Raw genomic sequence first — 279,046 nt, 5'->3', positions numbered from 1 at the left:
TGTCTCTGCTTTTTGATATGCTGTCTAGGTTGGTCATAGCTTTTTGTCCAAGGAGCAAGTGTCTTCTAATTTCGTGGCTGCAATCAACATCTGCAGTGATTTTGGAGTCCAAGAAATAAAGTCTTTCACTGTTTCCATTATTTCCTCATGAATTTGCTGTGAAGTGATGGGATCAGATGCCATGATCTTAGTTTTTTGAATGTTGAGTTTTAAGGCGGCTTTTTCACTCTCCTCTTTCACCTTCATCAAGAGGCTCTTTAGTTCCTCTTCACTTTCTGCCGTAAGGGTGGTGTCATCTGCATATTGATATTGCTTATTGATATTTCTCCTGGAAATCTTGGTTTAGAACATAATTTTTGATGGTCAAAGTTTTGTGGGTGATCTTTGAGAAGTATGGATTGGTTTTGCAATAAGAAAATAAGTTTAAAAAATATGGAACAAGACAAGGACGCCCACTCGCACCACTTTTACTCAGTGTAGTATTGGAAGACCTAGCTAGAGAAATTAGACAAGAAAAAGAAATAAACTAGAAAGGAAGAAGTAAAACTGTCACTGTTTGCAGATGACTACGATACGATATATCGGAAACCCCGAAACTCCATCAAATAACTCATTGAACTAATAAATGAATTCAGAAAAGTTACAGGATACAAAGTCAATACAAAAAAACCTCCTGCATTTTATAACTAATAAATATCAGAAAGAGAAATGAAGAAAGCAATCTTGTTTACAGTTGCATCAGAAAGAATAAATTTAGTCAAAGAGGTGAGAGACATTTATATTGAAAGCTACAAGACATTAATGAAAGAAATTGAAGACACAAAAAAGTGAAAAGACGTTCTCTGCTCATGGATTAGAATAATTAATATTGTTAAAGCATCCATACTACCTAAAGCAATCTACAGATTCAGTGTCATTCCCTATCAAAATCTTAAAGGCATTTTTCAAAGAAAAAGAACAAATATTCCTAAAATGTATATGGAGCCCCTCAAAATACCCCAAATAGCTGGAGTGATCCTAAGGGGGAAAAAGTTGGAAGTGAAATAAGTTAGACAGAAAAGACAGATACTATATGATTTCACTTATATGTGGAATTAAAAAGCAAAAGCAAGGAAGAAGCTCGTAGATACAGAAACCGGACTGAAGGCTGCCAGAGATAGCCTGGAATGAAGGCCTGGGAGAAATGAGTGAAGGGCATCACAGGTGAAAAGGAAGGAAAAATATGTTAATTACAAAATAAAATTAAAAGACAGCTCGAAGCCACTGGTAAAAAGAAGCTTTCTCTTTGATGAAGTCACGCAGCCTCTCCGCGGAGACTCCCAGCTCCTTTCACGGGAGCAACCATTGCTGAAGACAGTATTCAAAGGTCAGTTGCATCTGAGTGTATAGATCTGCACTGTCTGCAGAATAGAGATGAGAGTTTCTACCAGAATTAAAAATACTACATAAGACTTGAAAAAGCTAGCCAGTGATCTAAATTCAAGTCATGTATTTATGTATGCATATGTATCTTCAATATAAGCTCATGTTTTCACATATAATTCATATGTATTCAATTCATATACATTGGTATACTATGATGTATGTTTGGGATAGCTCAAAATCCTTCAAGCTAGGCTTCAGCAGTACGTGAACTGAGAACCTCCAGATGTAAAAGCTGGATTTAGAAAAGGCAGAGGAACCAGAGATCAAATTTCCAACATCCATTGGATCATAGAGAAAGCAAGGGCATTCCACAAAACCATCTACTTCTGCTTCACTGATGATGCTAAAGCCTTTGACTATGTGGATCACATAGACTATGTGGAAAATTCTTCAAGAGATGGGAACACCAGGCCACCTTACCTGCCTCCTGAGACACCTGTATGCAGGTCGAGAAGCAGCAGTTAGAATCGGACACAGAACAGACTGGTTCCAAAAGGAGCATGTCAAGGCTGTACCTTGTCACCCTGCATATTTAACTTACATGCAGAGTACATCATGCGAAACGCTGGGCTGGTTGAATTACAAACTGGAATCAAGATTGCCAGGAAAAATATCAACAACCTCAGATATGTAGATGATACCACTCTAATGGCACAAAGTGATGAGGAACTAAAGAGCCTCTTGATGAGAGTGAAAGAGGAAAGTGAAGAGTTGGCTTAAAACTCAACATTCAAAAAACAAAGATCCAGTCCCATCACTTCATAGCAAACAGAAGGGGAAAAAGTGGAAACAGTATTTCCAGATTTTCTTTTCCTGGACTCTAAAATCACTACACACAGTGACTGCAGCCGTGAAATGAAAAGATGCTTGCTCCTTGGAAGAAAAGAAATGACAAACCTAGATAGCGTATGAAAAAGCATAGACATCACTTTGCCGACAAAGGTGTATTTAGTGAAAGCTGTGGTTTTTCCAGTGGTCATGCATGGATGTGAGAGTTGGGCCATAAAGATGGCTGAATGCCAAAGAATTGATACTTTCAAACTGTAGTGCTGAAGAAGACTCTTGAGAGTCCCTTGGACAGCAAGGAGATCCACCCAGTGCATCCTAAATGAAATCAACCCTGAATATTCACTGGAAGGACTGATGCTGAAGCTGAAGCTCCAATACTTTGGCCACCTGATGTGAAGAGCTGACTCATTGGAAAAGACCTTGATGCTGGGAAAGACTGAAGGCAGGAGGAGAAGGGGATGACAGAGGATGAGATGGTTGGATGGCATCACTGACTCAATGCACATGAATGTGAGTAAATTCCAAGAGACGGTGAAGGACAGGGAAGCCTGGCATGCCATACCATCCATGGGGTCACAAAGAGTTGGACTTAGTGACTAAATACCAGCATATGTTTGGGAAGATTTATAATCGATCGAGACAAACTTCCTTTCCTCAAAGAGAAAGTTGTAACACTTAGAAAATTATAATAACAAAAGCAGCACCAGTAACAAGAGGGAGAAGCTGTTCTAAGTTCTGCCCATACATTCATCCATTCTACTCTAAAAATCAAATATTGTAAAAAAAAGAAAACAAAATTTTTAAATAAGCTTAAAAAATATGGGATCAGGAGAACTAGAGGTTTTTTCCAGTTTCATTTTGAACTCTGTTTCTGCCTCCAGGTTTTGCAATAGTTTCAAGATCTTGATTGCTCACATGCATGTTTTCAATCACCACTTCCCACTTCCTAGAATTCATTATGCCCAAGAGAAAGGAAAACCTATGTCTGCACCCAACCTTGCACCCAAATGTTAAGGGCTGTGTTGGTCACAGGAGTCAAAAGATGAAGAAAAGCCGCACGTCCATCAGCGGGCAGCTGCAGAATGCAGGGTTTCTCTCTGACGTGACGCAACTCCCTTAGAACGGACCCTAGAGTGGCGATGGCTGCAGAGCGTGCCATCTGTGGCCACGCTGAAGTGAAAGTGACGTCGCGCAGTCGTGTCCGACTCTTTGCGACCCCGTGGACTGCAGCCCACCAGGCTCCTCCGTCCATGGGATTCTCCAAGCAAGAGTACTGGAGTGGGTTGCCATCTCCTTCTCCAGGAGATCTTCCCGACCCAGGGAGTGAGCCCAGGCCTCCCGCATTGCAGGCAGACGCTTTACGGTCTGAGCCCCCAGGGAAGTCCATTTTAGGACACTCTAAAACTATCGACTCTATCTTTCAAACGGGCGAACTCTATGGCATGTTATATCTCAATAAAGCTGTTTTTAAAGAGAATAAAAATAGCAAATTTCAAATTGCAAATTTCTGGAAACAGAACAAGGGGACTTGAAGATTCATAAAGTCCACCTTGCTGTGCTCCAGAGCGACCGGCCGCAGATGGGCTTCTGCTCCTGATGGGGGTCCCCAGTGCGCCTGGCTTGTGCCCACAGCGGTCCTCAACCTGCCAGGCCCCCAGACCTCTGTCTGTTCCCCAGGTCTCACTGCCGGACGGTTTTGGGGCTTGGTGCAGAGCGTCTGACTGGCAGCATTTAGAAAAGCTGACTCTCGGTCTGGGCATCGAAAAGGGTCAGGTGCCCTGGGCTGCCCAACCCCCAGCCCGCTCAGAGGCTGCCCACACGGCCCCTAGCCTCCATCGTCACCCTGTCCCCCTGCTGACTCTTCAGAGCAGCTGAGCAGCCTAACGGTGCCGCCTCAGACTTGGCCGCCACCGAGGGCCAGACAGCAGTGTCCTGACAACGAGGGAATCAGCTAGGAAGCTGTCAGCCTCAGAGAAGGCGCCCCGGGGTGGACGCTGCCCTGCTGGCCTGGGGACCATCGCCAGGCTGGTCTGGCTGCTACTGTCCAGTCCGAGAGTCCCTGTCGCCTCCCCCGGCACATCTCCCCAGCGTCCTCGAACCCCCATCCTGTCAGTGTCTGCTCCCTGGGAGGCACACGCTCATGCACACACACCTCCCACGAGTGCACGCGCCTCACACGAGTGCATGTGCTCCGCCCAACACAGGAAATGGCGGAGTCAGGGTAGAGCTACAAAGCATTTCATGACGAGGACAGTTGGGCAGGCCCACAGCCAGCACCCCCGACCCCGCGCCGTCCCCACTGTGGAATCTGCCCTGGGGAGGCTGGAGGCCTCTCCCGACAAGGGCAGACCTGCGCGTCGGGTGGTTTGGAAACACTAAATCCTGGCATCTGTGGTGTGTCCAGAAGTCAGGCACAGGAATTCGTCACATACGCCCCACACATTGACGCGTGAGAAACGTGCATGGAACGATGTGTGCAAAATCAGTTCATCTGCTTTGTGCGTGTGTGTATCTGTATGTGTGCATCGGTGTATTTGTGTGCACACCTGTGTGTATGCATGTATCTCTGTGTGTGCATGTGTGTATATATATTTGTATGTGTATTATATGCATACATGTGTGTATGCATGTGTCTCTGTGTGTATATACTGTGTATGTTTCGATGCGTGTATCCATGTATGTATGTATCTACATGCACATGCGTCTCTGTGTGCATGTATGTATCTCTGAATACTGTGTGCGTACATGTGTGTATATGTCTCTCTGTGTATGTATCTACGTGTGTATATATCGATGCGCTTATCTATGTATGCATGTACCTGTGTGCACATGTTTCTCTGTGTGTACATGTATGAGCGTATGAGTGTGCATGTGTCTGTGTGTGCATTTGTGTGTATCTACACACATGTAGATACACACAAGTGCAAAAGAAATGTACCCAAGACGCAAATATGATTATCTCTTTTGGGTGTGATGACAGGTAATTTTAATTTTGTTCTTTAAGTTTTTTCACATTTTCTTAATAACGTATAATGAACAGCCATAATTTTTGTAATCTGAACTGAACAGACCGAGAAAGAAACACAAAAGGCCGGCCAGCAGGGCAGGTCTGTGCTGGAGGCTGCTTCTAGCCTGCAGGCGTGGCTTCAGGGAAGAGGCTGCTGAGGGGGGGCCCTCCCCTCCCCCTCCTCCCTCCTCACTCCCACGCCACCCCCCACCCCAACCAGCAACCCCCTCCCCACCCCCATAACCTCCATCCCACCCCCACCCTCACACACACCCACACACACAACCCCTCCCCCACCCACAATCCCCCTCCCCCTCCCCACCTCCCACTCCCCCCACACACCCCAACCCTCACACACCTACAGCACCCCCCACCCCACCCCATCCCCACCACCAAATCCCTCCCCCACCTCCCACCCCGACTCCAAATCCCCTCCCTCACCTCTACTCCACCCCCTCCCCAACCAGCAAACCCCGCCCCCAGCCCCCCCACACCCACACACCCACACACTCCCCACCCCTCCCCAACCAGCAACCCCCTCCCCCCACCATAACCTCCACCCCACCCCCACCCTCACACACACCCCACACACACCCCCTCCCCCACCCCGCGACACGCCAGCTAAACCTGGGGCTCTGGGGGTGGGCCCCCATCTCCACTGCCCTGTGAGCAAGCGCCGGGAGCCTCCTGGCTGGGGCTGAGCATCCAGTGAATGCCAGGTGGGCTGGCAACCCTTAGGAAGCCCCTGGGGATGGTGAAATGACAGAACTGAGCTGGTCACCCAGAGACTGATGGAAACAAAGGTCCTGGCGTCTGGACTCCCAGGCCGGGCCCAGCAGGGGGCTGCGTCCAGGCCACTGGGCCCACGGGGTCTTCCTTCATCTGTCCTGTAGGCTGAGGTTTGGTGGTCCCTGGGTTTGTGGCTGCGACAGTGGCTTCGAAAAGGTCCAGCAGCCCCTCCTGCTGAGAAGACCCTCGGTGGGGACTGGGTCCAGCCCCTCCCCAGGCTGCCCTGTCTTGGGAGAGGGGCCAGGGCAGGCAGGCCTGGGGGAGGGCAGGGTGGACAAGGCCAGGCTGGACCCTGACAAGGCACACAGGGCGCCCGTGACCACCTGGGCGGAGGCTCCCACCTCGGGTAGCAAAGTTCAAAGTGACATCTGAATTCCTGATTAACAATACATCATTCCAGTATAAACCTGTCTCCTTTATCTGAACTTCACTCTGAACCGAGCATCTGTATTTCATCTGGCATTCCTCTCCCACGGCCCCTCCCTGCCCTCGGCCCCTCCCAACACTGAGCCTCGCAGTATCTCTCGATGCTGAGCTGCAGCCCCAGGAACCAGACCCATGGAGGTGGAAGGGGGCGTCTGCAGGGGACCCAGGGAGGTGGGGGGCGTCTGTGGGCCCTGCCGGGAAGGCCCGGCCCAACGTCACAGCTGGGCCCCTGCTGGCCAGGATTCCCCAGGGCACAGAACCAGCAGAGTGTGTGGTTGCGGACTGGGGTGCGTGGAGGAGAGCTCTGTTTTAAGGAGCCCCACACACTGCGAGGCCCGCAGGGCTGGAGTCTGCAGGGCTGGCCGGCAGCGGGCAGACCCCAGGAAGGGCTCTGTCTTCCCAAGGGGAAGGGTGGCCTTTTCCTCTTGCATCCTGCAACGGATTGGATGGGGCCTACCGCAGGTTGGAGGGTGCGAAATACAGAAGAGCTAAGTGCTGGCCTCTGCCCCCAGTTCCTGCTGCGGACCTACTTAATCCCTTGTAATTTCCTGGGTGGCAAGAGTGTCATTTGTCCTAACGAGGTGAGTCTGGGTGGGCTCCTGGGTGGGAGCTGGTCACCAGAATGACCAAGCTGTGGTTAGGAGCTAGAACTTTCCTCTGGACTCCACGCCCACCCTCCAGCCCGCCTCCAGGATGGGGACTGACAATGCTCAGTCACTCCAATGTGATGAAGCCTCAGTAGAAATCTCTAAGGTACGGGCTTTAGAGTCCAGGTGGGTGGACACGTCCACATGCCAAGAGGGGACACACCCCGCTCCACGGGGACAGAAGCTCCTGCATGTGGGACTCCCCCAGACCTCCCCCCAAACACCGCTGCCTCTGGCCGTCCATCGTGCCCTTCATGCTGTGATACACTCGTGGGCCGAAGCAAGCACTCCCCCGGGTTCTGCCCGCCAGTCCCAGTCAGTCGCTCAGTCCTGTCCAACTCTTTGCGACCCCATGGCCTCTCTGTCCATCACCAACTGCCGGAGCTTGCTCAAACTCATGTCCATCAAGTCAGTGATGCCATCCAACCATCTCACCCTCTGTCGTCCCTTTCTCCTCCTGCCTTCAATCTTTCCCAGCATCAGGGTCTTTTCCAATGAGTCAGTTCGTTGCATCAGGTGGCCAAAGTACTGGAACTTCAGCATCAGTCCTTCCAATGAACTCCCAGGACTGATCTTCTTTCTGATGAACTGGTTGTAGCCCCTTGCAGTCCAAGGGACTCTCAAGAGTCTTCTCCAACACCACAGTTCAAAAGCATGAATTCTTCAGTGCTCAGCTTTCTTTATAGTCCAACTCTCTAGCAAATGGTTAAATCTGGGGAGAGGGTCAAGGGAACCCTTGGTTTGTAGCCGCAATGGGCAGACGCTGTGGGTAACCTGGGGACCCGGTACTTGGGGCTGAAGTGGGGGACAGTCTCTGGGGACTGAGCCTTCACGCACAGGGTCTGCACAAACCAGCCAGTGTCAGAATCCAATCGAACCGCAGGATGCCCGGCGGGTGTCTGATGCAGGACGTGTTCTGTGTGAGAGGAGACGCGGGGGCTGTGGTTTTCCGTGGAGGGCAGTCTCCTCCCTGGGTGCCACATCTGACAGCCGCATCTGCGCTGGCGTTTGACCGACCGCCCGGGCTCCAGCGGGGCCACGCGCTGAGCCCTGACCGGCCCTGACCGGCCCTGACCGGCCCTGGCTGGCCGCTGGGGGCCTGCGCTTGAGCCGGGACGGACCAGGGTCCCCTCCCAGCTTGCTCACAGCACCCACAGCCGGGGCCCGACCATCCGCCCGCCCCACCCCGTGCCGTCTCCCAGCCTCGGGCCAAGTCCTACAGGACCTCCGCTACCTGGCTTTGTGGCTCTGCTGTGTCCCAGGGGCTAAATGGATTTGAACACAGGCCAGGCACTGTGCCCCACCACACCCCCACCCCCATGCCGGCAGAGAACTGGTTGTGCTGTGGCTTCTGGAGCCCAAGAGGACTCGTGCTAAATTAGACTCGAGAACAATTACGTAAGGAGCCGCACCGCCCTCTCGCCCAGACGGAGCTGGCGGTGAGCGGGAGGCAAGCCTGCCATCGCCTCCGGGGCCCAGAGTCCTCCGTGAGGCCAGGATGGGAGGGCCACTCCCCCTGGGCCCCGGGCAGGGGCGAGGGGCTGCAGAGAGGGGGCAGCCGCAGGGGTCCCCCAGTCGGTCTGCTGCCGGTGGCCTCCTGCTTGTCCTCGCCCAATCCCGGCTCAAAGGGGAAAACGTGCTGGTTTAAAATGCCGACTGGAAAGCTGGTGTGTTTAATTCTTGCAGGCAGACAGATTCCAATTAACAAAGAGGAAAATCCATATATCGGGTTCCTCAGGGACTGGGCCACACCGTGGCCGCTGAGCAGTGGGGGTGGGGTGCAGGGGTGGGGCCCTGGACAGAGGCAGGGCCCTAAAGAGAGAGGCTGCCTGACCTCCCCCCCACCAGCCGGGACCCCTCTGCCCTGCTCGGCTCTCTCCACCCCACAGCCCTTCTCTCTGGGGGTGGACTCAGGGCGTGGCCACACCTCTGCTGTCTGGGGGGGGGGGGGCTCCCTAGGGCCACCGTCTCTATGCACCCAGCACAGGGGACCCCTCAGAACACCCCAGCCCTGGCCTCGGGGCTGCTCCCTATCCTTGGGGGTCGAGGTCCTCTGGGGGGCTCCGCCGGCTGGGGCTGGGCCTGGCAGGGCCTCCCTACTCTGCCCCATCCACATGCCCAGGGGATGGGGGCTCTTGCTAGGCTGCTTCCTGAAGCAGGGAGTGGGAGCAGAGGCCGCGGGTACTTGCTTTAGTGGCCACGGGAGCTGGGGCCCAGCACCCCCTCACCACCGCCCACCCGGGCAGACCTCAGGATGGGGGTGACGGGGCGCCTGGGGCCGCCCGCGTTCACTCCTGGGCTGGGTGACCCCTGTCAGCCGCCCCACGCTGCTCACCCCCAGGGAGGCCCCCCAGTTCTGCCCCAGCCCACACTCACAGCTGCCAGGGCAGCCCCGCCAGCAGACCCCCCAGACCCTGCCCCCCACCCCCAGGCCCAGGCCACGCTCCTCCAGGGCCCGGATGCCCTCGCCTCGGCCTGACTCACCTCCACCCGCGCCCTCCACACGCACGTTCTTGTGCAGGACCACGTCTGGGCGGGATTGAGAGGAACCCACCCCCCCCCCCGACCCCACACTCCGGCTAAGCCAATCTGCCCCTCCTTAGAGCCAGCCTCACCGAGCTACCTCCCACCACTGCTTCAGCGGCAGCCTGAAGACTGCCTCCTCCAGGAAGTCCCTGCGATTCCCATAGAGGGCTGATTCCAGCCTCCCAAGGCGCTTCCCCCGCAGTCACGCCCTCAGAGAAGCACATCTGGGGCTGACAGCCGAGGAGCCAGCAGCCACCCCAGATGCCCTGAGCTCTCCTGGGGCCTGGGTCCTCCAGGGGCTGGAGGGGTGATTGGACAAACGAACAAATGAATGAGATGCGGGCTCTGAGCTGCTCTGGGTGCCCTGCCCTCTCCTGGGGCCTGGGGCCCCAGGGGCTGGAGGGGTGATCGGAAGAAGGAATGAATGAATGAATGAGGTGCAGGCTCTGAGGCCTCAGGGCCTCCAGGTTTCCGGGCAACGTTCTCTGTGCCCTGCCTGGAGCCCCAGGGAGGGGTGGGTTCCCTGTGAGGAGACAACTGCTCCTCTAGGGGCCCCCAGCAGCAGGCAGACTGGGAGTCACTGACCTCTCTGCATAGTCTCAGGGCCAAAAGGACCCCCAGGGACGGCTGTGCCCAGCTCTGTCCATGGTGGCCCCAGGAGCTGGGCTCTCCAGGCCCTGAGTGTGTGGCCTCACCAGCCACGGGCCAGTGGAGGCTGGGCAGGGACAGGGCAGGGAGTGGCTGGTGGGAAGCTGTGGGCAGGGGGCTTCCAGGACCACCGGGGTCCGCAGGCGCCATCCACCTCCTTCTGACAAGCAGCCCGGGCCTCGCCCGCCCCCCAAGCTTCTCTCCTCCAGCCGCCCCACCGCAGAGGGCCACTCTCTCTGGCCAGGCGGGACGGCCCTGCTGCCCTTTCCAACTTGCAAGGGTGGGGGGCCCGAGGCCTCTGCCGGCAGGCGGGGAGGGGGGTGGGCCTGGTGCTGGTGCCTGAGGCTGCTGCCTGAACCCCAGGCCCAAAGAGACGCAGCCACGACCCACACCCACATTCAGACACCCCGAGACACCCCCACAGAGCCGGGATGCCCGGATGTCGCACAGGGACCCACCATCACACAGGCTCACGCAGACACCCCACACAGACCTGCACACACACAACACAACATCCAGGCTCACACTCTGCAGGGACACACCTGCCCTGAGGAGGGGATCAGGGCCGGCCCCGGTCGCCGTGGGGGGCCCGGGAGCCCACGCCCCCTCCCGCCTGGGGTCCCCTGCCCGCCCCAGGCACGGCCCCGCCCCGCCCCCACAGGCCAGCAGCCCTGCAACTGGCTGGCTGCGGTTTCCTAGGAAACGCTGTCACTGTTGCCGTGTGCACGGTCTCCAGGGCCTCCAGTGTGTGCCAGACAAGCCCCCGGAGCCCGCCTGGGACTCGGGCGCAGGCGGGCACAGGCTGCTGGCCGTTGAGAAGCCCATGAGCGGAAGGGGCCTGGCGGGCGGGTCAGGCCCCGAGACTGCCGTGGGGAGGCCGGCCCAGCCCGCCAGGGACCCAGGAGCCCAAGGCCCGGCCCACTCACCCCCTCCCGCCCTGTCCAGGCCGCCCAGCCCACGTCCCCACAGCAGAAGGCCTTCCCGAGGAGCCTGCTCTCCTGGAGACAGAACTGCTAGGAGCAAGCGGCTGACAGTCCGGTGGCCCAGCTGAAGGGGTGGGACAGGGACCACGGCGCCGGGCAGTCCCGGCTCGTAGCGGGTCTGACCTCCTCGAGCAGGGCCCGCTCTAGGGATGGAGGGTGGGGACTGGAGCCGGTTTCCAGGGCAGCGCTGGGACCAGATGAGGGACCATCTCCAAGACCCGCGTTGGCAGCGGGCCCGCCTCGGCCCCCATGCACCCTGGGGGTCCACATGCTGACGGAGGCCAGGCAGGGCAGGGTCGGGGGAAGGAGAGGCCCCAGTCCAGCCCGATGTGCAGAGGGCACCCTCCACACGTCTCTGAGGACACCAGGCTGTGGGTGAGACGCTGAGTGTGTAGCCCATCCTCCGGGAGGAGGGCGCCCAGTGCAGCCGAGGCCACCCTGCCATCGTACAGATACGCAGAGGCCCAGTGGGACCCACTCGGACCCTGGAAAGGACCCCTCACTCAGAGGACCCATTCCCTGGGGGCCTGGCTGGCTAGGACACCTGCTGACTGGCAAGTGGGACCACCTTAGCCAGGCCCGCCTTGAGGCAGGAGTGGGGGCAGGCGGGTGCTCAGAAGAGCCCCCCAAGGAAAGCCTGGTGGGCCCCGGCCTCCCCCAGGGGCGCCTCCATCACAGCCTGCCCACCAGCCCAGAGCCAGATGCCATGTGGATAGTGGCTGCCACCCCTAAGGGAGGGTGAGAGGCTGGGTGGCTGGCCCCTGGGGCACAGGTCACCCCACCACACAAGTGGTAGCCCGACTGCGGGTGCCTGGGCAGGCCGGCCCAGCCCCCCACTCCCACAGCAGTGGAGGGACTTGGGGAGCCCCCCACCTTGGCCCCCAGCCAGTCCCAGGGCAGCGGGCGGAGGCCCTGAGCACCCGGGGATGCTGCCCACAGGGCCACCTGCTCGAAAGGCTGCCGTCTGGAAGCTCGTCTGTCCTGCCCAGTGGGCTCCTCCCAGAAGCCCTGAAGGTGCCGCCGCCTGACCCCTGCACCCGCACGTCCATCCCCACAGCCCATGTGCCCAGGCCCGGCCACGCCTGCCCTGAGCTGGCACGGCCCCGTTTATCCGGGTGCCTGGCGCTCCAGGAGTCGCAGTGACAGGGAGCTAGGGGGCAGGGCCCCTGGGGGCGGCTCGGGGGTCGCCCTGCGGCTTCCCCCCAGCTCCGGCAGCAGCTCTCCAATCCTGCAGCTGGGTGCCTGAGGTGTGGCGGGGCGCTACTCAAGCTCTCTCCTGCCAAGACTGATCGACTTCTCCTAATTAACCCATTTTCTGTCAACGCGAGATAATTGAATTTGCCGGGAGCCAGCTATGCAAACAGAGAAACGCGAGACCCACTTGGCTACTTGTTGAGATGGTGATTCCAAAAGCAACATAGATTTGGTTTTGAAAGCACATTTTCTATTCCCATTGGCCCGTGTTCTTGGGGTTCACCAGCTTCTGCTGTTTTTCCAGGGGCAGGGATCCTCAGTCCAGGGGCCTGTGAGCATGGACATCTTCGGTCTTGCTGGCCTCTGACCGGAGCTCAGAGGCCCTTCTCCAGGAGTGTCCGTCCTCGGTGCCCCGGGCTCTGTCTCCACCAGGAACCCGAGGCTCCACCCTCACCCCCTCATGAACCTCTGCGCCGTCGGCTCCCGCTTCCTCACCCAGGTCAGCAGGGCGCCCGGGCATCCCTTTAACATTTTGATAATTATTTCAAAATCACTGGTTTCCTTTGTAATCCTATGTGTCTTTCAGGTCAGTTCAGTTCAGTCACTCAGTCGTGTCTGACTCTTTGAGACCCCATGGACTGCAGGCCTCCCTGTCCATCACCACCTCGGAGCTTGCTCAAACTCATGTCCACCAAGTCGGCGATGCCATCCAACCATCCCATCCTCTGTCGTCCCCTTCTCCTCCTGCCTTCAGTCTTTCCCAGCATCAGGGTCTTTTCCCATGAGTCAGTTCTTCGCTTCAGGTGGCCAAAGTATTGGAGCTTCAGCTTCAGCATCAGTCCTTCCATTGAATATTCAGGACTGATTTCCTTTAGGATGGACTGGTTGGATCTCCTTGCAGTCCAAGGGACTCTCAAGAGTCTTCTCTAACACCACAGTTCAAAAGCATCAATCCTTCAGCTCTCAGCTTTCTTTATAGTCCAACTCTCACGTCCATACATGACTACTGGAAAAACCATAGCTTTGACTAGATGGGACCTTTGTTGGCAAAGTAATGTCTCTGATTTTTAATATGCTATCTAGGTTGGTCATGGCATCCGGTCTCATCACTTCATGGCAAATAGATGGGGAAACAACGGAAGCAGTGAGAGACTATTTTCTTGGGCTCCAAAATCACTGGAGATGGTGACTGCAGCCATGAAATTAAAAGACACTTGCTCCTTGGAAGAAAAGCTATGACCAGCCTAGACAGCATCTGTCTTTACTCACTGAAAACATTAGTGAGCAGCGCAGCACACGGGATTTTTCCGGCGGTGGAATGAATAATTCTGTGTGTAACGTGAGCTCATCACCTGCGTTTCTCAGAGCCCACAGACTCAAAGATCGAGGCTTCACCTGAACTATGGACTTGATTAATAATAATGTATCCAAGTTGGCTCACCAGTCGTAACAAATGTACCCCCCTGGATTCAGGTATGAGCAACAAGGGTGCACGGTGGGGGGATGGGCCTGCTCCTACCCTCTGCCCAATTTTCCTAGAAACTTAAAACTGTTCTAAAACACAAAGTATATTATTATTATTTTTTTTTTTTTATTGCACTGTGTAGCTTTTGGAGTCTTAATTCCCCAATCAGGGATTGAACCCTCACCCTCAGCAGTGAAAGCCTTGAATCCTAACCACTGGACCTCTAGGGAATTCCCTAAAGTCTATCAATTTTTAAAAGTTTATTAAATATGAAAAGTTATCCCCAGGTTACCACAGGGGCCCCCTTAGAGCCTCAGAACCTGGGGAAAGCGTTCCTGGTTCAGGCTCCGGCCTCCCCTCACAGCTGGCCTCCCGGGGACCACTGCCGAACTGAGCTCCGTGGTCAGGGATGGCCTCAGACGGTGGGCACCTTGGCGGTGGCCTGCAAGAAGGAATGATGACGTCGAAAGTGCGATTCTGTGTCGACACGGCTGATGCACATGCACGCACGCCTGCGTTCACGGTCCGCTCTCACCAGGCCTCACCCAGTGCTTCCATTCCCAGCTTTGCAGACAGATCTGAATTCTTATGCAGCTCTTTCTGCTCTGAAGGCACTTGTGGCTTAATCTCAGCCAGAACATTTAAAGGAATTAAACCCAAAAGGTCATTTCTGAAGAGAGAGTATTTGAATGTCTGCATCAGTGTATCATGTCTGCCTATGTTCTAGAAGCTTCTCTGGTGGGTGGAACAGCATCCACCCCCAGGAAACACTAACCCAACCACGGACACCTAGAGGAAGAGAGATACCTTCTTGTGAAAGATCGTCCCTGTAGCCTCTTTAGATACAGAGTTCCAGCAGGAATTTTTTCTGTTTTAAAATTTCAAAGCCAAATTTAGTTATTGTTAAACTGGAGCTAAACGACTTAGTCTGCTTGAGAGCTAATGTGTTTGAACCCAGAACTTAACACATGAAATACCTCAGGGGAAAACGCATAGTATGTGACCCAGAAAGCAAGGGTTCCTCCAGGGCTGAGCGCAGAGTGATGGCTGTTTGCAGGAAAGGTCTCCAGTGAGCAGAGCGTCGCTGCGTGGAATAACCGCACGGCACCTTCACAACCCTTTTCTACCACGAGGAAGGGTCCTGCGCAGAAACTAAGCTGCCATAGGAGACCCCGGGCCAGGGGCACACCCGTGTCCCAGCAAACACACGCGAGGTCCCTGAGAGTTTTATGCAACCCCTCCAAGTGCCAGTGAGGCATGGACAGGCCATCCAGGCAGGGGGCTCACCAGGAAGGCAGGTGCAATGAAAACCCGGTCAGAGAAAAGCGATGCTGGCGGGGTGGACCACCCTCGCGCCTGCAGGGTCATCCCTGCTCGGGCAGGACCCTTCGGCACCAGGCCAGCAGGATGGGGCTGGCTGTGGAGGGACCCTCACTGCCTGGCCTCTCTCCTCCCGGGCATCGGTGGGATGATCCATGATGGCCAGAAGGCCCCACCCGCTGGCTGGACCGTCCTGAGGACTGGCGCATCCACCTGGGACAGACGACAGGGAAGGCGTGTCTGAGCAGCATGCCCTCTGTCAGGAGACCAGTCAGGGTGATGCGCCTCCCTCCTGGAGCCCCCTGCCGACCACCTTCTCTGCAGCCACTGGGCGTGGGCAGGGCGCAGACCCCTAGGGGGCAAGCAGGGGGGGCCACCACTGGACCACAGGCCAGAAGCCCCGCGTCTCACCCTAGAGCTGGGATCAGGGTCCCAGCAAGTCACCTGAGCCTGAGAACCCCAGCACAGAGGGACCCCGCGTGCTCAGGAGAGACGGGAACGCATGCCATCCTGATGGCACGGCGTGTCCACAGCAGTGACAGGGCAGCAGGGGACGGGACGGGGGACTGTGGCTTGTCCGAGCCGTGGAGCACCCCGCGCGGGCAGGGCTGGAAGCTCCACCCTCCGTGGGGGGGTGGGGGAGCGGGAGCCAGGGCCACAGCGTGCGACCCGCCCGTGTGAGCGTCCATGCCGGATGACTCCCTGTGGACGGCGCTCGGGTTACAGCTCTGGGAGGCTGGGCTGCGGTCGGCATGACAGCTGAGGCAGGGTGACAGAAGGCTCTAGAACTGACTGTGGCACAGTCCTATGAAGATTCTAGAACCACTGAACTCACTCTGTGATGGGAGCTCTGACGGGACAAGAGCTGTGTCCACAAATGTGGTTTCTGGAGATGCCGCTCCCTGGGGGTCGAGATGGACCGGACGGCTTCCTGACCCCTGCCCCACGCTGCCATGCGCCCTCACCCTGAAAACCCTAGGGGACCCCCAGACAGCTCCCCCATTCTCTTCATTGCTAAGGGCCACGAGGAGCTCCGTGCTTAAAGCTGCGTCCAGACCAGGGAACCGGGGCGGGGTGACTGTCACTGCAGGGGCACCCACCCCAGCCCTGCCCACACGGGGCTCCATCTGGCCCGGAGGCGCCGGTCAGGGCCTGTCCCCTCCTGCTCCCACCAGAACCCTTGGGGGCAGGAAGGGGAGGGCCAACAGAGTCCGTGGAGACTCGCAAGCCTTTCTCCCCAAAGCAGGCAGGCCCCCAGCCTTCTCTCACAGGTGACAGGGCGCTCCACCTGCCCAGGCCCAGGGGAGTGCGAGCCCCCTCCCCAGCAGGCCAGCCACCCTGCTGCCCAGCAGGGAGGGCAGGCTCTCCCTGACCCCAGCCCACCCCCCACCCTCCACCCTGACTCACCACTCTCATCTGAGACCCCACCCCTCTCTCCAGAGGACTTCCTGCCCCCAGCCCTCCTGGGTTCTGCCCTCCCCACTTCCCCTCCCCCCACACTGCCCCTCCCCCACACTGACCTCCCTTGCCCCTCCCCCACTCTGCCCCTCTCCACCCTCCCCTCCCCCCACACTGACCTCCCCTGACCCTCCCCTGCCTCCCCCCCACCCCCTCCCCCACACTGCCCTCCCCATCCCCTCCCCACCTTCCCCGCCCCTCCCCCAACACTTCCTCTGCCCCGCTGCCCCTCCCCAACACTGACCTCCCTTGCCCCTCCCCCACACTGACCCTCCCCACCCTCCCCTCCCCCACACTGACCCTCCCCTGCTTCTCCCCCACCCCCTCCCCCACACAGCCCTCCCCATCCCCTCCCCACCTTCCCCACCCCTCCCCCAACACTTCCCCTCCCCCACTGCCCCTCCTCCAACACTACCTCCCCGCCCCTCCCCACTGCCCTCCCCCGCCCCGCCAGTGCTGGGCAGGTCAGGCCCAGGTCTGATCACAGTGCTCCCTGTCCCTCAAGACCCCCAGCACCCACTTTTCCTCCTGACCCCTTCCTAGCTGTTCCCGGAGGCCCAGCTGACACCCACCCCATCTGCCTCCCCATGTCCACACCAAGTCGATGTGCTGAAGTATAATCCCCACCTCGCCCATGTTGGAGATGAGCCTTCGGGATGACTCGGTTTAGAGGCTCATGAGGGCGAGACCCCCACCATGTGTGACTGTCCTCCCTGGGGGAGACCAGGCTGTCAGCCATAGAGAAGGCGTGTAAGAGCCAGCATGGACCCACCAAAAACGCCGGGTCAGCCGGCGCCCTGACCTGGGACTGCCAGCCTCCATACTGTCAGGAGTGTTAGTAAGCGCCCACGGGACTTTGTAAGGCTGCCTGAGCCGACCGGCTCTCCACTCCCGCACCCCCCAAACCTGCCCCCCCGGGAGGGGGAGGGCCCGGTCCTCTTGCTCAGGCCTCAGCCTCGCTTTACTGAAGAACTCGTCTGAACAGTGAAGCTTGAGCCCCACCCCTCTTGGGGCTCCTGGGCCCCAGGGCCCACACCCTCAGCCGCACCAGGAAGGAAGGAGTCTCTGGGCTCTGCCTCCCTGTGCCTGGCCAGTCGAAAAAGCACGGGGTCAAGGGCACTGGCCGCTGCCCAAGGCCTCTGATCTCCGAGGTGAAAGGCAGTCCTGGCATCAGGCAGATCTAAAAATACACCAGCCTGCAGGACGCCTCCGGGGGCGGGGCAGGAAGCGAGGCCCTGGGGACCGTGCGGCTGGCTGGACACGGGGCCTGGGCGGGCCACCACGAAAGGTCTGCTGCAACGCCTCCAACCCGAGGCTGGGCGAGGGGCTGCCAAAGCCCACCCCAGCCCAGCCCCTGCCTTCCCCTGGGGACTGAGGGGCTCCAGCCTGGGGGCGTCCTCGGGTTCTGGGGGTGCTGCATAGGAACGAACAAGGTCCCCTGGCAGACAATGGCCACTCAGACCAGGGAAGGGGCCCCGCGGGCCATCAGAGCAGCAGTGTGCCCTGGTTTCTGCCTCCCCCTTGTGTCCCCCACCTTCACTCCTCATTTCAGCCTGTGATGGCCAGGGCAGAGCCCAGCTCCCTTCCCCGCGGGAGGTCGTGGGTGCTGGGGGCCCTGGGGGACAGGGTCCAGCAGAGGCTGCCTTTAGTCCCCGCCACACACCACTGACCACTCCTGCTCAGCATTTTGGAGCACGGAGATGCCCGCTGGACACACCCCAGGCCCGAGGCAAGAAGCGGGCAGCGGGGGAGCCCTGGGGCAGGGGAGGTGAAGAGGGGGGTCGGGCAGAGCCTCCAGCGTGGCAGGAGGCCAGGAAGGCAGGGCCAGCATCTGCTAATGCCCAGGAGAGTCACGCAGGGAGACACACACAGCAGGCCCACGGGGGCGGGAGGCTGCAGGAGATTCTTATCTTCTTCTCTGTTTTTCTTTATTTTACTAACTCTCTGCCACCAACAGAGGCTTTTTGTAATCAGAAGAAGAAAAGCCTTGCAGAACAGGGAGAGCTCCTGGTGCGGCAGGGGGACCACACCACGGCAGAAGGGCCTTTAAGCCCGCCGACAGGGCTCGGGGACCCCTGGGATGCCCCAGCCCCTGCCACCCCTGCAGCCCCAGCCGTGAGGTGGGGCCAATCGTGGTGACTTGCAGGCCCACAGTGAGGGCTCTGCCCCTCACTCCCCCCCCCAAGAGCAGCCTGGCAGGGGCAGGAGGGGGCCTGTGTGGTGTGCTTTATGGGCAGTTCAGGGGAGGGGGCGCAGGGACTGAGGGGGCACAGACGTTGGTCATCCCAGGGGCCAAGAGCCCCATCCCATCACCCCAGATGCCCGGGCTGGCCCCCACCGGGAAGCCCAGGCCTCCTTAGGGTCCCGGCCTATGTCCAGCATCACAGCGCCCTGCATGGCCAGGTCACAGACCCCCAGGGGTTCCGAGGGCTGGAGAAGACGCCGGCCTCCCTGGCGGGCAGCGGGGCAAGGGGAGGCTGCTCCCCTAGAGGACCTTCAAGGACTTGAAGACTCCCCAGGCGCCTTCAGCATCCCCCTGGCCTAGCAAAGCGGTCCCAGGGCCTCGGTGCCCCCACCTGAAGGATGGGATAGCCGTGGTCCTCCCACTCCTAGGTTGCCATGGAAACAGGGAGAGTGGCACCATGACGGGAGGACCAGAGGGGATCTGCCAGGCTTCACGACCTCTGGCCAGCCTGAGCAGGGGCCCGTGGAGGCCCGCTCAGCAACTTCTCCATCCGAGGCCTCCTTTCTATCCCAGGGAAGCCCCCCAGCCCCCAGACCCACCTCCATGGCCTCCACTACATCCCCTCTTTCTAGAAGGACACCGGGCGTGCAGAACTAAGCTGTCAGCCCAAGGCGCTGGGGGCCAGGCCACCACGGGCTGGGTCCTGTCTCTCTACTTTTCTTCTGCTTGAGGTGGGTCCAGCCCAGAAATGCCCACACTTAGGGAGACCCCAGACCCCAGGCCCAGGAGCCCCCGTGGGCCCTGCCCCTGGTGTTACGGCCCCAGTGCGGGCTCCTCAGCTGCTCTGGCTTCTGAAGGCTGTGGGTTGGGAGCTGGGGACTCAGGCCGCTGTGACCGGGCGGGTGGGCGAGATAGGCTATCTGGCCAGAAGACATCGAGTGGGCGGGCAGTGAGGAGGCAGACGCCCACACCCCGGGGCCAGCCTAGAGGGGGTGTGAGCCCCACCCTCTGGAGGAACCGGGCTGGGGGGGCTGGGCGACAGAGCCGAGCTCACCCCCTGCACACCTGTCACCTCCCCCTTCCCGTCCTCCCCGGCCACCTGCTCCACAGCAAGTGCTGACCTGCACCTTCCTCCCAGGGGAGCGGGGTGGCTGTGGCCGTGACCGGAGGGCGAGCTGGCGGCTGGGGGCCTGGAGGGGCCATGGAGCCAGAGGCCGAAAGGGTCGGGGGGCTCCCTCCCTAGGGGGGACGGCCCAGCACCAGGAAGTTACACACCGGGCCTGGCCGGCTCCTGGGGCCACACTCACCGCCCCCCAGTCCCCTTGAAGGCCAGACGTCAGCGCCCTGCCCACAGGGGAGGCCTGGCCGGCTGGTCCTCTGAGCAGACCAGCTCCTGCGAGGGGTCTGTGGGAAGATGGACATGGAGCCAGAAGGGCCCCCGGGGGCTCCCTCGGGCCCTGCCCAGCCCTTCCTGCCCCAGGGAGCCTTCCTCACCCACTCCAGCGAGGGAGCCCCCCCCCCCGGGACGGCTCTCCCAGGGACCCCCTCCCCTGGGAGGCCCACTCACTTCCTGCAGCCACTGTGCCCAGCCTTTCAAGGGGGATGGAGCTTAGGCTCCGACCTCACTGGGGGCACCCCAGATACTGTGGAGGGGGCTGTTGGTGAGGGTCCTGACTCTCGGTTCCTGGAAGAATGACTGGCACACAGGTGGGCGTGGTGGGGAGCCATGAAATCAAACCCACGAGAAAACAGGATTAATTTGCTGCTTAAAGAAACAGTTGCAAAGGTTTAAAACAAAAAACCAAGCTGCCTTCCCTTTCAATTAGAACTGCTGTTGGTCCCTGCGTGCCCAGGGACGGGGCACCCCAGCGGGGGTGGGGTCAAAGCTGTGGGCAGGAACAGTCAGGACCGGCTCCCCTTCAGCTCCAGGCCCAGCTGCCCTCCTGGGGCGTCAGTGCAGCAGCCCCGCCCCGGGTGCCCTGGGCTTCAGGGCAGGGGTGGCGGGAGGGGGCCCTCGCGGCCACCGGAATGGAGAGGCCCCGGCCCAGGGCAGGCAAGCCCTGAGCAGGACCAGGGACGTCAGGTCATCAGGAGTAGGATGGCCGAGGGACCGGCGGCCCGCCGGCCTGAGGGTCATCTCAGGGCCGGGCTGCAGTCCGCCGGAGCCCAGCCAGACTCCAGAGGGCGCTGCCTGGGCCGGTCCAGGGACGAGTCCAGGACGGGGGGCTGCCTGGGTCCTCTTCCCGACCGAGGGGCTCCGGACCCCTGGTGCTGGCGGCCATCCTGGCTCTTGACCTTGGGGGCTGGTCCCGCCGCTCTGGCCTGCAGGGACGTGCAGGGAGACCCAGCCCGGTGCTCAGGAGTGCACGTGCCCAGGCCAGGCTGCACGTGGCTGTCCATCTCGGGGACCGGGGTCCCAGGCACTCTGTTTGAGACGTGTGTCTCTCCAAGGAGCCTGGCTTACAAAAAGAGCACCTGGGTTGTCCCTGCATCAGTCAGCACTTCCTCCTCCAGTCCAGGTCTCTCACCCAAGGTGGGCACCCAAGGGGGCCCTCCGGGACCAAGGCCTCCGAGCTGGGCTTGAAGTGGGCGACTGCTCTGGGCAGCCATGAGTGCAGAGGGTCTGGGCGGCCCTCCGGCGGCCCTGCCCCAAATCATGGCCTGGGCTCTGCTGGACCCCAGGGCAGGGGCCGGAAGGGGGCTCCCCGGAGAGGGGCGCAGGCGAGGAGCGCACCAGCCCCCCTTCCTCCAAAGCGGCCCCTCTGCCCCCCGGGATCCACGCAAGGCTCCCCTCCCACCATGGCTCCTGGGGGGCAGGGTCTCGGGGTAGAAAGGCCTTGACCGGAACAGCTCCCCTGGGGGTTTGACCTGTAAGACTTTGAGAGAAGGGCTCTGCTGCTCCATACCCAAGGGTCAGGCGCAGAGCCCCAGGCCCCCAGGGAAGGGAGGCCCACACCCCTCTCCTGTCCTGGAGAGGCCCCCCCCCCCAGCCTGGCCCAGAGCAGTCCCGCTGTGCAGGGGCGGGGCTCATAACGCAATTAGGGTTAGGGTTAGGGTTAGGGTTAGCGCTGGCAATGCCAGGAGCAGACAAGAGGCCCGCCGTCCACTCTGGGATGTCACTCAGCTCAGCAGAGGCAAACCAGGAAACCAGGGGGCCGAGCTTTCACAGGGAAAAGCCAGAGCAAAGCTCTCTACCTCCTGAGTTGTCGCTTTCCCCCCCCAAAACATCATGCGGCCAGAAAGCCCTGGGGAGGCCAGGAGAGGCTGGGCCCAGAGCCCCCCAAGAGGAGGGGCAGGGGCCCGGCCCCCAGGGAAGAAGGGACGCGACCTCAGAGCCGCTAGCATCTAAGGGGTCAGTGCCCCCAGGGCCGCACACAGCTCGGGCCTGCTTGAGCCAGAGGACTTCCACACGCGTCTCTTTATTCTCCTGCATTTAAACCAAGAGCAGAGCTGACTTTATCTTTCTTCTTTTTGGTCTCTAAAGCGACAAAAAGGGGTACCGAACGGACTCTTACAAATGACAGACGAGGTGTTTATTCTTTTCACGTTGCAGTCTGACTGCAGAGCGGCAGCCTAGGACAGGCGGGGACTTCGTGCCCGGCGGGATGGAGCCCGGGTCGGGGCTCTCGGGAGGCGGGGGCAGCCTGGGCCGGCAGGGAGGTGCCGGCGGTCCTGCCCACCAGGCGCTCTGCCCTCGGGAGCCGCCCTCCCTGCTGGGCTCCGGCCTTTGAGGAACCAGAAAAGCTCACGTTTGTGTGGTGGGAATAAATACATTCGGCCGAGAGGAGCTGCTGTGCGCGGGGTGGGGTCAGTCCTCACGGGCAGACGCGCCCGCTCCCTGCAGAGGTCTGGAACCTGGCCGACCCGAGGGCGGGGTCTCCGCATTCGGCCAAACAGAAGGCTCGCGGCGTCTTCGGGTGGGGCGGGGTGCGAAGGACGCCCGCGAGTCGGGAGCTGCCAGAGGACAGCCCTACTTCCCTCAGCGTTGGTGACCTGGGGGAAAGCGGAGAGGGACAGAGTGACTCCTGTCAGCATCCAGGGCAAGGGAGAGGCCAGCACCAGGCCAGAGTGCCCTCCCCGAGCGCTTCTGGGCCTGTCCCTCAGCCTCCGTGGCTCGCAGGGACCCCCACCCCCAGCTCCCACCAGTCCAGGGGTCCTGCCTCCCATGGTGCCCCGACTCCTCTCCTGGGGCAGGGCCCCCAACCCCTGTGCCCACCCTGCCTGCCCAGGGAAAGCCTGGGATTCTCCGTTGCTCAGGGACCCAGACCATAGGCTGGTCTGGCAGCCCCAGCCTTGGGCCAGGCCCAGGGAGGCTGAAGTGAGGCCAGCCACTCTGGAACCTTCCAGCCACTCGGGGCTGGAGCTCTCGGGGAGCTGATGGCTGGGCACACGGCCCAGAAGCCCCAGTGTGGGTGTGACTGGCGCCCCTGGAGACACACGCCCCTCGCCGGGAGCCCCAGCCATCAGAGGCGCCCTCTTGGCTCAGGAGACCCCCCAGGGGCTGGGGGAACAGACCCTGGATGGGGAAATCCTTTCTCAAGCAGGTGGGGAGCCCAGGCTTCCACCCTGCCTCCTGATGTGCCCCCGCCTCCCATCTGAGGACCAGGCGGTTGTCGAGCAGGTGAACCTGGCCACAGGGACAGCGGACACCTTGGGCCAGCGTCTCAGGGTCAAACCCCCCACCAAGGAAGGCAGGGGGCTTGCAGGGAGGGGGCCTCCCCGAGTGCAGCAGACCGTGGAGAGTGTCCACCAGCGCCCCCGCCCTCCAGCCATCCCGGGAGGCTCCGGGATGGGGCGCAGCCTGGGAGGAGGGGGAGGGCGAGGCCAGGTACCCAGCAGCCCGGCGTCCTGCAGGAACAGGAGGGCCACACACCCTGCGGCTCCCCGCCCACGTCTCACTCCTGCACGGGGACAAGAGGCAGGCTGGGCCGGGGCCGCCCCCTGAGGGCCCTGAGACTGCCACACTGCGGGAAAGCCCAGCCTGTCCCGGGGAGGGGCCCCAGGGGGTGTGTGTGGGGCGTGGGGGGCCAGCCACCCCAGCCCAGGCCTCGGGCGAGGAGCCCCTCGGACACGCAGCTGACACGCCGGTCCTGGGCCACACAGAATCATGAGACGTGACCAAGCGGTGGTGTCTGACACCACTGCGTTTTGGAGAGGTTTGTTCACAGGGTGGTCATAAAGGGTAACAAACGCTCGGCGACTCCGGGGTGCTGAGGTCTCCACTTCTCAGAGCGCTGGGGCCCAGTGATGCCACACTAACCACCCACAGTGAGGGAAACGCAACTCTGCAGAGAATCGAGCTGAAGAGAAACTAAATGTGCCAAAATCACCTGTGTGGATAGGCTGCAATTTTTACTATCGGCGCCGAATCTTGATTTAACCAGAAACTATGCTTGTGCACATGTGTGGCAGGGGGACAGGGGATTATAAGGTTGCAAAATCTTCATTTTCCACAGGAAAACTGTCCATAAAGTTTAAGTTGGGAAATCATGAGACAAGAAGTAGGATAAGTGTAGAAACGTGGAGAGAAATCCTTTCATTATACACTTCATGTGACTAGTGGGCTTTCAAACCGTGAATGTGTGTCACATTGCTTGGTGGTTCAGTCGCTAAGTCGTGTCTGACTCTCACGACCCCATGGACTATAGCTGGCCAGGCTCCTCTGTCCACGGGATTTTCCAGGCAAGAATACTGGAGTGGGTTTGCCATTCCCTTCTCCAGCAGACCTTCCCGATCCAGGGATCGAACCTGGGTCTCCTGCACTGCAGGCAAATTCTTTCCCAACTGAGCACCTGGGAAGCCCACGTAACATTGCTACAGATGAAAATGCAGTGAGGCTTCGCTGGTGGCTCGGGGGTAAGGAATCTGCCCACCAGTGCAGGAGACGAGTTCAAACCCGAGTCCAGGAAGGTCCCAGACGCCGTAGAGAAGCCAAGCCTGTGCCCCACGCCTCCTGAGCCTGTGCTCTGGAGCCGCGGGGCTGCAACCACTGAGCCCGCGGGCCCGAGAGCCAGTGCTCCACAAGAGAAGCCCCGGCAACAAGAGGCCCGCCCAGCACACCCGGAGAAAAACCTGGGCAGCAATAGAGACCCAGCGCGGCCAACGGTAAATACATGTTAAAAAAAAATTCAGCAAAAAGAGATGCACTCAGGAACATATCACCCTACTATGGATGAGGAACCAAAGCCCTCCTCCATCCTTGTTTAAAAAGTAAAACCCCGGGGACAGACCTGCACAGAGAAACGTAAATGATCCCGCGGTGGCCCGCGTCCCCGAGGGGCAGGGACGACTCGGGAGAGTGCCTCCTGCCGCCGTCGCTGCTCTCAGCTCAGGCCTGTGAGCAGTGACCCCACTGCCCACGTTGCAGCAAAATGCACGGACGCTTGCCCGACCGCGGCCGGTCATCCGGCTGTCCTCTCTCCTCCCGCCAGGGCTCCAGGGCAGCCCCCCTCGAATGCGGAGGCCCCGGGGGGTCGGGTCCTGCCTCCCTGTCTGACCCTCCCTGCCTGAGGCAGCCAGCCGGCGGCTCTCGGAAGGCCTCAGGTCGCTTCTCTCACCCCCGACCCCCGCCGGCTGACACCACCCCTCTTCAATAATGGGGTGTTCCCTCTGGGCGGGGTGGTCCCTGTCCCTTCACCATGACAGCTTGGGCAGCCCCCAGCCCCGCTGTCCCGCACCCCATTTAGACACTGCATGAGGGGCACACGGTCACGGCAGGCATCCAGGGAAAAGCTCACCTTCCTGCTCCCCAGGAGGAAGCCCCCGGGGGGTGACTGTGGCCTGACTCACGCATGACGCCTAGGAGCGTGGCCCAGGGCAGCTCGGCAGGCGCACGGCCTTCCACGTCCACGCACAGGGCGTCTGCCACAGCTCCGCCCATCCACGTGGCTCACGGCCACAGCCCCTACCCTGCGGGGACCAGCAAGGCCTCGGCCAGGCCCCCGAGTGCCTGCCTGGCCAGACCCCGGCTTGGTCCCGTGGTCCCTTCAGCCACAAGCAGGCTGCACAGGTCCCGTGAGACTCCGGCCAGGTAACTGGGGAAGGGGCGGTTCCCAGGACCCCGGCTCCCTGGGGCGCAGCCTGGAAGGCTGTGTTTATTTCCCTGTGGAGACACGCGGAGGGTTGACAGGTCGTGGCCCACTTCCCCATCCAGAGACCCAGGCAGCCCCTTCCTCCAGCCAGCGCCTCCCTGCCTGTCCAGATCTGTCATAGGGACGAGGTGTGCATGCCTCCAGCTCAGGGTTCTCAACCCTGATACACAGTGGGGCCAAAGTCAACCGGCCCAGAGCCTGTCTCCAGGCCCCGCCCTCCCCACGGGACGCACCTCCCGTGGCCCCGGGTGCCGAGCGGGTGGACACGCCTCCCGAAGGCTGGGGCTGCCTGCTGCACACGGAAGCGCCTCCGTGGGGCCCGGTCTCCCCGCCTGCAGGACAGGGTGCCACAGCCCAGCGTGCAGAGCGCCGTGAACCCAGCACCGGGGTGGGCCGCGCAGAGCGCCCAGGCCTCCGTGGGCGGCCCTGCATGCCGGGCAGCGTGTGGGTCTGAGTCTGTAGGAGCTGATTTCCTCTAAGGGGCGACCCCAACAGGACCACAAAGAACAGGACTGGGGTGTGAAGAAGCTGTGACACACGAGGATCCCGGGATGGGGAACCCCGAGGTCTGGGGCCCATCGGGGTCACGGCCATGCCTGGGGCGCTCAGGATTCCTTCCTCGATGAGGCTGTGGCGGCCAGTGGGCACAGCTGCCTTACCCCTTGGAGCCAAGAGCCAGCGGGCGGTGCCCCTGTGTGTCTGCTTCCATCACCAGCACAGGACAAGCAAGCACAGCGGAAGGCGGCCTGCAGGACGGGGTTGGCTCGGAGGAGCCCAGGTGACGCTCAGACTGACCAGGGACCCTCCGAAACGTGCACCAAATTAGAGACACCAACCAGAATGTGCAGAATCTCCAGAGGTGGAAAGAAAGATGGAATCAGTGACCCTAACGGTGTCTGAGGTCATGACAACACCAGAGGGGGCCCTGTCCCCGTGACTTGGAAACAGGACTCTAACGTGTCCCCTGAAGGGCAGACCCCAGGGACAAAAGGCCTGAGGCTCCCCCAGATTGCCACGGCCGAGCTGGTGGCCTCCCTGTCCCCAGTGATTCCATGTATGATGCAGTCTGCACATTAACACTAGACAAACGTCAACTTCCACATGTAAAATGACTGTGCTTCTGTCACTAAGAACCAAGGATTCCAGCACCAGGGGGCAGAGATACAGATACACTGGTAAACAAGTAAAAAAATCTGAATGAGAAGAGTCAGTGTGAAGTCATTTCTTTTCTCCTGAAAGAAAGTAGCTCCAGGTCCATGAGCTTCAAAGGGCGATTAACGACCTGGGAACAACACGACCCACGGTCAGTATCCCTCACCCAGGCAGGATGGGTGGACTCTATGCCTCAGAGAGGACCCAGGGCCCCTCGGGACATGGGGGACCCCGGGCCTAGGCCAGAAACGCCACGGAGACGGAATCCCGTATCCTGGCAGAGAGCCAGGGGGGCGGCCAGGGACGGCTGTGCTTCTCAGGTGGACTCGGGCTGAGCAGCCCACAGCCAACGATGCATCAAGGGTCATCAGCCTGGATGAAAGTGGTCAGCCCTGTTTACCACGGACGCCTGATCAGCCGGAAGGCCTGGGCCCTCATCTGAAGACCGTGTCTGCAGGTGACCACTGGTGCTGCTCGTGGCTAGGGGGCAGATCGGGCCAGTAGACAGAAGGGCCTCCCAGCAGGCAAAGACCCCGCCACGCGCGAAGGGCCACCCGGGTCCTGGGCACAGCGGTGCAGAGCTCAGGGCTGGTGTCAGCCCTGCCCGTGCGCCCAGGGACCTCGAACCCTGGGGGAACAGGGACAGGCACTTGGAGCTGTCCGTGGGGACCCTGGCCAGCTGAGGCTAAGGCGCCCGCAGGAGGGGCGCTGTTGTTCCTGAAGGCACAGGCCCCGGGGGGCCACGGCCCGGAGGCCCTCCCGCGGCCGGCAGGGACCCCGGGACCTCAGAGGAGCGTCTGCACTCCCAGGCCCGTCTTCTGTGCTGCCCGGCGCCCACCTGGGGAGGCTGTGAGGAGGGGCAGGGCCCGGGCCTCGAATCACAGGCCCGAGTTTCCTCTGGAACAAAATAATTACCACCTTCGCAGACAACCTGAGCTCGCTGAAAGCCAGGCGGAAGTCAGCTGAGAAGTGGAGGCACGTTTTTATTCAGAGTTGGGAGACAGCAACGCCTCTCCGGGAGTTGGTGATGGACAGGGAGGCCTGGAGTGCTGCAGTCCACTGGGTCGCAGAGAGTCGGACACGATTGAGCGACTGGGCTGAACTGCAAGCCTGCCTGGGACGCCAGGCCCGTGGATACAGCTCTGGAAGGGAGAAGCCCAGGAGGAAGTCGGAGCCTGGGGACAGGATCTGGCCGCCTCTGCCTGCGTGACCTGGCACGTGTCACGGCTCCGGCAGGGCGAGGTGGTGGCCGCCAGGAGCCAGGCTGCAGGGTTTCCGGGCTGGCTTCCTGGCCGCTGTCTTCAGTTCCCAGGAGAGTCACCTCGTGAGGCTGAAAGTGCTGCGGGGGCCCCAGCCGTGTGCGCAGCCTCCCTGCACGGCAGGTCGCCGTCCTCACCCCGGACCCCCAGCCCAGCCTGACGGGGATGCGAGCTGCGCCCGCACCTACGGGGGCTGCCGAGTGGACAGAGGATGCGGTGGGCGACAGGGCGCCCCCTTGGAGCTGTGGGAAAGGCATGACGGGTGTGACGAGAGGAGGGCTCTGAGAGCACAGATGAGGCTGGAGGGCGCCTACTGGGGCCTCGTGGGGAGAGGCAGACGCGGCCTCCCCGATGACGAGGCTGGTGGTGCGGCCACGGGCCCGGGGCACCCGAGCCCCCGGCAGCTGGGGGAGGCTGGAAGACCCTCCCCGGAGCCCCAGGGAGAGAACCTGAGTCTCGTGCTCAGCCTCTAGAGGTTCCTGCGTTTCCCGCTGGCCTGAGACAGGTCATCTGGGACAGCGGCCTCGGGAAGCCACAGGGTGCCCTCCTCTCAGTAAATCAGGAGCCGCCCAGGGAGGCCTGAGAGACCCTGAAAGCTCCGGCCTGTGGGAAGCAGCTGCCTCGGGCCTGCCGGCTGGCGGAGACCCTGTGAGTTTCCCGCTGGGCTGAGAGGGAGGCGCATGGCTCCGCGGGCCCACGCTGGCGGTCTCTCCCTGCCCCCGGGGATAGGCCCGGCTCCCTCCTGCCTCCGATGCTCATCTTCACCTGTGAGTTCCCTGTTTTAATCCCGGCTGCATGTCACCTCCTCCAGGAAGCCTTCCCAGTGCCCCGGTTCCAATCAGCTTCCTCACCAGACACTCCGGGGGGGGGCCCTTGGCCCCTTTTAGCACATTCCTGTGTGTGCTCACTCGTGAATCTGGGGACGTGAGTCACAGCCCTCCCCCGCCTGCCAGGCGAGGGCCGCGGTGACTGCACACTTCTGTCCGCGTCCAGCAGAGCATCTGGTCCCGGGTGGGTCAGTGGGTGTGCGGGGGGGAGGGAAGCGGTGACCACCGGGTCTGCGGGAAAGAGGCCAGGGGCTCACGCCACGCCTGTCAGGTGGGGGGCCTGCCCTGCCCTCGGGGCACCCCCATCAGTCACACCTGGGGGGCTCTCACCCGACCAGTGGGCACTAGGAGCTGCCCGGCCCATCTGGTCAGGAGCACAGCCCTGCCCCACGGGGGGGATGCGGAGGAGCCCGAGTACAGAGCCAGACAGCTGCTGCACACAGGTCTGCTCACCCACCTCCACCTGGGGGCACGCGCCGCTGTCACCCCGAGGCAGTCGGGAAGCTGGGGCTCAGACGGGGCGGGGAGGGGCCAGGGGCTGCGTCCACTCCTGCTGGGTGCCCATTCCCCGCCATGGCACGCAGGGCTGGGGGCAGGACCTGCCGGCCTCCCTAGTGCCCTGGTTGCCGGCCCCAGAGCAGCTGGGCAGCTCTCAGGATGCTCACGTGGGCGGAGCCTCCAGCAGCCCTGCGAGGGGGCAGGGGGTCTAGGGGTTGAGGCCTGAGCACGTGTCCCCCCCTCTGCAGGGCTCCCCTGAGTCCAAACCCCACGTCCCAGGTTGGCCTCCATCAGCCCCCAGGGACGGCAGGGCCCTGGGCGGGCTGGGGAGCAGCATGGGGCCACAGGACTGCCTTTCCCAGCAGGCCCCCCGGCTGAGCTCCCAGCCCCGGGCCCACCCCCCAGCACCCTGCTCCTGGACACCCCGGCCCTACCCTCAGCACCGCCGCGGGGCACCCCACCCGCATCTCACACAGGTTCTGCAGGGACCCCCTGGGCCTGCCCCAGCGCCCTCAGCTCGCCCGGGAAGCCCACCTTCCCCAGCGAAGGCGGCTCCCTGTTTCACCTTCAGAGAGCAGGCCAGACAGGCTGCCCTCCTGACACTTGACACTTGAAAGCAAATGTGCCCACCGGAAGACCACCGACCCCACCCGAGCGCGAGACCCCGGCTGGTTGACGCCAACAGACCAACCACCTGGCTGGCACAAACCTCAGTGCAGTCTTTAATCCTCAAGAAACAAAACCCAAAAGCCCATCAAGCAAAACCACTTTGCTTTGGCGCCGAAAGGATTCAGCAACCCCCCCACCAAGCTCCAAGAGCCCCAGAACCCAGGCCCCCGCAGCAAGCAAACCTGTCTGGTGAGATTCCTCCTCTGCCTCCAGATAAACAGAGCGAGCCGTGAACCTACGGGGCTGCCTTCTCTCTCTCAGGGTGTGTGGGTGAGCCGCCCACCGCCCCAGGCCAGCGGGGCGCGGCCACAACAGAGAGATGCCGGGGAGACAGGAGACAGGGTATCTGGGCCTTCTCGGGGCCCCTCCCCGTGGGGTGCCCTGACTGGAGACCCTAGCTGGCTTGACCACACCCACACCCCACACTGAGGCCAGAACCCACGGGGGACGTGCCGGGTTCCTGGGAGGAGTCTGTGCCCGGAGTCCTGGGAGCACTCAGGAGCACAAGGAAGAGGGGAGGGGGACCCCAGCCCAGATGCGCCCCTCGTCCCTGCTTCTTCAGTCCTGGGACCCCGCAGCAGCCGGCCCAGCAGGGAGGCAGCACCAGCATTCCACAAACCCCTCCCCGGCCACCAGCCGGCCGACCTGCCCAGCCCCGAAGGCTGGTGTTGCCCGGGAAGTTGGCACAGACAGGTGGATGAGCAGGAGAGCCAGGCCGGACGAGGTCACCCGAAGGTCCGGAGTGAGGGCAGAGGCCCTCGATGGACAGACGATGGACAGACCCCCAGCTGCGTCAGGGGCACCGGCCCGAGGCCCTGGGGCCAGGAAGGGGCCACGGGCTGCCCCCCACTGGGGACCCCGACATGTCCACTGTGGTCCACCCAGGTGGCCTGGAGCCTCGGGCGGCCACAGCCTGCCTGGAGCCAGCAGAGGAAGGGGCCGGCCCTTGGACAGGCTGACCAGGGCCAGGGCTGGGCAGCATCAGACGCTGGCACCCCGACCTCCCTGAGTCTCAGGCCCCAGGAGCGCTCACAGCACGTGGCTCCGCCCCTCGCTGTTTCCCGACAGCCCACGAGGGGACCAGACAGGCCACACAGTGGCCTACCCGGCCTGGTGACACGCACCTGCACCCGTGGGGACACCACGGAGCCTCCAGGTGGGGCCATGGCCGGGGGTCCCACAGAGTCCTCCCGGGGGTGGAGACAGAGGTCATGGCACTGGCTGGGTCAGATCCCAGACACCCTCCAGGAGCCTGGAGCCGCAAGCCCCAGGCACCACACGCTGGCTGATGAAGGGGAGCCCCCCTGGCACCAGGAGAAGGGCGCTGGGCCACAGGCACCACCTCTGGGGGAAGGCAGCTGAGCAACCTTCCTCCTTCCTGCGAAGTCGGACCCTTGGATGCACCTGCCAGCCTGCAGCGGGGGAAGGGCAGGAGGGAGACCACCCCGGCCATCTGGGAAGGAATGAGAGACACAGCAAGCCCCTCCTGCGCCCACCCCAGCCATCCGTCAGCCACAGCTGCTGCCCCAGACCACTCCCCTTTCTCCAAAAGGCAAATGGAAGAGCAAGCAGATCTTTCACGGCCTTTGAAAAACGGCCACAAAACATAAACTAGGTCTGTCCTCTGCCCAGGTGGCTGACGACTCGCCCGCTCTTAAAGCACCTCTCCTGTGATCCAAGACATTGGGGGGACGTCGCCAACGAGCAGGACGATCTTCCAGACCACCCGTTTTGGAGCGGCAAGCCAGCTGGCCAATGGCATCCCTCACCCCCTGGCTCCCGGAGGCCCAGGCTGGAGGCACAGCCCAGCCACCAATGCAGGCTCAGGGCGGCAGGAGAGAGGCAGCCCTCCACGCGCACACTCACCTGGCTGGGAACACGGGTTACGTTTCGAACTGGGTTAAGAGCTCCCTTATTTCTGGGGCCATGTGCTGGGCGGCATTGGCAGCCTCTGTGATAGCTTTCCGATACATCCCCTTCTTCTTACGGTTAAATCTCAGTTTGAAAAACTCAGAGAAAGGGGACAGTTTTGAGATAGACAAAAATGATGTAGTTGGAGAACCAAACCACGAGACTTTCGCTTCTTGCCAGGAGGGCTCCCCGTCCTCCTTCTGGCTAAGACTAATGTCCAGGACACGTGCCGGCCACCAAGGGAAGCCGTGAACCTTACCCCACACGATGTCCCCTACGGCCACGGTCCTCCCGTCCTCGGTAACGCACTTGGAGACGCTCTGCGTGTGCAGCCTGACCGTCAGGGGCGGGACCGTGGGCCTCGCACCCTTGGAGGAAGAGGACACAGACATGCCATCGCCGGGGGAGAGGTCGCAGGCGTCCGGCGATGTCACGTCCGAGCCGGACGACTTGGACTCATCCAGGCTGTCGCTGCTCCACGCCAGCTCGCCGGCACAGCCGCTTCTACCGGGGCAGGTGGCGAGGAAAGCCAGCCCGGCGTCATCGTCGGGCCCGTGCGCCCCTCGGGGACACCCCTTGCAGTCATCGTCTTCGCCAGAGCTGGCGGAGGACGAGTCTGCCAGCCCGCCGCGATGGGCGGCACCGTCGGCTGGGGGCCCTCGGCCCTTGAGTTCCTGCACCAGCTCGGCCCTGTAGACCGGCTCCTGCTCGCCAGCCCCCAGGCGGCGTGGCTTCAGGCGGATCTTGGGGGGCGGCGGGGCGGCCCCGGGGGGCAGGGGCCGGGTCAGCTTCAGCTTGGGGATGGAGGCGGGGGCGCCTGCGGCCGGCCGGTCCCTGGGAGGCTCGGGGTCCGGACCTCCGGGCGAGGCCGGGGGCGGACAGAAGGGCTCCAGGGAGCCGTGCACGCGCGGGGGGATCTCCACCACCTCCCCGGTGCCCTGGGGCGTGCTGTAGGAGATCTTGATGGCCGGGCTCCGTGGCACCCCGGCCCGTGCCTCCTCCCGCCGCTCGCGCCGGCTCCGCTTGGCGGCGGAGGCCGCGTCGCCGCCTCCGTCGGGGTCCTCGGGCTTGCGGGGCTCCCTGCGCGGCCGGGACGTGGCGGGGGGCCCGGGGCTGGCCTCTGGGGGGCTCTGGGTGCTCTTGCACTTCTCGCAGAGCACTTGTCGCGGCCGCAGGCGGATGGGGCTCAGGGCCAGGCGGCCGGGGTCGCGGTTGCGGGACAGGCGCCGGCGGGTCCTCTTGAGGCCCCGGGGGGGCGGCTGCGGCACCCACTGCCGATAAGTGTTCCTCAGCCAGAGCGGGGGCGGGAAGGGGGCGCCTTCGAAGTAGGGCGGGAACGGGGGCAGGCTTCCGGCCGGCAGCGGCGGCACCAGGGGCGGGGGCGGATCGGGGCTGCTGGTCTCGGGGGGCCGGTCCCCGTGGGCAGGCGCCGGTGGGCCCGTCCCCAGGGGCATGGCCTCCGCGTCTCCCTCCGCGGGGGGCGGGCCGTGGCAGCCGTTGACAGGGGCGTCCTGGGCCTGGGTCAGCGGAGCCAACGGGGGCAGGCCGAAGAGGCCGGACCTGGTCGTGGGGAGACAGAAAGGGGCGGTCAGCACAGGGAGGACCCCGCCGCACCCAGCCCCCACACGGGGGGGCGGGGGGGCAGCAGGATCTCCCGGCTTTAACAGAGGCACACCCCCCAGCACACGCAGGGCAGCCCAGGTGCAGGCCTCCTGCTCTGAAATCAGGCACTGAGCGTCCACGCCTCCATTCCTGGAACGAGGGGAACTCACAGCTGCAGGCCTGGAGGTCCGGGAAGCCAGCGAAGGGAGCCTCCATTCCTGGACAGGCCTGGCCCAGCCTTCTGGGAACTGGCCATCATGTGGTCAGTGGGCCCTGCCCACAGGCCTTATCTGCTCACCCCCTCATCCCTGAGGGCAACACTCCCAGAAGGAAGACCCCGACTGTGCCCCCAGGGGGACCTTCAGCTCCAGGATAGCCCACAGGACCGGGGTCCCCGGTGCAGAGTGTGTCTGGGGGTGGGGGCCACTCATGGCCAGGCCCAGCAAGCCCCGGGCCTGAGGGTAAGCCTGCTCCCCGCTGAATGCTGCTTGCAGGCGAGGGTACCCACCCCACCAAGGCCCCCCGTGCCCACCATGACCTGGAAGGACCAGCCCTCCGTCCTGCAGGTCCAGAGAAGGCGGGAGGCCCCCCTCCCGCAGGGACCCACAGCTGAGGCCAAGCACATGGCCAGCACACCAGGGCTCCCCAGAACGGCCCGCGCTTGCTTCAAATGGCTTCAGGGCATCACCCTTCCAGAGCGCTGGCCAGCCGGCCTGCATGCTGGGGACGTCTGAAGTCACATCTCATGAGTGAGCCACTCCTGAAGCAGCAGGAAAACACCGCTCCAAACAACAAGAGCCAAGCCCAAACAGGCTACACCTCCCCCGACAGTGACACACAGCTTCAAACACACACGATCAGTCTGTAAGACTGCTTAAGCTAAGAGCTCGCGATCAGTCTGTAAGACTGCTTAAGCTAAGAGCTGTTAGTTTTCATTTTCCAGCACAGAACAGACTTTTAGACAAGAGTTTAGAATACTGCACCTCCGTCTCTCCCTCCCTTGTGTAATTCAATCACAGCAGAAAAGATAAGTGAGCTTTGCTGCTTCACTGTTTCCAAGTGACTTCTGCTTCTACTGTTCCCCAGAAGACCCAAGGCTGCTAAGATCGACCGACTGGCCACGGCAGCTCTGTCTGCAACCAGGTGGCCCCAGGCACCTGTGGCCGGAAGGCTCCTCCCTGCCCCTCCAGGGGGTGGGTGCCCAGGGACACAAGGAGGCTGGGAGCTGGGTGCAGGCTACTCGAGAAGCGTGGACCACAGAGGCGGGCAAGAGGGCCGCATGCAACAGGGCTGAGCGCAGCGGCCAAGGGCCCACGGCCGCCCTGACAGTCCGTCACGGGAGGGCACGTCCCTCCCGTGCCATGAACGCCGTCCAAGTTGAATTCAAGGTCACCAGTAAATGCCCAGTGCTGTGCGCTGCGCTAAGCTGCTTCCGTCACGTTCAACTCTTTGCAACCCTGTGGACGGTAACCCAGCAGGCTTCTCTGTCCATGGCAGTCTCCAGGCTAGACTACCAGAGCGGGCTGCCATTCCCGATGCCAGGGGATCTTCTCCACTCAGGGACTGAACCTCAGTCTCTTACGTCTCCTGCATTGGCAGGTGGGTTCTTTACTGCTTGCGCCACCCAGGAATCACATCAAACTTTATCAAGCCTGAAAGTGAAGTCGCTCAGGCATGTCTGACTCTTTGTGACCCTAAGGGCTGTAGCCTGCCAGGCTTTTCCGTCCATGGGATTCTCCAGGCAAGAACACTGGAGTGGGTTGCCATTTCTTTCTCCAGGGGATCTTCCCGACCTGGGGATTGAACTCAGGTCTCCTGCAGTCCGGACAGACTCTTTACCATCTGAGCCACCACGGAGTCCCAGTTTAAAGCCATTAAGGGAACCCTATGTAAGGCCATCTCCCCTGAATCTAGTCTTCATGGGCGGAGCTGCTGAGGGGGCTGGAAGGTTCACACTTCAATGCCCAGAGGATCCAACGAACCAGGGCCATGGCCTCCTGTCCTCTGCTTGTCCGTAAGGATGCAGTTCATTCAGCCGGCTCACGAGTGGCCTGTGAGCTGCGAGTGTGACTGAGGCAGGAGGGGGTGAGGGGTGCAGAGAGAGAAAGGTGGGGAGATGGGGGCAGCAGGGCCAGCCTGGGGCCAGCAGTGGGGACCTGGCCCCTCTGAGGTGGATTCTGCTCAGGGTGGTGGGCAGCCGTGGTGATCTGGCAGTCAACCCCGTCCCCTCTTCCCCCCAGCCCCAGCAGATCAAACCAGGAGGCCATGGAGGCCGTGAGCCCCGCCCTGGGGTGCAGGTCCCCCCATGCTCACGGCCTGAAGGTGGTGCCTCCCTCCAGACGGCAGGCGGCCTGGGACCGTGGCCGTGGCCGGCACGGCAGGCCCCGTGACTGGGGCACTTCCTTCCCGGAGCGGCTGCCCGGCCCCGGCCACACCCACGCCTGCCGGTGGGTAAACAGGGCCAGCGGGACCCTGGCTGCCCAGCCATGGGCCGCGGGCAGGGCCCTGTCTACAGCCCCATTAGGCGCCCTGGTCACCATCCCAGCTCTCAGCTGGGACAGGCTGGGGGGCGGACAAGGTCTGTGCTTGCCCCCCAGCTCGGCTGCCCCGGGGCACAGAGACGGCTCCAGCACAGGCCGCTCTCTCAGGGAAGGACCTCAGCAGCCTGCCCCCACGGGGCGCCTCCTGGACCCCGGGCACAAGCTGCGGCACCACTGAGGTTTGAGCGTGACCGTGGGGCTGGGTCCCCGGCGAGGCCGGGCTCCACCCACGTGGGCCTGCGCTCAGGGACAGAGGTGCAGCTGGCCTGGCAGAGCCCCGCGGCGACACTGCAGGGCCTGGTGGCAGAAGGTGGGGGTCCCTGGGGCCAGAGACACGGTCTGCCAGACCCCACTGTCCGCCCTCTGCTGTGCTGAGATCTGAGCCCACTGGGACTTCCAGGTGCAGCCCCCAATGTGGAGAGAAGGGGCCGGGATCAGGGCCTGGGAGCTGGGGAGACTCATGGGTGGAGCCCCGCTTTGACCAGGAAGCCCAAGGGGGCCTGGAGCAAACTGCAGCCCTGTGTCCTCGGGGAGCTGTGGGAGGGACAGACGACTGCACTCCGAGGAGGGGCGGGGGAGACAGAGCCAGGGCGAGAAAGGGGGAAGTTCGCACAGGCGGCTTCGGCCGTGAGGCTTATCGGGGGTCAGACCCCAAAGCAGAATAGCTCTGCCCCCGAGGGGACAGGACACAGAGCGCACAGGGTCTCCCACTGCTCTGTCCAGGTGAGGGCACGGCCGCCCGCAGGGACACGGGGGCCTGGCCTCCCATCCTCGGTGCCACAGCAGGGGCCAGGCCTGCACTCACCCTCATCCTGGGGTTCGTGTGGGGCACCCCCAGAGCCACCCTGGTGGGCCCACGGCCAGGAGGAGCTGGCCAAGCAGCCTGCCGGAGCGTGAGACCCCCCCGCACGCCCACCACGGCCTCCCCCCCGCAGGCCTGGGGCCCAGCAGCAGCCTCTGAGCCCAGCCCGGCTCCCCGGACCTTCCTGCCTCGTCCTCCCCGGGGGAGAGACCACCCTGGTGCCCTGCGAAGAGATGAGAAGACCAGGCTCCTGGAACAGAGCACCCCTGGGGACCACCCCCGGGCCAGGCGTCCAGGGAAGCCTTCTGCAGTGGACGCCCGTGCGGGCAGAGCCCGCAGCCCCATGCCTCCAGGCGGGGCCCACCCTGCGGCTGGCTGAGTGTTACAGCGCTGGTTCAGAAAACACATGGCAGCTTCTCTCTCCCACAGTCCTGCCAGACAGACGGCCGGCCACAAGGCTGGAGCCCGGGGCAGGGGAGGGGCGGGCATTGCGGGAGAGGCGGGCGGACGGGCGCCAGGCTGCCCTGAGGGCCACCTCTGCTCAGGGAGCGGGGAGACAGGAAGTGCAGCCTGGACTACAGAGGGGCCCTCCCCAGGGCCACACAGGGGGCCCTGCCCCCCCAGAGTCACACAGGGGACCCTGCTCCCTCCCCCAGGGCCACACAGGGGGCCCTGCCCCCCTAGAGTCACACAGGGGACCCTGCTCCCTCCCCCAGGGCCACACAGGGGGCCCTGCCCCCCTAGAGTCACACAGGGGACCCTGCTCCCTCCCCAGGGCCACACAGGGGACCCTGCCCCCCCAGAGCCACACAGGGGACCCTGCCCCCTCCCCCAGAGCCACACAGGGGACCCTGCCCCCTCCCCAGGGCCACACAGGGGGCCCTGCCCCCCTAGAGTCACACAGGGGACCCTGCTCCCTCCCCCAGGGTCACACAGGGGACCCTGCCCCCCTCCAGGGCCACACAGGGGACCCTGCCCCCTCCCCAGGGCCACACATGGGATCCTGATTCCCCCAGAGCCACACAGGGGGCCCTGCTGCCCTCCCCAGGGCCACACAAGGGACCCTGTGCCCCCAGAGCCACACAGGGGACCCTGCCCCCTCCCCAGGGCCACACAGGGGACCCTGCCCCCCCAGAGCCACACAGGGGACCCTGCCCCCTCCCCCAGAGCCACACAGGGGACCCTGCCCCCTCCCCCAGAACCACACAGGGGACCCTGTCCCCCCAGAGCCACACAGGGGACCCTGCCCCTCCCGGAGGACAGCAACATAGGATATCTGCCCCAGCTGCTCCCAGGGTCTTGCATCCAGGGTTTTAGAACCATCAGCATCATCCCAGTGCAACTCAGCTGTGTCCCGCTCACCTCTCCTAGGCCCCCAGAAGCCCGAGGCCAGGCCCACCCAGCCCCCCTCCCACCTTGGAGCAGCTCTAGAGATCAGCCATGCCAGCCTGGTCCCCTGGTGAAGCATCTGCCCACTGGCTGCAGGTCATGCCACCCTGTGATGCACTGGGCTCCCCCACCCTCCAGCTCCCCGAGGGCGGGGGAAGAGCCAGTGGGGCCTGGGCGGGTGGCCCCAGGATGGAGCAGGGGCGCTCCCAGGCCCAGGGACCAGCCGGGCGGGGATTCTTGGCTGGTCTCCAGAGGCTGAGTCTCCAGAAGCCTTGGGCGCCACCCCCCTGAGTGACTGAGTGAGTGATAGTCGCTCAGTTGTGTCCAGCTCTTTGCGACCCCGTGGACTGGAGCCCACCAGGCTCCTCTGTCCATGGAATTCTCCAGGCAGGAGTACTGGAGTGGGCTGCCATTTCCTTCTCCACCCCACCCCTCTGGGCAGGTCACAAAGGCCTGCACCCAACCTTCCCAGCAGAGGGGCCCAGGAGTCTGCATGGTGATGGTCGGGGGATTCACACTGGGAAGTTCAAGAAACCCCAGCTCAGAGGTCAAGGCCAGGCCTGACAGGCAGCTAGCCCTCACGCCTCGTCTGGGGACCCCCCTCTCTTCACCACTCAGAGCCTTTGCTGTCTTTGGCCGCCCCACCTGAGGTCCCTGAGCAGAGGCACACCCCCAAGTCGCCTATGAAACAGTGCCCACATCCGCCTGGACCCTGGCCTGGAGACAGGAGCCACGGTGGCGTGGCAGGCGAGGCCGTCTGCATCACCGGTGTCGGGACAGCCGCTGCCCAGCAGAGACGCGGGGGAGTGAGAGCGAGACTCAGGTCGTCTCCTCGCGCACACTGACTGGGTGTGGACGCAAGAGTCCCTGAGGACCTGGCTTCAGCCCACACGGCAGCTGGGCAGCAGGTTCCAGGCTGGATGGGGGGGGCATTGGGCACCGAGCGCCTCCCACCTGCCGGGACCTCGGCCTGGCCTCCGAGGACACACGCATGTTCAGCTCAGGGCCCGCAGCGAGGGGCACCGTCTCCCGAGTGCCGTCAAGTTAATGCTGGTAGCTGGGCCCCCTGTGAGAACTGCCCGTCCCGGAGGACGCCCCAGCTCTGCCCACATGTTCCAGCAAGGCTAACGCACGGCGGTGACTGGCCCATGTCCCACGGGGGCACCGCGGGCGCAGTGGCCTGCTGCCCTGGCCCAACCCCGCACCAGCCCGCTGCTCGGGGACCCGCAGGCCCGGGAGGGGGGCGGTGCCTGCAATCCGAGCCCCCAGCTGCTCTCTCTGCCCGTCAGTGCCCACGCCTGCCCGGGAAGGGGCCCGACCGGCTGGCCCTGCCCCCATAGTGTGGGGGGCAGGGGGAGGGCTCCAGGGAAGGCAGGTGGGTGCTGGGGACCCCGAGGCCTGAGGCCAGGCCCCCTCTGCCAGGGACACCCAGCCCAGGCCTCTGGACCCTTCCTGACAAGCTGGCTGTAAACTCAAGTACTGCAACTCATAATATCATGGGAGAAAACCAGGGTCAGGATGAAACTGAAGGTGACCGCAGAGGAGAGGCGGGGTGGGCAGGCGCAGGCTTCAAACAACTGGGGGCTGGGAGAGGCCAGGCTAAGCCTCAGACTCTCTGCAGGGACTGGGGGGGCCCACTCAAGCCAGAAAGGGGCGCTGCCCAGCTGAGCTGTGCCCACCGAGGCCCAGCCCCTGGCTCCGTGGGTGGCTTGGTTACAGCCTCATGTGGCCGTGGCAGGGCGGACGCCCACACGCCCTACAGCTGCCAGTTCCCGTGCTGGGATCCCAGCAGAGCCTGCTTCCTCCACGAGGGGGTGGGGAGCGGGTGGAGGGGCAGTGCAGATCTCCAAAGCCGGGCATCCACAGGCCGCAGGGCCCGGAGCCCTGGCTGGAGGCAGAGAGCAAGGGCAGCGAGCCTGCAGCATCCACAGACACCCCCAGCCACGAGTCTACCCTGCAGCCTCCTTTGTCCTGAGTCGGGGAGCCCAGAAAATGGGGTTGGGGGGGCCGCTCCTGCAAGTGTCCGCTGCCGAGAGGAAAGGCCAGGCAGGGCTGTGCAGGAAGGCTGGAGCGCGGCCCTGCCTGACGGGGAAGTGCCGGCCACCGGCAGCAGGGGACCTCGGCCACCCCAGGGCGCGGGCCTGCAGCCTGCGGGGTCACCGGGTCCCACCAAGCCCTCTCTGCAGTAGCTGGCTCCGAGCAGGGCGGTAAGTCACCGGGGAGGCCATATGTTAAACCACATGACTTGCGCATAAATGGCTCTGGCACATCTAATGAGGAGGTAATGCCAGCAGGGTGACTGCTGAAAGGTGACAGTCCTCCTGCCACATCCACGCCGCGGGCACAAGCCCGGCCTGCACCGGGGGGCGAAGCTGGGCCTCTGCAGAGGGGAGGCGGTTTAGGATAAGGCCCAGCCAGAGCCTCGAGACATTAGTGCCTGATTAATGCCTAATCATTTATCTGCGCGACAGCTCGCGACCATGTGACGCTGTATCCAGGAGACTTTCCCGCTGCAGAGCTCCCTGCCGCCGGCGCACAGGTGCCTCTCGGCAGGGACTTGCCCCAGGCCTGCCCGGGGACCCCTCCACCAGGGACGCCCGGCTCCCTCGGGGCGCCCCCTCGCAGTTCTGCAACTCCTCTCTTTGCATCCCTGCTCCGCCTGGGGGCTCCTCACCCCAAACAGTGTTCTCACATCCCGCTGCCGGACACGACTGCTTGCCCTCTGTCCTCGCCTCAGCCCCGACTGCGCCCGGGAGCCGGAAGAGGGCATTTCAGGGCCCGCGGAACCCCCTCTTGTGAGTAGCCCCCAGGCAAGTGCGGCAGCGCACGGGAGCCCCCCCGCCCCCCCCCCCCACCCCGCAACGGATGACAATTCTGAACAGAGCCGAATTCAACAGTGCGTCTGAACAAAGAAAAGTGCGTTAATTATGGCAGACGTGCGGAGTTACGAGCCCGGCATCGCGGCGGCGGGTGCGGGGGCTCGGGATCCACGCGCCGCGCCCGGGCTCCAGCCGGCCGCCCCCGCCGCCCCCCGCCCGGCCGCGCGATCCCCCGCCCGAAAAGTCGCGACGACTTTGAGAACCACTTTTGCCCCCCGAGCGGCGGCCGCGCTCGCGCACCCCGAAACTGGGGCTGGGGAAACCGAAAGCGGGCGCGGGCGCCACGCCGCCCCGCCCCGGAGCGGGTCCCGGCCTTGGGCCAGAGCGCGGGGGAGGGGGGAAGTGTCCCGAGGGGAATCCGGGGGCGTCCCGGGCTCGCGCCCCCGCCCCCGCTCACTTTTTTGTGCAGTCCAGCAAGATCCCGGCGAAGCTGCGCTCGCCGCAGCTCGCGGTGACCAGCAGCGCGCCGTTGACGACCTGCTCCACCCGCACGGGCAGCCGGCAGCCGGCCCGCGGCTCCATGCTCCGCGTCCCGGCCCGGCCCCCGCCCCGCGCCGGGTCAGCCCCGCGCGTGACGCCGCCCGCCGGCCGCCTGACGTCACAAAGCTCCGCTCGGGGCGGCCTCCGCGAGCGGGCCGGGGGCGCGGGGAGGGGCGCGCGGGGCACCGGCGCCCTCAGACGCGCGCCGGGCCGTGCGGCCTCCACACCCGGCGCGGAGACGCACTGCGGAGCCCCACCGAGGGGGCAGGATGGGCCGGGATGGGGCAGGGCCGCGCTCCACCCCCGGCGACGCCGGCCGCGAGCGCCCGCCGGGAGGATCTGAGAGCCGGCGCCGGGAGAACGCCCGGGCCCGGCCCCAGGGACCCCTCCCCGCCGGCCGGGATCGACCAGGGGCGCCTGCCCCTCTCTGCCCCACGGTGTCTCCTCCCTCTCCTCTCCCCGGCCCTCGCTTCTCGAGTCCCCGGGTTCCCCGCCTTCGGGTCTGGCGCTCGGGTAGCCACCCGGGCACTGCGGGGAGGAAGTCCTGGCGGCGCGAGCAGGAAGCCCGGTGGGCCGGCGCGAGGAGGCGCGGGGCACCGAGGGGACACGGCGGCCGCCGCAGCCGCCAGGGGAGCACTTGACGACCCCGTGTGCTCGGCGCCTCTCCGGGTGACGAGAGAGCGCGCGCTCGGCCCCGGGTGGCCTGCCGCGGGCTGAGTGGGGGTGATTTGCCCTCAAGTCTAAGTCGCATGGCGGCGGGGAGCGGGTTCTGTGCGACCCTCGGTGCGGCCAGGGCGCCACTCGGCCTGGTCACAACGGAAAGGACAGCCTTCCCGAGCGAGAGCGGGGCTCGCTGGCACGCCAGCCCGGCCGCGGGTAGGGGGAGGCGCGGAGCGGACGCGGGACCCCCGCCCGGCCCGGATCCGGCGAGCCTTCAGCCTGGTGCCGGTTCTTGACTTTGCCGAGCACTTAGCGTCCCGCACGCGCCTCGGGCCCCCGGGCCGCCCCCAGGACCCGGTCTGTTGCAGTGACCTTGCCCCTAGCGCGGCCCTGCCCCGTCCCCTAAGCCGGGATCGCGGCGCTCGACTAGACACCCGAGACGGGCGGGCGGCCGGTTGTCCTGACGACCCGGACGCCGCCTCTGGCCGGCCCCGCCCCTCCGAGGCGGCCAGGGCCAGCCAGGCTCGGACCTGCGCCTGGGCCGCCACCCCCGGCGCCGCCGCGGACAGTGGGGCCGCCGCGGCGCCGCTCGGCTTCGCCCTCGGGCGGCCTCGCTGCGCGGGGGAGCCGGCTGGGAGGAGCTCGACCTCGCAGCGCCAGTCCGCCCTGCGTTGTACGGGCTGGGGATTGAGACCTGGGAGCTAGAGTCCGGCCCCAAGCACCCTCAGGGAGATCTGAGGCTTGGGTTCCCGGAGATGCCCGCCTGCCGCTTCCTCGCCCAGGAGGCCTCGGGCAGTGCTCCCTGTTGCCCCCTCTGCAGGTCGGTTGCCCCCTTCTCGTGACTGCTCTCCACACCCCTGGCTTCTGGAGCCTGCTCTCTCCAGAGCTGGGAATGGCTGCTTTGGAGCAGAAAGGCCAGGCAACAGGGACCCCTGCTGGCCCTGGGAAGGGGGCCTGACCAGAGGCTGCCCGCCGGCTCAGTACAGGCGCCGGAGTGCTGGAGACGCCTTCTGGGCGTTGCCCTTCCTGGGCACCAGGAACGGGGCAGCTCGGGTGTGAGTCAGCTCCGAGCTGGCGGGGGCACCCCCATGGGAGCGTGCCAGGGTGTGCACGGAGGAGTGTGTGCAGACGGCGGTGTCCAGAGATAGAGCCGCCAGCAGGCCTCCCCCTGATGCAGAAGGGGCCCCAGAGTCTGTTGCAGGGCTACAGCGCTGGGTGTGGGGGTGCACGGGGGGGGGGGGGGAACCTCTGAAAGGGGCCTGGGGTTGGGGCGAGGAAGGGGGCTTCTGGGATAAGTCCTAGGTGTCAGCAGGAGCAGCCATTTGGGTGGAGAGGCAGGTACACCCGAGGATGAGCTGGGCTTTGGGGGCAGCGATGGGGCAGTGGTGTGTGTTGGGGGCAGGGGGCACCGGCGGAGGGCTGGGAGCCCAAGGACCACGCCAGAGCTCCCAGTTTCGAGGGGGCAGTGTCATGGAGCTGAGAGGGGACAGGACTTAGGAGAAGGGTGACCCGCCCCGCTTCCTCTCGGCTTGGGACCCAACCTGTCCGCGTGCCAGGTATTTTTAAGTGAGCATGGAAGCCATTTTTAAAAACCCTGTCTCCACAAGGTAGGATAGTGAAAGGAGAGTCAGCTGACTGGCAAATCGATTTGCATTTTAAAAGGTGGCTGCTCAGGACCTCGCGGGCAGGCCCGCCCCGCCTACCAGCTCCCTGCGGGCTCCCCGCCTGCTTCCTGGTTCCTGGAAGTCCCAGGGAGTTTCCTGACACCCTGGCTAAAATGCAGCAACCTTCAGAGTGGGCTGATCAACCCCGGGGTCCCCAGGCCACCACCACCTCCTCCTCACCCGCGTCCCCTCCTCCAGGCCCGCTCCCGGACTGCCCGGTGCTGAAGGCCCCTTGGGGCTGGGAGGAGCTTCCGAGTGGCTCTGCCCGAGGGAAGCCAAGCCAGGCCGGGAGCCTCTCCCTAGGTCTCCGGACTTTGGCCTAAAGCTGTCACTCCTTGGTTGTGGGCACACAGCCACTGCCAGGCCTGCCCGGCACCCGGCCCTTGGCCTGGTCTGCCCGGGGTGCCAGGAGAATGACCCAGGCTGGCTGGCCTGGCCAGATGGGCAGGGAGGTGGCCTGCAGGGGGGCAGGAGATGGTCCAGCACCCACTAGGGTGGAGTCCGGTGACCACGGGCTGGCAGGAGGCCCGCGGTGTCAGCCTCCCCCGAGGTCCTGCGCTGGTCCTTGGAGGAGCCCAGGACGCACCAGGTGGCAGCCTGGCCCCTCACTCCCTGACTGCCTGCCAGTGACCCCATCTCCCGGGTGACCCTGCAGCCTTGGCCCACAGGAGAGCCCCTGTGCGCTGTGGGACATAATTGCGTCTTTGCCATCCTCTCTCTCCCATGAGCTGGAAGACTCCCCGAGCCTCCCTGTGCCCGGAAGGAGTGGCCTGTTGTGGGTTTGCTGGGTCAGGTGGCTGGTGCCCCGCCCTGCCCCCCACCAGCCCACCTCATGCCCGGGCCTCCTGCCACTTCCTTACTGAAGCTCCCCTGGCCGCCCAGCCCAGTCCTCCCAAGGCCAAGTGCTTCTGACGTGGAGCCAGGGTGCCTGGTCGCAGGAGGACCTCAGGCCGGAGCCATGGGTCAGCAGTCATGATTTCCCCAGAGCCAGTGCCCAGAGCACCAGGGTGTGAGAGGCGGGAGGGACCCAGATGCTCCTGGCGCCAGTCAGTCCTGGCAGTTAGGGCTGGGAGGAGGAGACTACGGCCTGGGTGAGGGTGCTGACTTCACCGAGTGCCACTGACCCCCACCCTCCTCGGCCCAGGGCTGGAGCAGAGCCTTGTGGCCATCATCATCATCATCTCCTCCCCTGTAGGTCACAAAACCCATTGGAAACTTGTTCTGTTCTGTTCCGACCTGGAAGCCCTGGATCTGTAAGACTGATTTCTTTCCATCTGACCAGCCTGGAGGGTCAGGTCTAGAGCCTCCAGCCCACTCTATGGACGATGAGGGCGATCATCGTCTCAAAGGCCTGGCTGCAAACAAACCTGCCAGGACTCCACTGGAGGTTCTACATAGTTGGTTAGGAGCGTGGACTTGGGCCCGATGGCTGGGATCCTGCTGTGCAACCTTGGGGAGTCTGCCTAAACCCCTGTGCCTCGGTGTCTTCATCTGGAATGTGGGAGCCCTACAAGATGGGCTTGCTGTGGAGGTTAAATGAGTTTTTATTATACATGATGTACTTAGCACAGCACCAGCTCCTAGTAATGAGTCTATAAGAGTTATCTGCTATCATCCTCCTCACCATCACCACTGTTACAACCACCATCACCACCACCACCGTCATCACCGTCACCGTCGTCACCACCACCTCCATCACCATCATTACCATCACCATCACCACCACCATCGTCATAATCATCACCTCCATCACCACCATCACCACCATCATCATCACCGTCACCATCGTCACCATCACCTCCACCACCACCATCACCATCATTACCATCACCATCACCACCACCATCGTCATCACCGTCACCGTCGTCACCATCACCTCCATCACCATCATTACCATCACCATCACCACCACCATCGTCATAATCATCACCTCCATCACCACCACCATCACCACCATCGTCATAATCATCACCTCCATCACCACCATCACCACCATCATCATCACCGTCACCATCGTCACCATCACCTCCACCACCACCATCACCATCATTACCATCACCATCACCACCACCATCGTCATCACCGTCACCATCGTCACCATCACCTCCACCACCACCATCACCGTCATTACCATCACCATCACCACCACCATCGTCATAATCATCACCTCCATCACCACCACCATCACCACCATCGTCATAATCATCACCTCCATCACCACCATCACCACCATCGTCATCACCGTCACCGTCGTCACCATCACCTCCATCACCACCATCACCATCATTACCATCACCATCACCACCACCATCGTCATCACCGTCACCATCGTCACCATCACCTCCATCACCACCATCGTCATAATCATCACCTCCATCACCACCATCACCACCATCGTCATCACTGTCACCGTCGTCACCATCACCTCCATCACCACCATCACCATCATTACCATCACCATCACCACCACCATCGTCATCACCGTCACCATCATTACCATCACCTCCATCACCACCATCGTCATCACCACCACCACCATCACCATCATTACCATCACCATCACCACCACCATCGTCATCACCGTCACCATCGTCACCATCACCTCCACCACCACCATCACCATCATTACCATCACCATCATGACCATCATCACCTCCATCACCATCACCTCCACCATCACCACCATCACCATCACCACCACCACCATTGTCATAATCATCACCTCCATCACCACCACCATCACCACCATTGTCATCACCGTCACCATCGCCATTACCATCACCACCACAATCACATCACCTCCACCGCCACCACTATCATGACCATCACCGTCACCATCATCACCATCACCGCCATCACCACCATCGTCATCACCACCACCACCATCACCATCATTACCATCACCATCACCACCACCATCACCACCATTGTCATCACCGTCACCGTCATTACCATCACCACCATCACCATCATGACCGTCACCACCATCATCACCACCACCACCACCATCTCCACCATCACCAACACCAGCAGCACGTTCTCCCTGTAGCTGGGCTGTCTCCTCTGCATCATCCGACCCCACCACTGGTACTGAGCCTGGTCCGGTGGAGATGCTGAAGGGCCCTGGAGGGGGTCTGGTCCCACCTAGAGGCCTTTCCCGTAACCCACCTGCCCTGTGACCTTGCCCCTCTGCACCCGTGCCCAGGTGCCCACAGAGGCCTGAGAACCCCGTGCCCCCGGCCCCCTGGGGGCACAGAGGGGCGGTGGGGCACAGGACATGGGGCCCAGGGCGGGGGTGGCCAGAGCTTGGACAGGCCCAGAGTGGCTTCCTCCTGCTGGGTGCTCAGCCCTCCCAGGGAAGGAAGGGCGGCCGATGGTTTTGTGCCGGGTGGGGTGGGCGGTTCTTCCCTGACCCCTGCTCTGCTCGGGCCTCAGGCTGCCTGGAGACCATCAGCAGCCATTCCTAGGCGGCGGGAACACCGCCCTGGGCTATGCAGGCAGGAGAAGCGACATGCAGCCCCCAAGCCCAAGGACTGCTCATCCCTCCAGAGCAGCGGGCTCCCTGCCCTGCGAGGATGGGGGACGGGCTGCACCGCTGGGGCCTGAGGACACTCCACCTCCGCCCTTAGGCCAGAGGAGGGCCCCCAACAGGCACGGCGTCCCCGAGCCAGGATGTGTGTCCACCTTGGGCCCACACCCACCTCAGGACGCCGGTGAGCACCCAGGACTTCACTTGCACCCACAGGGCCCGCAGTGCAGGTCCTGGCCACACCTGCACACCACGGCCTTCCGAGCAGGGCCGTGGGATGACACCCCTGGGCCGGCCGGTGGACAGTGCAAGGGGAGCGGAGGGCGCGTCCGCGGACTTGACCAGGCTCCTGGGGAGAGGAAAGGCCCTGTACTCAGGACTCTCAGCTCCCGGACTGTGTACCAGCAGCGATGCGGGGGTCTTGTTGCGGTGGGAGGCGCCCTGCTCTTGTGGCCCCGCGCTGGCCAGCGGCTGCGCTCTGGGCGAGGCAGGACCCGGCTGACTGTGGCCCTGGAGCCCAGCCCGCGTCTGACTCGTGGCGCCACCTGCGGGGGACCTCGCAGCAGGCCTGGGCCAGGCCCCCCAGCAGCCCTGACGGCTCCCCTGGCCAGGCCGCGGCGGACACACCCAGCCTCTGCACCCCGGGTTCCGCCTTCCCCGCGACATGCTCCTCCCCACACCTGTCCGGGGCCGGCCAGCAGGAGACAGGAGCGGTCAGGCCTGCCCTGCTGCCAGGGGTGCAGTGGGGGTAAGGAATGAGCAGACACCACCCGGGGCGGGCGGGGCAAGGGCGCGAAGGACGGAGGGCGTCCCCCGCCCAGACACCCCAATGCCACGGCGGGTGGCGCCCCGCCCACATGCTCTGAATCCGAATCCTGGGAGCAGGCCGCCCCCAGCAGCCCGGCCCCTTCCGGGCAGTGAGAGCTGCTGTCCGAGGCATCTTGGGGAACCAGGCCTGCTCTGGTAGAGGCAGGATGAACACGCGACGGGCCATGAGGCGCCTGGGGAGGGGCCTCCCCTGCTCCCAGCCTCCGGCCAGGCCAGCCTGCCTGCCTCCCTGAGTCAGATGCCTACCGGTCCCTGCCTTGAGGGCAGCGGTGAGGGGACACCTGGCCAGGGTCTGGGGGCCATGCCTCGGGGGTGGGTCTGGTCTAACCCTGCCCCCCTCCTGAGAAGGGGAGCGCGGGGCTCCGCACAGCGGAGGCCAGGTGGCCCGAGATGGAGTCCACGCAGGGCACGTGGGCACGCATGCCTTGCTGGTTTGCGGCCCGAGCCTCAGGGAGGCCTGGGGGCCTCTGCTCTGCACTTGTGAGCCCCGAGAAACCTGAAGAGGGCGAGGCATCCACCACAGAGGCCGCGTGGGAGGACCACGAACCGCGGAGTGCGCCGGGGAGACAGGGCGTGATGAGAGAACCGGCCCAAGGAGGCCCGGTGACCCAGGAGCGGCCACACACGCCGTTCAGCAGACAGCAAGCTGCCTGCCCCCGCCACCATCCGTGGCCTCTGTAATCTGCACTGGGGTCTCCCGGCCGCGGCAGGACCAGATCCTTTAGTGCCAAATGAAAGTCAAACTCCCCACATCTCGAGCTTTGTAAAAAAAATCATTCTGCTGTAAGAATGACTTAGAAACAGCGTAAAAGTCAAAGACTGTCAGACGGTGGGTTGTTTTTTTTTAAATAATAGAAAAACTCAGCATTAGCAAGTTCAACATAATCATATAGGATTGTTTAACTGTGGAACTAGAAAAATGATACAGATGAACTTATTTGCAAAGCAGAGATAGACACAGACATAGAGAACAAACATGCCGACACCCAGGGAAGGGGGCTGGCGGGATGAACTGAGAAATTGGGATTGACATACATACGGTACTCAGTGTGAAATACATATGATGCTGAAGCTCCAATACTTTGGTTAGAACCAGACATAGAACAACAGACTAGTTCCAAGTAGGAAAAGGAGTATGTGAAGGTTGCATATGGTCACCCTGCTTATTTAACTTATATGCAGAGTATATCATGTGAAACGCTGGGCTGGATGAAGCACAAGCTGGAATCAAGATTGCCTGGAGAAATATCAGAACCTCAGATATGCAGATGACACTACCCTTATGGCAGAAGGTGAAGAAGAGCCTCTTGATGAAAGTGAAAGAGGAGAGTGAAAAAGTTGGCTTAAAGCTCAACATTCAGAAAACTAAGATCATGGCATCTAGTCCCATCACTTCATGGGAAATAGATGGGGAAACAGTGGAAACAGTGAGAGACTATTTTTTTGGGGTTCCAAAATCACTGCAGATGTTGACTGCAGCCATGAAATTAAAAAATGTTTGTTCCTTGGAAGAAAAGCTTGACCAACCTAGACAGTTTATTAAAAAGCAGAGACATTACTTTGCCAACAAAGGTCCATCTAGTCAAAGCTATGGTTTTTCCAGTAGTCATGTATGGATGTGAGAGTTGGACTATAAAGAAAGCTGAGCACCGAAAAATTGATGCTTTTGAACTGTGGTGTTGGAGAAGACTCTTGAGAGTCCCTTGGACTGCAAGGAGATCAAACCAGTCCATCCTAAAGGAGATTAGCCCTGGGTGTTCATTGGAAGGACTGATGCTGAAGCTGAAACTCCAGTACTTTGGCCACCTGATGCGAAGAGCTGACTCATTTGAAAAGAACCTGATGCTGGCAAAGATTGAGGGCAGGAGGAGAAGGGGACAACAGATGGTTGGATGGCATCACCGACTCAGTGGACATGAGTTTGAGCAATTCCAGGAGACAGTGAAGGACAGGGAAGCCTGGCGTGGTGCAGTTCATGGGGTTGCAGAACCAAACATGACTTAGCAAGTGAACAATAACAGTGAGGACCCACAGTACAGCACAGGGAAGTCTACCCAGTGACCTAACTGGGTGTCCTAACTGGGAAGGAAATCCAGAAAAGTGTGGATGTGTGAGCACATAGAGCTGATTCACTTTGCCATACATCAGAGATCAACCCAACATTGTAAAACAACTACACTCCAATAAAGGTAATTTAAAAAGTAAGCTGTGATGCCGACACCCCCAAAAAAGTTCAGCGTGATGGCCGATACCCTTGACTGTATCCCTTCCGCCTTTGTGTCTGTCTGTTCTGCTGGTTGGTGATTCCCTCTGCCCTTTTTGCCGCTCATCTGAAGTTCCGTTCGCTCTGCATCCTGTTAACGATCCCTAACCTTCTCTCTTCATTTTGGAAAATTAGACGTGTCTTTTCTTCTGTGTGTCCCCTGACCCCAGTTTCCCTTCCCTCCCTGCTTCCCCCCCCCCCCAGATAAATTTTTAAAATTAAAAAAAAAAAAAGTGGTTTTCGGGACCTCCTTAGTCCAGTGGTTGAGAATTCGTCTCCCAATGGAGGAGGTCAGGTTCACTCCCTGGTCAGGGAGATGAGACCTCACGTGCTTCCCGGTCCAAAAAAAACCAGAACATAAATCAGAAGCAACAATGTAACCAACATTCAATAAAGTCTAAAAAAATGGTCCACATCAAAAAATATTTTTTTTAAAAATTGGTTTAAAAACTTGTTTTATTGATGCTCTGTTTTCTAGATCATGAGGTCTTGCTTTCTTTTTTTATGACCTGCACTTTTTATAATTTTTATTTACTTACTCAGTTATTTGGGGCTATGCTGGCTTTTCGTTGCTGTGTATGTTCTCTGTAGCTGTGGTGAATGGGGGCTTCGCGTTGCCGTGGCTCCTCATCACGGAGCCAGCCTGGGGCATGCGGGCTCAGCAGTTTAGGGGCCCGGGCTCGAGAGCCCAGGCCCCATAGTCACGGCTCGTGGGCTTAGTTGCTCCGATGCAGATAGAATCTTCCCGGACCATGGATCGCACCGTCTCTCCTGCATTGGCAGGCAGATTCTTTACCACTGAGTTACTAGGGAAGCCCCAAAATAATTTTAAATTAAAAAAAATTAACATCAGAGAACAGCAAAGGAAGAATAAAGGAACAAAAGCATGAGACTCATAAACAAACAGTAACATGTTGCAGTTCAGTCGCTCAGTCGCGTCCGAGTCTTTGTGACCCCATGGACTGCAGCACGCCAGGCCTCCCTGTCCATCACCAGCTCCAGCGATTACTCAAGCTCATGTCCATTGAGTCGGTGATGCCATCCAGCCATCTCATCCTCTGTCGTCCCCTTCTCCTCCCGCCGTCAATCTTTCCCAGCATCAGGGTCTTTTCAAATGAGTCAGTTCGTCACATCAGGTGGCCAATACATTAGAGCTTCAGCTTCAGCATCAGTTCTTCCAATGAATATCAACATGGGAGACTTAAAATCACCCATTTGACCATAAGGGGTCACTGTAATCAGAGGACAGATACTGTCAGGCTGGAGAAAGGAAGAAAGACCCGACATACGATGCTCACCTGAGACGTTCTCTACATATACAAACACAGGAAGCCCGGAGTGGAAGGATACAGACACTGGCGCTGTGGTGGTACCTATACTAGCGACAGGCGCAGGGGCCTGAAGGCAGCAAGCGTGAAACCAGAAACTGAGACATATTTCATACTGATGAAAGGTTTAATTCAACAGGAAGACACAACAATCCTAAATGTGCAGGCATCTAACAGCGTAGTTCCAGACTACACACAGCAGCAGCTGACACAGCTAAAGGGAGATATAGACAAGTCCACCGCCGTGGCTGCAAGTGGGGCCCAGCAGACAGGACAAGACGAACAGACCCTGAAGATGCAGGGGACAACTTGTCACACGGACACACCACATCCAACAGCCGCCAAGCAGATTCCTGTCGAGTCACACGGAACGTTTCCCAGCAGAAGTCATGTGGCAGCTGTAGTCACAGTCACGTCACAGGACTGGGGTCACAGCAAGCTAGACCCTCCAGCCCAGCCTCCAGACCCCACGGGCCCTCCCCCGGCCTGAGTGAACCAGAAACACCAGCCCAGCTGCTGCCAACCCTGACCCTCAGAACCTGGGAGAGATAATAGATATTTATTATCATTCATAACATTAATATAATAATGGGTTACATTTGTTGTTGTTCATTCGCTAAGTCGTGTTTGACTCTTTGGGACCCTGCAGTATACCAGGCTTCCCTGTCCTTCACTGTCTCCCAGAGTTTGCTCAAACTCAAGTCCATCGAGTCGGTGATGCCATCCAACCATCTCATCCTCTGTTGTCCCCTTCTCCTCCCGCCTTCAATCTTCCCCAGCATCAGGGTCTTTTCCAATGAGTTGGCTCTTTACATCAGGTGACCAAAGTATTGGATCTTCAGCATCAGTCCTTCCAATGAATTTCATTCAGGGTTGATTTCCTTTAGGATTGACTGGTTTGATCTCCCTGCAGTCCAAGGGACCTCAAGAGTTTTCTCAGATGTTACATACTATATAATAACACACACAATAATTATTTATTATTATTTACCTGCTTTCCCAGCTGCTTTGCTTTGCAGTAACTTGTTACACAGCAGCAAGTAACTGACACATCTTAGCCTCTTGAGCTGGGAGCCCAGGGTATGGATGTTACACGTTTCTTCCTTTCTGACACATGCACGGAAAGGGGGCAAGTTCCCTCCCAGCACTAACCAAACCCAAAGAAGCAGAGGAAAGGAGAACAGATACCAGTGACGCAGAAAACACAACAGCGCCTCGACAAAGCCCACAGTGACTGTCCAAAAGGCTAACGGAAGCGATGAATCCGAGCAAGATTAGGGAGGCGGAGTCACACCAACAGTGAGAGGGGACGCGCCACAGGTCCTCAGCCACTGAGAGAGCGCTGGATGAGAAGATTACAAGGAATTTTATGCTAATAACCAGACAGTTTGGATGCAATGAAAAAAGTCACTGAGAAACGTATCTACCAAAATTGACACAAGAAGAAGTCGAGACTCTGAGTTATCCTATATCTGTCAATTAGAATCAAAGGTGTTTTCTAGATCAAGCCCTCATCTCAGGTCATCACATGTCCAGCGCAAGAGGCTAAGTTGAGTGACTTTGAGTGACGGCCCCCCGCGGGTCTGGGACTGGTCTGGGGGGGCAGGGGGCCGGGGCCGCCCTTGGGGGGAGGGCAACATAGCCAGGCAGGAGGAGGGCACCGCTCACGACCCCGACCCGCTGCAGTCAGTCAGTCACGGAACCTCCAGGAACCTCACGGAACCTGCTGTGAGCAGCTGGGAGGGGCTGAAGGGAGGCAGGCGGGGCAAAGGGGAAGTTGAGGGGCTGAAAGCGGGTGGGGACCCCCAGGGGAGGTGGGAGGGGCCCCCTGGGGAGGGAGGCGTGCCTGAGGGCAGGCGCAGGCGCCTACGACCAAGCGCTCCGCCCGCGATCGCCCGTGATGGAGCCGGAGCCGCGTGCCTGTCACCACGTTCTCCTTTAATGCAGCTCAGACCGCCTCGGGCTCAGAACGTGCGGATGGAGGGATGGAGACGCAGACCCTCAGGCTCTGCGCCAGGGGGCGCCCTGGGAGGGCGCGAGCCACGGCCGTCTTCCAGGTGAGAAGACCCTCTCTCAGTAGTGTCTGTAAACGTCTTCAGATTCTTAATACTTTGGGTTAAAAAATATATTCTGGGACGCAGCCGGCCCGAGCGACAGGCTCCCGGGCAGAGCAGCGCACTGGTGGTTTCTGTTCAAGGTCGACCTCAGTTTCAGCTTCAGGACTTCATCATGCAGCGTCCGGGCCTGGGGACAGAGAGGAGTCAGGTCAGCCCGGACGCAGAGGCACGGTGGGGGCAGAGCCTGTGCCCTGGGCCTGGAGCTGCCCCCGAAGGGGAGGGCCCCCCACGCCCCGCAAGCCTCAGTCCCCTGTGCTGGGGGTCTCCCTTCCACCCCCCACCCCCACCCTGCAAGCCTCAGCCCCCTCTGCTGGGGGTCTCCCTTCCACCCCCCGCCCCCACCCTGCAAACCTCAGCCCCCTCTGCTGGGGTTCTTCCCCCCCACATCCCTCGCCCCACGAGCCTCAGTCCCCTGTGCTGGGGGTCTCCCTTCCCCCACCCACCACCCCACAAGCCTCAGCCCCCTCTGCTGGGGGTCTCCCTTCCTCCCCATTCCCCACCTCACAGATCTGGACCAGGAAACGGTGAGATGGAGAGTGAGGGGGTCAGGGGGCCAGTGTTGGAGCAGCCCCCTCCTGTCAGAGGGCTGGCGTGCATCGTTCAGGGGTCTCCCTTCTGTCCCACCTCCCACATTCCCTTACCCCCCCCCCCGAGACCCCTCCCCCAGGACAGCACCAGGGAGACCCCCAGGCTCGTCCATTCAGGATCTGCTGCTTCCGCTTCCTTCCTGCCCTCCGACCCTGTGACCCAGGGAAACCCCAAGGTCAGAGCCCGTGTGGTTCCCTCCGGGTTTCAATGGACACTCACCATCTCCACGTCTCGGGTGGCCCTCCCGACGTCCTCGAGGGGCGCCAGCCCCCGGAACCAGCTCCTCCGCGCGTGCAGCTGCTGGGCCTGCGGCTTCAACGTCTCCGCCAGAATCTGCCCTCGGAGGCCACTGCGGGGACTGGGTGCGGGGAGACAGAGCCGCTCGCCCACCCACCCCGGAGCGCCTCCTGTCCCCCCCAGCTGGGAGGGACAGCTCCCCCCGCCTCGGGTGCCCGCCCACAGGGGACGGGCCGCCTCCCGTGTCCCCTCCTGCTGGACCTGCTCTGCTTTAAACCCTCAGGTTCACGTGAGACGTTACACACCGCGGACCTGCACGCAGCGCCTCCTGAAGGAGGGGGTGTCTGTTTCCAGCGGGAACACACAGTTTTAATAATTCCTCAGCGAGGAACAGAGCACGGCCTCAGGGGTGACGTTGGAGGGTCTGCTTAGCGAGGCCTGGGGCCGTGTCCCCCTCAGGACGTCGGGAGCGCAGTGGGGAGGGTGGCAGGCCCTGGGGCACCCCCCTGGCCGGGCCCCTGAGACCCCCCACCCCAGCACAGTGGCCACCTGAGTCCTCAGGACAGACCCCCTGGTGAGGGGCCTGACTGCCCTCATCTCAGACCCCAGCTCCTGGGAAGTCCTACCCACGGGGTGGGGTGTCTGTGCATAGATGTGGCCGGCTGTGGGCTTGTTAAGAGGCCACGGGGGCAACGTGGGATCCCAGATGTGCAAGCACCCCCCACCAACTCCTCAGCTGCAGGTGAGACCCCCACGTGGCTGCCTTAACCTCACCGACGGACCCATGACACTTTCCCAATTTCCAGGATGAGGGACGAACGAGCCCTCTGCCACCCACAGGTCACAACACAACCACCTTCCTCCAGTGCCCTCGGACCAGAGCTGTGGAGGGGGCAGGGCTGGGCTGGGAGAGGTGAGCGCCCCTGGCCAGGCCGGAGGGGCCCAGGGACCCCCGGGGTCAGGGCCGGCGGAGGGGGCGTGTCTAGGGGGACAGAATCATGCCCGGTTACCAACCTCATTTCCTGACATGCTTGCAGCGGTTTTTCTTTGCTTTGTTTCACTTTTCCAGGCAAATTCTTCGGTATTTTCCCGTTCTCTCTCAGGTCCGTGGCAAAGGCCATCTTTGCCGCCCCCTGGAAGACGCAGCAAGATCCTTTCAGGAAAACAGCTGCTGACACCAAGGCAGCTGCCGGGCACAGCACGCTCGCGCCCCTCACGCTGGGGTCCCAACCCTCGGCCGGCGCGGGCCCGAGTGGGGGCGAGGCCACAGCGCAGGACATGGGCGAGTAGACGGCTGCTCGGCGGCCCAGCCGAGCGTGGGCACAACACACCTGACTCTGTTCGATCCGTAAGTCAGGCTGACATGCGGGCTCATGCCTGACTAATAAAGTGGGGAAGCAGAAGACGCCTTGCAGTCAGAAAGCCTGAATTACAGATTCATCGGCTTGGATCAATGACACGACGAACCGGCACAAAACAGGCTTTCAAAACGTGCCAGAAGCAGCAGAGCCAGCTTTTCCGACAGAGACAGACCTCTGTCTGTGGCTTCATGTGAACTCACGGCCCCCCACAAGTGTGCAGGTACGGCGGGGCTCAGGGGTGTCCCCTAACTAGCCCCCTGCCTCCCGAACCATGGCCGGTGAGCTTCGACTGCCCTCAGGGACCCCACAAGCTCCGATGGTGACCGTCCAGTGTCTCTAGCAGGACGCCCTCTCCGTTCTCCCCGGAAGCAGCCGCGACAGGTTCTTCTGGGCGGAGGGGCCCTGAGCGGGGGCCAGGGAGGCAGGATAAAGGCTGCGTGGTTCTGTAAGGATCCGCAGACTGCTTAGGCCTTCCCTGGCTGGACAGTGGACAGGCATCCACCGGCCAGTGCAGGGAACACGGGTTTGATCCCTGGTCTGGGGGGTTCCACATGCCACGGGGCAGCTAAGCCCGTGTGCCGCAGCTACTGAGGCCCACGTGCTGGAAGGCCGGAGAGCCACGGCTCCTGAAGCCTGACACCCAGAGCCCGGGCTCTGCGACAAGAGAAGCTGCTCTGCTGGGGTGCCCCTGCGCCTACCCCCCCAGCCATCCTGCGGCGGTTTCCTCCTGGCGGGGACCTGGAAGATTTCTGCCGTCAGGGCTACAAGCTGGGGGCCCTGCAGCCCTGTAACCGGGACGCAGGTGGCAACATGCCAGAGCCGTCAACCGGCGCTGCCTGCAGCTGCCCCCGCCCCCCCGGACCCCTGAGGACCAAGCCAACCCCCAACCCAGGGAGCTTAGACTTGTGCATCTGAAGTATGTGAGTGCGTCTGTGTGTGTGAAGTGTGTGAGTCTGTGTGTGCATCAGGGCGCACCGCTGATGCAGGGACTGTGTGTGTCTGTGTGTGAAGCGTGCAAGTGTGTGTGTGTGTGAAGTGTGTGAGTCAGTGCACAGCTGCTGCAGGGACTGTGTGTGTGTAAAGAAGTGTGCGAGTGCGTCTGTGAGAAGTGTGCGAGTGCATCTGTGTGAAGTGTGCGAGAGTGCGTCTGTGTCTGAAGTGTGCTAGTACGTCTGTGTGAAGTGTGCGAGTGCGTCTGCGTCTGTGAAGTGTGCTAGTGCGTCTGTCTGTGAAGTGTGCAAGTGCGTCTGTGTCTGTGAAGTGTGCAAGTGCATCTGTGAAGTGTGTGAGTGAGTCTGTGTGTGTGTCGGGGCGCACAGCTGCTGCAGGGATTGGGTGAGTCTCAGATGGGAGAAGGCTGCGGGGGGCGCCGGGGCAGCGCGGGGGGGGGGTCACGCAGGGCTAATCTGCCAGGTCACCTCTAAGTGGGTCACCAGGTCCGCCACCTGCGTCACCAGCTCCAGCCCAGCAGCACTGGCCTGACCTCAGAAGGAGCCTCAGGCCGGGGGAGGCTGGGGGCGGAGGGAGCAGGAGCCGGCCAGCTTCTCCCCTCCCCCCGACTCCCACCCTCGCTGGGACAGCTGCTGCGCAGACCAGCGGAATCGGAACCTCCTGCCTGGGAGGTGGGGTGCTGCACACACAGGACCACGGGTCAGGCCCGCCTGCCGCGGACCCTGGGCAAGCGCTGGGTCCAGTGGGGTTTCTTAGACGCAGACGCCTGCTTTTACCTTTAAGACACGAAGGGTGTGATTCCGGCCGCACCCCAGCACCGTGTTGCCAGAGCACAGCGCGTGGACTCCAAGGTCACTGACAAAGCCGCTGGGTTCAGAGCATGATGAAAAACGAGGACACCACGCTTTCTAAAGAGTGGGTGATGAGTCACGAGGCTCGGGCCCCTGCCTGGGCCAGAGGAAGCTTCCTGACCCGTGCGGGCGGTGGACAGGATGCCGGCGACCCCCACCCTAGGAGGCCAGGCCCTAGGAGGCCTGGCACCCCCGTGTCCCCTCATGTCCCCAGCCCGGCCCCTCCGCCAAGCTTGCCAGAATGAGGGATGCAATGGATGGAGCCCCCTGCCTACGTTCGCCCCTGCAGATGACGCTGAGGGCCACTAACAGGCTTTCCACCTACAGGCCTGCCACACGATTGCTTTTCCTTCTCTGAGACAGGCCCCCAGAAGTCTCCCAACAATTTAGTGTCTTTAAATCTCCTGGACATGCTCCTGGAAGCGGATGGCCTGCAGCCGGCCCTCTGCAGCCCCATCTCTCTAGGTTGCCCTGAGCACGCTGGCCGCCATTCACAGCTGGAGCCCCGAGACATGGGCGTCTCCTCTGGATTTTCTGCCACCCGGGCGTCGTCTGCGACCTGCCTGTCCTACCCTTGGCCTGTTTGTCTACTGCACTCTTTAAAAAATCTATTTCTGGTTTTTCCTTATATATTAGATATTAATCTTTTGTTACAAATATAAGTCACAAATAATCTCCCCATGTTTGACTTTGATTATAGTATTTTAGGCCATGAAAAATACTTCCACTTTTAGCTTCCTATTTTTAGTTTCAGAGTTGTTACATTTAACTTAGCAGGCAAAGTGCTACTCCTGGTTTACAGACACTCTTCAATTCCTATGCTATGAACCCTAGTAACGGAGTGACGAGATGCCATATTTCTCCGTAATATACAAAATATACAGAATGGGACAAGCTTCTTCTTGCACGACATCACGGAAGTCATTTCCAGCTGGAGGGAAGCATGCAAAAAGGCAGTGAGCCCCAGCAACACACGCCTGAGCGCGCAAATACCGCGACCTGGGCCATGGCCGCCCCGTGGGGGAGCGACTCAGTGCCCGTGCTTGGACGGACAGAGAAGCAAAGTGCCTGTCCACACACGGAACGTCACTCGGCCCCCAAGAGGAAGGGATTTCAACACAGGCCATGATGCCGACGAGCCTTGAGGACGCGCTGGACAGTGAAATGACCGCCGCGGCGCACACACAGGGTGCCCTCACTCACGGGGGTCCCAGGAGTCAGACACAGACAGGGTGGGGGCCAGGGGCTGGGGAGCCAGCGCTGCACGGGGACAGAGCGGCAGTCTGGGAAGCCAGGAAGGCCCTGCAGGTGGGCGAGGTGGTGCTTGTGGAGTGCCGGGGCGGCGCCAAGTGCCCCTGAACCGCGCGCTTAACCACGGTCCAGACGGCACGAGGTCTGTCACGGGCACTCAGGCACACGTGACTCATGGAGGCGCCCCATCCGACGGCCACAACGAGGCCTAAACCCAGCCCCGCAGTGGGGCCCTGGTCTCTAGGGGTCACCTTGACAATCCGCTCTGTGCTGGGGGGGGAGGGAGGCGCCCTCATCTGCATGAAGAGGCTGCGCGCAGGCAGGCCGGGGTGCAGGTGGAGGGGAAATGGGCCTCCGGGGCCCCGGGGGAGGGGAGGAGGTCTGCTGCTGGGCTCGTGGTCCGTGGCCTGGACTGTGGACCAGAGTCCAGCCTGGGGGCCCTGAGCCCGCCATCGCGAGCCCGTCTGCTGCCGGATCAGCACGCTGGCGGGCCGAGTGCCTGCGGAAGGGAGCAGGCGAGGCCGACGGACTCCAGAGGGACAATAGGCCAGCACGACCCGCACAGTCCGGCCACCGGCTGCCTGGAGCCAGGAGCCTGTGCTGGTCGAGGTGGACGGCCACCAGCCCCACCCCGCTCTGAGGACACACCTGGGGTGCTGCAGGGAGGCCCTGGGGCCCTGGGCAGGGGCAGAGTGACTTCATTACTGGGGTCTCACACACAGGGGTGGGGGCTGCAGACACAAGGCTGCCCCAAGCAGAGCAGGTGATGAGGCCTAGGCGCCAGGACGGAGCTGCTTGGGGGTGCTTGGCGGGTGCAAGCGAGGACCCACTGGGCCTCGGATGGCCCGTGGGAGGGATGGGGGGGCGAGGACAGCCAGCCTCTCACTGGGCCTGGGAATGAGGAGCCCAGTGCAGGGGGGAGGTCCCAGGACGGCACAACCCCCAGAGGAGAGTGCAGGGCAGAGACGCCTGCTCCGGGAGGACTCTCCTGAGCTGCAGGAGGAGTGAGGGGTGATCTTCGGGGAAGGGGTCTGAGTACCCACAGGGAGCTCCAGGGAGGCCGGGCAGCGCGGCTGCAGGGGGGCGGCCGGCAGAGGCCGGGACAGGGTGGACGAGCTGGTGGTCTCTGTTTTCTGCGGGAGGTCACGTCTGGCAGAAGAACAGGACGAAGAGCTGACGGGCTTTGCAAGGCAGGGGGTACAGAGGTGCCTGTCCACACACGGAACGTCCGTCCAGGAGCGGGTACCTGGACGCAGCCGGCTCACCCAGCACCGCCTACCGGGCTCCGGGGCTCCTCCGCGGGGCCCCCTCCCCTCCGCGGGGCCCCCCTCCCCTCCGCGGGCCCCCCCTTCCCTCCGCGGGGCGCCCCCTCCCCTCCGCGGGGCCCCCCCTCCCCTCCGCGGGGGCACCTCTCTCTCCCTCCCCTCCGCGGGGCGCCCCCCCACCCCCACACATACCGGGTTCCTCCGCGGGGCGCCCCCTCCCCTCCGCGGGGGCGCCTCTCTCCCCTCCGCGGGGTCGCCTCTGTCCCCTCCGCGGGCGTGCCCCCTCCCCTCCGCGGGCGCCCCCTCCCCTCCGCGGGGGCGCCTCTCTCCCCTCCGCGGGGTCGCCTCTGTCCCCTCCGCGGGCGTGCCCCCTCCCCTCCGCGGGCGCCCCCTCCCCTCCGCGGGCGTGCCCTCCCCGACCCCCGACGTACCGGGTCCCTCCGCAGGCGCGGGGCCGGTAGGCTCCCGGGCTCCTCCGGCCTTCTCCTCCTCTGGGCGCACTCCCTCCACTCCTGCAGCTCTCGCTTGTCTCTGGGGGAGGGGTGGGGGGAGCAGAACCTGAGTGCTGTGGGTAAGGCGGCTCTCACCAGCGTTTCTACGGTCACTTCTAGAGCTTCACACAAAAGCCCGTCACTCCGGGCCCCCCCTCTCCGCCCAGAGGACAGACGCCGGCCGGACACCCGGGCCTCCTGGGCAGCGCTTGGCGCCTCTGAGTCTGTCTGGGCCTCCGGGCAGGGACCAGCCCAGCTCTGGCCAGCCCCTGCCCTGTGAGGCACCAGGACTCTTTCCAGGAAGGCCCAGCTGGGGCCGCGAGCTCCAGAGCCAAGGCCTCGGGCATTTACGGGTCTGCACGCAGCCCTGGGGGCCGCCGAGCCGCCCGCCCGCTCACTCTCCGACGCCTGAGCCTCATAAGGAGCCTGAGCCCCGTCTCTGTCGCCTGGCACCCATGGCTGGGCTGTTGGTAGCGTATCACCCGCTGCACCACAACCCCCTGATGATGCCCGGGGCTCGATGCCTCCACGCGTGCCAGGCACCACGCCCGGGAGCTCCCTGGCTGAACAGAGCCCTGGGCCGCAGCTGTGGCGCTGGGACAGCCAGGCCCAGGGCTTCACCCGCCGAACTCCGGCTCTGGACACCATCTCTCCAGCCCAGGCGGCCACTCGCCTGTTTGAACCACGTCCTGACTCTTCCGGGTGCCTGTCCCTGGGGCATCCCCTTCCGGCCCCCAGACCTGGCTCTCCAGTTCCTCCCGGGGCAGAGCCCTCCCAGATTCGCCTGCCCCTCCCTGCAGCCTGGGCCCCGCCCAGAGGGGCCAGATCCCCTCCGTCCTCAGGGTCACGGGGCTGGGCCCTCCTGGGCTCCTGGCCGGCGCCCTTCAAGGCCTCTGTCCTGGGCTCCAGCCTGAGGGTGGCACAGGCTTTGGTGCTCCAAGCAGAGCACTTCGCCCCCTGCAGCCCCGCCGCCCGCCTCCCAGGAGCTCACTGTGGGTGCTCAGACCCCCTCCCCAGAGCTCACTCCTCACTCCTCCTGCAGCTTAGGCCTGGGTCCTCCCGGAGAGGGTGTCACTGCCCCGCACCCTCCTCGGGGGGCTGTGCCATCCTGGGACCCCTCACCGGCCTGCTCATCCCTAGGCCCGGTGAGAGGCTGGCTGTCCTCCCCCCCAGCCTCCCGGGGGCCAGGCGCCCCCTTTGCACCTGCACGGAGCCCTCCTCCCCTGCGGGGCTGCCCACCAGCCCCAAGCCGCTGCCCACAGGAAGCTGTGCCACGCAGGGTGGGGCCATGGGTGACGGAGGCAGAGGTGCTCGGGAGGGGGGTGGCAGCCACCCCTGCAGACCTGCCTGGATGGGGAGGGGGCGGGGGGCCTTAGGGGGGTGCAACGGGCTCCATGCGGCACGCAGGTGGACAGACACCCAGGTGACGGGAGGGCGGCCCAGGGGAGCCCAGGCCACACCGTCTCGCTCAGCTGCGCTGTCAGTCACGGGGTGGGGGCCCCGGGCGGGGACGCTGTGTTCCCTGCCCCGGTCTGAGCACCTTGCAGCACCGGCCTTTCCCTGAAGGCGACGGAACCCGACTAGAAAAGCACGTCCGGGCTGGGACCAGCACGCAAACCCTCTACACCCGAGGGTCCTGAGAGAAGACACTCAGGTGAGCTGATTTCAGGAGGTTTATTCAGACAATTTACAAGACAGGGGCGGGACCGCAGGGGCAGAGCGGGCCCAGCTAGGAGGAGGGGCTGTGCCCACCGCAGCCCCGGGGGTGGGGGGCAGACAGACTCTGCCCTCCCTCTCCCCTGCCCCACTGACCTCCTGCCGGACCCCCCACCGGCCAAACCCAACCAGAGGGTGGGGCACCCGGGCATGCTGGAGGCAGTCCGTCCGTGCTAGGCAGTCTCTGGGGGCCCAGGGTGCACTGGAGATGGGCGGTTGGCTGGGCTGGAGGGCAGAGGGCGGACAGTGAGGACGGGACCAAGGTGACCCCCTCGAGGCCGACCAAGTCAGCCCAGACCCCGGGGTAGGGGCGGGATGAGCCCACGGACAGCAGGCTACTGTAAGCAACTTGCCTTAAAAAAGGCCTGTGAGCCGGTGACGAACAGGAGAGGACGGACTGGGGAGAATAAGGAAGCAGAGGGGGACACAGGCCAGCAGCAGACGAGGGGCCGTGCCCAGCCATGGGGTACACCACGGCAGCTTCCAGTGAAGCCAAGACCCCGGTGCTCCCCCAGCCCCAACCCTGGGAGGCCCTGCCCCAACCCCGGGGCCCCCCTCCCTGATCCCAGGCACTCCCCGCCCTGACCCCAGCACCGCCCCCAACTCGCCCCCCCAAACTCACCTCCGGCTCTGCTCCTGAGCCTGCCTCTCCCGCAGCTCCCGGAGGGCCAGGCCCCGGCTCTCCCCCAGCTGGCTGGCGCGGACCAGGGCCTGCTGGGCAGAGTCCAGCTCGGGCAGGACACCTTGGAAAGAGGGCACCTTCATCCTACGACGACACGAGGTCGTCAGCCGAGCGCGTCACGCAGTCCGAGACGGGCTCGGGGGTGAGCGCGGGGCCGCGGGCGGCTGCCTGCAGAAGCCACGACGTCTCTGTCGGTGGGCAGGGCCTCCACCCCCTCCCCAGGCCAGGTCACGACTGTGAGACACCTGAGACCAGGTGAGACTGCCGCTGCGGGAAAAGGTGGGCGTGGACCTAGATGAACTAGGCCATCGGGGCTCGGCCGGGGAGCCCTGCGCTGTGAGCCCAGGGCCACGGCCAGGCAGTGACCCTCCAACGATGCTTTCCTCTGAGAAGTTCTCAAACCTACAGCAACAATGCAGTGAACACGTGCCCCCTTTGCTTGGGGATCTAAGCTCTCGTCTGTTTTCCAGCTGCGCCCAGCGCAGCCTTGTCAGCTCAGATGGGCCGGTGCTCACAGCCTCACTGCAGACTTTCACCACAGACTCGCGTGTCCACACAGTCCACGGGGCCGCAGACGAGTGACCGCAGACCACGTCAGTGCCCTGGACGTGACGTCACTGCCCGTGCCGACGTATGAGCTGTGTTCGCCAGTGTTACTGGGTCATGTTCTCTCTGCACACACACGTGCACACACATGCTGGGCACACGCACACGGCGTCTGAGTTTTTCCTCTCACGTAACCTCTTGCTCTGAGCCTGTTTCCCTGGCCTCCCCCCTGCACCGTCGGGGTAACTTGAACCCTAACCCGGGGCTGGCACCTGCCACGTCTTGGGATGACGATGTGGACACACGTCCACCTGACATTGTAACGTTAGGGCCTCGCAGAAAAACGTGACGACCTGCGGGGACCGCGTCCAGCCTCGCCTCCTGCCTTCACCTGAAGAGGGGCCTCGGGTGGGGGAGCGGCTTCCCCTTGGAGCTCAGCGCAGCCCTGAGGTTGGGGGGCAGCTCCACCGGCAGGAGCTGGTTCCCCAGCGCCCCCGCCCGCTCATTCTCCACAATCTCCTGCCGCAGCTTCCAGAACCGCCGGATCTCCTCCTCGCTCGGCCAGTCCTCTGGGGTCTCGGTGGACCTCCCGGGCCCGAGCAGGTCTAGTGTTTCAACAGGTGGGAAAGAGTCTGCCTTTTCTGTTACCATGCTTCCCTTTGGCTCCTGAGAACCAATGGTTTCTTTGTTCGGCATGCGCTCTTCGGATAAGTCCAACACGGGCTGTGGCAGATCCCTTACGGTCATCTTTTTAACTGGGGAAACGGACAGCGAACAAAAGGCCGTTTTAGTAGATTGCAGCTCCAAGCCCGAGACGCACGCAGCCTGGAGGCCTCTCCCACAGAGAGGGCCGGGGGTGGTCCCTGCACAGAGAAGGCTGGGGGCTCCCTGTGTAGGGTGGGCGGGGGGATCTCTGTGCCCCAGGCCCTCACTCCACACTAGTCTGTATAAATGAAGATATCTTCCCCATCTAGACCTTCTAGTATCTGCTTCTAACTGATGCTCAGCCCACACACCTGTGATATTTTATTGCAGCGCTTCTGCTGACTTTAGACACTTTGATCTCTAGGAAAGTCTAGTGAGAAAACTGGCCCCAAACATATTCATCCCGAGGTGCACCAGACTCCGCATCGGGCGTTAGGGCCACAGAACCCCGCAGACGGGGGTCATCTGGCCTCACGTGGCCTCCGTTCTGGCGGGGCAGGACCTGATGTGCCGACTGACAGACAGACAGGGGGCCCGGGCCTGCTGTGGGCTCGGAGTGGGGGGCTCGCCCACCAAGCCCAGCCTCAGCCTGAGGCACACACCCAGACCCAGCGGCCCCTGGCGTTCTTCAACACATTGAGACAGCTTTGCCCGTCCAAGTTACCTTCTGGTATAAGATGAATTCATCTTCAGCTTTTTGGCCTAATTTATTCAGCTATTTTCTACCCTTTTCCCCAGCTGATCATGTATCTATCACGTTAGAACCAATAGAGCTCTCTTTGTAAAAATACAAATAAAAAATACAATGGGACTGAAAGATGATGAGTTTTAACTGCACAATAAAATGTTAAATTCTAAACAATATGTCACAACAGTGTTTCCTGAAGTGGAGGCTGCTCTCCCATGCTCTGGGGAGATCGTGGAATGTGGGCGGGTGGACACCTGGACTCACAGGCTAGTAGGACGGCCCCTGCCCTTTGGAACCCTGGCCCGGGTCTCCTCCCGCGGGAACCCGAGGGCGGCCCAGCGGGGTGCACTGCGGCTGCACCAGGCGTGGCTCGTGTGAGCCCAGGACGGCCTGGTCCCGACCACTGGGGACCGGTGCTGGGGGTCGGTGTTCTTTTGTTTTTTAAAGAAAAACAGTTTTCAAACTGGGCAAAGACCTGCTTTAAAAAGTCTTAAGAAGTGACAAGAAATGAGCATGTGTCCAATTTGCTTGTGGACAGACAATTGACTCAGCATCGAAGAGGCAAACTGGACCCGTCACACCACCAAACAGGAGTAGAGATGCCAGCGGAGGGGGTTTCAAGTCAAGCAAACGGGCCAGATGCAGGCACTGTAAACGAACGCTGAACATCACCCCACACGGCATGGAGACAACTAATGCATGAAAATGGAAACCACCGTTCTGACTGGTCATTTGGTGCATTTTTAAGTCAGTCCTGGGGTGGTCACCTCCATGGGGGCTTGCAGGTGAGGACAGCTTCGTTTGAACCACCCCAGTGGGCTTTTAGCCAAACCCACCCTTGACAAGCTCAGTGACGGGCACCGAGGATGCAAACCCACGCACACGGAACCAGGAAGACACACGGCTCCGAGTGAGCACGGAGGTCTGTGAGTCGGGCAGGGGACGCGCCGGGCGCCCTTACCCCGCGTGACTCCCTGGGGCCCCGGGGTTACAGAGCACCGGCGTCAGTGCGTCCTAACAATCGCGCCACCCACCTCGAGGGGAGCCGTCTCGGGGCGCCGCGTGCTCGGCCGCGCAGATCTGCAGGAAGGTCAGGATGGCCACCAGCCCCCTCTGCACCACGAGCTGCGGCGGGAACTCCAGGGGGCAGTGCCGCAGGCTCAGGGCCCTCAGGGTGGTCACGCTCCCTGCAGGAGAGCAGAGCCATCAGCACCCGCCGCCCGGCGGGAGCCGGCGGTCAGGGCAGCCCGGCCCCCCGCACGAAGGAGAGAAAGCCTGCCGAGGATCTTGGGCGAAAGGTCACGACAGGTGCCTGAGATCTGCTCCCCCCCAAAAAAAAACTCTGCAGGGGAGACGGGTTCTGCGGATGAAGACCATGGTGGTTATAAAATTAAATACGCAAACAGAAGCGGCAACCGCAGCCCTCAGGTGAAAACCGAAATACAAAGATGCTGTCATATGCTATCTCAAAGACCTATTTTCAACAACAACAGCAAAACTACAGGTCATATAGAAAAAGGAGGAGGAGGAGGAGAACGGGACGTATACTCAGGAAACACACAGTTGGAAGAAACTGTCTTCCAGTTGGTCCAGGTGCCGGATTTAGCACATAGAAACTTCAAAACAGTCATTTGAAATGTGTTCAAAGAAATGGAAAAAAAAAACCCCAACAATCCATGTTTAAATGATTAAAGGAAAATGTAGTGAAATGACTCAACAAATGTCAATAAAAAGTAGAAACTACACAAAAGAAGCTTCTTTTGTGTAGAAGCAAGTGGAAGTTCTAGAGTTGAAAATTACAAAGACTGCGATGAAAATCTGGAGGGACTCAGCAGCAGGCGTGAGACGGAGAAGAGACAGTAAGTGAACTTGAAGGTGGAGGAGCAGAGAGTCTCCATCTGAAGATCACAGAGGAGAAAGGGTTAAAACCAGAGCGGAACCTCCAGAGACTGTGGAACAACGGCAGGTGTGCAAACGTGTGTGTAAGGAGAGCAGACGCAGAAAGGAGCAGAGGGGTCACCCGAGGAGACCACGGCCAAAACGGCCCCAGAGGCAACGACAGACGCTAATCTACACTCTCAGGACGCTCAAAGGGGTTCACACGAGGAACGTCCCGGTGCGATTCCTGAAAGACCAAGAAAATAACCTCAGAGACAAGTCATTACGCAAAGGGACCAGCCACAAGCTCTGGTCTTTCTAGTATTCACGCATGGATGTGAGAGTTGTACCATAAAGAAGGCTGAGAACCAAAGAACTGATGCTTTTCAAACCGTGGTGCTGAAGAAGACTCTTGAGAGTCCCTTGTACAGCAAAGAGATCAAACCAGTCCATCCTAAAGGAAATCAGTCCTGAATATTCATTGGAAGGACTGATGCCAAAGCTAAGGCACCAATACTTTGGCCACTGGATGCAAATAACTGATTCATTGGAAAAGACCCTGATGCTGAAAACGATTGAAGGCAGGAGGAGAAGGGGACAACAGAGGATGAGATGGTCGGATGGCATGACCGACTCGATGGACATGAGTTTGAGTAAGCTCCAGGAGACAGAGGACAGGGAGGCCTGGCGTGCTGCAGATCACGGGGTTGCAAAGAGCTGGACATGAATGAGTGACTGAGCAACACCACACGGTCAATGGCTGAGTTCTTGTCACGAGCATTGGTGGCAGAAGGCAGGGAGCGCCAGGCTAAAGTGCTGGAGAAAACCCGCTGACCCAGCGTCTGAGCCCACCCAAACTGTCCTTCAAGACCCCAGATAAAAGGAAAGCCTGCCAGGGTGGACTCACATAGGAACAGAGAATACAAACTGGCCTGTAACCATTGAAAACATGCACTGGTCATGATACCTGCCCCCAGCCCCACTGCACACACAATCTCAAGTCCAGGTGAAAACCACTGAACAAAACAGACGAGCTTAACAGCAAACTGGACACAGAAGACAGAACCGATGAAGTCAAAGGCGGGCCAACACAGAGTCCATGATGGTGGGACGCAGAGGGGAGATAGAAGCCGGGAAAGGGGGCACTCGAGGCATCTGAGTCAGAACCACGTGTAACCGTCAGGAGTGCCGGATGCGAGGAAAAGGCATGTGGGACACACGACACCCAGAGAAATGACCTCGGCCCCGGAATTCCCCAAATCTGACGAAAGGCATCAATACACAGATTCAAGCTACTCAGTGAACCCTGAGCAATGTAAATACACAGAAAGCCACACGCAGGCCTACCACAGACAAACCACTGAAAATCAAACGGAAAAAGAAACATTCTAAAGCGCCCAGAGAAAAGAAGATGGTACCTCTATCAAAACTATTGACTTCTGAACAGATGATGGAATCCACGCAACACAGACATCTGCACAGTAGTCAGCCCCTACAGGCTGGCTCCCACACTCGCTGGAACAGCCTCCAACAACGAAGGAAAGATGCAGATGGCCTTTGAGAAAGCCTGAGGTTGAGGGGGCAGACGATGAGATGATTGGATGGCATCACCGACCCAACAGACATGAATCTGAGCAAACTCCAGGAGTCAGTGCAGGACAGAGGGGCCCAGCGTGCTGCAGCCCACCAGGTCACAGAGAGCCAGACACGACTTCACGGCTGACCAGTAGCAATAATCCTTTACCACAAGACTCAGTGTGACCCAAAAGAAGGTCTTCCCGCCAACAAAATTGTCCCAGATGGAAGATGAAACTTCAAGAAGAAGTGAAGAGCAGCAGAGGGTGACCATGGGAGAAAGGTAACGCAGACAGAGTGTCCACTGGATCCAGTCCACGCCTAAAAGCAGAATGCACGAAGACAAGAGCTCACATGGGAGGCAGGAGGCATGGGGCCTTGGCAGGAGCAGCCCAGGAACCAGGCAGGAGGAAGAACCCTTCACAGGGAAAGTGAACAGAGACGGACACACTCCCGGCATCCACGCCCACGTGGATAAACCTCCAGGACTGTGCTAAGCCCCAGATGCCAGGTCACCAAGAATACACACGGGAGGAGGCAAATGCAGAAGCTTAGCCGGAATCTGAAAGGAAGGCCTTTAAACACGTACTGGGCAGGGGCGGTGAGTAGGAAAGCTCCCAAGGCAAGCAAAGAAGGGTGAGCAGAGACCCTGCTGGCCGAGGGGGGCGCGCAGCTGGACTGGGAGGGTGCTGGGCCCACAGAGCCCCGATGCTGCCCTCCCTGAGCACCGCAGGGCCCGCGTCCGCAGTGCTCACACACGTGTGCACATCCAGGACGTCAGCGTGACAGTGGCAGCCTGCGTGAGCCCCGTCGTCTCGGCGCCCAGAGCAGACAGCATCGGCTGCGTCCCCCACGCGGGGGCGGGCCTGTGTGTCCACTGCGAGTTCCAGTGGCTGCGGAAGGCTGCATTTAAACCCATCTTTCATTTCACTGCTTGTTAACACTTACCCAGCTCCACGGGTAACATTCTGATGGGATTTCTTTCTAAAAGCAAAGTTTTCAAATGCCTTCAAAACAAGACAAAAAATATATAATTTAGCAAGCAAGAAGTCAAATGAGCATCACATTTCTTCACCTGTCTTCTCTCTGTGGGGGTGGCATCCAGGCAGACGTGCACACGTTCCCCCCAACACTCTGCTCTGACAGCCAGCAGCCTTGCCGCTTGGCAGCTGGTCGGGCTCAGCCTCAGTGCTGCAGGCGCCAGAACCAGGCAGCTTTGTGTGGGCCCGTCCTGCCTGCAGGGTGTCTAGCAGCGTCCCAGTCTCCCAACCTAGACGCCCCCTCCTCAAGCGTGACAACCTCAGGATCTCTAGACGCTGCCAAACACCTGCCGAGGCACGATGGCCCCGTCACATACGCTGCTGGACACTTTAAATTGCTCCCTGCTGGCGGCTCCCACTCCCACGACACAGACAGGGGGCACGTGAACGCTGGTGTTGTTTTGATTACGCTTTTTGGAAAGTTTAAGGCTTTTAATAAGCCCACAATTACTTAAAATTTCTAATGAACATGTTTTCAGCTCTTCAGCACGCTGATCTAATTTTAATGACATAACGGGGTATAAACCACAGGCAAAATTATATCTTAGACAACATTCAGCAGCTGGCTTTCAGAAGTGGCAAAATCAAAGAATTCTCAAGTTTGAGGCCGTGTCTTTGTTTCAGAAGGAAGAACAGGGCTTACGAGAAGCAGCGCTGGTTTGTTTACCCTCTGAGGAGCGCTTACTCTCCAGACCCGAGCGCCACTGCTAAGTCAACAGTGGGCCAAGAGCACAAAACTGGTCTCAACACAGCGGCCAAGGGCCCTGTGATGAGCGGAGCTGCCGAAAACCACCCTGACACACACTTGGGGATGCTGAGGCCACCGGCCACGCTGGCGGGGGCCCGTGAGAAAGTGGAGTGGGCAGAGCCGCTTGTCACGCCGCTCTAGGCCCAGGGGCACGACCCCCGGCAGACCCAGGAGCTCGGGGAGATGGCCTGGGTGCCCCACCCGGGGTGCCCGAGACGCCCGCTGCCAACAGAACGGAGCTGCTTCCTGCGGAGCTGCAGCAGGCCCAGGCGATTCGTGGGGGCCCTTCCCTGTTACACGCAACACAACACTCACTTCTGTGAAATGCTTTTAAAACCACTGCACAGCCGTCCAGGCGACTGAAGGGCCTTCTACAGCCCCTTCTCTGCATTTCATGGGTCTGTGATGACTCCTCTAGGAAGGGGGTCACCCTCAGACCCCTCTCTCCCTCCCACACCCTCCATCCGACCTAAATGCCGTTGGCTCTCCCGCATGGACAGCTGCAGGGCCTCTGGACGGGCCTGCCCCCTCCCTGCAACCCTCTGTGACCTCCTGTCTCTTCCCTGACGAAATTCAAACTAGCAATCATCCTACGAGCTCGGCAACTCCCTCTCTGGGCGCCGCCTGCTGCCTCCCCGCCTCAGCTCTGCCCCCAGGGACAGGCCCACCTCAGCGCCCTTGCAGCTGACGTCACCCCTGCCGCGGGCACGCTGACACTACAGGAGCGTCTTACATTCAAACCACGAGGTTTCCTAAAGGTCGACAGGCTGCCACGGGAGGACTGGGCCTGGGGCCACGGCGCCTGAGAGAGGGGTGGCCTCAGGCTGCACGTGCCTCTGGGGGGCACACGGGGGAGGCAGTTTGGCCTCGGTTCTAGAAGGGGGATGCTAGGGGACGCCTGGCATCTGGGTGGCAGGAACTCAGCAGGACAGCACAGAGCGTGCTCCAGGGTTTCCGGTTCCCCCAGACGGGAAGAGCGTCTCATTGTCTACCGGGAGCTGGTGCAGTCACACATGGGCCCTCGGGAGCGAAGCCGCGGGTCTGCATGCATCAGAAGTATTAATATTTCTGACACGGGAGCCAGAGATGGAACCTGCTTGTGGGGAAAGCTGCGGGCGCCATCCAGCAGAGGCGCCGTGGTGCTGGCGTGTTCCGAGGTACTAGGTGTCCTAAGTGATAATCATGTATGTGCTTTTGGGCTTCCCTTGTAGCTCAGTCAGTAAAGAATCCGCCTGCAATGCAGGAGACCTGGGTTCAATCCCTGGGTCAGGAAGATCCCCTGGAGAAGGGAATGGCAACCCACTCCGGCATTCTTGCCTGGAGAATCCCATGGACAGAAGAGCCTGGCGGCCTACAGTCCATGGGGTCACAAGAGTCGGGCACGACTTAGCGACTAAACCAACCACAGCACATGCGCTTTCGGTACCTGCAGCCACCACAGGCTCTAAACGGCTTTGAAGACCCCACTACACGCTTCTGTTCTAAAGTTGAGATTCACGGGAGGAGTGGGGGAGAGTGAGGCAGCCAAAGACAGGCACTTTAAAGAGCCGGTGACCTCCTCACCCGGCCAGACAGACATGCTACTCACTTGTGACGGCCAATCCCAGAGGGCAGCGCGGTGATCCTGTTGAAACGCAGGTCCAGCCACAAGAGGTTGGGGAGCAGCTGGAAGAAGTCTTTGGGAATCGTGCACAGGGCATTTCGCTGAAGGTGCAATTGCTTCCGGGGGGAAAAGAAGAATGTTTTGTCAGCCAACTAAATTCTAAAACGTGATACACCCTCAAAACATTGGCACTGGTGACTGCAATCACACACAGCGAGTTACACGAAAACCCGAGTGTTTCCCCTGAAATGGTTGAAACGGGAAACACAAGCATCAGAAAGTCGAGGCCTGGGGGCTCCCCTGGTGGTCCAGCGGCTGAGCATCTGCTCTGAATGCAGGGCATGCAGGTTCAGTCCCCTGGCGGGGAGCGAAGATCCCACTTGCTGGGGGCAACTAAGCCCATGGGCCACTGCGAGAGACGCTGCAGGCCACAGATGAGACCCGATCCGACCAAACATTTCTCTTAAAAAATTTAGAGTGAGAAAGACGAGGCCAGGCCTCCCCACGCAGCCGCTCGAGCGGCTTCCCACCCGGACGCGGCTTCTCTCCCGGCCGGTGGTCAAGACGCCACCGCCGAGCACATCCACCTTTTCCACCAACTAGGACGCCCACCTTCACGCGCGGTGTGTCTGCGTCCCGGTCCCCATCCCGGGCCCACACGCAGCGTCCGCGGCCCCGCTGCCCAGAGGACGAGGGCAGGCGCCGCGTCTGGGTCTCAGTTCCTGGGTCAGGAGGCGCTGAAAGGGCAACCAAAGGGCGCAGGGCTGAGCTGTGAGCCGTGGCGTCACCGGTGCTGCAAACGGCCACACAGAGTCAGCCGGTCACGGTCACGTCAGGGAGTCTGACCCCCACCCAGTGGACCCTTAGGTCACCACGGAGCCACACAGGGCAGCACGGGAGGGAGGGGCCGGGACACACGCACGTTGGCCCTCGCGCAGCGCGCCGCGTACGAGTGAGATGTGGCCGTCAGGGGTGACACAGAAACCTTCTCTCCCGCGGTCGCCACCTGCTGCGTGGAGTCACCGTTCACACACGGGCAAGTCTCAGCCGCTCAGTCGTGTCCGACTCTCTGTGACCCCACGGACTGCGGCCCACCAGGCTCCTCTGCCCCCAGGATTCCCCAGGCGAGGATCCTGGAGCGGGCTGCCATCCCGTCTCCAGGAGACCTTCCTGAGCCACAGAGAGACGCATCTGTGTGTTTCTATTCACCAGGGCGGCAAAGTGGGGAACCGAAGGACACTGGCCGGGAAACCAGGCTCCCTGGGTTCAAATCTCTATTTGGAAAAACCCGCGAGCTGTGTGCCCTGGAGGAGGTTCCTGAGCCCCTCTGTGCTCTGGGCCTGGCCTGTGACAGTGTGCACGCCCTGGGGGAACGGGCCGCTCTATTACAGCCCCGGGCACATGGCAGGCGCTCTTCTGCCACCAGGGTCTTGGCTCCCAGCTCTGCGGCCAAAGCCACCTTCCAAGTCCTGTCAAGCGCACGGCACACGCTTGAGACACGCCAGCGAGAAACCGCAGATAAGCTGAAAACACAATCCCAGGTCAGCTCAGACATGGCCGGGGACCGCCTGGTGACTGGGCTCGGCTTGTGGACGCCGTCGCTCCAGGCCACTCCCGGCCCAGCCCCCGGGCAGCTTTAGGCGCTCTGTCTCCCAGACTCAGCACTGAAGCTGCGGGTCCTCGTCCACACCAGAGGAGGAGATCTCAGAGATACGTCGGCCCCCGCCTCGGCCCCCTGGGGCCAGGCTGAGTGCATCACATTAGCCCACCCTGCCTGCCGGGTTCCGTGAGGCCTCATGAGGATGGGCAGGCTGGGGAGGGCGTCCGTGTCCCCTGACCGTGAGGGTCTCTGCGGGAGTGACTGGAGGCTCTGGAGGGTGTTGCTATGGCTGCAAAACGCAACGTAACACCTGAAGGGCCACAGCTGGGGTGGTCACCTCACTCGGGGACTTGTTGCCACAGTGACAAGGTTGACACCTCTGTATTCTGAGAGGCACAAATAAAGCCCCTTCATTCAGGCTAAAGAAGACTTCCTCCTTTTATGCATGAAGGCACCATGAGTCTCTACACTGCTGGGCTCCTCGTTCAGAACCGAGAGCGTTTGCTTCACTAAAAGTGGTGTATTAGAGGAAGACACAGTAATTCACTCGTGGAGGGCAGTTCTAAGGAAACAGCAAGACCAGTGCTGGCCCGACAGCACACACAGGCTGTGGAGCACAACCAGGGCTAGGAAAGCAAGCGGCCACCTAAGTCTAAGCACACGGCCACAGACACTGGGGAGGCCAAGAAGTTCGTTCATTTCTTTGCATGTGATGGTTCCAGTAGCTCTCGTCTTTAACTTCATTGGAAACAATTTTGTTACAGTGTGACAGCTGTCACATCGGTATACATTTTTTTTTAAAAAACTTACCAAAACTGGTCAATTTTTGTGCAGCCATTTAAACACTGAAGATGGAAGAAAAAAAGCAATGTTTTCAGCATCTTATTGACTGAGCATGCACACACAAAAGCTTTCTTATTTCGAGAAAGGTAAGAATGAGATTGAAATGCAAAAAAAAGACTTGTGCCGTGTATGGAGTATGTGCTGTGACTGATCAAAAGTGCCAAAAGTGGTTTGTGAAGTTTTATGCTGGGATTTCTCATTGGACGATGCTCCATGGCTCAGCAGACTACTCGAAGTTGACAGCCACCAAACTGAGACACTGAGAATAACCAACGTTACACCACACGGGAGAGAATGGACATACTCAAAATGTTCCAAGCAAGCATTGAAAATCATTTGCACCAGCTTAATTATGTTCATCGCTTTGATATTTGGGTTCCACGTAAGTTAAGTGAAAAAAACCTTCTGTACCTTATTTCCACATGTGATTCTCTACTTAAACATAACAAAAATGTTCCATTTTTAAAACACCAGGCAAGGAAAAATGGATACTGTACAAAAGTGTGGAACAGAAGAGATCATAGGGCAAGCGAAATGAACCACCACCAACCACACCAAAGGCTGGTCTTCATGCAAAGGTGAGATGATGTATGGGGTGCAGTTGGCAGGGAGTCCTCTGAGCCCCTTCTGGAAAACCACACGATTGGGTCCAACAAGTGCTGCTCCCAGTGAGACCAACCAAAAGCAGCATACCACGAAAAATGTCCAGAATTAGTCAACAGAAAAAAAAAAACCTCCCATCAGGATAATGCAAGACTGAATGCTTCTTTGGTGACCAGGCAAACACTGTTACAGCTTGGCTGGGATCCTCCGTATCCAGCAGATGCTGCACTTCTGGATGTTCATTTGTTTCAGTCTTTACAAAATTCTCTTAATGGAAAAATTTCAATTCCCTGGAAGACTGTAAAAGGCACTTGGAACAGTTCTTTGCTCAAAAAGATAACAAGCTTTGGGAAGATGGAATTACGAAGTTGCCTGGGAAATGGCAGAAGGTAATGGAACAAAACAACGAATATGTACTTCAATAAAGTTCTTGGTGAAAATGAAAACTGCCTTTTATTCTTACTTAAAAATCGAAGAAGCTTTTCGGCCAACCTAATAAAAGCACTAAAAACTGTCAGTCAGCAGGCTAACAGCGTGACACGTGGGTGTGTGTCCTGTGTGGACACTGCTTTATGTGCTGATCCTCCTGATACACCATGAAGACAAGCTGAGGTTCAAGGAAGCTGCGTGACTATTGGGTAGCGAGAGAGCTGCTGACCCTGGACAGTCTCCGTCAACCTGTGCAGAGGGAACTTTGCTGTAGAACTCGCCAGAGGAGACAGACCTGCTGGATCTCAAGTAGGCGGGGGCGGGATCCCATGAAGGCACCGGCCCACAGCAGAGTCAAGGACTCACCATGGGCAACGCTGTCGGGGAAGAAAGGTTTGATTGAAGTTTTTAAGGGGTACTGTGGTTTTTGCTTTTTTAGATTTTTTTTTTTTTTGGATATAGACCATTTTTTTAACTCTTTATTGCTTTTGTTACAACACTGCTTCTGTTTTTTGTTTTTGTTTCTTGCCTGAGAGGCATGTGTAATCTTAGCACCCAACCAGGGATCAAACCCACACCCCCTGCACTGGAAGGCAAAGGCTTAACCACTGGACCTCCAGGGAAGTCTCTCAGGGGTGCTGAGTTTTGATTAAGAGACCAAGTGTGTTTTTAGCAACAGTTTCCACCCACCATGGGCTTTTTACTTAAGATGTTTCCAAGGAGAGGACATTAGCCTCTGGCTGGTCCCCTGCTGGAATTTCTCATTTTGCAGTGAGCGGCACATGAAACCCCAAGCTGACCCTCTTCCAATCCACCTCATTCTAGAATTTCTCTCTAAAAAGAAACCTGAAAGTGAGCAAAGCCTTCATTCACATCTACACGGCCTGCGTGCACCAAGCCCAGAGGCTGCCCCACTTACTCTGAGGTTGGGGACTTTAAAGATCTCCTCAAAATGGTGAAGACCACTTTGACTCAAGTCTAAAATCGCTGAGGAGGAGAAGATGACCCCCGCGTGAGCGTCTCTGGAGGCGGAGGTGGGCTTGCTCCCAGCCTGGCCAGCGCTGCTCTCCTGGTCACCAGCCCCGCAGGGAACCGAGAGGGAACCGCTCCCCTCCATCAGTCGGCCGGGAGGAAGCACTCCTCTGGGGACCACGGCGCATCCTCCAGGGTGTGGAGTCACCTGGAGACAGGGGGCGGGGAGGGGAGACACATCAACAATGGGTACGCGGCACAGTCACGCCTTCCGGCGGCTCGGCAGGCTTGCAATGACTGTGCTGGCTTACAAAAACCTGCGCGTCTAACAAACAGCATGATAAACCGGACTTTGGTAAAACGAAGCGGGCTGCAAGAAGGCTCAGGTTAAACTGCTCCGCCCCTCCCTCTGCACCTCGGAGTTCCAGACTTAACTTTTAATTCCTGGAAAATGCAAAGGAGAAATGCCTTCTCGAGGGACGAAACCGAATCAGAACGGTTCCAAACCCACACGCTGGCATCTCCCTCCCCTGGGTGCGGAGGGCGCCCTGAGCTCGCCCTTTCTTATTTGCAGGTCTGGGTCCTTCCCATCAGCGTTTCGCTCAGCGGGGGTGCTGCCAGCTCAGGAGTCTGCAGTGTGTCTGTCCCTCCATTTCAGGGGCGGGGAGTGCGAGGCCCGCGCCCCCTGGGCCTCCCCGTGGGTCCTTTTCTATGACTACGGGGAGTTCAGGCTGCAACCTCCCCAAACCTCTAGACCAAGGAGAAAGTCTCAGGACCGCGAGCGGGCGGGCCGGGCCGCGCAGGGGCTGGGAGGCAGCGTCCCCACTGCGTGGGCCGCGCTCCGGGACCCACCTCCCATCACCCGGCGCCCCTAGCATCTCCCGAGGGGTCCTCGCCCGGGCGGGGCGGGCCGCGCGGGGGCAGGGAGGCGGCGCTCCGGGCCCCACAAGCGCGCGGTGCCCCAGAGTCTCCAGTGCGCCCCACTTCCCATCAGCCGGCGCCCCCAGCCTCTCCCAACGGGTCCCCGTGCCAGCCCACAGCCCGTCCTCACCCGCCCGCCCCGGGAGCGGAGGGCCCAGCGGAACAATACAGGCCGCAGGCGCACGCGGTCGCCATGGCGACGCGGCCAGTCGGAGGCGGGGGGCGCACGCGGTCGCCATGGAGACGCCCGGCCGTACGGCGGCCCGCATGCACCAAACCGCGCGGAGGGCGCGTGGGGACGGTGCTGCGCCTGCGCGCGCGCTGGTCTGGACGTAAGGTCTCCGCCTCGCCCGCCGCCCCCGCCCTTCTCGGCTGGGCGGTCGGTGACACGGACGGAGGTGGAGCGTTCCCGACAAAGGGGACAAGGGCGCTGAGGCCCAGAGCGTCCTGCTGCGGGAGGGAGGGGGCCGCGGGGAGCCGCCGATCGCACGCACGGGTAGGCTGGCTTTCCTGGTGGAGCCCCGGGCGTCCAGAGCGTGGACGCCCTCCCTGCTCTTTACCTCCCCGCCAGCAGCAGGCAGACGTCCTTCCTCCTGGGGTCACAGGATGGCGGTCCCGGCTGCAGTCAGGCCGACACTCAGCGCCCAGGAGGGCAAGGGAGCCGCCCCCCCGCCCTCCCCGCCTGGAACTGGCTTCGGACACCTAGACCCGTCACCAGGAGGGAAATGAAGCCCATCAGGGTTTGTCTCGGGGCCGGGCCTCCACTCCTAGCACCCACGTAGAAAGGTCTGCGCGCCTGGCACCTGTGCCCGCCCGGCGCAGGGCCACGGGGGTGACGTCATTAAGGGAGCTGACCTCTGCAGTCGCCAGGCTGCTCGAAGGGTCTCTGGAAGCTGCCGCCGCCCTGCCTGACGCTGCAGCCTCAAGTGTGTGGAGCAGGTAGTCAGGAAGGGAAGGTGGAGCTGGAGGGGGGACCAGGGAGCCCAAGCTGGAAGTCAGGAGGATGGACGCCTCACGTGGGTGTCCTGCAGAAGTTGGCACCGTGTCGGGAAACCGCACTCACTTCTGGCCCAGGAGCTGGAGAAGCCAAAGGATGGCTTGAGAGGCGAATCGGCCGCACACCTGCCTCCTGCCAGGGAGGGGAGCCAGCAGAGAAGGGGCATCTCGTGGGAGCTGCAGCCACACTGGGCCCCTGCCCTGACGCTCCAGGTTTCAGAACAGCCCAGTGGTGCCTCATGCTCCTGGTGGTGGTCAGCGGCTGAGTCAGGTCCGACTCATGCTCCCCTGCTACCTCCCACATCTCATGCCAAGAGCCAAGTTAGGAAACCTGCCGGAAAAGGAATTCTGGAGAAGTAGTTCAGCCCAGCCTCGCTGACACAGCACGGAGCCAGCTCAGCACCTGTCAGACATGAGGAAAGGGCTGACTGGCCGCTGAGCAGGCGACTGAAAGCGTCAGTACTAGAGCTGTGAAGAGTTTCACACGGGTTTTAAAAAAAGATGGCTTTGGGTTTCTGCTGTGGTCGAAACAAGTGAGGTCATTCAGACCAGTCCTTCCACGAACACCGGAGTGAGGGAAATTTTCCACGTGCGTGCTGTACGTCAGTACTAGAGTTTATTCTGTACATTCTTAGAAGAAAGTATGGGTGAATTTTGCTCTTAGGCTCAGAAAGGATTTCTTAAACAGGATATAAAAGCAGTAACCATAAAAACAAATGTTGATAAATTCACTACATTAAAAGTACTCTTGTATGTATAAAAGACACCGTGAAGAAAATTCAAAATTGAGCCCCAAACAAGAGGAGATATTGCCAATTCTTATATCAAATAAAAATTAGTTCCACAGTATATAATCTAATATATATGCAGAATACAAAAAGAACTATATTTCCATTTTAAAAATATTAAGATAATAGTTACATTTAGATCAACAGGCAAAATATACGCACCAACAATTCCCAGTAGAGGAGGAAAAACCAGCCAATAAAGATATAAAAGAGGACTTCCTTGATGGTACAGTGGATAAGTGTGCAAAGTGCAAGTCGTTCAGTTATGTCCGACTCTTTGCGACCCCATGGCCTATATAGTTCATGGAATTCTCCAGGCCAGAATACTGGAGTGGGTAGTCTTTCCCTTCTCCAGGGGATCTTCCCAATCCAGGGATCGAACCCAGGTCTCCCACATTGCAGGCGGATTCTTTACCAGCTGAGCCACAAGGGACACCCTTGTGGATAATCCACCTGCCAATGCACGCGGCACAGGTTCCGTCCCTGGTGGGGGACGATTCCACATGCCTTAGAGCAGCTGAGCCCGTGCACCGCAACTCCTGAGCCCTAGAGCCTGCAAGCCGCAACCACTGAGCCGAGCACCCAGGGCCTGTGCTCCGCAACTAGGGAGGAGCCCCCACTGCGCTGGAGGACGCCCTCGTGCAGCAGCGAAGACCCAGAGCAGCCAAAACTACACAAAACAAATAAACGAATATAGCAGTGTGTACTTGTCAAAAAATTTCTTTTTTAAGTTATACAAAGATGCTCCACTTCACCAGCGAGCAGGGAAATACAGTTTTATCCAAATGAGACACCACTTCACCCTTGCTCAGTTGGCAAAAATGAAGAGGTCGGGAAGCCCCCATGTTTGTGCCTGTGGCTCATTCTGCCATCACGGTGTCTGTCAGCCCTTAGGGCGTGTGGGAAGGCACCAGCTCTCCTGTGTCGGCTGGACTCCCACGTACAGTGACCCCACGTTCCCCTCCGGAGTCTCACAAACAGAGATGCATCAGGACAGGTGGGTGGAGATATTCACAGCAGCCTCCCCCACTTTAGCAAAACCTGGAAAGGGCTCCAAAGGCCAAGACAGGAGAAAGCCATGAAATGAACCAGCACTAGCTGCACACAGTGAGAATGGGTCTTAGAAACAGCTTTTGGTGGGAAAAAAAAAAAAGCAAATTCCAGGAGACCATAGAGTATGAAACAAAACATTTTTTTTATACAAGCAAAACTAAATAAGTTGTGAATGGTAGGATTCTAAAATGACAAAAACCAAGAGTCGGTTGGCCCGTGATCTGAGCTGGGGGAGCAGGAGATAGGGTGAATGTGGCTGGTGTTGAGGGTTGGGTTGTGTCCCCCGATCGGAGCCCTGACCCCAGGACCTCAGACGTGCCTTACGTGGAGACAGGGTGTTTAAAGAGGAGATTGGTGTTAAACACGGTCACGGAACGGCCCTTCTCCAGTGTGACTGTCCTTACAGGAAGAGGAGATCAGGACACAGTCATGCAGAGGGACGGCCCGTGAGGACGTGGGGAGAAGTCTGCAAGCCAGGGACGAACCAGCTCTGCTCACTCCTTGATGTGGGACTTCCAGCCTCAGACCGTGAGAAAATAAATCCCTGTCACTTAAGTGCCTGCTCTTCAGTCTTTGCTACAGCGGCCCCAGGAACGCATGCAGTGGCGGTCCAAGGGCGGGGATCCCCGCCCAGGGTGGGGGTGCTGGTGAAGTGGGCGGCCCCTGGGTGGGGTCTAGCTCTTACCCCTTTGTGTGTTGTGGGTGCCACTGTCTGCATCCTGTTCCAGGAGAGAAGGGGTGGGGGCAGGGCTGAGCATCTGCAGCCTGTCTACTTGTGTGCGGGGGGTTTGTCCTGACACCCCTTCCTGCCATCGCCTGGGCCTGGGGGCTGTTCTTGGAGGTCGGCAGGGTCTTTCCCACGCTCTGGCTGAACCTCGGGCACTTACCTGCCTCCCAGGCCCTCTCTCCTTCACCTGTGGAGCAGGGTGGCCATGAGAGGCTTTGGAGGGCAGCTGTGAGTCCGGATCACAGTGAGAGGCAAGGGTGCTGCCCAAGGGGCCAGAAACGGCAAGGGTGCGTCTGGTGCTGCGAGGAGGCGGTGTCGTCACCCCAGTGTCGAGAGCAGGGAGGCGTCTGCGGGCTGGGCACGGGTGGGCGGAGGGCCTGGACTCACACCGGCTCTGCCCCCCGCCCTCCGGCCGCCTGCCCCCTCCAGGCAGGTCTAAGGGGACACAAGAAGGTGGGGACTCCCCCACAACAAGACACTAGAACACAGGTGGTTTCTCCCCGAGGGCCTTTCCAGGGCCACAGACCCAGCAGGCTCACAATCTGATGAGAACGCAGCCGTAACTGTGATACCTGCTGGCCCCCGGCCTGGGTCTGACACCCGTGAGTGCTCCGTGCTGGCCTAGCAGGCCCCGCAGTGTCACCGAGGTCTCATCTCCGCGCCTAGCAGGCGCCGCCGTCTGCTGGACCTGCCCAGCACCTGCAATGAGCCGCTTTCCGCTCCAGGCCCTGGCCCTCCCCCCAGTGCTGGGTGCCCGGCTGAGGGGTGGCCAAGGCCCTCTGAAGCACCTGCTGACTGCTGCCTGCAGAGACCTACCCCAGCCCAGAACTTGGAAGCAAGCACCCAGCCGCTGGTGATAAACCTCTTGTGTGCGCCCCTGCGGATGCTCCCCGTCCAGGGCTGGTGGCCTCCCCCACAGACGATACTTTCCAGGGGCCTGAAAAGGACTGGCTTTGGGCTGCAAGGCTTGCCTTAGGATCGGAGGTCCAAAAGGAGTCAGAGATGGGAAGATCGACTTTGAAGAGAGGATGGGGGACAAGTACAGAAACCTAGACGGTGCAGAAAATTGGCTTGGCCCTTTCTTCTAAAGATTTCAGGAGAAATTGTATAGAGCTATCTCAGAAGCAAGGGTTCTCCCCCAGAATCCTTCCTCCCCACGTGGTCCTCACCCTCGACAAGTCAGCTGTGAGTACGTACCCCTGTTCGAGGGGAGGGAAGCCTGGCTCTGAGGGGCTGCTGAGGGCAGAGCAGTGCCGCAGAGAACCTCTCGGGCCCTGAAACTGGGTGGACTCTTCCCCGCTGAACTCTGGACTTACTTAGAACAGAGAGCTCTTGATTTCTTCCAGTGTCTCCCTTTAGGAATGGAAACGTCTGTCCTATGCTTGTCCCACCATTGCATTTTGGAAGCAGATAATTTGTTTCTAGAGACACAGCCCCACCAATGGGGAACTTTGCATCAGGCTGGGTCAAACCTGGAATCTCACCCAGACCCGAGTTACCCAATGGGTCTTGCACTTCTGAGCTGATGACATTTAGACGAGATTTTTGGACTCAGAGTCAAAGCTCTAATGGTGAGACTTTGTGGATGCTGGGATGTGGTGAATGTATTCTGCACGTGGGGTGGGCTTACATTTGGGGACCAGGCAGTGGACTGTAGTGGGTTTAGTGGTGGCCACCCACCAAAAGATATGTCCACCTGAAACCTGCGAATATGACTTTATTTGTAAAGAGGGTAATTAAGTTAAAGATGTTATCATCCTACATTAATGTGTTCATATGCTTAGTTGTGACGACTTTGTGACCCCATGGACTGTGGCCCGCCAGGCTCCTCTGTCTGTGGGGTTTCCCAGGCAAGAACACTGGAGTGGGTTGCCATTTCCTTCTCCCGACCCAGGGATCAAACCAGTGTCTCTTGCATTGGCAGGTGGGTTCTTTACCACTAATGCCACACAATCATCCCACATTAAGGTAAGTCCTAAGTCCTATAACAAATGTCCTTTTTTTTTTTAACAAAAAAAATTTATTTATTTGGCTGTGCTGGGTCTCTTAGTTGCAGCATGTGGGATCTAGTTTCCTGACCAGGGATTGAACCTGGACCCTCTGCATTGGGATTGCAGAGACTTAGCTACTGGACCACCAGGGAAGTCCCACAGATGTCCTTGTAAGGGAAGAAAAGGGGAGGAGACACAGGTGAAAAGGTGGTGTGATGATGGAGGTAGAGCTTGGAGCGATGCCTCTGCAGACCGTGAGATGCCAGGAGCCTCTAGGAGCTGGGAGAGACGTCTCAGGACCTCCAGAGGGGACTGCCTGCTGACACCTTGATTTCCGACTTCTGGGCTCATGGGAGAAAACTGGGAGAAAACACCTTTGTGTTGTTTTTGCCCACGAGTCTGTAGTCCTTTGTCACAGCAGCCCTGGGAAGTGGTACACTGGGTGTCTGACGAGGTTGAACGCTGACTGTGCCGATGCCTGGTACCATGACAACAGCGGGGAAGGGTTCCTCCCAGTGGCCATGGGGCTTCTGTTCTCCGAGGTGTGTTTTCCTCTGGTTCTTGTTCTCTGGAGTCACATGACCTCGAGAGTCAGTACTGTCACCAGGCAACCCAGCCACCCAGCACTTGGTCCCTACATCCTTGCTTCCACATGGCCTTTGTCCCGTGTCCCACCAGGGCTCAGTCTGATGGCCCTGTGGTCAGGGATGATCTGGTTTTCCACTTCCTGCTGGAAAGGGGACTCATGGATTCCCCCACATATGTGGGCAACTCTGACTGGAATCCTATTTGAGCTTGTTTCCTGTTTTCCAAGGTCCGTTCTGGTATGTTTCCCAGCAGGAACCAGTGCATTCAAATTGAGCAGTCTGAGGGGAGATTGATAACAGGGACCATTTACAAAGGTGCAGGCAGCGTGTTAATTTCAGAATGAGGCGATAAGACAAGGTACAGGTGAGAACTGGAGACTGCTAACAACCGCATCCTCTCAGGAAGCACAGCTTTCTGGATGAATCACAGGCCGATGCACATTTATGCTGGGCTTTCAGGAGCTGAGCCGGGGGTATAAGTCAGACTCCCGCTGCTCTGCGCAGGCCCTGTCTATGTGGGCCCCCGCCGGCCCCTAGAGACACTGACCACTTTCTGTCTTCGCACACTAGCTCATCTCAATCTCAGGGAGGGTGTCCTCACAGCTCCTGGGCCCCAGGCCTTCACCAGGTCACCAGCTGGGACCTCTGCGGACCATCCCAGCTGTGGTGGTCCCATGACCACGCGCTGCCCAGGATCTGGGGCGGGTGCTCCAGGGGCGGGCTGACGGGGACACGTTTCTCTGGTGACTGCGGCACCCATAGTGTCCTGTCACTGGCAGAGCAGGGGGATGGCCCTGTCCTCACCCCGCCCGCGTGCCTGTTCCGCGTGGGCATCCTTGGGCACACGGATGCTCTGCTGGCCTCCCTGCCCCTTTCCGCTTGCAGGTAAGTCCCTGGCAGGCCCCGAGAGCGCCACAGGGCCCCAGGGGTGCGGCAGCCTGGTCTGCTCTCCAGTGAGCAGCTCGCACTCTGCACCTCGTGCTCTCAGCCTGCCTCGGAGCACCCCCCTTCCAGAAACATTCCTGCACTCACTGCTGCCTGGGGAGGCTGTCTACAGAGCCCTTTGTCTTAGCTGGGGGCCTTCAGCAGGCCCACTGGGAGACAGGGCTTGCCAGAGGGGTTGTGTTCAGAGAGCTGGGGCAGCTCCACGGAAGCAGGCTCAGCCCGGAGCCCAGGGAACTTGCCTCCCTGGGGTTGGACTCAAGGTAGGACGCACCGCCACGTTATGCTGTGGCAAATGCACCCCAAACCTCAGTGGCTTCCCACAGGGGCCGAGTTCTCCCTTGTTCTGCTCTTCCACTGCTGGTTGGAAGGTGGTCCCCCAGTGATCCTGACTCCTTCTGAGCCAAGGGGGCGTGTGCGGCCAGTCTGGACACTGGCCCTAAAGTGTGGCTCAGAAATGACCCAGATCACCTCTGCTCACCTTGCGTTGTTCAAACAGCCCACACTGGTAAAGGGGCTCCACTGAATTTCAAAGGTGGGATGGGGGACAAGCCTAGTCCTACCGCGGAGGGAGGAACAGCCAAGACTGAGGGACACAACCGGGGGGCGGGGCGGCTCCAGGGGCGGACAGGGCCAGGATGGCTGAAGGGTGTCCACGGAGGAACGGGGGCCTCCGGGGGGAGGCGGGGGGAGAGATTCGCAGGTCCCGTGTCCCAGCTTGCAGGTCGGGTAGGTGGTCCACCCTCATCCAGGGGCAGCAGAGGCCCTTTCGGGACTTCCTGGGGGAGGAACCTAAGGAGGTGAAGGCTTCCAAAAGTCAAAGGCGGAGAACTCAACAAAAGCAAGCCTTCAGTGACCAAGTGTCAGGCACACAGGCTGGGCGGTACCGGCAGCCATCTCGTGGGCCGTCCGCTGTGCTTTACCGGCGAGGTCTCTCCTGGCCCTGCGATGGGGGGGGCGGGGCGGGGGAAGCGGCAAGGAGGTCAAACCGAGCCTCGACACCCCCACTCCTCGCGCAATACGCCGCACACGGCTCCAGGGCCGGCCCGAGGCGCGGACATGCTCCGGGAGCTTCTCGTCCCGTCCCGTGCCCGGCCGGCCGCACTGAGAGCCGGACCGGAGACCCAACCACAGCGACCTAACCAGGGGACCCGAGGGCGTGGGCGCGGGTGCTCAGCGTCGCCGCGACCCCGAGCGCGTCCGTGCGTGCGTGTGCGCGCGAGCTCGCCGAGGGGTCTGGCCGGCCGCGCGGGGAGGGGCTCCCACCCATGGCCCTCTCCCGCCCCGGGTCCGCTCCCGCCGCGCCCCTCTTTCCCTGCGGCCCTGGTGCAGCCGCCGCGCTGAATCGGTGCCGGACGCGGGGCCGCAAGGCGGCGATCTGGCCTTGGCCTCCGCACAGCCATTTCCCGCTGCCCCTTCGCGGGTCCCGCGCGCGGCCTCGCCAAACTCAGAACCGCAGGATGAGGTTTAAGGCGCCCCGGGACGGGCGGCAGCAGCTCGCGGGCCGCCTTTATCCACCAAAGCAAGAGGGACCCCTTTGTTGTCTTCTGTTTGTGCCGCCGCGGCGCTGTGCGCGGCACCCGCCCCTGAGTGGTAGGCGGCGGGTACCCAGGGCCGCGGGAGGGCTGTCGCTCGGGCCCCGCCCCGGCCCTTGCCCCGCCCAGGCCCCGCCCAGGCCCCGCCCCGAGCTGTCTCCGCTCCCGCGCTAGCTCCGCCCCGGCTCCTGTCTGCCGGCCCCGCCCCCTCAATAGCTTTGCCCCCGGCTCCGGCCTGCCTGCCGGCCCCGCCCCTGCCCGCCCCCCCGCGCTAGCTCCGCCCCGGCTCCTGCCTGCTGGCCCCGCCCCTGGCCTTCGCCCCTCCCCGGTTCCTGCCTTCCGGCCCCGCCCTTGAGCTGGCTCCGCCCCGCACTAGCTCCGCCCCGGCTCCTGCCTGCCGGCCCCGCCCCGGCCCCGCCCAGGCCCGGCCCCCGGCTCTCGCAGTCGGCGGAGCTGACCGGGCTGCGGGGACCCGGGAGCGCCGAGCTCGGGGCGCAAGGCGGGTGCTGCCTGTAGTTCCCGCTCCCGCTCCCCGCCCGGTGGGCGGGCCATGCCCCGGACTCCGGCCGCGGTGCGCACTCCGGCCCGGCCATGAGGAGCGGCCCCGAGCGCAGGGGCAGCAGCGCCGCGGCGCCCCCTGGCTCGCCGCCCCTCGGCCGCGCGCGCCCTGCCGGCCCCGACGCGCCCCCGGCCCCGCCGCCGCCCGCCGCCGGCCAGCCCCGAGCCCGGGAATCCAGCGATGTCCGCGCGCAGCCGCGCCCCCTGTTTCAGTGGAGCAAGTGGAAGAAGAGGATGGGGTCCTCCATGTCGGCGGCCGCCGCGCGGAGACCGGTGTTTGACGACAAGGAGGACGGTGAGAAGGGCCGCGCGGCGGGGACCTGGGCAGCGCACTGGGGACCGCGCCGCTGGGGAGCCCGCGCGCTCTCGCAGGGGGGCTGCGGCGGGAGGGTTTCCGTGCGTCGGGGCACCAAGGTTCCCGGCGCGGGACGGCGTCCCGGGGCGTCTCGGTTTCCGAGGAAACTCGCGGACGGTGCCTGCGGTGCCCACGCTCGTCCCCCGTGTCCAGCCGCGGCGCGGCGCGCGGAGCAGGCCCTCCAGCCGCGGGGAGTGAGGGTCGGTGGTCCCCACTGCATACAGGGCGCTGTGTCTGCGGTTTCCTTTACTGTGCGGTGCGGTCGCTCGGTTGCCCCTCTGCACCTGAGGGGTGCCGAGTTCGCCAAGGGAGACGCCGGACCACAGGTGGCGCGGGGGCCCGGCCCTCGGAGTTCTCAGTGCCGGCGACCGCGCCGCGTGGCTTCGGCCGTGCCCACCTTTGCACTCAGATGTGCGATGGAGGCATGCCTTTGTGCAGAAAGCCTCCCTTTGGGAACTAGTTTGCCCTCAGGTCCCCCTGCAGGTAAGGCTAGTGACCTGGAGGTGGGCGCCGGTGGGAAGCAGGAGACCGATGCAGGCCTGCGGGCACGCCTCCCTCAGCCCTGCTGGGCACAGGGCCTTTCCCTTAGCACCCCCCGGGGAGGTGGCAGTGCCCGCCCCGGAGCACCCTGACACTTCCACAGGCAAGCAGGCAGCTCTTCTCTCAGATGTCATGCAGATAAGTTAAATGCTATAAGATGACACATTTGATTTTTTTTTTTTGACATTTTCTTAAAATAGTAGAAACATGCATTTTTCATTTGTAGGCAGCCTGCAGCGGGTAGGATGGATCTTTTATAATTTTAGAGCACAGCTTAGCCAAGGAACCCAAGCTATTTATTTCTGATAAATAATTTAAGCATTATAGGAAATTACAATACTATGACCTAAGGCCACTGTTGGAGACTCTGCAGCCTGGCGGCGGTCCTCACAGAGGGAAGGGGAGCCTGCTGCCCGGCGGGGTGGGGGAGGTCTGGAGGAAGCTGGGTTCCAGTGAGCCCGGTCTCGGTCAGCGGGGAGGGGGCATGGGTGTCTGGACACGGTCAAGGGGCGAGGCCTTCAGGGCCGACCACGCCCGCACAGTGTATTCTGGGGAGACCTGTCTTTGTGCTCTGAACTTTAGGGTACAACTTACCGCTGGGGATGTTTTATATGTTACATGTTTTTGAGTGTGAATATTCCAAGTGCAGAAAGCCCACAGTGAATTAGGAAGGAATCAGGAAGCAGATTACACCTAGCTCTGGCTGCAGGGGCAGGATCAGAAAACGTCTGAGAAATACATCTGATTTCAGGATTCGCCAGTGTCAGCCTAGGGCTGGCCGCTCTCGTATGTCTTTGCATTTTGCTCTCCAAGGTGGAAAATGTAGGCAGAGAGGCATTGATGCAGCCCAGTGGTTGCCTTCAGCTTTGAATGGTCGAATTTTACTACCTGTTCAGAGTATTAGGTTTCAGAATCCAAGGAACATTAAAGAGGCGAAAAGAGCACAGGATCCATCTATGGTTCTTGAGTCTGATTTGAGAATTACTTCATACGTTTCCCCCCCTCCGCCATCCCTGTTCGCCTGAAGCAGGACAGCAGAGGTGCCGGCTATTCTGGGCTGGTGCAGGTGGGAGCCGGCTTCGGCAACAGGTACGCGCTCTTCAGCACACGTGCCTGTCAGTCAGCTCTCATCCCTGGGCGCCGCGGCCAGCTCCCCAGCCTGAACCCCTCAGGATGAGACTTAGCTGGGCTTTTCTCGGTGAGATGAGAGGGCCGAGACTGACCCTGGGTCTGATCACCGTGGATGCGATCCTGGTTGGTGGCCACTTGGTTCCAGTTTTATTCTGTTTCTGTGTCATCGTCAGGGTGCACCCGGCTTGGGGATTAGTACGTGTTTGCAAACAAAGTGTGTGCAGCTCTTGGCCTGAAGGCTGTGGGTTTATTCACATGGAAAGAGCAGGCTTTGAAAAGAAGGGCCGGTCTTCCAGGAGGGCAAGGCTGTACCCCACCTTTCTCTCAGGGCGTGCAGCTGTCCTCCCCAGACAAGGTCCCACACTTCCTCGGCCCCGTGCCGGGTGAGCTGAAAGAGGCGACGGTGCTATGCTGAGGGCTTGCGTTTACTGGGACTGCCTGGTTGCCATGGTGATATGAGACCTTCTGATGAATTTTTTAGATTAAAACACCCAATTAATATATCAAATTTGGTATGCAGAGAAAAAGAAAAAGAAAAATAAGAGTGCAGTTTAACCGTGTGCCAGGTAGATGCCAACTGAAAAGCAGAGTTGTGACATGTTGGCCGCTGTAGGTCCCGCGTCCCCGTTGACCCCGAGGTGTCTGAGCCCCTGATCAGCCTGTGCCGCCGGGCCGTGTTCAGAGCCCTCTGGGCCTCCCCCTCACACCGGGCCCCTTTCTGTCTGCCCGCAGCCCCCCACCTCCTCTCATCCTGCCCTCGTGGCTTCGGGAGCACTTGATTCAGGGGTGGGCCTTGCGGGGCCTGCAGTCTGCTGCTCTGCCCAGCCTGCGGTGTGCTGGTCAGACGCCCTCATCCCTCTTGTCTGGACGTCTTCCAGCACCTTCCCCAAGCAGCTGGGTGCCCAGTAACTGGGGGCGGGGCGGCCCCTGCCCTTCTCAACAGTCTGGCTGTTCTGAAGCCTCATGTGGGATTAGGTTGCAGGTGGGAAACAACCGGCGTCAGAGAGGTTTGCCTTCACCCAGCGTCCTGGAACCAAAGCTTCCCGGGGCGGCAGAGTGCCGGTCCTCGGCGTGCGGGGTGGGGCAGGCGGTAAGGCGGGACCTGGGGCTCCCGGAGTCTGATAAGCTTTTATGAAACTTATAAAACCTTTTTTAACTTATAGAGCAATTAAAGTGTATAAATTTGTGAAAAATTTAGACTTTCCTAAAATTATCCTAAACAGGAAAGCCGAGGCTTCGGTAACTTCAGCCCAGAAAGGCCTCTGAGTGTACGCCTGCCCCAGCCCCTCTCTCGGATGCACTCACATCTGTGTAGAGTGTAGAGACACTCTTTATGGCTTCAGTGCAGATATGGGATCATGCTTCATTTATGGTGTTCTCTAAACCTGCTGTTTTTACTTAGCGAGGTGTCATGATATCTCATCGATCTAAAGGATCTCTTGTTGGCTAAATTTCCAAGGGCTGTTCTCAGTCCTGTGAACTAGACTCAAAGGATGCTCTTAAAAACTGTGGGTGTCTCCCTGCCCCGAAATCCAGGTTGGATTTGTTGTGGGGGAAGGCTGAGGGATGCTGGAGCTCAGGCATCAATATATAAGCAACTCCGCAGCGAGCGTTCTTGTGTGTTCATCGTTGCACACTTGACATTGTTTCCTCAGGGTGCATTCTTGGGGATGACATTGCTGAGTCAGGAGTGCACACGTAGGGCAGCTTGGTGCATCCGCCAGCTCCTGGGGACGAGCAGTCCTGGGACACGCCGCTGTCCCGGGTGCTTGTTACACAGTGGTGACCCAGTGGGTGTGGCTGCTGCAGGTGCGGGGTGCCTGGAGAAAGGAGGAGGTGGAGAGACCGGTGTTGGACAAGGAAACATGAATATAGTGAACACGGGCGGGTGGAGGAGAGGGAAGGAGGGAGGCCCTGCCCTCGGAGCCCGTGGAGGGTCCTCTCGCCCAATCCTCACTGCCTCTGGGTGTTGCTGACGGCTTTACTATTTGACCACCTGAAACATTGCTTTGCTTTGCTTGCTGCTGAGGTTGGTCATCTTTTTCTTTCCATGTTTGTGTTCTGCTTTCCTGAATCGCCAGCTCCTACCCCTGCCCTGATGAGAGACGCTTGTTCAATCCCTGGGTTGGGAAGCAGCCCACTCCAGTGTTCTTGCCTGGAGAATCCTGTGCACAGAGGAGCCTGGCAGGCAGCAGTCCATGGGGTTGCCGTGGACACGACTGAAGTGACTTAGCGTGCATGCACGCACCCCTGCGCCGAGCCTCCGGTTGGTTGGGCTGTTTGCCGCCCTGTGTCTTTTCACGGTTCCCAGGAAAGAAGGGCCCGGGGCGGTCATTCATCTTTCTGTGCTGCTAATTTTTTTTTCCATGAGCATGTGCTGATTTTTTGCGGTCAGATTCATCAAGGCCCTCCTTCCTGGTGGTTTCTGCCTTTGTGTTCAGTTACACCACAACGTGATGCTCATTCAGTTTTAAAAACCTGCACTTTCTTCTAGTGCTTCTGTGGTTTCACTTTTTACGTTGCGACTTTTGGTAATTTTGGACTCACATGGGACACAGAGAGAAGGGCTTTTCTTCCCGCGGACCCTGCCTATGCTTAGACCGGGCACGTTCATTGCCTGTTTTTGTTGAATTGTGAACAAGATCTTTGCACCTGTCAAGTTCCACACTGGTTAGTGCTGGTACAAAGGAAAATTTAACTTTCAAAGATGTCTGTCCTGAGTGTGGTTTTCTGCGGAGGCTCCTCATGACTCTTGAGTTGATTTTCCCAGACTTCCTGGGTGGTCAGTCGAGTCACCTGCCAAGGACGACTTGGTGACTTGAAGGTGTGTGTGCCCAGAGCTGGGGGCTTTGGAGTGTGCGGTGCTGAGTGCATAGCATCAGTCCGGCCCCGTCACTGAGTCCTCGCCCGGTGGTGCATGGACCTGACTTACAATAGGTGCCTCTCCTTTCCCTCCTGACCCTGGGGAGCGGGGCTGGCCAGGGTGGGGGGCAACTCTCTGTGAGGCCCAGGCTGACGGCAGTTCACCCCCTCTCCCACAACGCAGGGGCCTTGGTGGCAGAAGCGCGGTGGCTGCAGACCCTGGGGTCCTCTATCAGCCAGCAGGAATCCCTGGGCGCCCCGGTGCAGGGTCGGGTGTCCCGGGGGGGCCGTGGGGCAGCCCTGAGCTTGATGTGTTCCTGCGGCTGACGAGGCTGGTCCGGGATGGACCGGGGACTCGCTGTCGTGCTTTTTATGTAACAAATGTCAGCTCTGCGTGTCTATCCATCTGGCTGTGTGTTTTAAAATGCTAAAAATAAGTTGATTTTCTTTTAAACATTTAGCCACCCGTCTTTCCAGTTGAGGAGGGATGCAAGGATGCACGGGAGGTGAGCCTTGTCCGGGGCTGCTCTCTGAGGATGAACCCTCCCAAGGCCCCAGGTCGGTCGGAGGGAGGCAAGGCCTCGGCCCGGCGTTTATTCGGAGCAGGGTCGGGGCGGCTCAGAGGAGCTTCTCAAACTGTCGGGGCCCCCAGTTCATGGGACCTTGTGAAGGTGCAGAGGCTGTTTGTCGGCCTCAGGTGAGGCCTCGGGTTCTGTATTTCCATCCAACATCCCACCCACCCCGGCGAGGGCAGCGGTGCTAGACACAGAGGGGACGCACTCTGGGTGGAGGGCTTGGAGGGGGGGCGGGACCTGGGGGCGTGGTCCCCGGGGCACCAGCCCCGAGGCACCGGGGGCAGTGGGGTGTGCCCGCCCCGGCACTCCACTGGGTGATGCCGTTGGCGATGGGCGCTGCCTCGTCTGGATGCAGGCTGGCTCTTCCTGCCGAGGGATCGCTTTAGTTTTGCTCTTATTTCTGTGTTGCTCTTTTTCCCTGGCGTCGACCACGTGGACACACGCACCCGGAACAGCCATGGCGCTTTGGATGCTGCGTCTGCAGCTGACACCACAGCCTGAACTTCTTCCTTCCCGTGATGAGCACTCAGCCCCCGCCGACTCCCACCCAGCCCGGGGGAGGTGTGTTGCCAGAGGCGGGTGTGGCTCAGGGCTGTGCGCGCCCCCCCCCACCCGCCCCCTGCCCCGCTTCTGGCCACTGTGTCCTCTCGTCCAGGCTGCTCTGACAGTCCAGCCCTGCTGTGGGGGCTGCCCTGCTCCAGGCCGCTGCAGGCAGAGCCTTCCTGGGGCCCCAGGCCAGCTGTGCCCGCCTCCCACCCCCAGGCCGGTGGCTCCGCGTTCAGGGTCTGTGCTGTGTGGCCGTGGGCCAGATTCCCCTTTGGGTGGGATGCTCAGAACCAGACTTGGTGCTTGTTCTTCTGATGTCCTGTGTCCTGTGCAATCAGAGTTTTCCTCCTTGTGTGTTTCTCAGTCCCTGCCTCGCTCTGCCGTCTCTGGATAAATCTAGGGAGAGAGAAGACTTTGGTGACCAGCCTCTCTGCTAGCAGGCCCGAGTCCAGTGGACGCTGGACCTTGCTGCTCCCAACAGCTGCTGGCAGGCTCCTCCAGCCCTGTCCCTGCTTCCCCGAGGGAGTCAGGTGGTCACCCATCACCCCGTCCAGGCCTCTGTCCCGTCCCAGGGGGTGGACGCACACTGACCAGCGCCCTGGAGGCCACAGTGGGCTCCTCTCGCTTCCCTCAACGCTGGCTGTGGCCAGCATGCAGAATTACTTTAATGCTCAGAATTTGAGACAATTGGGCAGAAGCTGCAATTAATAAAATCATTGTTATTTTTAAAAAGCAGGATGCCTGCTTCATCAAAAGCTATTTTCTCATTGACCTGAACTCTCTTATTTAGAAACCAGGGTGCTGGGCAAGATCAGAATGCCCCGCCCAGCCCCCAGGTCACTCCCTCCGCGCCCCAGGTGTAACTGAGTGTGCGGTGGCCTCCAGCACTTGGCCTGCGCAGGCCCTGCAGGGTCGACGCCGTGCAAACCCGGCTTGGTGTTATTTACGTCCTGAAGCTGAGGAGATGGTGTGGGTGGGCCTCCGTGTCGCCCCCAAGTTATTAAAAATAGGAGCTGAGCACTTTGGGTTTCTGGGGTGTAGACGCTCACTGCAGCTCTCTCTGCACGCGCCAGGCGGGACCTGCCACTGATGCTGGGACGTGCCGCGCCATGCACGCGGGTCTGGAGTCTGTCGGGCTTCCCGGGCACGAGTCCCCCCTTCCCGCTCCTGCCCTGCGGGGTCCGCGGTGCTGGGTGCCGCTGCCAGCCTCCTGTCTCAGACTCGGCCCTGGGGGCCGGGAGGGGGATCTTGGCCGCGGCTGCTCACCCTGGGACAGTTTGTTATTCTCATGTGTGCGCTCAGCCCCTTCAGCTGTGTCCGACTCTTTGTGGCCCCGTGGACTGTAGCCCACCAGGCTCCTCTGTCCCTGGGATTCTCCAGGCAAGGTTGCCATGCCCTGCGCCAGGGGATCGTCCCAGCCCAGGGATCGAACCCGAGTCTCCTACGGCTCCTGCGCTGGCAGGCGGGTTCCTTACCACTAGCACCACCTGGGAAGCCTGTTTGTTCTTTGTTTCTGGTAGTAAACAACCCCCAAACTCAGTGACTTAGCAACAACCGTTTATACTGTTTTTCCTGATTCTGTGGCTGGGAATCTGGGTGGGTCACCCGCTCCACGTGACGTCCGCGGAGCTGGGAAAACCTGGTGGCCTCCCCGTCGCGGCCTCCCCAGGGCTGGTGGCTGGCTCAGCGGGAGTCGTGTCCCTGGTTGGGGGTGGTCCCTGGGGTCTCAGCTCCTGTGGGGCGGATGCCCGGTCAGTTATCTGTGACCACGTACCGTGTTGCCCCCAAAGGGAAAAGGGGCGGCTGGACGCAGCCACATCAGCGCCTCGTTTCGGGAGCTGGTGGCTTGGGGGTGGCCCGGATCAGGGCCGCGCTGGGCTGCGGGGGTCACGCGTGTTTGCTTCGTCCCCGACTCTCCTGTTTCCTTCGTGTCAAGGTCATCTTGGGTTTGGGAAGTCGTCTTTTAGCTGCTGAGGCAGACAGCACAGGGCTGAGGGGAGGGAAGGAGGGAGATGGGGCACAGAGGAGGCAGACGGGAGGGGCAAAGAGTCTCATGCCGAAGGAAGGGTGGCCCCAGCGCCCTCCTCGGTGCCCGGCTTGTGCCCACTCGCACAGCCCTGCCTGGCAGTGGATCTGCCTGGCGTTGACCCAGAGGGGCAGGTGGGCAGCTGTGGGGCGGTGGCCACCCTCCAGGATAGGACGCTACGCTGAGCGCGGGGTCTGGACACTCTTCTTGGTGGAACTTGAATCGGACGGGGGTCCTGGGCCGTGTGGGGCCCGTGGCAGTCAGAGCTGCAGACAGGAAGGGGCGTGGTCCCCGCAGAGCCCCGGAGCTGGACCTGATGCAGACCCTGGGGGCGAGGGGGGCATGGGGGAAGGGGGCGAGACTTTGGGGTCAACGCCTGCTGTCCCCTGTCCAGCATCACCGACCTCACCACACCCGCTCAGCCACGGAGCGCCGCAGACCCGCTCCCGCCCGGAGGCGCACCCCAGTTCGGATGATAGATGATGCGGCTGGCTGTCCAGACGCAGACACTGCTGCTGGTGATCGTTTATTCCTTTTAGCTTTTTATTATATAACGAAAGGTGACAAGAAAAGTATTAAGAAATTCGGTGTCTTATGTAATCTCAGCGCTAAGATAACCATTTGTGCTTTTTTACACCCCCTCCCAGTCCATACCTGAACACACATGGAATATATATGACTTTTTTTTTCCATTTATTTTTATTAGTTGGAGGCTAATTACTTTACAATATTGTAGTGGTTTTTGCCATACATTGACATGAATCAGTCATGGATTTACATGCATTCCCCATCCTGAACCCCCCTCCCGCCTCCCTCCCCATCCCATCCCTCTGGGTCATCCCAGGGCACCAGCCCCCAGCACTTGTCTCATGCATCCAACCTGGACTGGCGATCTGTTTCACACTTGATAATATACATGTTTCGATGCTGTTCTGTCAGATCATCCCACCCTCGCCTTCCCCCACAGAGTCCAAAAGTCCGTTCTATACATCTGTGTTTCTTGTTCTGTCTTGCATATAGGGTTATCGTTACCATCTTTCTAAATTCTGTATATATGCATTAGTATACTGTATTGGTGTTTATCTTTCTGGCTTACTTCACTCTGTATAATGGGCTCCAGTTTCATCCATCTCATTAGAACTGATTCAAATGAATTCTTTTTAATGGCTGAGTAATATTCCATGGTGTATATGTACCACTGCTTTCTTATCCATTTGTCTGCTGATGGGCCTCTAGGTTGCTTCCATGCCCTGGCAATTATAAACAGTGCTGCGATGAACATTGGGGTGCACGTGTCTCTTTCAGATCTGGTTTCCTCGGTGTGTATGCCCAGAAGTGGGATTGCTGGGTCATATGGCAGTTCTATTTCCAGTTTTTTAAGGAATCTCCACACTGTTCTCCATAGTGGCTGTACTAGTTTGCATTCCCACCAACAGTGTAAGAGGGTTCCCTTTTCTCCACACCCTCTCCAGCATTTATTGCTTGTAGACTTTTGGATAGCAGCCATCCTGACTGGCGTGTAATGGTACCTCATTGTGGTTTTGATTTGCATTTCTCTGATAATGAGTGATGTTGAACATCTTTTCATGTGTTTGTTAGCCATCTGTATGTCTTCTTTGGAGAAATGTCTGTTTAGTTCTTTGGCCTATGTTTTGATTGGGTCATTTATTTTTCTGAAATTGAGCTGCAGGAGTTGCTTGTATATTTTTGAGATTAATCCTTTGTCTGTTTCTTCATTTGCTATTATTTTCTCCCAATCTGAGGGCTGTCTTTTCACCTTACTTATAGTTTCCTTTGTTGTGCAAAAGCTTTTAAGTTTCATTAGGTCCCATTTGTTTATTTTTTCTTTTATTTCCAATATTCTGGGAGGTGGGTCATAGAGGATCCTGCTGTGATTTATGTTGGAGAGTGTTTTGCCAGTGTTTAACAAGTGGTGCTGGGAAAACTGGTCAACCACTTGTAAAAGAACGAAACTGGAACACTTTCTAACACCATACACAAAAATAAACTCAAAGTGGATTAAAGATCTAAATGTAAGACCAGAAACTATATATGACTTTTAAAGTAAACTTTATTTAGAACATTTTTAGCTTTACAGAAAATTTACAGAAAAGTTGTGATGGTGGTACAGAGGGTTCTTACATATCCCACACCTAGTGTCCCCTAATGTTAATATAGCGCATCTGTCGTAACTAGGGGGCCAGTGGTGAGACGGTATTGTACTAGTCAGGGCTCTCTAGACAAACATTAGACAAATAGAGTAATAACATGTGTGCATGTGTGCGCATGTGCATGTGTGCGCGCACGTGTGTGTATGCATGTGCACACGCGCGTGTGTGTGCATGTGCGTGCGTGCACGTGTGCGTGTGTGTGCACGCATGTGCACACGTGCGTGTGTGTAAATGTACATTTTTGTTGTTCTGTCCCTCAGTCATGTCCGACTCTTTGTGACCCCATGGACAGCAGCATGCCAGGCCTCCCTGTCCATCACCAACTCCCGGAGCTTGCTCAAACTCATGTCCGTCGAGTCGGTGATGCCATCCAACCATCTCATCCTCTGTCGTCCCCTTCTCCTCCTGCCTTCAATCTTTCCCATCTTCAGGGTCTTTTCCAGTGAGTCAGCTCTTCGCATCAGGTGGCCAAAATGTTGGAGCTTCAGCTTCAGCATCTGTCCTTCCAATGAATATTCAGGACTGATCTCCTTTAGGATGGACTGGTTGGATCTCCACAGTCCAAGGGACTCTCAAGAGTCTTCTCCAACACCACAGTTCAAAAGCATCAATTCTTCATTGCTCAGGCTTCTTTATGGTCAAACTATCACATCTGTACATGACTACTGGAAAAGCCATAGCTTTGATTATACAGACCTTTGCTGGCAAAGTGATGTGTCTGCTTTTAAAAACGCTTCCTAGGTTTGTCATAGCTCTTCTTCCAAAGAGCAAGTGTCTTCAAGTGCCAACCCACATCAGGGAGGGCTGCCTCCTTTGCTGAGTCCCTGGTTCAACTGCTAATCTTGCCCAGAAGCTCCCTCCAGACAGGCCCAGAACACTTGAACCTGGGTGCTCCAGGGCCAGTCAGCATGACACGTGAGATGAACCCCCATGACTCTCAGTGATACTGAAGTCATGGTTTATTTAGATTTGCTGCTTTTACTGAACATTCTTTTCCTGTTCCAGGGTCCCGTCCAGGATCCTACACGACATCTCACTGTCCCTCTTTAGGCCCCTGTGAGCTGAGTCAGTTTCTCAGACATCCCTTCTTTTGATGACCGTGACAGTTTTGGATCTTTGGGAGGAAGACTACGGGAAAAATGCTCATCTCGTCACGTCCTATTGAGGGTGCAGATTCTCAGCCTGGCTTCCTGCTGCTGATATTGACCTTGACCACCTGGCTGAGGTCGTATCTGGCAGGCGTCTTCACTGTCAGGGGCTCCTTCCCCCGTCCACACAGTGCTCATCCCTACGGGGTAGGGGGTTGGGGTCCACCTCCTTTAGGGGGAGGCATCTTCATGAAATCACTTGGAATTCCTTAGCACAGAAAATTTGTGTATTCTTCCCAGTTGCTTTGTTATTCAGTCATTCACTCGAGCCCTTACAGGCTCATGGATATCTGTTCTATGCTTTGCATTACGATCCAGAACTCCTGTGTTTTACTTATTTTCTGCTCAGATTGGCCAACTTTGGCCATCAGAAGCCCTTCAGTTGGCTCCTGGCCCCTTGGGCCTTCTGCCCTCACTGTTTTCTGTCTTTGCTTTTTCCTGAGCACTTCCGTACTTTTGGGGACTAGAACATGCTCTGGACTCATTGTGTATTCCCCAACCCAACCCTAGAACCAGCCAGTTCTCCCAGGAGCCCTGGTCCTTCTTCTGGGTAGGGTGTCAGAAACCAAGATCTGGGTGCTGGGGGTGCTCACCCTTCCTGGGAGATAATAACCTTTTAAAGCACAGAGGTGTACCCAGCTCACCGCTCGGCCTCAGGCCCAGACTCTTGACCTTCAGGAGGTCTGCACGCGCCCAGAGCAGGTCCCTGCCCCGTCCCCTCCTAAGCCAGGGCCCCTCCACCCGCACTGGGGCAGGGGCAGTCTGTCTCCAGGCCTGCAGGCAGGCCTATCCAGGGTCCCAGCTCGGGGACAGCGGCCGGCAGGTCTGGCTCCGGGGACGCAGGGCTGTGTCTGAGCCCTGTGCCCAGTTCACGTTTCATAACCGTTGATGCGTGATGGCACATGCTCCCGGCGGTGGATGGCATGAACCGGGAGTTTTTGTGTCCCCAGGGTGGAGATTGATGCCAGGCATCCGGAAGACACTCGCCGTGTGTCTGGGGGAGAGTAAACAGCCTGCTTCCTGCTCCCGTGTCAAGAGCTTCCCTTGATGCCCTGTCCCTGCTCGTTCGTTCCCCGTTTTCAGCAGATCCTGAGGGCGCTGGTTCACGTGGGTGTCTGTCCCCTGGACCTGCAGGCCAGGGTTTGTCCCTTGGCCCTCAAGCCCCGTGAGGCTCCCCTGTGCGGGGGGCAGGCTGACGCCCTTCCAGCTTCCCTCTCTCCCAGGACGCCCCTGCCCGCCTTGGCCTCTCCTCCTGGGCTCCTGCCCCCTCCTTTCCTGCTTCGCTCACGGGGACGGTCTCGCAGTTTCAAATACCATCCATATGCTAGGCCTCCCAAGTTTCTCTCCAGCCAGGACCTTGCCTCCCACATTCCGTCTCTGGCTCGTGTGTCATACATGTGTCCTTTAGCGTGTTCACACCCACACCCCTGCAGTCTCCCTCCTCACTGACTTCATCCTTCCAAATGCCCGTTGACCCCTCTGCACTTGATACGCCCCCTCCCCAACCTGGACCTCACCTGGCACCTTGGTTCTGCCTTCCAGAGCGCCGACTGCCCGTGTCCCCACCACTCCACGCGTCCCGAGCCCCCCTCCCCGCCCCTCCATGCGTCCCGAGACCCTGTCTTTGCCCCTCCACAAGCGCCGAGCACCCCTGCCTGCCCCTCCATCCCGAGGTAGCAGCCAGGCTCACCAACCCCAGTGCCTGCTTCAGGGACCCCAGGGCTGAGAACTCTAAGGGTACCCGGGCTGGGCCTGGGGTTCTGGGGTTAACCCGTGTGTGCATGTGAGCTTGAGCGTGTGTGGGAATGTGTGTGCCTAGGGTGTGCACGCCGTGGCCGGGCTCTCAGGTACTGCCTCGGCTGGCCCCCTTGTGGCCCCCCGTCCCCCCTTGTGGCCCCCCGTCCCCCCTTGTGGCCCCCTGGCCCCCTTGTGGCCCCCTGGCCCCCTTGTGGACCCCCGTCCCCCCTTGTGGACCCCTGGCCCCCTTGTGGCCCCCTGGCCCCCCTTGTGGCCCCCTGGCCCCCTTGTGGACCCCTGGCCCCCCTTGTGGCCCCCTGGCCCCCCTTGTGGACCCCCGTCCCCCCTTGTGGCCCCCTGGCCCCCCTTGTGGCCCCCTGGCCCCCTTGTGGCCCCCTGGCCCCCCTTGTGGCCCCCTGGCCCCCTTGTGGACCCCTGGCCCCCCTTGTGGACCCCCTGGCCCCCTTGTGGACCCCTGGCCCCCCTTGTGGACCCCTGGCCCCCTTGTGGCCCCCTGGCCCCCCTTGTGGACCCCCGTCCCCCCTTGTGGACCCCCGTCCCCCCTTGTGGACCCCTGGCCCCCCTTGTGGACCCCTGGCCCCCTTGTGGCCCCCTGGCCCCCCTTGTGGACCCCCGTCCCCCCTTGTGGCCCCCTGGCCCCCCTTGTGGCCCCCTGGCCCCCTTGTGGCTCCCTGGCCCCCCTTGTGGACCCCCGTCCCCCCTTGTGGACCCCCGTCCCCCCTTGTGGCTCCCTGGCCCCCTTGTGGCCCCCTGGCCCCCTTGTGGCTCCCTGGCCCCCCTTGTGGACCCCCGTCCCCCCTTGTGGACCCCCGTCCCCCCTTGTGGCCCCCTGGCCCCCTTGTGGCCCCCTGGCCCCCCTTGTGGACCCCCTGGCCCCCCTTGTGGACCCCTGACCGCCTTGTGGCCCCCTGGCCCCCTTGTGGACCCCCATCCCCCCTTGTGGCCCCCTGGCCCCCCTTGTGGCCCCCTGGCCCCCTTGTGGCCCCCTGGCCCCCTTGTGGACCCCCGTCCCCCCTTGTGGACCCCTGGCCCCCCTTGTGGACCCCTGGCCCCCTTGTGGACCCCTGGCCCCCCTTGTGGCCCCCTGGCCCCCCTTGTGGACCCCCTGGCCCCCTTGTGGCCCCCTGGCCCCCCTTGTGGACCCCCGTCCCCCCTTGTGGCCCCCTGGCCCCCTTGTGGACCCCCGTCCCCCCTTGTGGCCCCCTGGCCCCCCTTGTGGCCCCCTGGCCCCCTTGTGGCCCCCTGGCCCCCTTGTGGACCCCTGTCCCCCCTTGTGGCCCCCTGGCCCCCTTGTGGCCCCCTGGCCCCCCTTGTGGCTCCCTGGCCCCCCTTGTGGACCCCCTGCCTGCTTGTGGACCCCTGGCCCCATGGAGGTGCAGGTGCTGCGATGCTGGCTCCCTGGGGTGGGCAGCTCTCCTGGGCAGCTGTCTCCCTGCACGTTGGAGAAGCAGCGTCATCGTTGAGGCCCCGCGAGGTTCTCCCTTGGAAGGACCCCGTGGTCTGCTGCAGGGGAGCCTGGGGTGTTGAGCGAGGCCCGGGGTTTGGAGCGGAGGCAAGCCAATGCCTGACCCGTGTGCGGGCTCTGCCCCTCTTCTCTGCTGGGACGGCAGGAGCCAGCTACCCGCGTCCCTCCCACTGCCGGCGTCCGGCTCACGGGGGCTGCCGCTGAGGAATGGCCATCTCAGCACACAGGTGGACGTGGAGCCCACATGGGCCGTGCCCGCCAGCTCCGAGGCTGGGGGCTCCGTGCGGAGCACTCGGTGAGGTCAGAGCCGTGGGGCGCTGTGCGGCAGGCTGGGGGGCCGGGTTTGCTCAGCACAGCTCACCTGGGGGTCGATCGCTTCCCAGGGCAGGGGCGTGTCCTGCCTGCCCTCTCCCTGGGCTGACCCCCATCTTCAGGCCCTGGGGGTGCAGCCTTGCAGTGAGCGTCGTGGGCTGAGACAGCGAGGGGACGGTGGTCACCTGGAGCCAGGGGGTGGGCCTGGCCTTGGACCCATGTGTGCCTGTCCAGTGGAATCTCAAGCAACCTTTACAGAATGAACTCAAGTTATTTTTAATTAAAAAAAAAAAAAAAGCAATGCTCCAGAGAGTGCATTTGCTCGTGTGCAGATCCTGTTAATTGAGAGGTTCAGTAGGTTGTTAATTACTCTTTTATCAGCAGCGTCTGCCCTCCCAAGGGCACTCAACTTCCCGTCTTGTCAGCACACAAACCACGTGGCCCCGCCCAGGGGCCCGACCTCAAAGGGAGTGGGTGCCTCTGCCCTGGGCCGCGGGTGCGGCGTGCCTGCCTCCCAGCTGGTCTCCCCGCGTCCTTGGCGGCCAGTCTGGTCCTGTGCTGGCAGGGGGGAGCCAGTCTGCGTTTCATGTCGTTCCCTTCAGTCCTCAGTGATCATGCTGGGAAAGGAGATGCTTTTAATCTGGGGGAAGTCCAGTTTTTCACTCATTTCTCCCTTTAGGGTTGGTTCCTTTTGTGTCCTGTCTAGAAAATAGTTACCTAACTCATGGTCACAAAGACTATTTTTCCTTTTTTCTAGAGCTTTTATGGTTTTTCTGTTTTTTTTTTTTCTTTTGTACAAAAAGCACATATCATCCCCCCCATCACAAAATCAGATGGCTGTATGATAGGAACGCATCCAGATCAAAGACATAAAAAGAAAAACTCACCACTTACACTGAAACCTACCAGAGTCTTGGAGTGGAGGTGAGCTTGTTGCTCCTAGAGTTTAATTCCATTGCTTTTGACTCCAGAAAGACCCCGGTGCCTTTCGACAATGGCCAGGGTTTTCCGTATTTCCCCACCAGACTTTCCCAAAGGAAACTCATTCCAGATTCTCACCTTTTCCACCGAGGTCTTAAAAGGGAAACGGAGTTCCGGCTCATCCTGTGGTCTCTGGTAACCTCAGGTCTTTAATGTGACCACTTTCAAATTTAAAAGGTCGACGTGGAAATACTCCTACTCGGCTGTAGTGATTCTTACTTTTGTTCACGCTGCACTTCAGGCTGGTGTTTATGTTGCTCAGACGCCGGGCCAGAGCTCCGTCTCTCTGCTCCCTCTCCTGCCTTTCCCTGCCCCCTTCCTCTCCTTTCCTCTCTCCCCTCCTCCTCCTCTGCGGTCTGATGTCTGTGTGATCCAGCCCCGCTGGCTGAGATGATCGTCCTCTCCCCAGGAACGGTCCTCAGCATCTTTCTAGAAAGTCGGGTGAACTTGCACGCGGGGCCTCTTCCTGGCGCTACTCTGCCCCGCTGACCTCTTTGTCTGTCTTCACAGCAAGGCCGCAGCGGACTGACTGTTGTAGCTTCACAGTGGGGCTGAAAGTGGGTGTGTTTGCTCGCCAGCTTTGTTCTTTTTCCAGATTGTTTTGACTTTTCTAGATTCTTTGCTTTCCTCTGTAAATTTCAGAGTCACTTTATCAATTCCTAAAGTAAGCTGAGTGAGATTTTGATTGGGATTCCATGAAATTTGATCACTTAAAAAAGGACGGACTTCATAACATTTTGAGTTTTCCAGTCCAGGAACATGGCACTTCATGCATTTATTCCGGTCTATAATTTCTGTCAGCGTGGCTTCATAGTTTTCACTGTGCAGGGGTTGCAGGCATATTTAGTGTTGTTTAAAAATAAATTGTTGCATCTTGACTGTATCCCATAACCCTGTGGAACATACCTATTCTAATATCTTGTCTGTAGATTTCATAGGGTTTTCTCTGTTGCTTGTGAATGAAGACAGATTTACCAACTTTATGCTTTTTCACACTGTCTAGACGTCCAGCACAATGGCAATCAGAGGTGGTGGGAGCTGGCTTCCTTGTCTTTTTTGTGATCTTAGAGGGAAAGCGTCCAGTGTTTCACCGTTAAGTACGATGTCAGCTGAGCTTTTTCAAAGATTCCCTTATCAGACTGAGGAAGTTTCCTTCTCTTTGTAGTCTGCTGAGTTTTTGTTTTAAAGTCATTGATGGTTGTTGGATTTTGCCAAATGCTTTTTTGTATTTGTGGAGATAACTTCTTTATTCTGCCAACGTGGTAAATTGCACTGACTGACTTTTGAACAGAATATCAGTCTCACATTATTAGATTCATGTTTAGATATTGCTGAATTCAATTTGCTGATATTTTGAGGTGAGCCCAGTGGCTCAGTGGTAAAAAAAAAAAAAAATCCGCCTGCCAATGCAGGAGCTGCAGGAGACTCAGGTTCAATCTCTGGGTCGTGAAGATCCCCTGGAGTTGGAAATGGCTACCCACTCCGGTCTTCTTGCCTAGAGAATCCTGTGGACAGAGGAGGCTGGGGGCTTCAGTCCACGGGGTCTCAGAGAGTCAGACATGACTGATCGACCAAGCACACATGTGGCCTACGATGTTTGTGTTTATACTCACTGGGGACACTGGCCTAGAATTCCATTTCTTGTGATGTCTTTGGCAGGTTTGTGCCAGCCCCATAAAGTGGGTTGGAGGTATTGCCTCCTCTTCCTGTTTCCTGTAAAGTCTGTGTGAGGTTGGTGTCATTGCTCCGTTAACCCTTTGCTAAAGGTCACCAGTGAAGCCCCTGAGCCTGGAGCTTTCTTTGTGGGGAAGTTTTAAGGACAAATTCGATTTCTTTGATAGCAAGGGGGTATGCAGATTTCCCACTTCTCCCCGTGCTCGTCTTGGTCATCTGTCTTTCAAGGGCTGGAGTTCGTCCCTTGCGTGACGTGCTTGTTTTCCTTCCGGAGTCTGTAGCGATGCCTCTCCTTTGTCCCTCATGTCAGCGTTTTATGTTCTCTCTCTCTCTTCTGTCCGTCAGTCACCACGAGGAGCGGTGAAACCTCTGGCTCTGCTGGTCAGTCTGTTCCTTCCTCCCCTGCGGCCGGTTTGGCTTCGTGTGTGTGTCTGGTTTGGGCTGCACGCGCGTTTGGCGCTGCCGTGGCTTTTTCGATGACTCGACCCTGCGTCCTTACGACGCGTCTGATGATGCTCCTTGGCTCCACGTCTACTTGGACGCTATGTGGCTGCCTGCTTTCCTCGGTGGGGTCTGCTGTGAGCAGCCATCGCCTCCCTTAACCTCTTGCCTCTGTACCTTTAAGGAGGATGCGGTTTCTTTATAAATAGCACTTGCTTGACTCTGGCTTTTTAAATCCAGTCTGGGGATGCCTGCTTTTTAGAAGGAATCTTCATCCATTTACTTGAATGTAATTGTCGATATATTTAAGTCTAAAATCTTGCCATTTTCCCTACTTTTCCATTTGCTATCCCCATCAGTTAATTGTTTATCATCAATCTCCTGTGTTATGGGCTTCTCTAGTGGTGCTCCTGCCGATGAAGGAGGTGTGGGTTTGATGCCTGGGTCAGAAAGACCCCCTGGAGAAGGAAATGGCAACCCATCCAGTCTTTTTGCCTGGAGAAGCCCATGGCCAGAGGAGCCTGGTTGGCTGCAGTCCACGGGGTCGCACGGAGTTGGCCGTGACTGAGCGACCTAGCACAGCTTGTCATCTCCTGTTAGAACAGAAGCCCCTTGAGGGGAGGGGCACTGTTCCCTGAGAACGTTCCCCTGGTCTTGGGGAGGGGCGGCCCCAGGGCTGCAGCCCTTGGGCTGTTTGCCTTGGACGGGAGAGGCCTGGGTGGTTGCGGGGTCTGCCCCTCCAGCCCCCTCCTGGTGCAGCGAGTGAGGGGCCCCCGCGGCCGGGCTGGGTGGTCTCGGGCCTCGTTTGGTCCAGGTCGCCTCTTCAGCGCTGTCTCACTGGGCTTGTGAGGTGCCTCCCCTCCCGTGGGCTGCGGGGGCTGGAGGCTGCAGGGGTCCAAAAGTCCTCAAAGTCTCCGAATTTGGAGACTCTAAGACAGGGAAGGGCCTGTCTGCAGCCAGACAGCCGCTGGTCGAGGCCACTGGCTCCGCGTGGCGAGGGGGCTGCCCCCTCGGCTCCTGTGGGGGGCGGGGCGGGGCCTGCTGGAGAACCCCTGTCCAGGCTTCTCCGGCTGGTGGGGCAGAGCTGTGCCCCCGGCCAGGAGGCAGGCTGCTCTCTCTGGACCTGAGCGGTACGGGCAGCCCCTTCCGGTGGCCGGACGCTGCCCAGCACGTGCTGGGCGCTCCCGCCCCCCTGCCCCCGCGCGATGGCCCCCTGCCCTTCAGTGGACATCACTGCCCATCTCCGGCCGTGGGGAAGGGCGTCCGGGCGGCCAGGTCACTGGCCAGGAAGGCCCGCCGGGATCCCAGAAGCTGACATGTCCTGCTCTGGTGACACACACGGCCTGTGCTGCTGCCGTCCGGGCCCTGGAGCCGCGCGGTCAGCGGAGACGGGCAGGCCCTGCGGGCTGCTGCACCCAGGCGGGTGCTGCCCTGGGTCCCAGGCCTGGTGACCTCCACGGGTTCCTGGTCCAGCCCAGCCCCTTCCCGCCCCGCGTGGCCTCACCCTCCTCTCCCTGGGCGCCCGTGCCTGGTTTCCTGTTCGGCGAGGTGTCCGCATAGGCTGTGGCCCCCTGTTGGGGGGCAGAGGACGTGGGCACCTGGATCTCGGGGACCCAGGGCAGGGCCAGCGCCTCAGCCTTAGCTCAGGGGCGGCTCCGGGTCTGAGAGTGGACCCGCCGTGTGATCCCTCACTGGTCCCCTGCCCTCTGCGGGGACGCTGCGCCTTCCCTGGGGACGGGCGGGAGCAGCCATGTCCCTTCCGCCTGCTCAGCTCCGTCCAGACTGGCAGCCGGCGGTCAAGGCGTTTCACTGGTGGCCCCGGTCTCATCAGGGGTCAGCGAGTGATCACGGTGCCCTTGGCTGCCTCTGCCTAGTGGTCACTGACTTTATCTTGTTTCTCTCGAGGGGGCTTCACTGCGCCTTCAGGACAGGAGCTGTTCTCCACGAGCCCGCAGCCCTGAGTCAGATAAGCAGCTCGGGTTCTCAGGCGCCTTTGCCGCGGAGCTGGCTCACACGGCATGGACTCCGCTTGGGGGCGGCGGATCCTGACGCCTGCAGAAGGTGACAGAGCGGCCTTTGCGGTCCCCAGCTGGCGCTGGGGCTCTGCCGGGCGGGGGCCGCGTGGCCGGGCGGGGGTAGCGCGAGTCTGCCTTTCTCGGCAGTGGGGTGGGCGGTTCTGCGGAGCCCTTGCGCTGTAGCCGTCGCAGGCACCCCCGAGGCTTGGCGTGGGGGTTGCCGTGTGTGCCTGGCGGGCGGCCTGGCCACAGGGCCCGGCCCCTCCGTGGCTCGGGGGACGGGCACTCTCCCTTCCCGCACCCCCTCCTCGGCTGGGCTGGGACGGCCACGTGGTGGGGAGCCCCATCTGATGCTCCACTCCTCCCTCTGGGGCCTGGGGACCCCACGGCCCCCGAGCCCAGCCTGCAGGGCCCCCGCCTGTGAGGTCTGCTGTCCTCGCCAGTGGCCCGCGGAAGCCGTGTGTGATCCATCCGAGAGGTCGTGTTGCCCCGGGAGTCATCTTCTTGGAGGAAGATTTTAATTTCCTAAGATGGTGTTTCCAGCGCTTTCCAGACCGGGGCCCGGGAGAGTATTCCTGGGCTGTGTGAGACCATTTTGTTCTTTAAAAAAAAAAAAAGTCATTCACCTTGAGCATCAGAGTCATGGGTTCAGGCCCCTGAAGAAGTGAGCTGGCAGATGGTAGGGCATCTGATGAGGTGAGTGGGGACAGTGGGGCGACTTTTATATCTCATTTAAAAGGCACTTAAAAAATAAACAGAGAAGCGTAAGCAGAAGATAGCCCGGACTTTCATGTCCAGCTCATCCCTATTGACATAAAAAAATAATTCACTGGGGAGGGTCAGACGCTGAAACTGCCCGAGGACAGAAAGTGGAGCGTGAGGGTCTGCGTCACACTCGCATGTGGGGCTCTAGACATGGGCTGCCAGCGTGGAGGTTCTGGTTTCTGTGACCTGATTAGCACGTGCAGGGCATCCACCCGTGCTTCTCCTGCAGCTTGATGTTGTCCGTCTGGTTTTACCGTCTCCACAACAGCCCACCTTCCCGCTGTGTCCGAGGGGTGTCCCCAGCGCCCCTCGTGGACAGCTGGGTGGTCTGGGGCTGCCCCGGTTTTGCAGGTATTGACGCATTTCCGCGAGTTCGTCCAAGTGGAGGTCACAGCAGCAGCGAGTGCCTCTGACCCTGGTGGGTGTTGCTAACAGTTTCTGGAAGGGCTGGTGCTCACAGGGCCCCCCGTAGGGCTTGCGGTGAACCAGCCTCCCCACGGCCCCAGCCCTGGGTGCAGGTCCAACGTGTCTCCATGGAACGTGGGGAGCGTTGTGACGATGGGAGCTGGGCGTCCGTCCCGGGTCTGATTCCACGTCCATGTGGCGCCTTCCCATGAGGGCCTCTGCGTGCTCTGGTTGACTCAATCGTTTGCACCAGTTTGTTTCAGGAAATTAACGCCTGATTTGGTCGTATTGATCACAAATACCTTTCCCCATTTTGTAGTACTTTGGTTTTAAAAAAATTTTTTTTTTCTTTATACACAAGTTTCCTTGATTTCTATATGATTATTTTTATCCATCTGACAACAAGTCTTTGCTTTGTGGCTTCTGGGGTTTGCTTCCTTTTCGGAAAGACCTCTCTTGCTCCAGAATTATGAACAGATTCACCCTCTTTGTCCTAGAACCCTTCCGTGGGTTTACTGTGTGTGTGTGCAAACCACATGTGTGTGCATGTGTGAGAGTCCCGAGGGTCGCAGGCCAGCAGGTAACCCAGGCTCTCAGCTCCCCGTCCAGCGGAGGCCGCTCTGCAGGCCTGCGGTCTCCTCACACGATGACGCCCGGGAGGGTCGCAGGAAAGGCAGGCCGCGCAGGTCAGAGTCCCGGGAGCCGCCCAGCACCCCCAGCCCGCCGCCTCCCTGCCTGGCCTCCAGCTCTTTGGCGGTCGCCATGCCTGCCTCTGGGAGTGGGGTGGGCTCTCGTCCTGGAAACCACAGACCTGAGCGCCCCCGAGGATGTGGACGCCCAGCTCGGCTCCCTTCTCTGACTCTTATTTTTGGAGCATAAAAGAGAACAGAAGTCTCATGTTCTGTCTCGAAATAATATCTTTCCTTAATTCTATCCAGTTTGGCCAAAAATAAACCCACCCCTTTTCCAGGATGATAATCCAGTCTCTTGAGCTGGGAGGGTGGGAGGGAGCTGGCGTCCGTGGGCATTCGGGGCGTGGCTGTGGCCCCAGGACCCGGGGGCATCTGCTGTGTGCCATGGGGGCTCCGGAACCACGCCCGGTCGCCCAGGAAGCCGGCCCCGGAGCAGACCGGTGGGTCCTTGTGTGTGCGGTGGGTGTCTTCCTGCGATTCTTAGGCGGCGTGCCGGATCCCGTTTAAACTCCTGGGCAGCAGCTTAGGGTAGGGCGCTGACCCCATCCCAGGCCGGGCGGGCCGGGGAGGCACACGTCTGCAGGACCCTGGGCCGCGAAGCTGATCGCAGCCCCCTCAGCTCTGGGTGTCTCGTGACTCTGTAAAAACCACCTTCCTACATCTTTCCTCGAACACGTTTTGCTGCTGAATTTGTGCTGTTCTCTAATTGCACGTCCACCTCCTAATTTTCTGTGGACTAGAGAAGTTGGTGACCAGAAACCTGGTTTGCAGAACCTGGGGTGAAGGTCTGGGTGAGACGGGCCGAGGCCCAGGGTGGGCGGCTGCGTCCGCTCCTGTCGGCTCCTCACGAGTCCCTGCCATGCCCCCGGGGTCTGTCGTCACTGACGCCCGTCCTCAGAGAGGCCGCAGCCCCGGGGAGCCGGGGGCCTGGAGTTCCCGGTCGGCTCCCCTCTCCCCACCACAGTTAAAGCATCTTTGGTCCTCGCAGAGCTGCCGGGGCCGGAAGGCGCAGGGGCCAAGCAGGACCCGGGAGACTCTGGATGGGGGCTGATGTGTCTGTGCAGGGAGCGGTGGCCGGAGGGTGTCCTGACCCCAGAGAAGTCACAGGAGGGCCATCCGATCTGGAGTCCCGGGAGTGGTGAAGCGCTCGTGGCCACCTGGATGCTGGGACGTGACGTTTTTGGGAACGTGGGCCCAGGAGCCGGGAGTGGAAGGAGTCCAGACTCGGATGTTTCCGGGGGCGCCCGGGCCGTCGAGGCCCCGGTGCTCGGGTCCCGACTAAGTGGCCACTTTGCATCGCCTGCTCCTGGTACCCAGTCTAGACGCTCCAAGACAGTGACCGCCCCCGATGGGGGACCGCTCATGGCCCCACACTCGCCTCTCTTCCCCGTGGGCTCCGTGGGGGCTGGCCCCGCGTTGTGGGCACGCAGGCCTGGACCTCCCTGCCCCCCGAAGGCTGCTGGGCTGGCACGGGGCAGCACCCAGGACAGCGTCCGCTGGGCCGGGCTCCCCTCGGCGCCCCCGGGAGGCTTCAAGGTTTGAACGGTCATGCGTCCTTGGGCCCAGGAGCCGTGACACGCCCATCAGGACGCTGCCGTGTGTCCTCAGGGCTGGGGTCCGTGACTGACTGATCTCCAGGGTCACCTCCGGTTCGCCTCCCCCGCCCCACTCCGCTGCAGCTGCCCCTCCTCAGCTGGGATGCCCTCGGAGGTGGGCAGGGCAGGCAACTGAGCCCCGGGCCTGGCCAGCAGCGGCGGGGCTGGAGGACCCGTGTGCCCACCAGGCTCTGCCCTGGGGTGTCTGCCGGGTTTGTAGACAGTTTATTTTGCAGACAGGCCTGTGCTGGCGGGCCTGAGGGGGCCCGAGGCGTGGGGGGCTCATTTGGGCGAGGGGCAGGGGACACTCCGTAGCCAGGCCCCCCAAGGTGCCCCGCCTCGGGTGAGTGTCCTTCTGGTGGCCCCACAGCTGATAAATGCTTTGTCACCTTTTGTCTATAAAATAAGCAGCCGTGTGGATTATTCATCTTAAATATCCAGTTCCATCCACAGCATATGCAAATCTCTTTTCCAAGAAAAGGGCTGAAATAAAACCGAGCACTTACGGTGAGGTGGAATTTAAAATAGCAACTTTCCCGAACAATGCAATGTGGCTTCTATTTATCCAAACGCAGCATGGGAGCTGCGCTTGACTGAGACTCCAGCCACCCTGCGAGGTGAGCCTGCCCCGGGCGATCAGCTGGCCCCAGACTTGCAGGGCCCCCGCCTCATGCACCAGGCCCCCTGCCCCTAGGAACGTCCCACCATCGAGTCCCAGCCTGGTCAGCGTCACAGCCCCAGGTGACCACACCCAGCCATGGGCCAGCTGTCCTGGGGGACCCCGGTCTGGGCCTGCGGGGTCTCAGCCCACAGGCAGAAGCCGACTCCTGAGTCTGCTCTGGCGGCCTGGGGAGCACTGCTCTGACCGCGTGCCCATCCGCTCCCGACCCGTCCTGTGGGAAGGCCCCTCGGGATTGCAGCCCGCTCCTGGACTCCAGCCTAGATGCTTCATCTTACAAACGGTGGGATCCCCTACGTGGTCCCAGAACCCCACAGATCTTAAAGAAGAAGTCCCCGATGCCCAGTGGTTGGTCAGGGGGTCCACCTGGGAGGGAAGAGCCCTGCTGGCCGGGGCGGGGGGCGGCTTGCGGTTCGTGTTTCACTCCCTCACTTGTCACTCACTCTCTCAGTCACTGCTTCACTTGTTCACTCTCTTGCACACTCACTCATTCACTCACTCACACGCCTCCCTCCAGGGCAGAGGACCCAGCCTGCTGCTGTGGAAGCTCCTCACTGAGTCCCCACAGGGGGGACCACCGTCACCCCACCCTGGGTCCACCAGAAGCGCGGGGACAAACCGCTTCCTCTTCTGACGGGAGGCTGCCCTCTGGGTGAGGCCCTTTAGTGAACTCAGAGAGTGAAAGTGGAAGTCAGTCAGTCGTGTCCAACTCTTTGAGACCCCATGGACTGTGCAGTCCCTGGAATTCTCCAGGCCAGGATACTGCAGTGGGTAGCCGTTCCCTTCTCCAGGGGACCTTTGCGACCCAGGGACTGAACCCAGAAAAGCATTGCCAGATCACACCGGTGTGTCTGAGAGCTGTTCGCACTGATTCTCGGTGAGGCTCCGGTGACTCGCAGGATACTATTAACTGACGGTGAGTGCCCCCCCGCCCCCCTTTGGCGAGGCCAGGCGCTCCCGGGTGGATGGGCAGCCCCGAGGCTGGCAGCTCTGATCTGTGAGCCGACACAGATCAGCCGGAGCCAGACCCGCTGCTGTCAGCTCCGCGAGTGGCCTCGGCCTCTGGGGATGAGCCAGCCCGTCAGCCAGCCTGGGCCCGGCAGGCGGGAGGCGGGGCAGTGTGGCTCTCAGCGGGGCAGGCGGGTGATAAACGGCTGCGAGGCCCCGTGCTCACTTCCACAGGCTTCTCCCCACACCCCGCCCTGGGGCTCAGCCCCGGGGGATCCCAGTGAAGCGGTTCCAGGCAGGACGTGGCTGTCAGCCCTGGGGCTGGCACTCCATCCAGCCACTGTGCACACACACGGGCACACACGTGCTCGGGCACATACACACAGGCACACACCTGAGTGCCTGTCTTCACACGGGGACACACGTGGAGAGCTGCAGCCACGGGCACACACGCACAGGTGTGATCTGAGTGCATCATGGGGCTCCAGGATTAAAGTGCCAACTTCTCCCATTTTGTTCAGGTTTCAAGGGACCCCGAAAGGACCGCAGTGCCCTACACCCAGCACGCTGCTCCTAAAGGGGGGTTGAGCCCCTGGTTCAGCCGGCTTGCTCTGCCCAAATGGAGCCCAGGACACATGTGTCACTAGCCAGAGAAGCCGCGGGGGGAAGGGCGTCAGGAGTCCTGGGGCTGGGCTGGAAGGTCCCAACTGCGCGACCTTCTGGGGCGCAGGCTCCGGGACGGGGTAAGTGGGAAGGGGAGGGCCTTCCCTGGGGGACGGGGCAGCGAGGCTGAGCGCTGCGCTGTGGGGTCACCCAGGTCGCCTTGACGGAACGGTCTCAGAGCCAACCCGCTCCGGCATGGGCCCGATGGCCAGCCGAGATGATCCCAAGGCAGCAGGGGGGGATCGCACGTGGCATTTGCCAGCCCCCGCCCTGGCTGCCCACTGCCAGGGCGCATCGGTGAGTGGCAGACACAGCAGCTGCAGCCGCTCTTGGGCTGTGTCCCCGGCTCCCCTCCACACCTCCAGGGACCCGGGCTGGCTGCTCACGTGACGTGATGCTCCCGTGGTGTCTGTGCTCCGGAGCTCCTTCCTGCCGGCTGAGCCCACCCCAGTACCCTGTCCCCCAAAGCCAGCACCCCAGCCCCACGGGGAACTAGCCCCCCGTCCTGAGGCCTGGGCTCTGACCCTAACTGCTCGGAGCCCTGTGACCGTGGGCGGGTCGCTCAGCCTCTCTGATCCCATCTCCTGCTCCCTGATGGTGAAGGACTCTTTCCTACAATATAGTACCTAAAACTCCCCTCTAGAAAATATTCATAATACGTATCCGTACGTTTTCACTGAGCTCTAATTACAGGAAAATGCACAGAGCCGAAGGGCCCAGCTGATGGGTTTTGACAAGTGTCCAAGCCTTGTGTCCGAGTCACCAAGACCCCCCTCGTCTGGACTCAATCTTTGCACTGTGTGGGGGCCTCCCCGACTCCGCTCTGCTCCAGGCGGCCCCGCCACCCCCGAAGCTCAGACCAGTGCTCTTTCTGTCGTGACCGCTTAGTTTTTCCTGCCCTTGAACTTGCATAATCAGTCACACCCGACGTGCGCTTCTGAATCTGGCCTCTTGCATTCCGTACTGGATTTGAGGAATTCATCCATCTTGTTCCGTATCGGTAGTTTGTTCTTTTTTTAAAAGAAAATTGCTGAGTGCTGTTCTGTATTGTACGGATATAGCTCGATTTCCTTCTCCAGTCTTCTGCACATGGGCTCTTGGATCATTTCCAGGAGGTGGCTGTTAGGAATGAGGTTGCAGAGAACGTTCCCGTGTAGACATCTGCTTGGTTTCTCTCGGGTAAATCTCTAGGAATGGAATTGCTTGGTGGCACAGTCAGCGTACGTTTTACTTTGCGAGGACGTGTGAGGAGCTTTCCACAGCGACCTGCGGGGCTCCGATCCCAGCAGAGCGTGTGGGGTTGGCTGTCCACGTCGGGGTGGTCCCTGGTGTGTCGGTCCCTCCCGGCTGTTCCGGCGGGAGGTGGTGGTCCCCTGCTGGGGGTGGTTTGCATCGCCTGGTGTCTAGCAACGTTGCGTGTCCTTCCCTGGCTCATTGAACTTTTGTATATCCTCCTCCGTGAGGAGGACATGGACGCAGACATCTGTCCACATCTTTGCCCACTTTTAAGTTGCATGTTTGCCATTTTATTACTGATCTCCTAGTGTTCTTTATATAATCTGGTTACACATCCTTGGTTGGAAACGTGTTGCAAATACATCTCTTAGGTTTGACTTTTCATTTGCCTCGTGGTGACTTTTAAAGAGCACATGTTTTAAATCTCAACAAAGCCAAAGTTATCCATTTATTCTTTTTATGGTTGGTGTTTTGGGCATTACATCTAAGAAATCTTTGCCTGTCTTTAGGTTGCAAAAATATTATCCTATTTTCCCTAGAAGTTTTGTACTTGCAACATTTGTATCTATGTCTGCAGTCCATCTAGAACTATTTGGGGGTGTTTTACAAGGTGTGGTCAAGGTTCACGTTTCTCCTGATGGCGGTTCGGCGGCTCTGGTTCCCTTTGTTGAAAGGCAGGTGTTGAGTGTGGGTCTGCGTTAGCGCTTTTGTCAAAGACCGGTTGGCATGGGTGGTGCCAGCTGTTTCTGAGCAGCCGTCTGTCCTCTGCCCGTGTGTCTGTCCTCACACCAGCCCCACAGTCTTCAAACCAGATCCAGTGAGTCCTCTAAACTTGCTGTTTTTTTTACAGAACTATATTGGCTTTGCTAGATTCTTTACATTTCCACATAAATTTCAGTACTTGCCTACTAGTTTCTATTTTAAAAGCCTGCTAGGGTTTTGACGGAAATCGCACTGATTCCACGGATAGACCTGGGGAGCAGTGATCTCTTCACGGAGCTCACTGCCCCCACCCAGGGGCAGAGGGCACCTGTCCGCTGATAGAGCCTCCTGCAGTCTCTCTTAGCAGTGATTCGTGGTGTTGCATGTGTGAGCGCCGCACACTTTTCTCCAGATAGATGCCTGTGTATTTGATGCTTTTGGTCCTATTGTCAGTGGAATTTTAAAAAATCTCCGTGGTTCGTTACTACGTGTTAGGAATCTAATACATTTTGTATAGACCTTGCGTCCTGTGGCCTCGCTTGATTCACTGACTTTTATAGTCCTAGGAGGAGTCTGTAGCTTCCCTAAGACTTTTTAGTCCGTCCCTTCCCTTCTGTCTGGGATTCTCTGTGTGAAGACAGCAGCGGCGTTGATCCGTCCTGCCGATGCTGGGTGTCTGGGGCTCTCCGGGGTGTGAGTCTTCCAGATTCCTTGGGCATGTCTTCTGGGGCACAGAGGCGTGCGTGTCTGGGTGACAACTGGCTGGGCCGTAGGATCTTTTTATTTCATTTGTAAAATTTTTAATTGGAGGGTAACTGCTTTACAGTGCTGTGTGGGTTTCTTTTCTAAAAACTTCAGTTAGCTTTGGTTTGGGGGCTGTAGGATCTTATCCACTCAACTTTGCCGGCTACTGGCCTAGTTTTTGAAGGACTGCGCAGCCTCCCTGCCGTCAGCAGCGTGGCTCCCACCCGTGCCTGCCTCCTTCTTGTCAGCCTCTTGTAGCTTTAGTCTCTGGGGGGCGGGGTGGGGCCCCACTGTGGTTTATTTCCCTGGTGGCTAAAGCGTGGAGCTCCGTTTCCCGTTGGCTGGGCTGGGCGTTAGGACATCCCCTTTCGTGAGGTGCCTATTCAAGACTTACTAGTCTTCTGTTGTTTTAGTCTCTTTTTATTGATTTGTGGGAGCTCTTTACATATTCTGAATGTTATGGATGTATGTATGGCAATCACTGCCCCTCGAAGGCGGGCCTCTGCTCCCCAGAGGTGACCTGTGGCCGCTGCTCCAGCCTGTGCTGACCGTCCGGGGCGTGCACGTGTGCGTTCAGCCCCATCAGCCTGGCCCCTCAGGGCTCCGTTTGCTGTGGGTCAGTTATGCCTCGGAAAGGCTTGTAAGTACGTTGGACGACAGCTGTGTGACGTCTGTCTGGAGAAATGTGGCCCTAAATAAGTGAAGGGTGTGAATATGGGAAGGATGCCAGCTTTCTCCAAACTGACATACAGACTCACCGAATTCCAAAGAACTCGACAGACTGATTGAAAATGTCTGAGGAGGAACATGGCCCTGGAGAAGAGGGGACCTCAGCGAGGTGGGCGTTAGCGGTCGTCACCGAGTGGACACTGAGGGTGTGAGCTGTCAGCTCGGGACGGCCAGCAGGCCAGGGGAGGATGCAGAGCCAGCCAGGACCCCAGGCCCACGTGGCCCTGGCTCAGTCAGCGGCAGGCTGGACGGGGGGTCTGACCTCAAGGGCCTTCGGTGAGGAGCGGGCGGCCTGAGAGGTGGGCAGGCCGGCCGTGGGGCACGTGGTCCTGACCGGCTCGTCGCCCATCTCAGTTCCAATGTCCCGGCTCCAGCCTTGGGCTGCTCCTCCAGCCTTCTGTCCCATACCTGCTCCACACCCAGCAGCCCCACTTCTGTCTCATGGGCCAGGCCCGGCCCCTGTGATAGGAGCTGAGTCCCCAGAGAGCTGGACCAAGGAGGGGCCGGCCTGGGCAGCTGGAGGGTCGGCTCCCATGTCTGCCCGGCGGCGGCGCCGGGCCAAGGAAATGGGTCACTGCCTGCAATCCTTTTCTGAAATGAGGCTGAATATAAATAAAACGCAGACTTGATGGATGAGGCTGGGATTTTTATGAATTTAGCATCGTCTAATGTCAGGACAAAGCTGCTCCAGCTCTACACGTGACGTGCTTACCCTTCCATCGAGAAAGAATGGGGTTGAGAACTGCCCTGCCCCGAGCCCCCCGGGGCGATCGCCCTGAATAGGAAATGCGGTCCTGTCCTGCGCAGATCCGATCCTGTCGTGACTCTCGTGTTCGATGACACCGATGTGTTAACCGAGGTGAACTCTACATAAACTCCGCCGTGTTAAACTGATCGACTCGCAGCTTTTGGTGTGTTTCCGCCCGCCCAGAAGCTGCCTCATCCCCTGCATTGTCCCGGCTCTGGCTGGCCGTTCCCTCTCAGGAGGGCCTTTGGGGTGTCTCTCTCCAGCTCAGCGCGTGGGGGCCCGCCGAGGCTGACGCGCCGTCTCCACGTCTGGTGTGCGGGGCATGGGGCCTCTTGTCTGGTGTGCGGGGCATGGGGCCTCTTCGTTGGGGGCCCTGCTGTGACCTGCGACCTTCTTCTCCTGGTGCCAGGGCCCTTCCCTGCTCTTCCTCCCTGAATCAGACTCAATGCCACTAGTGCGGTGACGTGCGTGGCTCTGCGCCTCGAGACCCGTGTGCCCCGACCTCGTCCAGAAGCTGAACCATGGCAACGGCCGAGGCTGCCGTGGGGCAGGGACGATGGTTAACCGGCCGCCCGGTGCTGAGGGGTCTGGTCAGGCAGGTGTGAGCCTGACCCCCACACTGAGGGACGGCCTGTGTGCGTCCCCCGGGAGGCCAGTTACATCCTGGCCCCAACGGGGAGCACGTGTGCTCCCAGCTGGCCTGACCCCCCACTGAGGGACGGCCTGTGTGCGTCCCCCCGGAGGCCGGTTACATCCTGGGCCCGATGGGGAGCACGTGTGCTCCCAGCTGGCCCAGGCATCTGGGCAGCTGCAGGGGAGGTGCCCAGGTGGGATAAGGGTGGCCTCCCACCTGCAGAGGTGAGGTTTAGTGCAGTGTGAGCGGCACAGCCTGAGGTCCTGGGATGGGGGCCTTGGGGGACCTGGACTTGGGTGGCTGAGGGGCCGCAGGCCTGGGCACAGGTGGGTTTCTGCACACACAACCACACATGCATGTGTGTGTAAGTGTGCAAACACAATGCAGACACACACATGTGCACACACACACACCGCTTCCCAGGCAGGCAGCCTGTGGACCCACCCTGGCACGCTGGGCATGCGATTGCTCACGGATCCCCTGGAGCGCCCCCCTCCGAAAATCCAGAAAAGAGCAAGTGCTGGTCAGGGTGTGGGGGACAGTGTGTGTGCGCGCGCACGCGAGCTGAGTCGCTAAGTCGTGTCTGATTCTTTGGACTCCGTGGACTGTAGCCCGTCAGGCTCCTCTGTCCATGGCCTTCTCCAGGCAAGAACACTGGAGTGGGTTGCTGTGCCCTCCTCCAGGAGATTTTCCTGATCCAGGGATCCATCCCGTGGATCTCCTGTGTCTTCTGCAATGCAGACAGACTCTTTACCGCTGAGCCCCTCGGGAAGCCCAGGGGACACTGTAATGGTTCCTAAAAAAGACAGTTGCTGTTCGATCCAGCAGTTCCACCTCCGGGTGTTCATCCAGAGGGACTGAGGGCAGGCCTTAAAGAGGACTCTGCAACCTCGTCCACAGCCGATGAGATGTGGAGGCAGCCCGGTGCCCCCACGGGTGGAGGGGGAAGCTATGGATTCTCCATACCCTGGAGCATCCCTCAGCCCCGAGGAGGAAGCCCGTTCTGACGCGTGGACCTGGACGACGCACTGCTGAGACCCAGGAGGACAGAGGCTGGGCAGTGGCCCCGCGGCAGAGCAGTAGGCCTGCGTCCGTGTTCCTGGCCCTGCTGCTCTGAGGAACCGGGGCCTCGCTGCCCCTCGCTTCAGATCCAGCCCTCGGTCCACCCGTCCTCTGTAGGGAAGGCGCAGGGCCTCGGCCAGAAACCCAAGGCTGCAGATGGAAAGATGTGGGCAGATGGGGCGTTTTCCAGCACCTGAGCCAACACAGGCATCTCGCCGCGTGCGGGCCTCGACCTCTAGCCAGGCCCTCCCCAGGCCCCCAGCCGTCAGGACCGTCTCCTTTTCCCTCCAGGAGCCAGCCCCCTGCACGCAGCCCAGGGCCCGCTGCTGCCGCCCGAGGTGCAGGTCCTGCTCTGATCATGTGTCCCACCAGGCCCGCTCTCAGGGGTCGGGGCTGGGATGCTGCGGACGCAGGCCTGGGGGGCTGCTCACTCCCAGGGTGCCCGGCTCTGACCCTCTGCTGGTGGTCTGCGCCCTGGCCGATTCTCTTCCTGGAGGACCCACTGCTATGCTCCCAGAATTGGCCCCCAGCACGCAGGAGGCACACTCCCCAGAATCCAGACTCACGTGTGCTGGGGTCTCCCACCGTGCCGAGTGGGGCGGGGTGCCCAGAGCGCGGGGCAGGGTCGTGTCAGGACAGGGGTCGGTGTGTTCTGCTGGGCAGACCCGCCTTGGGGCTCGGGCCTCGGAGCTCGGGGCTCTTTCTCCCCCTCCCCTGTCCCCACCCGCCGGCTAAGCCAGGGCGCCCCTCCCAGCACCCAGGGCCTTGGTGCCCTCCTGTCTGTCTGCATGTCTGGTCTGGGGACCCTGGGCCGTTTTCACGGCTGGTGAGGGGGCCCGGAGGCCTGTCCTGCTGGTGGTACTGGGTGAAACCCTGGCTGGTGGAGGCAGCCAGCAGTGGGCCTTGGGCGGCAGGACCCCCTGGGCGGCCTGCAGGGCAGCCCCACGGCTGCCCAGTCTCGGCAGGTGGAGAGCCTGTCCGCCCCGGGGCGACCTCCCTGCAGCCCTGAGGAGCTGGGCCCAGCGGTGGAGACGCTGTATCGATCTGACTGTCGGCTTAATCACTAATTCATGGCAGTTCCGGTGCTCTGGAGACGCTGCTGTCAGACGCGGGAACGCAGGCCAGACTCTTTGGAATGGGACAGGAGCCAGGATAAAGAGGGGGGCTCTGCAAGGGTCCCCGAGGCCCCCAGGCGGGCAGTGTGGCCTCGGCCGCCTGCTGGTCCCCAGCCAGCCACGCGGCGCCCCCGCCCCCGGACCCAGGCGCCAGACTGTTCCGGAACCCTGGGCCCCCAGGGGCCTGCACTCTCTCTCCTGGCGGCTGCCGCATCCTGGCCTGTGTCTGTCTCTCAGAAGGGACGGGGTGAGGGCATGCCCCTGCCCTCCGGCTGGGCACCGTGCTGGGGGAGAGGCGCGGTGGGGAAAGGCACGGGGCTCTGGGCACCCTGCCCCCCCAGACGAGCTGGGAGACACGGGTGGACGCTGGGGCCCGGGGCGGGCAATGAGTGCTCCGAGGGCCCTGCACGGGCTTCTGGGAGAAGGGCCTGGCGGGTGCAGGTGGGCAGGGCCCCTTGGGTGCAGGAGTGTCTCAGATGGAGGGACGCACCGGCCCTGGTGGAGGGGGGCTGCCGGGAAGACAGCCCCCACCCCAACGAGGGGCAGAGCCGGGGCCCTGGGGCTGCAGGAGGGGTGCTCGGGCCCAGAGGAGGCCTGTCCCCCGTCCAGGGGCCTGCTGTCTGCCGCCCGGGGCAGGACCGTGGAGGGGGTGGGGGTGCCTGATGGGCCCTCCCCTTCTGCTGGGCAGTCGCCCGGTGCCCAGGAGTGGCCTAAGGGTGCCCACCCCGCTTCTCGGGAACCTGGCATGCCGGCCAGGGCACATGCCCAATTCCGTTTTCCGCCTTTCATCTTCTTGTCCAGGGGTCTCTGGACATCCTTGGGGCCCAAGCAAGCCCCTGGTCACAGGGCCTCCTGCGAGGTGAGGTGGGCGGTGGAGAACCCCATCCTTCCCGTCCTTAGAGACGCTCAGGGATGCCCGCCCTGCACCCTGTTGCTCTGAGAAGTAAACACGATGCTGACCGTGGGGCCCCCGTGGACGGCCTGCCCCTGGCCCCCCGGGTCTCGGTCCCCACAGACCTTCAGCCTTGGAGGACGAGTGGCACTGGGCAGGTCAGGGCCTCGGCATGTCTGTGAGGTGACCGTTTGCTGACCAGGCCCCTGCGTGCGCCCGTGTCCGTCACACAGGAGGGCTGGCCGGGCGCCCTGGGAGGCGGGGAGGGTGCCCCGAGAGGCTGTCAGGGAGTCCTGGGAGGCAGGAAGGTGGGGTAGGCGCCCCGGGAGGCAGGAAGGCGGGGTGGGTGCCCCGAGAGGCTGGCAGGGAGTCCTGGGAGGTAGGGTGGGAGGCAGGGAGGTGGGGTGGGCCTGGGCCTGGGTGCGTGGCCGGGCAGGACGCGCCCTGCAGTCACAAAGCTCTGCGGGCCTTGGAAGCATTGGGTGATTTTCTCTGACGGGTTTTCTGGGTCAGTTCAGTCACCTTGGGTGTGAACATCCACAACACGTGACATGTGGTTTGTGACCACCCTTTCCACGTGATCCCCGCTTTGGGGTGGGTTCTCTTGAGACCAAGAATGCTCTGCAGGCCTAGGTGCCCAGGGCGGGGCGGGCTGGCCTGGATTCCGGCTCCAACCTGAGCCGGGCCTGCCCCCAGACACAGCTGCCACGCTGTCTCAGCCCGCGGGAGGCCAAGACGTGGGGGCGGAGGGTCGCCAGCCGGGCTGCCCCTCCAGGCCTCGGGAGGGTCCACCCCCGGGCTCCCTCACCCTTGCTGGTAGCCATGGTGGTGACTCACGACTCAGCCGTCTATTTTTACTCTGCCTTGCTTTCCTCGCTGGAGGCAGCTTTGTCTGTTTTAAGAAAAGCCCCGGCTTGTGGGAGCAGTGCCGTCTGCACCTGGACTCTCAGGAGACCCTGCGCGCTCCGCCCGTGGCTTGTCGGGAGGGGCCTGGGGCCCACGCGGGTGGGCGCTGACCCAGGCGCTGAACCCTGACAGAGGTCGGTGCCGGGCGTCCTCCTCTCGGGAGGAAAAGAAAGGGGGGCCAGGTGTGCACGGAATGCTGATGGTTTTGTTTTTAGGGAAAACGTGTTCAGACGTTACTGGCCTTCTGGCTGCGGGTCTGCTGGTTGCTGCCCAAGAGGCAGCTTTCGACTTTTCCCTGCTGCTTCGCTGGGTACTCAGGGGGCCGCTGCTCCTCTGCTCCCTGCCCTCCTCTGCCAGCAGCCTTCCCCTCCTGACCACCAGCAGGACTGATGGTGCAGGCTGAGGGCGACAGGGCCAGGCCTCCTGTGTCCGGCGGCACGGGCACAGTCAGTCTCCCTGGATATAGGGCTGTCGGAGCGTCGACCCCACTTCCAGAAAGGAGCTCCTTGCGTTCTCCTGGGGGTGGTGGTCTCTTGGGGAAACCCGGAGATCAGACGAGAAGCACCCCATCTGGGAATGTGGCCGAGGACCCCGTGGGGGACAGAGCTCTGTCTGGGCCCCTGGGCTTTAGTGCTGAGCTGGGTTATAAGGAAAGCGGCCCGTGACCCCGGGGCTCAGGCCGCTGATGCTGGCCCAAGCCATGACCTGCAGAGAGGGCGCTGTGGGCTCCCGCGAGGCTGTGGGTGCTGCTGGGAGCCGGTGCTGGCACCTCGGCCCTTGTGAAATAGAATTAAAACCTCCCTCCACTCATGCTTAGCTGGCTGGGTCAAAATGACCTATTTTCCTAGCAGCCGCTGTGCTTCCGATGGCCAGCTCTGCACATGAAAGCCGGCCTTGAAGAATAAGTGTTCTCAAAACCCTTGTTTTAAAATATTTATCCACCTGAAGAGGAGTCTGTGCCAGTGCTTGTGTGCCCGCGGGGTCCCCTGGTGTCCTTGCAGGACTCTGGCTCTCAGCAGAGACGGGTCAAGGTCAGACAGGACTGTTGGGGCTGAATTTCCGTTTCCTCTTATGGGCGCTGTAACCCAGGTGGCGTCAGACACAGGGGAGAGTGTGCTGAGCGTCCCGGTGACCTCCCTCCCGCTGGAGACTTGTTCCTCTGTGACTGGGCCCCCGGGCCCCCAGCGCCTCCCTGGGCCGCAGGCCCTGCCCAGCAGTGGCCAGAAAGTTGGGAGGAGGGTGGACACAGTGTGCCCCCACCTCCTCTCTGCCCCGGGACCCCCGCCTCTGTGCACACACACGTTCCTCTGGCGGCCTCGGGGGTCGGGCAGCCCCGGCCCCCTCCTCTCGCTGGTTCCGTGCTGGGGGACCTGACCCGCGTTTCCAGCGCGCCCCCGGGCCCCCAGCGCCTCCTGGGCCGCAGGCTCTCACTGTGTCCTCCGGGTTGCAGCCTCGCGGGCGCAGACACGCCCCCGCTGTTGTGACAGGTCCCCCGCGGTGGTCTCTGTTTAGCTGTCATCGGAGGCCCGAAGGAGAGCCAGAGGTGGGCTGAAAGCCTCGCCCTGCGCCGGGCGGGGGCGGCGGGGCTCATGGGATGTGCCGTCCTGCCCAGAGTGGGTCCAGAGGCTGGTGTGTGGCCAAAGCTGGCCTGGGTGCGGGAGGGGCCCAAAGCGGGCTCTGGGTCTCGGGTTCCTCTCAGGGGGCTGTGGGCAGGGTCTGGGGATGGGTGGGAGCCATCCTGTGTGGTGGGCCCCGCCCGGGGCATCCTGCCCCCGTGGGCAGGCAGGGGTGGATTAGGTGTGGGCGTCAGGGTGGAGCCATGGTCCACAGGTCCCCGGACCCCCAGTCACTGGAGTGCAGAGTGACCCTGGTCAGTGGGTGGGCTTGAGGCTCACCTGGAGGGGTCCAGGCCAGCCCCGCTTTGGAGCCGGGTCACCATGGGGACGGTCCTTGCTCGTGGCTTGTGGTCTGACGCTGTGTGCGCCTGCCCGGCGCTGGGCCTGCCCCGGGCCTCGGCCCCAGAGCTCCTGAGATGCCGGGCAGTCACATCTGGGCTCCCTTCCCCCCCACGTCTCCCTGGGCGGCTCCCCTCATCGCCCACCACGCGGTCTGTGGTCTGGGATCTGCAGTCATCCTGCTGGTGTCTCAGGAAGTGGGGAGAGTTGTGTCAAAACCACAGGCTGGCACCTCAGGCTGGCCGGTGCAGACCACAGCCTGGGGGGGTGGGGGGGGGGCGTGCAGGCCAGGTCCCGGAGTGCTTGGCCTGCTCCACAGCCTGGCTCGGTGCCTGGGGCCTCTGACGTCTCTGCCGACCCGTCCACTCGGCCCCGCGAGGAGCCCCCTTACGGGCAGGCACGGGGCTGCCTTGTGCGTCTGGCCTCTTACTTAACACAGCTTCGTTCCAATTTCCTCTGCTGGAAACACGAAAGTTCAGAATTCGTGGTTTTCTCTTAAAACGACGATTTGTTTGCTAAGCACTTTGCTAGCTCAAGGCTCGGAGGCGCCCTTGCTTGGGGCTCTGCTGGGGCTGTGGTGGGGGCAGCAGGGCACGCAGCGCCCAGAGAGGGAGGCACCACCGTCTGCCGCGGGCCCCTGTCTGGGCTGCCTGGACGCCGTCCAGGCGGTGGTTCCCGCGGTGGACCCGGACGCAGCCCCATCCTCTGCGCAGAAGCAGCCAAGCTGCGCTGACCGTGGGCACATGGGTGGGTGAGGAAGGAGCCGGGGATCTTCAGGCGGCAACTGGCCAGACCCAGGAGCGGCCTGGGCAGGCAGGTGGGGGGCTGGGCCCTGAGCCCCCGCAGGCCCACCCCACGGGCTGCTGGGCGCCCCGCCCCGTGCCCCTACACCCCACCCTCTCCCTGCTGCCCATGGGGACCTCCTGAGATCCCGAGGTCCCGCGGGCGCCCGGGGCAGAGGGCAGTCCCGAGCTGGCCGAGGGGCACTGTCCCTGCGAGGACCAGGCTGCCCCGCACCTGCCTCTCGGGGCGTGGGAGCCGTGGAGCATTCCTGGGTCCGGCCAGCGCCGGCCTGGAGGTGGACAGGCATGGGAGGGCTTCTCGCGGACGGGCCTGTATGTGGGGAGCCTGTCTCGGGAGGCTGTGATGGTTACAAACACTGGACTCTCCCCAGGGCTTGGGGGCTCGCTGTCAGACTCCGTGGAGAAGGTCCACGGCAGTGAGGCCTTGAGGGGTCTCTCTCAGACGGTGGACAACCCTGTTACTGTCCCGGGGCCCTTTCAGGCCCCCCTCAAGCTGGTCTGGAGACACCTGCGGGGCACAGCCCCCGAGGCTGCGGGAGGGGTGACCGAAGGTCTTTGTGGGTTTGCGGCAGCTCTCGCTGGGGGCTGCTGTAGGTGCCGTGTGCTCTGATCACGTCCCGTCTGTGGGCGGCGTGGCCTGGCCTCCCCCTACAGTGGGCCCAGGAGGAGGGCCTGCCCGGCCCCAGGGCCCCTCTCTGCCTTGGCTCAGGCCCTGCCTGCAGCACCATGGCTGACCTGATCCCGCTCAGGGTGACGTGGACCGCTCGGTGCCTACAGGGGTGCCCTGCAGTGTCGGGGCTCCCTGTGGTATCGGGGGCTCCCTGCATTGTGGGGGGCGCCCTCCAGTGTTGGGGGCTCCCTGCAGCACTGGGGGCTCTCTACATTGTGGGGGGCTCCCCAGAGTGTCAGAGACTCCATGCAGCGCTGGGGGGCTCCCTGCATTGTGGGGGGCTCCCCAGAGTGTCAGGGGCACCCTGCAGTGTTGGGGGGCTCCCTGCAGTGTTGGGAGCTCTGCGCAGCATGGGGGCTCCCTGCAACATGGGGGCCCTGGGCAGACTGCTCGGGCCGGGGGCCTTGGCGGGCACCAGCCCTGCTGCCCCCTCACCTGGCACCCCTCTGCTCTCTCTGCAGTGAACCTGGACCACTTCCAGATCCTGCGTGCCATCGGGAAGGGCAGCTTCGGCAAGGTAAGGCCGCGGCGGGGCGGGCTGGACGCGTGTGGGCTGGGCCGGCCGCCTGGGTCTGCTGGAGGGTGTGGTTGTGCCTCCCGCAGGGCAGGCCAGCGATGCTAGAGGCCTCGGGTGGGCTGTCCGTGAGCCCACCACCACTAGGCTCTCCTGGCCCAGGTCTCTGGGCTCTTGTAGCGCAGCTCACCCTCAGCTGAGCTGGGGGTGCAGATGGCGCGCCCCTGGGCTCTTCCGGGGCCGAGACCCTGAGGTCCACTTGCCCTTCACGCGAGCCCCTTTCTATAGCAGTGGACAGAGTGGCCCGAGGCCCGGGAGGGAAGTGCTTGAGAAGCTGCTCCGTGGGGGGCTGGCCCCCCATGTCTGGAGCCGCAGAAGCTGGAGCCCAGAGGCCAGGCCTGCGCTGAGCCGTCCCTCCAGGCGGGCAGGGGCAGGACCCAGGTGGCGGCCACGCAGCCCTGCCCCACACAGGCCACCCAAGCCCGTTTTCCACTTTCACTTGGCTGGATCCAAGCTCCTGATTGCAGCTTTATCCTGCCTGGAGATTGGGGGTAATTATAATTCCAAGAGGCTGAACAAGCCTCTGCAAAGGTTAGAATTAGCTCCCGGGACTCTGCCTGATGGGCCTGTTGTAAATGAGTCACTTCTGAAAGGACAGCAGCTTTTCGGCTCCGATGCTGGGGCGGAGGAGGCAGCTGCCGCCCCGTGTTTCAGCCCTGGAGGCTCGTGCGGGCGCCGGGTCGCCCTTGCCCACCCCCACATCCCTGCGCCACAGCCACTGCTGCCTCGGGTTACAGGCCAGGGGGTTGTAAGCCAGAGAAATGAGCCCCCTGGCACAGATACGCTGAAGTGCTCCATGCTCTAGGGGGCGAGGACTGCTACCACCTCTGGGGCCAGGACCCACCTGATGGGCCCCGGCCTTTTGTCGGTTGTGCAGAGACAGTTGATCCAAAAGATGAGGTTCTTGGTTGGTGTGTCAGACTTTGATGGCACCTGGGACAGTCTCTGCCACCTGGCCTCTCCCAACGGAGGAGGGATGGCTTCGGGGTAAACCAGATGTTCCCAAAGCGGGCCTGGGAAGGAGATTGGGGACCCTCGGGGCAAAGACTGACCAGGAAAGGTGAGGCTGGTGGGCCTGGTGCTGTGTTCCATGCCCCTCTCCCAGCCTCAGGCTGGGCCCTCCGCACCCCTGCCCGGAGATGGTCCTCCTGCCTCATGAACACAGTGGGCCGCCCTTCTGCCCGCAGTCTCCGCCGACCCCAGGATTCTGGTCCTCCAGCCAAGTCTTAGCTTTGAAAAGCAGGGTCTCAGAGATGGGTCTGTGTGGAGTGGAGAGACAGGAGGGTCCCAGAGACAGGGCTGGTGGAGTGGGATGACAGGAGGGTCCCAGAGACAGGCCTGGTGGAGTGGAGAGAGAGTAGGGACCCAGAGACGGGGCTGGTGGAGTGGGGTAACTAGAGGGAGCGTGGGGTCCTGCCAGGGTTTTAGCTCAGATGCAAGTCACCGTGTATTTGGAGGGCAGCTTCCTGCTTCCTAATTGGGCCGCCAGTCAGGCCTCCAGGGGTCCCTGGGCTGCAGGGCCGGGTGCCAGGGCATGTCTGGAATGTGGGCTCTGGCCCCTCCGCTCTCCACGTGGCCGGGGCGGTGACCCCACCTGGAGAGGGGTGAGGACTTGGAGTCTGCTCCCATGTGCAGGCGGGCCTGCGTGTGCAGCTGTCTGCACGTGGCCTTGTTTCAGAGGGTGTGCAAGGGCTCAGGCATGCCCGGATGCCGGGTGAAGACTGGCCTTAGGGACTGCTGGGAGCCACCTTCGACCCAGTGGGTGTGAAGGGCAGCCGCACCGGACGCACCCCCCCACCCCCCGACGGATGCAGGCACAGGGGTTGGTGTGTCGTGTGACCTGTCTGTCCGCGGCGAAGTGGCTGGTCACCCCCTTTGGGGGAGAGTGCCTGGAGATGGATTATGCAAACGTGTCGTATCGGGTCCCGAGGGCAAGACTGGACGTTGTGTCTGGTTTTGTTTCCAGTCTTTTACGACGGTAAATTTCCCGTCACGTAAAAGGTGCCGTCCGAGCCGGGTTTAAGTGCACAGCTCAGTGGCATTAAGCGCCTCCCTTCTGTCACGTGGCTGTCACCCCGTCACCCCAGGGCTGTCTGCATCCGGTAGAACTGAACCTCTGCACCCTGAGAACAAACCCCGTCCTCCCCCAAGCGCCAAGTTCTAGGAGAAATCGTCTCCCAGGATAGAGGGCTTTGCTCTCCGAGGCAGAACGGAAGCCATGAATGGTGAGAACCCAGCCCGTGCTGGCGTGTGGGTGGACGGGGCTCTGTCGCCGGGTCTTCTGGGTCATCTTGGCCACCCGGCTGCACGAGGAAGCTGGCCTTCCTCAGAGCAGAGAGGCCGGGCAGGAGTGGAGCTGCCCACTGGCCACTTCCCGTCCAGCTCCAGGCCCCCATGCAGTGCTGCGCGCTGGAGGGTCCCCTGGCTGTGCCTGCGGGATGTGGAGCTGGGCGCCCCCAGCAGTGGGCCTCCGGGGGCTGAGTGAACACCGCAGGCAGCTGGGCTGTGGGCCCGCGTGGGCTGCCTTCGTGTCCGTACCTGAAATCTCAGACTGCAAGGGACACCTTGGCACAGAGAGCTGAGAGGGTGTGACAGACATGAGCGAGTGTCCTCAGGGTGTGGACGGGTAGGGCTGACTGGTCCCCAGGGTGGCCGGGCCCGCTCATGGTCTCTGTCCTCCTGGGCCGGCTCTCCCCAGCTCAGCTCAAGGTGACCTCCGGGCAGGCGTGGGGCCCTGGGGGTCAAACCTCTGCCTCTGGGGGCCCCGGGGAGTCCCAGCATGGCTGGGCTTAGCCAGCTGCCCCCTCGAGCAGGTCTCTGGGAAACCACCAGAGTAAAGAAGTGGTTGTTATGAATGGTAAACTATGAGCATATTAATTTTTGTCTGCAAAGGTTGGTCGCCCAAAAGCAGAGATGTCCATAGGGCTGGACTGTGTGTGGATACCCCAGCCCTACCTCCCCTCCTGCTCCCCTCCCCTCCTCGCTTCCCAACCTGGCCTGGCCTTCAGCTGCCCTGGGGAACCTCAGACCACCCCTGGCTGAGGGGTGGGAACCCCGGCCCCGTGGACCAAGCTGAGGCCCCAGCCTGCCGCCTCTGCCCACCTGCTCGCTGGGGCTGGCGTGTGGCGTCTTCACCTCTGCCCCTGATTCCGGGTCTGGCCATGGGATTGGCAGTGGCTTCGTCTCTGCTGAGTTCATGAACACCAGGGTGGCTCCAGCCACAGGACTGGGGGCTTCTATGGGTGAGGGAGGAAGGGCCCCCTCATCCTGTGCTAGGGAGCCCCCTGCCCACCTCCCGCCCGCAAGGCGAGCTCTCCTTTGTACCCTGGATACCTCCTCGTAAGGACCTCACCCTCAGATTTCTTTCTTCTAAACATGCCCCTCCTCCCCCTTCCAGCTGGGGGTCCACTGAGGTTCAGTCCTTGACTCTGAGAAGTCCCCGGCCCCTACCTGTCACCGGATCGAGAACCCCCCCACCCCACCCCTGAGCCCTGAGCTGGCATGGGCATGGCTCTCAGGAAGCTCAGCTTCTCTGCCCACCCCAGCATGTGGACAGTGCCCAGCAGGGCCTGCAGGAGAGCTCTAGGCTTTCCAGGGTGCCTGCTGACCCCTGGGGCCCCATGGCAGCTCCGCTTCCCTGGAGGACGGACCGCTTCCCCTCCGTGACCCCTCCAGCTGGCCTGGGGCCTGACTTGGGAGCTGTGACCTCTGTGGTCTCGTCTCCTGAAGCCCCCGCCAGTCAGTGCGTCCCCAGCCTGGACCCCTGTCTCCCTGCCTGTGGCCCAGGCGAGCCTGACGTGTGGCCGCCCTCCAGGCCTCTCTGTTCCGGGCTGCCCTATTTTCCACATGTGTGGCCACGGGCCCCTGACCCAGGACTTATGGGGCTCCCATGGGGAGGGGCCTGGGAGAAAGAGTCAGCCTGCCCGCGGCCAAGCCCTGCCTCCTTCCGGGGCCGTCGGGGAACCTGGAAGGGCCCAGTCCATCCTTCAGGCTGCACCCAGGCTCCAGCTGCCCGCAGCAGGCCCTGTATTCAGTGGCTCCCAGGAAGTAGGGTTCTTTTCAAGTGTGACAGGCGTAAGCAACACCCACAAGCCTGGGCCTCCCCAGTTCTGTCCAGTTGAACGACCTGGCTGTAGTTTACTCCAAGGCGGATCATTTAAGGTGGAATAGTTAAGACTTAGAAAAAATCGGTCTATTTTTCTGTGGGTGCTGGAGAAGGCCCAGCCTTCAAATGGGCCCCTGCCCCTGCTGTGTGTCTGTGTGTATATGTGTGCCTCTGTGTGTGTCTGTGTGTGCATGTGTGTCTGTGTGTCTGTGTGTGTGCCTATGTGTGAACCTGTGTGTGTGTACATGTGTGTCTCTGTGTGTCTGTGTGTGCATGTGTGCCTGTGTGCCTGTGTGTCTCTGCGTGTGTACCTGAATGTGCCTGCGTGTGTGCACATGTGTGTACATGTGTGCACATGGCTGTGTGTCTCTCTATGTGTATGTGTGTGTGTACCTGCGTGTGCCTGCGTGTGTGCACATGTGTGTCTGTGTGTATATGTGTGCACATGGCTGTGTGTGTCTCTGTGTGTGTACGTGTGTGTGTACCTGCGTGTGTGCACATGTGTGTCTCTCTGTGTGTGTCTGTGTGTCTCTGCGTGTGTACCTGCGTGTGCCTGCATGTGTGCACATGTGTGTGTCTGTGTGTGTGTCTCTCTGTGTGTACGTGTGTGTGTACATGTGTGTACCTGTCTGTGTGCCTGCGTGTGCCTGCGTGTATGCACATGTGTGTGTCTCTCTGTGTGTGTCTGTGTGTACATGTGTGCACATGGCTGTGTGTGTCTCTCTGTGTGTACGTGTGTGTGTACCTGCGTGTGTGTGTGTGTGTCTGTGCAGCGGGGCCTCCCCAGCACTGTGGGCAAGGTCTGTTCTGCATTCAGGAGACTGACTTCCAGCTCCAGGCCTCACTCAGCAGGATTATCGCAGGACCTGCTGACGGGCGTGCAGAGTGCCCGAGCTGCGTGGATCAGTGGTGTCTGCAGCTCCCCCAGGACAGGCTCAGCTGAGGGGCACCCCCTGTGCAGCTTCCAAGACCACGCCGACCCTGGGCCGGGGCCACAGGCTGCTGTGCAGGTGGGGGCATCCTCGGCCCTTTTTGCTGCTCCTCTCAAAAGCCTGGACTCGCTCTCTCTGGGGCCCTGGTTACCTGAGGACACGGAAGGTGTGTTTTTACTTTTAGATCAAACGTCTGTCGCTTCCCCACCTTCTTCCTGGCGGTGGGCGGCGGGGGCAAGAATCAAATACCCGCCTTCCCAGATGGAACCTGCCCAGGAGCTGCTGCCTCCCTGCTCCCATCACGGCCGCCCCCTCGCCCCGCCTTCCTCTCCTGCCCGCCCGGCCCCCTCCTCGGGCCTCCGGCAGCCTCCCTGTGTTCTCAGGAGGCCGTGGTGTCCGCCGGGCCCACCTGGGGCCGTGTCTCACTCTGGCTTCTGTTTACACCCAGTGTTACTACTCTGATACTCAGAACAAAGAGCACTTCATCTGGAATGGAGCATTTTTAATTGGCCAGCTCAGCTGCTCTGCCATCCGCCCGCCCTCTGCCCTCCGGGGCTCCATCCTGACTCGGGAGCTCCGTTTATTCTAACCCGGGGCCTTCAGTGCCTTTACAGCCCGGCTCGTGCTCCTCCGCAGTGTCAGCTGCCCTCACGTATTCGTATTTCTCATTAAACTTTCAAGTATGTTTCATCAAGCTCAAAAATAAACTCATTGAAATTTGGGCAGGACTTATTTTAAGATTAAATGGGAGGAAAGTTGGTATTGTACCCACCTGGAGATCCCTCACATTTTGTCGTATTTGTTTGTATGTTGCTCTCATGGCTGTTTCATGTTAACTGTTATATATATCATCTTCTTTGTCACTGAGGATGGTTCTCTTTTCCAGCCTTCCTTCTGGTTTATTGGAGACGGTGGCTTCTGTGTCCCTGACCACCATCCTGCCCTCTGTCTCCCTGCAGCTGCTGAGGGCAGGGAGTGCCGGGCAGGGGCTGGGGTGGCCCTGGTCGTGGCTCACACACCCTCCCCAGGTGTGGGCAGGGGGCCCTGGCTTTGCCACCTGTGGATGACGCATCCTGGGAACAACAAGGCCCCGTCTGGCTTAACCTGGGGCATTTGGGGCTAGATATTCTCCGTGCTGAAGGGCTATGTTCCTGCTGATGCCGTCCGGGGGCAGGGGTGGGTCTGCAGAGCCCCCAGCAGCGGGCAGCCGGCCAGCCAGAATCAGGAAGTGGATATCGAGGCTTCTGATGGGCACAGCCCTGTGGGAGGAGACCACTTCCCGGGGGCCAGGCTGGGGCGTCACTCCGCAAGTCCCAGAGGGCCCGGCCCTGGACGCTGTGCCCTGCACAGTGGGCAGGACGCGCTGTTTGCCAGGAGCACCCCGGCTCTCCCCTGCACCCTGGCCCCCGTGCCCCCCAGGCCCGGTCCTGACGGTGGGTGGTTCCTGCCCCCACTGCCCGGGCCTCCTCTCACCCGCTGCCCTGTGTACCCTGCACCTCACAGCGCCCTTTTCCTCTGCTTCTGCACGAAGGCTGGGCTGCCATGGGGGCCTCTGGGGTGACTGCATCATCAGTGTTTGGGTGGGTGGGCCTGGCCACCCTCTGCCCTCCTGCAGCCCGGGCCCATCGGGAAGCCATGGGGTCCAAGGCAGGACACTCGCTGTGAAACAGGACGGGCATGGGGGCTGTTCTCCGGTGGGAGACCCGGGGCCCCTTCTCTGGCCACCTGGGCCCCGCCTGGGTGAGATGGGCACCCTGGCCTCCGGCTCCTGCAGAAGGGCTGGTGGGATATTACCTGGGGGTGAGAGGGAAGCATCATCCTCAGGGGACAGAGTGGCCAGCGCCTGGGCCCCGCCGTCACCTCTCTCCGGTTTACGGGGAAAGGACTCAGATAGTCCCAGCCACCTGAGGACTCCCCTGACCCCGATCCTCAGGCGGACCTGGGAGGTGCGGGCGGGAGGGCGGGAGATGGTTGCAGCTGGGGCAGCCTCTCGGCCACACCTCTCTCCCTGTTTTCAAGGCCCCCTGGGGAGGCCACCGCGCCCAACCTCCCCCCGCTGCCATCTGAGTGAGAAGCCTGTGCTCACGGTTGCCGTGGGAACGTCTCGGAGGATGGCAAATGCTCAGCCCGGCGGAGCGCTGCGGTGACATCTCGCTGAGTTAACACAGCAGGAGCTGTTCTGGGTTCAGTGCCTCCCTCATGGCGGAGATGCTTTGGGGGAGAGGGCGGCTGTGACTGAGGCTCAAACGTGCCGGGTTCTGGAATGGAATGCTAGCCTGGCCGTCTGCAGCCACCTGGGGCGGGGGTGCTGCTGGAGACAGCTTTGCCTGCAGCCCGTGCTTGGTTCTGGCCCTTGCCATCAGCTTCCAGCTTCCTGAGCAGGCTCTTCGTCCCTTCTCCTGAGATGTCCAGGCACCAGATCTGGATGCTGGCTCTTAGAAGTCGGTGCCTACTGGCCTTCAGCCCAGGCTCCACCTTCCCACCACACCTCAACTGCCGCTGCTTGGGTGGTCTCCGGGAGCCGTGGGCAGCATCACTGAAGGAAAGCCAGTGGTGGGCGTCAACAGCATCCTCAGGGCCCTGCTGCCCCCATCCTGGGCTGCTTGTGGTCACCACACGCACCCAGACCCGGTTTTCTCATCAGGGGCCGCCCTCATGGATCCCAGCCCTGGCTCCTTGGCCACCTGCTCCCACCGCTCTGCCCGCCCCAGCTCGCTGCCCACACAGGGCAGGGCTGACCCATGGCTACAGCCCAAGAGATGTCATGGAGCTGTCTCCATAGTCACAGACCTGTACTCCTGACCTTTGAGCAGGTTCTTGACTGGATTAGTTGGGATATAAGTTGGCTTGGTATTATCTTTAAAAAAATTAGAGTAAAATACACATAACTTAAGATTTGCCATCTTTTTAAGCATATAATTCAGTGGTATTGGGTACATGCACATTATTGTACAACCATCACCACTTCATCTCCAGAGCTTTCTCATTTTCCCAACTGGAACTCTGTTCCTCATTAACACTGTAGTCCCCCCGCCCACCCCCACTAGCCCTTGTTGTTCAGTCGCTCAGTCATGTCCAACTCTTTGCAAACCTATGGACTGCAGCATGCCAGGCTTCCCTGTCACTCACCAACTCCTGGAGTTTACCCAAACTCTTGTCCATTGAGTCGGTGATGCCATCCAACCATCTCACCCTCTGTCGTCCACTTCTCCCACCTTCAATCTTTCCCAACATCAGGGTCTTTTCCAATGAGTCAGTTCTTTGCATCAGGTGCCCAAAGTATTGGAGCTTGAGCTTCAGCGTCAGTCCTTCCGGTCAGTGTTCAGGGTTGATTTCCTTTAGGACGGACTCAGCACTGGGAACGTCTGCTCTCCTCTCTGTCTCTAGAGTCAGGCTTGTCCACACACCTGGTGAGCTGGGATCACATAGGGTCCCTGGCGGAGCGCGCGTAGCCTGAGATCCGCAGGGTTCACCTGGGCTGCAGCTCGTGTCAGCACCTCCTTCCCTCGGAGGCTGGACGGCGTCCTGTGACGTGGGTGGACCGCACTCCCTTCTCTGCTCGTCCCCTGATGGGCGGGCGCTGGGATTCCTTCCGCCTTTCCCTGGTGTGAATCAGGCTGCTGTGAACGCGGGAGTGTGAGCCTCTGTCTGGGTCTCTGCCGTGAGTTCTCCTGGGCACACGCCAAGTGATGGGACTGCTGGGTCACACGGTGGCCTGTGATGTTTTAATGGTAGAGCTTTGGTTTCTGTTTAGGTCTCATTTACTGGTGGCTCAGTGGTAAAGAATCTGCTTGCAGTGTTGGAGACCTGGGTTCAATCCCTGGTCGGGAAGATCCCCTGGAGGAGGAAATGGCAACCCACTCCAATATTCTTGCCTGGGAAACTCCATGGACAGAGGGGCCTGGTGGGCTACAGCCCATGGGGGACACGACTGAGTGACTTAACACATTGGCCTGTTCAGGATTTCAGCATCTTTCATGCTCAGTTTGGATCATTTTCTTCACTGCTGTTTTGTTCCGCTTTTTGCTGGTTTTTCCGGGTGCAGTCGTGTGTTGACTGTGAGATGAAGGTGCCCTGGGTTGGGACAGGCCCTTCACCGCCGAGCTCGCGTGCGGGCGCCAGGTCTGGAGAGCGTTTCCCGAGCTGAGCTGACGGCGCGTCCCCGAGGAACCAGAGGCCAAGATCTGCCTGGGAGCCCAGGGGGCTGGATGCCTGGGGTGCAGCTATCTTCACGTTTTACTTTGCTCTCAGTATTTAGAGAGCCTCCTCTGTCAAATGTAGCGGTTATGTAAGATCCTTGCGTGACGCCAGGTTCAAATCTGTGTTCAGGCAAGTCTGGCCTCAACTGCTGCTCCTTCTGTCCTGTTTCCGCCTTCCTCCCACAAGTCCTCCCTCTGAGAAAGCTTGGTTTATATCCCCACTGGCTTCTCTCTACCGCGTTCACGGGATCTGCTTCTTAGATGCCCGGCAGCCTGGTGTTCACACTCCTTCCACACTCTGCTTTTGACTTGACGGTGTTTCTGGGCATCATGCTCATCTGTGAGACCACCCGTCTCTGCTCCTCGGGCCATACAACTGGCCCTGAGGCGTGTGTGCAGATGAGTTTCTGCGGCTGCAGCAGCTCAAACACGTCACCCAACAGTTGTGGTGCCGGACGTCCAAGCTGGGTCAGCTCTGGGCTACGGTCGCCGTGGGGCAGGGTTGGTCCTTCTGAAGCTCTGGGGGGAGCCTGCGTCTGCCTCCTCCAGCTTCCAGGGGCCTCCGCTCCCTGATGAGGACACTGGGGCCCCCTGGATCACCCAGGACAACCCCTGTTCTCAGCATCCTTCACGTCACCCCAGCAGCAGCATGCCTTTTGCATTCGCAGGGGCCCTTAGGGATGCAGGGCCCGTTGACCTGCGCCACACGTGTTCCCGGTGAGCGTCAGGCTGTGCCCCAGCTTTGAGGCCGCTGGCAGGGCCGCAGGTACCATGCCGCACGCGGGGGAGCCGGCCGTCTTCAGATGGGCTCCTAGAGGCGGGTGGCGCGGGTGGCAGCTGGATGCGGTGTGATGCTGCCAGACGCGCCAGCCCTCCATGGGGCCTGTGTTCCCCGGGGCCCCCGCCCAGGGCTGCTGCCAAGGCTGGGCCTCTGCCAGCCCGATAGGCAAGGGGGTATCACGAAGCTTTACGCTGCATTTCTTCATGAAAAGCCGGTTGAGCGTTTGCTTTTTCCTTCGTCACGTCTGTTTCCTTATTCATGTTAAACCTGTTATACATCTGGAATTGATTCTGACTTAGAGTGTCATGAATGGGCCATATTTTGTCTCTTTTTATGTAGCTATTCAGTTATTCCAGCACCATATTTGAATCAGAAGTCTACTCTCCCCATAAATTTGGGAGGCTGCCTGCATCACATACTGAACGTCCTTATGCAGGTGGGCCTATTTCTGGGTTTTATATCCGTCCCGTGGCCCGCCCGTCTGTTCCGCGGTCAGACCGCACATTATCAGAGAAGGTTTATGTAACATGCTCTGATACCTGACAGGCTCATGTCCCTGCCTCCTTCTGCTTTTAAAGTTTTTTTCTTGGCTATTTTTGCTTGACTGTCTTTCCCTATGAATGCTCTGACCAACTTGTCAGCTCCAGGAACAAAAAAAAAAAATCTGAAAAACGTGAACTGCATTCAATTAAAATGGCAATGGCCCTGCCATTGGTTACCGACTCTTCTGGGTCATCGGTCATTGGGGTTTCCCAGGGAAAGCCCGGGGCTGCCCGGGGACCCTCGGATCCCCAGACTTTATTCCTTTTCACGCCTTATATCCAATTCCATTTCCTCTTTGTCTGCCTTAAGTCGATTATGGGAGGAAGCAACTCAGAAGCGAGACCAGTCCCATCAGGAAGTGGGTTCATGGGACCCACACTCACAGCCTTGGGGGCTGCTCACAAAGGCAGAGGCTTCCGGCCCTTCCATCGGTGCTTCTCCGTGTGACGTGGGGCCAGGCTGCCTCTGCTCAGGGAGACGCTGGACCCCGGGCTCTGACCTGCCACCACTGGAGCCATTCCACCATCGGGGCCTCCTTGGAGGGAACGAGCCCATTCAGCCTCTTCCGGCCGGGTCACTGACCATCTAAAGCCCTCATCAGCTGCCCCACCTGACTCTGCAGGGAACCCCCGGCCCAGGGCTCAGACAGCTCCGAGTGTGCCCGATGGCTGCAGGCCTCCAAGGGCCGGTCTTGGGCCGGCAGGGGCTGTGCTGCCCATCCCCGGGCCCGGGCTGGCCGGTGTGCAGGAGGTCAGGGTGTTCTCACCGCCCGGCCAGCTTGGAAGACGTGTCCCGCGGCAGCTGTGACGAAGCACACGCCTGGGGGGTCTCCCACAGTCCCTCCCGCAGCTGGAAGGCCGAGTCAGCAGGGGAGGGGAGCGCAGGGCTGGTGGCCAAGGTGGAGCTGGCTCTCACCCCTCCGCCTGCAGGGCTTTCACCTGGGCCTGGGAATTAAAGTGATTTAAGTCAAAGGACATTACTTTCCCAACAAAGGTCCATCTAGTCAAAGCTATGGTTTTTCCAGTAGTTACATATGGATGTGAGAGTTGGACTATAAAGAAAGCTGAGCACCGAAGAATTGATGCTTTTGAACTGTGGTGTTGGAGAAGACTCTCAAGATTCTTGAGACTGCAAGGAGATCCAACCAGTCCATCCTAAAGGAGATCAGTCCTGGGTGTTCATTGGAAGGACTGATGCTGAAGCTGAAACTCCAATACTTTGGCCACCTCATGCCAAGAGTTGACTCATTGGGAAAGACCCTGATGCTGGGAGGGATTGGGGGCAGGAGGAGAAGGGGACGACAGAGGATGAGATGGTTGGATGGCATCACCGACTTGATGGACATGAGTTTGGGTAAACTCCGGGAGTTGGTGATGGACAGGGAGGCCTGGTGTGCTGGGGTTCATGGGGTCACAAAGAGTCGGACACGACTGAGCCACTGAACTGAAGTCAAAGGAACAGAGGCATGCAGACACATTTGTTTAATGTAAGTTTGGCGTGACACGGGAGCCCTCATAAGGAAATGAGGACCCACATTCCAGGCAGAACCTGGACGTTTTGTGCCGGCTTGGACAAGGTGGCCACTTGGAAAGGTAACTGGAGTCTGTGGGAGGCTGAAGAGGGAGGAGAGATGTTCTAACAAGGGCCGTCTGCACCGAGTTCTCCTGGCCTTAATTTCCTGTCCTGAGGATGAGGTTGTCCGCCTGGGGTGATTCCCCAGTGGGAAGGAAGGGGAGGGAAGTTGCCTTCCTGACCCTGCCATCTTGTGAGCGGTGTTGGCTGGAGATGATCGTGAGCAGAGAGCATATTTCAGGGTGTGCCCCAACTCTGCTCACACACGCGCACACATGCACACACACACACACACACACACACACACACGCCCGCCCAGGAGGAGTCTCCGCTGTGAACTCCATCTCAGTGAGCCAGTTTCTCAGTCCTGAGAGCAGGTCAGTGTAGTTAAACAGTCACGTCTCATGGGCCCCAGGTGGGGGGTTGGGGGTGGGCTCCCACCCAAGTGAGGCTTCTGTGTGGTCTGAGCCATCAGTGCTTAATGAGCGGCATTTCGGTGGAAACAAAGGAAGAGTGAAGATTGCAGGTTAAGCCAAACATCGACCGGGTCGGACCAGAGGGCGGCCAGCTGGGGCGGCGTCCAGGAGGGAGACCCCCGGGCCACGCTGGCTGGGGGGCTGGGGGCAGACCCCGGCGGCTGCAGTGCGTTTCCTGGGCCGCAGTTGGAACATCTCTGGTGACAACGTCGGGTGAGCTCTGAGGGTGCTGCACCCCACCCTCACAGATGTCCACATGCAACCTGCGGGGGTTCTCTGAGGTTTATATGGAGCTGTCCCGCTTCAGCGAGTGGGGAAGTTTTCACGTCTCGTGATTCCACATCAGAAGGGTGGGAGATGAATTGGAAACGTGAATTACTGGCAGATGTGCCCATTCAACACCCCACAAGGTGAGCTGTTCTCTCCCTGAAACAGTTCTCTCCCTACACGCACCCGCATTCTTCTTAAAGATAATCAAAGATTAATTTGTTTGCAAAACCAGTCTGGTCTCGTTAAACATGACCTGATTATTGACATCAGTGCAACAAGAGCAGGTTGAACACGTAGGTCCTTTTAAGGTCCTTTTAAGCTCCTGCTTTGCTGACTTCTGTGAGGAGTTCCTGATCAGACTTTTAAAAGCCTCTTGAGGCCAGAAGCTAACTGAGCATCTCTTCACCAGACTGTGCCTTTAACACTCACAAATTTGGGTGAGTTCCTCACTTCTCAATGTCCCCATGGTATCCTGAGATTCCCGGGACCTGCCAAGAAGTGACTGTAGTCCTCTATAACGTTGCAGACCCCGTAAGGCAGGCACCAGGCTGGAACTTGACAGGGTTTTTACAAGCATTGCTCCACAAGGTCAGCCTTAGTCTCTGGTCAAGCCTGATTTGAGTTGTTTGGAATTGTCGCTGTGAACATCTTTGTCCTGTGCAGTTTCCCTGCACATCTACTTGGCCATCAAAGATAAAATAATTGGTTGACGGCTTGGTTTGACAGTTGGGTTTCAATGCCGTAAAAGTCAGATTGCAAACTACACTGGAAAATGATAACATGTCAGTCAGCAAATCCTCTGTGGTCTCAGCCATCCCTCCCACCCATCAAAACCAGAAGTTTCCAAACTACAGCTAACATCAGAGGGGTGGTGAGTCGTTCAGCACAGTCTTGGAGAGCACTGATTATCGATTCTCAAGCTAACTTAGATACAGTCTCATGCCTTCTTTCCCCAATGTATTGTGCCATGCTAGAAGTTGGCAGAAAAATAAGACAGGCTCTTCCTAGTCCCCACAAGGAAGTGGTTAAGTGATTCTTGATGAGCATATATTTCTTGAAACCCTTTTGGTGTTCGATGGTGGAGAACATGACATAGACAGAATTTTGGTACTTGGCACAGAATCCAGCCAAGTAATACGAGGACTGAGCGTGTGAGGGATCATTTCCACGTAACCCAGACGTGTGCCACAAGTTATGTACGCTCCCTATATTGTTAAGAACAGCAGCATCCTTTGTCCGATCATTTCAATTCCAGGGAAATCTCAGTTTTTAAGACCGTAAATTTATATCCAACATTAAATCCTGAATCCTTAATGATCAGTTGACTTTAACAAAAGAAGTATCATCACTTTCTCTAAAACACACTATAATTATGAATCTACACTTGTTAAATGAGTTCAATTTTTTTTGGCCATGCCACAGGCATATAGGATCTTAGTTCCCCGACTAGAGATCGAACCTGTTCCCTCTGCCCTATAAGCATGGAGTCCCAACCAGTGGACCACCAGGGAAGTCCCTATTTTTTGTATTTTTATTTTCACAGTAAAATCCTTAAAAATTTTTGTTGTTAATTTTCATGTTTCATTCAGTTCAGTTCCATTGCTCAGTCGTATCCGACTCTTTGTGACCCCATGAATCGCAACACGCCAGGCCTCCCTGTCCATCACCAACTCCCGGAGTTTACTCAAACTCATGTCCATTGAGTCGGTGATGCCATCCAACCATCTCATCCTCTGTCGTCCCCTTCTCCTCCTGCCCCCAATCCCTCCCAGCATCAGGGTCTTTCCCAATGAGTCAACTCGTGGCATGAGGTGGCCAAAATATTGGAGTTTCAGCTTCAGCATCAGTCCTTCCAATGAACACCCAGGACTGATCTCCTTTAGGATGAACTGGTTTGATCTCCTTGCAGTCCAAGGGACTCTCAAGACTCTTCTCCAACACCACAGTTCAAAAGCATCAATTCTTCGGTGCTCAGCTTTCTTCACAGTCCAACTCTCACATCCATACATGACCACTGGAAAAACCATAGCCTTGACTACACAGACCTTTGTTGGCAAAGTAATGTCTCTGCTTTTTAATATGCTATCTAGGTTGGTCATAACTTTCCTTCCAAGAAGTAAGCGTCTTTTAATTTCATGGCTGCAGTCACCATCTGCAGTGATTTTGGACCCCCCCCCAAAAAAAGTCTGACACTGTTTCCACTGTTTCCCCATCGATTTCCCATGGAGTGATGGGACCAGATGCCATGATCTTTGTTTTCTGAATGTTGAGCTTTAAGCCAACTTTTTCACTCTCCTCTTTCACTTTCATCAAGAGGCTTTTTAGTTCCTCTTCACTTTCTGCCATAAAGGTTATGTCATCTGCATATCTGAGGTTATTGATATTTCTCCCGGCAATCTTGATTCCAGTTTGCGCTTCTTCCAGCCCAGCATTTCTCATGATGTACTCTGCATATAAGTTAAATAAGCAGAGTGACAATATACAGCCTTGATGTACTCCTTTTCCTATTTGGAACCAGTCTGTTGTTCCATGTCCAGTTCTAACTGTTGCTTCCTGACCTGCTTACAGGTTTTTCAAGAGGCAGGTCAGGTGGTCTGGTATTCTCATCTCTTTCAGAATTTTCCACAGGTTATTGTAATCCACGCAGTCGAAGGCTTTGGTGTAGTCAATAAAGCAGAAATAGATGTTTTTCTGGAACTCTCTTGCTTTTTCGAAGATCCAGTAGATGTTGGCAATTTGATCTCTGTTCCTCTGCCTTTTCTAAAACCAGCCTGAACATCTGGAAGTTCTCGGTTCACGTATTGCTGAAGCCTGGCTGGGAGAATTTTGAGCATTACTTTACTAGAGTGTGAGATGAGTGCAATTGTGTGGTAGTTTGAGCATTCTTTGGCATTGCCTTTCTTTGGGATTGGAATGAAAACTGACTTTTTCCAGTCCTGTGGCCACTGCTGAGTTTTCCAGATTTGCTGGCATATTGAATGGAGCACTTTCACAGCATCATCTTTCAGGATTTGGAATAGCTCAACTGGAATTCCATCCCCTCCACTAGCTTTGTTCATAGTGATGCTTCCTAAGGCCCACTTCACTTCACATTCCAGGATGTCTGGCTCTAGGTGAGTGATCACACCATTGTGATTATCTGGGTCTTGAAGATCTTTTTTGTACAGTCTTCTGTGTATTCTTGCCACATCAATATCTTCTGCTCCTTTTAGGTCCATACCATTTCTGTCCTTTATCGAACCCATCTTTGCCTGAAATGTTCCCTTGGTATCTCTGATTTTCTTGAAGAGATCTCTAGTCTTTCCCATTCTGTTGTTTTCCTCGCTGATTGCATTGATCGCTGATCATGTTTCATTAAGTCCCTTTAAATGTCCCTCTTTTTATTATTTTATCTTTTATGGCAAAATTATATTATGGCCAATTGTCTCTGCTTGCAGCAAAAATTCTCATGTTGAAAAAACCCAGAACCACCGCATCATTTTAAATACGACATTCCAGCCAAAGTCTGGTAACATAACCAATGTTTTAAATTTAATAGGAGAACATATTCTACTGACCTTATATAAATAACTGTATTTTCATGAAAACAGGATGTTTAATAAGAGTTTGTGAATTTTAGAGGGAACAGATTGGGAGAGAAGATAAATGTCTCAGTTCTGTTTACAAAGGTGTAATTTTCCAGATTGCTGAAAGCTAATAGCTTAAGAGAAAGAAAAATAATAAGCCTGGAAAGCAAACATTAGAGGACCAGCAGTGCTTCAAACAAAAAGTCATAACAATGATAATCATCTTCATGAGTTAACGTAGTCCCGTGTAATTAATTCTTGTTTTCTTTAATCTCGGATTAGCAGTTTTAAGAACCCATCCTGGTGGGAAGGTGGTCCACCTTCCAGGGTATGGGACGCTGATTCCCTCCCTGGGCGGGGACCTGAGACCCCACAGGGTACCAGGCAGCTGAGCCCACACCCCATGGCTCGGGAGCCCCGCAAGGCAGCTGCTGAGGCCTGCTCGCCCAGAGCCCGGGGTCCGCAGCAGGAGAGGCCCTGTGACGGGAACCTGTGCGCTGCGCCGAAGACCCTGCGAGCCGCGGCTGAAGACCCGATGCAGCCAAAATAAATCTAAAAAATAAAAAAGGGTCCGTCAGTTTTCCCACTAGAGTTTAGACAGGCTCACCAAGTTCAATGGTATGATCTTAGTTACCAGAAACCTGTATTCTAGGGTCTTTATCAAAGTCCTTTCCATGAACTTTTTAAAGATGAAGGGTTTTTGTCTGCAGTTGATTGTAAAAGCTTTCAGGGAAGATCAGAGATGAAGGGTTTTTGTCTGCAGTTGATTGTAAAAGCTTTCAGGGAAGATCAGTGAAACAGTAACCATCTGTAAGTGGCTAAGACTGAAAAATAACCATGGTCAAAGATCTGATGAGTTTATTGCAAAAATTATGCAATTATGGAAATTTGTTTTTTTCTGTTGCATATAACAATTTTGTGATGGTAATTGGAATTATGACTGACAAACAGTCATTGTGAGGACATTGAAAAACTTCTAGGCATTTTATATAACTTTGGAAGCTTACATATAAGTAATATATATCCATATAAATATAGTTTAGGGAAGAGTTACCACCAGTTTTTATTTAACAATGTTTTCTATGTAACTTAACTTATCAAATAAGCCTAGTTAGTTTAATAGCTCTGTTTTTATAAGGCAAGATAACAAATCTTTTGAGATTCTCTAGGGTTCCTTAAAAATCCCAAACTTAGTTAGAGGTCAAAGAGACCCTATTTCATGGTTGATATTGGAAAGTTTGTAAAAAATGTCAAAGGGTTGAAAATATGATGAAATTATATTGCAGGTCATTGTGAAACAATATTTAGCCATTGAACCAAAGTGATAAAGATTCTAAAGGCAAATATAGGAAGTCACAGATTTGAGGAAAAAGAAAACTTAGTTCTTTCAATATTGAGAAGATGCACTTTTTCTAAGTAATCAAACACCCGATAAAGACAGCGTGAGGCTCAGGAAGGTGTTTGGACAAGACGCAGAATCTGTTTTGTAGGCAGGTTACTTAGAAGGTGGAGAAAAACCTTCTCAGATCTCTTTTTGATAAACATCCTCTTTGTGTCCTCCTATGGGAAGACTAGATTTAATCTTTGCAGTATCATGGCTATTCCTAGGACTAGAAAAATAAGCATTACATAAATTATTTCTAAAACTCTCAGAAATGTAGAAACCTACCCAAACGTTTTTCGAGCTCATGTGACCTGGGATGATCTTTGGCAAGTAAACGCTAAGCCTTTTTTTAAGTGTATGTATCTGCTTTACTTCTGACTGTGCCGGGTCCTCACTGCTATGCGGGCCTTGCCCTGGTTGTGAGACCGGGCTGCTCTAGTTTTGGGGCGTAGGCGCTCGTTGAGGTGGCTTCTCTTGTTGTGGAGCACAGGCTTCAGGGCACACGGGCGTCGTCGCTGTGGCTCGCTGGCCTCAGAGTGCACGCTCAGTCATTGTGGCCCACGGCTTAGCTGACCTGCAGCTGACCTGTGGAATCTTCCGGACCAGGGATTGAACCACTGGCCCTCACATTGCAACACAGATTTCTTAACCAGTGGACCACCAGGGAAGCCCAGTTCAGTTCAGTCGCTCAGTCATGTCCGACTCTTTGCGATCCCATGGACTGCAGCACACCAGGCCTCCCTGTCCATCACCAACTCCCGGAGTTTACTCAAACTCATGTCCATTGAGTCAGTGATGCCATCCAACCACCTCATCTTCTGTCGTCCCCTTCTCGTCCTGCCTTCAATCTTCCCCAGCATCAGGGTCTTTTCCAATGAGTCAGCTCTTCACACCAGGTGGCCAAAGTATTGGAGTTTCAGCTTCAGCATCAGTCCTTCCAAAGAACACTCAAGACTGATCTCTAGGATTGACTGATTTGACCTCCTTGCAGTCCAGGGGACTCTCAAGAGTCTTCTCCAACACCTTAGTTGAAAAGCATCAATTCTTTGGCACTCAACCGGAGAAGTCCAGTAAAAGCGAAATCTTTAAATGGATATCTCCTCTAATGTGACTCTAAACCAGTGAGCCTAAAACCCACCAGCCTGTTGTGACCTCACCATGGGCCCCAGAGAGGGCACAAGAGATGCAGGCCTCCCCGAGATCTAGGGCTTCTCCCAGGTCAGCCCAGGAGAGCAGAGACCTCTGGGTCACAGGGAGCCAAACGCAACCCAGTCTGTCCTGAATCTGTGCTCCTGGACCAGCCACGCTGGAGGCTTCCCAGCCCAAGCAAGGGGGTGGGGGGACAACTGCACAGGCCGTGTGGCCCCAGGTGACCCGTGTCACACAGGAGACGGGACAGCACGCGCGTTCCGGGCTGGTGTGCGTCGACGGACGGCCCACGGGCTCCAGACAGCAACCCCCAGGGAGAGGCACGTTCACAGACCAGCTCTAACTCTTGTCTTCCTCCCAGTAGGCTGTGCCTGAACGGGAAGAGCCAGGAAACAGCCCTGCCTCCCCCCCCGAGGGCTCCCCACGGAGACCCCGCGGCTCCGGGCGGCTCCCGGAGCCCTCTACAGGGCTCCCTGCTCTCACGGTCCTTTTGTGCTCTCCAGAAACCCCCGGGGAGGCAAGATCTGACCTCTGCACGCTTGGGGTTTGGCTGGAATTCAAGATGAGCTGAGAACATTCCAGAACACAGAGCCCAGATTCAGGAGGCCTGGGTCCCTCTCACGCTCCATCCATCCTGGCTTGCCTCTGGCTCGGAGGAGCCCTGAACTGCGGGGCTGGGGCCCTGGGAGCGGACTGTGCTCGGCCTAGCCCCTGGCATCCCTCCTGGGGAGAAGACGGCACGTCACAGCCCCGGGCAAGAAGCTGAGTACCCCAGACCCTGACCTCCCCAGAGCTGGGCGTCCAGGCCCTGCCGTGGAAGCCTCGGGTGTGCGCGGGGCTGCCAGATGGGAGGACAGGACTCCTGGCCGAGCGCTGGGCTCTCTCCTCGGCCTCTGTGCACCGACGGGGCGCTGAGTCGCCACGGCAGGCACCGGTTTCTCCTCGTCCCCATGCTGAGAGCGTGGGCTGCTCTGGGGACTCCCGCCACACCGCCCGGGGACGCCGGACGGCAGCTCTTCCTGAATCGAATGGAGCCTCAGCCGACAGGCCCCGGAGCTGAACCCAGGGCAGGGGTCAGCTGCCGTTCACGCTATTTACCCTTATTTTCATTTTGAAAGTTCCAACTGGCTTTCAAAGCAACCGTGTTAAATGCCATCTGGAAAATGCTGCAGGTTAGGGGAAAAAAAATCGCCATCCCGAGACGGCGCCCCTTCTGGGCTGCGTCCTGCCCCTCCCGCATGGCAGCCCCACGTGCCCGCCACCGCCTCCTGCTCTCGGGGCAGGCCTGGCGCTCAGCGTGCACGCCCTTCCGGCCCCGTGGGGCGCAGGGCCCCACGCTGGGCAGGGCCGAGGATGCTGAGGCCAAGAGCAGCCCAGCAATGCCCTCTGGGTCCACAGACCTCAGTCCCCAGAGGGCCCCTTCCGTCCCCAGGCCCCCGGTGGGCAGCTGGGGGCTCTCTGGTCCCAGCACCTCACTGCACCTAAATGATTGGGCTGAGCAGCGGGTCCGGGGCCGTGAGCCCCGCTGGGTGAAGGAGGTGCCGCCTGGCCGCACCCGCAGCCCTCGGGCGCAGTGTCCAGCGAGCAGTGGCGTGGCTGGGTGTGTGATCAGGAGCTGGCTGGCGGCCGGAGCAGGGCCTGATGTTATTCTAGGATGCGGTGTTTCTGCGTCCGTCTGAGAGGGAGCTGGGGCCTGGCCTCTAAGCAGTGTCAGGATCTCACTTGAATTTCTGGCTCACGTCTGCACCACAGGCCCATTCTCGCACCCTGGTTGGCGGCCTACGAAGGCAGCGCTCGACCACCAGGGCTCCCAGCTCCAGGCCGAGGGTGGGATGGGCTGGAGTTTCGCACTTGAAAAGGCTCGGGGGCCTTTCCCTGCAGCTGGGGTGGGGTGGCTCTTTCAGCTGCCCCGGGGGAATCACCAGGGAGTGTGGACACCGGCTCCAGGGGTGGCTCTGACCTTCAGAGCTCCCAGGGGGTCGGCCAGGCTGACGGTCGCGGAGTGGGCCTTGGTCCGCTGAAGCTCTGGCGTCCCTCTCCCATGACCTTGGCCAGGAGCCCCCGTTAGCAGCCCACCTGCCCCTCTGGTGATCTGGCCTCCAGTGGGTGTGGCTGCACTCTATCCAACACAGTCCTGGAACCACAAGGGCCAGGTCCCTGTTTGCTGTCTGACAGTCTGCATTCCTGGGTGACATTCTCAGGCCAGGCTGGGAACACAGAGACCTGGGGAGGAAAGCACTTGAAGTGAGGCCCTTGCTGTCCCCGGGCAGATCCAGGTGGGCGTCACCACGCCAGGGCTGCCTCCGGGGAGAGCGCCCCAGCCCTCCCAAGGGCCACTTTGCTGAAATGAGAGGAAAGATTCAGAAAGACTCATTGCCCTTAGATGGGTGGCCTGCTGGGTAAGAGGGGCCTTTAGGAGCCTTGGGGTGTGGCCACCTGCCTTGGCTTCTCTCCCGGTCTGGGTTCTGGCAGGGCCCAGAAGGTTCGGTGACTGGCTGTCCATCGGCCCACAGCAGACCTGGCCGCTTGGAAGGCAGTGTTTTGTGGCAGAGTGGACAGCGCTGTCTGGTAACCCACCCCCGTCTGGGTCCCTCAGGGCGCCTGGAGCACTGGGTGGCCACATTAACGTCCAGCTGCTGCTATAACAAGTGACCACATGCTGAGTGGCTCAAGACAGCACACATTTATTCTTGCATTGCTGAGGGCCAGAGCCCTGGCCTCAGTTTATCTGGGCTGAATCAAGGGCCCTGCAGGACTGTGCTCCCTCGGAGGCTGGAAGGGCGAGTCCATCCCTCTCGCCCCCACCCCCGTGTCCCCGAGCTGCAGCCCCTCCAGGCATCATGTTTCCTTCTGCGTGGACCAGATCGTGTCCCCAGATGCACCTGCTGCAGCCTGGCCCCCAGGGCGAGGGGCTTTGTGACGGGCCGGGTGCTCAGCTGCAGTCTGCATAGGAGACGCGGCCCCCCAAAGACAGAGAATCCGGCGGTTTCTGTCACGCCTGCCGCGCTGCTGTCCTGGCGGTGGGGCTGACGTGCCCTCCGCCCCCAGGTGTGCATCGTGCAGAAGCGGGACACGGAGAAGATGTACGCCATGAAGTACATGAACAAGCAGCAGTGCATCGAGCGCGACGAGGTCCGCAACGTGTTCCGGGAGCTGGAGATCCTGCAGGAGATCGAGCACGTCTTCCTGGTGAACCTCTGGTGAGTGGGCCGGGGGCACCCCCTCTCCTGCCCCAGGTGCCCGCCCCCCACCCTGCACCCTCACAGTGCCCCCAGGGCCAGCAGCTGTCCAAGTGTCCACACACACACACACACACACACACACACACACGCATGCATGGACCACCACCGTCATCATCACCACCATCACCACCACCATCACCATCATCATCACCACCACCATCACCATCATCATCACCACCACCATCATCACCACCATCACCACCACCATCACCACCATCACCATCACCACCATCACCACCACCATCACCACCAGCACCATCACCACTACCATCACCACCATCACCATCATCACCACCATCACCACCACCATCACCACCATCACCATCACCACCACCATCACCACCATCACCATCACCACCACCACCACCACCATCACCACCACCACCATCACCACCACCACCATCACCACCATCACCATCACCACCATCACCACCATTACCATCACCATCACCACCACCATCACCACCATCACCATCAGCATCACCACCACCACCACCACCATCACCACCACCACCATCACCACCACCACCATCACCACCATCACCATCACCACCATCACCACCATCACCATCACCATCACCACCACCATCACCACCACCATCACCATCATCATCACCACCACCATCATCACCACCATCACCACCACCATCACCACCATCACCATCACCACCACCATCACCACCATCACCATCAGCATCACCACCACCACCACCACCATCACCACCATCACCATCACCACCATCACCACCATCACCATCACCATCACCACCACCATCACCACCACCATCACCATCACCACCACCACCATCACCACCATCACCACCATCACCACCATCACCACCACCACCATCACCACCATCACCATCACCACCATCACCATCATCACCATCACCATCATCACCACCATCACCATCACCACCATCATCACCACCACCATCACCACCACCACCATCACCATCACCACCATCACCACCATCACCATCACCATCACCACCACCATCACCACCACCATCACCATCACCACCACCACCATCACCACCATCACCACCATCACCACCATCACCACCACCACCATCACCACCATCACCATCACCACCATCACCATCATCACCATCACCATCATCACCACCATCACCATCACCACCATCATCACCACCACCATCACCACCACCACCATCACCACCATCACCACCATCACCATCATCACCATCACCATCACCACCACCATCACCACCATCACCACCACCATCACCATCACCACCACCATCACCACCACCATCACCATCACCACCACCACCATCACCACCATCACCACCATCACCACCATCACCACCACCACCATCACCACCATCACCATCACCACCATCACCATCATCACCATCACCATCATCACCACCATCACCATCACCACCATCATCACCACCACCATCACCACCACCATCATCACCACCATCACCATCACCACCATCATCACCATCACCATCACCACCACCATCACCACCATCACCACCACCATCACCATCACCACCACCATCACCATCACCATCACCACCACCATCACCACCACCACCACCACCACCATCACCATCACCATCACAACCACCATCACCATCACCACCACCATCACCACCATCACCATCACCACCATCACCATCATCACCACCATCACCACCACCATCACCACCACCACCATCACCACCATCACCATCATCACCACCATCACCATCACCACCATCACCATCATCACCATCACCACCATCACCATCACCACCATCACCATCACCATCACCACCATCACCACCACCACCACCACCATCACCACCACCACCATCACCACCACCATCACCATTACCACCATCACCATCACCACCATCACCATCATCACCACCATCACCATCACCACCATCACCATCACCACCATCACCATCACCACCACCACCATCATCACCACCATCACCATCACCACCATCACCATCACCACCATCACACCATCACCACCATCACCACCATCACCACCACCATCACCACCATCACCATCACCATCATCATTATCACCATCTTCACCATCTTTACCACTACCACCACCATCACCACCATCACCACCACCACCATCACCATCACCACCATCACCATCACCACCACCATCACCATCACCACCATTACCACCATCACCATCACCACCATCATCACCACCACCATCACCACCACCATCACCACCACCACCACCACCATCACCACCACCATCACCACCACCACCATCACCATCATCACCATCACCACCATCACCATCACCACCACCATCACCACCATCACCATCATCACCACCATCACCATCACCACCACCATCACCACCATCACCATCAGCACCATCACCATCACCACCACCATCATCACCACCATCACCGTCCTCACTATCACCATCACTGGGAGTGTACACTGCGGCACAGCCTTGGGTCCAGGGCCCTTGCACGGGGGGCGGGTCAGATGTGGCGGGAGCCGTGACCCCAGTCGTCCAGCCGAGCGTGTGCCAGGCGCCCGTGTGCCCTCAGGTACTCCTTCCAGGACGAGGAGGACATGTTCATGGTGGTGGACCTGCTGCTGGGGGGGGATCTGCGCTACCACCTGCAGCAGAACGTGCAGTTCTCAGAGGACACGGTGAGGCTGTACGTCTGCGAAATGGCGCTGGCCCTCGACTACCTGCGCGGGCAGCACATCATCCACAGGTGCGTGCACGCCCGTCGGGGGGCCGTCCTCACAGGCCCCCCGGGCGCCTCGCGCTCTGCCCTGCCCTTGCCCGCACACCTGCCCCAGGTGCGGGACCCGGGCCCACCAGCGCCAGCTCTCAGTCAGCCCCCAGCTGCACGAATGAGGCCCCCATGGGGCGGGTCATGTCTGACCGGTGAGGCCGGGCACAGGGGGCCGGTGCCTTCACTGGGGGCCGCCTTCACCTGCTCTGATAAGTGCAGGACTCCCTCCCCCGCCCCGCTGCTGGCCTTGCGCCCATCTGCCACGTCCCTGGCAGATTCAAGTTAGTTTTAGCATCTGAAGGCTGATGAAATGAGGAAAGTAAAGCTGCGTCCACAGGACGAAACACAGAATCCCACGTGGTATAAAGTGCAGCAGACATGATTTCTGCAGCTCTTCCGGGGACGCTGATCTGGTTGTGGTTCGGGCACGAACGATTCCTGACCAAGTGCCAGGAGATCGGGAGGCCAGCTTGGCCACGGGCAGACCCGGGGCTCTGAGAGGCCCTCACCAGGCGCCCAGGCGAGGGGGCTCTGCTTCTGTGTTCTGGGCTCTGGCGCCCTCCCTGACCAGTGCTGGGCTCTCTCCCACTGCGGCCCCGGCAGAGGAGGGGCTGGGCTCCTGGGGTCCCTCTCATGGGAAGCCCCTGTCCCGCCGGCATTTCTGGCCTCACCTCCCTGCTCCCTGCTCCTTTCGCAGAGACGTGAAGCCTGACAACATTCTGCTGGATGAGCGAGGTGAGCCGCAGCCAAAGCCTCGGGGGGTGGGAGGGGCCCACCTGCAGGACACGTTCCCCCCGGACCGGACAGTCGTGCTGAACTTGTCTTTCCTCACAGGACACGCGCACCTGACTGACTTCAACATCGCCACCATCATAAAGGATGGTGAGAGGGCGACCGCGCTGGCCGGGACCAAGCCATACATGGGTGAGCTCGCCCCGCCCGGCCCACAGCCCCCCACCAGCCCACCGGCTGGCCTCCCACCCCAACCTGTGGCTGGGGGGTCGGGTCCCTTCCCTAAAGGTGCAGCAGCAGGTGACGGGTCAGGCTGCTTGACCCGTTCAGGGGACTCTAAGTGACGGACGTGCGCTGTGGGTCTGGTCACGAGAGTGCGCTCAGCCAGGGGCCTCTCAGGTGGTGCTAGTCGTAAAGAACCCGCCTGCCAGTGCTGGAGACATAAGAGATGCGGGTTCAATCCCTGGGTCAGGAAGATGCCCTGGAGGAGGGCATGGCAACCCACTCCAGTGTTCTTGCCTGGAGAATCCCATGGACAGAGGAGCCTGGCAGGTTACAGTCCATGGGGCAGCAGAGAGTCAGACACGACTGAAGTGACTTAGCAGCCCACCCACCTCCCTCATTAGGCTGTGGACCTGGAATTGAGACAAGTGGCCTGTGATAAAGGACAGGTTGACCGCTGAGGGCGGCTTCCCAGTCCAGCTCTGGCGACAGCCTGGTCTCTGGCCCTGTGGTCATGCAGGCTGGAGTCACAGGGGGCTGGGGTCATAGGCCCTGCGATCACTGGGACCGTGGTCCTCGGGGGCTGGGGTCACGGGGGTTGGGGTCACGGGGACTGCTGTTTGGGGATGCTCAGCTGCTCTCGCCTTCCTGGAAAGCTCCGGAGATCTTCCAGTCTTTTGTCAATGGAGGGACCGGCTACTCCTTCGAGGTGGACTGGTGGTCGGTGGGGGTGATGGCCTACGAGCTGCTGCGAGGATGGGTACGGAGCTCCTGTGACCCGTCGGCCAGGCCCCCAGACCCCCCGGGGTGGCCCAGAGAGCTGAGGCTGCCCCCACCCCCGGGGCTCAGGGATGTCCATGCTCCCCGTTAGTGAGGCAGCACGCTGGAGGGGGCTGGGTGGGCAGAGGACCGTCCCGCAGGGCTGCACCCCGCCCCTGAGCTTCCCTTGAGGTTCCTAGGTGGTGGGTCCCCCTGCCCTCCCCGCAGTGGCCACAGCTCAGCCAGTCCCGCAGCCCAGGAGGCCGGAGGCTTGTCAGGCCCCCAGCTGCCCTTCCCATCCCTTCATGGGGGCCCCGGAGGCACGGCACCCTCAGACGGCCGCCCCCTCTGCAGCTGGTCCCCCGGGGCCAGGCCCTCTGCTGGGGGAGGGGCAGGGGTGCGGTGCTTCCCTCCCAGCCCGCGGCGGCCTCTCTGGCCGTTTCCCTGGCTGAGGTGCAGGCTTGGCCTCCTGGGCTCGTCCCCAGCTGCCCTGGGATGGGGTTGGGGGTGGGGCGGGGTGCCCCCGAGTGACGGGGGAGGCGCCTGCTGCAGCCCCCCCTCCCCTGCCCAGAGGCCGTATGACATCCACTCGAGCAGCGCCGTGGAGTCGCTGGTGCAGTTGTTCAGCACCGTGAGTGTCCAGTACGTGCCCGCCTGGTCCAAGGAGACGGTGGCCCTGCTGCGCAAGGTGAGCGCCCGCCCTGCCCGGAGTGCGGACCGGCGGACACGGGGGGCAGGGTGGGCAGCCCGGAGCGCCGGGCCGGGGACGGCGTCCAGCCAGGGCCTCCTGGGCCGCGTGTCCGTCGCCGCCTGGGCTCCTTGCCTGGCCCGGCCCCGGGTTCCTTGTCTTGTCGCGGCTCCGCCTGTGTGAGCGCTGGGGCGGCTGTCAGTCCTTATGACCTAATCAAAGCCTCGCGGCCGCTTCCGTCACTGACACCCCAGCTCAGGGCAGGTCACCCCAGCGTGTGTCGGGGAGGCGGCCGGGGCCTGGTCCCACTCAGGCCCGGCTCGTCCTGTTGGAGGTGGGCAGCCACTGTCCGCTGCCAGTGGCCTGGCCAGCCCCCGCACCAGAAGCAAGCAGGGAAGACTCCAGAACCCCCTGCCTGTCCTGGGCCCCGAGCACACGTCTGTAGCACCCCCGGGGACTCAGCCTGTGCAGACCTGAGGTGGTGGTGCTGCAGCTGGTGTTCCCCTCCCGGGGTCCAGGGCTGGGCCGGGGTCACCCTTCGGCCGGCCTGCTAGCTCCCTACTCGGAGCGGTGCGCCTCAAACACCCTGTGCCCTGAGGCCTTAGGACAAGCGAGGAGGGGCGTGCTGGGCATGCAGGGCCCGACTGGGCCGTCCTGGCCGGTGCCCAGGGACCTCTGGCCCTGGTAATGTGCCTGAGCACCTGGAGGCCTCCCAGCCCCCGAGAGGGGCTGTTAACCAGCCTTCACCACATGCCGCTGCGTCCACACTGGCCTAGGTGGCTCCCAAGGGGGACCGTGGCCCCCAGAGGCCCAGGTGGGGTGGGGAGGATCCACATGCCTTGCTGCGGAAGCCTTGGGTGAGGTCTCTGGTGGCTCCCCCTGGAAGGGGCGGCTGTGATGGTGGCCCGTCCTGCAGGGCCGCCCTGGGCCCGTGAGCGTTAGTCCTGTCGCGGTGCCGAGCTGGTTACCGAGAGCAGGGAGCCGGACTGCAGCCGCCGCCTCCTGGTGGGTCCGGGGAGACGAGACCTGCACCGGGGCCGCTGACCAGGGCCTTGTTCCAGCTGCTCACCGTGAATCCCAAGCACCGTGTGTCCAGCCTGCAGGACGTGCGGGCGGCCCCCGCTCTGGCCGGTGTGCTGTGGGCTGAGCTGAGCGAGAAGAAGGTGGAGCCCGGCTTCGTGCCCAACGTAAGCCCATGGACCCGGGGTGGCTGGGGCGGGCAAGGGTAGCCGGGCACTGGCTCAGCGCCATCCTCCACAGAAAGGCCGCCTGCACTGCGACCCCACCTTCGAGCTGGAGGAGATGATCCTGGAGTCGCGGCCGCTGCACAAGAAGAAGAAGCGTCTGGCCAAGAGCAGGTCCCGGGATAGCAGCAGGGACAGCTGCCCGTCGGTGAGCGCGGCCCGGCACCCGGCCGCCTCTGCTCTGGCCCCTCACTCCCTCTGTGGTGGGGGGACAGGGGCTCTCCTGCCTGCCCAGCTCTGGAGGGTCACATGGGGCCAGGCTCTGCCTCCATGGTCTCGGGGTCATTTCCCTGTGTGTGTGTGCACTCATGTGTGTGTGTGTGTGTGCGTGTGTATGTGAGTGCACTCATGTGTATGTGTGCGTGTGAGCATATGTTTGTGAGTGCACTTGTGTGTGTGCATATGTGTGCACATGTGTTTGTGTGTATGTATACAGGTGTTTGAGGGCACCTGTGTGTGCCTGTGTGTGCATGCATGTGTTTGTGTGTGTGTGCACTCGTGTGTGCATGTGTTTGTATGTGTGTACACCTTATTTAGGTGCATGTCTGTGCACCTCTGTGTGTGTGTGTGTGAGTACACTCGTGTGCATATGCGTGCATGCACTGTGTGTCCATATGTCTTTGCACTTCTGTGTTTTGTATGTGTATGACTGCATGTGTGTGCATATGCATGTGCAAATGTGAGTACACTCGTGTGTGCATGTGTGCACACGTGCCTGTGTGTGACTTCACTTGTGTGTGCATGTTTGCATGTGCACGTGCATGTGTGTACACCTGTGTGTGCCTGCCTGTGCACTTCTGTGTGTGTGCATGTGTGTGAGTGCACTCGTGTGTGCGTGTGTGTGTGTGCATGTGTGTGCATGTGCTGGTATGTGTGTGAGTGCACTAGTGTGTGTGTGCATGTGCATGAGTCTGCCTCTTCTCATGAGGACACTGCTCATACTGTGTGGGACCCCAAGTCCAGGGCGACCTCCCATTCACTTGACTGATGGCATCTGTGGAGACTTCATTTCACATTCCTAGGAAAGGGGTCAGGACCCCACCCCAGGGACGTGGTGTAACCTGTCACAGCCCCCACAGTCCTGCTCTTGGAAGTAGGGCTTCCCCTGGGGAGCAGCGGATCCAGTCTGGGCCTGTCCCCAGGATCTGGCTGGAGTTCACGACACAACTAGGGCTGCAGGAATGGATGGCAGGGTCACAGCAGCGACACTGTAAGCCCGCCACCGTCCCCCTGCTCCTGGGTCCATTGGAGCCTGTGAGGACACCTGGGGGAACTTGTGCAGCCCCATGCCTGGGTCCTAGGTAGACACAGGTGCCAGCTCCTCCGCGGTGCAGGGGCCTCCCTGGAAACCTTGGCTCCTCAGGGAACAGGTAGGTGGGCCCCCATCCCCTCCCCATTCCGTGGGCTGCTGATGGCGGCCCCTGGTGTTCAGCGGGGGCATTGCAGGCTGGTCCTGCTTTATTTATTTACTATAGCTCTAGGAAATGACATGAAGTCGCCCAGTCGTGTGACTCTTTGAAACTCCATGGACTGTAGCCCGCCAGGCTTCTCTGTTCATGGGATTCTCCAGGTGAGAATGCTGGAGTGGGCTGCCATTTCCTTCTCCAGGGGATCTTCCCTACCCAGGGATCAAACCCAGGTCTCCCTGCAGGCAGACTCTGCCGTCTGAGCCACCAGGGAATTCCTATTGGTTCTTAAACTTACCTGGTGCCTCAATGGTGCAGAATCTGCCTGCAATGCAGGATACTAGGGTTCAATGCCTAGGTTGGGAAGATCCCCTGGAGGAGGGCATGGCAATCCACTTCGGTATTCTTACCTGGAGAATTCCATGGACAGAGGAGCCTGGCGGGCTACAGTCCGTGGGGCCGCACAGTCGGACATGACTGAGCGACTAACACTCTGTCACTGTGGGGTCTTAGCTGCGACACTCACTTGTTGCAGCATGTGGCGTGAGGGATCTTAGTTCCCGACCAGGATTCCGACCTGCATTCCCTCATCAGAAGGTGGATTCTTAACCACCGGACCATCACAGAAGTCCTTGGTCCAGCTTTCTTCTTGCTGTCAGACTGGGAGCGATGGCTCAGAGTTCTTTGTGTGAAAGAGCTGAAATCAACACTCCTTATTTCCACTTTTTACTGTTGACTGATAAGTGTGATTTATTTACATGTTCTGCACACAAGTGTCTTAGACAATCTGCAAACATCGTCCAGTCTGTGGGCTTTCTCTCTTCAGGTGGACACCGTCTGCAGCAGTCTTCGGTTCTGATGAAGTCCCGTGTCTGTCTTTTCTTTCCTCGTGTGTGCTTTTGGTGTCGTTTCTAAGACACCGTTGCCTCACCTGAGGTCACAGAGATGCACCCTTGTGTTTTGTAGTCTTCTGTCTTATGCATGAGGCTCGGGTCTGTTTTGAGTCGATTTTATGCACAGTGTCAGGTGGGGCCCAGCCTGACTGCTCTGCATGTGGATCTGCGTCGTCCAAGTGCTGTTTATGGAAAGGGCTCATCTTTCCCCCATTGAGTTGCTTGGCATCATTTTCAAAAATGAATTGACTGTGAACGGAGGGGCTTGTTTATGGACTTGCACTTCTAGCCCACTGATCCGTGTGTCTGTCCTGCCGGGTCCACCTTGCCTTGACGACTGGGGCTCTGGTGAGTTCTTGGGTCAACAAGTGCGGGTCCGCCAAACTGTTCTAATTTTTTAAGACAGTTCAGCTCCTCTGGGCCCCTTGCATCCTCAGGGCGTTCTGAAGGGCTTAAGAACTCCGTCTCAGTTGCTCAGCAGGTCATTTGTGACAGAGTTAAGGATTGGCGCCCTGTCTGCATGCCCGGGCCCTGTTGCTGCCCACCTTGGGTGAGGCACTGGCACTGATAGGGCCCGTGGGTATCCGCCCTGAGGGCTGTGTGCCCGGAACCATCGCTGGCACAGTGGCTGGGGGTGGGGTGTGGGGGGAAGCAAGGCTGAGTTTCAGCGGAGTCCAGGGGGAGCGGCCGGACATGTAGGGATCGGAGTGTAGGTTATGCCCCTGTGCCCAGCAGTCATCGGCAAGGAGCCCCAGAGGGTCATCATACGTTTCTGTGGCCTCCTGAGCCTGCGTGGCAAAGGCTCCAGAAGCCCGAGCAGGCCATGGGGCCACGCACGTGTGCCGCTAGCCAGAGAGGTGCTCCCGAGCTGGACGGGCCACGCCCCAGAGCCCCAGCTGACGGCACACGCGCACCGCAGGCACCTCGGGAAGGCGGGGCCCTGGCGCGTCGCTGCCCACACCGTCCGCCTCTAATGCCGCTCCGACCTCCGAGCGGCTCCTCGGGCCGGTTCGCCTCTCGTCCTGGGAGAACCTGGGTGAGGGAGGCTGTGAGACACAGCTCAGCTCCTCCCCACCCCCCGCTGACCCCCAGATGGTGGACAGCCTCTGCACCCGTCGCCCGCCCCAGCCTCGCTCCCCTGCGCCCTCATCCTGCGCCTCCCTTGGTCTCCGGGCCTCGGGGGTCACCTCCTGCCATGACCTCACCCCCACCTCTGAGTAGCCCTTGGCTTCAGTCCAGCACTGACTCAGGCCGGAGTCTGTGCCCCTGTCCAGTCACCATCGGCACTGGCAGGGCTGATGACTCCGTTTAAGCTGGAAAATCGGAAGTCAGTTTGCATTTACTACCCCTCACCTCCTGAACATCACAGTCCACCCGGCCTGCCTTGTACAGGCTCAGAGCACTCAGGTCAGCCCCGAGTCGGGCAGAGTCATCCGGCACGGAGCCTCTTTTATAACTCAGTATTGACACTCCCGTGTACTTTATCAAATACTGAAAGTGGAAAAGGGTGCATCTGGGTCCAGGGTGGGTGTCTGAGTGTCAGTTTTCACCCTCAGGGTCGCGGGGCTGAGCAGGAGCTATAGCCGCTGCCCGGCATCACATCAGAGGGTCGGATCCTGTATCGCCAGCCTGGAAAAGGTCCAGGTCAAATCTGAAGTGCGGTCTCTGCTGTCTGCTTGTCACTTTCACACCCCTGTGAAGTCAGAAAAGAGACCCCAGCCGTGGTAACTGGGGGCCGGCTCGGTACTCGGTCGTCCTCGGTGAATGCAGACTAGTGCCCGCCCTCTGTGCTACGGGCGTCGGGAGGAATGCGCTGTGAGGTCAGGGCCGCGTGCTGCAGTGGGCAGCTGTGTCGGTCAGCTCTGGTAGAGGCTCGGGCCACCACTGGGTTAAGATCTGTCCCTTCTCCCCCTCCGGCCACAAGCCAGCTGGTCTCCGCGGGCCAGGCTCGTGAATTAAATGGAAAAACAACAGGAGTAGCATCCTCGGATCCACTCTGTGCTGGGTTGTGCTCACTCAGTCGTGTCTGCCTCTGCGACCCCATGAATGTAGCCCACCAGGCTCCTCTGTCCCTGGGATTCTCCAGGCAAGAACACTGGAGTGGGTTGCCATGCCCTCCTCCAGGGGATGCTCCCAACCTGGGGATCGAACCTGTGTTTCCTGTGCCTCCTGCATTGACAGGCAGGTTCTTTACCACTGTTTGAAGCCCTCAGATCCCCACAGATAAAGGCAAAGACTCAAAAGGCAAAGACTGAAAACACCACTCAAAGATGGTGGTGCTAGGCACTGCCATTCCACTCTGGATGTGGGTTTGTTTGTTATTTCCTTTCTAGGCTGGTTTTGGGAGAGAGACTATTTTCAGGAGCATTCACTGGGCTTTTCCATGATAATATGAATAGCTGCTACTCCACAGGTCAAGGAACTAAGAGAATTCGGCCAGATACCAAGTATTAATACATCCATCTTGGTTATACATACAGCCGCCAGGGGGAGAAGAGGGACGTGGGCCAAGTATCAGTTCACACCTGTATTCAACAGCCCTCTAAACAGCCGGGCGTCTGCCCTCCTGTGTGCAGATATGCAGGGAAGTGGTCGTGGGTACCTTTGGGAAGGACTGGGGTATTGCTGCCATGTACACTTGCTCGGGCCTTCCTGACCAAGAGCCTGCCCCTGCTTCAGCCCACAGGTCCAGGTCTGAGAACAGAATTCGATCTGGAAATGGGGAAAAGAGCTGTGACTTTCCATCCACGTGGCCAACATCAGCCTGGTGCTCATGCACGCTTGATCTGAGTCCGTGTGTGTGTGTGTGTGAGCACTGGCCGTCCACCTCTGACCCTGAAAGTACTGTGATCAGTCAGGCACCCTCAGCATGCCAGGGGTCGGGGTGTCCTGCTTGCCTCTCCAGCCTGGAGGCCTATTTCCATGGTTTCACCCCGCTAAGTGTGGCTGAGTTAGGTGAGGTGAAGGCTGCCACTGTCCGGGATCCCATCATGGCCTTTGGGGCACTCGGTCCTGGAGCAGATCCTCCTGAACTACACGGGAGCCACGGGGCTTCCCCAGGGCACCGTGTCCCCACCAGCTCGTTCCTTGTCTTCTGGCTGGAAAGCACATCCCTCGGGCCCTCCAGAAGAATTCGGTCATCTGGGGGGTCTGTGGGTCTTTACTCTTGAGTCTGCTGGCCGCTCCAGCTGCCCACGTCTCTGAGCCTTTCCCTATCCCAGCATTCTTCCAAGGCTGTTCTGAACCTTCTGACCGCTTCACCTGGGCCGTCCTTTCTTCCAGGTTTCCAAACTGCAGTGTATTAGGACATACTCACACCAGGGCTCCTGCAGGGAGTTAGCCCCAAGTTGTGGAGGGCAGACTCCGCCTTGTTCAGCCCCCTCCCAGGCCTGTCCTGCCCACTGGGCGAGCGGCACCTTCCTTCCCAGCAGGTCCAGCGCCTGCCCGCTGGGGCTACGCATGGCAGCAGAGCCCGTGGGGCAGGGCGTGGGGGCGAGTGCTTTTTCGTCTGCAGGAATGGGGTGGGGGGTCCCTCTTCTCCGGCAGGGGTGGGGCCCTCCCGCAGGCTCAGGAGAGCGGGGGTATGGGGCTAACCTGCACTAGCATCCTCTCGGGCCCCTCCCGTGTCCGAGGCCCACTCCTTCCCTATCAGAGCCCCAGTTGGAGGCAGGAAACTTCGTGGCAGTGAGTCTAGCCCACTTAAGTTCTGGGGTTGGACATCCCAGCCTGGTCTCCAGTGAGCTGTCCGGGCCGCCAGACGGGCGTCTCCACGCTGTGCCTTGGGCTGCCCCCTGGCAGCCTTGAGTCTGAGACTCAGACACCTTGGGGCCAACCACGACCACCCAGAGCCACGGTCCCAGGGCAAACCCACCACCCACACCCTCTCCAGACACTCCTGAGGCGAGGGTCTCAGTAACCAGGGCTTTGCGTGCCAGGGACCTATGACACGCCTTGGATCTGGCCAGTGTGGGACCAGCTCCAGTCCCCAGCTGGAGACTCTGCTTCTTGAGACCACCCCTGCCGCCCACCTTCTTAGGCAGGTCCCGGAAGCAGACCCTCAGCTGGGTTTGTGACCAGGGTCCAGTGACCAGGAGGACCCAGGGTGGAGGGGGTGTGGAGGAGCCGGCCCAGTGTAGCTCCTGGACCCGTCTGGCTCTGCAGACCATATGGCCGCCCCAACACGGCGGCCTCTGTCACTGGCTAAGGGGGGGTCACCAGGAGACCCCCGCTCCCATGCGCTCTGGCCGCCTGGGGTAGAGTGGGCTCCTCAGAGAGCCAGGGAGGGAGAAGGCAGGCACACGGGAGCAACAGACCAGGGATGCCCGGGAACCTCCCTGCAGGATGCGAGGGAAGCTGGCAGGCGCTCACTCGTGTCTCTTTCTGACTACCAGGAGAATGACTACCTTCAGGACTGCCTTGACGCCATCCAGCAGGACTTTGTGATTTTTAACAGAGAGAAGTGAGTGTGCGTGTTGGGGGCCAGTAACAAGGCAGAAAGGAGTTTGGGGAGCGGGCCAAGGCTTTCTGGCCGCAGCAGGCATGTGGCCTCAGTGGGGCTGGGAAGCCTGACCCTCACCCTCCTCAGGAAGTCCAAGAAGCAGCCCTGGGGGGTGGGGGAGGCCCCTGTGCAGGCTTGCTGGGGAGGGGCTCATCGGCCCTTTAAGGTCTAAGCTTGGGCACTTTCCACCAATGGACAGAGTCTCTGGGCGGGCCCTGGGTGCACCGCCCAGGTGCGGGGCCCCAGCTGTTACATCAACCCGCCCCTCACTCAGCCACTCAGGGGCCAGGGGCAGGAAGGGCGGGGCTCGTTGGCAGGAAGATATGACAGGCCTCAAAGAGCTGAGCCACCTGCCATGGTGGAATGGAGAGGCCCAGTGCTGTGGACGCCGGGGGAGGAGGGGTGGGATGAGATGCGGAGGACTTCCTGGAGGAGGTGGTCCTGGTCTAGTAGCTGAACAGGGTTCACTGGTCCTCTGTCCTGCCTCAGTGGCCAGGATGACATGTGGACCCTGGTTTAGGACACTGGCCACCACCCTGGAGGTCAAGGCATGGGTGGTAATGGGACTCAGCCAAGCACTTTGTTCCAGAATTCCTGACCTGCCTCTTTTTAGTTTCTGGCTGGAAACCAGCTGAGACCTGCCAGCCTGCTGCCCCGAGCCCGAGGGCCATGAAGAGCCCACAGAGGGGCCGGCTGGATGCCCCCTGTGGCCGCACGTCCCGCTGAGCCAGTGTGGCCAGAGGGGCTTCTACCCAGGCGGAGATGCCCAGGAGTGGTCTGTGTGGAGCCCCAGGCCGTGTTCCTGTGGGGGTGTACCCCGGGAGACCCGGACAGGCCCTGGGCCAGCGAGCGGCGTCCCGGGCCGCTGGCGAGGCTACATAAAGCCCCCATGTGTCTCCCCAGGCTGAAGAGGAGCCAGGACCCCACGCCCGAGCCTGGGGACGCGGCGGAGGCCTCGGCGGACAGCGACGGCATGCGCTCGGCCTTGCCTGCCTGCGGTGCCATCTGCCCCTCAGCTGGGAGCAGCTAGGCCACCCCTGCCCGCTACCCAAGGAGTCAGCTCAGGCCCCACCAGAGACCCGAGGCCTCCAGAGAGATGGGGAGGCCGGAGGTCCAGCGTCGACTTTCCCAGGGAGCTGCCCGGTGTGTCCAGGCCCAGGCCGGCGGCACCCGGCCGGACGGCACCGGATGGTCTGACCGCTGGGTCTGCCCTCTGGCCCTCGGGGCACGTGGTGTCAAGAGGCTGCCGATGTGGCTGAGAGTGGGCAGCACAGAGGGTGGGCGCCCCCCGCGTGACGGTGGAGGGGGCCGCAGGCCCCGCCCAGGCTTTCCCGGGGGTCCTCTGGGGTCCTGTCCCGCCTGCTGTACATAGCCAGCCCCCTGCCAGCCCGCGCTGGTGTCCGGGGTCCGCCTGGTTCTTGTCCATTACGGGGGAGGGGCATGGGCCTGAAGAGTGTTTTATAGACACACACGTTCTGGTCATTTCTGCCGTGTTCCTGTATAGTTTCCACCTCTGAGAAAAACATGAGAACCGCTTGGTGTCGGCTGGTTTGCGTGTTCTGTTCCTGCCGCAGGTGGAGAACGCTTGTCCGTGACCGGGGCATTCCTGCCGGGCCAGAGCCTCCCGGAGCTCCGGTCCTCGGCCTGGGGAGGACGCCTGACACCTGCCCCAGAAACCTCGAGGCCGCTGTTGGGGTGGGGTGGAGGTGCGGCCTGCTGGGGGGCAGGGGCAGAACCTTGAAAACAGCCGGGACCAGAACGCCCCAGGTTGGAGCAGCTCACGGGTCCCCCTCACCCAGAGTGGGGAGCCCACGTGGGGCCCCAGAGCACTGGGGAGCCCGGGTCTGGAGGCGGGCAGCGCCGCGGGATGCCCGGTGGTGGTGCCAACCCCCAGAGTTCTGGGTGGAGACCAGGCAATGTCGGAGGCGGAGCTGGGCAGGGAGGTGCAAGGGGTGGGGGGCGAGGCGGGGCGGGACTGCGCGAGAGGGGGCGGGGCGGGCGTGGTGTAGAAAGCCGTGTTTCGTGTGTTTTTGTGTGCGCATCTCAGGTGCGTTTTGAGGCCCTAAGGGACAGCGTGCCTGTTTCCTGAGTCACTGGCCGGCCTGCGGGTGTGGTCTGGCCCCCCAACTGCCTTGTCTGTCCCTGGGGAAGGGGCCGCTGGTGCAATGAACGCTGGTCTCAGTACAACCCCAGGAGCACCGTCTGAGGGTTTGGATCAGAGCCCCAGCCTGCTCCGCCTTAACTGGGCAGGATGCAGGCCACTCCTCGTCCCCCGCTGCCCATTGGAGGCGTGAGCTCTCCACGCGCCGTACTGCCCCAAGCCCTGTTGGGCGGCTTGCGCCCACCAACTAGAACGTGCGTAGGGGTCCTCCCAGGGCCCCTCTCCTTCTGGGCGTCTGGCTCTCTGTGACCAGCAGACCAATGGGAGGCGGAGGCCCTGCCCACAGCCCAGACCCAGCCCTGCCCCTGCCCGGCAGGCCTGGCCCGGCCAGTCCTGCAGTCGTCTGGCGGCCCGGCCTCCCAGCCGTCTAGAGGCAGGACCAGGGGGCTGCAGGGGATTCCCGAGGGTGCCGCACACGAACCCCTGGGGGACGGCCTAGGGGCAGAGAAGTCGGGGCTCTCCACACGCCAGTGGCTTCCAGTCCAGATGCCTTTAATCAACTCGGTTCCACGGGACTGGGGCCGCTGGGCTGCGGGCGGCATGCAGGTTCCTGGCTAGAGTGCCCTCAGCACACAAGACGGCTTCTCTAATCAACTACTGGGAACACATGTCGTAGGAGAAGGAAGCACTCAGCTCTGGGCCCCCGGGGCCCCTGGAGGAGGAGGGGCTCTATGGACTGCGTGGGGGTCTGGTCCCTGGGAAGTCTGAGAAGTGCAGCTGCCCCACACGGCATCCCCTGGGCCCCTGAAGTCACAGCAGCTTGGGTGGGGCCGGGATGGCAGCTAAGTTGGGGTCTCCCCAGGGCGGTGACTCGAGTCGGGGACAAGGGTACCATGCCCCTTGCCTTCCGTCCTGGGCATTCCCCAGGCCCTGCCTTCCGAGGCCCCTGGGCTCAGGGCCCCCTGAGCTGCCCCCGCCAGCACGCCCAGCCCCTCTGCCCGCCCTGGCAGTGAAACCGCCCCCATTCAGCCTCTCCTGAGGGGGCTCCCTGTAACAGGCCATGGGACCCCAAGGGGAGAGGTTCTGGGAAGGGGAAGGGGAGGCCAAGCACCTTACAGAGTGGGTTCAAGGAAGGGAGGGAAGGTCGCGGGGCCGGCCGCCCGCGGCAGCACCTAGGACAGCGACGTGATGTGGGAGCGGCCGCCGGGGGGCGCCATGATCTTCTGGGCCGTGCGCCGAGCGATGTGGTCATCTGCCTGCGAGCCTGCGGGAGGGCGGGGTGGAGGCGGTGCTGGGGGCACGCAGACCCGCCCGCCACACCCTGGGGGCCAGGGCTGCAAACCCCACGCTCCCGGACGGCCTGGCGGCTCCCCCACCGAGGCCTCAGACGAGCAGGCTGGTTAGGCCAGGTGTGCCTGCGGCCGGAGCCTGCAGGTCTGGGCTGGCCCTCCGGGAAGCCTGTCTGGAGGGTCACAAGCCAGGCCAGCCCCAGCGTCCCTCCTCTGGGTCTCGCCCTGCACGGGCCCCGGGATGAGAGAAGGCTGGCGCCAGCCTTCAGGACAAGGCTGGGTTCCTGGAGGCCGGCAGGGACTGGACGCCAGGGGCTGGGTCAGCCCCCAGTGGGCAGGGAGGCCTGTCTCTAGGGAGAGCCTGGGCTCAGGGCCTCCCTGCAAATCCACACCCCACAGCCCAGACCCTGGAAGCAGAGGCTCGAGCTGGCGGCTGCAGGTGAACCCCTGAGTCTCCCAGCCCCCTTTCCTGTGCACCTCACGTGAGATGCGGGGGCTGGGGGCTGGACACGGTCCTCAGGGCCCTGAGGAGACTGAGCGCCCCAGGCTCCACTCACCGGACAGGCTGAACCCCGACTGGTGCAGGTTACGGAAAGGGGGCATGGAGATCTTCCCAGGGCAGGATGCACGGGCCTGGGCGACGCCCCCCGGCTTGGTGGGCGCCATCACCTCGTGGACCGGCCCGTCGTAGAGGCCTCGGGGCACACCGTGGATCTCCGCCAGCTGGGGGCCGAAGGGCTCGGTGTGAGGGGTGCTGAGCCGGCCTCGGGCTTGAGGGCAGGGCCCTCCACCCCCAGGGGTGTCCACCTGCACGTGTGGACGCACACCCCCTCCCCCGAGGCGGGGCAGCGTGCGGAGGGCGGTCTGGGGGTGCAGAGTTGCGGGCAGAGCAGCCTGAGACAGGAGCGCCTGTGGGTCAGAGCGGCCTCCGCTCCCGCCCTGGGGAGGAGCCGATGCCCGCCCCAGCCCTGCCAGGGAGCGGTCCCTCCAAATACAAGTTCAGACGATGTCATCCTAGACAAGTGGGAATGGGGCTGAGATAAAGCCAACCCGCATGTGTAGTCACCAGGCATGCGTGTGCAGCTGGGCCTGTGTACCCCCGTGCGCACGCGTGAACCGCCTGCACATGTGTGCAGGGCCTGGACGACCACCTGCGCGCCTGCTGGACGCAGCGGGCCGCTGGCCAAGCCCCAGTGAGGGACAAGGGCTCACGGACACTGTCTACGCGTCCCACTCTCCTTCCTGAGTTCACTGAAGGGTAGGTCTGCTCCAGGGAAATGCTGGATGACCTCTGCTAGGCATGGTGGCCATGTCCCTGGGGGCGGCCACTCGGGGTTTCCTTGGCCTCACGCCCACACTCTCTGCAGTGGCGTGGGCGGCCTGGTCACGAACGTGGGCGAGGAACCACCCGGAACGGTGAGGCCACTGCGCCTTCCCGACAGCAGGGCGGCCAGGAGCAGGCTGACCGTGAGCAGGCCTGAGGGCCCTGCCCGCCCACCCACCCGCCCGGCTCAGGCTCACCCGGTTGCGGGCCTTTATCCTCTTGTAGACAAAGTCAGGGAAGGTCTTGCGCGGGATGAAGCGGCCGGTCCCGGGGGTGACGCACAGGGCCCCGTCCTCCAGCACAACCCGGCCCTGACTGATGACGACGCTCGGGGCTCCTCGGCACTCCAAGCCCTCGAAGATGTTGTACTCCACGTTCTGGGGGGACAGCGGCCCTCTGAGCCAGCGGGAGGCCCTGGCGCTGCTCAGAGTCTCCGGAGCCAGGGCCCCGGCGGGAGAGTCCACTCGGCTGGGTTGGGGTTCAGGGCGGGTGGTCGTGCCTGCAACCCTGGCCCCTCGGGAACATCTCCCGGGGGCACAGAGCAGGCGAGCTCTCCCCCCAGACAGGGCCCCCTGCCCCCACTGGCCCTGCCTGTCCCAGGACATCCAGGATGGCTGCAGGGTGCCCCCAGACCCCGAGATGGCCTCCACATGGGACCAGCTTCACTCACCAGGTTGTGGCTCTTGGCAGAGATGATTCTCGTGGCCCGGGGGTTCCATATGACCAGGTCGGCGTCGGAGCCCACGGCCACCCGCCCCTTCCTCGGGTAAAAGTTGAAGATTTTGGCCGCATTCGTACTGGTCACGGCAACGAACTCGTTCTCGTCCATCTGCCCCGAGGCCTGAGAAGCCAGAAGGTGGGGTGAGGGGCGCCCCTCCCCGGCCACATGCAGGGTCTGGTCTCCGGGCTCTCGTGTGGATGCGGCTGCCCTCCAGGCTGAGGGCAGCGTGCGTCAGCCAGGCCTGCAGGTCTGGTCCTCCCCGGGCACCGAGCCCATCTCCACGCTCGCTTTGTGGGCAAGTGAACGCTGATGTCTCCACAGTAACATCTGTCCCCAGAGAACGTGACTGGCCCCCGGTGGTGGCCAGGAGCCTGGGGTCAGGGCCTCAGCCCAGAGGGAGGGCTCAAGGTCAGGGGTGCGGTCACAGGAGTGGAGGCCCCAGGTGAGAAAGACGTCTGGGGGAACCTCGGTCCTCCTGGGGAGACGCTGCAGAGTGTAGGGACCCCTGTGCCCAGGGCTGGTGTATCAGGACCAGGGCAGGGCCTGGCTGCACGGAGTCTTCTCCAGGGGACCAGAGCAGAACGTCTGGGGACCCCAGGGTGACCAGGCTGGGGAGGGGGACAGCCTTGAGCCTGCCCGCTCCGAGCTCCACTCCACCCGGTGAATTTGCTTCTCAAGGGGCCTCCCTTTGTGGTCCCACCAGCTCCTCCCGTGGGGAGGGGTCCCCGCGGCTGTGCGTGTGCACCCACCACACACTTCTCCCAGACCACGGACATGCGCTCCTCCACGCCGTTGGTGCCCTCGGGGATGAGTGTGAAGTTGTCCCTGCCGACGGCCTTCTGGGCGGTGGCGAAGGTGCAGTGGGCGCTGCCGGTCACCTGGAGGTCCCCACTGCAGACAGCCGGGGTCACAGGGGCCCAGGGGGCCTGTCCTCCCTGAGCGCTCCCACCCCACGCCCGGCCACGAGGCGGAGGGTGCCCGCAGGGCGGGGCCAGGAGGTGGGGTGGGCTCCCTGGATGGGGGGCCCAGGTGACTCCTGCCTGGATGGCAGGGCGGGGCCCAGGGGCTCCCTACCTGGACAGCAGGGCAGTGAGGTGGTCCGCGGTGCTGGGGTCTGGGTTGATGGGGGGCGACGTGACAAAGGCAGCCGCCTTGGCCCAGTTCTTGCTCCAGTAGTGTGAGCCGTCCGCGCCCAGGCCGGCGGTGATGGGCTCCCCGAACACCACCACCCCTGCAGCGAGGCGTGAGCCGCACCGTGGCCGCGGGACCCCCCGCCCCCTGGGCTGGGCCAGGCCTCCCACCGCCCGCCAGGCCCTGCCCCTCAACTTCCTGGCCGTGAGGGCTGCTCCCCACCCACGGCACTGCCCAGGGCTCCCGCAGGGCCGCTGGGCCCCCGCCTCACCCCTGCCAGGCACAGACACACCTGCCTCTCCCACGGCCCAGAGGGCACCCGGCCCCAGACCCACACCCGTCCCCACCCGGGAGGCGTCCAGGGAGCGGCAGCTCCGCTCAGGGGTCAGCTGGGTGAGGCTTCTCACACGACCCGAGGGTGCAGGCTTATACACACCACACCACACACGGCATACATCCCACACACACAGAGACACATACCACGTAAGCGTGCAGACACACACACGATATACACACCGTATACACAGACACACACAGACATATATCACATCATCACCACACCCCCCCATGTACACACCATATACACACATCACGTAAGCACCGCACCACGCACACACACCCCATACACACACACACACGCTCTGACACCCACTTCTATGCAAATGGGGCCCCTAAGCCCCACGTGTGATTCAACGCCCCGCGTCAGGTCCCACTGCTGTCTGGACAAGAGGGAGCCTCAGGCGCCCCCACAGGCCACACCCGCGCCCCTCTTGCGAGAGGCCCCTGAGGAGGCCGGCAGGCCCGCTGCGTCCCCATGGGGTCACTCTGTGCCGCTCTGGGGGGCTGTTGACGGAAGCGACCCCCGAGCCCCTCCCCGCCCTGGCCAGCACCCACCTCGCCGCTTGGCCCGGGCGATCACGTCAGCTGCAGGCTTGCTCATGACCTTGGTGACGTACAGGGGGCAGCTGGCCTGCCTGGCGATGGTGACGGCGCGGTACACGGCCTCGGCTTCCACCTGCAGACGGGCTGCTCAGGCCACGCGAGGGCCAGGGCTCCTGACCACAGTGAGCCCGCGATGCCCCAGCCACCCACGGATGTCTGGCCCAGAGGGGCACCCGGGGGCCAGGATCCCGGGGCTCCAGTCCCGAATCTGTGTTGGCCCGCACCACCCTAAAGCAGACCGCGTTGCCCTCTGAGTCTCGCGTGCAGGCCTCAGCGTGGCCCCGCGGTCAGGGGGCCGGGAGCCCTGGCTCACACCCCCAGGCGAGGAGAGTGGGGTCACAGTCCTGCCTGCCCCTGGGCCCAGCCCACCCCAATGAAGGCCCACTGAGGGGTGCCCCACAGATTCGCACCTACCTCCTCGGGGCGGCTGAGCACGTGGCCCTCGGGACCGGTGACACCGAGTTCCAGCAGCCGCTTCTGCTCCTAAACACACACCTGGTTCCAGCCCGGCCCCGGAGGGCCTTGCATGGGGGCAGTCCACGGCCCAGGACACGTGGCCCTGAGACCGCAGAATCACCCACCCCGGAGCACTCGGGGGGAGCAGAAGGGTCGCGCTCTGAAGGGGGTGACTCCAGCTCCCCGAATTACGGACGAGGGAGCCCCAGGGCGCGGAGGGCCGGACATGCCCGGGGTCGCAGGCCTCCCGAGTGAGAAGGATAAGGCCCCCCAGCCTCACCTCCTGAGGGAGCCCCAGGGCGTGGAGGGCCGGACATGCCTGGGGTCGCAGGCCTCCCGAGTGAGAAGGATAAGGCCCCCCAGCCTCACCTCCTGAGGGAGCCCCAGGGCGTGGAGGGCCAGACATGCCCGGGGTCGCAGGCCTCCCGAGTGAGAAGGATAAGGCCCCCCAGCCTCACCTCCTGAGGGAGCCCCAGGGCTGCGGAGGGCCGGACATGCCCGGGGTCGCAGGCCTCCCGAGTGAGAAGGATAAGGCTCCCCAGCCTCACCTCCTGAGGGAGCCCCAGGGCGCGGAGGGCCGGACATGCCTGGGGTCGCAGGCCTCCCGAGTGAGAAGGATAAGGCCCCCCAGCCTCACCTCCTGAGGGAGCCCCAGGGCGCGGAGGGCCAGACATGCCCGGGGTCGCAGGCCTCCTGAGTGAGAAGGATAAGGCCCCCCAGCCTCACCTTCTGCTGCTTCCCCAGCGGGTGTGTGCGTGGGGTGTGCACGCACAGAGGCGTTCACGGCTGGGGTGTGCATGCACGGGGCGGCCTTGGGGGCTCTGCGCAGCCAGGGGTGGGGCCGCCTCAGGCTGGTTCACCCCCAGGTCTGAGCACAGCACCGCAGGTGTGAACGAACTCTGGGTGAAGAACGGGGGAGGAGCCGACCCCCAACAAGCCCCTCCCCCAGCACGCACCTCCCACCCTCCTGTACTTGGGGTGTGCCTCCTCCCGGCCCAGCCCCCCGCCCTGGAGACACACGCAGCTTGCACTGCCCTGAACGCCACAGGACTCCTGGTGAACTTGGGAGTCAGAGAGGCCAGTGAGTCCCTGGAAACTTCTCTGCGGGTCTGGAATGTCGGGGCGGAGGCTGTGTGTGTGACCCCCCCCCACCCCAGGCCCCCAGGCAGCCGGGAAGCTTCCCCGCGCCCCCTTCCACTGCCCGGCCCCTGTGGGCACTGAGGCTGGTGGGCAAACAGGGGGGCAGAGGCCTGGGCTTGTGGGGAAGGTGGGGCATGGGCAGAAGGGCCAGGGCCTCCCCGGGCAGCGGCCTCAACTGAGGACTGGGCCACGAACCCCACAGGTGCGCCCATGGGCAGAAGGAACAGTTCTAGAGGGCCCAATCCTGGGCCAGAGGGCACGGGAACCCACCTCTGCGCGCCCCTCCCACCCCAGGAAGCAACACCTCGGTTTTGGAGAATTTAAGGTCAGACGTATGAGGATGGGGGAAAACCTGCTGTGACCAAGAGTCCGAAGGCTCCCAGCACCCCACCTGTCTGGCCTTCCTCCTGGGCTAGCTATCCCCCCGGGCCAGATTCCAGGACCCCTCCCCCGGGTTTGTGGATCTGCGCTCATGCGGCCAAGGGCAGGGGTCACCCCACCAGCCCCACCTCGTCCACGATGTCCCCGTTCTCGGCGTGCACTTGGGCCACGGCCCCCAGGTCCCGGATGACACTGAAGATCTCATACATCTGGGGAGACAGACACAGGCGGACCACGTGGGGCTGAGGCCCCGCCCCCCAGCGCCCTGGAGCCTGCCCACCCCCCACTTCAGGACCACGTGAGGCTGAGGCCCCGCCCCCCTCAAGACCATGTGGGGCTCAGGTCCCGCCCCACAGCACCACAGAGCCTACCTGCCCCGCCCCCCCACCTTTGCTCCGGGCTTTACCTGGCCGTCCGTGCACTGGTACCTGTCCTTGTATGCCATGAAGACCAGGAAGGAGTTCACACCTGGGGGGAAGCAGGAGGGGTCAGAGGCCAGGAGCCTCCCTGGCATTTGGGTTGCCAGGTGAGGGTGGCCTCTCCCAAGGGCCTCACCAGCTGGCCTGGCGGACCTTGGGCATTGGCCCCACACACTCCAGACCAGCCCACACTGGGGCAGAGACATCCAAGCCCCTCCAGCTCCTCAAACCTGAGGTCAGGAACCAATTGTTCCCTAGCAGCAAAGCAGGTGAGAACCCGCACAACCCTCTCTAATGCACCCCACATCCACTATCGCAAACCCCCCATGGCCCCTAACCCCCCCCCCGCCCCATCACTAACCCCCACTGTCCCTAACCACCCCCCCCCGCCCTATCACTAACCCCCATTGTCCCTAACCCCCCCCACCCCACCCCATCACTAACCCCCCACTGTCCCTAACCCCCCCACCCCCACCCCATCACTAACCCCCACTGTCCCTAACCCCCCTGCGCCCCGACCCCATCACTGCCCCTCACTAACGGCCCCCATCACTGCCCCCTGCCCCAGCAGCTCGGGGTGGGGTGATGGCTGCAGGTGCCCATTCGCACCTCTGCTCTGAGCCACCAGGCTGCAGACCCCCAGGCCAGACAGGGAAGGACCCAGGAGGTAGAGCTGCTGCCTGGTTGAGGCCCCCACCTGCCCCCGGGTGAGGGCTCCTGAGTGCCAAAGGTCATGGGCCTGAGGTCCATCACACTGGGGAAAATGGCCTGGAGGAAACCTCCCTGCCTCCGTCAGGTATGCAGTGGGGTAGGCTCACTGTCTCCCAGGCTGAGAGAGCAGTAGACTCCTGGCCTGGCCTGGACTCTGACGCCAGCACCCCCATCCCAGGTCCCATCCCTGCCGGCCCCTCTGACGCTGACCTTCCACTCCCGGCTGTGAGCTGAGACCACACTCAACGCTGATCACCAGAGGTCAGTTACATCATCCACCTAACTTTCCTTCAAATCCACTATAAACTTTGATGTGGTTTTAGCTTCAGGACTTTTGATTTAAAAAAATATTTAAGCCTGTTTATAAACCGTCCTGTTTCTGCTGAGGCAGCAGTAGAGGACTATGAGTTTTAAGGCATCTCCTTCTAGAGGATCTTCAGGGCTAAGAAGGCTTATCATGCTTTTCCTTCCCCCGGGCCCAAGACAAAAGGGGGCCGTGGAGACAGCTGTGTCTCTGTCCCCTTGTGAAGAGAACGGCCCCGGGGTGCGGCCCCCAGGTGCGGCACAGCTGACCCCTCAGCCCAGCAGATCTTCAAATGGCTCTGTCCAACGTACCGCACGCCTGGCCGCCTGCCCTGGAGTCGGCCGGATGCAGCGTCCGCCTGGCCCCGGAAGCCCAGGCCCCGCAGCCGCCCCTCCGCCCGGCCGGCCGGCTGCTCACCCTTGTCCCTGACCAGGGCCTCCAGCTCCTCCCTGGTGCCCTCGTGCCAGCGGGGGATGTCCACGTGCAGGGAGTAGTCGCAGCAGGCCCCGCCGTCCGCTCGCTCCCGCCACTGCTCGTAGGCCGCCAGCAGGCTCACCCCCGCCTCGGGGAACACGTGGTCCACTGCGGGGACAGCGTGCTCAGCTAAGTCCCCCACTCTGGCCACCACGACCGCCTGGGTCTCCAAGGGAGAGCAGCTTCGTGCTCCCAGGAGACCAGGAGGCACGTTTGAGGAAAGCAGAGGACAGACCTCAAGCCTTATGTGGGGCTGCGGCTGCTGGGAACTGTCCATCCGTCCTGCCCCTTGTCCCCAGCCTCTCCCTGGGCAGAGAGGAGGGCCTCGCTCCCCAGCGGACACACCCCTAAAGAGCCTGGTGAATGGGGGTGGGGTGTCGTGCCGTCCACGGTGCTGAACCTGCGAGCCTGCCCACAGCGGCACGTGTGGCTGGCTTCCGGCATGCCTCACCGACCATGGACACCAGGGAGAGTCCCCTCCCGCCCTGGAGAACCAGGGAGAGCACATGGATGCTGCACTGTCCCCCCGGCCCCGCCAGCAACCCTGCGTCCACGGTCCACACCCCACTCACAACCTCTGCAAGGTGCAGGAAGAGAGCTGGGGGGGTGGCTGGTGGGAAGGCACGCCCGAGGTTACAGGTAGACGTCGTGCCTCCCCGCACACCCCTCACGCGGGCCCCTCTGCCTCCCATGGCTCTGGCGCACACGCTGTCCTGCGGGCGCTCACGGCTGCAGCCCCGCGGAGGCCAGCCCATGCCTGCAGCACCTCCATCCTCACAGCCCATCTGACACCTCTGCGCCAGCGGGAGATGCAACCAGGAGGGCGTCCCGCTCAGCCCAGGCGCCCCATGACCAGCAGGACCAAGGGCCTGGAACGAGAGTGCGCCCTCATCAGACCGGAGGGCGGACCGCTGCTGGGTTTGGCCCCTTCGTAGCTCAGGAAGCCACACCGGGCCGGGGTGCCGCAGTGCCTGCCCGTGGCCTGAGAAGTCACCCTGAGCACCCGGAGCCGCCCTTCCCAGGAGGCAGTGGCACTGCCCGCCGTGTGCCCGCGTGCAGCCTGGCAACCACAGGCCCCCGCTTGTTCCACCCTCCCACCCCCTGCCTCCTGCCCAAGCGCCAGGGAAGCGTGACGTCTAACCGTGCGCTGTTTGAGGTCACCGCCAGGACGCGGTGCAGCCAGGGTTGGACCAGGTCCAGCCCGAGCGGAGGCACCTGCCCTGGGCACCGTGGAGCTGACGGGTCTCAGGGAAGGAGAGGGGCTAAACGCTGGTGTCCTGTCTGAGCTCCTGAACTGACCACAAGCAAGTTCAGGGTGGGAAGTGAACCCCTCACAAGCTGTGAACTGGGCTTCTCTGCCTTGCACAGAGCTGAGGCACATCAGAACCGGGCTTGTGCCTGGCATGAGGCCTCTAGGGGTTGTTGATCGGATAAGAGTATTTTTATCATCCTTTCTCTAAAACACCGCCTCCACCGTCTTTAGCTCTTCTGCACGCTAGCAGGTGGCTTCTGCAAACCAAGCCTCAGAGGGGGCGAGGTTCAGGGGCAAATGTGTCTGCCAACACCACCCCTGAACTTGCCCAAGGCACTTGGGTTTTCCAAACCAGGTCCTTGGCCAGCTGCTGGCTTCCTAGGAAATAATAAACTATGGGCACATTCCCGTGGAAACCCCAGGAGGGCTCCAGCGGTGGCCAAGGCAGCACACTCAGGCTGAGGACCTGGGCTGGGCACAGCCACTCAGCCCTTCTCAGAGTGCATGCAGTCCAGAGGAACTACGGCTGGTTCAGGCTGAGGTTTTTACAGAAAACAGCAAAATTCTGTAAAGCAATTATCCTTCAATAAAAAATAAATAAATTTTTAAAAAGAGAGAGAAAACCAGCCTGAAAACATTCCACCAGGGAAGGTGCTTCCTGCGTCATGCAAACCAGTCAGAGGCCTGAGGCTGGGACGGACCCCCCGCCCCCGGCCATGAACAACACTCACATATCATGGTGGTGCCCCCCGCCAGGGCGGCCTTGGTCCCCTGGCAGAAGTCGTCGGCGGGGGTCATGCCCAGCACGGGCATCAGCAGCCGCGTGTGGACATCGACTCCGCCTGGCAGGACCAGCAGGCCATGGGCATCGATGGTTCTGATGCCCCCAGGGACGATGAGGTTTTCTCCAATTTGTCTGAAAGCAACAGAGATTCCGCTGGTGAGGAAGATCCCTGAGCGAACGTGAATGGGGCCCCTGGCAACGCTGCAGAGCTGGGACGCCTGCCCTTGGGCTCCTGTCCTGGAAGCGAAGGGCAATACGGCCAAGGCCTAACTGGACCCGCCCCCGACACTGTTGGAGAACAAGCCAGCCCCAGGGGCTCAGGATGGTCAGCACGAGGGATTCCCCCCCTGTGCTGGTCACTTAGGTGTCCACTCGCGGCCTTGCTGACCGGAGGCTGGAGCTGCCTGACAGACACGAGCAGAGAAACGAAAAGGTGTGGTCACTATTTATTAAGCACCTAAGCATTTATTAAGCACCTACTGTGAGCCCACAGGTGCTGAAGCTGTGATGACAGAGAAATGAGGAAGCCTCATCCTGCTCTCGGAGGCCTCGGCCTCAATGAAGGCACGGGAGGGGCTGGAGTTGTTTCCAGGGACCGTGGTTGTGGGAAAGAGAGAAACATTCACGCGGATCTCACCCAGAAGTAAGCTTCCGGGCAGCGTGTGAGCAAGGTGTACACAGGTGACCCTGAAGAGGCAGAAACTCACTTTATCAGGCCGTCCTCCACATACAGGTCAGCATGAAAGGACTGGTCATCGTTCACGATCTTCCCCCCTCTGATCAGGAGGCGGTCACTCTGTCAAAAACAAATGAATGGGGGCAAGTTTGCCCACACCGAGTGACCCAGTGGTACGCTGAGCACCAGCTTCCCTCTGAAGTCATGATGGACACCTTCACGTGTCTGTGTGTGTCCTGCGGACACCGTCTGTGCGTGTGAGACCAGCACAGAGCCCGCAGCGTTAACCACCCCACCCCGCGGCGGTGGCCCTCGGAGGCGGCTGCTCACAGGCCCCGCACGTGACGCACACCCACAGTCAGGCGGTCTGGCCTCACCGAAGACATGGGGAGGGGCGCAATCGCCCAGCCGGCTTCCCGCGTCATCATGGCAAGGCCATGTCAGTGCGAGCAGCTGCGTGTCTGACCACGGGCATGCCATCACGCGTGCTGCCCAGTTTCTAAAGCCCAGGCCGAGGGGGCAGTGGGCCACGTCTCGCTTGGCCCTGCAGGCCTGCAAGGCCGGCCCTCCTTGTCCACCTGCAGAGGCGGCTCCGGCTAACAGCCGGGCCAAGCTCCTTCCAGAATCTCCGTGGCCTGAGACAGTGCTGGGAGGTGGGGGTTAGAGCAGGCCCCGGCAGGCAGGGCCCTCCCGTGGGACAGCCGCATCCCAGTGGGGGGAGACAGACGTCACGCACGCAGCCGTCACAGGCGGCGACCCTCGTAAGCGCACAGACAGGGGGACACGTCGGGGCTGCCGCAGGGACCGGGAAGGGCCTCTCTGAGGAGCTGATGTGGCCGTGACTCAGGCCCAGGCCAGGGAGCAGCCGCGCAAAGGCCCGGGGCAGAGAGGAGCCTGGCTGATACAGGACGGGTGGCGGCGGGGGGGGGGGGGGGGGTGAGGGGGGGGGGCGGTGGCGAGCTGGGGTGGGATGTGCTGGGCTTGGGGGGTCATCAGCGGGCCACCACGGGCGCCTCAAGCTATGTCTGAGTGCTTATAAAGAGATCACAGTGGCCTGGGTAGAAAGAGCTCCTCGTGTTCAAGGACAGACACAGGCCGTGGCTGCAGTGGTGTCCGTGTGTCTGGATCAGATGCGGGGGCCCCCTGGCTGGGATCATGGGGTGGATGAGAGATGGACTCCAGAGAGGCTGAGAGTCGGGGGGGCAGGAGCTGATGACGGAGAAGCTATGGGGGTGCGGGCCAGGAAGACACTGGGGTGCTTGCCGGCTCTGGTGCCGCCTGGAGGTCGCCCCAAGGAGGCGAACAAAGTGTCAGGAAGTGCGGTTGTTAGAGGCACCCCCCGCCACGGAGCTGGGCCACCATCGGTCCACTTCTGACGGTTGGGACGGAGGGGAGATGGGGAGCCGGTCATGGACTGTACAGGGTGCGGAGTGACGGCTGGGCCTCAGTGGAGCAAAATGCAGAGAAACGCAGGAAGGAAGGAGGTGGCCGAGAGCAAGATGACGGGTGAGGACCCAGCCCTGCGGCACTTTCTCCCACAACCTTGAACCTCACACTCCCTGGGGCTCAGATAGCCGGAAGCACAGCTGTTTCACGGGGGTCTGGCCCTGGCCCAGGGCTCCTGGGTGCCCACCCAGAGGCCGGGCTGGGACTCCAGCTGGGAGCTCTGGTTCTAAACCCAGTATCAGCCTGAAGCCAGAACGGAAGTGTGGAGGGCACTCAGCAGCTCTCTCAGAGGCTGCTGAGAGGATAAATAATTCATGGCTTATGAGCCAGAGCACATCACTCTATTCTTATTAGCATCTAACAGTTTGGGATGAATTCTCAGATTTCTATTGACTAAAAGTAGAACCTCCACCCCACAGTCTACAGAAGGGTGGCTGACGAGCCACAGGCCAGACGTGATCCCCAGCTTGTACAGTCTGCCCAGCCCTGCGCCAAGAATGGTTTGCATCTCATGTTGGCTGAAAGACATCATAAGAAGACTATATTGAGACTCATAAAAATTATATGAAATTCACATTTCAACGCCCATAGCTCAACTTTACTGGAACTGCCGCACCCGTTCATTCCCGAGTCACCTAAGATGGCTCTCCTGCTGGACTGGGGAGCTGCACCAGAAACAGTGTGGCCCTTGAAGCTGACAGTACCTACTGGGTGCCCGCCGCCAGCTCTGGTCTACCCCGTCGCCCCGCCCCAGCTGCTGGGGCGTCTCCCTGCTAGGTCCTCAGGGGTTCACTGCCCAGCCCCCTGGGCCCCAGGCCGGACCCTGACCGGTCATATCACAAGGACCCACCTCGCCCAGCTCCCGAGCCAGTGTCAGAGCCTGGCTGCCTCCTCCTGCAGGGTCCCCACTCCAACACCCCACTCCACTCAAACACACCCAAGAAGAGGAAGGGGAAGGCTTTGGGCAGGAAGACGGTGGTCTGAGTCCCCACTCGACCCCCAGTTTTCAGACTTTGGGCACCTTCCCAGGTTTGGAGCCAAGAAAGGAATGCAGCGGCCCTCAGGACCAGAGTGACAGTCTCCTGACCTGGCCACCTGGCCTCTGACCTCTGACCCACCCAGAGGTGGGGCCACCCTCCCCACCCCATCCAGCCCTAGTGGGCTTCCTGTCTCAGGTCAGAATCTGGGCCAGTCCTGAGGCAGGACCCCCTCCTTCCTCCCTGAGTGTCTCAGGAAGTGAACTGGCAACCCCAGACCCTTCCCCGAAGCCAAGCGCAGAGCTGGGGCTGAATCCGCGGGTTCCCAGGCGCCCCTGGGGCCCCCAGGCACCTCCCTCCCTCTGGCCCTACCCCTCTCCCTCCCTCCGCTGGGCTCCCGGCCGCCTGGAGGGGGCGGCTTTGTTTCCTGGCAGCCCAGCGCGCGGACAGTCGGACCTCCCCCACCTGGGGCGGGTGGTGTTAGAGGGTCTTCTCCAGGGAGCCGAGCCGCCTGGGTGCCCGCTCAGTGACGAGGGAGCACTCTCCCCACCACCACCCGGGCCGGGGGCCTCCAAACTCCAGCTCCAAGGAGGGCTGCAGGTGGCCAGGGGCTCCGGGGCTCTGGGGGCTGGGGCTGAGCTCCGGCCTCAGCTGCTTTGTCTGGGACAAAGAGCTCCCGGTGTGGCGGGGGCGGCCCGGGGGGAGGGGGGAGAGGGGCGGGCTGCGCGGGAATGGCATCTCTGCACCCGAGGCCGGCGGCTGGACCAGCGGTGTCAACAAAGGGCCGCGCAGCCCGCCAACTCCGAGCGGAGCTTCGAGAGAGGCCCCGCGGGGAGGGGAGGGGGAGGCGCATCTGCGCTTTAGGAAGCGGGCCTCCCCGCCCCCACCCACCCCCAGGCACGAGCCCTCCCCAGGCGCAGAGGGAGGGGGTCTCAGGGGAGCCGGTTCCCTGAGGGGGTCCAGCGCGGCACCCGCGGGCCCCCCGGCTGCGCGGGAAGGAGCTGGGCAGGAGGGGGCAGCGCCGGGACAGGGCGCAAGGCGAGGCGGGGGGCGGGGGGGCCTGGACGCCGAGGGAAGGGGACCCGGCGCGGGGCCGGGAAGGTCCTCCCCGGGCCCAGAGGCCAGGCCCCGCCCGACGCAGGGGGCAGGAGGCGCGAGTCCGGCGGGGAGCTGGGAGCGGCGCTCACCGTGATCCGGGGGATGCTCTTCTTTCCCTGGAAGGACATTCTGCTCCTCCCGCCGGCGCCGCCGTCTCGGTTGGCTCGGGCGGGGCGGGGCGGGCCTGGGGGTCCCCGGCGGGGGATGCACCAGCTAGGCCTCGCGGGGGAGCCCACGGAGCCCGGGTGTGTACGTGGGGGCGCCGGGCGTCCAAGTGCGAGCGCGCCGGGCCGCGCAGCTCGGTGGCCGGCCCCGCCCCCAGCCCCGCCCCCGGCCCGCAGCTGCTCCCGGGTTCTCAAGCCCCGCCCCGGCCCGGCCCCGAGAGGCTGCCGCCAACTCCGGCTAGGCCCGCGCTGAGGCCGCCGACCCGCCCCGGCGGAGACGGCAGGAGAACTCTTGCAGGCGGAGTGGGGTGGGGGTGGGGGTGGGGGTGGAAAGACGGTTGCCACCGGTCCTGGCCAGTGTGTGGGCAGAGATCCGCCCCCCCCCCCGTCCCGCCCGAGATGGACAGGGAGAGGGGTCCGGTAATGACCTGCCAGGCCCCGCTTCGCCCCTGGCCAGCCGGAGGCCCGCCACCAGCTCCCTGATGACCCAGGGCACCCAAGGCCACGGGGACCGAGTCTAGTCTCAAGCCCAGGCTCAGGATCTCAGGGAGCTGGACTCCGTCCTGAAAGATGTTTCAGGCCAAAGCTCGGCTCCTTCGAGTATTTGCCAGGGCAGGGCTGGGAGCGCCAGACCCTGGGGCCGGACAGTGGAGACACCTCACTGTGAGACTGTCCAGGGCCAGCCCCGCGAGCCTTGAGGACAGGAGGGAGGCTGCAGGGACACGGAAGGGACAGAAAGAGACCAGGAGACACAGAGAAACAGCTATGCGAGCCCAGGAGGAACAGAGCAGGAGAGTCCAGGCCTCGGGGTGGGGGTGGGGCGGTGCGGGCTGGGGAGGGGGCGCAGGATGGGGAGGTCCAGGCTTAGGCTCGGCTCGTTGGGGGAAACGGATCCTGCGGCCAGCGCTCGCGTCCTCGGGGAGGGGCTGGAGGCTCTTCGAAGAGGACGGGCCCCTGGACGGCACCCGGGGAGCCTCTGGGGTGGAAGCGTCGTGCCTCAGGGGCAGAGCCCGCGTTCCCTGCTCACCGGCCCCGCCGCCCGCAGCCCCCGCACCGCGGCCACTACCTGCTGTGGACCGTGGGCCTGGGCCGCCCTGGGCCTCTCTGGGAGACTCGCCGCGGCCCCCAGGCCGTCTCCACCTGGCTCGCTGGGACTCCCCGGGTAGCCGCTTGGCCCGCTGTAGGGCTCTCCGCCTCTCCGACCCCGGTGGCCGCCTCCCAGCGCGTCCAGCGGCAGTGTCTTGTTCTCAAAGGCGTCCTCCACGCAGCGGAAGACTCCGCCGAGCTTGGGGCGGGCCCGGGGGCTGCCCGTGCCCCGCGCCCCCAGGCAGGCGGGTAGAGCCCCTGCGGGCTCTTGCGGCCGCCTCGCTGCCATTGCAGGAGCGGGCGAGGGGCGGCGGGTCCCGGAGCCTCCAGTGGCGGGGTCTGAGCGCTGCGCGTAGACGGGGCGGACCCGGCCCGGCGCTCCCCCCGCCCGGTCCCCCTTGCCCGCCCCTCACCCGCAAGCCCTGCCCTGCGCCCGCCCGGAGCCGGCGCTGTCCATGCGGCGGGTGCTGAAAGCGCCAGGTCTGGGCTGAGGGCACGCTTTCTGCCCAAGCAAAGCCGCTTCGCAACTGGGTTCTGAACTCCCTCTCAACCTGCAGAAGGACCGGCGGAGAGCAGGCAGGGGAAAAGGAAAAAAAAAAAAAAAAAAACACCCACAGTTTTTCAAAACTCCAGTTACATTTCCAGGCCCTGTGGGCGATCTCAAGTCAGGCAAGGAGGCTCTGACTCTAACGTTTGGCGAGTTGGAAGGGCAGAGCAGGGCGGGTGGTGGTGGGGGGGATGATGTGACCACAGAGGCTGATCCTGACTGCCCGTAAAAGCAGACTCCAGGCATTTCTCTGGTGCTCCAGTGGTTGCGAATCTGCCTTGCAAGGCGGGGACACGGTTCCGTCCCTGGTAGGGGAACTGAGACCCCACATGCTGCAGAGCAACCAGGCCCATGTGAGGCAACTAAGACACAATGCAGCCAGATAGATAAACACTTATTTTTTAAAAAGCAAGTTCAGAGTTTGGGTGGGACACAGTAGGAGGACTCCGAGCCCGCCCAGCATCCCAGGACAGTGCTGTCACTCCGTCAAGCACCCCCCCAGGGACTGGTTTTTAAGGAAAAGACATCCCAGTCCTTGCTTCTGTTAGAGCAGCTGCGGCTGGAATTTCAAAGCCTAAGCTGGGACAGCGGGAGGCGTAAGAGCCCTGCAGAGCCCAATCAACCCTTCCCGCCCCTGGTCCCAGCCCCACCTTGGGTCCCCAGCTTTCCCAAAGAGATCAGGCAGCCTGTACCCACCTGTGTGGGGTCACTGCCACTGAAACATGTTCCTATTCATTCGCGGAAATTCACCATTCTCAGGGACTTGACTCCTCCCTTGGTTCTCATTTGACAAACAGCCGAGGACCAGGCCTCCCCTGCGGCTGACCTCAGGTGACCTCAGAGCCTGTCCTCTGGATGAGCGCCCCCCCCCCCCCATGACTTAGGACAAGGCTGTATGTGAGACGCCCGGGTCCCCCTTCCCAATGCGCAGAAGGCCCAGCTCTCCTTTCTGGTGTGGGAAGACGCACTGTCATTCAGAGAGTGGACACAGAACACAGAAGTGGCTACTGTAGCCGATAAGTCCAGACTTTAATACTTTGTGAGGTGGAGAACTTTGATATTCTAAGATTTAAAACAATCTTTATTAAAAACTGTACAGTAATTTACAAATGAGTAAAAATTCTCTGGTATATATCATAGGAATCACAATACAAAAATATGTGTAAAATCTGTAGTTGATCACCATACAAACCTATTTTAGGCCTCAGAATACTGTTTAGCACTGCACAGAGTATCACGTGTTTAGAGTCTGGTTATTAAGGAATTGCTTCAGGGAACACAAACACTGCCTGGCGCACGGCCATGAGAAAACAAGTCCTCATTCGTGTTTGCATAAATTCACAATAAAGCTTTTAAAAAATATACAGTAAACAAATATATGATTTGATACCTATATGTACAGCTTGATTTTCCTGAGCCTAAACGTAAATCCATTACTGTGTTAAAACATACAGTCCATCTTAAGGTCCATGACGCAGTGATGGTCAGTGTAGATTAATGTCCGACACCTCCAAACCCACTCCCGGCACGCCCTCCCTCCTGACTGCCGGCTGGTGTTCACAGCCGCGTAAGGCACTCGGGGTGTCCTGAAGGCTACAGGCTCCTCGAGGGCTGAGCACTTGAAGGAAAAGCCACGGTCCTTCAGCAACTGGAGCTTGAGACCATGGGAACGAGGGACACACACTGTGTCAACAAGAAGCCGCAGTCTACATGGATTCTGGTTTAGACGAACGGAAGCGTGTGTGTTTTATGGATGCTGTGCACGGGAATTCTGCTTTGGACAAATGAAAGCACGTGTGTGTTTTCCTAGACATCGTGCGCGCTGCGTGTGGTGATAGCTGTTAGGCTGCACACACCTCAGTTACGCAGCAAACACTTCTGTGTTTCACCCTCTTCCTGACACTTCCTCTATTTGAAGAGCTAAACAGAGAGCCCAAATATTCAATTCAATCCAGTCCACTGGTTTTGAATAAAAGGTACATTCTAGTATTTAGAAAATGCATATAATTTAAAAATACTAGAATTCTTCAGACGCTCAGTGGATTGGCAGGAATTAGTGACGAACACCCATATTTGTCTCTTTCTTCTCTCTCTCTTTTTTTTTTTCAAAAGCCCAACCCTGAGATGCTGGATTTTGTAGTCAGATGAACAGAAGGTGCCCGTGATACATGAACAGAAACAACGGTGTCTGAAGAGAAGACTTGGCATCGCAGCTGACTGTGTGCTTTGGGGAACATGCAGTTTTGAAATGCAGTTTGGTACATGGATTACTTAAAACATTCACTGAGCCATTTTCCCTTTCCAACGCACATCCTATTTACATACAGATAATAATGACTTCATAAGTATTGGTACATATTTACATGTTTCTCTTTCCTGTAGAGTTTGCCTCCTTTTAAAAATTACAAAGCTGTGATTGAGAATCTGGGATGTATGGGCATATGAAGTACTCCAGACATATGTACAACATGAAAATCATGATGACCCAAATAAACAACGAGGGGTGTGAGTTTGGGTTTAAAATGCACATTTTGGGATCCCAAATGGCCAGCCTCCATAACTGCTGCTCCTGGGCAGGTACACACCGCGCCGGGCAGGCCCTCAGGAATGGAACTGTGGAGCGGCTCCTGACGCCTGCATCATACACTCCATCAGCATCACTCTGGGGGTTCATCCATAGCTCCACGGTGGCTTTCATTCATGCAAGTCTATTGTTTGCCATTTGCTTGAGTACAACAAATGTGCCAAGCCGGGCAGTCATTAGAACAAGACAAAAGAATGTAGGGAGGGTTAAAGCAGACTTTGGACTTGAGATACAAACCTGACATCAAGCTCACATGGAAAAGCAGTGAACTGGCCCCATTTCTTGTCCAAGTGAATACATAACTGTGGCTTTAAAGACAACAGAAAGGATGCATCCTTCTTGGACAAGTGTTGATTAATCGTCCATTGCCCAGCGGAAAATCTGCACCCACTAGAGAAAAGCATGTCTGTCTGATCCTGTAATCTTTCTCTCGATTCATCCTAGGGAATCAAGCCTGGTCTGGCTGCCTCTGTCATCCGTACCCGAGTGGAACGTTTCTTCCGACACAAATATAAAGTGAACCTAACACTTGCAGACAACACAGGCGGACCTCCCTCCAGCTCCTGGGCAATGTAGCTTGTGTTTCTTTTATACAATGTTGTCTGTTACCTTCTCACCTGGCTGCCCATCTCATTACCCAGTACATCAATCTCTAAGTGCCTCAAAAGAGCTCAACCCTGTGTGTCTTCTGACAGAGCACGTGTGTGTGCACACACAGACTCATGCACACACACACACACACACACACACACTGCATTACTGACAGCACAACCTTAGACTCAAGGGTGCGAGGTTAACAGAAGGACCACCTCCAAGCCGCAAGTCGGGCTGTGTCCCAGTGCAGGGAGGCTCTCCCAGGCTGTGGACCACGATGCTCAAGGAGTGGAACTCACGCCTTAAACTGGCTTCATCGCCGTGCTGCTTCTCCTCTGAAAGAGTGAAGACAGATGCTTTCTGTTAGTGTGAGATACCTGGGCCACTGGCAGGGACTCCGGGCGGGGAAGAGGTCTGGGGAAATGAAGGATGCTGGCTCCACAGGTGGACAGCCTGGCCCAAACTCAGTGCCATGCTGAGCGTCTGCCTGGAGATGCTCAGGGCTCTTCCCAGGAGCTGCAAGCCACAGACGTCAAGTGCTTCATGAGGTCACATGCAGACGTGGCCTCAGAGCTCCCTCCCACACGTGGGAGAATGTCATTTAAGCCGAGTTTTTGTTTTTTCTCAGTACTTAGAAAGTGGGCCCCTGGTATGTGCCAATTCTTTCTTTTCACGTTTTACATCTTTAATATTTGGAAGAAGTTAAGAAGGTGCTTCCCAGGATCCACATCTAACAAGAAGGGGCGGGCCCTGGAGCAGCAGACTGGGTGGGGTGAGAGAGGAGGGAGGAGGGGAAGGGAGGAGGAGGGAGGAGGGAGAGGGGAGAGGAGGGATGATGAGAGGGAAGGGGAGGGAGGAGGAGGGAGCAGAGGTGGAGGGAGAGGGGAGGGAGGAGGGAAAGGGAGAGGAGCGGGGAGAGGGGAGGGAGGGAGAGAGGAGGGAGAGAATAATGAGAGAGAAGGGGAGGGAGGAGGGGAAGCAGAGGGAGGAGGGAGAGGGGAGGGAGGAGGGGGGAGGAGAGGGGAGGGGATGGGGGTGGATGGGGGGGCATCCAGAGGTGGAACCTGAGGTCACAGACATTAGAAACTGCACAGAGTAATTTTGGTTTTTAATTGTTAAACTAACTTCTCAGTAAGGGGATATTCCACCAAGAAGAATGAACACTAAACGCAGTGGAATTGCAGTGAGCTCATCTCACTGAGGGTCACACCTCTCCATTGACATCTCTGCTGAGTTCAAGTGACACTGCTTCTTAGGTCCTGCATCTGATCCGTTCCTAAATAGGTTCCATCAGTCCGGCCACTTCGAGCTGTTAGAAAGGACCTTCTCACTTTGCAGATGGAAAGACCGAAGCCCTGCGATGCCAAGGGGTCTCCTGACACTGCACCTCCGGGCTGACCAGAGCCAGGGCCCTGGCCACCTGCTCGCGGGCCTCCACCACATCACTGCCTCCCTGAGTTAAGATGATGACTGTCTGGGGTGTGAGCCACACACAAATAAATACAGAACAAGAATCTTGTGGAAAATAATGTGTGGCATTCAAAAGTCACCCTCCCAGCTTGAAGGGACAAGGTGATGGCATCCCGTTCCCTGAGGTCATGGGCCCCTTCTCCTGAGCCTGCCTGCCCTCCACTCTCACACCCACAGCACTGCGTCCAGGACGGGCTCCCTCAGCTCCCACCCAGGACTGTGGCACTGCACATGCACACACACACACACGCACGCATGCGCAACACACACATGTGCACACATACAGAGGTGTGGTTATGCTTCCAGACCTCCACTCCCTCCTGACACACACATGTGCACACACATATGCATACATGTGCGCGCGCACACACTCGGAGGTGTGGTTCTGCTTCCAGGCTTCCAGACCTCCCCTCCCTCCTGATGCACACACATTTACACATGTACACACACACAGAGAGGCGTGACTTCTAGACCTCCACTCTCTCCTGGCCCCCAGTCCCACGTCCTCTTGGGGACACGGTGTCCTCCACCCCTCCTTTCTCTGGCCACTGGCCCAACTTCCCGACCGTCCCCGTCAGCCCAAGAACTCACCCACACTGAAGCTGCGCCAGGCCCAGGGCAGGCGAGTACGGGTCCTCGCCGGGGCCTGCCCTGGGTCTCCTGACCTGCGGGCTCCTCAGTCAGGAGCACCTCTGTGGGCAGGAGCTGAGTCACTGGCAGCACAGGGGCCTGCCTGCCAGGTTGGCCCTGGACTGGCCTCTGGGAACCTGGCTTTTGAAACTCTCCTGGGGTGAAGAGGTCCTGCTCGTAAGCTAGCTGAAACTGTTTGTACAAACGGTGTGATTTATGGCAAGCATCTGCCTACTTCTGAGGTTGGCATTGTACGGGCAGGGGGTGCCCACATGAGTAGCCCCAATAAAAGCACTGAGCTCTGAGCCTTAGATGAAACCCCCTCCAGCTCCCCAGCAGAGACACCACACACACGGCCGCGTTTCCACGGCCAGGGAGCGCACTCCCTGTGGCCTACAAAGGAGAGAGAATGTGTAGGAGCCTCCTTCTGGGTCTCCCGGCCCTGCAGAGCCAGCCACGTCCCTGCAGGACATCATGCACAAGGTCTGAGCTGGGCCTCCATTCTGGGCTGCGTCCTAAGACTCCTGGTGGGTCCCTGGGCCTGCGGGGGGTTCTTGGGGATCCAGGAGCCCTCCCTTCCACTGTTTTCCAGAAGCCCAGAGGCTGTGAGGCTGCAGATCAGAGAGGCATGGTCTTTGCCTCCGTGAGCACACCTGTCCACTTGCTGGTCAGTCAGTTATTTGACTGTGTTAGGGGCCAGGGTGGTCTGAGTGTGTCTTGAGGTCCACACCAAAGGTTTGTCCACACAGTGAGTGAGCCAGGTACATCCCTGCGTGCAGCGCTTCACAGAGAGGGGATAGGGCAGCGCCTGCACACGGAGGGGGGTGAACGTCGTGGGGGAGGAGCGACATGGGATGCATCGCTCCCAGCCCAGCGGGGCAGTGATGTCTCGATCAGGGTGGGCACCCAGAACCGCAGCCTCACCCTTCCTTCTGGAGGGAGGGGTTGTGATGTCATTTTTATACTGGGCTGCACTGGAGGGTGAGTGGTATGGATTCAAGTGGTCATTCAGGAAGAGTGATAACCAGCGTCACTAAGTGGGTTATGTCACAGTCACCAAGATGGACGAAGGAAGGACAAGGGGGTAGGAGGGTACGGGCCGACACAACCCAGCTGGCAGCAGCGCTGTCTCTATGTTGGCACCCAGCCCCATGGGCACAGAGACATCAGAACTCTGCTCATAGCTGCAGACACAGAACGCTCATCAGTAACACCCATCGGCACACGCAAGTGCACTCAGACACACGGGCTGGAGACGGCACGCCGGTTTCTGTCAAAAGCGAGCCCGAGGCACCACCCCGACGTCTGTGTTTGTGCTGGGGATTCCCGCTGCTTCCTCAACTATCAGGAAACAAGAAGTTGTTGGCAGGGTGGCCAACCCTCCTGGGGTTGGAATCAACTGCAGGTGGGGGGCCTCATGTTGTCCAGAAATGCGTGCAGGGCAAGTGAACCCAGGTCCGAACACGGGGTGGGCCGGGCAGAGGCCCAGGGCCCAACTCGACAGGCATGTGGCAGGGGCAATGCCCTGCAGCCCAGATCTTTGCTCTCTGCCCCCAAACATCACCCCCACTCCAGGTCCCAGGGGCTCAGAAGTAAGCCACACAAATAGGCATACGATCAGCTCATGGAACAGTGGGGGATGGGTTACAACCAGAAACTCTCCGCGCGAGCACTACTGTTCTGGGAAACCATAGCCTAGCATTTCCAAACACAACAGAAACCAACAGCAACAAAAAACGTGTTTGGGGCCAAGGGCTTCCTTCCTTGAAGCTTGGACTTGGGGGAAACATGAAGAAACAGCTGGTCTCGCCCAGACCCAGCTGAGCTCCCTCCCTGCCACCTGGTCAGCTCTCTGCAGGGCCTTTCCATCAGAGGGGGACAGGGCTTCTATCAGCACCCTCAGGACCATCGACAAGGCCCTTCTCCCCGTGTCCCACAGGCAAGAGCCCGCTGCAGGCGGGGCAGTCCACTCCAGCCCAGGACTGTCCATGCTCACACCATGCCTGGCTCATCAACTTGACTGGGCCAATGCCCAGACATTTGACAAACATCCTATGTGTTTGGCGTGGGTGTAGGGGGGTGTTTCTGGATGAGATTAGCACTTGAATCCACTGGCCCAGCCAGTCCCAAAGGCAAACGTCCCAGGACCTGTGGAGGGCACGCTGCGGGCCTGGAATGACCGCACGGCTGAGACAGGCTTCCTGTCTCTAATCCCCAGACCACCGGGCAGAAGACCTGGCAACAGCTGCCCCATGCTCGTGCCCAGCACACACACATACCTGCACACACAACCACACACACAGACCCACACACACAGCCACACACAGACCTGTACACACAACCACACACAGACCCGCAGACACAACCACACACAGACCCGCACACACAACCACACACAGCCACACACAGCCCCGCACACACAACCACACACAGACCCACACACACAGCCACACACAGCCCCGCACACACAACCACACACAGACCCGCACACACAACCACACACAGACCCACACACACAACCACACACACAGCCACACACAGACCCGCACACACAACCACACACAGATCCGCACACACAACCACACACAGACCCACACACACAACCACACACAGACCTGCACACACACAGCCACACACAGACCTGTACACACAACCACACACAGACCCGCACACACAACCACACACACAGACCCACACACACACCCACACACACAACCACACACAGACCCACACACACAGCCACACACACAGACCTGCACACACACAGCCATACACAGACCTGTAAACACAACCTCACACAAAGACCCACACGCACACAACCACATGCACAGACTCACACACACACAACCACCCGCACACACACAACCCTTGGTTTCTGTTTTGTTTTCTGTCTGGGTGACCAGGAGCTGCTCCCGCAGGCTGAGAAGGGGCGTCCAGCTCTCCTCTGGTGCCGACTACTCCAACAACGGCCTCTCTTAATGATGGCCTCGTGCTCACACTCTGAAGGGGCCCACACTGCTTCAACCGCGAGGGTGACGTGACAAGCGTAGACAGCTGGCCGCGGGCCATGAGCTGCCGTTGGACAGAACAGATCAGGCAGCAGAGTGCGGAACGGGGGAGGGGACCATCGGCTCCCAGGCAGTGACCCCACTTCTCCCTAAGCCCGCGTGCAAAGGTCCCAGCAGCATGAGAGAACAGCTTTGGCCGTCAGGTAAACACAGTTCTAAACAGAGAGGAAAAAAACTGCTCCAGAGCCAACAGGAACTGGAGGAGCTTGTCAGGATCCCCTGATATCAAGGCTTTATATTTTGGATGACCACCAATGACCACAGGTGGACACCCAGAAGAAACTCCTGCACCAGCACATCAACAAACTTCACGCGAATGTTCACAATGGTGAAACCCAGATGCCCGTCACTGGGGTGGTGGAGTCCCACGAGGGCGTCCTGGAGCGGGACACGAAGACACGCGGGCCACTGGACAGGTGAGTCTGAGCACCATGCAGTGAAGTGCGCTGCATGTCCACAAGCATGACGCCTCTCACAAAGACTTCAAAAGCAATAACAGTCACGCCTTTCAGAAACGTACGTGTCTGCCACGAAGCTCTGCACCGGGTGCAGCCCCCGGGGTCAGAAGGTGGTTACCTCTGAAGGGAGAGGCAGGCACGGGACCGGGTCAGAGGTTAGACGTCAGTGAAGCCAGAGATGTTACAAGAAACACCCAGCAGGCCCACTCCGAGCCCAGTGGCAGCAGAAAGCCAGGGTCAGGACGCATGCAAGTGTGTGCAGCAAAGAGCAGAGAGGAAGAACACTCCGTGGGAGGGCCGCGGTGTGTGTGTGCGCGTGCGCGCGCATGAAGGCCTGAGTCAGCGTGCAGGACGGCGGTGCCCTCTGGGCACCTTGGCTGCCATGCTCCGTGCAGGGCTTGTCAGCTGCCATCAGACCACAGCCCTGAGCCTGCTCCCTTCTCCACCCCTACCCCCGCCCTGGGCTGGAGCCCAGGCTGACGAAGCCACCCAGACAGGGCCCCTCTGTGCCGGGTCTGGGGGCTCCATCACCCACGGGCTGTCCCTGAGTTCAGCCCCCCGCCCCCAGCACGAACGGCCAGGGAGCTGCTGTTCACGCTTGGGTGAACCCTCTGGGAGGCACATAAACAGCTCAGCTTGTACTTCTTCCCTTAAATATAAAACAACAGACACAAATTAAAAAGACAATTTCATCAGGTCATGATGGAGACTATTACAGACATGGCTTGAATGAAGGCTTTCTCTCACGTGTGGGCACAATGCCTGTTAACTGTGGATGTTTCCTGAGCAAGACCGACTCCTCCCTGAATTTCAACAATGACAACAGCCATCACTTCTGGTCACTGCGTCTCAGCACAGCGTGAGCAGGCTCACAGGAGCGGGGCTCATCGGTATTCAGTGCCTGCTCCGGGACAGCTGTAAATCTGCCCTGCTGACAGTTTAGCCTCACATCTCGGGTTTCCAGACCCTGAGCTGGGCAGACAAGGCGCCTGGAGCCCCAGCCCCACCCCCAGGACCCAGAGGGGACCAGGCATGTGAGCGCAGAGGAGCCAGCAGATAGCAGCTGTGACCCCCTGCCTCCCCGAGTTCGATGACTCAGAGGCGGGGAGGACACTCCATCCAGGATGGGGCTGACTGCAGAGTGGGCTTGGTCCAGCCAAGCAGAAGGCATTTTACTCAAAAACAGGAAGAGTTCCTTACAGTGGGGGTGGGAGGAGACGAGAGATGGACAACCACTTGCAAAAAATGTGCTTCGACCAAAACCATGCACCAAATGCAAACAGAAACTCAAAATGGGTCATGAATACGAATGTAAGACACAAAGCCACAAATTCCAGCAGGAAACACTGGAGAAAATACTGGTGACTTTGAATCAGGCAAGGTTTTTCGCGGCCCAATACCACACAACCTATTTATTTTTAAGTTGACAAATCAGATTTTTACCTAAGAAATTCACTTCAAAAGATACTCTCAAAAGAAAAAGACAAAAAAGAAAATACTTTTGCATTATGTATCTGACCAAGGGGCTATGTCTGAAATGTAAAAAGGAGTCTTAAAACTCAATAATAAGAAAGCAAAGATTGAATTTTTAAAAATGGGCAAATGATTTCAATGGTCAGTTCACTGAAGAAGATACACGGAAGGAAAATCAACACACAACAAATGCCCAACATCATTGGTCATCGGTGGTGGTTTAGTCACTAAGTTGTGTCTGACTCTTTGCGACCCCACGGACTGTAGCCCACCAGGCCCCTCTGTCCATGGGATTCTCCAGGCAAGAATACTGGAGCCAGTTGCCAGTTCCTTCTCTAAGGGATCTTCCTGACCCAGGATCACTGCACACAGATTCTTTACCAACTGAGCTACCAGAGAAACCATTAGTCATCAGATAAACAAAAATTAAATTAAAAATAATGACCACTTTGCCCTCATTAGAATGAATCCCCTGCCCCCCTAAAGACTGACCAGGTGCTGGAGAAAATGTGGAGCGGCAGGGACTCATACAGGGCAGCCACCGGTGAGACCCACATCTCCAGGGAACGGAGGTGCAGGTAGCGAAAGGGGGAGGGCAGGGCTGGGTCTTGAGTGGGTGGCCTGGAATTGGAAGTATCACTGTGAATTTGTGGTTTTATAATAGACACAGAGATGGCAGATGGAGGCACCGATGATAGACAATAAATGACAGATAGGTGATAGATGACAGAAGACAGGTGACGGATAATGGATGCCAGATGGAGGACAGGGGCAGAAAGATGATAGATAAATGATAGATTATAGACAGGTGATAGATAGATGCATGGATGATAGTCAACAGATGATAAGTGACAGATAAATAGGTGACAAATGATAGCTAAGTGATAGATAATAGATGGTACATAGATAGATGACAAGCAGAAACAAACAGAGGCGTGGCCACTCCTGCGTCCGTGCACAGAGGTGTTTCCAAGCTCTGCCCGAGAGGGCCAGGAAACAGCCAGCTGTTTCACCCCAGGAGCTGCGAGCACTCTCAGCCCCGAGAGGCTGGTTCCCCAACACCACTCCCAACAGAAGGAACCAGGCTCCTCGGAGAAGCGGTTGTTTCAGGCTTGGGGCAGGGGAAACACAAGATAAGCTTGCGCATCCTGCAGGGATGGAAAGTAAGAAGGGGCTCAAGGCAAAGAGGGGCTCACGGGTCAGAGACATCAACGTGATGGAAGCTCAGTCACTTACCCTGCCACGATCGGAGCAAGAAGAGAATTAAAGACAGTGTTGGATTATAACCCACAGGACAAACTAAATACCCACGAGCGCATACTGCTGCATGGTATTGGATAAAGGAAGAAACGAGAGAAGGGGACAGGTCTTCTCCAGAGAAACATTCTAATGAAATAGAAGGAACATGGGAATAGAAAGCCACGCGAACCACCACGGCAGGACAGACCGACTGATGTCGGCTTAGTTACGGGTAAACGTTTAAGCAGGATCATCGTATTTGTTGGTCTCAAAGTGTCTCTCTCCAACACTACTTATAGTTACCCATGACACCTTTTCAGTGGAGAACCTGGTAGAACCTTGATCAAGGTTCCACTTGGAGGGACACAGTGTATGGACGCTGCGCACCCTGACGGACACATTCAGAGGGCGCGTCATCCGGGGGCAGTGTCGCCAAGAATACCTAACCTCAGTCCCATCAGAGGAGCACATCAGACAAGTCAAACTGGAGAGCAATCCACAGAATAACCAACCGGCTCCTAGCAAAGTGCCAGAGTCAAGGGCGATGAGGAAAACTGGGACAGACCCGAGACAACACGACATGGTGGGGGCTCCTGGAGCAAAAAACGCTTGTCTGGACAGAGAGGGTGGACCAGCTGAGCTTGGACAGTGCTCTGTGACGACGTGAGATGGGGACGTCTGGGGAAGCTGGGTGAAGGGCTACAGGAACTTTATACTACCTGTGCAACTTTTAAGTCTGAAACTATTTTAAAGTAGAAGACTTTTAAAAAAGCTGATGGGAGAAGGGGGACACTTGCTTAGGAATCCAGTAACTTGTGTTGCACGAACTGCACCAAATGTGCATGGAAGCAGCCCCTCCCAGCGACGTGTCCAGTGCAGAAAGCCCCAGCCGCCATCCCCCCAACCCCGTCTGCTCAGCCCCGTCTGTGTCAGCGGTCGGGGCCGGTAAGGGCGATAACCACACAGAACATCCTGGATTTAGGCGTCAGCACTCTGACTGGTGAGCCAGAACGTGATGGGGGCGTCGGCAGCCACGGATCCACAGCCCCAGCTCTGCGCCCACAAAGCAGTCCCCTCCGCCCCCCCCGACTGAGAAAATTCAAAGCAGCATCGTCGCAGTGTGGCCGCCCCTGGCGCCCCTGTGAAGGCAAGCGTGGGCCGTGGGACCCCTCTCACTGAACGTCCACTACTTCTGCCCAGGGTGAGGATGGCTTGGTGCCAACTGCTTCAGACAGTATCCTCCTACTTTGGCTGGTGACCCAGACCTCCCCCTGGTCTCCTGACGGTGGTGCTGTGTGGAGGGAAAATGTGCTCGCCAATGGGTCATTGAGAGTGAGATCCTGGCCCCCACTGCGTGCCACCACCCAACAGCCCTGCGTGAGACGTGCAGCCCAATTCCGTCCCCACATGGTGATGCCCACCGCCCCCTACCAAGGCCACCCCAACACGAGCATCCTGGGAGCAGGAGCTGGTCCAAGTCCCGTCCGGGTCTCTCTCCAGACGTCCAAGGGAGCCTTCATCAACACCCAGGTCCTGGAGACTGCCTGGCCCCAGGGAGGTCATGCCTGACCAGCGCCCCCACACCCGACCCTCACCTCAGGCACCCAGTCATCCATATCCGGCCTTGCTCTCCTCCACAGGTGAGACCTGCTCATGGTTCTGGGGCACCGACTGGCCTACCAAGCCCTGGCGGGACCCCATGCCCTGCACACGGCAAGACAGACTGCAGAGCTGGGCTGGCTCTCTAGGGGGAGGCTGTGGGGAAGATCCCAAAGGGGCAGAGGTGACCCCGCTGCTCGCAGGGCCCTTCCAGGGACTCTGCACCATCCCTTTTGACACAGCATTGCCGTGGCCATGTACGGGGTTCATTGTCCTTTACAGGCTACAGGTGACCTCTGAAGCCAGGCTGTGACAGGGGGTTGTCCTCGTCAAGCACTTGCCTTCACACAACACTGTGCAGCCCGCATACCTCAAGTGACTCTGGGTTCCAGGGACCACGAGATCCAGGAATCCTGAGCTCCAGGGACCCCAAGGTACAGGGACCCTGAGCTCCAAGAATCCTGAGCTCCAAGAATCCCATAATCCAGGGACCCCAAGCTCTAGGAATCCCAAGTTCCAGGGACCCCAAGCTACAGGAATCCTGAGCTCCAGGGGCCCCGAGCTCCAGGGATCCCAAGATCAGGGACCCCGAGCTCCAGGGACTGGGCCTTGAAGGGGTGCTCAGGTTGGAGGGCCCATTGTGGACCAGGGTGGGGGACCAGCCTCCACTCCAGAACCAGCCTCCTGAGTGGCCTTTCCAGAGGGAGGCTGTGCCCATGTGTCCCTGGCCGGGCCCAGGCCCCGCATCAGGCTGACTGCACGTGGCTTTGAGAGATGGGCTTCCTTAGAGGAACTGTGTGAAAGAGCCGAGTGTCTTCAGGCCCCTTCTAGGGAGCGGGCGGTGGTCTCACTTGGGCCTCTGCTCTGCCTAACTCCCTTCTCTACATGGTGGTGTGTCTTGGGGGGCCCTGCAGCCCCACTGTCTGAGGTTCAGCTGGCTCTGTGATGGGACAGGGTGGTGGAGACGGAGCCCCTTATCACTCCTACAGACCCAGAAAACAGAACTGCCCCCCCCCGAGCCACTCACATCACCCAGAAACATGTGGAGAGGAAAGCTCCCCAGGAGTGCCTGCCCATCCAGATTCTGACCCCGCCCTGGGGTTGGGGGGAGGTGATGCCCTGGGGGCCCAGGGAGGCCTGCTGAGCTGGGAGTCAGGGCCGGAGAGAGGGGCTGCTCCACAAGAAAAGGTTTCGGAGTTTCTGGGCCCAGCCAGATGGGGTGGGCAGGCAGGTCGAAAGGCCTGGGGTGCGGGGTGGGGCTGGGTTGGCAGGAGGGGCCGGGTGCCCTCTTCTGCCGGGAGCTGAGCTGAGGCTGCCCTTGTGGCTCAGGGACGTGCCCTGTGACCCCGCGCGGGCCCCTCGGCTGGCCATGTTGGGGGGTGTCCTGGGTCTGGGCAGAGGACACCCCCAATACAGTCAGCACCTCTGGGACCGCCCCGCGCCCACCTGGCCCTCACCCGCCCACATAGACACCAGGGCTCCCGCTGCAGGGCCAGTGTCCCAGCAAACTGAACCCACACCTCAGAGGGGCCGACCTGCCCCCCCCCAGGAGGCGGGATCCCGCAGACCCGAAGGAGGTGAGTGGGCGCCCCAAGGGTGACGGCTGAGCCTCACCTGCTGCCAGCTGGGCATCAGCCCCCTTCTCAACCGCAGACCTACGGGCGCTGTGGTCCTCGCCAGACTCTGCCCCTGGAGCGTGAAGGCTGCAGCTCTGGGCCGGGCGGCTTCGGCCACACTGGGCCTGCCTCTGCGGTGCCCGGGTCTGCGCCGCTCGAGACGGCCTCCGGCCCCTGCGTCTCCAGTGAGGCCCGGCCCTGTCCAGCCACCTGCCCTTCTCATCCCAGCTCCCTCCACCGGCTCTCAGTCCTCGCTCTGGCCAGTCCCTCGGGGGGACTCAGGGCGGGAGGCTAGCAGCACTGTGGCATCCACGGTTCTGTTCCCACTAGTGACAGCATTTAACACGGCAGCGTGGCCGCATGCGTCAGTCGGCAAGCGCCCAGGACCCCAGCGGGCGAGTTGCAGCGTCTTCGCAGCTGGCCTGGTGACCCAGGGAACCACCCTGGAGATGCTCCATGAGCCGCCTGGGTGCCCTGGACGAAGGTCCCCGTCGTGGCAACAGCCTCGCCGCGGCATGCTGCCGGCCACCTGCATTGTTTCTGGGAGTCCGCCCTCTGCTCCGACTCACGCTGCAGTCACTGAGGGATCCAGGGGAGGCGGGGACTGGGGCTCCTGCCCTGAAGCAGCCCTTGGCACCTGCCCGCAGGGGCCCCGCAAGGTCCCGTAACTGGGGCTGGGGGGCTGTGTCCCAAGCAAGGACCTGGGGTCCGCAGCCAAGACCAGGTCTCTTCAGAGAAGCCCAGTCGGAGAACGAGTTCTAATTCTGGCTCATCAAAGTGGACAGTCCCCTCGGAGGTGCTCAGAGACCCCCTCTCTCCCTCCTCCTCGACGGCAGGGGATCTGCAGAGGCCAGCTTCCCCCGAGTCTTCAGGGATGAGACGCGCCGCCTCGCTCTCCTGCCCGGGCACCCGCCGCTCTCCGGTAAAGTTGGAGGAAAGGGGGGCTGGAGGGAAAGAGATGCAGGACATAGGTCAGGGGGGTGGCAGGGTGAGAGGGAAGGGGCTGGAGGGGCAAGGGCGCCGGGAAGGACGGCTCTGCTCCAGAGGAAAGGCCCTCTGGCGGGGGGCAGCACCCACAGACAGAGACAGGATGACGAGGTCTTGTTTGGGAAGGAGGCAGTGGTCAAGCTTTCCCATGCACCTCGGGCTGAAAGTCGCAGGAACAATGTCACAGCCTAGGATGACTGTGACTTCCTGAGTGAGCCCAGCTTGTCAGGAAGGCGGGGGTCCTGGCCGAATCTCCAGTGTCACCCCAGGTCATACTTGATACACAAAGGACAAACGTCACCAAACCCCCAGCGCTGCCTCCTGCCGAGGTGCCCGGAGCAGAGAACAGGGAGTGTGTGCACACATCTCTCCCCCAGGAGGCCCCTCGGGGACTTTCTCCAGGAAGGCAAGCACCCCTTCCCCTCTGATGATGGCAGACCCTCCCCTCTAGGACCTGTGCGGGCCCTGGGTGTCGCCTCCAGGAAGCCCCTCCTGCTTATGGAAAGAGGAGGCCCTGCTGGTCCCCGGGATGTGGACAAAATACTCACCACGCCAGAGTGCCCAGGCGAGCTATGACCACAGAATGAAAGCTAAGGAGAAAAATAAGAACAAAAATAGAAACTGAAAAGGAAAGGGGAGGGCGGAGACATGGAAGGAAAGAAAGAAAAGAGAGTTTGTAGAGTTTCTGGCAAGAACGAACGTGTGGCCACAGACAGAGCAACGCAGAACAGCTAGCCAGGGGTCAGGTGCGGGTCCGGGCACTCTGTACCCAGCAGGTTAAAGGCTGAGCTGCCAGGGGCCGTGAGGACGCCTGGGTCTGAAGTGACCACGCTGTCTGTCTCTGGAGGCCGTGCTCTGGGGACCCCGCACCGTCCAGAGGACAGTAAGGAGGGAGCCTCTGCCAGTCCCCTTGCCTCTGGGTTGTGGGGAGTGGGGACTGGCCCATCTGGACCTGTCGCCGGGTGATGGTGAGGGTGCTAACTGGCTATAATGATGATAGAAGTCTTACGGATGGAAAGATGTGCCAGTGCCAGGCAGACACCAGCACTCCGGGACAATATTTTGGTTTCAGCCCCATTATAAGTGATAAAGCACAGCCAGCATGCTGAACAGATTTCACACTCAGAAACCCTCCTTTTTGGTTGGGGGAGGGGCCCAGCCAATTTAGACACAAGAGAAAATCTGGCCGCGGTACAGCTGCTTGGAAAAGCAGAGACCCTTCAGCTAGATTAAAAGAGTAAACACCCAATTTAAAAAAATCGAGCATTTATTACAAACAAATGCTCTCACTTTAAGATGCAAAAGGAGGGGAGTACTCTTTTGCCCCCTTCTGATGCCTATGTCAGAAGCTTTCTCTATCTCCTTTATACTTTAATAAAACTTTATTACACAAAAGCTCTGAGCGATCCAGCCTCGTCTCTGGCCCCTGGATTGAATTCAATCTCTGGATTGAATTCGTCTCCTCCGGAGGCCAAGAATCCTGCGTCTTATCTTATGGTTCAGCAACAACCTTTCATCTTGGGGGCTCGTCCGGGATCCTTCAGGACAAGATGGGCCTGATAATCTATGTGAGCCTACTTCTGCTGACTCCAGAAATCCTGAGTCTGCCGTTTGATCCTCAAGACAATGCCTTCCTGTCCTGGGCTCACTCCTATGCTGCATTCCACAATCGGTCTAACTGCTGGGTCTGCGGAGCACTCCCCTCTTCATCAGTGGAAGGCTTCCCGTGGTGGACATCTCCACTTCAAGGAAAAGACTTTCTCCAAGTCTGCAAATACCTTCGACAACAATCACATGTGATGCCTCTTCTTAAACTGATGACATCTAACAACCTTAAGATGGACTCATGTAACTATGGACATAATGTGACTTTTCATTTTGATTTTAACTTGGTTTAATGACTATTTTGCCTTACGTCTGTAACTGTATAATGGGGTTTTCTAACCGTCTAAAAGCTTTTAATTTAAAAATAGTTGTCCGAGCTCCTATGAGTGCCACAGCCTCCTCCTACTATTACTTGGAGCCCCTGGATCAGACATCCTCACCATGAGGATTAGGAGAATATGTTGCCTCACCAATTTAGGGACAATGCCCCTTGTCAGCTCGGAAGCAGTTATGGAATGAGACGCCCCTTTTCCCTAGGCAAAATAATTCTCCTAAAAGAAAAGGGGGGAATGAGAGAGTCATTTCCTAGGCAGGTTGATAAGAAGTCTAGGGGTCCCCAAGGAGAGAGAGGTCTGGGATATTCAAGGAGGAAGAAAGGACAACCTTTTTTACTTTTTTTCCTCTACATTCCTTAGGATTATATAACAATAATGTATCCTGCTTGAGGACAGTCTTTGGATTAAACCCTCTGGCTAATTCTGTTATCTTAAAACATAAATTATGGGAGTAGGTCTGGTCTTTACAAGGATGTATCCTGCCTGAGGCTAATCTTTGGATTAAACCTTCTGGCCAACCCTGTTATCTTAAAATGTAAATTATGGGAGTGGGTCTGGTGAGGTCTTTACAACCTCCAGATATTCTTTGGATTCATTGGAGAGTATATAACTCCATTGCTAACACTAGCAAAGGGGGTACTCTTTTGCCCCCTTCTGATGCCTATGTCAGAAGCCTTTTCTATCTCCTTTATACTTTAATAAAACTTTATTACACACACACACAAAAGATGCGAGAGGCGGCAGGGACTGCACTGCCTCGAGGCTGTGCACTGCCCTCCCCTCCCCTGCCCTCCCCAGCGCCCTGCCCCCATGAGCCTGGTGCCTGTAGGCACCCACCCAGGGGGCAGGCACGCCTCCCCTCCCAGGTTCCTTTTTGCCTGGCAAGTCGTGCCCCACCCACAGGGCTCCAGGGGCCTGTCACGGGCTCGGATTTGCCAGTTACCACCAAGACTGTCCAGCAGATGGCGGCAGAGTGCCCATGGAAGGGGCTGGTTTGGTCCACAGGAGGGTGGGCAGGGCCGCGGCGGGAACCAGCTCCAGGGGCTGCGTGCGGAGGGGTCGCCCACCAGGCTCCTCTGTGCCCGGGGTTTCCCAGGCCAGAATATGGAGTGGGTTGCCATTTCCTTCTCCAGGGGATCTCCCCAACCTAGGGATTGGACCCACGTCTCCTGCATTGCAGGCAGGTTCTCTACTGCTGAGCCACCAGGAAAGCCCACTAAAAGCCACTGAAACATCCTAAGTCACACACACAGAAAACTTAAATTAAAAATAAAATAAAACATCCAACTGTCCTAGAACTCAGGGAACCCCCCAGGAAAGAGCCAGGCTTGTCCCCATGGGCACCCCATCCACCCTGGATGGGCACTCTGTCCTGGACTCACAGAGCCAGGGGTTGGGGGGAGGGCTGGACAGTCCTCCCCGACCCCGAGCCACATGGCCCCAAACCAGCTGTACCCCAGCACCCACGGCTTCCCAGCTCAGCAGCCACAGTAAAGCACTCGCACGAGAGGGCCCCGGTCGCTGGGCCACAGGTCCCTCCGAAGCTGGGACACGGAGGCTGTGAGAGGCACGGTCCCGGGGGTGGCATGGCTGGGTCACCAAGGACAGGGTGTCCCCAGACCCCGTGCCCAGCCCCTGGCTTGGAGCCTCTTTCTGCCCGACAGCACCCCAGCCTCAGACCAGTGCTGCGTGACACCGGGAGCTACCGCCCGTCTCTGAGAGTCAGCCCCGAAGTTCACACTGACCTTCCTTACCTTTTCCTCCAGTTCCTTTATTTGTCTCTTCTGGGCTTCTATTCTTTCTTCTAATTCTTTAATTCTCTGCAATGTTCACAGGAGGAAAATCCTCAATAACCAGAATATTTGGGGAACCAGGTAGGAAAAGATCCCTCAGGATTTTCACCCATGCACTTGGCGGGCAAATCCCACAGAGCAGCCGTCACACCAGCCGCAGGGAGCAGGTGGAGCCTTGGGCTGCCCTCCCCACCGACTTCTGGGGCCTCAGCCGAAACGTGCCTGCCTCAGTCTCTCTGACACAGCCTTTCTGAATCTGCTCTTAGCGCCAGCAAAATAGCAGGCACCCCCCCCACCCCTTCCCCAGCCACATTCCCACCTCCTGCACCTTCAGATCACAAATCACAATGCTAGAGCCCAAGCAAACAGTAAGGGCCCGATTCATGGTCCTTCCCAGACGTCGCTACAGCAGTCCAAGGAGCAGACTGAAGGGTTGCAGAGCCAGTCACGGGGAGGACTTTGCTGGCAAGGCTGACCCCACAGTTGGAAAGCCTAGTCTTCACTGTGGTGCACAGAGTCCATCAGATGGATATGTATATCCATGCCTGACCTGGATGCCTGGCCTGGACCCTGGATGCACCTAGACTCTGACAATGCCCATCTGATGGGAGTGAGGGGTCCTCACACTGAACACTTTGGATCTGACAGCAAGGGTCTTGGTAGCCAACAGTCCTCTGGTGAGACATCAGCCCTGACACTCACAGGATGCCTGAGTTCACTAGTTTATCTGAACACGGAACACAGCCACGAGGCTCCTCCCAGGCCACACCACACACACAGGGGACCGGAGGCAAGTCTTACACACCAAGGCTGCTAGTCTGCCAGGGTCCCTCATCCCCCCCTTAGAAATGAACTGGCCAGAAAAACGGACTGGCCACACTGGTCCAAGGGCCCCAAGCGCCTGAAAGTCAGAAGAAGGTTCCCAAATCCCAGGCCCAGGAACTGCTCACTGTCCCCCAGACAACACCTTCTCTGGATCTTACCATTGAGGGAGGAGCCAGGGAAGAGACCGGTATCGGGGTCCCAGAAGGGGTATGTACCACCCAGAGGCCTGGGCAGGACAGCCCAACAGGCTGGTCTGGAGAGACAGGCAGTCTGGGAGGAGGGCCCCCCCGTGGGCAAGGCTAGTGGAGAGGATGGCCACTGGGCGCATGGGCACCTGGGAGGGCTCGGCCAGTGGAAAGCCCTGGCCAGGAAGGTATGGTCCTTGGAGTAATGGCCATCAGAAGGCGAGGCCACGAGAAGGCCCCCGCCAGCCCGTCACCCCTGGCCCCGTGGCGCCCCGCCCCTCCCAGAGGCCCCTCCCATAGGCTCCACCCCTGGCGCCACGCCCCTCCTGTAGGCCCCGCCCCCGCGGCATGCCCCTCCCTCACCTGCTGCGCCAGTTGCAAAAGCTCCATGCGCTCCCGCAGGATCTGGGCGTCCCGCTCGCGCAGCTCGCTCATGACCTGGCGCTTCCACTGCTCCATCGCCACCCCGAGCTTCTCGCGCTCCGCCTCCGACAGCAGCTCGGCTCCTTTGGCCCCGGCCTCCTGCTGCAGGGCGTCGTACAGCATGGCTTCCAGCTCCAGGATGTGCTGGGGGCGGGAGGGGACTCGTCAGGCCCGCCTTCTTCTCTGAGGACTGCCTGGGGCCGAGGCACCCCGCCTGGGAGCCAGGACACCTCCGGACCAGCCCGAAGAGGGGACTGCTGCCTCCTGGACCAGTTAAATGATGTTCTGGAGGGTGGAGCCAGTTCAGGAGTACTTATGTCAAGAGCATCCCTCCCATGCGATGTTTAAGGTGAAGTGAAACATTAAGGATGTCGGGTCAGCAGAATTCAAAGCTGCAGTAGGAGGTCGGCCAAACAGGCCGTGGACTGGGCAGGCGTCCCTTGAGGAAAGACCACAAAGGCTTCTTCCTTTGCTCACAACTTCACCAAACCCTGGGCTTCTGAGTCGCTAAAAGGAGGAAGGACGGTCCCCACGGGTTTGTCTGCAGTGATGCAGAGGGGCCAGGCTGTCAGCTCTGTGGCCCCAGTGCTGCCTGTGGGGATGACTCCTGCCCCTAAAGAAGCGTCAAGTCCTAACCCCTGGAATCTGTGAACATGGGTCATTTGGAAATAAGGTCTCCATGGATGTCAGCCAGCGCACCTGAGGTCAGACTGGGTTAGGGGACTCGATCCACTGACTCATGACCTCAGAAGAAGAGGGGATTGGTGACAGTCATTGATGATGAGGGGAAGCCAGGTGACGACAAAGGCAGAGACTGGGGTGGCGTGGCCACAAGCCCAGAACAACTGAGGCCCCAGGAGCTGGAACAGGCAGGCGGGCCTCCCCTGAGTCCTCTGACGGGGCGTGGCCCGGCCAGCACCTTGGGGTCAGGCTTCGGGCCTCCAGACTACGGTGCATACACCTGCCCCACGTCTCCTCCCTTCTGTCTGTCTGTCTGTCCTCCCCCCTGCTGCCTGCACACAAGGCCTCACCTTCACTTCAAGCCCCTGCGTGCCCAGCCTCTGCCTGCCTCACAGCTTCCTCTCCTCTGTCCATGGTACAGCTAACGACGCCCCGCCCGCAATGCCTGGGTGTGCTGCACTGGTCTAGGCTTCACTGCACGAAGCCCTCCAGCCCCCGCTTCCAGGCAGCAGGCACCCTCGTCAGCCCTGGCTCACGGTGAGGATGCTGAGGTGGGCTGCAGAGACCCCTGGGCTGGACCAGCTGCACAGGGCCTGCTGGGGGAGAGCAGGGTTCAGACATGGGGGGCTCCAGCCCCAGCCCTTGCACCCCCCGGGGGCTCATCATAGAGAGCCTGCTAGGCTGCTGCTCCCCGTTCAGTCAGTAGGTCGTGTCCGACTCTGAGACCCCATGGACTGCAGCACACCAGGCTTCCCTGTCCTTCGCCGTCTCCCAGAGCTTGCTCAATCTCCTGTGCTGTCAGCAGGCACCAAAACACAGACCTGGTCATAAATGACTGAGGACCCAGCAGTGCGACCTGCAGCACTTTCAAAGCTTGTTCCTCGGGAAATTTCACAGATACAATCTTGAAATAACCACATTCTTCCCATCAAACATGTACCCTCCCGGGAAATGTAACATTTCCTGTCATATCAGTAAGTAAGGATGTCACAGTCATCAGTGACTGCAGTCCTCCAATGTGTGCCGGTGAGCCCTGAGGAGACTCAGGAAGGAAAGAATGCCTGCCATCTAGCAGCCATCAGCTTGCAGCTGCTTCCCACGGTGAGCCCCAGGAAAGCTCAGGAAGGGAAAAGCGCAGGACACCGGCCCGGCCCGGGACAGCTGAGGTGCGCGTGAAAGAAACGGCTGCAGTGAGCCCAGACTCTCGCATCTTCCCATACACAGGAAGGCACTAAATTCCTTAACTTGGGTCATCTTGTTTTCTTTACTTCACAATAATCTTTTGATGTTCAGACTACCTGCCCTTTGTTGCAAAACTGAATCTGCCTGCAATGCGGGAGACCTGGGTCTGATCCTTGGGTTGGGAAGGTCATGTGGAGAAGGGAAAGGCTACCCTCTCCAGTATTCTGGCCTGGAGAATTCCATGGACAGTACTGTCTATGAGGTTGCAAAGAGGCGGACACGACTGAGTGACTTTCACTTGCCTCCTCTGAGCTGTTCTCTCAGGGTCACTTGAGATGCTGCCTCCTGGGTTTAAGTCCTAAAAGTTTCCACTGAATAAAACATAACTGTTAATTTTTAGGCTGTGACTATTTTTCAGGTCAACATTCCTCACAAATGAATGTTTTCTCTTCAGGCAAAATGACTACTGGACGTCCTTTTGGCTGAGTAGACATTTTAGGAAATGGGGGGAAAGAGCCCTTTGTTAATGTTATTGTTCTTGACAGCCACAAAATCAACTGTCCCCGGTCAGCTGTCACAGCCAGCTCACACCACACATCAGCTGCCCCTTCTTAGAGCAAAAGAGCTTAGTGCGTTTAAGATAAGCTCCAGCTTTCAAATAAAGGCAGCTGAGTGTGGGGCTTAGCTCTCACATCACAGTGACTTCACCCCCAGCCTGTGGGCAGAGATGGTCTGACCTTGCTCACGCGATGCAGCAGCTTGAGCCACGGCCACCCAGATGCCCAGAACCCGGCTCTGTGCCCAGGGCCTGCCCCAGAGTGAGGACTGCCCTTCCCCCTGAAATCCCAGCTGTGGCTCCGGTGCTTACAGCAGGGGGGCTGTGAAAGCTGGCAGGCCTCCCTGCCACGACATCCCAAGGTGGGTAGGTGCCCCCTCCTGCACGGGGTTCTGTCAGCGGCAGATAAAATGGCTAACTGTCCAGCAGGAAGTGCAGGCTTAACTCCAGAGTCAAGAAAACCAGGGTTGGGAACTTTCCTGGTGGTTCAGCAGGTAAGCATCTGCCTTCCAATTCAGAGGATGCAGGTTCAATCCCTGGTCAGGGAACTGAGATCCCACATGTTGTGAGACAATGAGAGAAGCCTTCCAGCAGCAACATGGGGAGCCCGTGTGCCTCAAGGGGTACCCAGTGAGGCCACAAGAGAAAAGAAAGAAAACCAGGGTGGACAGCACAGCATGCAGCCTTCCTGCCAACACTGCAGAGAGGGGGCCCCGGACGACGGCACACAGGGAGCAGCCCTGACAGTCGTCCCACGAGGGAGGACCCAGCGTCTCCACAGCCCCAAGGCGTCCCTCGGGGCTGTGTGATGGAGCCCCCACCCACCGTCCCAGGGTGACACTTTCTGTTCCTCCAGCCACCGCCGTGGACCACGTGTCAGCACCCACTCACAGTGCACTCTGAAGGCGGGGGACAGAGGCCCACACCACCGGGAAGGACCGTCCTGCCCGTGACTCTGACCCACAGGTGCGCTTACGGCTGCAGAGGGAGCACGGGCCCCGCTCCTGCAGGAGGCTTCCCTGTTGAGCCCAGTCTGGGGAGCTAAGTGTGACATTGATTCGGGGGTTGCCTTGAAACAGAAAGGCTGCCTGAGGTGCATGAAGTTTCTCCCCACGTTCTCCAGCTCACTTCAGTGAGGGCTCACTGACGCGATGGAGAGAAGAGGCTCGGCTCTCGGGGTCGACCCCACACGGGGCCTCCTTTTGGGTTCGTCTGGGGACAGGTCTCCTGCAGAGCAGGCGGGTGTGCAAAGGGCAGGTGAGCAGCTCGCGATGCCGGTGGACAGGGAGAGAGGACGGACAGACACTCAGCTATGTTCCTTTCATTCATAAATGCATCATTTCAATAAATCCTGTTTTCTCAGCTCAATTCAAATACCCACTGACCTCTGCTCATTTGCCTGTGCTCCTGGGGCCAAGGCTGGCCAAAGGGGCAGTAAGGCGCCCTCAGAACTCGTTGGGCAAGGACTCTCCAGCAGGAGAAATTCAGAGAGTGACCTCAAGCCAGTCATACCGGGCGCAGGCCCTTCCCAGGCAGGCCTGAGTCCACGTGGCCCCTGAGACACATGCTGGCTGCGGAACACCTTCCCTGTTTCTGCCCAAATCTGCATGGCCGGGCATTCCACGGGCCGTGCTGTGCTCACCTTATGAGCCTGGTCCAAGCACTGCTTCCGGTAGTCTAGCTCCTCATCCAGGTAGCCCTTCTGCTTACTGAACAGCTCCTGGAACACAAGGGGACCCGCGTCTGGGCTTCGCGTGTCGGACGTGGTGGCACGGGGCTGCGGGCCCAGGCGTGCACCCACCTTCTCACTTTCCAGGTCCACCATCTTCCGCTGCAGGGCCGACTCCGTCTCCTCGATCTGCTGCAGCCACTGGGTACAGACAGAGGGTCCCAGCGACTGTGAGCCCCCGGGTCACCATTCAGTCAGCAGAGCCCACCTCCCCAGCTCTGGGGAGACAGCCTGGGGGGAGGCCGCCCCTGTCCTTTCTGCTCTTCCTCGGGGAGGGAGGGCTCAGCCCCTGCGGGAATCAGGGCTGGGCAGGCATCATGGGCTCCGTGTGCCCAGCATGCAGGCCAGGCCTGGGCCCACCCCACAACCCCGCCTGGCGTCCAGGGAGCCTGCCCTCCCACACCCCTGGGAGAGGAGGGGTGTCAGGTGGCCTGTGCTCCCAGGAGCTGGCCTCTGAACTCCTACTTATGGGGACAGGCCTCCATGCCCTGCTGGAGGCCTGTGGGACAGGGGCGCTCACCGCAGGCCTACCAGCAGGTTCTGGCTACAGGTGGGACAGGGGCGGGCAACCAGGAGCAGGCGGGTGGTCCTGGGAGCAGAGAAACTGGAGGGCGGGGAGCCAGGTGGGCGGCTCCCAGAGCAGGGTCCCGGCAGGGCAAGCAGAGGCAACAAGGTGAGCGCAGCACGGCCGCTGGAACGCCCGGCCGTGCGGGTTTGGGCAGAAACGGGGAAGGTGTTCCGCGGCCCGCATGTGTCTCAGGGGCCACGTGGACTCAGGCCTGCCTGGGTAGGGCCTGCACCCGGTGTGACTGGCGTGGGCTCACTCTGAATTTCTCTAACAGACCCACCATGACTCTGGCCTCTGGGGAAATCAGGGCAGAGCTGGCCTTGGGGAGACATGCATGGTGGGTGCTGTCTGACCCATGTGTGTGCCCAGGCCTCCCGAGCAGCCAGGTTTAGTGGACCCCGCCCTCCCACTGCCAGCTCCCATCCCAGCCCCTGGGGGCCCCCCCTCCCAAGGAGAGCATCTCCTCTGAACTGAGCCAGAGAGGGACCTGGCCCTCCCCCGAGCGCATCCACTGTTACCTTCTCGGCCAAGGTCAGGACTGTCCTGGCTTGTATGACGACCACTTGCTCCTCGTTGGTCAGATTCTGCATTCAAGAGCAGAATTCTCATATGATCAGAGGGAGTGCCTTCTGGGGTGGTGAGTTTTGGTGACGGGTGCTGGGTGGGGCGGGGGGGGGGTGACAGGATTTGGTGGGGGTGGGTGGAGTGTGCTCAGTTGGGGGGTGAGTGAGGGGCTGGGTGGGGGGCGTGGGTGATGGGTGTTGGGTGGGGGGTGAGTGATGGGGCTGGGGGGGCGTTGACAGGCGCTGGGTCGGGGGGTGGGGTGACGGGCGCTGGGTGGATGAGTGATAGGGTTTGGTGGGGTGGGTGATGGGCGCTGGGTCGGGGTGGGGGGTGGGTGACGGGCATTTGGAAGGGGTGGGTGGGGGTGGGTGACAGGCGCTGGGTGGTTGAGTGATAGGGTTTGGTGGGGGTGGGCGATGGGTGCTCAGTGGCGGGGTGAGTGATGGGTACTTGGTGGGGGTGAGTAACAGGGCTGGGTGGGGTGGGTGACGGGCGCTCGCAAGGGGTGGGTGACCAGTGTTCAGTGAGCATGGGGGAGCTGGGGTCACAGCTAAATGTCACTGTTATGAACAGGCCCTCCTGGGAGGCTCTAACCCCCTTCGCTCTTGGCCTTGCTGACTCCCACTGAGCCCCTGGCTTGTCCCTCTGGCCCTCTCACTGCAGGCGACCACGCCTAAGTGGCCAGGGAGCAGGATGGGATGGTGGGTGGCGGAAAGAGCAGCCAGGCTTCCGTACTCTGTCCGGATTCTTACTCAAAGCCAGCTCTCCTCACGTGTGGCCTGAATTATTAAAGCACCGCTTACAAATGTGAAGCAAAGATCAAACATCCCTGCTGCTTTGCCTTCTTCCTGCGTGTTTTATTCATGCCTCATCCCAACGGGTCCACCGGGGTGGTCCTTCTGGGCAGGGTGACCCTGGCCTTGGGCCGGCGGGCCTCCTCAGAGGGTGTCCCACCTGCATGAACACCAGGGGCTGGAGGGGACGAGCTGGGCTGTCCCCAGGGCTGGGCCCAGCCGGGGGCCGCCGGGGGGTCATGGAGAGCAGAGGCAAGTGGCAAGGAGCCTGCCGGGGTCACGGAGTTGAGGGCGGCCCCCACACCCCAGAACCTGCCTGATTCAAGGCCACCTGCCCCGAAAGCCCTCCTGCCTCTCTCCCTCTGCAGCATGGGGTCTCTCACCACCGGGGGCAGGGGTCAGCACGGGTGGGGGCTGGTGGCCAGCTGCTGGGCACAGAGGCAGGCTCTGTGCTTGGGCAGGCTGCACCCTGACATGCCGTGGTGCTGGAGCTGGGCGTCCCATCCCTGTGGCTCCAGGGAGGCTAGCCAGGCGGTGCCCTAGCCCCCAGGGCAGGGCCCGGTCTGAGGGGTGGGACTGGGCGGGGGGCTGCAGGGTGACTGAGGGAATCCACCAGCATGTGGTCAGACCAGCCTGAAGGGCTGGCGCTGTGCACGGGGTGAGCAGCCTGGCCGGGCCCCTCCTGCTCTCCCAGAGGTGGCCGCGACCTGGGCCCTCTCTGCCTCCCCCGGTGACCTGTCCGCCCTGAACGCCAGGGCAGCAGTGGTGAGCCCAGCAGGGGGGACAGGTCTGTGGTGCCCCCGCCCGCCTCTCTGCTCCAGGCCATAGGCCCCGACTTCTAAGGAGACCGAGGTCTGGGGCTCAGGTGCCCTGTGGCCAGCGGGAGGCCACAGCCTCATCAGGAGTGGCCTGGAGAACGGTGGCCACAGCCTCTGTGTGCCCTGGCCGAGACGGTGACAGAGGCAGGCTGTCCCTGTCCCTGCCTGAAGTGTGTCCACATGCACAACATCAGACCTGGGGATGCCCCATGGCCCTTCAGGAACCACCGAGGGTCATTGCATAAAACTGGCAATGCGTCCTCTGTCCCCGTCTCTGAGGCCATATGACGGCTCCAGGGCAAGTGCCCCTGGCGCTCCAGGGGGCAGCTGCGGGGCTGGGGGACTGGGCAGGCCTGGGCTCGTCCTTAGGGCCAACACGGCAGCTCTGAGCCCCTGGGTGGTGCCCTCTGGGGCCTCAGTCTGTCCGGCTGTGAACTGAAAGGCTCCCTGGAGCCCTTGGCGGGGCTGGTACTCGGGCTGAGCCCGGAGCCCACGGTGACGACGGCCATCCTGCTGTGGCCCGCTGCCTCCGCTGCCCGCAGCTGAGGTGGAGCGAGGGGTCCGAGCCGGGGTGGGGGCGCGGCAGGTATGGCCAGGAGCGCCTCCCTGTGGAAGCCGCCCCACCCTCCCCCCTTCCTGCTTCCCACCTAAAGGGCGGAGTCGGGGGCAGGGAGGAGGGCTTCCTATCAGCGCAGGGCCCTGAACACTCGGAAGCTGCTGGGAGAACTGGCCCTGAGGATGTGCAGAAGCACCTGGGTTCTGGTATACACGCGTGAGTGTGAGAGAGTGTGTGTGCACGCACGTGCGTTTTTTCCTCCATCTCTCCCATGAAGTGCACCTATCCTAGTGCTTTGATCTCTCTTGAGAACAGTGAGCAGGATGTGGAGCCCAGGGTGCTTCACAAGGAGGCTGAGTACTTATGAGGGGACATTCTGGGGTGTGGGCGGGGCCCTCTGCCAGCACCGTTGGTCCCCCTCACCATTGGGCAGTAACAAGTACAGGAGGGGGCGTGGGGGGTGAACAGGGAACAGACGGAAGGGTGGCGGAGGACAGACGATGGGCGGAGGGTGGACGGAGGGGTGCACTCATTCAGCAATTCCCATTCTTTTGAGGAATTTGCTGAAGAGATCGGGACTCTGCCCTAAGTGAGATTCGGAGATTATTCATAGGCTCTGCCCCTCCACCAAAACTAGGTGAGAAGCCCTGAGTTCCAGCAGTCTAAGTCAGACAGGACTGAGTGACTGAACTGAACTGAAGGCAGCCCAAGGACCCCCAGCCCCCAGCCCCACCAAGGATGCGGAAGAACTTCAAGACTGAGAGGGGTTCAGAAACTGAGAACACGGGGCCAGAAGCATCGCTGCTGGAGGAATCGGGAACACTGTGAGAAAGAACGGGATTTCTCGTGAACGCCAGAGTGCTGGTGAGCACGTCTGGAGGTGGGAGCGCGTGGGGCAGGGGCCGGGCAACACGGGACTCACAGGGGCCCTGGGCCGTGCAGGGTGGCGCGCGGGGAGGCATGCACGAGTCAGGAGAGCAACCTACACTTACGGCGTTGTCCCCCAGCAGGTCCAGCTTCTTCATCAGCTCCGAGACCAGGATGTCCTAGAAGCAGAGAGACAGCCGTGCTGGGCCAGGCTCTGGGGCGGGGCGGGGGGGTGTGGGGGGCGCGTGGGGGGTTGTGGGGGACGTGTGGGGACGTGGGGGGTGTGTGGGGGTGTGGGGGACGTGGGGGGCATGGAAGCATAGGGGGGCAAGGCAGGCAGGAGGGCGGGGCCAGGGCGTTACCGGCACGCCTTCTGCCTCGCAGTACGCCTGCAGGGGGCTCTTCCCATCCACGAAGGGGGTGTGGTGGAAGGTGATGGCCGGCGACTTTCTCTCCCTCTCCTAAGACAGACAGCAGAAGGCTGGGCACACGGGTGTCCCCTCCCTCCTGGGAGGGCAGTGCGGGGGCCCCCCGGGGACACCGTGAGAATACGAAGTCCACTGAACACAGTCAACGTGGTCTTTGTGAAAACAAGACCCTGGCTGCCGCAGCACTGGTCACACCCTTTGGACCTGCCCAGGGGACAGCCTGAGTGGATGCTGACGGGAGTGACAGGGGACCTCGGAGCCCAGATGGCCCCCGGGACTGGCTCCCGCCTGGGAAGCCCGCTGTCTGGTGCCCTGAGGGGCTGGGGCAAAGGGAGGTCCTGGAGCTGTGTGTGGATGCTGCTGCTGTTTTTTGTCTTCCTCCAAGTGACAGGGCGGGACTCACAGCCTGGGTGGCAGCGGCTAGGGACAGCTCTCTGCCAGGCCCGCCGGCCCCTGCCCCCCACCCCATCCCCAGTCCCCCACACCCCACACCTCCAGCTCCAGGATCCGGAACTCCAGCAGCTCGTTCTGGTCCTTTGCATCCTGGACTTCGTGTTTCAGCCGAGCCTCTTCAGTCTCCATTTGTTTAATCTGTAAAACAAAGAACAGGAGGCACCCTGGAGGTCACCGGAGGCCAACCCCACTTCCCTGACAGCTGCTGGCGTTGCAGGGACAACTGCCTGGCCCAAGGCCCCATCCAGAGCCCTCCCTCCAGGGTGAGTCCACAGAGGGCCTTCTGGCAGAGACTGGGTGGGTCCCCAGCCCTGGGCAGCGGGTGGGCAGCTGGGGATTCCTGCCTTTCCAGGGAAGCAGCCGGCCTCTCAGACAGACGGGATGGGGCGGGTGTACCTTTTCCACCAGCTCCTGATTTCTCCGAAACAGCGCTTGCTTCTCTTCAATCCACTTCATATCCTTGAAAAGGAAATTGAAGCCGAGAAATAAATGCAATGAAGGATACAGCTGTGATTTACATCACGGTTCAGCAGGACAGAGGACGTGATGAAAGGACTCAACATCCAGCTTCTGAAGTAACCAAGAGTGGAGCGCCTGTCCTGTGGCTGATGAAAACCCAGGTTCCCCTGTTTTCTTGGAGGGTCTCAAATAGAAGTGGATGGCACCCAGGCTCGTGTGAGCCAAGGCCAGGCGCCCACATGGACGCCACAGGTCTAGGGGACCCCGACACGTAGCCAGCAGGAGCGAGGGGGTTGAGCTGGCATGGAGAGGACAGGTGCAGTCCTGGGTGACCACAGGGGCCTCCGCACCAGACTCGGGGCCTCGGACACTCCGGTGAGGATGTGGCAGCGAGGCCGGGCAGTCACTCAGGCTCTTGCCCTGTCTGTCCGTCCAGCCGTGCACTGAGCAGTTGACACCCCAGGGCCTCTGTGGGTCTGCACTGCGCTTGGCTGTGAGCCAGGCCGTCTCTCACCCGCACCCTCCCAGCCCCCATAGACGTCCTCCGGCCTCATCCTGCGTCCAGCTGCAGCTGGACCATCCACAGGTCAGGGGGCTGCTCAGAGACCACGGACAGAGGCCCTTCCCTGGGATCTGAGGAGCCCAGAGGTGCTGGCAGTCCCAGGGACTGAGGGGAGTGATGACAAAGCCCTGGGGCCTGGGCTCCCGGCCCTGAGCAAGGAGGTGGATGGGACTTCCAGTCAAGCCCAGAGAGGCTTGGTCAGGAGAATTCGTGCCTCGTTCCAGGCATACTGTGGAAATCTTCCAAATACACATTGCTCCCACCTGTAAATCTTTTACTGAGGTGTGATATATACACAGCAGAGGGAGCTGGGGAGCGAGTCTTCAGTGTGCAGACAAGAGCCCTCACCCACGTACACAACCGCAGACCACCGCCCTCACTGGGGGCACGGCAGCCCAGGGGCCCTGGGGCCCAGGCCCACGCGCTCACCTGCCCTTGCTCAGCCAGGGCCTTCTCCAGGTCCTCGATCCGCGCCTGCGACCTCTGAACGTCCGCCTGCAGCTGCTCACGGGTCTGTAGGATGGGAGGAGACATACATCAAACTTTCCCTAAGAGCTGAGCGGCCCCCTCAGACCTGACTTTCAGGACACTGTCTGCCAGCAAGGAATGCTCTGGAATAAAGGGAGAACTTGGAGGCTTAGTGACTTCGCTTAGATTACAGGGGATGATCTGTGGGTTCATTTGGGGGATTATTGGGGAAATCCTCATTTACAGGATGAAAGAGGAGATTTGAGCAGCTGGGTGCTGGCTGGAGGGGGTTGGCTTAGTCCTGGGGAGGACAGAGACTGGGACACATACAGCCGGGTGGCTGAGAGACCTGCCCGGCACAGCCCCCAGGCACGTCCCTTCCCTTATGGAGCCTCTGGCCGCCCTGGGTTCACCTCCATTCCCGGACTTTGCTTTCCCTTTCTTCCCCAGAGCCCGTCCTCCTTTAGAAGCCCTGGGCTCCCTGGTGCATAAACGTCCCCTGCCCAGCCCGCCTGTCCTCTACAGGCTCCACCCTCCCTGGAGTTCACTTGCTGTCACAGGGGCCAGGCTGCAGGGCACTTCATCTCAATGGGCACCCCGGATCCCTGGGAATGGCTTTCAGGGCAAATGGACGAGAGTGGTGGGGCCGCCAGGCACAGGATGTGAGATGCCTCAACTCAGGAGGGCAGGGCAGCCCACCCCTGCCTGGGCCCACCCGCTACCAAGTGACCGCCAGAGTGGCATCCCTGGGGCCTGACCGTGACCGCGGGAGGGGAGGGCCCGACCCGGAAGGCACACGTGTCCCTGCCGAGGCCGGGGGGCAAGCGGGGAGCCCGGCAGAAGCCGGAACGTCGTGGAGTGGAAGTCAGTTAGACCTTAACTTCTCGCTCTGCGTCCAGCGTCCCTCCGACCTGCTCCTGCAGCAGCGCGTAGGCCCGCTGCAGGGCCTGGTACTCCATGGTCAGCTGGCGGAACCGCAGCTCTGTCTCCTCCTTGGCCATGCCCTGGAGAGGCGCACGGAGACACCAGTCAGCCACGCCTCTGCCCAGGGACCCGGGACACAGGCCCTGACCCCTGGGGTGAATGGCCGAGCTGGCTGCTCGGGTGAACCTCTCGGGCCAGCAGCTGGGGCCAGGGACTCAGCTGGGGCCCCCTGCCAGCCAGGGGGTCCTGACCCTGCACCCTGGGTGCTGGTGCCCACCCGCTGCTGGGTGGTTCAGACTCCCCCCTTGAGAGGGTGGGAGTGCTCTATACCACTCTGCAGAGGGGACCCAGTACAGTGATGTGAAGGCGGACAGGAACAGCCAGGTAGGCCTGTCCTGAAGCCCCATGGGAGGTTACCTCCTCCAGGTCGTCGTCTGGGGTGCATGGGGTCTGGTCTGTCCTGTCTGTTTGGTAAGAGATGGAAGAACCGTCGGACTCCAGAGAAGCCTCTTCATCATATCCAAAGAAGGTCTCCACGACAACCGGCTTCTGACCAAAAGGGACCGTGTTAATCCAAACCCGGACCACTGGCTGGCCGAGCTGCCAGCTCCGTAGAGGCCTCCTCTGCTGCCCAGCTGTGGGGTCAGCTGCCTGGCTGCCCCCCGGTGCACCCGGTATCTATCCTGGGCACCCTGGGTGTCTATCCCCCGGCACTGCTCAGGCCCACCAACCTTGACCAAGGCCTCCACTATCTTACCTGGGCTGGTAGAGGGCAGAGTGGGACACGGCCCTCCTAATGGCCTTTCTAGGGGCCAGACAAGCCTGTATTTGTGCCTAGGAGTGTCTACAGGCCTGTATGAGGATCACTGTTGGTTGTTCCAAAACCAAACCAAAAAATGTTATTTTGTAAAAGGCAGGATACAAGTTAGATCCTTTGGGAATGTTCTGGGAATGTTTCCCAAATCTCATTTAATAAAAATCACAGGTTTATCAAAAAGAACTGTGCCTCAAAGAAACATCCCAGGTCTATCAAGTTCTCAAGGGGCGCAGGTCTGCTGGGGAAGGACACAGGGATGCCACCTGCAGTCCTGGCTGGATGCGGGCGCCAGCGGTGGGAGGGCCAGGCCCATGGATAACTCCTCCTCCTTGTTATTACTGTCATGAACCCACATCTCTTCTTGGAAATTTAAAGGAAACCAGGTTGGGTTTTTTAATTTAAAGTATAAACAGAGTACTCGCTCTGGGTCCTGTTTTGGTTACTTCATAATAACAATTTTTAGAAGTAAGGAAGCCATTTTCTTTTCACCTCTGAAGGAAGAGGTTCTTTCCTGTTAAACGACTTTTTAAAAATACATATTTCATGTACTCGTTTACCTTGGGGAGTTTTGCCATTTTCTTTCTTTGTTTCCGGTATCTTAAAAGCTTATCACGTTCCTGCAAAAACCAGTTGAGGAGATTTTTTGAGTCGTTGATTGGCTCTGCCAGGTTTAAATGCACAGGTTAGTATTTCCGGGTCATCATATGCGTGGACAGGGTGGTCTCAGGACCAGCCGGTGGTCCAGTGTTGACCAACTCAGGGCAGTTTGCTCTGAGAGTTTGAATGGTGCATCTTCCCAGCCTGGGTGGGAACAGGAATGGAGGCTTGGGTGTCTCTGAGCTCGCTGTCTGGGGCTTCCTCCTCATCTAGGGTGGGGACCCTGTGGGACAGGGGGTTGAGGGGCACACTGAAATGGAAATTTGAGGACAGAGGGTCTAGCTCTCTCCACTCGCCCAGTGTAGGCCCCTACAGGGTGACGTCCACACGGTGGAGACAGGCCTGTTCTCTCCAGAGTGCTAGGCTGCGTTTGTGGGACCATGCAGGAGCCACCCAGACCATGGGGGCCAGGTGCCCTGGGGTGGGAGGGGAACCCAGTTCTGAACCTTAAAAAAACCACCTGGGACACTGGCCGTTTCCCTGGCATCTGTGCAACACTAACGGGTGGGCTCTCTCGGTTACCACGGCAAAGTTTCTGGGCAGGCAGCACTGGGACCACGGAGCCACCCCTGCGACTGCTTCCAGCTGCACCAGGAGGGACCTTAGGCAAAGTGGCCCCGGAAGTGGGAGGGGCTGTAGGAGGGGACACAGGGAAATAGGCGGGGCTGTAGGAGGGGACGTTGAGGGAAGTGGGCGGGGCTGTAGGAGAGGACGCTGAGGGCAGGGGAGGGGCTGTAGGAGGGACGCTGAGGGAGTGGGCGGGGCTGTAGGAGGGACGCTGAGGGAGCGGGAGGGGCTGTAGGAGGGGCGCTGAGGGAGAGGGAGGGGCTGTAGGAGGGACGCTGAGGGAGTGGGCGGGGCTGTAGGAGGGACGCTGAGGGAGCGGGAGGGGCTGTAGGAGGGGCGCTGAGGGAGCGGGAGGGGCTGTAGGAGGGACGGTGAGGGAGTGGGCGGGGCTGTAGGAGGGACAGTGAGGGAGTGGGCGGGGCTGGAGGAGGGGCGATGAGGGAGTGGGCGGGGCTGTAGGAGGGACGCTGAGGGAGTGGGCGGGGCTGTAGGAGGGACGCTGAGGGAGTGGGCGGGGCTGTAGGAGGGACAGTGAGGGAGCGGGCGGGGCTGTAGGAGGGACGCTGAGGAAGTGGGCGGGGCTGTAGGAGGGACAGTGAGGGAGTGGGCGGGGCTGTAGGAGGGACGCTGAGGGAGCGGGCGGGGCTGTAGGAGGGACGCTGAGGGAGCGGGCGGGGCTGTAGGAGGGACGCTGAGGGAGCGGGCGGGGCTGTAGGAGGGACGCTGAGGGAGTGGGCGGGGCTGTAGGAGGGACGCTGAGGGAGCGGGCGGGGCTGTAGGAGGGACGCTGAGGGAGTGGGCGGGGCTGTAATAGGGACGGTGAGGGAGTGGGCGGGGCTGTAGGAGGGACGCTGAGGGAGTGGGAGGGGCTGTAGGAGGGGCGCTGAGGGAGCGGGAGGGGCTGTAGGAGGGACGGTGAGGGAGTGGGCGGGGCTGTAGGAGGGACAGTGAGGGAGTGGGCGGGGCTGGAGGAGGGGCGATGAGGGAGTGGGCGGGGCTGTAGGAGGGACGCTGAGGGAGTGGGCGGGGCTGTAGGAGGGACAGTGAGGGAGCGGGCGGGGCTGTAGGAGGGACGCTGAGGAAGTGGGCGGGGCTGTAGGAGGGACGCTGAGGGAGCGGGAGGGGCTGTAGGAGGGGCGCTGAGGGAGAGGGAGGGGCTGTAGGAGGGACGCTGAGGGAGCGGGAGGGGCTGTAGGAGGGGCGCTGAGGGAGAGGGAGGGGCTGTAGGAGGGACGCTGAGGGAGTGGGCGGGGCTGTAGGAGGGACGCTGAGGGAGCGGGAGGGGCTGTAGGAGGGGCGCTGAGGGAGAGGGAGGGGCTGTAGGAGGGACGCTGAGGGAGTGGGCGGGGCTGTAGGAGGGACGCTGAGGGAGCGGGAGGGGCTGTAGGAGGGGCGCTGAGGGAGCGGGAGGGGCTGTAGGAGGGACGGTGAGGGAGTGGGCGGGGCTGTAGGAGGGACAGTGAGGGAGTGGGCGGGGCTGGAGGAGGGGCGATGAGGGAGTGGGCGGGGCTGTAGGAGGGACGCTGAGGGAGTGGGCGGGGCTGTAGGAGGGACGCTGAGGGAGTGGGCGGGGCTGTAGGAGGGACAGTGAGGGAGCGGGCGGGGCTGTAGGAGGGACGCTGAGGAAGTGGGCGGGGCTGTAGGAGGGACAGTGAGGGAGTGGGCGGGGCTGTAGGAGGGACGCTGAGGGAGCGGGCGGGGCTGTAGGAGGGACGCTGAGGGAGCGGGCGGGGCTGTAGGAGGGACGCTGAGGGAGCGGGCGGGGCTGTAGGAGGGACGCTGAGGGAGTGGGCGGGGCTGTAGGAGGGACGCTGAGGGAGCGGGCGGGGCTGTAGGAGGGACGCTGAGGGAGTGGGCGGGGCTGTAATAGGGACGGTGAGGGAGTGGGCGGGGCTGTAGGAGGGACGCTGAGGGAGTGGGAGGGGCTGTAGGAGGGGCGCTGAGGGAGCGGGAGGGGCTGTAGGAGGGACGGTGAGGGAGTGGGCGGGGCTGTAGGAGGGACAGTGAGGGAGTGGGCGGGGCTGGAGGAGGGGCGATGAGGGAGTGGGCGGGGCTGTAGGAGGGACGCTGAGGGAGTGGGCGGGGCTGTAATAGGGACGGTGAGGGAGTGGGCGGGGCTGTAGGAGGGACGCTGAGGGAGTGGGCGGGGCTGTAGGAGGGACAGTGAGGGAGCGGGCGGGGCTGTAGGAGGGACGCTGAGGAAGTGGGCGGGGCTGTAGGAGGGACAGTGAGGGAGTGGGCGGGGCTGTAGGAGGGACGCTGAGGGAGCGGGCGGGGCTGTAGGAGGGACGCTGAGGGAGTGGGCGGGGCTGTAATAGGGACGGTGAGGGAGTGGGAGGGGCTGTAGGAGGGACGCTGAGGGAGTGGGCGGGGCTGTAGGAGGGACGCTGAGGGAGCGGGAGGGGCTGTAGGAGGGGCGCTGAGGGAGCGGGAGGGGCTGTAGGAGGGACAGTGAGAGTGGGCGGGGCTGGAGGAGGGGCGATGAGGGAGTGGGCGGGGCTGTAATAGGGACGGTGAGGGAGTGGGCGGGGCTGTAGGAGGGACGCTGAGGGAGCGGGCGGGGCTGTAGGAGGGGCGCTGAGGGAGCGGGAGGGGCTGTAGGAGGGACGGTGAGGGAGTGGGCGGGGCTGTAGGAGGGACAGTGAGAGTGGGCGGGGCTGGAGGAGGGACGCTGAGGGAGTGGGCGGGGCTGTAGGAGGGACGCTGAGGGAGCGGGCGGGGCTGTAGGAGGGACGCTGAGGGAGTGGGCGGGGCTGTAATAGGGACGGTGAGGGAGTGGGAGGGGCTGTAGGAGGGACGCTGAGGGAGTGGGCGGGGCTGTAGGAGGGACGCTGAGGGAGCGGGAGGGGCTGTAGGAGGGGCGCTGAGGGAGCGGGAGGGGCTGTAGGAGGGACGGTGAGGGAGTGGGCGGGGCTGTAGGAGGGACAGTGAGAGTGGGCGGGGCTGGAGGAGGGGCGATGAGGGAGTGGGCGGGGCTGTAATAGGGACGGTGAGGGAGTGGGCGGGGCTGTAGGAGGGACGCTGAGGGAGCGGGCGGGGCTGTAGGAGGGGCGCTGAGGGAGCGGGAGGGGCTGTAGGAGGGACGGTGAGGGAGTGGGCGCGGCTGTAGGAGGGACAGTGAGAGTGGGCGGGGCTGGAGGAGGGGCGATGAGGGAGTGGGCGGGGCTGTAATAGGGACGGTGAGGGAGTGGGCGGGGCTGTAGGAGGGACGCTGAGGGAGCGGGCGGGGCTGTAGGAGGGGCGCTGAGGGAGCGGGAGGGGCTGTAGGAGGGACGGTGAGGGAGTGGGCGGGGCTGTAGGAGGGACAGTGAGAGTGGGCGGGGCTGGAGGAGGGGCGATGAGGGAGTGGGCAGGGCTGTAATAGGGACGGTGAGGGAGTGGGCGGGGCTGTAGGAGGGACAGTGAGGGAGTGGGCGCGGCTGTAGGAGGGACGCTGAGGGAGCGGGCGGGGCTGTAGGAGGGACGCTGAGGGAGTGGGCGGGGCTGTAGGAGGGACAGTGAGGGAGTGGGCGGGGCTGTAGGAGGGACGCTGAGGGAGCGGGCGGGGCTGTAGGAGGGACGCTGAGGGAGTGGGCGGGGCTGTAGGAGGGACAGTGAGGGAGTGGGCGGGGCTGTAGGAGGGACGCTGAGGGAGCGGGCGGGGCTGTAGGAGGGACGCTGAGGGAGCGGGCGGGGCTGTAGGAGGGACGCTGAGGGAGCGGGCGGGGCTGTAGGAGGGGCGCTGAGGGAGCGGGCGGGGCTGTAGGAGGGGCGCTGAGGGAGCGGGCGGGGCTGTAGGAGGGACAGTGAGGGAGTGGGCGGGGCTGTAGGAGGGACGCTGAGGGAGCGGGCGGGGCTGTAATAGGGACGCTGAGGGAGCGGGCGGGGCTGTAATAGGGACGCTGAGGGAGCGGGCGGGGCTGTAGGAGGGACGCTGAGGGAGCGGGCGGGGCTGTAGGAGGGGCGCTGAGGGAGCGGGCGGGGCTGTAGGAGGGACAGTGAGGGAGTGGGCGGGGCTGTAGGAGGGACGCTGAGGGAGCGGGCGGGGCTGTAATAGGGACGCTGAGGGAGCGGGCGGGGCTGTAGGAGGGACGCTGAGGGAGCGGGCGGGGCTGTAGGAGGGACGCTGAGGGAGTGGGCGGGGCTGTAGGAGGGACGCTGAGGCAGTGGGCGGGGCTGTAGGAGGAACGCTGAGGGAGTGGGCGCGGCTGTAGGAGGGACGCTGAGGGAGTGGGCGGGGCTGTAGGAGGGACGCTGAGGGAGCGGGCGGGGCTGTAGGAGGGACGCTGAGGGAGCGGGCGGGGCTGTAGGAGGGGCGCTGAGGGAGCGGGCGGGGCTGTAGGAGGGGCGCTGAGGGAGCGGGCGGGGCTGTAGGAGGGACAGTGAGGGAGTGGGCGGGGCTGTAGGAGGGACGCTGAGGGAGCGGGCGGGGCTGTAATAGGGACGCTGAGGGAGCGGGCGGGGCTGTAGGAGGGACGCTGAGGGAGCGGGCGGGGCTGTAATAGGGACGCTGAGGGAGCGGGCGGGGCTGTAGGAGGGACGCTGAGGGAGCGGGCGGGGCTGTAGGAGGGACGCTGAGGGAGTGGGCGGGGCTGTAGGAGGGACGCTGAGGCAGTGGGCGGGGCTGTAGGAGGAACGCTGAGGGAGTGGGCGCGGCTGTAGGAGGGACGCTGAGGGAGTGGGCGGGGCTGTAGGAGGGACGCTGAGGGAGTGGGCGCGGCTGTAGGAGGGACGCTGAGGGAGTGGGCGGGGCTGTAGGAGGGACGCTGAGGGAGCGGGCGGGGCTGTAGGAGGGACGCTGAGGGAGTGGGCGGGGCTGTAGGAGGGGCGCTGAGGGAGCGGGAGGGGCTGTAGGAGGGACGCTGAGGGAGTGGGCGGGGCTGTAGGAGGGACGCTGAGGGAGCGGGCGGGGCTGTAGGAGGGACGCTGAGGGAGCGGGCGGGGCTGTAGGAGGGACGCTGAGGGAGTGGGCGGGGCTGTAGAAGGGACAGTGAGGAAACTGGAGGGGATGTAGGAGGGATGCTGAGGGCACTTACTAACACGCTCTTCACGTAGCCAGCGGTCTCCAGGGTCTGGAAGAGAGGAGGCACCTTGGAGATAGGGGCACAGACCTTGCCCGCGCAAGCCCCCAGGGTCCCGCCGGCCCCCAGTCTCTCCGCTTCCCTATGCAGATTCTCATGGCTCTCCTCAGACCCTTCCCTGAGAGGGCGGGCCTTCCCTGGGCTTGGTCCTTCCTCCCTAGGCCGATGCCCCAAGGGGGAGAGCCGTCAGAGGCAGGGGTGAGGGTGCATTTGTAACCAGGGTGGTTTCGTTTTCCTCTTCCCCTCATGCATTCCTATTATTGAGGGGATGGACAGTCACTGGCCATTGAAGGGACCGGAGCACTGACCTCAGGTCCTGTCGGAAGGCTGGGTGGCCAGAGCCCATCCTGACCACCGGGTGGGAAGTGACAGAGAGCGCCGCCACTGTCCTCTCCTCAGCAGCCCCCTCCCTGCCACCGCCAAGGGCACAGAACAACCCAAGCAGCTGGTTCTGAACTGGTCTGACCTTGGAGTCGGTCTGGGTCCCACAGAGGACTAGGAGATGCCCTAATGAGGGTAACTGGTCTGAGGAAGAACTATTGGAAAAGCTGTGCTGGGGTGGGGGATGCAGGAGAGGGGGACATAGATGGAGGTTGGGTCCCCAGAAAGACATGCCCACACCCCATCCCCAGACCTGGAGCTATGGCCTTGTTTGGCAATGGGGTCTATGTGGCTAGGTTATGGAACTTGAGAGGAGACCATCCTGGGTGGGGGTGGGTGGTGCCCAGAGAAAGGGGGGGGGCGGGGTGCCGGGAGGATGGCTGAGACCAAAGGGACGTGACTGGAGGCCATCGGAAGCTTCCTGTCCTCCCCAGCACCCCTGGCAGGAGCCCAGCCCTACCCCACCCTGACTCTGGATCCTGCCTCCAGCGCTGTGAGAGGCCCGGGGTGGACACAGGTGGTGTTGCTGCTCTGAGAGCCCCAGACCTGAAGGTGAGGAGGGGGGGGGGTATTAGGAGGGGCAGGAGCCAACCCCTGGGGAGAGACTCTGCCCGTGTCCTGGGTGCAGGGGGCCCTGTGGGCGGCAGAGTGGGGTGGGTCCGGGAGCGTGGCCAGCGGGCAGGGTGGCACCCAGCAGTTACCTTGGAGAGCTCATCTATGAGATGCTGCTGCTCAACAATCTGCAACTTCAGGAAGTCCACCTCCCGCTCGTCCTGACTCTGATCCAGGTCGTTCAAGGAACTGGGTCTCCGTATGATCCCTGCTCTCTGCCTCTGCAAACCAGACAGACCACACAACATGTGGAGTGAGGGGCCCAACTGCTGAAGGGCAGCTGGGGTCTCCTCACCCCGGCTGCCTGTATCTCAGAAGCTCTGTCACTGGTCACCCCCAGGCCTCTCTGCCGGCAAGCTCCCAGCCCCACAGACGCCTGGGAGAACAAAGCCTTGATCTTGCTATCAGACCTCACATAGGAGAGGCTAGTTACATGAGAATGATCTCCTTACCATCTCTATGTTCTCCTGGGTGACAAATTTTAACTTGTTTTCCATCCGACGTAAACTGTGGGACAGATCTTCGTTCTTCCGAGTGAGGCGTTTGTTTTTGTCCAGCAATGGCTTGTACTGACTTTCAGCTTCCCTTACACGCTTTAACTGAAAGACGAGATTAATTATATATTACGAGGTTTAAAAGCACCACAGAGAACCAGCAGCCTCCAAACAGAGGTGGTAAAGCAATCAGAACAAGACTCGTGTTCCGCAGAGGACAGAGGTCTGGCGATGCACTCTGTTCTGCTTGAAAGAGCTATGGGGAAACAGCCCAGTCCGTGAGCCTTCCGCCACCTGGGAGAGCTCATGTCCCAGCAGACAGGTCACTGGGGAATCTCTGTGGCCATAAGGACTGACGGTGAGGGTGCCACTAGCAGGCGAGGTCCTCACATGTCTCAGATAACACACAGAACAGGGACACGTGTGCCAGCGACACAGGGCAGGGATCAGCCAACCAGTGCCTTAGCCCGTATCTGGTCCCCTACCTGCTGTTGTTAATAAAGTTTTATTGGAAACACCCTGTCACCATCACTCTTCCATGGGAAACTTTGGAAGTGGATGCCCCAGCTCCCCCTCCATGGCAGACACAGGCCCACAGAATTCAGAGGCCCGAGGCCACCCACCAGCTCGTTCCGTTCCTCCGACAGCAGGGCATTGCGGTCCTCGAGTTTCCGGATGATCGCGCTCAGCTCCGCAATCTTAAGTTGGAAACGCCGAGCATCCTTTTCATCCAACTGCTGTTCCTAAAACAAAAATCAACTGCAAATAACTGTTCATAGAGAACAGACACAACAACCATGGCAAGTCCCAACACACCACGGAAACCAAGGCACTTCTGTGTCACAATGGCCCATGATTCTAATGGCTGGGGGCACTGCGGGCTGCACGCTGGGGACAGAATGCAGGAGCAGACATGTTCAGAGTACGCAGATGTGGGGGCAAGGGCATGCGGATGCAGATGCCGCAGGTGGGCGAGACGCTGAGAAAACCCAGAAGCCAGCACCATGCTTCACGTGGCCACTGCCGGCTGCAGCTTTAAAGGTTGGGGGGCTGCCCTGCACTGTAGCGGGGGGTCTCATTTTCCTCGTATTATAATGTGAGCCCAGGAAATTATGTTCAGCTTAAAACTTTCCAAAGTGGGATTCCCAGGAAGAGTGGTCCCTCAAATTGAGTTTCTAAAAGGTCACTTTGGGAGCCACTGGAACTTACTAAAAAAAGTCAATGAAAACATTTTGATCTGGCTTCAGAATCTCTGGAGTTAATGGGATCTGTCCGGTGCCAGAGCTGGTTTTAACCCAGTTAAGCCATTACATAACAAGATTGTAAAATGTTATGCTCCATTCTTGAAAGATCATTGCCCTACGGCTGGCTCGGCTCAAACGCAGCTCTGTCCTCAAAGCAAACAGACGCGAGTCCGGGAAGGACCAGGGGACGGTTCCTCATTCAGCAGGTGCAGGAGAGGCCAGGGGCCGACCCGGAAGGACCGTGTGGAGGGTCCGTGGAATGTAGACCCCTTCCAGACTCCCGGGACCCCGCAGAGGGCTCTGAATGAGGAGCAGTGAGAGGAGATGGGTGGGGTCACAGCCCCACGCGGTCACGCAGCCTGAGGCGCGGACAGTGGCGTGCTCACAAGGAAAGCGGGTGCCGGGCAGCTGGTCACGAGCACAGAAACCAGGGCAGGAGGGTCAGCGCCAGTGGAGGACAAAGCCTGCGTGTGGTGATGGAGCTGCCGGGCCACCTCCCCTAGCAGCAAGGGAGGGCCCCTTAGCCACCTGGGGCTGGCGGCGGAGGCAGCACAACTGGAAGCCTGGAGCTCGAGACCCATGGGGGGGACCAGGAGAGGGCCAGGCCAGTGCTGCGCTGCGGCAGCAAGGAGGGAAGAGAGAGACGTCTCCGGGCCCTCTCAGTCAAGCCGGAGAAGCCGAGGGTCCCCCTGGCCTGTGGGCTGCCGACACGGGCAGAGTCCCCAAGGCTTGGGCTCGGGACTCCCCAGGGAGCTGCCCATGGGACCACGAGCCGCGTGCGGGGCAGTCTGGGCTCTGGGTCGGCCGGGCGAGCGTGGGAGGTGCTTACAGGGCTTCCTGAGTGGTCTGAGGCGTCTCCTGCACCGCTTGCATGAGGAAGCTCCCGCCTGGGGCTGCCCGGGTGCCGGTCGGTCTCTTTGACCTGGGACAGCTGCTCGTCTAGAGCCTCTTTTTGGAGCTGGAGTCTCTGAGCATGCCCGGCTTGAACCCCTAACTCTCTCTCCAGCACGAAGACTGCTCTGTCTTTAAATTTTATCTCCTCCATCTACAAGCAGAACAGAACACAATCACACACGCAGGCAGGTGAGATGCAGTTACCATAGAGACAGGCAGAGTGACTTGAGCACAAGCGTCAGGAGGGACCCCCGCTGAGCAGCCCTGCCGGCCTCTCGGGCTCTGAGACCTGAAGCAAGGCCTGGACTGAGCCGCGTGTCCCACGTCCAGGCCGCTCACGACTCCCTGGCTCTGACCAGGCGGGGCTGGCTGAGGCCTCCTTCCTGGACACTGTACACCCCTGCCCAGTCTCCTGGGCTCCTGGCAGGACTCCCCTCTCCCAGCTGGCCTGCAGGGGCTAATCGGTCAGTGGGGTCCACAGAGGCCACCTCTACGTCCTGCCTTCTGCTGAGTATTGGGAGGAGCAGAGCCGCCCCGGATTCCCCATACCCCGTCAACAGGATGAGCAAGGTTCGTGTTAAAACAGGCAACTGTGGATGTGGAGGAAGAGGAGGTGTGGGCCCCAAAGCCCTCGTGGCCTCTGTCTCTCTGCTCTGTGGACGCCCGGCCCGGGAAGGCTGGATGGTGCATGGGGCCAATATATGCGGCCTCCTGCACCGGCCTCTCCTGGCTCCGAGGTGTGGACGGAAGGCAGGGTTCTGCCCGACTGCAGGCAGAGCCACATTTTAAATTCAGCTTTCTCTAAGCTAAGGCTTGGGTTGAGGGGTGGCCCCTGAGCCAGCAGGATCCAGACTGGCAGGGGATGGGGTGCCTGGGGCGTCGGGTGGTGGTTGGGGGGGTCTGCAACCCCTTCTATTCTCCCTAACGTGCTCAAGCTCCTGACAGCGTCTGGCCCTTCCAGACACAGCTGCCCCTGCCTCCAGGCCCCTCCCAGAGGCCACAGAGCCGTCCTTGAGCGAAGGGCAGGCTGGCACCCTGGAGGAGGAGCAGGCAGAAGGGCCCCCATGCCACCCATTCTTGAGAGACAGATGCTGGTGCTGGGGATGTCCAAACAGCACCAGATTTACAAGAGGACTCGATTTAAGACACATTCCACACAGCAGAGCAGGACACGCTGTGCCGCCGCTTTGCTTGCTGAGCAGGGTTTGAATAAGTTAATAAATCAGCCATCTGCTGAAGTCAGCTTGGAACAAAGAGTCGCCATGTCTAATTAGCCCAGATCACAGAATTCACGGCCAAGCGATGCGCTGAGCAGAAGAAAGGAAACCGTCAGCCGCTAAACCCCCATTGCCCAGAGCACAGGGTAGAGTGTAGAGAGGAAGCCCGGTCAGTCAGCAGAAACCAGCAGGCTGGTGACAACGTGACCCCGTTAATATGGGGCCGGCCTCACATTTAGCCCCTTGCCCAGACACCTTGGAAATGTCTCTGTTCCTTCGTCAGGAAGCATGAAAACAAGGGTCTCCACGCACAGTCCCTCTCAAATCAGTGATTTCAGCAGATGGTTTAGACCAGAAAGATGACTTCCAGGAGAAGTCATCACATGCGCCACGTAACGTGGTCAGGTCAGCCATGGAGCTCCGTGATCCGCCCACAACGGGGATGTGCACCAGCTTCCCCCAAGGGCGGGGCTGGATCTCGGAGGATGGAAATACCTCTGAGATCAGTGTCCGCAGGGGCCTCGTGCTCAGCGCCTCATGGTGCCCGAATGCCGAGGCTCTCAACCCGGGGCATGCTCCCGCATCTCCCGCTCCTGCTGTTTAGACTCAGAGGCCTGTCTGTGGAGGAGGCACGGGTGCACAGCGGGGCCGGCCAGCTGAGGGGGGACGCGCTTTGCCACATGAGGCCCCCATCTCACTCTGGGGGCAGCTTCCAGCTCGGGGTGCAAATTCAAACCCAGGTAACGGGATGGCCACGGAAGGCTCAGCGGGCAGCCCCGCCTCTGGGGGCTGCAACCCTGCACACGTGGCCCCCTTCCTGCAGGTCTTCCTGCTGCGCCCAGTCGGGGCCGTGGGGTCCTGGAGGGCAGGGCTGCAGAGAGCGGGGGTCACGCCCCGTCCCTGCCTGTGTCGCCATCCACAACCACGTCCACACCCAGTGGATCCCGCGCTCCCCGGAGCCCAGGACGGGGCTTCCAAAGCTGACATGGAGTCGATCAGGACAAGTCAGTGGGTCCCGGCCACCTGCCCTCACCTGGACCACAGCAGCGGCTTCCAGTTGGCCTCCCATGTCCACTCGTGCCCCCACCCCCGGCCCTGAAACACAGCCAGAGAATCAGATCTCACCACGCCCCTGCGTCCCCGGGTACCAAGAGCAAGATTCAGAGTCCTTGCTTCCACAGGGGCTGCCAGGCTCCCCCAGCCCCACTCCCTGTTGTGTGGGTATGAAAAACTGGGGGGGGGGGGCCCTGGGACGATGGGTCCTGAGAAAAGGGGTGCAGCAGGACGCTGAGGCAGGAGCACCGCCCTTGCCGGGGGGAGAGGCGCCCTTCTCAGACCATCACTGCACCCCCAGCACGGAGCAGGCTCAGGGCAGGTGCAGAGAGCCGCGGGGGACCCTGGGACCCACACTTACCAGCACCAGGTGTCCGTGAAGCGCACTGACTTGGTCTAACCACCGCCCCCCAAGCTGAGGCCGCCTCCAGCTCCTACGCCCCACGACACCCATCGAGGGTCACCATCAAGCCCAGCGCGGGGAACCTCCCTCCCCGGCTCCGGAAAGGTGAGCACACACCTGCCCTGGGAGGACCGCTCCCCAGAGAGCGAACAAACAGCAGAGTGTGAGGCAGCGCCTGGTTTTGCCTGTCCTTCTTGGGTTTGTAGAATTTTTAGTAGCCATCTGAGCTGATATTTTAGTGAGTGCCCGACAGACATCCCCTCCTGATTCCAGAACGACACAGCTCAAAGGTGCCCGAAGCTGCTTCTGGGCTGAGAGTCCCCCACCTCCCCGCCCACAGCAGGCAGCCAGGCCCTCAGAGCTGGTCACCAGCCAGGTGCGGGCGGGATGCAGGGCCCGTGCCTGAGCTCAGCGAGCTGGTCAGAGCGGACGGCTGACTCCCTTCCACTTTGATAGGAGCCAGCCCCACCCTGGACTGAGCTCTCCAGGGACACTGTGCAGCTGCCTGAGGCTGCCTGAGGGTCCAAACCCCACTTTTGTAAAGTCCAGGGAGCCGGGCGGCAGTCGTGGGGTCTGTGAGAACAGCGGGCCTGGCCTCACCTGGGGTGTCACCTCCTAAGGTCCCCTGGTCGCTCTGATGTGAGCCCCAGGGAGAAGCCCCAGGGAGTCCCTTCTGCAGGAGGGGCCAGCGTGCAGCCCAAGGGGCCTCCCAGGTTCTGTCTGGGTGTGCTGGCCGGCTACCCGTCCCCACCCTCCACACAGCTTCAGTCTGAGACCTCCGTGCCCTGACCTCCGGCCAGCACCCAGCGTCCTGGGGTCAACACAGGGACCTAATTGTCCACAGCTGGCCTGGCTCCATCCAGTCATCCCACTCCTGCTCAGACCTGGCCCTGCGGGGGCTCAGCCTCAATCTCACCAGGGCCAGCCCACTGTCTGCTGGCTCTGTGACATGGCCACAGATGACCACCGCCTCCCCCTCGGACCCTGTGAGCTGCAATTCGGAGACCCCAAACAGGCCAGAGCCCCAGGGCGAGGGCCAGAGTGGCTCGGACGTGCAGGCGGGACCCAGCCCGAAATGCCAGCCTCACTGGCCACACTGCTGCCTGAGAGCCTCCTGCTTTTGGCCACTTGGGGGTTGTCACGTTCTTTGCAAAGTGGCCGCTGCATGTTGAGCTCCGCTCTCTCTGGCCCCCTCCCTGCCAGGCCAGCTGCTGGCACGGCTGTCCAGGCGGGCTCCCTGACCTCTCGTGCAGGAATTCAGCCCTGGGTTTGCTACCTGCAGCTCTCCGGGCAGAGTCCCTGTGCTCGGGGTGCCGGCCACACGAGGACACGGAGGCCCGGGCCTCCCTTCACGCTCCTCGGCTTTCCGGTCAGGCAGCCCGCGGCCACCACGCTCCGTCCTTGGGCTGGGCCACAGCAGGGCCCCGGGCTCCCCCTTACTTGGCTGCAGCCCTGCGTGAGCACTGGCCGCTGCACGGCTGTTCCCGGCCTGCAAGCGCCGTCACACGATGGGTTCTGAGTCCATCGCTGGGCAATGCCAGGGACGGGGAGGAGGGGACCGTGCGTCCCACAGGCCAGGGCTCCACGGAGCACCAGTTGACCCCTGACCTCCCAGAGCCACGGGCCCTCCTCCCAGGCCCAGGGAAATCGTCCCCACCCCCCTGGAGGGCCCGTGCCATAGCCCTGGAAATAGCAACGCTTGGCTTGATGGTTGTAAGGAACTGCGATTATCAAACATTGTCTGAGGTGGTCACAGCCGTCTCTGCACAGGTGTCCCTGAGACCCCCCGATGCCGTCGGCAGAGTCACCCCCACTGAGGAGTTGGTGGCCCTCACTGCACGGCCGCTGTCTGCGGCTCTGGGTCCATGTCCATCCTGTGGCCCTAAGCCCCCTGACCCCTGCTGGCCCCGCAAGTGGCTCAGGGCGGGACCCTGCCCCTGCGCAGCCCCCAGCCCGCTCCCCCTCCAGGCCAGGCCTGACCCAGGCCGGCCTCCGGACCACGTTCTCCACCTGCCACTTCCGCCCCCATTCCCCTCCTTTCCAGTCCTGCCTTCTCTGAAAGTTCCCCGGAGCTCCCATTGCAGCCAAGACCGCCCCCTCCCCCCAGAGTCACTCCAGATGTGTTCACACAGTGGGGCCGCGTGTCCACCTGAATTCACAGCCAGGGCCAAGGCCAGGGCCACCAGCAGGAGCCCGAACGGAAGGCTGAGTAGGTGCTGGGCCTCCATTGGCTGAGAGGAGGGGGCCTCGTGGCGGCAGCATCACAACGAAGAAAGGGCCCTGGTGGGGAGGCTTGGGCCAGGCCAGGGCTCACGGGAGGCGGGAGCTGGTGCTCACTCTGACCCCGGTTCTTGGAGCTCCTCCTGTCTTCTGGGCCTGTGGCTGAGACTTCACGTGTGTTATTCATTATTTGCTGACATAGCACAACAGAGCACTGATTCATATGATATACAAGGAAGCTGTTAATAGATTCTGAGGGTTCTCATCATGAGGAAAATTCTTTTACAATTTTCTTTTGGTTTTTTCCTTTTTGTTGTCTCTCCATGAGCTGATGGATGCTAACTGGTTCTTGTTCTTCTGTCACTGTCACTTCCCACTCTTTGTGACCCCATGAACGGCAGCACGCCGGGCCTCCCTGTCCTCCACTATCTCCCAGAGCTTGCTCAAACCCATGTCCATCGAGTCGGTGATGCCATCCAACCATCTCATCCTCTGTCATCCCCTTCTCCTCCTGCCCCCAATCCTTCCCAGCATCAGGGTCTTTTCCAATGAGCCAGTTCTTTGCATCAGGTGGCCAAAGTATTGGAGTTTCAGGTTCAGCATCAGTCCTTCCAATGAATATTCAGGACTGATTTCCTTTAGGATGGACTGGTTGGATCTCCTTGCAGTCCAAGGGACTCTCAAGAGTCTTCTCCAACACCACAGTTCAAAAGCATTAATTATTCAGCACTCAGCTTTCGTTATGGTCCAACTTTCACATCCATACATGACTACTGGAAAAACCATAGCTTTGACTAGACAGACTTTTGGTTGGCAAAATGATGTCTCTGCTTTTTAATATGCTTTCTAGGTTGGTCTTAGTTCTTCTTCCAAGGAGCAAGCCCCTTTTAATTTCATGGCTTCAGTCACCATCCACAGTGATTTTGGAGCCCAAGAAAATAAAATCAATTACTTCACTTTTCTCCATCTATTTGTCATGAAGTGATGGGACCAGAGGCCATAATTTTAGTTTTTTGAATGTTGAGTTTTAAGTCAGCTTTTTCACTCTCCTCTTTAACCCTCATCAAGAGGCTCTTTAGTTCCTCTTCACTTTCTTCCCTTAGAGTGGTGTCATCTGCATATCTGAGGTTGTTGATATTTCGCCCAGCAATTTTGATTCCAGCTTGTGATTCAGCCAGCCCAGCATTTCACATGATGTACTCTGCATACAAGTTAAATACATAGGGTAACAATACATAGCTTTGTCATACTCTTTTCCCAATTTTGAACCAGTCTGTTGCTCCTTGTCCGGTTCTAACTGTTGCTTCTTGACCCACATACAGGTTTCTTGGGAGGCAGGTAAGGTGGTCTGGTATTCCCACCTCTAAGAATTTTCCACAGTTCGTTGTGACCCACACAGTCAAAGGCTTTAGCGTAGTCAATGAAGCAGAAGCAGATGCTTTTCTGGAATCCCTTTGCTTTCCTTTTGATCCAGTTAAGGTTGGCAGTTTGATCTCTGCTTCCTGTGCCTTTTTTAAACTCAGCTGGTCCATCTGGAAGTTCTCGGTCATGTACTGCTGAAGCCTCGCTTGGAGGATTTTGAGCATAACCTTGCTAGCATGTGAAATGAGTTGTGCGGCAGTTTTAACATTCTTTGGCATCACCCTTCTATGGGATTGGAAAGAAGACTGACCTTTTCCAGTCCTGTGGCCACAGTGGAGTTTTCCCAATTTGCTGACATTGCACAAAAACACAGCACTGATTATATTGATATATATGAAACCCATTGACAGAGTAGATCTTAACAGTTCTTATCACAAGGAAAAATGTTTTTTAATTTTCTTCTGGTTTTTCTTCTTGTAGTCTCTAGTGAGCTGATGGATACTAACGAAACTCATGGCGAAAGTCATTTCACACACAGGTAAGTCAGACCACCATGCTGCATAGTTTACACCTATACAGTGATGTGAGGTAACTGTCAATTACACCCCAGGAAAACTGGAGAGATCACCTTGTGTATTCTGTAACAGGACTGGGCTTGGGGAACAGTGGCTGCGGTGGACGGAGGTGGGGCTGGGGACGCTGGGTCCTGAGGCCCGTCTGGGCAGCGCCTCATGGACCGGCCTCCAACAGCGACGTCTGGCGGAAGGGGCGGGAAGTGCAGTGGGTGGACCATGACCTACAGCCTCTCCCCTGCCCACTGGACTAAGAGGGACGCGGAGCTGAGGGCCTCCAGGCAGGGGTGGGGGTCTCAGAGACGAAACACTAGTCTTCTTGCTGTCAGGCAGGCATGTCATCAATGATACACATATAATATGCATGTGTGTGTATGTGTGTGTGTGTGAGCGCGCCTAGTCACTCAGTTGTATCCAACTCTTCTGTGACCCCATGGACTGTTGCCTGCCAGGCTCCTCCATCCATGGGATTTTCCAGGCAGGAATACTGGGGTGGGCTGCCATTTGCTTCTCCAGAGGATCTTGCCGACCCAGGGATCGAACCTGGGTCTTCTGTACTGGCAGGTGGGTTCTTTACCATCTGAGGAAGCTCATATGTGTACGTGTGTGTGTCTTTGTGTGTGAAATACATACATATATGCATATACACACATGTACATGAAACTAAAGGAGATTCCCCAAAAGGATTACAGATTCTAAAGGGAATAACTGCAAAAGACTCTAAAATAAGCAAAACACAAAATTGGTTCCTTTTCTAGGAGTGCTGGAGCCTTGGAGAGCTGTCTGATTCCACAGAGGTGCATGCCTTTGTCTGTGACTAGGCCATCCTGTGACTCTGTGGAGACAGGTGTTTACCTGGAGAAAACTGTTAGCAAAGCAAACACTTCCATCTGTTCAGTTCAGTTCAGTTGCTCAGTCGTGTCTGACTCTTTGCGACCCCATGGACTGCAGCACCCCAGGCCTCCCTGTCCATCACCAACTCCCAGAGTTTACTCAAACTCATGTCCATCGAGTTGGTGATGCCATCCAACCATCTCATCCTCTGTCGTCCCCTTCTCCTGTCTTCAATCTTTCCCAGCATCAGGTTCTTTTCAAATGAGTCAGCTCTTCACATCAGGTGGCCAAAGCATTGGAGTTTCAGCTTCAGCATCAGTCCTTCCAATGAATATTCAGGACTGATTTCCTTTAGGATGGACTGGTTGGATCTCCTTGCTATCCAAGGGCCTCTCAAGAATCTTCTCCAACACCACAGTTCAAAAGCATCAATTCTTTGGCTCTCAGCTTTCTTTATGGTCCAGCTCTCACATCCATACATGACTACTGGAAAAACCATAGCTTTAACTAGACAGACTTTTTTGTTGGCAAAGTGATGTCTCTGCTTTTTAATACCCTATGTTTGTCAAAGCTCTTCTTCCAAGGAGCAAGCACCTTTTAATTTCATGGCTGCAATCTCCATCTGCTGTGATTTTGGAGCCCCCCCAAATAAAGCCTGACACTGTTTCCACTGTTTCCCCATCTATTTGCCATGAAGTGATGGGACCAGATGCCATGATCTTTGTTTTCTGAATGTTGAGCTTTAAGCCAGCTTTTTCACTCTCCTCTTTCACTTTCATCAAGAGGCTCTTTAGTTCTTCTTCGCTTTCTGCCATAAGGGTGGTGTCATCTGCATATCTGAGATATTGCTATTTCTCCTGGCAATCTTTTTTTTTTTTTTTTCACGTCAGACAGGTAACGTGCCGATGTTGTAACAAGGTTTGGAAGGAGGCACATGTCACGCAGCAGCATGAACACCCAATCATCATGCTCATGAACTACAAAAGGATCTCTCCTGGCAATCTTGATTCCAGCTTGTGCTTCCTCCAGCCCAGCATTTCTCATGACGTACTCTGCATATAAACTAAACAAGCAGGGTGACAATATACAGCCTTGACGTACTCCTTTTCCCAATTTGAAACCAGTCTGTTGTTCCATGTCCAGTTCTAACTGTTGCTTCCTGACCTGCATACAGGTTTCTCAAGAGGCAGGTCAGGTGGTCTGGTATTCCCATCTCTTTCAGAATTTCCCAGAGTTTACTGTGATCCACACAGTCAAAGGCTATGGCATAGTCACTAAAGCAGAAATAGATTTTTTTGAAACTCTCTTGCTTTTTCAATGATCCAGCGGATGTTTGTGGCCTTGCAAAGGATCTTTGCCAGGTAGGGAACAGAAATCAATTCAAATCAAATCCTTGTTCGAATCAGTTGTAACATTTACTTGTTTCTCGTTAGTCACTGATTTAAATAAAAATTTTGACATATATTCAGTACATATTTTTACAACCATCATGATCACACCCTCTGTTAAAACTTGTCCTTTAACAGTTAGCTACGATCCCAATAAGAATTTCAACTTTTTTTTAGGAAAAATGATTCTGAGGTTTCCATGGAAGCCTGAAGGGCTGAGTCTTCAAGAAGAACATAGTGGGAGGACTCGCTACTCAGAAATTCAGCTGATGATAGGACTGGAGTCATTCCTATAAAATAGGCTTTAGATGGGGCAAATGATGAAAAAACACCCTCTCATTTAAGAACACTTAATGCATGGCAGAGGACTGGGGGGCAAATGGTCTTTTTAAGAGTTTTTATGTGACTTTCCTGACTGTCCAGTGGTTAAAACTCAGGGCTTCCACTGTAGGGGACATGGGTTTGATCCTAGATTGGGGGTTAGTGGGTGGGAAGTAAGATTCTGCATGCCATGCTCCATGGCCAAAAAAAATTAAAAAAGAGTTGCTAAAACAACTATATGTCCATTTGGAAAAAAATATAACTGGGTCTCTGCCTTACATATCTCACACACACAGTCATACACACACACTCACAGACACAGACACACACACACACATGCTACAGAGGGCAAAGACCTGTGCATGAAAGATGAAACTATAAACTTTTAAAAACATAAATCTCCATGCTTCAGAATAAAAGGATTTCTTAAACAAGACACAATAAGCACCAACCCTAAAGGAAAAGCCTAGTAAATGAGGCTACTCTAGAATCTAAACCTTCAGCTCACAAAGGTATCATCACTGAGGATACAAAAAGCCAGCCCACAGAGCAGGGGAGATACTTACTTGCATTTTAATGTAAATGTAATGTAATGTCCCTGCCTGCAGAGTAGCCTTCTGGGGTTCTCACAGGCCCTGCGTTTACTCTTCGTGTTAATTTGGGGAGAAGTGTCCCCACCTAATGATCCTGGTTCTCCAGCCCAGGGACAGGGAACACCTCTCCACTTGGCTCTTCTTCAGTTCCTCCCAACTGTGCTGGGCACCCATATTTTCAGTGTACAAGTCTTGCACGCCTTTTGTTAAACTTATTCCCACGTCTTTTATTGTATTTTTCATGCCATTACGAGCAGAATTTTTTAAATTTTCATTTTGGACTGTCTGTTGCTTGTGTATAAAATATGACTGAGTTTTGCATGTAGTGTCTGTACTTTGAAACCTTGCTGAACTCATTCAATAGTTCATTTGGGGGAATTCCTTATAGTTTTCTACCTACAAAGTCACGTCACCCACAGAAGAGTTTTATTTTCTTCCTTTCCAATCTGATGTCTTTAATTTCTTTCTTTTGCCTTAGTGTCCTGACTTGAATTCCTCAGTGGAGAAAGACAAAAAAAAAAAAAAAAGAAAAAAGGGTGAAAGGAAAAATGTCCTCAAGAAAATGGCAGAATCTCTTCCAGTTCACCTTAAGGTAAAGCCCTTGTCACTCAAGGAAACCCTCCAACGTGAGAGAGACAGCAGCTGGGATGAAACAAGGCAAAAGAGACTCTGAAGCACATAGACGATGAAAGGAATAGAGACAAAAGCGTAAAACAAATGCAAGTAGTATATTTCTTACATAGGAAATATAAGTATTATATTATTCTCAGGGAAATAAGATGATGTTACATCTATGAGTAAGAGGGGAATGACCAAACTTTCAGAGAACAAACATTTGGAGGATTAAATTATGAAGGCAGAAACAAAAATATTAAGCAGAAGAGTTAGATGAGAAAGTCAAGGGAATTTCCTCGAAAGTAGAACAAAAACCCAAGGTTGAAGAGAAAATTAAGAGAATCAGAGTATCAAGTCCAAGTCTCAACATCTGGCTGATGGGGCTTCTAGAAGGAAGAGAGGGAGAGAGATGGGTAGGAAACAGCAGAATAAAGCCTTCCAGAGCCGAGAGACACGAGTTTCTGGTTAGAAAGGTTCCTGGCTGCCTGGTAAGCTGGGTGAACCAATACTTGCACCACAGGCACATCAGCCTCAACTTTCAGCTAAGCTCCGAGCGCAGGGACAGTATTCCGTAACTTCTGGGGAAGGATGACGGAGGACCAGGAATCAGAATATCGTATAGTTTCTTAGAGCAACACGCAGAGTCAGAAGACGAGGCTGAAATCCCTTCAAATTCTAATAAAGGTTTTCCAACCTCCAATACCACATTGAGTTACAACATCCACTGCGAGTGAGGTTAGAATAAAAACTCCACGCACACAAACACACTTCCCTCCTTCTGTCTCCAGGAAGCAATTAGAGAATGTACTTTCCCCCAGATGAGAAACATTCATCCAGAAGGAGGAAGGTAAGGGAGGGGGCTAACACAGGAGAGGGGGAGGGTTTGCCGGACGGTGACAAAGGGAATTCAGGACTCGGGCCGCTTTAGGAAAGCAGTCCGTCCAGGAAGGATGTCTCAGAACACAGAAATGGGCACAATTCTTAATGCTTTTACTGTATTGACGGGGGATTCCTTCCTCCAGAAATTCAGGGGTGTCGCAAAGAGTTGGACTCGACTGAAGCAACTTAGCACCCCTCACTTGAAAACTAAGCAAATGAAAAAAAAGTAATTCGAAGGAAAATAAAAGGGTGTACAAGAGAGGTAATTAATTCATTGTGGGCCACGGTGGGTCTTTTGTGAACGTTCACAGAGCACCTGTGACATGAATAGTAAACGCTCACTTCAGCCCAGACGGAGCAGCAAGTGTGTCCCGACAGCCTCCTCCCTGGCCGGTGCCCCACCTCCCAGGCCCTGGGAACCAGAGCAGGAGCAGGGCCCGGGGAGTGGGCGTCGGGGCACCTTCTTCCTTGGCTCCACAACTGGGCCGAGTGCCCCTAGAGCCACCCTCTCGTCCGAGGCCCTCGCCCACAAGGGCGGCGCCTGCCCTGACCCCTTCCCTGGGGCCACAGCCAGGCCCCACCAGGGCCACTGGGGCTCTGCAAGGCTGCCCGCCCTGTCTGCGGCATGCTCTGTGTCCTGCTGAGACCTGGCCAATGGGACTTGGGGGACAGGGGGCTAACAGGGAAGCAAAGGAAGAGCTAAACCTGAGAAATCAAGAAGGAGAGGTGCAGACACATTTCTGAGGACTCGGAAGAAAACTCGGAAGAATCAGCTAGGAGAACTGCAAGTGGGTCCCTCTGGGGAGCCCAGGTCAAGGTTGAGGGCTTCGGTCGGTTCTGTCGTGACCCTGTGGTTAAGGAAATCGGGCCATGAGCCTCCATGACGAACACTGAGGCCAATCGAGGTGATGGAGAGGGTGTGGATTTGGGCAGTGGGTGCTGACCTGGTGCCAACACATGGTCCAGGGATGGATGCAGAGTTCAAAGAGGGAGTGTGGAACAGGGGACATTCTGGAAAGGGGGAGGGGGCCACCCAGGGTAGGGGCGTCTGCGCCCCTCACACATAGCATGACAGAGCTGTGCTTGTTCACAGCCCCCAGCTCCTATCTGGGCCCTGTGTCCAGAGCAGCTGCAACATGGTGGTGTTTGGAACCCAGAAGCCCAGGAGGCTGAGAGAGGTGGCCTGGGTGCACGGCTGTGCTGGAAGAAAGCTGGCTGCATCCCCCAAGGGGCATCCAGGGGTCCCCAGCGTGGCCAGCTGCAAAGCCAGCTGCGTCCTGATGAAGCACCTAGCAAGGGTGACGGGCTCATTCCTCCCCAGTGACTGAGGAGGTCCAGGCTCCAAGGAATGAGGAGAATCAAGTGGAACCCCCCACAACCTCTGAGCTTCTCCGAAGCCTCTCCTCACAGGGGCATGGGAGCATCGGGCAGCTGCTCTCGCGAGCCAGGGGATGCACAGAGGTCCTGACCTGCGAAGAGCCACGCCTTCCCAGACTGCACAGTTTGGGAACGCTGGCATGGCCTGGCCGAGACCCTTGCCTGCAGGCCTCTGGTCTCCCCTCTCTGGGTCCAGCGAGCTGACAGACTGCAGACCCTGCTGGTTATGGAGGCGGAGCTCATGTCATCCAACCGGCCCCTGCACGCCTTGAGCTTAACCTGGGGCTGCAAGACGGGGGGCCTTTCATAAACCCTTTTTTGGAGGAGGCCCCCTCGTGGGCGTCTCGTTCTGACCAAGCTGGGAAGGAAAGCTGGGTGGCGTGGAGCGGGGAGGACTGCGGCGGCCTGGGCCCTGGGCCACTGACTGGTGAGTTCTGAACCGCATGCTGCTGTTTTCAGCAGCCTGGCCTCTCTGGAGTCCGCAAACCAAGAGCAGAGGTGCGAGGCGCCCTGTGCCAGGGTGCGGGGTGGGGGGGAACCCTCCCGAGAGCAAAGCCCAAGCGCTGCCCGGCCACGCCCGGATCCACGCGGCCCTCCCCCACCCTCTCCCCCTCTCCAGCCCCGGCCCCGCCCCGCCCCCTCCCCGCGCCCGCGCCCCCGCCGCGCGTACCAGCCGGCGGATCTCGCGCTCGCACTCCTTCTTGATACGGGAGATCTCCTCCTGGTGCAGGTGGTACACGCTCCTGATCTCCGCGGCCTTGATCTTGTCGGCGCGGATGACCAGGGTCAGCGCCTCCTCCACCTGCCTCTTGGCGCCCTTCAGCTCCGAGATCTCCTGCTGCATCTTCACCTTCTCCACCTCGAAGCCCTTCTTGGCCTCCTCCTTGGCCTCGGACAGCAGCACGGTGCGCGCCCGGTCCGGGCCGCCGTCGCGCACGGCGTGCAGCAGCGCCTGCAGCCGCTGGTTCTCGCTGTCCTTGGTCCGGATGACGCGCAGCAGCTCGGCCTCGTGCTGGCGCAGCAGCGCCTCCCGCAGCGCCTGGAGCTCCTTCATCTTCTCCTCGTGGAGCTTGGTCCGCAGCTCGGTGAGCAGGACGGCGCTCTTGTGCTGCTCGTGCTCCCGCGCCTGCCTGAGTTCCTGGTTCTTCTCCCTCTCCACCCGGCCGACCTGCGGCACAGCGAGACGCGGTCGGCCCGCAGCCACACTCTGCGGCGGCGGACACCCGAGCGCGGCGTTCGGAAAGGCTGCGTGTTCTTGCAGAGAGGGGAGCTACCGTCTATTAGGGAAGGTCTCGTTAAAACACGGGTTGAAAACAGAGTCAAGCCTCGTGGGTGGCACCCAGCAGGCGCCAACCCTGGAAGCAAGAGGGCAGACGCACGGGTGTCCGGAAACCTGCGTGCTCAAAGGCTGACACCAGCACCTCTCAAACGAATCCGCCAAGGAGGGGGCACGGCCGTGGGGGGCAGGGGGTGGGGGCTCCTGCCCTCCGGACGGCTTCAGCCCAAACGACCGAAGTCTCTCACTTACCTTCTAGGACACTCAGCAAAAGGAGAAACCAACGCAGGCGGGGTGGGGGTGGGGCGGGGCGGAGCCGGGTCGGGGCGTGGCGGGAGCGGGGTGGGGGCGCGGCGTGGCGTGGCGGGGCGGAGCTGGGCGGGAGCGGGGTGGGGGCTGGGCGGGGTGGGGGCGCCCACCTTGCTCTTCTCCTGCTGCAGCTCAATCTGGATCTCGGTGAGCTTGGCCCGCAGGTCCTCGTTGGCGGCCTGCAGCGCGGCGAGGACCTCCGCCCTGTCCCCCTTGCTCCGGCCGCCTGCGCCCTTTTTGGACATGGTGAGGGTGGCCCGAGGGGCAGCCGCGCGTCTGGGCCGATCGCTTGCCTGCGGCCCCTCTACATCTTCTCACTCACCTGAGGGAAAGCACACTGTGAGCAGATTGCACGGGGCCTGGGGGGCCCAGGAGCAGGGTGTGCGGGCCCGAGTCTGCGGCCGGACTGTGCAACGCGCCACAGACCGTGGGGGCCGCCTGCCCTCCGCCCGACCCCCGATGGTCCATCGCAGGGGCCGCCTGCCCTCCGCCCGACCCCGGATGGCCCATCGCAGGGGCCGCCTGCCCTCCGCCGGCACCCCATGGGCCTCCTCTCTATGGAAGCACATTTCCCCCGCCTCTCGGGTAACCGGCGATCAGTACATGTTTATTCTTGGCCCCTTTGTAGTAAGACCCTGGGACCAAAGTTAGGGCCCAACTTCTTACAGGGTGTGTGGCAGACGGATGGCAGGAGCGGGTTTGAAACACGAGCTTCTCTGACACTAAGGGAGTGGCGGCCGGGACCCCTGGGGCCCATGAACCAGCTCGGAAGGGGTCGCACGCTCAGCCCAGGAGACCGAGCCGACTAGGCGGGCGCGCGCGGGCACTCTGGACCCCTCGGGCACCAGGCCCCACCCTGGCTTGTTCACCGGTCACCCAGCCTGGATGCCTGAACCCGCTGGCCCAGGCCTGGGGCCGCCCCCACTCCCCGGTGTCCCAGCGCCCAGCACCCTGTGTGAGACTGGGAGAGTCCACTAGCTTTGCCTGGATTAAAAGGCGGAGGGGTTCCAGGTCCTGCCCCCCTCGCTGCCTGGGCCCCCCGCGCCGGTCTCCTCGCCTGCACAGAGACACCAAAGAGTCCCCAGGCGTCCCCAGGGCCTCCAGGCTGTGCTTAGACACCCGCCCGGTACACTGCTGAGGCCCTTCCAGGCCAGGTCTGGGAGCCCTGCAGGACCATGGGTTCCTACTGGCCTGGAGCTCCGCCTAGGGGAGTCAGCCTTCTGTGAGCAGGGACCTGGCTCCATGCTTGCCCTGCAGCATCCCCAGGTCCAGTGTCTCCTGGACCAAGACGCAGCCGCCTGGCCACCCTCCCTAGGATCCCTGTGACCATCTCTGGTCTGTTCTCTGCAGCTGCCTTCAAGCAACAGCAACCAGACCACCTCCCCGGCCCCAGAAACCCCCGTGGTCGTGTGTCCGCCTCAGATCACAGGGAATTCCGAGCCCCTGTGACACTCGCCGGCTGCCGTCCACCCCAGTGGGCACTTCCTCAATGTCTTCTGAAAACTGGAGTGTAATGTTTTACTTATTTTGAGATGAAACTACACAGGCCTTTCCTGGACAGAGAGGCAGCCTCACCGTCCGTCCGAGAGGAGAGGAAGGGCGGGGCGAGCTGAGGGAGAGGCCGGGGCGCCCACGCTGGGCGGCAGCAGCCCCCCCACACACACAGCCGCCCGGCAAACCCAGCCGCTGGCTCCTCCAAACACATTTCCCGCATTTCCTCCCACAGGCTCACATGGACAGCATGGGTCAGGCTGCCTGGGGCCCCTGCCTGCCGCCTGGACCCCGGGCTGCTGAGCAGCCTCTACCCAGGCCCTGGCCTCCTGGCACCAAGAGCTTTCGTTCGATGCAGTAACAGGCCTCGAGCCCCTGCCCGGCAGCTCCCTAAAGGCGAGATCCTGCCTTTCTCCAGCATTCATTTGGGCACAAACAGTAAGTGTGCTGACGTCACTATTTATGGAAACGAGTGTGGACAGACGAACTCTCCCCAGAGCCCGCTGGGAACGTGCGGGGTGTCCCACCCGCCATACCCGTGGCAGGGACTCCAGGGCCCTGCCTGCCCCCCGGGGTGTGCCCTAAGGGTCGCTTGACGGGATGATTCCCGGGGAGCAGCTTGGGGGGTCTCCCCTTCCCCACGCCCTACTTGCATTGAGTGCATGCGCGTTGAAGCCTTTGGCTGGAGCGCCGCCCCCGGCTCCGCCCACATCCAAGGAGACGGCGCCCACACCAGTGACACGGAAGCTGCGAGTGCCCCGGGGCCCTGGGGCCCCTGGCCCATGTCACGTGCTCCTCTGCACCCGCGGCCTGGCGCACATACACCCACACCTGGTGAAGTACCAGCTGCCGCGGTCGCCTCGTCTCCCGGACGCCGTCACCCTCCCACGTCCTTCCTGTCACCCGGGAGATGGACAGGGCGGGTGGAGGGCAGACAGAGGCCTTGGGAGCGCGAGGTCTCACCGGGCACCGCGGAGCCTCCCCCTCGGGTATACCAGGGGCTCTGGGCCCCACGCGGCAACCTGGATGGTGCCCGGGGCTGTGGCGCACTCTGCAGAGCCCCGAGGTTGGCCAGTGGGGTGCAGGCTTGAACAGGACCCCAGGGGCGCCTGCTGGACGGGGCCCTCGGACCGCTCCCGGGGTGGCCCGAGTCAGTGAGGGGGCTGGAGCCGGCGGGGTCGGCCCCTCCGCTCTCCCTGAGGGTCTCCTGTGGTCGAGACCCTCCGGCCCGCCTCTGAAGTCCAAGCTGCCCATCCCGGACGGCCCCTCACGGATCCTGCAGGGACGGCAGGGCACAGAGCCCGGGGGTGAGTGGTCGGGGTGGGGGAGGGGCACAGCAGCAGCTGGAGACCTGGGGTTCAGGGGCGCCGCGCCCCCCCCACCCCCACCACCTGCCTACCTCCCCACCACCTGCCCGCCCTCCGAGACCTGCGGTTCAGGAGCACAGGGGCGCCCCGCCCCCCACCCCACCTCCCCACCGCCTGCCCACCCTCGGACCCGCTCTCCCAGCACCCACCCCTTCCCCTGTGCAGCCCTGCACTCGTCTTCCTAGCTTGACCCCCTCCGGCTGGCCTCACTAAGGGCCCAGCGCAGGGCAGGCCCTCCGTCTCCCGGGAAGGCCCGGCCCCCTGGGAGCAGGGCTGGGTGGAAGCGGGCCTCACCAGGTGCATGGAACCGTCCCTCCGCGTGGAGCCACCGCCCACACCGTCTGAACCTCAGTGCAGAGCAGACCCAGAGTCAGAGTCAAGCCTCGGGCCGCCTGTTCATGAGGGGGTTGAGGTGCTGGTGGGAGGGGGCGGGGTGACTCTGACCGGGCCCTGGGGTGCAACCCGGAGGCAGCCCCGCGCTGAGGACGCAAGTGAGCACCTCGGCAGGCGGTTCGTGCGTGGTCAGAGCCTGCCTCGTGGTGCCGGCACCTGGATCATGAGGTTGGATCAGATCCTCCGCAGCTGGCGTGTCCAGGAAGCCCAGGGTGCGGGAGGAGGGTGGGCATCTTGCCAGGTCCTCTCACTCTCCCCGCTCCAGACCAGCACCTGCATGAGGCCCCGGCCAACCATGTGCACCCCGCTTTGGTTGGAAGTCCTTAAATGATCAGGTCGATAGTGCAGTCTGCCCACCCCCATCTCAGGGTCTCCGTGAAAGTGAAGTCTCTGGGTGGTATCCTACTCTTTGCGTCCCCATGGACTGTAGCCTACCAGGCTCTTCCATCCATGGGATTTTCCAGGCAAGAATACCGGAGTGGGTTGCCATTTCCTTCTCCAGGAGATCTTCCAGACCCAGGGATTGAACCCGGGTCTCCTGCATTGTAGGCAGATGCTTTACCATCTGAGCCGCCAGGGAAGTCTCAGGGTCTCCGAGGAGGTAATAAATCAAGCAGAAGAGCACCCCTTGGGTCTTTCTGAGTGAGTTGTTTTGTGTTCAGAGGGTTTAAAACGAGACACAGCGCACGGCCCAGGGCGTGTTGGCGCCGCGGTTCGGTCACCTTGGAGGCGGTCTGTACACCTCGCCCCACCTCCGTCCGGTCGGCTTCCGTCCAGCTTTCTCCACGTGGAGTCCGTGGGCTGGTGTGCCGCCCCCAGCGAGCAGGTAGAAGGAAACCGCCAACACACAGGCGTCACCAGGGTGATGCCCCAGCAAGGGGTGAGTGAGCAGGGTCACAAAGAGGCTTCGACCTTGCAGAGCCGGTCACGTTGGCATGGATGCTCTCTGGGTTAAGAGGCTGACCCACAGCCATCAAAGGCTGCATTTGATGCTTCTGGTCTGGTCAGTTCTGTGCAAACCCAAGGCTATGACGGGGGCGGGGGGGATGCTCCCTGTCATATCCCACAGGGAGCCCCTAAGTACAGGCCATCCGACAAACGCCCGGAGGAGGGGGAAGGTCTAGCCGTGACAGAGGTGGCCAGTCATGTGGGCTGTAGGCTTCGGGGATCTCAGACCTGGGTGGCGGTGGTTCCAAGGCTCCTCCCTCCACACCCCCACCCCCACCCCCAACTCCAGACACGCTAGTTCCGGAGCACGGTCTTTCAGCAAACTCACAGCACGGAGCATCTGCGTGGAGGGACACACGTCCTACTGGACAAGACCCGGGAGCCGTCAGGCTGGCGCACTCCTTTGGCAAGGCCCTCACTGGTAACGGCAAGACTCTAGCTGCAAATCCAATGAAACGTGTGCGTAATGGGCTCGTTTGACTTCGCTCGGCTGACTCGACCCTTAGAATAACATGCAGTGTTTTAATGAGTCTCTGGAGAGAGATTAGAATTCTTGAGGGCTTGGGCTGTGACCTCTATTTCTAACCATAGCGTTCTCAAAGAAGTCACATGTGTGCTGACATTGTGCACACCCCGTCAGAAGTAGAGTTTGAAGAAAATGGGGTGGAGGCCTTTGACAGGAAGGAAGGAAAGGGAACTTTCCAGTTCACTCCCTGGGTTCTGGCGAGAGCGGCTGTGGAGAGTGGGAGGAGCTGGGCGCGGCCCGCCTGGCCGGGAGGGCAGGGCTGCACACAGCCAGGTGGTCCCCTTTCCCTGTCCGCCTACCAGGCACAAGACCTCCCAGAGGTTTCTAGAAGGCTGTTCTCAAGTCCCCAAAGCATGAGCCTCACCCAAGAAAGCCTATTAAGCAGGTCCAGGCTCTCCAGGAGGAAGAAGGCCCAGGGGTCCATCCTGCGGGTGGAGATACTGCTCCTGGTCATCAGCAGGGAGGGGATCCAGCTCCGGGGGAGGAGCTCTGGGGAGGGAGCCCCCTCACCCCAAATGTCCCTGGTGGGGCCGGAGGTCACGGGAGAGGAAGAGCCAGATGGGGCTCCGGGCAGGCGACCACCGGCCCAGTAAGACGGTCAGCCCACCTGAGCCCGAGAGCGGGGCTTCTCCAGTGTGGGACATCCCCCCATGGTGACTGTCACACCAGACAGCAAAAGTCCTCTGATGGAGAAGATGCCGGCCTTCTCACGACGCCTGAGGTTCTCATCCGCAAGGCCTCTGCCCTGACTTCAACACACTCGTATTTTGATCCATCAAGTTGGCCGTGACTCACCACTCCTAGTCTACAGAACTGAATCTACCCCACCGTCCCTTTGTGCTGAAAGGAGACGTGTGTGATTTAGGCAGCAGCTCTGACTCACCTGTGAGTGAGTTAAAGGCTGGGCTTTCCTAGAGGTGCTGTGACTTATTCCTAATAAACTTTGAGACGAGTGTCGACTCAGATGCAGCCGTGTGAGCCGATACAGAGAGAGCCCGTGTACTCCCGTGCAGTTCCCACAGGGGAAGCATCCTGAGACACTAGGAATCGTGACTAAGGCGCTGGCTTCCGGCACGTCAGCAAAGAGACCATCGTGTCTGCATCTCCGCCCCCACCTTTATCCCTGCCTCAGCCCCTGGCAACCACAAATCTGCCGTGCATTTCTATAACCTTGTCATTTCAAGAATGTTACAGAAATGAAGTCACATAGCACAGGAGCTTTTGGAATCAGCGTGCGTCCCTCAACGTAATTCTGGAGCTCCATCCAAGTTGTGTGCGCAGAGTTCACATTCATTCGCGTTAACTGCTGTGGGTGTGGTACTCACCCACCGAAGGACAACTGGTTGGTTATTACAGATCATGCTGCCATAAATGTTCATGTCCAGGTGGCTGTGTGAACCTAAGTCTTCGTTCCTCTGACACAAATGCCTAGAAGTGCAATTTGGGTCAGACCCAGTTGAACGTGTAGTTATTTAAAAAATGGCAAACCGCTCTGCAGAGAGGCTGCACCCTGTGACCCGCACACCACCAGCGCGTGAGGGATCCAGTTTCCCAGCATCCTCGCCACATTTAGAGTTGCTGCTTTTTTTATTTTAGCCATTCTGATAAATGGTATCTCATTGTGGTTTCATTTCTTTTAACCTACTTTTTAAACTGAAGTATAGTTGATTTACAATGTTGTGTTAATTTCTGCTGTAAGCAAAGGACTCAGTTATATATATATATATTTTAAAATATATATATACATTCTTTTTCATATTCTTTTCCATTATGGTTTATTGGAGGATATTGAATGTAGTTCACTGTGCTCTACAGTAGGACCTCATTATTTATCCGTTCTACATGGAATAGTTTGCGTTTGCTAATCCCAGACTCCCAGCCTGTCCCTCCTCTCTGCCCCCTTGGTAACAACCAGCTTTTTCTTGCTGTTTGTGAGTCTGTTTCTGTTTCTTAGATAAGTTCATTTACTACATATTTTATATTGAGATAAAGAGATATCACATAAGAGATATCACGTTGCTTTTTGTCTTTTTCTAACTTACTTCATTTACTATGATAATGTCAGTCCATCTGTTTGCTGCCAAATGGCATGATTTCCTTCTGTTTTATGGTTGAGTAATATTCCATTGTATGTATGTACCACATATTCTCTATCTGTTCACCTGCTGAGGGGCACTTAGGTAGACCCCACGTGTTGACTACTGTGAACAGTCCTGCTATGAACACTGGGGTGCATGTGTCTTTTGGATTATAGTTTTGTCCAGATGTACGTCCAGGAGTGGGATTGTTGGATCATATGGTAATTCTATTTTTAGCTTTCTGATGAATCTACACACTGTTTTCCATTGTGGCTGTGCTAATTTACATCCCCCCAACAGTGTAGGAGGGTTGCCTTTTTCCCACACTCTTTAGCATTTATTGTTTGTAGACTTTGATGACGGCCATTCTGATCAGTGTGAGGTGATACCTCATTGTGGTTTTGATTTGCTTTTCTCTAATAATTAGTGATATTGAGCATCTTTTCATGTGCCTATTGGCCATCTGTATGTCTTAGGAGAAATGTCCATTTAAGTCTTTTGCCCATAGTTTGGTTGGGTTGTTTATTTTTGCTGTTTTGTAGAGCTGTATGTGCTGTTTGATATTTTGGAACTTAAGCTCTTGGTTGTGTTGTTTGCAAATATTTCCTCTGTTTATGGTTTCTTTTGCTGTGCAAAAGCTTGTAAGTTTGATTAGCTCGCACTAGTTTATTTCTCCTGCTGCCTTGGGAGAGTGACCCAGGAAAACTTTGGGACGATTCATGTCTCGCTGTGGCTTTAATCTGCATTCCCCTCATCACCACTGGTAACCACTGTCACGCGCTCGTCTGCCATCTGTTCGTCCCCAGCGAGCTGTCTGCTGCTGGCCCTCCGGCCAGAGCGGGCGGGCTTTCCTTGGGGCTGCTTCTGTCTGTGCCCGTGCGTCCATCTGACTTGCTGGCCTCTTCAACTCCAACCCTGGGAGAAAACCCAGGGAGCTCACGGCCGTGTCTTCCTGGGTCTTAAGGTCCCTAGTTGCCCTACATTCTTTACCCCACCTTTCCGTCTCTTTCTGTTTGTTTTAGACCAGAGTCCAGAGATTTTATTGGACTAATGGGAGGAACAGGGATAAGTATGTCTGCTCTGTCTTCTGGAGGAAGAATGCCACAACTTTTTGATCACAGAAAAAAAATCTTAGACTTGTATTTACTATTTCAGTTAGAATTTAAATCATAAGCATGATTTAAAATTCGCTAGCTCAAGTCTCAGGATCAAAGACAGACACTATACTAAATGATGGTAGGGAATCCCCTGCAGGTCCAGGGGTTAGGACTCCATGGTTTCACTGCCAAGGGCCCAGGTTCAATCCCTGGTTGGAGGACTAAGATCCTGCAAACCGTGTACCGAGTGGCCAAATTTAAAGGAATAAATAAATGATGGCAGACACCACCCACCTGTTTGAGCAAAGGGTCCTCAGCACCGCCCTTGAGTGAGCGGCTCTGGGAGACGCGTGCTGTGTGGGCCACGCTGACTCAGTCCTGGGAGGACGCCCCTCCTGAGACACGGGCTGCAGCAGCTACGCCTTTGCAAAGTGAACCACTGAGCCTCCTCGGGGGTCAGTGCGAGAGTTTTGAAAAGAGCAGACCTGGCTTTATGCACAGCTCTGCTTCTGCCAAACCTGTCACCCAGCCAGTCAGCATTTAAAAATGGAGACATCTAACAACCAGATTTCCAAGAAAGACTCTTGGGATCACCAGCCAAAGCCCCGGTTGTTCAGATGAGGAAACCGGACCTGGAGGGGGTGTGTCCCCCGAGGAGAGCCGGCTCCAGGCCTGCCCCCCACCCATGGCAGGCAGCACCATGTGGCCTGGTGGGGTCCCTTGGGGGCTTGTGACCAGAGGCAGCAGGAGAAACCCCAGAAGGGTGACTTCTGGACTGAGCCAAACTGGCCAAGCCTGAAAGTCACTCCATGTTTCTGACTCGGGAAGGTCAAAGGGATGCCTCAAAAGCAACAAACTCTTCCAGAGTGACTCAACCATGCCCAGAACGATGCTCAAATACATTTAAAAGAATACAAAGAATTCAGCCCAACAATATAAAATCACAATGTCTGGCATTCAATCAAACATTTCCAGACCCACAAAGAAGTGGGGAAATGGGATTCCTAATGAGAGGAGAACCCCGACAGAGAGAAACGCAGGCGCGAGGCATACGTGAGGGTCAGCAGGCCAGGGCGTCAGAGCCGCCAGAGCTCAAAAAACCACAATTTCCGCAACATAGGGGAAACAGCAGCCTGTCAAGAAGAGACATAGAATAAATTCCAAAGACCCACATCAATAATATAGAGATTAAAATACCATGTCTGAGACAAGAAAATACAGTGTGTGGTATTAACAACAGAATTACCCATCCCAAAGGAAAGCTTCATAAACTTCAAACATAGCAGCAAAAGTTATCCAAAGAAGAACAGTGATTTGAAACCCACTGTCATTTGTTTCAAAAATATGTCAACAGCCTCTTCTTTCATAAAATCTTGACATTATTCCTCTTCCCTTTGAAATTCTACCAACCACACAGAATAAGGTTATATATTACCCCCAATAGGATGCTTTGTTTTTGATTGAAGACCTTCCATTGATCACCCTATCACATCTCTACAGGACAAGAAAATGTATGTAAATGGAAATTTACAGTTTTTACTGTGACCTTCAGTGCTGAGGTTATAAAAATGTCTTCCAGGTTGAGTTATCATTGCAATTATCATTGCTCTATAACTAGTTCAAATGGTACAAATATATTACAGATTCTGATAAATTATTAAGAAGTAAAATTGTATGAGAAATGCATCTCTGAATAAGCTGAAGGGGGCTGGCCGTCTGAGTGCTTTAGTTAAAGCTTCCTCTCCTCCTCTGGGTCTGTGGGGTCTGCCTTGCTTTGCAGGGGGCTGGGAGGTGAGGTGGGGGCTGTGGGCAGCCCCCCACCCTGGAAAGCCTTCTAAGTGTGCACAGCTGGTGCAGGGGTCACTGCTCGAAGACCACCGAACCCGCCGCTGCACAGCCAAACCAGCGGGCCTGCAGGCATCACGGGTGCATCACTGTGCCCGGGCCTGCCGGGGGCCCCTGTCCTGACCCCGCCCTGGGCGCTGAGCCTGGACGGTCCCAGGGAGGGTGCCCAAAGTTTCCGAAAGCCCAGGGCAGGCTGCCCAGGAGGGAAGGGCCCGGGATTTGGAGGGGAGCAGGGGCTGCAAGGAAGAGGAGGATGTTCTGGGAGGACCTGCCAGAAGACACCCGGCTCAGGCCCCAGGGCAGAGGGCTGGCCATGTTCCGCGCCCGCCTTCACCGAGGCCCTGCAGAGGCTGCACGGATCCCGGAGCGAGGGACGGATCCCGCCACCACGCGCTGATGGTTCTGACTGATCTGCCCCGGACCAGCTTGAAATGGGCCTGGGAGAGACGAGGCAAATGCTTCTATAAAGGGAAAACCGTCTCTTTAGTCTAAATCATGCAGTTTTACTAAGCAGGAAACACCCAGCCTTATGAATGGCCAGACGAGTGAAAAAGATCACACGGCTCAGAAAGAGGCCCCATGTTACGTCTCAGGACAGAATACATCATGTTCACCAGCAAGGGGAGAGGACCATTCAAGAGCACTGGGGTGATTAGCCGGCCGGTCATGAATGAGAAATAAAGTTGTGGAACATGCTTTTCTGACATGAAATTCTAAGTGGATTAAGAGAATTAAGGGCAAAAAATCAAATCACAAAAACTATTGGGGAGATGCAGAAAGGAGCATTTCTGAAGTCTCTGGAGAGAGGATTTTTTTAGGCTTAAAGGGGATAAAAAGAACCCACAGGAGGCAAGATCAATAGATTCCACCATAAGCTAAAAACAAGTGGAAACATCGTTCACAGTAAATACAACAAAGCTAGTGTCTTTACTATATTAGGAGACTGTGAAACTCAACAGTAACACTAACATCTCACCAGATAAATAGGTAACTATCAAAAGACATAATTTGCAAAAAAGGAAAGAAAAGTGATTTTTAAAACATAGGAGAAAATTGCCTCTGCTTAAGATGTGGAAAGTCATGAGAAAATGTCCCTTCTGTCCTGAAAAATGACAAAGAGCCACATAATCTGCCAAATCATGTGTTTCTTTGGGCCCAGGAAGAGTCAGGTCCCAAGAGAAGCAAAGGGTGACAAGCCGGTCCCAGGGGACCCGGGCGTCTGAGCTGGCTCACCGTGGGCAGGGCTCAGGGGAGGAACTCAGTCCCAACCGCAGCTCGTCTCTGCGGGCTGGACAGGGCAGCACACCAGCCTGGGGTCCCTGGACCCAGATGTGAGGCAGGCGGAGGGAGGACGGAGGCTGGAGAGGCCGCCCCACCCCCAGCCCCTTCTCACAGGCGCAGCGAACGCCTCGGCCACTGGGAAAAGACCAGCAAACCCTCCTGTCCTCAGGGCCATGGGGACAGGGTGGGAGGAGACCCCTGCTCCCCACTGCCCGGGCGGGAGGAGAGGACCCTGCCCTGGGCGGGGAGACGGAGGCCCTGGAGGTCAGGATCCTGCAGGGACGGGAAGCAGAGCTGGGGGCTGGGGAAGGGGCGGGGAGGTGAGAAGAACCCCCTCGAGTCCAGGCACACGGGCCTCGACTCCTCAGGCTGGACCAGAAGAACGAGACCCCGTCCCCCAGACAAGCCTGCACGGGTACAAGCAACAGCAGCCCAGGGCTGGGCCAGGAGCCCCGCTTCAGAGCGAGACCCTTCCAAGATGCCAGTGGGCGCCACACCAGACAGCAAGGGCAGAGCAGGAACACACAGCAACTCCCCTCCCGGCCCCGGGCCCCACGCTGCCCGGCAGCGCGAGGCCTCACGGCTGGAGGGTAACACCCCCGACCCACTTCCCTGCTGCCGGGGTCCCTCAAACCCACACTCCAACCCAGGGAGACAGGTGCCCATTTCTGGCATATATGTTCCCTCAGGCTCCACTGTTCTTCCACAGACAACGCCGGACATTCAACAAGAAATTATGAGATCAGAAAAAAGCAAGGAAAACAATCCATTGTTGACAAACACAGCAATCAGAACTAGATTCAGAGATGCTCCGCTGTTGCAACTACCAGACAGAAAACTTAGGAATCAGACTAAATAGTTACAATATTTATACATTTAAAGCCCCAAGACATTCATGAGAGAAAGTTAAAGATCTAAATGGAGAGATACACTGTTCCTGGATCACAAAACTTAATATTGCTATGTTAATTTCCCCAAAATTGAAATAAGATGTCAAATGCAACCTCAGAATTCCAATGGACTTCATTTTGTAAAAACTGAAAAGCTGTTTCTAAAACAGATATGGAAAAAGCAAATGATCTAAATTTGCAGTTTGGGAAAATCTAACAGGTAATTTTGGAAAATAACAGATTTGGAGTTGGAAATCATCACCAGGACTTTCAGCTTACAATAAAACTCTAGCGATACATGCATAATATATGACGTCATATATGTGTATATGTCGTATGCTCAGGTGTGTCCAACTCTTTGCGACCTTTTGAACTGCACCCCGAGAGGCTCCTCTGTCCATGGGATTCTCCAGGCAGGAACACTGGAGTGGGTTGCCATGCCCTCCTCCAGGGGACCTTCCTCACCCAGGGATCAAACCCGAGTCTCTTGTGTCTCCTTCACTGGCAGGCAGGTTCTTTACCTAGAGCCACCTGGAGGCCCCATATAGGTATATATGTACACATATAATATTAAATGATGTGATGTGTAAGCAACGTATGATGCAAAGACACAACATCAGTGGAGCAGAACCGAAAAAGAGCCCCATGTATTATTTGGCCAATTAGTATTTGACAAAAGGTACGAGAAAATTCAGTGGAAAAAAGACAGTCTTTTGAACAAATGGTGCTAGAGCAGTTATGCATCTATATGCCAAAAACAAACAAAAAAGGAAAAAAACCACACAACCCCACAGCTCAATTCATGTTTGGAAACCTAGTAGAAATAAATCATGGAACTAACGTGGAACTAAAACTATAGAATTTCCAGATGAAAATAGATAAAAATTTCCATGAATCTTGGATGAGACAAAAACATTCTTAGCAAAAAAAGCACAAATATCATATAAGAAAATGTTGACACATTAGACTTCAAAAAATGTAAAATTTGTCTTTGAAAGGTATGGTTAAGAAAATGAAAAGACAAGCCAAGGCTGGGAGAACATATTTACAAAATACACATCTGACAAAGGTCTTGTCTTCAGAATATATATATTTTTTTACATTTCAAAGTTCATTAAGAAGAAGACAAATAATCTGATTTAAAAACTAGCAAATGATTTTAAACACCTGTCACCAAAGTGCTTCCCTGATAGCTCAGTTAAGAATCTGCCTGAAATGCAGGAGACCCCGGGTAGATTCCTGGGTCGGGAAGATCTGCTGGAGAAGGGATCGGCTACCCACTCCAGTATTCTTGGGCTTCCCTCGTGGCTCAGCTGGTGAACCATCCTCCTGCAATGAGGGAGACCTGGATTCGATCCCTGGGTTGGGAAGATCCCCTGGAGAAGGGAAAGGCTGCCCACTCCAGTATTCTGGCCTGGAGAATTCCATGGACCATATTGTCCACGGGGTCATAGAGTCAGACATGACTGAGTGACTTTCACTTTCACTTTTCACTTTCTCCAAAGGAGTGAGCAGACAGCAAATAAGCAAACCAGAAGACGGGGGCCTCCCCTCCTCAGGGACCGGCAGGTGAGGGCCAGCACTGCACTCCCGGCCCCTGGAGCCGCGGGTGAGGGAGCCGGGGCCGCCCGCAGGTGCTGGCGGGCGTGCACAAGCGCTCAGCTGCTCTGGGCTCTGCAGCTGGGTCAGACGGGCAGGGGCACCCCACCCCGTGTCCTGCTGGGCCTGACCCCACGGACACCCGAGTGTGAGAGTCTCAGGGAGCACTCGCCGTGTGGAGAAGCAGTAGCTATGGGCGCGGCGGAGCCCCCAGACTCCACCCCACGCCCGGGCCCCACATCTGCTAAACGCCAGCGGAAGGTCCTTCTGGGTTTTGCCTCTGTCCCGCCCTGAGACCAGAGCAGGGCACAGTCAAGGCTGCTGTTTAATAAAACCCTGAGACACGTGTGTCAGCTGCCGCGCTGGGGCCTGCCCTCAGACGAACCTCAGATGGAATGTGTGAGACCCTGACAAACGTCCCCTGGTGCTTTAGGAATAGTGCATCGCGTCCTGCACACAGTCCATCTCCAAAAGGTGGAGGAGTCACAGAAAGCTCAGCCTGGGGCACCTCGTGTGGACGCAATGGGCTCCGAGGTCCTCCCTGTTCCCAGCCGCCCCGTCATCCAAGAGGACATGGGAGCTCGGGCGGCGTCCAGCAGTGGACGGTGGGGGGCCTGGGGAAAGTCTCCTGGGGGCGCTGCCCAGCCTCCTCCCAGGCCCCGTCCCCTCAGCCCCGCCACAGCTGGGCTCACACGGCGCTCTCCACGCGCAGGAAGACCCAGGCAGCTCCTCGGAGCCAAAGCCACGGTGGGCCGACCCAGCATCTGCCGGCAGAGTCCCGGCAGAGGCAGAGACACCCGACCCGGGGGCCACGCTCAGCCAGCAGGGAGCAGGGGGCAGCTCAACGTCAGGGCCGCCGGCCGTGGGGCACTGGGTCCCCGGGACCCACAGGGTCTCTTGGCCTCGAACCTTCAGGACCTTCTGGTCGAGTCCCAGCCCCCAGGCCTCCTGGGACAGTCCCAGCGTGGAATGCCTTCCCGCCCCAGCTGTGGGCCCGGCTTCCCTCTGAGGCCAGGCTGCCGTCGACCGCGTCCTTGGCCCCAGGCTCGGTGCCCCGGCGTGGTCCCCACGACCCTCCCCCACCTGTCAGCTGCGCCACCCGAGGTGGCCTCCTCCTGCGGCGTCAAAGGGACAAGCGCCAGCCCAGCACCGCGGGCCTGGGGCGGACGGTGCAGGCCGGCCCTGGGCCTGGGCTCTGGAGCTCCGCTCGCCATGGGCTGGGGGCCCCAGCCAGGGCCTCTGAGCAGGAACCGCGCCCGCCAGGCTCGGGGAGGAAGGCGGGGTGACACCCTCCAAACGGCGCCCTGTCGCTGTGACCGAGTTCCGGGCTTTGCAGCCCCTCACTGAGGAGGCCGCTCCGGGGTCTGAGTGGAGGATGAGCATCAGCGCCGACTCTACGGCCGGCTCGGTCGCCTGGAAGCCAAGGAGCAGTGCTGTGCGCTCAGTCACTCCAGTCATGTCCGACTCTGCGACCCCAAGGACTGTAGCCCGCCAGGCTCCTCTGTCCACGGGATTCTCCAGGCAGGAATACCGGAGTGGGTTGCCATACCCTCCTCCAGGGGACCTTCCGGACCCAGGAATTGAACGTCTCCTGCATTGGCAGGCAGGTTCTTCACCACCAGCATCACCTGGGAAGTCTAAAGAGCAGTGAAAACCCGACGAGGTGGGACCGCCCTGAACGGACGCCCACAGTCCGTTCAGCGGCGAGGGCATGTGCAGGCGCTCCGCTGTCTCAGGGCAGGGGTCCCTGGTCTGCGGCTGACGCGGAGCTCTTCCTACGCCCTCCCTCCCAACCCCACCAGCTCCCCAACCACAGGGCTGCACCCCGTGGTCCCACGTTGTCACGTAAGGGCTCCAGGTGGTGGGTCTGCCCAGCACCCAGTCTGACGTGTGTGGCATTTGCATTTCATAAGCGAGCCCTCGAGTCCTCCCAGAGCCGAGGACGGATGGTTCGGACACACCTGCACCGGCCCACGTGGCCCTTGGCCTCTACCAGGTAGGTGCAACCTACTTTCTGAGACGCCAGGGCAGCTCAGAGGCTGACTCCGGGTCAGTGGTGCCATCGAGATGAACTGAAGTCTCGCCGTGACCGGCTTTGCTCTGCGGTGCTGCTCCCCGCCGGAACTCGGGGAGCACTGGGAGCCGGGCAAAGGCCCAGAGCCACCGCGAGCATCCTCAAACCTGCACCTTGGAGCTGGGCTTTGCACCAATGGCAGAGTCAAAGGCAACAGTGTTTGCAACGGCAGTCCACACACACAGCTTCACAGCGAGCCCGCTCACAATCCAACACGTGTCAGAATCATTTATGTTTGGCCTGTGACGGTCGTTCCACCAAGCCTGACCAGCTCCACTCAACTGCTGACGTTCTCTGCTCTGGAGAGACCAAGGCACGCACAACAACACCCACTTCTTTCAAGGAAAAGCGCTGGAAATCAGGTGATAAGCTGCTGTCACCCCCAAACACTTTGAGTCCCTTGCAAGAGAAAGGATGTTGATGGACAGACTGTGATTCTTGATTAAGTTTTAAAGAGAAGACCCCATCCCTCCACAAGGCAGACAGATGGTGAGGAGGGAGCCATAAACATGCCTGTTGTTAAAAAAAAAAAAAAAAAAAACCTGGCCCACGAGCCCCCCTCAGGCCACCCCACCCCCAGGACGAGGGAGCCGGGGTGCTCGCCACACCCAGCACGGAGCCACACAGCCAGCTCCGACCCCAACCCCCACAGCTGCCGAGAGACCGGCTCCAGCTCTGAGCACGGATCCCACAGCCCAGAGTCCAGGAGGAGCAGCCAGCGCCCTGGGCCCAGGGCTCCCCCAGATGCCGCAGGAGCAGAGGGCGGGTGGGGCCCACGTCCTCCGATGCCCTTTGCACATGTAAGAGGACTTACCTGCCCCCTGCCCCCCGTGAACTTTGCAGCTACATCCGTGTGCACGCTGAACACAGGAGCCAGCTCACATGGGAAACCCGTGCAGAAAGCCCTCAGCCCCACCTGAACACGGCAGAGCCCCCGCAGCGCTCCAAGCCCAGCACTTACACCGGAGCCCCTCCGGTCCGCGGCCTCTCCCCTCCGGTCCGCGGCCTCTCCTCCACCTTCCTCTGACCCCGGGATGCTCCGGCGGCGCCTGTGCAATCAGCTACCCGGGTTCTGTGACTCAGCAAAGCGCTCGGCTCCTCTTTTCAGATGGAATTTACCATGCGATGACTACATCCAGGGGGAGGGACCAGCTCCCGTCGTTTCTAAGCAGGATCGCGAGCTCTTCCAGCGGCTCTGAGATGCTCCAGGCAGCCGGCCGCTCCATTCAGAGGCCGCGGGGAGGACGCGGTGGGGGGCGGCTTCTCTGTGTTTGCGCAGCAGGAACCCTAGACTCAGCGGGGCGGCGGGTCTGGCCACATTCTCCCGGGAACAGACGATGACGCCGGACAGCTCCTGCCACAGTGCTCCCCTCCGCGTCCATCGCTCCAGGACAGCGCCCAGCCCCCCTTACCTTTAGAGAACCCCGGTAGACTCCATGCAGCAGTAAGGTCAGTAATATGAATGGAGAAGGAAACGGCACCCGCCCCAGGGTTCTTGCCGGGGAAATCCCACAGACGGAGGCGCCTGGAAGGGCTACGGCCCATGGGGTCACGAGAGTCAGACACGACTTAGCAGCTAAACAGTAACAACAGGATATGAATGAACTTCCAGTCTGAGGGTGTTCATGCTGAGGTGACAGGAGGGTTAGTATTCGTTAAGCTCTGAAGAATGAAAACACAGAGACGAATCCAGTGCCGCCGGGCCCACCCGTGCAGCGGATGAGCACTCGAGCATGCCCCCTGTCAGCCTGGCCGCGTCCCATCACGGACTGGCGGAAGCAAAGTGGCGCTCCAGAACAGGCATGGCCTCAGGGCTCTCCCGAGCTTCGGGGCACTCGGAGTCCAGCTGCTCTGGCTGATCAAGGAGACAGGACTGGGCTGCCGGGGGCCTCACACACTGCCCTGCAGGACAGACGCTGTGGCCACGCTGGAGGCCAGGTGGGAAACCGAGGCACCAAGAGGTCAGGTAATCTGCCCAGGTCACCCCGCTGGCAAGTGCTGGAGCCATGATCCAAGGAGGGCGTGGAGAGAGGAGGGCGGCTCTGGGGGCCAAGATCCAGACCCCATGCCCTGCCGAGGGCCACGCGGGGCCTGGACACAGGATTGCCCACTCCGTAGGGTCTGCTCAGGCCCAGCTCCGGGTGGCATCCATCCAGGTGAGAGGCAGACCACACGTGTTTTAACCGGGAAACGCGACTTCGAAGAATGCATCCTGAGAAAATGATAATGGCGCTTGTACAGATTTTATTTAACAAATACTTTCACAGCACTTAGCCTGTGCCAAGCACTTTAAATAGAACCCGATCAGGGAAGATTATGACAACGTTGCCCATAACACACCAGAGACACCGCCTCAGTGGAAGCCTCCTGAATGTCTGTGCCCAGTCACTGAGTTGTCTCTTTGTGACCCTGTGGACTGTAGCCCACCAGGCGCCTCTCCATGGAATTCTCTAGGCACGAATACTGGAGTGGGTGCCATTTCCTTCTTCGGGGGATCTTCCTGAAAGTCCAATGACAGATGACTTACATGAATCTCGGATGAACACGGACCACAGTGAGCGGCACGACTCAGCACGGCTGAGATTCTGTCCCGACGAGGAGACATGTAAACAGCATACTGCTAAGCTTTTTAAAAGCCGGCTGTGAAAAGTGTGCACAGTATGACCACACTTCTATCTTTAAAAATAGGCAAGTGCATTAAAGACAGATACAGCGCAATGGGATAGAACAGGGAGCCCAGAAATAGAACAGGGAGCTTGCACACACGTTCAAGTCATCTTTGACAAGGGTGCCAGGACCATCCATTAGAGAGAGGAAAGCCTTTTCAACAAATAGTGCCAGGAAAACCAGGTATCCACATGGGAAAGAATGAAGCTAGACCTCACCTCACACCATGCAAAACTCAACTCAAATCGAAGGACGGACCTACACGTAAGACCTAAAACAAGACAACCTTTAGAAGAAAATACAGGACAAAAAGCTTCACAACATTGGACTTGAAAGTGATTTCTTGGCCATGACCAAAGGCACAGGTAACAAAAGAAAAAATAGACAAATTGGACTTCATGAAAATTTAAAAAAATTTTTTGCATCAAATGACACTATCCACAGAGTAAAAACGAAACCCCCGGAATGGAAGAACATACTTGCAAATCATGCATCTGATAGAAGATTAGTATCTAGACTATATAGAGAACTCCTAAAACTCAACAAGAAACAGCCAGGTTAAAAAAACGGGCAAAGGTTTACAGTCCGTGGGAACCTGAGGAGAACTTGTCCCCTGCTGTTGTGTGAAAACTGTACGGGCCTTAATTATGTTGAATTGGTTCACAGTGCCTGTCAGCTCTACTATACCCTTCTACTTTTCTGTCTATTCATTCTATTAATTTTTGAGAGTTTGATATTGAAACTCTGACTGAAAATCATAGTTTATCTACTTAAAAAATTGTAATATACAGTGGAACTATACGTCACTTTGTTCTGTATTTTCAAAGTCTCCTGTAAATGTGTTATCACACTCTCACAATTTAAAAGATAAAAAAATTTAAAAATTAAGGAAAAATGGGAAAGGGCTTGCACAGGCATTTCTCTAAAGGTGGACAAACAGCCAATAAGCACATGAAAAGATGCTCAACATCACTAATTGTCATGGAAAGTGAAAGTCGCTCAGGCGTGTCTGACTCTTTGTGACTCCTTGGGCTAATACAGTCCCGGGAATTCTCCAGGCTAGAATACTGGAGTGGGTAGCCTTTCCCTTCTCCAGGGGATCTTCCCAACCCAGGGATCAAACCCAGGTCTCCCGCACTGCAGGCAGATTCTTTACCAGCTGAGTCACAAGGGAAGCCCAAGAATACTGCAGTGGGTAGCCTATCCCTTCTCCAGGGGATCTTCCTGACCCAGGAGTCTGACCGGGGTCTCCTGCTTTGCAGGTGGATTCTTTACCAGCTGAGCTATCAGGGAAACCCAAGATATCACCCCACAACCATAAGGATGGATACTATTTTAAAAACTAAAGCAATAAACAAGTGCTAGCAGGGATGTGGAGAAACTGGACCCCTGAGCACTCATGGCAGGAATGTAAAAGGGTTCCGCAGCTGGAACACAGTATGATGGTTCCTCAAAGAAACAGAATTAGCATGTGATCCAGCAGTTCCACTTCTAGGTGTGCACCCAAACGAACTGAACGTGGGTTCTTGAGATATTGTGTCTCTGTGTTCAGAGCAGCACAATTCACAAGAGCTAAGAGGTGGAAGTGTCTCCAGATGGATGAACACATAAGCAAAAGGTGATGGGCACACACTATTGGATATGATTCCACCTTCAAAAGGAGGGAAATTCCACAGTATGCTACAGCGTGGATGAACCCTGAGGACACGATGCTAAGGGAGACCATCCAAGCCCAAAAGGACATATCAGGGACTCTCACTCATATGAGGCCCCTAAAAGCAGTCAGGATCAGAGAGCAGGGCTGGGAGGAGGCGGGGGAGGAGCTCCTGTTTGGTGGGAGAGGCCTTCATTTTGCCGGACGCCAAGCGTCAGGGAGATGGGCGGTGGCGACTTGCAGAACAACGTGCACTTCCCGGCGGTCCAGCGGTCAGGATGTGGTGCTTTCATGGCTGGAGTCTGGTCCCTGCTCAGGACTAAGCTCCTGCAAGCCGCGCGGTGTGGCCAAAACGTAAATGAAGTGGCGAAGATGGTAAATTTAACGTTAAACGCATTTTAACACAATGAAAACGTGGGGAAAATAAGTGTGCATGTATATATTTCTGTGTGTTCCAGTTACAGAAACATAAAAAGCCTGAAAGTGCACATACCAAAGTATGAAATGTCTCTCTAGAGGGTGGGAATCTCAGAACAGCTGACTTTTGGGATTGTATCTTCCCGTATTGTATGTAACTTTTAACAGTGACTATACATTTATTTTTGGATTCAGAAAATATTGACTTTCATTTTCAAACACACCTATATACATGCACAAACATGCACAAACTCACGCTTTATGTCATGCAGCAAATTCGTCCCCTGCACACAGTTCTCGTCCTGAACTCAGGGGTGGGGGGGGGGGGGGCGGACAATGTCCTCTCTGAAGACCCCACGCTGACTGAGGGGTGAGGAGGGCGTTACTGAGAACCAACGAATTTATAAAACTTCAAGAGAACTTTGTTTATTTAAAGAGCACCTGTTTTTCTAACCATGAAAGTAAAGTGTGCGCATTATGGTGAATTTGGAGAATAAAGGAAAACAGGAATAAGAAAATGACCATCCTTCCTTGAGGATGGTGGCTGGCTTCAGCCCGGGTTCTTGGAGATCCCAGAAACCACGGCTGAGCATTCAGGACAGAACGTGAGGGGAGCACAGAGGGGCTGAGCAGCCACAGGGCGCAGCGCTCAGCTCCTCCGAGTGAGACCCGAGGCCACGCAGCATCTCAGCAAACCCGGGGCAGCAGGTCTGACCGCTGGCCACCCGCCCGGCTTCCACCTTTCCTCCCCAGGCCTGCGCTGCCTGCCGTCTCTGGGAGCGCTGGGCTGCTTCAAGATTCTTCCCAATCCAGGCCCTGCCGTCCCCTTTCTGAGCTCCAGACTCCTGTCCTCCTGCTGGCGGGGCACCTCTGTCCCCAGTGCCCGGCGCTCTCAGAACCAGCTCGTCCGCCATCAGCCCGCCCCGGGGCCCACTCTGTCTGCTGCAGCGCTGACCCACCAGCCACCTGCCCCCAAGGTCCCTGCCTCCCCCCTCCCCCAACACGAGTGTGCATTCCTCATCCCCATCACTGTTGCATGTGTTTTGAAAAACAGAAACGGTATCACACTTCTCGCATCCTTCACAGTTTTCTTTCTTTCAATCAACATGACTTCCTCCACACACACTGGGGCTTGTGGGTCTTCATTTGTTTTCACCAAATCCCCCACGTGGGAGTAAACCACATCGCATACTCATCCCCACTGCACCCCTCAATGTAGAATAAACAGTCTGTTCTTCCAGAAGGTGCTACCGTGGACACCCTCGTACACGTCTGCGGCCCGCCTGCTCGGACATCTTCTAGCAGGGGTGGGAGGGGGTGACCGGGGAGCGGAGACCCCCAGACTCACAGCTGAGAGGGTGTGAACCGCTCTTGGAGCAGCGCCCGGACCATGTAAGATAACCATCCCCCGGCTCCTCACAGAGCCGGCCGCTCTGCGGGGCTGGCAGGAGCGCTTACTGTTGCCCAGCCTTGCGTTTCCCTGATACACAAGCGGCCTGTCTTTGAGCCGATCGTGGGCCAGGTCTGTGTACTGCGGTCATCTGACCCTTCTTCCACCTTTGTCTCTCCCGCGTCCGTCATCCTTTATTGCTTGGAGGGAACCCACTACCCACTCTGGTCATTATCCTTTGTTGATGATGTAATGTAACCATTCTATCTCTTTTTTTCCACGATGGTTTTGCTTCTTACTGAAGAAATGCTTTCCTAACGCATGAAGATGTCCCCCAGGTTTGCTTCTGAACATCTCACAGACCTGCTTCTCACGTGGAAGCCCGCTGGGCACGCCCTCCTCTGCTGCTCTGACAGGCCGGCCTGGCCCACACTGGCCTCTCGTCTTCGCGGACTCTCAGTTGCCTCTTCCCTAGTGTTGGCCTCTTGGTTAGTTTCTGCCCCGAAACCCTTTATATCCGCCTTGTTCTTCAAATTTGGCTTTTATTGGCCATTTATTTCTCTTTGTTAACTTGTCCAGAGCAATGAAACCTGGTTGGACTTTGGTTGAAATTACACTGAACTTATGGATTAACCGAGAGACAGTTAACACCTCTTTGACACTGAATCTCCTTCTACATGGACCTGGTACAGTTCTCCACTTACTTAAAACTTTTAAAAATGTCTTTGTTGTATCATTTTCTCTGAAAGGTTTTGCACAACTTTTGACACACTTACTCTTCAGTGCCAAGCATTGAAAACGTGTGCTACCATCATGAAAGGCATTTGTGGGTGTTATTATCCCTGCCCTTGTATTGCCAGCGAGCGGGGGTGGATAAGAACACTGTGGATTTCTTTATATCCACCTTGTCCCAGCAACCCACTGACATTTCTTTAGTTCTCACAGGAGGGCAGGTTTGCCTCTTCCTTCCCAATCCTCATACTTTCACACAACTTCTCCTGTGTTCTTGTGCTGGGGCGGGGCGCGTGGTGGGGGGACTTCCACACACTGACATGAGCATTTTTCTCTTGTGTTCTTTCTTGAAAGGAAATGCTTGGTCTGTCTTCGCGGACCACATTCGCTGCAGGATTTTGAAAGTTTCCCTTTATCAGGTGAAATAGGGCATCTATACTCCAAATTTGCTAAGTGGATGGGTTTTTAAATTTGCGGCTGGGTGCTGCACTTTATCAAGCCCTTCTACTGGGTCTGTCAGAACAATCGCACTGCTTTCTCCCCGATCTTCCAGCTGGCCTGTGTCTGCTTCTGCCCACCCTCTCCAGGGTCACTTGCGGGGACCCACCTTCCCATTCCTCCTGAGCGGGAGCTGGGGTCCCATCATTCCAAACCTCAAACTAGGGCAAGGTGTGGACTGGGCTCTTCAGGGTCTCCTGAGATGTTTCCCGCCGGACGGGGCAGACTCGTGAGGTCCTGGTCACCTCGTGGGGCCGGTGGGTCCTTCACTCCACATTCAGGAAGGGTCTGAGCGCCCTGCGAGGCCCAGTCTGTCCAGCTACATTTTGCCAGCTCTCCGCTTTCCCATGAAGATGCAGCTTCCTGCCCTGGGACAGAAGCCCCTCTCCCCACCAGCTGCGGCTGCAGCCCCGGGCTCCCAGCGGGGTGGGGGGGGGTGGACAGGGGGGCAGGAGGAATCTCCTCTCCTGGCTCCCAGGTCGACTGACCGCTCTCTCCCTCCCTTTCTTTCTCTCCACCCTCCCCTGTAGAGTGAGCCGGGAGAATTCCGGTTGCTTCCATCCCGCGTTCAAGGGCATGGAGGAAGGACAGTCCCCTCCATCACTGGCCGCCTCGCCAGCAGCTCCATTCCTCTCCAGCAGCAGCTCTGCCCCGACACGCAAAGCTTTGGAAATGTCCGCTTCCCCGTCCCCTGCAGCTATGGAGTGAAGTCAGACTTCTCCTGGGACCTGCGCCCTGCGGGTGAGCATCGAAGGAGGGGCGGGGGGGCGGGGAGGCCGGAGGCGGAGCCTGGGGCCCGAGCCCCGCCCACCCGCCTCTGCTTGCGGCCTCCCTGTCCCTCCTGAGGCCGCTCTCGCAGCTCCCAGAAGCCTGGCAGCTGTAGTGCCATCCCCGAGGTCAGACGGGCTGCGGGGCTGCCCTCCAGGCCGGGGACGGACAGACACAGAGGCCCGCGCCTCCGGCCCCCTTCCCAGGACGGCTTGATCGTCCGCGTGCTGCCACGTACAACGCCGTCTTTATGTAGAAATACGCGAGCTGGAATTTTGAGAGTCCCTCCGGTGTGCACAAGGGACCACTCACACTTGCATCCTCAGTAAACCTCTCTCCCTACCAGGAGAGAGACTCAGTCGATCTCAGCTCACGCTGGAGCTGGGACGCCCCCTCCCGCGGGCCCAGGGTGAGCCCGCACGGACGCGTCACCCGGCCTGCTCCTGGAACCCCATCTCTGTGTCCCCTGGGCCTGGCGGCACCAGATGCTTCAGTAAGAAAGCTCTCGGGGAGGAAGGGCTCTCCTTGTGCCCACAGGGAGGGTCGGCAAACCGAAGCGTGTTCTGTGTTCTAGCCGGGGCACTGCCGCTGAACCCCACGCGAGACAGAAGCCAAGGCCTCTTCATCGGCGGCCGAACAGCTCCTCAGGATCAGCCAGGAGAGAGCAGTCACCCAGGAGTGTGGACCTGAGCTGTTCGGGGGGACGAGCGCCCCGAGACACAGGACGCCGGCCTGTGAATGTGGGGTCGCAGAGGGGGCCCCCGAGCTGGCCGGGCAGCCGGTCCTGGCGAATCCAGGCCAGAGCTCTGCTTCCCATCAGGACCGACGGCGACCTGCCAGCAGCCGGTGTCCCGCCCCACTGCTGCTCACGCGGATCCTGTTCCCCTTCCCACACTCGCATCCACAGACAGCCGTGAGGCACACGGTGGGGGCGGGGACTGTACCTGGTGGGTCCTGCGTCTCCAAGAGTCACCTCCTGGGCGTGTGCCGGGCAGTCCCCGGGGAAACGGAGGGGACTCAGCCTCGCCCCTCCACCCTCCCGAGGCCGCACACACCACACTTGGGCCCCGGCACAGCCAGCCCCCGAGCAGGTAACACAGCCGTGCGTTAACTAGCTCCACGGTCCCTGTCAACCACAACGGCAGAAATTAGCCCCTGTTGGTCCAGTGGTCAAGATTCCCGCCCCCAATGCAGGGACCGCAGGTTCAATCCCTGGTTGGGAAGCGAAGATCCCACATGCCACGCAGCCAAATTAAAAAATAAAGAGAGAGAGAGAGACAGCAGGTGGGAGGGAGGCTCAAGGGGCGGAGACGCGTGTGTACGTGCGGCTGACTCATGTCTCTGAGCAGAAACTAAGGCAGCATCGTAAAGCAATCACCTTCCAATTAAAAACAAAACCAACTTGCTCTTGTAATCTTATAATTTGGAAATAAAACACAATTATATATAAAAATAATAATACAAAGAGAGAGAGAAGGTAACTCCTCAGCCCCACACTTTGCACTTCCACCCACAGATGCCTCATTTCCACCCGCAGGTCCCTCACCCGGGTCGGGGGGGACAGCACTGCACCTGGAATCACTCCCATCTGCAGCCCCGGCCAGCCATGCCCCCCGCCTGCCGGTCTCACACGGGTCCGAAGCCCACACTCCCCATCAGGCAGCCCCAAGGCCCTGCGATCAGTTACCCAGGGAAGGGTGGGTGCGGCTTACACGCAGGGGTTTAGCATGTAGCTGGCCGAGCCCCTACCTGGCCTGCGAGTGGCCGGAGCGTGGTCCTCCTGCTGGGGCCTCCCTGGGTGCCGCCCTCCCCACGCCTGTCTGCCGAGGACGCAGCCCACTGTGCCCAGAGCTAATTGGCTCTTTTCATCTGAAGTCATGGTGAAGAATAGGCGCATTCACGCCGGGCCAGTGAGGTGGACGTTGTCCCAGGCTGGGACTGGACAGACGCCCCGTCATGGGGTTAAAAACACAGGACACAGCTGCCCTTGTTCCCGCCGTGGGTGCCCAGCTTCAGGCCCCACGACCGGCCACGCAGGGAAGAGGGGAGCTGGCCATGAGTGAAGACACAGGGGCAGGGCGGACACACGTGCGCTGGGGAGAGAGCGGCCCCAGGGTCCTGCGAAGGCCCCAGGACTCTGCGCACACAGGGTGGGCAGGGGGACCCCCGCAGCGACGCCGGTGCCCCAGGACGGCTGTTTCCCGTGCACCCCTGAACCCCGCTGGCAGGAAAGGCATTGCCTTCCTGCTCAACTGACTACATCCCAAATCACAAACCCCACATCCAGACCCTGAGAAGATGGTCACTAGACCAAACCGAGTGCCGAGAAAATACAGGACAGACTGACGCATCGAAGACCCCTCAGCTCAGGTCAGTCCAGTCGCTCAGTCGTGTCCGACTCTGTGACCCCACGGACTGCAGCATGCCAGGCCCTGTCCATCACCAACTCCTGGAGCTTGCTCAAACTCATGTCCATCGAGTCAGTGATACCATCCAACCATCTCATCCTCTGTCGTCCCCTTCTCCTCCCACCTTCAATCTTTCCCAGCATCAGGGTCTTTCCCAATGAGTCAGTTCTTCACATCAGGTGGCCAAAGGATTGGAGTTTTAGCCAATGTTCCAATGAACATTCAGGACTGATTTCCTTTAGGATGGACTGGTTGGATCTCCTTGCTGTCCCCTCTCCGTAGATGCCAAAGAACACTGCAGAAAACTGTACCAACCAGCCCAACACTAAGAGCTGTGTTTATCTTGCTGAACCACCTGGTCACACCTGCAGAGAGGTGCTTGGGCATGGAAGGGCCTCCTCCTCTGTCCCCTCCTGCCATCTCCTGTCTCCTCACCCACCCCCACTTTGGTCTGGGAAATCCTGTCTGTGGGCGGCTCTGCTGAAGCCCCACAGTTTCACGCAAAGTTCAGTGGAGGTGGTGTCCCCGAAGGAGGCGTGGACATAGGTCACTGGAAGTGTTCCTGCCTATGAACCCCCTTCAGCGGTGCTGCCTCCCCCACACCTGCCAGGCTCAGCCAGCGTCCCCTCTGGGGCGGGAGCTCCATGAAACCCTGGTGCCCTCTGGGGTGCCCCCCCAACTAGCTCCTGGCTGTACATGGCCTGGGGGTCCCGGCTCAGGGGCTGAGGCCCGGGGGGGACACATGCTACATGGAGGGACTTCCCCCAAATCAGAGCCTTTTCACCTACAGGAACTGCCAAGTAGCAAAACCCTTGGACTCAGCTGGTTTCAACCTGGAACATCTGCTCTTGCGCTGGCGAGCGGTGGGGATCAGTCCGGGGATCCGAGAGTGGGTTCTAGTCCAGCCGCGGTCGTTGGCCACGAGGTCAGTCCTCCGGGAGATGCGGTGGCAGAGGAGGCGGGAGGGTCAGGAGTGGCTCCTGGTGAAGACCCACCAGCAGACTCTCATTTCTTTTGTTTTTAATAGATATATAGAATTGTATTGATTTATTTATTTAGACCATGCTGGGTCTTCCTTGCTGTGCAGGTTTCTCTCTGATTGGGGGGAGCGGGCCTCTCTGGCTGCACAGCGCGGGCCAAGGGCGCTCAGGCTTCCGTGGCTGCAGCTCGTGGGCTCAGGCGTTTCGGCTCCTGGGCTTTAGAGCCAAAGCTCAATAGTGTGGCGCACGGGCTCAGCTGCCCCATGGCATGTGGGATCTTCCTGGACCAGGGATCAAACCTGTTTCTCCTGCATTGGCAGGCAGATTCTTTACCACTCAGCCTTCTGGGGAGCCCCAGACTTTGATTTCTGACTTTATCTGCTGCTTTTAGAAAAGAGTCCCTCTGTTCCTTCAAGGTTTTTTTTTAAAGGCCCTCCTCTCCCTTACTACATGGAAGGAGAGCACGGGCAGACCTGGTGGGCAGACAACCAGCTTGTTTCCCCCTGCTGAGCAGGATCCCAAGTGCAGATGGAATTAAAAAGAGAGAGAGAGAGACAGAGAGAGAGTGAAGCCAGAGCAGGCATTAATTAAAACTCAGGCGGCCAGTTCGCAGGGCTGGGACCCACCAGCGGTGCGCCAGCTTGCTGACGGCAGGCACGCTGACACGTCCTTCAGTCTCCTTCTAAACCTGACTTCATTACGGCCTGCAGGCTTCTTGGCAAAGCTTTGCTCTAATCTCCTCCCAAATGTTGCCGGGAAAAAAAAGATGTTGGATTTTAATTGATTCATGCCATTTCTCAAGCCAACTGCTCTTAGCAGCGCTTCTCAAGATGAGTCACCCACACGTGCGAGCAGCTGTGTGACCTCCCCACGGCGTCCTGGGGACGTGCTCACCGGCACAGTGCTCCCACTGGAGCAAGAACGTGCGCCTACCTCCCAGGAAAGAGGCCGCCCTCCCCAACGGCCGCTCTGGCTCCTGGAGGAGGAACAGGCAAAGTAGATGGCTGCGGTCCCAAGGGGTCTGCCTCAACGTGCCGCAAAGCAGCCGACGCCCTGCAACCCAGGCGGAGGGCTTGCCTGCCGTCCTCGGTGAAGGTGGGGGTGCCGGGCTCTGGAGGGCCTGGTTCGGAGCCAGCTGCCCCGGGAGCAGGAGGGTGCTGTCTGTGGTGCTGAGCTCTCCCACCTCTTCCCAACCTCGCTCCCCGACCACGCCCGGGGGCGAGCTGACCCCACCAGAGTGGGTGCTGCAGTCAGCGCCGCTGGTCCCTGACTCACACCTGGCTTTGCACGTCGGCCCCGCGGTGGCTCTCTCTGGACTCGTCCACGCCCCGCCTGCCCGCCCAGTCAGCCCCACAACTCTCCCACCCCATGTCCGCCAGCGCCCTGACCTCTGGCCGGGCCTCCAGGTTGGTCTGCGCCGTGGGATGAGAGGCAACAGGAACATTAACCAGAAGCTACTCGCTGAGCTTGTCCACGTGGGAAGCTCCTTGATGGCTCTCACAAACCACGCCCCTTTCTAAAACTCTTGGTGGACAGCCCCTCCCAGGCATGCTCGTCATATTAACTGAACTCCCCCCAGAGGCCCTGCTGGTTTCTCCAAGCTGCAGTTGACCCCGGCACTGGCAGTGGAGTGAGGAGCTGTTTCAGGGTGCAGACACCACACCCCCTTCCAAGCTCACAGGGCAGTGGCTCCGGGTCCACCCATGGTCATTTCAAGTGTGACCTCGAGGCTGTGACCACGTGACCTCGAGCTTGAGCCCCACTTCACAGCCAGCTTTCTGTTCCTGGCTCCAGCCTGGATGGAAACCATCATCTCCAAACTCTGCGACACTCCACGGGGGCAAAAGAGGGTGTCAGAACCTTTCCCAGGTGATGGTGGGCTGGTTAGGTGAGAACTCACTCACTTCCCATCTACAGGCACCAAAGATCCTGAGAGGCCAAATTCCAGGGCCCGTCTGGACAGAGAGACAACACATTACGGAAAGACCAAGGCAGCTTTCACCTACAGCCAACAGCCTCCGGGAGGAGAAGGAGAACGGACCTGTTCCAGGCCCGGGGGAGTGGGGTCTCACTGGATACCCTCCCAGGGCTAAGAGAGGGCCAAAGGGCTAACCATCGGGGGCAACTGTCGGGGGCCACTCGAGAACCGTGCTCACCCCACTGCCCCCCATTCCCTTCCACGGGGCTCAGAGGGTCTGCCGTGGATGTAGCAGCAGCTGCAGCAGAAGCCCAGCCCTGGGGACCCTGGGCAGCAGAGGGCCTCGCACGACCTGTGACCAGCGGGCAAGGGCCTCCAGGCGGGCAGGCAGTCTCTGCGAGAAGGGCTCGCTCACCTGAGGCCTCAGGGAGACCCACACACCGTCGCTCAGGGACAGTGACTCATGTGCAGCCCGTGACACCAGGGAAGCCGGGGCAGATGAGCAAGAACCAAGTTTAAAAGGGAGCAAGAGACCCACACAACCTTCAGACACAGAATTAACAACTACCGATTACAGAACACCAACTCTTTCTACATTTTAAATAGATTTTAATTTTTGGAACAGCTTTGGGTTCCCAGCATAGCTGAACAGAGAAGAGTCCCCAGACACCTCGCCCCCCACTAAAGTCTCGTTCTTTTTTTTTTTTGCCCCGTCGTGCGGATCTCAGTTCCCTGAGCAGGGACTGAGCCCGGCCCGCAGCAGTGAGAGCTGAGCCCTCACCACTGGGCCGCCAGGGAATTCCATGGTTCCGTTTCATTTTTCTTAAAGAAATAGTTAGAACCTTGAAAACAACTGCATGGGGTATTAAACAATGAGACATGATGTCCTAAACCTAAATAAAACAGGGAGCACTTTCAAAAAACAAGTATAGTAACTGGACTTTTAACCTAACGGACACCCGATGGCACAGGAATGAACAGGTGATGGAGGATGATCCGGAAACGAGCACAGAGAAGGCAGAATGCACCAAAGGGAAGAGAGGCAGAGACAGGAGGAGACGGGCTCTCAGGAGGAAAAGGGAGGGAAAACCTCCGACACAAAACCTGTGCAGATGTGACTGAGAATTCTCTGAAATTGATGAAAGACAACAATCCAAAGAGCCAATGTATGTCAAAATCTAGACACATCACGATGAAACTTGAGGAAAAAAGAAACAAAGAGAAAATAATACCTGCCAGAGGAAAAAAGCTTATGTTCAAAGGAAGGACTATTCAACAACTGACCAACTTCTCATCAGAACAAGAGAAGCCATAAAACAATGGAATGAAGGAGTAAATGTGCTTTAAAAAAACAAAACTTGCCAAACAAGAATTCTATCCCCAGTAAAAATATACTTCACCCTGATTCTGTTTTTGTTGTTTTGTCCATTGTTTTGGCCGTGCTGCATAGCATGTGGATGTCAGGTCCCCAACCAGGGATCAAACCCGGGCCTCGTGCATTGGAATCACAGAGTCTTAAACACTGGACTGCCAGGGAAGCCCTTTCATGCTCATTCTTGAAAGAAAAAATTTTCAGACCAAAAACAGAAAGCATAAATTGAGAATGGATGCCAACACTGAAGAAAGGAAAGGAAAGAATTAGCCTCAGGATGTCTGGTCCCAAATGGACCTTCCAGAAGCCAGGAGAACAGAAAGGCCGCAGAGTACTAACTACCCGAGGAGCTGCAGAAGCTAACGATGATTTCCAGTGCTGCTGCGAAGCAGACGGATAAAAGCTAAATGCCAGACGGCAAAACATCAAGCTGCTAGAGGGAGGAACTGAGGGGAAGTAAGTATTCCGGGTCCTTGTATGACCTGGGAGGAGCTTCTGGTTCACTGCAGCCTTGGTGAGGTAATGATGCTGCTAGACTTCTGCGGTAAAGAACCTGTCTCCCAGTGCAGGAGTCCCGGGTTAATCCCCTGGTTGGGAAGATCCCCTGGAGAAGGAAATGGCAACCCACTCCAGTAGTCTTGTCTGGAAAATTCTGTGGACAGAGGAGCCTGGCGGACTATAATCCATAGGATTGCAAAGAGTTGGACGCGACTGAGCAACTTCACTTCACATTGCCTGGACAAGGTGCCTGAACACGCCTTGGTTTAGGACCGCCTTCTTGCTTCCCTGGGGTCACGTGGTCAGGAACGTGGAAAGCTCAGTGGGGGTGGGGTCACTCCTGGAGTGGCTGCACCCCCACCAGCCTCCCGCTCTGACTCCCTCAGTTCGGGGGGGTCTGCTTTGGGATGAGAGCACAGGGCCCCTCGCCCCCGACCTGGAGGTGGCTGTGCCCCGCCGTGGGCACCCCAGAGCCAGCCTGCCGAGAGGGCTCTGCAGAGGCTGCTGGCTCCCCAACACCCAGCCCAGCGCCTCACAGCATCTCCGCGAGACCCCACAAGGAGCCCAGACTGAGCTTCAATCTGCCGCCCTTATCTCCAAACCAACACCACCAACCCCCTAAGAAACTGCGCAGGAGCCAGTGGGGGTGGGACAGAGACAGGACTGGGGGCTCGGAAACCAGCAGCAAGTGTGACCTTAGGAACAGAGCGGCCCCCTGGAGGCGGAGGCTTGGTGGGACAGACCCCTGGACCAGAGGATGAACACACTTGCAGTTTCACACAAGAAAAACAGCAAGAAAAGAAAACCCTGCCATGAGCAAAGTTCAATGATAAATGACAAAATAGAGAAAATATATGCACCTGTGTGCTCAGCCGCTCAGTCGTGTCTGACTCTTTGCGACCCCATGGACCGTAGCCCACCAGGCTCCTTTGTCCATGGGATTCTCCAGGCAAGAATACTGGAGTGGGTTGCCATGTCATCTTCCAGGGGATCTTCTCACCCAGGGATCGAACCCGCATCTCCTGCATTGGCAGGCAGACTCTTTTACCACTGAGCCACCTGGGAAGCCTGTACATGCACCTTATATCACAGGTCAAAAGCTAATATATAAGGAACTTCAGGAAATTGAGAAGAAAAATCCAAACAGGCCCAGAGGAAAAAAAAGGAAAAAATAGGCAAGAGCTTTGAATAAACTGCTCACATAAAATGAAATGCAAATAGTCTTTCAATGCATGAAAAGATGCTCAACTTCACTCATGATAAGAGAAATGCAAATAAGATACACTGACATCACCATTTCTCGCCTACCTGGCAAGCCCCCAGAAGTTTGACAACACTGTCTGTTTCGAGGGTGTGAGAACCAGACTGGTAGAATGCCACACGACAGTGGGACTCCTGGGGAGGGGGTTTTGGCAACACATAGCAAAGTACGTAGTCATTTCACTTTTGGCCTAGAAATCCCACTTCTAAGAATCTAGTTAAGATAGACTCAAAAGTGTATGAAAACCATGTGCACACAAGGATATTCACAGAAGAATTGCTTCTAGCAGCAAAAGACAGGAAACAACCCAAATATTCGGGGACTGAGACCTCTCTGACGAGGCTGAGATCCAGCCCCTGGGGGAGTACTACACAGCGGAAAACAGGGGTCGGGCGATCTCTCCACTCAGTGACGCTGAGTGCTGGCACAGACTGAGCCCAGCAATCGTTCGGCAAGGCATAGAAGGCCTCTGCTCCCCCAGACAGGACGGGGGACGCAGAAACAGGCACGCGTGGCCTGTAAGACGGCCAAAGGGAAACACTAGTTAAAAACGACTCTTAAGGACTCCCCTGGTGGCCTGGTGCCAGTGTAGGGGACACGGGAGGATGCCGCATGCTCAGGGTCCACTCAGCCTGCACACCTCAGTCACCGAGCCGAAGCCCGAGAGCCTGTGCCCCCCAACAGGAGAAGCCACCGCAGAGAGCAGCCCCGTCCCCATAACTAGAGAGAGCCTGCCTGCAGCGACAGAGGCCCAGTGCAGCCAAAAAGAAATAACTTTTTAAAAACGACCTTAAAGATACTACCAGCAGAGAAGAGAGAGGTGGTTAAAAAGACAAAGGTGGAGCCAGTCTGCTCTGAACAGACTTCGGCTCATAGCTCTATGTATTTTAGCACAGAACTAAAACAAAATTAAATCAGCATGAAGGGAAACCAAAGCCACTCCTAAAAAGTGAAAGCAAAGTGAAACAAATGAGCTTGGTGAATTAAAGGCAAAAAGAAAAGTAAAGAAATCAAGCCTTTTTTAAACCACCACAGTGTTTTAACACATTGATATTATTTTGAAACAAGGTGAACCAAGTGAAGAAGTCATCTTACACAAGTCATTAGGAGCCAAGGATCTCAGTCGAAGAGAAATGAGATGGAAAAATAAACAATTATCTGCATTTTAAAATTTGAATTAAAAATGCCAGTATAAAATCATGATATATTTTATCTTAAAATCATTTCTAGTGTTGTCCTCTGGCAATCTGGGAAGTCGAGACCAACACAGAAGTCATGAGCTCCCCTGCACCCAACTGCCTGGGGTTTTAGACATTTTGCTGAAAAGACCGGGAGCGATTCCAGCCTCTGCAGAACACGGGGCAGGTGAGCCCCTCAGACCAGAGCTGGAGGAGACAGTCCAGGACCACAGGGGTCTGGTCAGAAGGGAGAACACGCAGGAAAAAATGCTGGACGTGGAGGTCGGCACGTCTCTTAGAAAAGACACAAAAAGAAACAACCACACAAGCACAAAACCTGATCAATCACACTTCATCAAATGTAAAACTTCTGCGCATGAAAGGTCCACACTGGGGATTCCCCGGCCGTCCAGTGGTTAGGACTCCGTGCTTTCACTGCTAAGGTGCGGGTTCAATCTCTGGTCGGGGAGCTAAGATCCCACAAGCTGTGTGGCACAGATAAAACAAAAAAAAAAAGAAAAAGAAGAAGCGGAAAGCAGTGGCCCAGAGCTAACACTGAAAGCTAAAACCCAGGGAAACTTTCCATGTACAGAAAAAGACCTGAAATCTATGCATCTCAAAGCGGGTAGTGTGTGCCTAGAAAAATAAACCCAGACCAGTCAGCTTTGAAACATTTCCAGTAAAACTACTGGACTTCAAAGCCAAAGATAAAATCCTCAAGGCCTCCAGGCAGAGAGAGCAGAGTCGAATGTGACCAGTGTCACGTAAAACCAACACAGAAACAGAGAAACAATGAAAAACATTTCTTGAAAAAGTAAAACGCCACAGACACACAAGCTCAGTGAAAGAAACCACGAACTGAGGATTTTGGAACTAGCCAAGCCGAGAACATTTTGTCGTTCCAGGAAGCAAGAGAGAAATGAGAGAAAAAAAAATATTTAACTTTAAAAAAGGAAAAAAAAAAAAAAAAGACGGGGCTGTTGGGAGCCCAGCAGCAGCCTGAGGCTGCCCCTGAAGCCAGGGCTGGACCGTCTGGATCCTAACCCGCAGAGCAAGGCCGTCCCTGTGTGCCCACGATGGGGACAGACAACCAGGCAAACGGGAGAGGCAAGGACAGGCTTCCCGCCGGCGAGGAGAAAGGGAAGCAGGGCCTGGGGGCCCGGCAGCAAACAGCGCGGTCGTAACTCAGATGCAGGACGTGAGGTGCCGCGCTGGTGAGTCAGGATCCAGGGACCAGGGTCTGCGTGTCTCAGAGCGTCTCCCCAAGGAGCACACCGACCAGGAAAGGACGTCACTGTCAAAGAGCCGTGAGGACGCCGCGACCTCCAGACGCGGCTCGTGACGCCGGGCATGCGGGCCCGGAGGGCAGGGGGCGGGGGGTGCAGTGGGAGGTGTCTGACCAAAAATGCACATCACGTTCCCATCCCAAGAAGGAGCAGAGAAACTCACGTGGAGGAGCACCGTGGCTCAGGCGGTAGTCTGCCTGCAAGGCAGGAGGCCCCGGTTCCATCCCTGGGTCGGGAAGATCCACTGGAGAAGGGATAGGCTCCCCACTCCAGTCTTCAGGCCTGGAGACTCCCACGGACGGAGGAGCCTGGAGGGCTACAGTCCACGGGGTCGCAGAGTCAGACACCACTGAGGCACTTTCTCTTTACAAAACTAGTCGGTACACAGTTCATAAAAGTATCAACCTTAACAAGAGACAAGGCAAGGTTCCGGAGGGTCAGAGACTGCAGGAGACCCAGGAGACAGAAGGGGGTCGGGGGCGGGGGTCCCGTGTAGACCCCGGGAGAGAAAAGGGGGGTCAGTGGGGAGCTGGGGCCGGGTGAGGAGGCCTGTCTCCTGGTGAACCGTGCAGGGATGCCAGTGACTGTCCCGGTTCTGACCACGAACCACATGAAGATGTTAACGTCAGGGGAACCTGAAGGACTGGGTGCTATGTTTGCCACTTTTTGACAAGTCCAAAATTAATTACGTGTAAAACTTCAAAAAATATATCCAACATGTGCACCAAGGGAGGCTCCTCAGAGAAGGGTTGAACTCTGCTAGGCTGCGTCTCCGAACCCCTGCGAGGCAGAGGCAGGCAGAAAGTTCCCTGACCTCACCCGTCTCTAATCAACTCCCAAAGACCCCATCTCCACGTACCATCACCTCGGGGGGCAAGGCTTCAAATATGAACTTGGGGGGGACATAACTCAGCTCCCAGCAGTACCTGTGAGTGTAAGGGAGTTACCTGTGCAGGCGTTAACCAGGAGCAGTGTTGACTGTCTTGATCTTCCTTATCTCTGATATCAGAATTTCCTTTCTAATGGCGGGGGTGAGCCAAGGGGGTCCAAGCGCTCACCGGGTATACCTGTGAAGGCCTGGGTGGGGCCCATCGCACATGGGGAGACTTGCACAGAGGCTCCCCGAGATCCTGCAGGAGCTGAGGGGGCCCAGTGCTCATCTGAGTCCTGGGGAGGCCAGTAAGGGAGGCCCTGGCCTGCGGGGTCTTCGCTGGACGCTGCTGTAGGGGACCTGGCTGGCCTGACCACTGGCGGCATGGAGGGAGCGGGGCCCAGGGCTGCTTGCACAGGGCGCACCCGTGTGATGGCCTGAAGACGCCTATTCCAGGGGCCAGTGGGCCGTGAGGCTTGACCCCGTCACTGAGGTCAGCCACGGGCAGGTCACCCTCAACAGGAAATGCTGGCTGGGCCTTAAGGACAAGCCTCACACCTCTGCCCTGGACTATGCTTGGCACAGCATGGTACTGGGGCTAAGTCCAGCTCACAGCCAGCTGAGCCCTGATAGGAAGGGTCCAGGCCTGGGGCCCCGCAGAGGGGCAGGGGGAGCGTGCAGGCCAGGCAGCTCTGCTGGGAGAGGGGGTCTTCAGAGACCCCGGCCGGGCAGGGCAGAGGGGAGGGAGCAGGCCGGGGGAGGGTGGAGGCCCAGGTGGAGGTCCCCTCTCTGGACTGTGCCTGAGAGACACGGGGCGCCCTGCTCATCTGTGACTCGGACAAGGGCCTCCCGTGCCCCGGGCTCAGGCCCCTCGCTTCCGGAAGGTTCACTGTGAGACAGTCGCTTCTGCACGTTCCAGCTCCTGAGGACGTCCCTAGGCCTGGCTCCCCGGCCACACCCCACCCTCGGGCCTCTCCCGGGCCCTGCAGTGCACCCTCCCCTCAGGGCGACTCCCGTCCACAGGAAGGGGCGCCAGGACGGTGCCTGGCATGCAGCAGGGGCTGTGCAAGGAGTGACACTTTCATCATGACGTCCCTCTTTCTCACTTTTTTCTTTCTTATGACAGTTTTTATCGTTGCACCATGTTCACAATTGCCCGGACCTTGCCAGTATCATGAATGCAAACTTAGGGTTTCAAAATCCCAGACCCTGAGACTTGCTGGTGGTGATGCCACCAACTGCCTCCGGAAGGCACACCAACCTTCTGGTGACGTGCTCTTGAAATGCTCAGAGGAGAAAGTGAAAGTGTTAAGTCAGTGTCCGATTCTTTTCAACCTCATGGGCTGTAGTCCACCAGGCTCCTCTGTCCATAGGATTCTCCAGGCAAGAAAACTGGAGTGGGTTGCCAGGCCCTTACTCCAGGGGATCTTCCCCCTCCCAGAGATGGAATCCAGGTCTCCCACATTGTAGGCAGATTCTCCACCATTTGAGCTACCTGGGAAACACTCCTTAATACAAAAGAGAAATGTTGCTCCTTAATACAAGAAGGTCTATCTGCCAGAACTGTGGGAGAAATACTGCAGGTATTAATAGCTGCCAAATCGAGTCTTAATTCACGGACACAAATCAGCTTTCAGAGACCCCCAAAGGGCTAGGAGGGTCCCAAGCCCCCGTGTTTATTCCACTCAGCCGAGCAGACACCCTGCCTGGCACCTGTCCCTCCCCCTCCCCAGGTGGGCGGTGGTCCTCCCAGCAGGTGGGCGGTGGTCCTCCACCCAGGTGGGCGGTGGTCCTCCCAGCCCCTGACAGCCCTGCTCCCTGGAGGCTGGAGGTCGAGGGGCACTTCCCATTCCCGCTGTCCCGCAGCTCAGAGCGAGGACCTGCGGCGTCACCCAGGCCCCCGATACCTGCAGACTACAAGCGGTAGAGAAGCTCCCTCGCGCTGTGGCAGCGCAGGAAGAGGAAATGAATCAGAACCTAGGATGCGCAGCAGGAAGGAGCTGCTGAGAAGCGGATCCGCTTCTCCCGAGAAGCAAGGTCAAAGGGAGGGACGGGTTTTTCCAGGAAAACTGGAGGCCGCCGCCTCGTCTCTGGCTCCTGACAACCAATCAGACCTTTCACTCCGTAGCTTCCGATTCTGTGAGCATCAGACAGCTACGCCGCCACCCCCGGAAACGGGAACGCAAGAGGTTGAAAACTGGACATCAAAAAAAAAAAAAAAAAAAATCGCCAGGGCCGCGCCTTCCCGAGGTGGGCGACGCATAAACGCCGGAGTCGAGGCCCCCAGCGCCCACCTGCGCGTCCACCCAGGCCCCGAGGCCGCGGCGCAGTGGGGCCTGTGCGCCTGCCGCCGCGCCCCGCTGGGTCCCGGAAACAAGCTCGGCCCAGATCGGTGGCCGAGAGCCTGCGGGGGCACCTGGAGACCCCCTGCCCCCGGCGAGGGCTCCTCGGGGGCGCAGGACCCCGGGCCGCCGGGATGTCACCCCGCCACCCTGCCAACTTCGGGCCACCCCCGGGCCCCCTCCGGGTCACCCCAAGGCCATCCCCGACCAACCCTGGGCCACGTTATGGCCACCTACAGACCACTCCCATCCCAGCCCTGGGCCATCTCCGGGCCATCTCCTGGGCCACCTCCGGGCCGTTTCCCGGCCGCGGGCGGGGATGAGCGTGCGCTGCCGGCCCGCCACCCCGCAGCCACCCTGCCGCGCAAGGCGCGGGGGACGCACGGTGCCAGGCGCTGGCGCAGCGCGGAGGCCCGGCCGGGTCGCGGCGGCGCGCGGGGCCGGGGACGGCCGGGGCTGCTCACCGAGGCTCCCCGCAGGCGGGCGGCTCCGGGACTCGGGCGGCGGCGTCCGACGGCCCGGCTCAGCCATTGCAGTGGCGCTGCGGCGGGCGGGGGGCGCGCGTCACCGCGGGCGGGCGCCCCAAACCCCGGCGTTCCCCGCCCTCCCCGCCCCGGCGCGCGGCCCCGCTACACCCCAGCCCCACCTCCTCGCCTCTTCTTCTGCCCCTCCGAGTCCTTTCGGGAGCAGGTCTGCAGTCTGTTAAAATCCGGAGACCTCGTGGCCGTAAATAGCCCGGCTGCGGCGGGGAGGGCTCTGGGCGGCCCGCACGCCGCAGCCGGGCCCGCGGGGTCTAGGGGACGGTCGAGGGGGATCGCTCACCCGCACTTCAGTCGGAGAGCAGCCGCAGGAGGTGGTCGCACGCGTGTGTTTAACCGTTAACTCTCGGCAGCCCGCCTCCAAATGCTGCCTGTCTCGGAGGAGGGAGAAGTGGGTTTTGGAGCCTCGCGGGGAGCAAATGAGCCCTGGCTCGGGACCCGGATCCCCAAATCCATGGTTAGGCCGCGCCTCCGAGGCCACCTGGCGCCAGGACCGCCCCCCCCCAACCCCCGCCGCCGCTCCATCCTCCGGGGGCCCCACTTCTTGGAGTTTCCGGAGAAGGGCAGGAAGGAGAGTGAATCGTGTCTACTATAACCTGTGTACGGGGGAAAGCTTCCCAGTGGGACGCGATCTTTCCCTGGATACCAGGATGTAGGACTGTCGAGGCCAGCGTCCGGAGCTCAGAGCGCAAACGCGGGCCCTAAAGTGTGCGGGTGCCGGGGCTCGACCTCCGTGTCCCGGCCCTGCTCTCTGGGCACAGGACCGCCGGTGCCGCTTAGCGGCTGCCGGCTGAGAACACGTCTGAGAGACCGAAGGCTGGGTCCTCAGGTCGCCCGTCTGAATGACGGACACCGGGAGGCCCGGGCGCATGGGTGTCCCGCCCCTTGGTTCCTTGGTGAGTGGCCATCGTGGGGGGTTTAGTGTGAACTGAAGAGGGCTCTCAGGAAGGCTCCAGACAGCAAGGAAAACCACAGCCAGGATAAGCGTCCCCTCCGGGAGGTCCCTGGAGAAGGAGGCAAGTATTCTCGCCTGGAGAATCCCATGGACAGTCTGGCGGGCTGCAGTCTGTGGGGTCACAGAGAGTCGGACACGACTGAATGACTAACGCGCACGCGCGCACACACGCACGCGCGCGCGGAGGGCCCATGGGGTGGGGCAGGCTGGAGCCCCAGGCTGGGACCCCACACCACCCACCGCTCTGTGTTGGTCTCACTGCCGATAGACTGCGTGCTGGGTGGCGGCAGTAGCCAGACTGGCCTCGGTGGGGAGAGACCCAGCTCGGTAACCCGCAGATGGTCTGCACCTGTGCCGACATTGGCCGGGACGACTTGGAAGGCTGTGTGCTCACTCCGTCTGCTCCAGCGGCACACTTGGGTGGCTCTGGGTGGTCCGTTTTTCAGCGTAACTCATTGAAGGTGACACAGACTCAGTGAGTCAGCCCCTTGGGCTCCCCACAGCATCACACACATGAGACCCCCTTTCTGAGCGAAAAACACCGGGCTGTCTGGTTGTTCCGACGCTTGGCAGGTGCCCGTGGAGGATGGACAAGGTGCCGGACGCCAGTCCAGCCTCTGTCCTCAGGGAGCTCGTGTTCCAGGGGGAGGAACAGGGAAACGTTAAGTCATCGGCTGGTAAGGCTTTGGAGAGAGGTTCACGCAGGTAAAGCAGGTGAGGGAACCCAGCGATGGCGGCAGGGGGCAGGGGGGTGTTCCTGTTTCACTAAGGAGGTCAGCCGGCCTGACGAGGCCACATCTTAGTTAGCAGGAAGAAAGAGGGAGCTGGGCAGGGCTCTGGGGGGAGAGCATCCCAACAGCTGCAGCCAGAGTGGACAGCTGAGCGTGGGCCGCCACCGTGCGCCGGGACGGCTGCTGTCACCAGAACCGACCCGCCTGAGCACCACTCACGTGCACGCTGGGCCTGCTGAGAGCTTGCGGTCAGAGACTGAACACCCCGGGGTGTCCCGGACGCCCGCTAGGGCCGGGACCAGGTGGGCAGCAGCCTCACGGGTGTGAGCCCCGGGCAGAGCTGCCCCTCCGGGCTTCCGCTTCCTCACCCGGACGTGGACCTGCCTGCACCTGCCGTCTGCCCTCTGCCCTCTTCGGGCCCCAGGCCACCAGCAGCACACCTGCCCTCCCCACCCAACACCTGCGGGCCCATCGCTCAGCCTTTAGCCTGCTCGATCTGTCACCGCGACCCTTCCCCCTCCGCACCGTCCGCCCGTCCATCCCGGCCTGGACGCTCGGGGCTGAGCTGTGCAGACCTCAAACCTGGCCAGGCCCACTCCCAGCTCCTCCCAGCCAGTCTTCCCATGGTCTTTCCCGCAACAGTAAACTCCCCTTGCTGTGCAGACTGCAAGCCTGTGGTCCTGGGAAATTCCCCTCTTTTCTTGCCCGGGTCTAATCCATCAAGGAATCCCACTGACTCTGTCTTAGCAGCACTGTGCCTTCAGGTCTGACAATCTCTACCTTTCCACCCAGCCCAGGGCCAGGCCGCGATCCTGGATTCTTGCCGCCCCCTGAGGAGTGGTCGGCTCCCACCCTTGCCCCTGAAGTGTGTTCACGCCCCATCTTGGCCCAGTGGCTCCCTCTGGCCTCCGAAGCCCCCCTCCCACCCGTTCGGT

General features: G+C 59.6%; 5 protein-coding genes, 1 non-coding gene and 1 pseudogene across 9 annotated transcripts; 2 read left to right on the top strand and 5 right to left on the bottom strand.

The window, feature by feature from the left end:
* Positions 1-22,262: 22,262 nt before the first annotated feature.
* Positions 22,263-42,023, bottom strand: PWWP2B (PWWP domain containing 2B). 4 transcript variants are annotated; one of them, XM_061162944.1, is made up of 3 exons: positions 41,879-42,023; positions 32,225-33,829; positions 22,263-22,855 (listed from the first exon to the last, which is right to left on the bottom strand). In XM_061162944.1, the coding sequence occupies exons 1-2, from the start codon at positions 42,001-42,003 to the stop codon at positions 32,242-32,244; spliced, it is 1,713 nt and encodes a 570-aa protein (XP_061018927.1). In that variant the 5' UTR covers positions 42,004-42,023; the 3' UTR covers positions 22,263-22,855; positions 32,225-32,241. The 4 variants fall into 4 exon arrangements, with proteins under 4 accessions (XP_061018927.1, XP_061018930.1, XP_061018929.1 ...); XM_061162947.1 differs by having other exon boundaries at positions 32,529-33,829; XM_061162946.1 differs by lacking the exon at positions 22,263-22,855 and adding an exon at positions 28,064-28,247.
* A 9,688-nt stretch (positions 42,024-51,711) lies between these two features.
* Positions 51,712-78,090, bottom strand: LRRC27 (leucine rich repeat containing 27). The gene is made up of 11 exons (XM_061162943.1): positions 78,025-78,090; positions 76,921-77,181; positions 72,512-72,642; positions 70,084-70,142; positions 66,717-66,869; positions 64,681-65,044; positions 63,684-63,827; positions 61,286-61,385; positions 56,190-56,308; positions 55,158-55,296; positions 51,712-54,477 (listed from the first exon to the last, which is right to left on the bottom strand). The coding sequence occupies exons 2-11, from the start codon at positions 77,116-77,118 to the stop codon at positions 54,337-54,339; spliced, it is 1,548 nt and encodes a 515-aa protein (XP_061018926.1). The 5' UTR covers positions 77,119-77,181; positions 78,025-78,090; the 3' UTR covers positions 51,712-54,336.
* Positions 78,091-87,104: 9,014 nt separating this feature from the next.
* STK32C (serine/threonine kinase 32C) lies at positions 87,105-162,516 on the top strand. Its single transcript, XM_061163195.1, has 12 exons — positions 87,105-87,366; positions 125,476-125,531; positions 147,614-147,765; positions 150,357-150,530; positions 151,252-151,289; positions 151,389-151,478; positions 152,165-152,268; positions 152,839-152,955; positions 154,017-154,142; positions 154,216-154,347; positions 160,890-160,957; positions 161,900-162,516. The coding sequence occupies exons 1-12, from the start codon at positions 87,105-87,107 to the stop codon at positions 162,024-162,026; spliced, it is 1,446 nt and encodes a 481-aa protein (XP_061019178.1). The 3' UTR covers positions 162,027-162,516.
* LOC133070574 (basic proline-rich protein-like) lies at positions 148,003-150,309 on the top strand (annotated as a pseudogene).
* A 1,189-nt stretch (positions 162,517-163,705) lies between the features above and the next one.
* DPYSL4 (dihydropyrimidinase like 4) lies at positions 163,706-178,812 on the bottom strand. The gene is made up of 14 exons (XM_061163194.1): positions 178,712-178,812; positions 175,133-175,221; positions 174,373-174,557; positions 172,333-172,497; positions 170,888-170,949; positions 170,610-170,690; positions 168,919-168,987; positions 168,457-168,577; positions 167,506-167,662; positions 167,181-167,322; positions 166,381-166,551; positions 165,908-166,087; positions 164,944-165,109; positions 163,706-164,361 (listed from the first exon to the last, which is right to left on the bottom strand). The coding sequence occupies exons 1-14, from the start codon at positions 178,748-178,750 to the stop codon at positions 164,270-164,272; spliced, it is 1,719 nt and encodes a 572-aa protein (XP_061019177.1). The 5' UTR covers positions 178,751-178,812; the 3' UTR covers positions 163,706-164,269.
* Positions 178,813-181,465: 2,653 nt separating this feature from the next.
* Positions 181,466-276,435, bottom strand: JAKMIP3 (Janus kinase and microtubule interacting protein 3). Its single transcript, XM_061162942.1, has 23 exons — positions 276,351-276,435; positions 238,168-238,379; positions 237,143-237,640; positions 223,574-223,789; positions 222,124-222,243; positions 221,459-221,605; positions 221,096-221,227; positions 219,969-220,004; positions 214,287-214,346; positions 213,330-213,461; positions 212,864-212,992; positions 211,950-212,033; positions 210,896-210,958; positions 210,539-210,637; positions 209,981-210,079; positions 209,744-209,797; positions 206,538-206,603; positions 205,524-205,592; positions 205,365-205,442; positions 201,244-201,447; positions 199,823-199,897; positions 195,149-196,094; positions 181,466-183,932 (listed from the first exon to the last, which is right to left on the bottom strand). Exons 2-22 carry the CDS (start codon positions 238,300-238,302, stop codon positions 195,951-195,953), a joined length of 2,640 nt encoding a protein of 879 aa, XP_061018925.1. The 5' UTR covers positions 238,303-238,379; positions 276,351-276,435; the 3' UTR covers positions 181,466-183,932; positions 195,149-195,950.
* Positions 232,184-232,288, bottom strand: LOC133070921 (small nucleolar RNA U13). The gene has a single exon (XR_009696308.1). It is a non-coding gene; the product is annotated as a small nucleolar RNA U13 (small nucleolar RNA).
* Positions 276,436-279,046: the final 2,611 nt, after the last annotated feature.

Source organism: Dama dama, chromosome 15, assembly GCF_033118175.1.
Source record: "Dama dama isolate Ldn47 chromosome 15, ASM3311817v1, whole genome shotgun sequence".
Taxonomy (NCBI): domain Eukaryota; kingdom Metazoa; phylum Chordata; class Mammalia; order Artiodactyla; family Cervidae; genus Dama; species Dama dama.
This window is presented reverse-complemented; position numbering and strand designations above follow the sequence as displayed.

What these genes read in the sequence shown, in the direction of transcription:
- STK32C (XM_061163195.1), top strand. Translation starts at nt 87,105, where the DNA reads ATGAGGAGCGGCCCCGAGCGCAGGGGCAGCAGCGCCGCGGCGCCCCCT. An exon ending in ACGAGCTGCTGCGAGGATGG is followed by an intron (nt 152,269 to 152,838) that starts GTACGGAGCTCC and finishes TCCCCTGCCCAG; the next exon opens with AGGCCGTATGACATCCACTC. An exon ending in CGGTGGCCCTGCTGCGCAAG is followed by an intron (nt 152,956 to 154,016) that starts GTGAGCGCCCGC and finishes GCCTTGTTCCAG; the next exon opens with CTGCTCACCGTGAATCCCAA.
- DPYSL4 (XM_061163194.1), bottom strand. Translation starts at nt 178,750, where the DNA reads ATGTCCTTCCAGGGAAAGAAGAGCATCCCCCGGATCACG. An exon ending in CTCACTGCCCTGCTGTCCAG is followed by an intron (nt 167,323 to 167,505) that starts GTAGGGAGCCCC and finishes GGCTGTCTGCAG; the next exon opens with TGGGGACCTCCAGGTGACCG. An exon ending in TGGTCTGGGAGAAGTGTGTG is followed by an intron (nt 166,552 to 167,180) that starts GTGGGTGCACAC and finishes CTGGCTTCTCAG; the next exon opens with GCCTCGGGGCAGATGGACGA.
- JAKMIP3 (XM_061162942.1), bottom strand. Translation starts at nt 238,302, where the DNA reads ATGTCCAAAAAGGGCGCAGGCGGCCGGAGCAAGGGGGACAGGGCGGAG. An exon ending in CAGACGACGACCTGGAGGAG is followed by an intron (nt 212,993 to 213,329) that starts GTAACCTCCCAT and finishes GCGCCTCTCCAG; the next exon opens with GGCATGGCCAAGGAGGAGAC. An exon ending in CCCTGGCTGAGCAAGGGCAG is followed by an intron (nt 210,959 to 211,949) that starts GTGAGCGCGTGG and finishes TTCCTTTTCAAG; the next exon opens with GATATGAAGTGGATTGAAGA.
- LRRC27 (XM_061162943.1), bottom strand. Translation starts at nt 77,118, where the DNA reads ATGGAGGGGAGCGGTTCCCTCTCGGTTCCCTGCGGGGCTGGTGACCAG. An exon ending in CCGAGACGGCTCCCCTCGAG is followed by an intron (nt 65,045 to 66,716) that starts GTGGGTGGCGCG and finishes CCGTTTCCCCAG; the next exon opens with TTAAAAAGATGACCGTAAGG. An exon ending in CCACCCGAGACGTGGAGATG is followed by an intron (nt 54,478 to 55,157) that starts GTGAGTGTCCAT and finishes CTCTGTCCCCAG; the next exon opens with GCCCGGACGCTGCATGATGA.
- PWWP2B (XM_061162944.1), bottom strand. Translation starts at nt 42,003, where the DNA reads ATGGAGCCGCGGGCCGGCTGCCGGCTGCCCGTGCGGGTGGAGCAGGTC. An exon ending in TTGCTGGACTGCACAAAAAA is followed by an intron (nt 33,830 to 41,878) that starts GTGAGCGGGGGC and finishes CCCCACGACCAG; the next exon opens with GTCCGGCCTCTTCGGCCTGC.